General features: G+C 39.4%; 13 protein-coding genes across 19 annotated transcripts in view; 10 read left to right on the top strand and 3 right to left on the bottom strand.

Moving 5' to 3' along the window:
* slc12a8 (solute carrier family 12 member 8) overlaps positions 1–3,072 on the top strand; it is a 23,863-nt gene extending 20,791 nt beyond the window's left edge. For all 4 annotated transcript variants that reach the window (XM_066686800.1, XM_066686803.1, XM_066686802.1 and 1 more), the window contains exons 10-14: positions 1–17; positions 98–189; positions 283–400; positions 1,772–1,832; positions 2,133–3,072. The exon at positions 1–17 is cut by the window's left edge and continues 623 nt beyond it. In XM_066686800.1, the coding sequence (XP_066542897.1) occupies positions 1–17; positions 98–189; positions 283–400; positions 1,772–1,832; positions 2,133–2,304 (460 nt within the window). In that variant the 3' untranslated portion in view covers positions 2,305–3,072. The remainder of the gene's footprint in view (positions 18–97; positions 190–282; positions 401–1,771; positions 1,833–2,132) is intronic.
* A 204-nt stretch (positions 3,073–3,276) lies between these two features.
* heg1 (heart development protein with EGF-like domains 1) lies at positions 3,277–19,078 on the top strand. The gene is made up of 13 exons (XM_066686884.1): positions 3,277–3,799; positions 7,986–9,530; positions 11,597–11,710; positions 11,973–12,101; positions 13,728–13,819; positions 14,082–14,131; positions 14,392–14,552; positions 15,114–15,257; positions 15,361–15,403; positions 15,490–15,527; positions 15,613–15,700; positions 15,822–15,999; positions 17,060–19,078. Exons 1-13 carry the CDS (start codon positions 3,523–3,525, stop codon positions 17,201–17,203), a joined length of 3,003 nt encoding a protein of 1,000 aa, XP_066542981.1. The 5' UTR covers positions 3,277–3,522; the 3' UTR covers positions 17,204–19,078.
* Positions 19,079–30,899: 11,821 nt separating this feature from the next.
* tas2r201.1 (taste receptor, type 2, member 201, tandem duplicate 1) lies at positions 30,900–31,772 on the top strand. The gene has a single exon (XM_066685948.1). It carries the CDS (start codon positions 30,900–30,902, stop codon positions 31,770–31,772), a length of 873 nt encoding a protein of 290 aa, XP_066542045.1.
* A 2,841-nt stretch (positions 31,773–34,613) lies between these two features.
* LOC136710450 (uncharacterized) lies at positions 34,614–35,603 on the top strand. Its single transcript, XM_066685949.1, has one exon. The coding sequence runs from the start codon at positions 34,614–34,616 to the stop codon at positions 35,601–35,603; it is 990 nt and encodes a 329-aa protein (XP_066542046.1).
* An 18,124-nt stretch (positions 35,604–53,727) lies between these two features.
* Positions 53,728–69,521, bottom strand: abcb11a (ATP-binding cassette, sub-family B (MDR/TAP), member 11a). The gene is made up of 26 exons (XM_066685950.1): positions 69,461–69,521; positions 69,340–69,352; positions 68,900–69,196; positions 68,694–68,778; positions 68,460–68,593; positions 67,627–67,798; positions 67,338–67,462; positions 66,426–66,600; positions 65,178–65,291; positions 64,977–65,087; positions 64,620–64,745; positions 63,226–63,429; positions 62,335–62,505; positions 61,989–62,190; positions 61,813–61,894; positions 61,607–61,724; positions 61,270–61,419; positions 61,085–61,189; positions 59,956–60,117; positions 59,600–59,803; positions 59,162–59,403; positions 58,800–58,956; positions 58,017–58,214; positions 57,086–57,292; positions 55,929–56,075; positions 53,728–53,928 (listed from the first exon to the last, which is right to left on the bottom strand). The coding sequence occupies exons 1-26, from the start codon at positions 69,519–69,521 to the stop codon at positions 53,728–53,730; spliced, it is 3,963 nt and encodes a 1,320-aa protein (XP_066542047.1).
* Positions 69,522–74,333: 4,812 nt separating this feature from the next.
* On the top strand, positions 74,334–81,848 carry dhrs9 (dehydrogenase/reductase (SDR family) member 9). Its single transcript, XM_066686609.1, has 5 exons — positions 74,334–74,425; positions 76,428–76,751; positions 78,737–78,995; positions 79,875–80,038; positions 81,072–81,848. Exons 2-5 carry the CDS (start codon positions 76,439–76,441, stop codon positions 81,293–81,295), a joined length of 960 nt encoding a protein of 319 aa, XP_066542706.1. The 5' UTR covers positions 74,334–74,425; positions 76,428–76,438; the 3' UTR covers positions 81,296–81,848.
* Positions 81,849–85,186: 3,338 nt separating this feature from the next.
* rdh1 (retinol dehydrogenase 1) lies at positions 85,187–90,183 on the top strand. Its single transcript, XM_066685951.1, has 6 exons — positions 85,187–85,192; positions 85,318–85,353; positions 85,441–85,771; positions 87,125–87,383; positions 88,948–89,111; positions 89,554–90,183. Exons 1-6 carry the CDS (start codon positions 85,187–85,189, stop codon positions 89,769–89,771), a joined length of 1,014 nt encoding a protein of 337 aa, XP_066542048.1. The 3' UTR covers positions 89,772–90,183.
* Positions 90,184–91,112: 929 nt separating this feature from the next.
* Positions 91,113–181,432, bottom strand: lrp2a (low density lipoprotein receptor-related protein 2a). The gene is made up of 80 exons (XM_066686354.1): positions 181,143–181,432; positions 171,934–172,047; positions 167,716–167,838; positions 167,368–167,484; positions 166,734–166,844; positions 166,195–166,308; positions 165,924–166,040; positions 165,116–165,259; positions 164,756–164,875; positions 163,227–163,355; positions 159,882–160,051; positions 156,974–157,197; positions 155,604–155,810; positions 154,904–155,106; positions 154,605–154,745; positions 153,006–153,209; positions 152,310–152,502; positions 150,976–151,101; positions 150,566–150,696; positions 149,395–149,532; positions 148,356–148,637; positions 147,607–147,846; positions 147,398–147,517; positions 146,989–147,105; positions 146,157–146,537; positions 144,851–144,865; positions 144,245–144,493; positions 143,054–143,265; positions 142,175–142,359; positions 141,570–141,798; positions 141,297–141,474; positions 141,078–141,206; positions 140,757–140,923; positions 140,409–140,552; positions 140,119–140,228; positions 139,022–139,199; positions 137,453–137,666; positions 136,690–136,929; positions 135,868–136,056; positions 134,754–135,674; positions 133,421–133,586; positions 133,036–133,194; positions 132,102–132,391; positions 130,917–131,117; positions 130,665–130,688; positions 128,652–128,894; positions 128,180–128,305; positions 127,422–127,541; positions 120,039–120,170; positions 117,718–117,919; positions 116,851–117,146; positions 115,671–116,337; positions 115,272–115,442; positions 114,838–115,061; positions 113,886–114,063; positions 113,269–113,465; positions 112,777–113,022; positions 112,334–112,462; positions 107,349–107,468; positions 105,999–106,115; positions 104,488–104,604; positions 103,960–104,097; positions 103,618–103,740; positions 102,776–102,904; positions 102,528–102,659; positions 101,759–101,890; positions 101,383–101,526; positions 100,843–101,008; positions 100,546–100,674; positions 100,122–100,342; positions 99,846–100,025; positions 97,679–97,798; positions 96,697–96,787; positions 96,493–96,560; positions 96,059–96,176; positions 95,310–95,436; positions 93,358–93,465; positions 93,133–93,249; positions 92,986–93,057; positions 91,113–92,529 (listed from the first exon to the last, which is right to left on the bottom strand). The coding sequence occupies exons 1-80, from the start codon at positions 181,207–181,209 to the stop codon at positions 92,359–92,361; spliced, it is 14,004 nt and encodes a 4,667-aa protein (XP_066542451.1). The 5' UTR covers positions 181,210–181,432; the 3' UTR covers positions 91,113–92,358.
* Positions 181,433–183,114: 1,682 nt separating this feature from the next.
* Positions 183,115–189,433, top strand: zgc:172182 (coiled-coil domain-containing protein 89). Its single transcript, XM_066686957.1, has 7 exons — positions 183,115–183,604; positions 184,309–184,781; positions 184,869–184,999; positions 185,085–185,218; positions 185,421–185,497; positions 185,760–185,859; positions 186,003–189,433. The coding sequence occupies exons 1-7, from the start codon at positions 183,545–183,547 to the stop codon at positions 186,087–186,089; spliced, it is 1,062 nt and encodes a 353-aa protein (XP_066543054.1). The 5' UTR covers positions 183,115–183,544; the 3' UTR covers positions 186,090–189,433.
* A 3,705-nt stretch (positions 189,434–193,138) lies between these two features.
* col28a2a (collagen, type XXVIII, alpha 2a) lies at positions 193,139–218,860 on the top strand. Its single transcript, XM_066686968.1, has 36 exons — positions 193,139–193,265; positions 193,700–193,852; positions 195,423–195,997; positions 198,056–198,076; positions 198,198–198,257; positions 200,705–200,758; positions 201,037–201,081; positions 201,404–201,430; positions 201,522–201,566; positions 201,689–201,733; positions 202,262–202,315; positions 204,201–204,269; positions 204,462–204,530; positions 205,215–205,283; positions 207,584–207,652; positions 208,856–208,924; positions 209,186–209,254; positions 209,417–209,485; positions 209,642–209,713; positions 209,821–209,889; positions 210,169–210,240; positions 210,500–210,568; positions 210,757–210,825; positions 212,192–212,260; positions 212,400–212,468; positions 212,586–212,654; positions 213,732–213,800; positions 214,198–214,266; positions 214,405–214,485; positions 214,628–214,663; positions 214,956–214,992; positions 215,092–215,649; positions 215,898–216,142; positions 216,325–216,601; positions 217,041–217,226; positions 218,267–218,860. The coding sequence occupies exons 2-36, from the start codon at positions 193,711–193,713 to the stop codon at positions 218,272–218,274; spliced, it is 3,675 nt and encodes a 1,224-aa protein (XP_066543065.1). The 5' UTR covers positions 193,139–193,265; positions 193,700–193,710; the 3' UTR covers positions 218,275–218,860.
* A 1,679-nt stretch (positions 218,861–220,539) lies between these two features.
* Positions 220,540–224,926, top strand: bbs5 (Bardet-Biedl syndrome 5). Of its 2 annotated transcripts, none has more exons than XM_066641050.1 (12): positions 220,540–220,750; positions 221,724–221,806; positions 221,973–222,038; positions 222,229–222,278; positions 222,727–222,854; positions 223,047–223,182; positions 223,330–223,425; positions 223,516–223,578; positions 223,781–223,915; positions 224,059–224,142; positions 224,377–224,400; positions 224,538–224,926. In XM_066641050.1, the coding sequence occupies exons 1-12, from the start codon at positions 220,689–220,691 to the stop codon at positions 224,637–224,639; spliced, it is 1,029 nt and encodes a 342-aa protein (XP_066497147.1). In that variant the 5' UTR covers positions 220,540–220,688; the 3' UTR covers positions 224,640–224,926. The 2 variants fall into 2 exon arrangements, with proteins under 2 accessions (XP_066497147.1, XP_066497148.1); XM_066641051.1 differs by lacking the exon at positions 220,540–220,750 and adding an exon at positions 221,528–221,592.
* A 792-nt stretch (positions 224,927–225,718) lies between these two features.
* On the top strand, positions 225,719–228,274 carry klhl41a (kelch-like family member 41a). The gene is made up of 6 exons (XM_066686537.1): positions 225,719–226,789; positions 227,020–227,177; positions 227,268–227,375; positions 227,463–227,648; positions 227,781–227,927; positions 228,138–228,274. Exons 1-6 carry the CDS (start codon positions 225,719–225,721, stop codon positions 228,247–228,249), a joined length of 1,782 nt encoding a protein of 593 aa, XP_066542634.1. The 3' UTR covers positions 228,250–228,274.
* Positions 227,429–240,213, bottom strand: fastkd1 (FAST kinase domains 1). 3 transcript variants are annotated; one of them, XM_066686535.1, is made up of 15 exons: positions 239,869–240,213; positions 238,978–239,314; positions 238,035–238,103; positions 237,809–237,934; positions 237,302–237,700; positions 235,871–235,981; positions 235,525–235,656; positions 233,446–233,932; positions 233,160–233,274; positions 232,938–233,066; positions 231,112–231,243; positions 230,865–230,978; positions 229,664–229,808; positions 229,172–229,286; positions 227,429–229,071 (listed from the first exon to the last, which is right to left on the bottom strand). In XM_066686535.1, exons 2-15 carry the CDS (start codon positions 239,310–239,312, stop codon positions 228,979–228,981), a joined length of 2,502 nt encoding a protein of 833 aa, XP_066542632.1. In that variant the 5' UTR covers positions 239,313–239,314; positions 239,869–240,213; the 3' UTR covers positions 227,429–228,978. The 3 variants fall into 3 exon arrangements, with proteins under 3 accessions (XP_066542632.1, XP_066542631.1, XP_066542633.1); XM_066686534.1 differs by having other exon boundaries at positions 238,978–239,428; XM_066686536.1 differs by having other exon boundaries at positions 227,430–229,071; positions 238,978–239,274; positions 239,869–240,212.
* Between the last annotated feature and the right edge of the window lie 48,145 nt (positions 240,214–288,358).

Consider the following 288,358-nt stretch of genomic DNA (forward strand, 5'->3'; position numbering starts at 1 on the left):
TCCAAAAGAAAACAATGGTGAGTGTCATTGTTCTATTAATCAAACAGTGTCAAATATTTACATATACATTTTTGTTTAATGTTTGTTTTCTTTACAGAGACAAAAACAAAGCTAGAAGAATCAGAAATAAGACCAATTCCAAATGTATTTTATGCTAAATTTTGCAACCACTGGGTTGCACTAATTGGTGTAAGTGCATACATGATAACCTTTTTTAAACATATAAATACATGATTTTGTTTAATTTCAAATACGATTTGTGAATGTCTTTCTCTTGTGCAGGCTGCATGCTCCATTATGATAATGTTTGTTATCCAGTGGGTGTATGCTTTGGTGAACATTAGTGTTGCCCTCCTCCTTTTTCTCTACATTGGAAAAGCGAGCCCAGGTTTGCCAACAGGTAACTGTCCAAATAGTTCAGATTAACATAAGAATCTCACAAGCAGTTCAACTGGTCAAAACCTTCCTCACTGAAGAAGTGTCTAGGAGCTGTGGACTTTAATTAACTGCATAAATGTGTTTATATTTTATCCCTTAAGAGGCTGTTGTTTAGACTTGTTGCATTTGGTCTTGGTCATGGCTTGGCCTTTTGTGCAGCTGCTGTGTGGGATTTTTGGAATAGTTGATGGTGGATTCTACAATTGTGTGATTATGTATATACACATATCTCCTCACAGTGCTGCACCCCTGACTCTGCTGTGCTCAGAGTTGTTGAAGAAATGTAATGCAGGGAAACATACGTAATGTATTGTGTATATATCTCAAAAATGTGATTTTTAAATTTTAAAACAAAATCTTGGAAACACAATGTCCACATGTTACATTATTGCAGTAAAAAAAAACCATACATTTTTTAAAATTAATTAATTCTAAAATGACTTTTATTGTTTATATATATCTTGGGTCTGATAAGGAATTTTTTTTTTCACTTGATATTGTGTTGGCATTTGCGCTCATATTTTGCATCTGGCTTTGTAATGATTATTTATAAGCATTCAGTAGCCACTAGTGGGGGAAAAAAGCAAGTCTGACTCTTGGTCTTGGTCAGAATCAACAATTCAGAATATTTTGAAACAGGAAATGAGCCACTTTCCACCTATGAGTTAATAATGGCCCTATTAGCTAAAAAAATAAAACTGCTACTGTCCAAGTGCAGTCGACTCAGATCTCTGACTTATGCAAGTCTGTGACAGATGATCTATTTTTTGCAAATACACTGTCAACATCATAAGCCAAATTAACAATTTGAAAAATGACAAAAATAGACAGAAATTTCCTCCGGGTAACTGTCTGTGAGGAGTGTGGTGTGTTCTCTCTGTGTCTGCGTGGGTTTCCTCCTGGTGACTGTCTGTGTGGAGTGTGGTGTGTTCTCTCTGTGTCTGTGTGGGTTTCCTCCAGGTGACTGTCTGTGAGGAGTGTGGTGTGTTCTCCCTGTGTCTGTGTGGGTTTCCTCCGGGTGACTGTCTGTGAGGAGTGTGGTGTGTTCTCCCTGTGTCTGCGTGGGTTTCCTCCGGGTGACTGTCTGTGAGGAGTGTGGTGTGTTCTTTCTGTGACTGCGTGGGTTTCCTCCGGTTGACTGTCTGTGAGGAGTGTGGTGTGTTCTCCCTGTGTCCATGTGGGTTTCCTCCAGGTGCTCCGGTTTCAAAGATCTTGATTGTTTGGGAGAATTTTCACTAAAACATCTAAATTCATATGAATAGTGTTACATATATTTGGGGATTATTTTGTCTTTCAAATATATATCATACATTTTGATCTTTTTTTCTGAAAGGTGCAGCAGCCCACTTCAGCTTTTTCAGATGGATAAAGAGTTCTCTGAGTAGCCTGGGCAGGTGAAGTATGATGATAAGTTTGTGTAGAATGTTTGATTACCTTTTGTTTCTCAGAAAGCTCTTAGTGTCTAATGTTGATTGAGGTCTTTGTACTTTGGCTTGGCTCAATGAGAGATGTCCTCTGCCAAATTCTGCAAATTAGAGTGCATGAAAAGGTTTTGATAAAGTGAAAGAACACTTAATTGATTTGCCTCTCATGACAGAGAGTGAGAGAGTGAGTGAGTGTGTGTATTACATACATACACATGATCACAGATGATATTCTTGTTAAGACTGTGAACTGATCATCATTTCCTTCAGGGGTAAAAGTGAGCTTCAGGACCAGATTGTGGTGACACCTTCTTTGTCTGCAGTTGACATGGAAACCAAGCAGTTAACTGAAGAAAATGCAGACTTTGCCTTCCGAGACCGTTACCACCACTCCTCTATAGTCACCACCACGGATCAAATGGTCCATCCTCAACTCCACTAACAACCTTACCTCAGCCTGGCCATTAAGTGCAATTCACAAACCCTCTCACAGCTGAAAAGCCTATGCTGAATTATTTGCCTCTTTGACCATGGATCTGTATTCTGGCTCTAACATTTCATAAAGAATACCAGCCACTTTTGATGAAAAATGTTGGACTATAGATGCGGCTGGACCAACTTGTGACTGACCAGATGTGTTTTGGTTTGCAATTTGACTGCACAATCAAGTTTTCTTTTTCTTTCTTTCTTTTTTTTCTTGTATAATACTGTTTCACCAAAATATTCTAAAGTGTGTGAGAATAGTTAATGTAAATTCATCTCAGTTTACAGTAAGTGCAATAAATCTTGGTGTTGACAGGGTTCCTATATTATTTGTAGAGAAAACTGATGTAAATATATCACATGTATCCCTCATGTTCATTTTTGCCAAAACTTTGTTTCAAAATGTATTGTCCAGGAGGAACCAAACTGAACAGCAAATATGTCATGGCCCGTGTGAAGAATAAATATATACACAATTGTTAATTATTTCAGAAGTTGTTTCCACAAAACAACTTTGTCACTTGTGCAAGAAATCTTCTATATTGTATAGGGCTAAGACAATGCACAGCTGTAACAGACATATCTTAAGCCATTGCGTCATATGCTAATGCTAATGCTAACGTTCCTTATACTCCTAGTCAGCGCTCGGCATATATGTTCATGTGTTTGGGCTCGAGTTCCCATTGTTTTTCTATGATATTTATACACTGCACAGCTGCAAACAAGTTTTCACGAAGCTGAAGTGTCTATAAAGAAAAAGTATGTTTTTGAATAGAATAGAATAATATAGAATTTTCTATAAGGAATGTATTGTGAAAACTGGACCCTCGGCATAGATCTATGTTAATACTTAATCCTTCAATGGTTGTCCAGTTGAGCACAATCCAACAAGGAACGGGCGGGGCCTGTGGTGGTAGTGGGCGGAGTCAACAAGCCGTTCTGTGCAAATGGAGGAGGTGTGGCCTGTAGGTGGGGCAGGGTCACAACGGGCTTCTCTTTGCCTCTTGGAGGGAACCGTGTAATAATAAAAAAACACTCTCAGTCTGAGAAAAATGAAGCAGTGGTGGCTCTCGGGGGAGATTTCCGAGTGGGCAGCTTGTTGAAGGACTGACTTTTCCGATGTTGGCCCAGAGCACTAGGCCGTTTTATATACATCTCAAAGTTCTCGGCGGGTTTTATGATGGAAGTGGTGCGGCGCTGTATCCGTGTGTTTACTCTGCTCGTCCTGTGTAAAACTACAATTGCTGGACGTTTCGCGCCGAGAACCGACAGACCGGCCACGGATGGAGATTATTTAACTTTTTCGGGCTCGACTAGCTCTGAAGAAACTACTGCTATACTCCAGCGACTCTCAACTGCTACAGTGGAGTTCCTCTCTACAGGCGCTGGGCAGTTCACGACAGAAAGGTTCTCCGATATCAACCCCGTCTCCACTGAGAGAGAGGCCAACAGCGGTAAGAATCAGTGTCGAGGGGTTTTAATCTCAGCCGGAGAGAAATGTTTGTAGAGTGGACCTAGGCCTAGTCTTCATTTGTACACAGCTGCAGAAATAACGGTTATAAGCCCTCATGATTAGTTGATAGGACACTACGCCAGCTACGTAAATAAAATCGTACAGTGACCTTCCCATTCAGAGTCGGTCCGCTGTCTTGTGACGTTTGGAAGTTTATAAGAAATTTGATTCTTTAATCCGTTCCAACTTTGAAGCATTCAAGTCTGAAATTCTGCATAATTCTGTAATGGAGTCATTAACGTCATTCAGAGTATTCAGGTTTAAATAGTTTCCTGGAGTAAATGTACTGTTAGAAAAAGCACAGGTCCTGGTGTCTACAAAAATAAATACACTTTTAGTTTCGAAAGAAGTTTTAAACTCCCGTAGATTTAAGTTTGTATTTGATTTACAGAAAGCATATATATATATTTAATAATATGATTTTTTTTAAAAACTAAATAAACATATTAATTTAGTTTTCACACGGAGCAGGACTGGTTTCTCAGGTTAATAGATTTAATTGTAAAATTTCATTGTAGTTCCACAGAGAATGTAGTACTTGGGACCTGATCATTTTTTATACTTGCTCAAGATAAGCGTATGATATTTCATAAAGATTTAATGAATGCGTGTACCTTAAGTAGTATATGAAGAGTTTTGTCTGTATTCTGTATAAAAATGTGAAAGTGTATTAAAATCACTATTATTAATAATAATTATCGCCCGGCTCAAATCCAGGCTCAATAACATGTAAACTAATGACGCACTACAATTGTGTCAAAGTTTGGGATCTTGATCGGCATTTATCAAAAGCAATGTTTCCATCCGTGTCTGTTAGATCTCTGCGTAACTCCATTCTGGGACTTTACTAATATTCAGCTTCATTGTTGGGTTCCTTTGTAAGATGAGGGATAAATACAACACTTAGAAAAAATCCCAAAAAGCTCAAAACACCAGTGTTTGTTTGGACTTTGGTTGGTAGATTTGGGATGACTTTGACAAATTATACATTAATGTTTGGCTGAGATCTTGTGTTGAACACAGGAGACGTTAACCACTCTTAAATCTTCTATGCACAAACAAAACATATGACGGGATAACCTGGCCATTCAGTATAATCTGGGACTCATTCATTCATTCATTATCTGTAAGCACTTATCCAGTTCAGGGTCGCGGTGGGTCCAGAGCCTACCTGGAATCATTGGGTGCAAGGTGGGAATACACCCTGGAGGGGGCGTCAGTCCTTCACAGGTCAGCACAGGTACACACACACATTCACTCATACCTACGGACACTTTTGAGTCGCCAGTCCACCTACCAACATGTGTTTTTGGAGTGTGGGAGGAAACCCACGCAGACACAGAGAGAACACACCACACTCCTCACAGACAGTCACCCGGAGGAAACCCACGCAGACACAGGGAGAACACACCACACTCCTCACAGACAGTCACCCGGAGGAAACCCACGTGGACACAGGGAGAACACACCACACTCCTCACAGACAGTCACCCGGAGGAAACCCACACAGACACAGGGAGAACACACCACACTCCTCACAGACAGTCACCCAGAGGAAACCCACGCAGACACAGAGAGAACACACCACACTCCTCACAGACAGTCACCCGGAGGAAACCCACGTGGACACAGAGAGAACACACCACACTCCTCACAGACAGTCACCCGGAGGAAACCCACGTGGACACAGAGAGAACACACCACACTCCTCACAGACAGTCACCCGGAGGAAACCCACGCGGACACAGAGAGAACACACCACACTCCTCACAGACAGTCACCCGGAGCAGGAATCGAACCCACAACCTCCAGGCCCCTGGAGCTGTGTGACTGCAGCACTACCTGCTGCGCCACCGTGCTGCCATCTGGGACTCACCTGACTCAATTTCACCTGTTCATTCAATCATTCTCTTTATCTGGTTCATCCTGTTACCAGAATGACCATTGGCCATTTATCAAGGGGCATCTTTCACTCACACTGTCACACTTAAGGGCACGTTTAAATAACCAATCCACCTAACAGTGTTTTAATAGATTTTATTTCATTGTTCTTAATTTTTTTATTGTTATCTTTGACTTTGTGAAACTGGAGCAACCGGAGGAAATCCCCACAGACATTAGGAGAACACCCAAAACTCTCCATGGACTGTGACGCAAGGTGGGGTATGAACCCGTAATCCCAGGACCCCTGGAGTTGTGTGAGAGCGACACTTTCTGTTGTGCTCCAGTGTGTCAGTGATTCCATTTATTGCCACATAAATAAGCTGAGCCTAGACCTTGCTAGGATCACCAAGATGGCAGTGTGTGCAGATGCATTAGCTCAGTGCTCTGTTATATACTACATTGCTGCCTATGTTGCCATCCATGTAAATTTGAAATATATTTTCTGCTGCTTGGGCAGGCCATCTACAAAATCTCATTATAGTTATGTTTAATGACAATAAAGCATCTCATCTCATCTTACAAACTGAAGCAACCCCAGATCATAACACTGCTAAAGCTTGTACAGAACGCCCTAGGCATTATATAAATGCTTAATTCACTCCCCCGTCTTACCCTTAAGCATCCATTGCTCTGGAACAGTGTAAATGTGGACTCATCAGATTGATAACATTATTTCATTGCTTCAGAGTACAATTTGAATACGTTCTTCAGATTAGCCACACTAAAAATACTTTTCTTATAGCCATGCAGTCTGATCCAGTCCTGTGGGTTCTCGCCATTTTGTGCACGTGGAAGTGGATGCAAGTTCTGTAGGGTTTTTTTTGGTAACAGTTGGATGGGACGTTTTTCTGTCCACATTTCTTCTGCAAAATGCAGGATTGATTCACAACTGTCCTTCCAGATTTTCATAATGTGTAGCACAGCTCTTAAATCTTGCTTATGTTTGTGTGAAACACAGTAACATCTTTTCCACGACCATGGGATTTGTCTTTTGAAATAGATTTTTAAGAAATGAAAAGCTACTGCATCAGTTATGGTTGAAAGAACAGCTGCCAACAGAGACATATTTATCGCCACAGTGATTATCCAATAACAAGCACTTAATTACTTGCTTATTTTATTTCAGACAGTAACGTCTTTAGGCCAGGCAGTGTATAATAATCCAAACTGGCTTGTGAATGACTTTAGAAATGGTAGAATATTGCTTGTGGTAGAATTAACTGACTAAAGGGCAAACATCTGGATTCACAACAGATTATACAAAGCTGCCAAAAAGCCAATTTCTCCAAAATGTTTGTGCTTCTTGCAGTAATCATTAAAAATGGAGTAGGCTTGCTGGCCACCGACATATTAAAGTTGGAACAGCTGTGCATCCATGTAAAATTGAGCTCTTACCATGTTCTGGTTTGGCTCAGGTTAGAATGATGTAGGGTATACTCAGTTGTGTATTTAAAAAAAAAAAAAGAGGATTAGATCAAAAAAATAGAATTTACTTTTTTATGTCTTCATTGATATTGTCTTCTTTCATGGATGAAAAAAATGTAGATTTTGTAAAAGATCTATAACATGAAAAATTGAAACTAGAAAATTACTATAACTAGAAAATTGTGAAAGCAGTCAAGCTTTGTGCTTGTTGATAACATTGTTACCAGTCTGTGAACTCCATGTCGAGAGTGACATTATTGTATCATGGACTTTGCTAGGTCAGCGCAAGGAAGGAAACAGCTATTCCCTAAGGGTCAGGTCACCACCATTTTTAGGGCTCAAGCTTTTGTTAGCTTAGACTCGTTTGGCTGCCAATTGTTCTCCACCCAAAATCATTACATCCGCAGTCACTTCAGAAAACATCTTCTGTAATAGTTCCTGAGATTCTCAAAGCCCTTCACTGAGAGAGGCACACCCTAGTAGCATGCCAAAACATAATGCAAGGAAATCAACTAATGAGTCATATGTAAGTAGTAAAGGACCCCTTGGAATTTTGTAACTTGACATTAGGCATTAAGGTTTTGACACCGTGTTTTTTTTACGATCGACCAGGAAACACTCACATGAAATGGATGATGGAAATCAGAGAGCGATATCACTGGCCAATGCTGGATAGATTAGAATGAAGAGACATTTCAGTCTTTGTTACGTTTGTTCACTATAGAATTTGATACATTTACCCTTTGTTTTTGTCACAGCTACTGATCAGAACACCTTCTCTACGGACGGAGAGAGTTGGACATCGCATAGCATTCCTGAAGTGTCCACTGAGCTCCTGAGCACCAGCACTGAACTCAGCACTACCACAGCGACGGAATGGGAAAATTCATCTACAATCAGCAACATAACTGTGGTTTTAGCAATGGAAAGGCAGCCAGCTACAGAGGCAAGGACTGTGAGAGACCTCACCATGACAGAGCTCACAGAAAAAGACATCACAGATACAGACACTACAGGGTCCCTATCGCATACTGACAGGACCTACATATCTACCACCATCAGTCGTGCTGGTGAGCGCACTCTGCTCTCTGTCTTGTCCAACAGCACTTCTTCATTCAGCTCCTCTGATGTGGCTCCATTGACTTTGACATCGGAGGTGAGTACAGGGGTCACTCAAGGTAGTGATTACAATAAGGATGCCCTGTCTACTGAGGCTGAACATACCAAGGCAACATCTATAAATCAGTTGACCACAGATATTACCCTGGAGACTGCCTCTGTTTCTGACTCAGCACCTGAGCAGCCCAGTGTCTCCCAGGCCACCCATTCCCAAACAGGTCATCTCAATGTCACAGGGACAAGTTTTGAGATGACATCCAGTAGCAGCCATAACTACACTCTGCCTGTCACGGTTGTCAACAGCTCTGGGAGCGAGACAGAAAGTACGGCGGATGCTTCCACCAGTGGGACATCTTATACAGACAGCAGTGCTTCTCTAACATCTGATGCTCCGTTTGTGTCCTCGGAGGACGGACGCACAAACCTGTCTCAACAGACTAGTGAAACTATGACGACCAGGACTCCTACAGACCCTGTGAACACTGTAGACAAGGAGCAGGAAGGGCCTCAGACGAATAAGGATGAAACCACTGTTCAAGGACTGACCACTACTCTCCCCTCACTGACCACTTTGGATGAGTCCCTCTCCAAGTCCCCCTCAGGCCAACAGACTTCTGTCCCCGACATCCATAGTACACCAGAGGCCACAGAAATATTAACTACATCTTCTAGACCAGAAACCCAGAGACCACAGAATACAGAGGAGGACACTGTCATGGCCAGCACGGTTGCAAGCACAATCATTACCACTATTGCTACCTCCACTCTTGCACATACTACCACTATCACCAGCAGTTTAGCTCCATTCGAGACCCAGCCCAGTACCACTTCAAAAATATATACATCCCATGTGACACCCTCGACAATGGAGACAACTCAGGTGCTGACCACACCCACCACAGAGAAGAAACCTCCCACTTTCAGAACAGCCACACTGCCTCACATTCCCAGCTCATTCCAACCTGCAGATATTTCTACTGATGTGAGCACGCTGCACCTTGAAACAAGCACTGCTACCCCGGGCAACACCACGGCACGGGAAAGGCACACCACTGCCTCCTACAGTAAGAGTGTTCCTATGAAGAGCACTGCTGGAGTGACTACAGGAAAGCACACTGAGAGGAGCTCCACACAGACGGAAGCCACAACCACACAGATTCCTCTGAGATCTACGCTGAATCCTGGTGTGTTTATTGCATCATCCACACATTCATGTGTTTTATCTTTTAAGCTTTTTCTGTTATTAGTTACAGACCTACAGTACGAACCAAACATATTGGGAATGGTTTCACAGACAGGGATTAAGCCTAGTCCTGGACTATACAGCAATTTTCAATTGTGATTTTTCCTTCGAAAGGAGGACAGGACCAAGTAACATGTTAATTTATGTAGAAAATTAATTTAATATGCGAATGCTTTTCAACTTCCAAATATCAGTTGAGAATACAAATGGAGAACATGGAATATTAAGAAGTACTGTATCTAAGATTTACCAAGTTTATACCATGCTGAGGATATTGGTTTATTCCTGCCTCATTTGTTGGTAATATTTTCATATTTTTTCAGATTATTTATGTAGGGACCCACTCTAAATTCAGGAGACTGTTAACTGCATGCTACAAAATATAACAACACGAGATAAAGCTCACTTTTGCACTTGTGCACAACAAGTATATAATGAGTTTGCACCATGAGAGCTAAAAAGAATGTGCCATAACCAACTTCCTTATACAGAAAAGTGCACATGATTTCAGTAAAACATCGACCTCTTCTAGCAAAAACTGAACATGCCATTGCCATTTTTCCTAAACATCTTCATATTTGACTTACCACTTTCATCTTAAATATTTCACTACCTAAGTCTGGTGACATTTCCCTTCCACCTTCAATATTGTATTAAGAGGCAGATGATTGCTTCTTATTCACAGCTAAAATTCATTTATCATTACAATTTGCTCTGTCTGCAGTCTGTTTGCATGCTGGTAATAGTCTAATGCATTTTTACAGTCTTAGTAAACAAGTTAAAAAAAAACAAAGGGGCTCAGCATGAGGAAAGACGTGAGGATATTACTTTATTCCTGCTCTATAGGTGGTTAAAATAGACTTATTTTTTCTGTTTCAGATTATTTTGGAACTAGCTCTAAATTCAGGAAAGCATTAATTGCATTAAAATAAATTCAGATTTAATGTCCGTGTTTAAATATGGCTCTTTCTTAAAAAAGTAAACAACTTGAGTAAGAAATTTAGGTGTCGTAAATCAAACTGTGAATTTACATTTCAGCCGCGTACAGAAACAACAGTTGTTTTTTTCTCCTCAAACAAACTGTTCCATCTTAAAAGGCACAGAGATTCTGAACGTAAACAAACGAGAGAATTGCTTTTCTCCACAATTGTAGACATTGCCTTTAAGTTCCACATTAAATGGGCCGGATTTCAAGGCTAATATTGGAATTATTCATCGGCTAATTATTTAATATTAAATGTGTGAACATGGCAGGCTGAAATTTTGAAACACCTACCCCTCGACTTCTTTGTTAAACACAAAAAAACACGTAGTTTACATTGTCTATCTATATGCACTTATATATTTTTTCTGAAAAGGCTTCCCAACTCTGCATTTGTACCCTTGATGAGTTCTAAAGACCTATTCACCAGCTTTACAGTCAGTCACTTTTGGACTGTATGAAAGACTCCATTAATATGTGTGTTCATTTTCAAAACTTCATGTGCATTATTTTCCCATTTTTGAAAATAGGACTCTGTATGTATAGGCTTTTCAGTTGTCTTTCAAATGCATCACCAACATTTGCTCTCATTTTACTCCATCTCTGATTGTGGAGATTTTTATAAGGATACTGTTGTTTGCTTGCTCAATTCCATGGTGACATCATGATGGATTTTTTTTCTGATATTGTTGGTCATACCTGGAAACCCGGGGTGTGGAAACAGTACTGGGGTTGCAGACACATGCCAAAACAGATTTATTCTCCAAACAAATGTTCTTCGAAGAACAACATATTGGCTGTAGCATTGTTGTTAGAGATGCCAGTGTTTCAACTTCTATAGGTCTATAATATCTATAGAAAGACAATGGCCAATAGAATGTGACGCTCTAGGGCTAAGTTCACTATGCTCAGTTTCAAGTAGCTATAGAGCTTTTTTCTCGTTTCTTGATAATTGTATTTACAACAGAGTGCTTTCAGAAAACTCACACCTTGATATTACCCTGTGTCCTGTATTATCTTTTTAGGTGGTGAATGTGGGCCTCATACTTGTGCAAATGGAGGCAGGTGTGTGTCAAAGTCCAAGCATGAATCCAGCTGCGAGTGTCTGCCTGCCTGGACAGGACCCTTCTGCACAGAAGGTGACACACCAATCACTGAACACTTGTGGTCATGACTTACTGCTGCATAAAAATAGTCCTTCAATCTTGAATATTTTTAGAGTTTTATAATCAATCAATGATTATTAAGAATCACTGACTACGGTAATAAAACTGTTTTTTTCCAATTTAATCCAGGGCACATTCTGGTCATGTTCATGTGAAGGATTTCAGTGAGAAGTCTACCATAGCATTGTTTATTTACAGTAGCAGGAGAGATAATGGGACCTCTGTTGCTCTATAGATGTGAACGAGTGTGAACGTGGGAGCAGCCCGTGCCCGCAGGACGCCAAGTGTGTGAACACCAGAGGCTCATTCAGCTGTGAATGTGACCTTGGCTATGACTTAGAGGATGGTCGCACCTGCACGCAAGGTAGGTGCACAGTCTCCTTCTGAATGAGGCTAATGTTGAGTAGATCATACACTCAAAACATTCCTGTGTTCTTAGTGAATGTGCACTGCATGAATTTCAGAATAAATTACTTAAATGTGACATTTTCATTTGTCCTGTGTGTCAGTGGCTTTGTTTAAATTACAAGCTTCGTTGCTCAGTTGTCTTGACTATTTAAAGGCACAAATGTTAAGTGACATTACACAAACCTCATTTCCAGAACAGTTGGGACATTTTTTTCTGCTCTTCCACTGCATGGAACCTACTTGGCTTGGCTTTTTTTGTCCTTTTTTTTAGTTCCTACTGATTGGCAAACAAGACTTATCAAATACCTCCAGCACAAACTAGCCACTTGTAAATGTTCCAAGCAATGGCACCAATCACACGGTGTTATTGGACTCATAACGGCAGCTTTTAAGTGTGCCATGGTGTTTTGAAGAGGTGCAAGTGTTCCTTGGATTGGTGGCTGACGAAAGAATCTAGCAAGAGCCAGATGAAGCCAAAGCAAAATCTTCTTACAACAACACATGAATACACATAGAGTAAGCAACACTTAACGTTACAAAGCTTGCGTTTCCTGTTAGAGATTGTGTTTTAAAAATGTCATAGGCTACATTTCAGGGCGGAGGTGGCCTTTGTAGTGGAAAACCAACCAGGGCCCAAGCAATGAGAGCCAAGTAGAGCAGGTACCATGCAGTGGAAGTGAAGCATTTGTTTAAGGCAGTAAAACATGGATCTGTGCCTGTGTCTGAAATGGCTTCCTATTTATATTTTGCATTGGGTTGCAGGCATTAAGTTCTAACTGTGTTTAAATGAACAAAATAATTTTTAATTGTTCAAGCAAAACACTAGAAATATTCTTTGTGATTTTCATTTAAAACCTTCAGGGGAATTGACACTTCACAGATTCTATTAATATTATTTTTCATTATTGTTATTATTCATTTTTTATTTTGCATTTTATGAAGTGTCCCAAGTTTTGTGGAAATGGGGTTGGTACATCTCTAGTGTAAATGAAACTATTAGCCGGAATGACCTGCATTCACACATCATGATGTTTGTTATGATCACAATGATCTGTATATGAACACAGTTTTACACGGCTATGTATCAGATATGAAAGTGACATCTGATTTGTAAATATCAGATATTTGTCCTCATTGTCCTACGAGTTATTAGCTCTATATAGGGGTGGACGATATGGCCCTAAAATAACATCATGATGATTCAGGGTGTTTTGGCAATAACGATATTCTTGGCGATATAAACAAACACTGAAAAATACTTTTTTTTTATATCAAGAACAAACTAATGCAACAAAATAAATGTTATATAAATATTTAATCATATTAAATTAAATATATTTAATGTTGGGCGGCACGGGGGAGCAGCAGGTTAGTGTCTCAGTCACACAGCTCCAGGGACCTGGAGGTTGTGGGTTCGAGTCACGCTCCAGGTGACTGTGTTCCTGCCTTGCTTCCAATTATTCCGGGTAGTCTCTGGACCCGGAATGGATTAAATAATGATTAAGATATTGTATATAAAATAAACTAATTATAGGCTCTGAGTTTTGCGGGAGACTTGAGGGTTTGTGTTTCTTCACCACAGCAAAGACGTTCCTCGGTACGTTCAGTGTGAACAGTTCCCAGCAAGTGCGGGGCGCAGATCTGCATGAGCTCCACAAGGAGATCCAACAGCTGGTATGTAACGAGAACCACTGTGTGATACATTAAACAATCCTCTTGAACTCAGTAATGTGCAGATGTAATAGGTTTCTCTGTACTGTGCTAAATATTTAAGGCAGTAATTTGCTTTGCCTTTGCTCTGTATTGTGCTTAAATACTAGTTTCACTGAAGGTGTAATATTACATTTGGTGAAATGACACTGCATCTTTTTTACACTGAGAAGTTTGAAGTGTATAAACTTGTGCTGATTTAAAATTCCTGTCTTGACTTTTCCAGCTGAATGCCTCCCTCTCCGTTGTGAATGGTTATAGACGTTCTACTCTGCAGTGAGTGTGACTTTTGTCTTCAGACATTTAGTGTCAGCTCAGTGGGTTTAAATTCAGCAAAGGAAGTTGAAGTTAGTGCAAATTAAGGGTCAGTTTGCTTGATTTGCAAAATGAATAATTTGAGAAACATGAAATCTGTCCTTTTTATAAAATTAAAACTTGTTTACCAAAAAAAGATAAAACATTTCATTTAATTATTTTTGTTTGCTTAGTTGTTTATCGTCAGTCCGTTTTTTTGTTTGTTTTTTCCTCATGAGTAGAGATGCGAAGGGACTGAACATCACTGCTGTGAACATGTTCTCCATGTCCGCTAATGTGACCAGGTCTGAAATCTTAACGAGGATCCAGATGTTTCTGAGAAACTGCAGCAAGCCGCAATCACGCTGCACCCTCAAGCCTCATTATCAGCTCAGTTATCAAGGTACTGCTCAGCTCTCCTGCTTCATATACTTTATCTCCATTTTCATGCTTCTTTAATTTCACCTCTTTCTATGCTCCCTCTGGTAGGAGCTGGTGTGCGAGGGTAGTGTTAGGAACACGAAACGCTGCTGTTGCTGCTGCTTGTCGTGATTTGTGTAACGCAACCCAACACGACTCAGTGCGGAACCCCTGGGAATCACTGTATTACAGCAGCTCAGTTATTGCCATTATGTTTAATAATATATGAGTAAGGGTAGCCCAATGTTGTATCCTATAAATAATATTCTATTTGTTCAAATAATATATGACACCTAGGAATTTATTCAAATACGGGGGCCTGCGGAGTTATATTACAACAACATTAACAAAACAAACTAAAGCTAATTATTTACTGGCACCGGGGCTTTGTAAACACTTTAGACCAATTTCTAGGACACAAACAGACTGAAGAGCTCATAAACGGTGAGGAGGCATCCTCGGAAATGTATAACGTCACCTTTAACTGAAACGCGGCTTTTTCTTGATTTATATAATTAAATTATAATTTTATTTCTTGTTTTAGTTGAGAGTCTTTGTCTGGCCCAAAACATCAAGGACAACAAATGTGACACCCAGTCTTCACTATGCAACGATACATATGGAACGCCATACTGCCACTGCAAGGAAGGCTTTTTTAAAAAGAACCCAGAGGACACCACCTGCAGAGGTAGGAACTTTAGACTGGCTCCAGAAGCAGGATTTTTATTAAAGAAATTCAGTTGACTGTTAAATGCTTTATTCACTTGCTTTTTGCAATACTTATTTCTCAGACTGTGGTGATGGATTCCAGCTGGTTAATGGAAGATGTGTGGGGTACGTATGTGTGTATGTTGCAAATTAGTCAGTTTTGCAATTTATGTGTATTTATTTGTATTTGATTATTTTTTTCCCACTTTCAGCTGTACATTCGGTTTTGGTGGTTTTAACTGCAATAACTGTGAGTTGCATTTATTTTTTAAATACTTTAAGGCTCTAACTAATTATTCCTATTTTTAAAAGTATCTGGCTTTGTTTTTATACAGTTTATGGACTTATAGCGAAGGTGGTGGCTCCAGCTGCTGGGGGGCTGTTGCTCATAGTCATCATTGCTCTTATAGTCACCTGCTGCAGGTAAATATTAATGAGTTAAACCATTAATGCACACCAGTGGTGGCAAAAAGCAGCTTTTTTCTCCATAAAAAAAGTTTGTTCAGTCATTGGAGTAATTTTCTTGACTCTCTTAATTTTACAGAAGGGACAAGAATGACATCAACAAAATCATCTTTAAAAGTGGGGATCTTCAAATGTCTCCATATGCTGAGTTTCCCAAGAGCAGCCGCGTGTCTATGGAGTGGGGAAGGGAAACCATTGAGATGCAAGAAAATGGCAGCACTAAGAATCTCTTGCAGATGACGGATATCTATTACTCAGTGCGTGCTCAATCTTATTATTTAGTAATTTAGTAGTCAAGTTGTAACAGTCAGGTCAACGCATGTTAGAGATACAAGGTTTTGTTCTGTCAAGGGCAGAGATATTACGACTGTTCTTCAGAAACCATTATTTTTATCCCTGTCCTTAACAAAGATAAACAGACTATAATCTCCTGTACAATAGAAGGTAATGGCCAAGTGCTAAATTTAGTGAATTGGAATGCATGTCAGAACACACAGTCCGGCACAGTGGCACAGCAGGTAGTGTCGCAGTCACACAGTTCCAGGGTCCTGGAGGTTGTGGGTTTGAGCCCTGCTCCGGGTGACTGTCTGTGAGGAGTGTGGTGTGTTCTCTCTGTGTCCGCGTGGGTTTCCACCGGGTGAATGTCTGTGAGGAGTGTGGTGTGTTCTCCCTGTGTCTGCGTGGGTTTCCTCCGGGTGACTGTCTGTGAGGACTGTGGTGTGTTCTCTCTGTGTCTGCGTGGGTTTCCTCCGGGTGACTGTCTGTGAGGAGTGTGGTGTGTTCTCTATGTGTCTGCGTGGGTTTCCTCCGGGTGACTGTCTGTGAGGAGTGTGGTGTGTTCTCTCTGTGTCCGCGTGGGTTTCCACTGGGTGAATGTCTGTGAGGAGTGTGGTGTGTTCTCTCTGTGTCCGCGTGGGTTTCCACCGGGTGAATGTCTGTGAGGAGTGTGGTGTGTTCTCTCTGTGTCTGCGTGGGTTTCCTCCAGGTGAATGTCTGTGAGGAGTGTGGTGTGTTCTCTCTGTGTCTGCGTGGGTTTCCTCCGGGTGACTGTCTGTGAGGAGTGTGGTGTGTTCTCTCTGTGTCCGCGTGGGTTTCCTCCGGGTGAATGCCTGTGAGGAGTTTGGTGTGTTCTCTCTTACTTGTACTTTCTCAAGTGTTTTCTGGTTACACTGAACACTCTTCCTAATCCGATAGATATTTGCACAGATTTCCTCTGGAACGTTTAGTAACTGACAGCTTGTTTATGATTACATTATGATTTATTTATTTCATGTATTTCTATTTTATGTGGCTAATAAAGCACTTTTCTGGTTCCAGCCGGCTCTCCGAAATGCTGATCTTGAGAGGAATGGATTTTATCCGTTCTCAGGGCTCCCTGGTTCACGCCATTCCTGCATCTACCCAGCACAGTGGAACCCATCATTCATCAGTGATGACTCACGCCGGAGGGACTACTTCTGATGCCTCAACCCAGCAGATTTGCCTCAAACTGGTGCAGGAGGCCTTATGCAGGGAGTGTGGTGTTAAATACATGGAAAGATATGATGCTGACCACAAAGCTTGACAACACTGACCACTAAAAGGCCTATGAATGTGAAGACGAGCTGGCAGGAAAGGACCATTATCTGAGTCGAACTGGAGGAAATCCAAAGCGTTCCGATCAGCTCCATTTGGCATTTGCCTTCAGTTTGCCTCAGCGAGACTTCCGATTGTTTTTGTGTTCATTTGTTTGAACTGCGAATATTTCAGAAGGTTTTGTTACTTCTAAAAGCGTTTTATATTCACTTCTCTGAACTGTGAAACATGGGGAAATTACACAGAATATTAATGCATATATTTGCAAATACATTGTTGCACTGCAGACGTTTTACACAGATGTTTTATTTCAAATGTAGTAAGCCATAAATGTAACATATTTATAATTGTGGAGTGATGCACATACAGGATATACATGTGTGTAAAGGAGTGCATGTGCAGCAAAAGCTGATATGCAGGGTCTTTGTCAGTTTTATGGATGAGAGTTGAGCAGTATTTTGTTTTTTGCAGATCTGTGTAAGCTGGTAAGCTTTTCAGATGGCATATTGCTGTAGACAGTGTTGTCAGTAAATGTAGCAGGACAGAAACGTTCATTCTGTTAGCATTCACTTAAAGGTGTGGTCATTGATTTAAATGATTAATTTTAGCAAAAGTGAGCTGAAGGTTGCTGTTGAAACAAAGAAACAGACTTTTCCAAGTGTTTTCTCTTGAAAGACCTCAAACACTGAACCTGTGCTAAATACTGCCACACACAACAGAGTTAAGGCTTTAATATTAAATGAAGTTACAGTTTGACATAAAGGATTACACCAAATATTATTTTTTTTTTAATATAATTGAACAAAAATAGGAGTTGGTGTGTTCTCCTGGTGTCCACGTGGGTTTCCTCCGGGTGACTGTCTGAGGAGTGTGGTGTGTTCTCCCTGTATCTGCGTGGGTTTCCTCCGGGTGACTGTCTGTGAGGAGTGTGGTGTGTTCTCCCTGTGTCTGCGTGGGTTTCCTCCAGGTGACTGTCTGTGAGGAGTGTGGTGTGTTCTCTCTGTGTCTGCGTGGGTTTCCTCCGGGTGACTGTCTGTGAGGAGTGTGGTGTGTTCTCCCTGTGTCCGCGTGGGTTTCCTCCCACAGTCCAAAAACACACGTTGTTAGGTGGATTGGAGACTCAAAAGTGTCCGTGAGTGTGTGTTGCCCTGTGAAGGACTGGCGCCTCTTCCAGGGTGTATTTCTGCCTTGCGTCCAGTGATTCTAGGTAGGCTCTGGACCCACTGCAACCCCGAACTGGATAAGGGTTACAGATAATGAATGAATGAACAAAAATAAATGTGTTTTATGGAAACAGAGAAGATAAATAATGTGTACAGACCTTCCTGTATTCATCTTTAGCAAATATAATATAAACTTGTATCTGAAATTTGGTGTAAAAGTAAATTCTTTCACCAATGTTCTGTGGTTTTTTGGTTTACCCGCATGCGCCGAGAATGGCCAACTTCACTGACAAGAGAACTCCTCTTGTCCAGATTTGTTTGAATGTTGACTCGTCCACCTATTTCATTTATTGCTCCCATACACAGAGTCAGGATTAGCTAAAGAGAGGTGTTGTGTGTTTTGGTTTTTGTTTGTTTATTTTGATTATATCTTATTGCCAATTATCAAACATCGTGGAGAAATTCTCAAAAGATTTTGAAAGATTTTGGGTTCAAATTGATGACCCCACCTTTAAGGACCTTCAGAGAAAAGAACTGCACTTGGTGCTACTTGCCACGTTGTGTAATTTATTTAATTAACTTAATATAACTTCAGAAGCATATGCAGCTCATTTCTGTGTAGTTACCTGTGCGTGCGTGCGTGCGTGTGTGTGTGTGTGTGTGAGAGAGAGAGAGAGAGAGAGAGTGTTGTATGTGTCTAATACCATTTCTCCTTCATGTATGGGGAATGAATCTTGTCTTTATCTCCTCTGCATGTGTGGTTAGATGTATTATGTTTCTTTCAGCAGCTTACTGCCTTTAAATATCGGAGTTGTAAACCATTACCAGTATTTTCTTCCCTGTGGATGGTCAATAAAATCTGGCGTTTTAGTCAGACATATTTAAATAAAGAAGCAGTAATGGTGTATATCTTGTTTTTATGACCCGACTAATGACTGACACTGACTGATGTCATGAATGTGCAGAGCTGCACGTATTAAAAATCAATCACTACAAAAAATACTTTAACTTCCAACAACAACAAACTCTGCTGCAGTTTTGTCTTGTTTCTTCTTTCTGGGTAATTTAGCAGCATGAAAATGAGGGTTATTAAGTGCAGCTGCTTCAGCAGGGCTCTTTGATTAATATAATGTAATCTATTCATGTATTAATGAAAGATTCTCTAAGAACTGTAAAACCCCTCCCCACACACTTAGAAAACAGATACAGTATCAAGAGTGCAACGTTTATTTAAAAAAAAAAACTGGACAGAAGCAACCAATAAACCAAGCTTGTGTTGTCTTATAAATTCACTGTATTTGCTTATGTAAGGAACATTTAGAGCACTGTGGTTGGTATATTTTCTCTAATATGATACAACTCACACTAAAAAAACATGTATTCAGTTACTTTTTGCTGCTAGCAGTGTACGACCCAGCAATACAGTATGATATACCTACCTCCAATGCTCAAGCATCCAGTATTTTTCCTTTGGTTTGCGTGCGGAAGACATTTGTAACATATATACACCATAAAACAATGCAATGTATTTTTGGGATTTATTGCATTTGCTGCAGTTGGCAACAACAATCGGTACCACGTAAAAACAGGACTACACTTATAAAGGTTTATAAGTGGTTTTAAAAATCTGTTCATAACATGGTTATTAATTAGGATCTAACCACCTCAAAAGCCATTAATAATCGTTTTTAACACAGTGATATAAAGGGCAACAGTGGCCTCTTTTTTTGTTTTGTCTAATACTGATAGTGTCAGAGAAAATACTGAAAATGTCAAGGTAAAGAATTAACTAAGACCTGAGAATGTGAATAAAATTTCATGTCTTAAAGTACGCAACATTATAGTTAGTGTCTAAAAAAGTTATTCTATCAGCGGTTAACTGTTTACAGGTTTAATGTCAACTGATGGAGAACAGAGTAAGGTGTGTATTCTGAAAGATCTGAGGTGTAGATGGATGTGGATTTACTTTTTGGCAAATAAGGTCCTCGTTACACTGTCTGTCTATGTGTTATAAATGATACAATAACAATTAATAAAAAATTGTAAACCATTTATAAACATTTATAAGTGTAGCCTTGTTCTAAAATGTTTCATTACAATTTAATTTGTTTGATCTCTATATGTTCATCAAGTCTTATTCAACGATAAGCTTTTCTTTTAAACCAGACACATTTTTATTTTTGGCTTATTGATTTTTTGATGAGTGACACCAGTGATATTGATTATTTAACTTTAGATGAAAATAACCAAAAAAGGTCGTTCAAAGTAATGCTGATAGAGAGTGGATGTAAAAGTAAGTTCCACTGCAGTTCAAGAAAATGCTCAAACACATAAAAATACTCATAAACACTAAAATTAAGAGAAGGTACTTTTACTGTAGGAATTAGTTTGCCCAAGTAACTGCTACAGAGACCCCACATTCCCATACTGCACCATGCTACTTAATTTTTTAAAACGTTGACCCTTTGGCCTCATATGGAGACACTGCTCGTACCATCTAGTGGTCACATGCCAACATTACACTCAATTGATAGAAAACAAGATGGTGGGAATCCCACTCAAATGTTTCTACAGCCAGTCTAGACAGAAACATGGGCCAGGCAAAAATTCTCATCGAATTTTTAGTTTGAAACAAGTTTATTTACGTACAATAACATCTCTAGCTTCATTTGGCATGCACACATTATCCGTATAAATTAAGTACTCGTTTGAGGACATTGGGACTCTACCTTATGCCATTTGTTGCGCTTCGTTTTATAATTTCAGGGAGAGTTTCAGTGTCAAAAGCAAACAATTGCTCAATGCATATGAGAACATTGTTTTTGGGAGAACCTTACTGCAGGAAGCTAAAATTGTGTGACTAAATGTGGACTAAATCCTCATGTGTGGATTAATTGGGTTCTTCTGATCCTAAATGTCAAGGATAATGTTTTAATGTTAAAATAAACTACTGTCCCCATATGAGGATATGGTTTTATTGCAAAAACTACTTCCAGTACAAAGACAAAGTTTCGTTTTTATACTTGTTGGTTCCTACTAATCCCAAATTGCTAGGAGAAATTAAAAATGCACACCATGCAAAAGTCTCAGGAGGATACAGTGACTATAGAGACAACAAAGAAACTTTAGAGACCACAAATTAGATTTATATTTAAAGCTGATGAATGAAATTATGCAGCAAATGTAAAAGTTTATAATGCAAATATCACACAAACAAACAGCCTACACTGAGTGCATGTGACAGATATCTGGATATCATCAGTTTACAAACAAATGAAATAAAAAATATCTCCTAATGATTCTTGGCTTGACCCTGGTTAAATTAATATAATAAATTTTTCTGTATTGTATCCCTATGGGACAAAACATTCATTCAATCATTGATTATCTGTAACCCTTATCCAGTTCAGGGTCACGGTGTGTCCGGAGCCTACCTGGAATCATTGGGTGCACGGAAGGAATACACCCTGGAGGGGGCGCCATTCCTTCACAGGGCGACACACACTCACACATTCACTCACACCCTCACACCTACGGACACTTTTGAGTCGCCAGTCCACCTACCAACGTGTGTTTTTTGTCCCTGGAGCTGTGTGACTGCGACACTACCTGCTGCGCCACCGTGGGACGAAACAGAACAGCTGATTCAACCACTTAGCACTGGGATTACTTGTTGGGAACAACATTGCTCTTTCCATCTGCACTACACATCCTCATCAAATTCACTGATTTAAAATACGGAAACAGCATCCTACTCAGCATCTTTTCTTCTTCTGGCTTAAGACAAACCTCTGAGTTTTCATTCTCTCAGTTCGGATCATGGAAAGGATGATGTGTGATGTCTGAATCAAGCTGTGCAGCTGTTCTTTACTTGCAGAAACACATAAAGTGCATGAAGAGGAGCAGCTCCTTCTCCTCTCCTCGAATCCAGCAAAGGATGAGGGTGATGATCACAGGCATTATCCACGCTCTCCCTTTACTTTCTCTGCTCCACTTCCCTGGTGGCTAATGAAATCCTTCAATTGTAATCCCACCACAATACAGTTTGCCTGAGCACATTCTTTGCACTGGCATTTTCGTGTACGGTCTTGGGGACAGCTATCAACATGGATCTCGGTCCGAGATTATTTCGTCAGCATGGAGTTAATGTTTGGAAAATCTTAAAAACCACAAATAATACATTTTTATGATTAAGCAACAGAGCAGTACATGGCAAGAGTTAGTGAACATCTACTCATCCACCATTCATTTCTGAAAATAATGTCGATTTTATTTCTACTCTTTTGGATAGTTTTATATTTAATAGAGGATCATTTCTTTGAAGAACTGATGACATTCATCACTGCTGCACAGCCCATTGCTGGGAGATTTCTATCCTTTAGGTTATGATTAGCACTGGGCAAGATGGCCTTAAGCTCATGTGCAGCTGAATATGATTAACACTTATAGATTATTGTTATAATAATTGTTATATTTTATATTATATACTATTTTATTATAATGATTGCATAATTCCATTGTTTACATCCATATTTTTAAAGCTTTTTAAAGCTGTTAATAAGGTCAAAGAAAGTATTTTGGAAGATTGGTTTGTTACAAAATACATGTATATTTTTCTTAAAGCTTCAGCTGGTAAAGCAGGTCATTCGTCTCAAACTGCAGCACAGACAAGCAGAGCAATTTTCATTGCATTTAAAATGAGTTCTCTGCTGACCTCTCTGGGCAGTGTTTTTATTACTGTTTAAGGGGACACTCATTACACATAAACTTTATAAACCTCTTAATGGCATCACACAGTCAAGTTTTCCTCAAGCTCTCAGCTCTAAAGGAACTGGCCAAAAAAACGTAATTAGCCTTAGGACTGTGCTCTGATACGTGGAGAAATCTCATTAACCCACATTTGTGGTGTGTTTTTGTTGGAATTTCAGTAAATGTCACTTTTTCAGTTTAAGCTCATTTAAACATCACGTACTTTCTGAATCTCTGGTCTTTCTGGACAATTGAAGCCTGTCTTCTAAAATTTTTATAGCATCTTTTAATAAACACGGCTGTAAGGGGGTCAAGGCCTGGTATTAAATTTAATTTTAAAGCTTCCATAAAGTGGATAATGATGCATTTTGCCAGTTTCTACTTTTAAAATGTATTCTGTTACAGAAACAAATCACATGCCCTAAAATATATTTATTTATATGTAAGGTAACAATAGTAACATATTCAGAATACTTTGGAATACTTCAACATTTTTTACATTGTGACTGCAGCTATTACACCATGTTTATGTAAGAATAATATACTGCTGTGTTCTTCTACTGTAACAAATAGCTGAGTGTATTAGAGATTTCCTGGATGTAAATAACATTAGCTGTAATGGATTAAAGGCTATTAATCATAAACACAAACGCAAAAGATATTCAATGATCTGCAGATAAAAGGAAGAAAAAAACCCAACAAAATTCTCTTGACTATTTTGCATAATGTTTAGGAGAGGAGTGTGGTGTGGTCTCTCTGTGTCTGTGTGGGTTTCCTCTGGGTGACTGTCTGTGAGGAGTGTGGTGTGTTCTCTCTGTGTCTGCGTGGGTTTCCTCCGGGTGACTGTCTGTGAGGAGTGTGGTGTGTTCTCTCTGTGTCTGTGTGGGTTTCCTCTGGGTGACTGTCTGTGAGGAGTGTGGTGTGTTCTCCCTGTGTCTGTGTGGGTTTCCTCCGGGTGACTGTCTGTGAGGAGTGTGGTGTGTTCTCTCTGTGTCTGCGTGGGTTTCCTCCGGGTGACTGTCTGTGAGGAGTGTGGTGTGTTCTCCCTGTGTCTGTGTGGGTTTCCTCCGGGTGACTGTCTGTGAGGAGTGTGGTGTGTTCTCCCTGTGTCTGTGTGGGTTTCCTCCGGGTGACTGTCTGTGAGGAGTGTGGTGTGTTCTCCACTTGTCTGCGTGGGTTTCCTCCGGGTGACTGTCTGTGAGGAGTGTGGTGTGTTCTCTCTGTGTCTGTGTGGGTTTCCTCCGGGTGACTGTCTGTGAGGAGTGTGGTGTGGTCTCTCTGTGTCTGTGTGTGTTTCCTCCAGGTGACTGTCTGTGAGGAGTGTGGTGTGTTCTCCCTGTGTCTGTGTGGGTTTCCTCAGGGTGACTGTCTGTGAGGAGTGTGGTGTGGTCTCTCTGTGTCTGTGTGTGTTTCCTCCAGGTGACTGTCTGTGAGGAGTGTGGTGTGTTCTCTCTGTGTCTGTGTGGGTTTCCTCCGGGTGACTGTCTGTGAGGAGTGTGGTGTGTTCTCTCTGTGTCTGCGTGGGTTTCCTCCGGGTGACTGTCTGTGAGGAGTGTGGTGTGTTCTCTCTGTGTCTGCGTGGGTTTCCTCCGGGTGCTCTGGTTTCCTCCCACATTCCAAAAATACGTTGGTAGGTGGACTCGTGACTCAAAAGTGTCTTTAGGTGTGAGTAGGTGTTGCCCTGTGAAAGACTGGTGCCCCCTGCAGGGTGTGTTCTTGCCTTGCGCCCAATGATTCCAGGTAGGCTCTGGACCCACCGCGACCCTAAACTGGATAAGGGTTACAGACAATGAAATGATAATGATGTTAAAATATAGTCTCAAGTTTAAAAACATTCATGCTTAATTGCCTGCATGAGCTAATACTCTTACAGTCTGGCGTTTTACTTAATATTTTATGTGCTTTATATTTTTTCTAAAAAAGCAAATTTTCTTGCCTTTATTTCTCTGTGTTGGGCCATGTCATGTTCAAGTTTTGATTTTCACTCATTATTTCCCTCATGTCTTTGTTGGTGATGCACTGTGCATGAAATTGATGGTTTGAATCTTAGAGTGTGTCTGTGCAAATGGACTTTGTTAAAGCTCCTTTGTTTATTTGATTTAAACCGTGGTTTCTCAAGTAGTCCTGTCATCTGTTCCACCTATTCTTACAAGTGCGTAGTGGATTATTCAGTCCATGTTTAGCATATGGCTAATATGTGTGATGGCTAATATTAATACATTCCCTTTTCCCCTCCCCTTTCCTGCATCAATGATGCAGCACTGCACCAGTGATTCACCTCATTTCCCAGAATGCAGGGCCTGGCTCAGATTGATGGGGCACATACACTTTATTTTGTGTTACACAGGCAATGATAAATTGTCTGCTCTACAATCTTTAAACCCTGCCTATTACCACCTAATTTGATTCATGGTGCTCTTGTCTTTGTTTGATGTGGTGAACACATTAACAAAATCAGGTGGTGTTGCGCATGGCCGACAGTGAATGGGTAGGATTAGCCCTTATGTGCAGTATAATCCTTCAAGCATTTTGTCTGGTCTGATCCATTTCCAATGTAAATCTACATGGAAACTGATATAGGGCATTATACAGATCATTTTCATACTTGTTACAGGAGTGACAGCCTGTCACCAATCATTGCAGATTCCTGGCAGAAGGAGTGGCTTAATTGAGATGATAAATGAACACAAATTCAAGCAATTGCCTGTCATAAATGTGCCTCAGTATCTATGCATCTTTTGTAGCAAAGATTAGGGTATAGAATATTAGTCTTCTTTCATGAAACTTGTTCATTTCATTCTAATAACGGAGAATATACAGTTTGTTAGAAAAAAAATACAAATGCAACTATAATAGCTTATAAAAATACATGAAGTATAGATTGTTAAAAACTGATTTTAGTGGAGTACCTCATCACTAGAATGTATTTAGTGTATATTTACAGGCATTTACTCTGATTTGCAAATTACAATTTGGTTCTAATTGAAGTCAAAATGATCATTAAAGAGATAAGCCATGTGTTGCTCCACTAAAACGTGAATAGATATGAAGTCCTGAATTGCTCGTGCTTCTTAGCAATGAGAGCAGTTTGCATTGTAAATACACTGTGACAACAGCCTTGTCGTAAAGTTTTCATAGTTTTCACAGTAGGAGAGGTGTGGATTTCTGCTTACACACAATAACAGAACGAGACCCCATAATGAAATTCTATTCAATCTTCCATGTGCAAATGAAACTGATGATATATTTGACTCAAACACTTAAAGCTAATAAAATGACGCTGTGAGACATTGTTTGGCCTGTCACATGAGCTACGAATAACAGCCAGACGCAGTTAGCCATTACTAATCCATACCATATAGTTTCTGTCAGATGCAAATGCATACTTGTCTTGTAATAAGCAACAGTTTGACCCATGATCTTTCTACCGTTTCTATTTATTGCTTTATAGTAGCTGTTATTATCATATTTGTTTCTCTTTTCCTTAAAAACTAAAGGAAATGCCCAGTGGGAGACTGTATTTATTTTTTCTGCAGCATACAGTTCAAAAAATGTATTAAGTCAGAGGGACACCCACTGGCATTAGTTCTACAATGCACATAGATACAGAGATATAATTTATTGTCTAATGACGATTTTAAGCAATGGTAGTACACATATAAAAAGCGTGTTGGGTTTATCGGTGATGCTGCAGATGAACCAGAGAACCAAAAATTCATAAATGTCTTCAAGGACTGTGGAGGGTGCTGCTATACAACGTAAGATGACAGTTTGAATTCTTTATTTGGCATGCATTTGTATTTACTTATACAATAAAAGTCTTCACTTTTCTTGGCTAACAGTTTCAGATATTGATCTGCCTAATACACACACAAAATAATTCCACATGTGGAAAATTGCCTAAGTGCTCCTTCACCAGTATTTTGCTTGTAGAAAGATTCCTCACAGGTTTCTCTTCATGTTTAGTGCAGTATCCTGTTTTGGTAACATATTAACACCAACAACAGCCATGAATAATAGTCTTTGGAAAGTTAAACACACTGTGGGAGTGTTGTTTTAAAGAAGGACACACCTCCTTACCAGTGGACAGCATATATGTTGGACTTGTGAAGATAGCAAGCAATGATTGAGGTAGCTGTATATTACTCTAAGGATTGCTTTTCCTTCTGAAAGGTCACTACATTTTTTACTTCAAGAAGGAGGTATCTGTAGAAAGTTGCAATCCATAAATGTAAGCAAAATGGCTTCTAATGCTGCTTCAGTTTTGGTCATTGAAATGAGTTCCATGTTTTTTGCTGCAGTGAATGTGCCTCTCTCCGTAGTCAGCATCATTATGAACTTATATTTCATTTTCTGTATGGCCTTTCCTGACCAGGGCTCAGAACCTCTGAAGCAACCCCTTAAGGTTTTACTGGGATCAATGTTTGGATTCAGCACTGTTCTTCATGTCTGCAGCCTTCTTTGGGCTTTAAGGGATTTTGTATTTTTTTCCTTTTCAGAATTTAATATTCTGTTTACCTACATTGTTCTAGATCTTGTTCTGTTTTCTGTAAGGGCCAGTGTGACTTCCTCTCTTTGGCTGAATGTGTTTTACTACAGCCAGATTGTTCCTGCTACGTGTTCGGTCTTGATCTGGTTGAAGAAGAATATCAGACTCTTCATATACTTTGCCCTGATCTTAGAAAAAACATATAATCTGCTTGACTTTGTCCTAAACATTTCAGATTTTGCTCTTTATTTTACTGAATATTTGAGATATACAGCCAGTAACAACACCACAGGCACAAACCAGAACAGATCATGCACACGTATTTTACTGTCTGATATAGTGTTGGTCAATTTTTGGATTCGGTTAGGATTAAATGTCTTCAATCTTTGGGCAATGTCAGCAGCAAGCTTTGCAACTATTCTCTACCTGTGGAGACATATGAAGAGCATGAAGAACAACAGCACATTCTCCACTCCTAGACTACAGAAGCAGATGAGAGTGACCACCACAGGCGTTATACAGGCTCTCCTTTACTTTTTCTGCTCAACCTGGATGATGCTTGATGCACTCCTTAGAATTAAATTGCCAATATCTTTTGATATGAATCGGCATATGCTCTGTACTGTCATTTCTGTGTACTCTTTTGCGACATCCATTAATGTGTGTGTTGGTCAGTCAATGTTTCGGCAGCAGATTGCGCATCTTTGGAAAAAAATCAAATCTTATTCCATAATTTGTAATCTGAATGAATAATAGTAGACTAGCAGACATTCACTCTTTCATTGTCTGTAACCCTTATCCAGTTCAGGGTCACAGTGGGTCCGGAGCCTACCCGGAATCACTGTGCGCAAAGCAGGAACACATCCTCGAGGGGGCGCCAGTTCTTCACAGGATGACAAACACTCACATTCACTAGCATCACTAGACAATTAAGCTTCTTTCTCACTCTTTTTTCAGACCTGTACAAATAAATGAGTGTTTCTGTCCGTTCTTCTGCTCTGAACATACAAACCTATGTGACAATTGGAACAGATAAAAATAAGAGAAAATTTAAATCAAACTAAGTAGCTGGTGGTGTTTGATAAACTGACCAGCCCAGTACCCAGACCTCAACATCACGGAATGTGTTGAGGGTTTCTTAAATCATGCGGAGCAGAAAAGCTTTTAAAACTGAATGTAGATCCATAACGATTACTTTAAATAATGAAAAGAAATGTAGTTGTAAAGGCAAAGTGTGGGCACGTTAATACTGAAAATGTAACATTGTACTTAGTACTTAGGTGTGGAGGGTTCTGGATTTTTTTAGCTTCCTGTTGCTAAAACATTTGTGTTTAACTTGTACTTTAGTGGCTGTTTTGACTGTATATATATTTTTGGGGGGGTTTGGGTGTAGAGTCAGGTGTCATGTAGGTGGTTTCTGACATAAATTTATATTAGAATTGTTACTTTGACCTACTCAGTTGCTGTATGTGAACAACAAGTTGTGTTTCTGTTTCATCCCTCATCATATTCACTATTGAACATCTTTATTTATATTATATTGTAACATATTGTATTTATATTACATTCAGAGTAGAAAATTGTGTTGATTTAATAAGTTACATTTCATCTCCAGGGCTTATATTATGTTATTCAGTTTTACACAGTTCCATAAAGAAAACTTATATTCACCCTATCTTCTAGAGGAGAGAATGTAAAGAACCTTTTGGGAATAAAACTGGTCTGTGCTGTACCTCTACTGTACCTTTTTTGAGTGTATAAGCAAAAAGATTCACACAATAAATTTAATAAGTTTAGGAATGTAATTCGTGGATGTACAAGACTGCAACAATCAAAGGGAACTCTGATAAGTTTCATATAATTTTGTAAAATGTTACTATTTATAATGCTGTTGCTCCTATGTTGTTCCCGAACAATAAAGAAATACATGAAATTCCAGAATATGATTTGAGAATTTAGCCTGCATTATTCCAATATTTTATTCCCGTGTTTTAATTGTACAGTGCATTAAATAACAAAATAAACAAAAAGGTTTTAATTTAATCGTATTTTTAAATTATATTTGTTGTATATTGTAGTACCACCTCACTGTAGAAAAGATCTTGTGACTACCACTCTCTCTCTCTCTCTCTCTCTCTCTCACACACACACACACACACACACACACACACAGCAAGTAGTTTGGCATGTTATTTTTTCTCATGCCTGCTTTAATACACACATTTGCCTCTGGAACATGGAGGTGTTTCTTTGTCTGAGCTGTGAGCTGCACACTGCAAATTTCTGATTTAAAACTTGTGTTCGAGCTTCGTTGTGTTTGATGTAAACTCTCTCGCTGAAACATTTACTCAACAAATTAAGAGATTCTAATTCAAATATCATATAAATTAAAACTCCTCTGAAATATTATAATAAAATAAAACAAAAACATGGTCTCTTCAAACCAGTCTGTTCTGCATACACATGCATCTGTTTGATCTCTTCCAATAATAAAAATAAATTTTTACTTGTAATTAATCATGAGTTATTACAGATTGTGCTTGTGATTAACTTGGTTACATTTTTTTAATCGACTGAGACCACAAGAAAATAATCATCCTGACCTCACTTATTCTCTCTAGAAGATGGTCATCAAACTGTCATAGTTCAAAATGTTCAGACATGTAGTGAAAACTCTTGTCAGAAGAATGGAGGGACACACTTACTATTAATAAATTTCACACTTCACATAACTGTCAACAAAGATTTGGTCAAATAATGTACATTTAGTGCACCACAGTCTCCTCCCAGATTTTTTTTTATCGGTTCTAAATTCTCAGTGGGCCAGCAGTATAAATGTATATCTAGTCAGGAGTATAAAAAATTCAAGCTACTTACTATTCAAATTTAGGTAAGAATTCATGCGGACAGCCACTGTCGAGAGACATGCAGATTTACCAGCCTGACTCGGTCTGATTCCTTTTAATAGAAGGGGGCGTTATTAAGAAGCAAACATTGTCTTACAGAGCAGAGAACACATATGATCGCCAAGTGAACGTTTGTCGTTCTGAAAAGAGTCGGAGAAATGGCTGTAAATTCCTCTGGAGTTGAAATTATTGGAATGTCTTTCACAGCATTTGCTTCCATGAATTTGGTTACATCTATTTTCAGTATGATCGTTAATCTATTTTGTGTTTTCTGCATGATCATTCCACCTCAAGAATCAGAGCGGCTGAAACAACCTCTCAACGTTTTGCTTGGATCCCTGGTTGGGGGCAACATTGCTGTTCATACCTGCGTTATTGTTTTTGTTTACAACAACCTCGTCTCCTTCGCATCTAAATCATCATGGTTTCTGTTTTACTATGTTTTGCTAGAGGTCTTGCTGTTTACAATGAGGACCAGCGTGACCTCCCACCTTTGGCTGAATGTATTCTACTACTGCCAGATTGTTCCACCTCGGTGTTTCTTTTTCATCTGGCTGAAGAAAAATATAAAAGTTTTTGTGTACTCTGCTCTGGTCATGGATAGAGTCTTCTTTTCATCCAGCTTTATTAGCAATTTATTCTATTATTCCGAACTCGATCGTTTGTGTTACAGTGTCGCAGAAGCTAATTCCAGTCTCACATGCACCAAACAGAATGCAAAAGACTCACGTTTACTGGTGCTGTCTGAGATATTTATGATAAATTACTGGTTAAGACTGGCTTATTACTTGATAAGACTTTGTATGATGTCTGCATCAAGCTGTGCAACTATTCTCTACTTGAGGAGACACATGAAGAGCATGGAGGAGGGCAGCAGCTCGTTCTCTTCTCCTCGTCTCCAGAAACAGATGAGAGTGACCATCACTGGCGTCATCCAGGCTATCTTTTATTTCATCTGCTCAACCTGGGTAATATGTGATGGACCTCTTCGAATGAAGTTACCCAATTTTGATCCAGAACGCTACATATATTGCAGTGTTATCTCTTTGTACACCCTTTGCTCAACCTTAATCCTGGCTATTGGTCAAACAATATTCAGACAAAGAATAGTTCATTTTTGGCAAAACCTTGTAGAAATGACTGACTGAAAGGAGGAGGATGTGAGTGAAACATTGGTACTTTTACATTAATGAAAATTCTCTACAAATGTCAGGGCAAACTTGGCCAAAAAAAACTAAGCAGTATGTGCCAGACTTTTTGTTCATCCACAGCAATTAATTAAAACATTTCTAATAGCTGCATGAATTGTGGTTTGTTGTGTTTTGTCATCTTAAACACTGACACTGCAGGTTTTTTAATGTATAAAGAAGTTATAATTCAATGATGGCAAGACATTTTTTGTTGTTATATCCTTTGGTATTCAACATGAACAGTCATAATTTGACTGGGATTACAGCTGATATAGAGCTGCTATTGCTCATATATTGTGTATACAACTCTGTTTATTAATCCTTTTTAAACGTTCTGACTTTTTGTAACACCATGATTTCACAGTCCTGAACCTGGTTTTTGTACTTTAACACTCTTTATCTATCACACGAGTAATTTGCTTATCACGTAATGGTTCAGTTAGGTGTACTAGATTAAGGGAAGTGTACACCATGTGTATAGTGTATGGGAGTGATAAAATATTTTCAGAGAATCTATTTATTGTTTAACTTTTCCTAATGTTAGTTTTGACAAATGTTAAACAATGCCAAATATTTTCACGAAGATACAATGATAAGTTACTCACTGAAAGCTCACAAAAATCTAATTTCTGCTGCAGTAATATTTAGGTAAAACAAAACCAATAAGGTGTGATTGGGGTTAGAGTTAATATAGCTTGAAATATATGAATATGAATCCCGTTGAAAAATGCAATAAAAATGGAATGAAAAAAAAGTTTGCATCTTAAAATGCAATAGAAACAAGAATCTGTGATTTGTACTTTGCTTTGAGCGGCACGGTGGTGCAGCAGATAGTGTCACACAGCTCCAGGGACCTGGAGGTCGTGTTTTCAAGTCCCGCTCTGGATGACTGTGAGGAGTTTGGTGTGTTTTCCCCATGTCTGCATGGGCTTCCTCCCATGGTCCAAAAACACACATTGGTAGGTGTATTGGTGACTCAAAAGTGTGTGTCGTACTGTGAAGGACTTGTAACCCCTCTAGGGTGTGTTTCTGCTTTGCGCCCAGAGATTCCAGGTAGGCTCCGGACCCACTGCCACCCTGAACTGGATAAGGGTTACAGATAATGAATGAACTTTTTTGTTTTCTAAAAACTTTTTAAAATTTGAACACAAGGACTAATCAAAACCACAGCACATTTGAGGTCAGCTAAGGCTTCCTGAGAAGAGTTTCAGGTTGCGTTTCTTGATGCAGCTGCAAACTGTATTAATGTAAGTAAGTAATGTCATTGAGTATGATTTCACAGTCCTCTTTTCAGGGCTGTTTATTGTGCTATCAATTTTTTAAACTGATTAGACTTTTTCATAATATCTTGGTATTTTTCCCCATAGAAATAAATGGCAGATTTTTGGAAAGGACACACTGATGTCAAATTGGGCACCTCTCTCACACACGCACTAAGAGAAGGAACACTGCTCCCTTCCTCTCCACTGCTCCTGCACTACTTTCTGTGCTACGAGGGACGTCTGAACCTAACGTATTTGGACGAGAATTTTGGCAGCCAATGTTTTAGCTTTGACTCCAACACACTAGCATCAGCTGAAAAACCTTTCAGTGGGTGGCAGCTCATGTGTAAATTAGGGATGGGGCTGAACGAGGAACACATTTGCAGCCAAAATAGTTTGATGCCTTGAAAAATTTGAAACACACCTTTACTGCGCCACCTGCTGTTCGAAATACTACACTACAGTACAACTGCCCGTTGAACTGGGTTGATCTTAAGCTGTTTTTGTTTTGTTTTTAATCTTTCTTGCTTTTTACGTATTATGCAGATTCAAATGGCCACTCGAAATACTCTCACGCTGATGCCGTCTCCAGTCAAAAACCCTCAAATACGGAGGTGTGTGGAGGACCTTTATACTCTTTCTGTAGTTTGGGAATAACTCCTGATACTCAACCCAAATACTAGGTCCTTTTTATTGTTTTTTTAAAAGAAAGTCAACCAAAAATACACGCATTTTTTTTTTGTAAATACAGGCATATTACATTTTGTATTCAGCTCGTTGTCTCTAGCAGATTTGGACTGCGCATGCACAGAACATCATGCTTGTGTCCATTTTGCTGACAGCTCTAATATTTTACTAATTTCTTCATCGTATATTTGTAAAGAGACATATCTCTCTTTGCTTGTGCTCCAGTTGTTTAAAACTGTAAAGGACAGTGAGGAAAGGCTAACTCATGTTAATGTGTGTTTAAAGTTACTCACTCTTGAATATAAAGCTTGTCTTTGCTTTTGAAAACGGTCTCTTTGCTGTCGTTAAGTCGATGATGTATTGACCGCGTGAAACGTCACATCCGGGTCCAAACTCAGTTTGGTTAACTTAGTGATAAACTCATTAAAAAGCCTGTTCATTTAGGAGGACTGTGTTGTTGTTTTGAAAATAAAAAAAAGAGGAGAATGTTTTGTTAAAAGTGGGTTTAAGAACATATTTTAAACTCATAAGAAATAGTGAAGTGTTATGGGCTTAGACTTGCAAAAAATGACCTGTGAGCATCGCGGCTACTAGACTTTCTGATAATAAATAACAAAATGTGGAGTATGAATAGGAACAGAAACCCACTGGATAAATAGCATAATTAATAATAAACAGGGAAAACAAAAACACCAGACTGTGGAAAGTGTACTTTGCATTGCAAATACAAAATGAAAATGACTGGTCCATCCATTACATCCCTGAAAACGCTGAATTAAGAACTGTCTAAAGATAGAATTTATGACATGCTCTTAATCAATTGTAATTCTGGACCAATAAGATATTTATCATGAATCCCAACAGCTCGAGCTATTTCTCTGTGGCAATGAGTGCGAAAGCGTTTGCTTTAGTGAATGTGCCTTCTTCTGCTGTCAGCATTCTTCTGAACATCTTTTTTGTCTACTGCATGGTCGTTCCACAAAGAGGAGCAGAGCAGCTGAAAAACATCCTCAAGGTTTTACAGGGATCACTTGTTGCTTGCAACATTACCATTCATTCCTGCAGCATTTTAATTGTTTTATGTGACTTTGTCATACGTGACCTGACTGATGTTTTCATGTTATATGTTTTGCTTCATTTGATTTTTTATGTTATGTTGTATGCCATGATGACCATTGTTACTTCCTGCCACTTGAAGAATACGTTTTATTTCTGTCAAATTGTTCCTCTTCAGCAGTCCTTCTTCATCTGGATTAAGAAGAACATTAGAGCATTCGTATACACTGCTTTGATCTTAAATGCAACCTTCTGTTTGTTTTGTTTGGCAGTGGACATTAGCAGTGCAATTGTGGTTTTAAATTTCTTATCAGGACAAATTAATTCCACAGATGAGTTTTCAGCAGTACTGAATTCCCTCCAAATAAGCTCTAACATAGAATTGGTGGACATATTTTGTAGGCTAGGCTACATGTTTCTCAGCATTTTTGTAACCTTGGTTTCGGGTTCTGCAACAGTTCACTACCTTTGGAGACACATGAAGAATGTGGAAGAGAGTGGCTTATTCTCTGCACGTCTGCAGAGACAGATGAAGATGACTATCATAAACATCACAGCACAGTTGCTCATGAATTTCCTCTTCTCAGATGGGACTGTAATCACTGAAATTGTAGCAAACTTTTCAGCAGTGTTTTTTGACTGGAATGGATATATCATCTGCACCCTAATCTCTTTGCACTCTTTTGTGACGACCATTAGCATGGCTGTTAATCAGTCAGCGTTCCGGAACGGTATAGTTCTTGTTTGGCAAAAATTCTCCAGACTCTTGTCACTAAATAATTAAGGGCTTTTTCGTAGAGATGCATGACTGTGTGCAAAATGTATGATGTGTCTGTCAGACAGAAAAACACCTTAACCCAGTAAAGGTATGTGTCAACATACTTTTTGTCATAATGTACAATGGCATATAGCAGGATATGTTCACTTTTAATTGTCACATCAATAAACTTTGAACTTTGAAAAGTTGAACTATTGGGTTCCTGTATAAAAGTTACTTAGTAGCAGAGGTTTGCTCTTCCAGGATTTACCTCTTCCAGCATAAAACGTTTTACACAGGAAGGTCCCTGATCCACTTTAGTACTTTTTGAAAATAACAAATGTAACCAGACAGGACAACTTTTAATAATAAGTATCAGATTCTCTTAAAAGTGACATTCATGATTGCAAACAAAAACACTTTTTTATAAAACTCAAATGTTTCCTCGCAATTTACTAGAGTCTGCAGACAGGAAATCAGTCTAATGTGTTTTTATGAAGCTCCAGTGTCAGTAAACTAGTACATTCTAAGCTTCCTTCCTTCCAGCAAAGAGACCTCCAAAAGTTGAAAATCAATGGAAGAAATGAGGATATTGCTTTGTTCCTGCTCCATACGTGGGTAGAATTATTATTGTTTCAGATTATTAAAGTAGGGGTCCACTATTTATTGGACTGCTAACTGCATGAAAGTAAACGCAAACTGAAAGTGCATATAAAAAAATGAGTTTTGAGGTACAAATGAGTTTCTGTGTTAATTCAGAAAGTGAATATAAACAAGTCATTGTCTACATGGCATAACTGAGCCAAGTAGAGTGTTTTCTCCTCTCAAACTTACAGTTCCACATTAACAGATATGGAACTTTTGAAAATAATCAAACTAAAGAGCACCATAGCTCCCCACAATCCTAGACATTCACAGACATTGGTTTTGGAAGTATTTCTGAACCCGTGCAGTCATTTAAACTACAGAAATGTGGCTGCATTTATTGTAGCAACTCATTATGGCCTGAAGATCACAATGAGCCAAAACCGATTTTGGGTCTTGTCCATTTATATAGAGATCTCTACCAATTGTCTGAATCTTTTGATAATATTGTGCACCACAAGTTATTTATAGTTGAGAAATATTTTTCTTGAATTGTTCCATTATTTTCATGTACAGTCTTTATCAGAGTAGTTAACACCTCCTTATCTTTACTTTTGGAAGACCCAGGCTATCTGACATGCTCATTTGAAACATAGTCCTGTTACTAGCCTGATTTCCATCCAATAGGTTTGCAAATGTTTTGTGCAATAAAGAAATATCAGCAGAAAAAAAAGTGAAATGAGTTGTTTTTTCATCAACCACAACCTTATGAATATATTTCAGATGATGTAGGCTCCCATGACCAGGGGGTGACATCGAAATTGTTTTCTTTTTGGCTTTGTTCTGAAGCTGTTTATATCAAAATCACACTTTATATCAAAAAGCTTGGTGTAATATTTATATGTTGGGGTGTCTGTGTGGCCTCTGTGGTATAGAGTGTTAAAAAAAGCTGTGTGGTTCCCGCTGTTTGCGGAGTTCTGTATGTGTACAGTAATATACTCATGCACTATAATAAGGAGATTGGGTGGTGCTGATATGAAAACAGTGATCCTAGAAAATGTGGAGAGAAGAGGACAGAGACTTGGGGGAATCACTGTTTATTTGAAAAATCAACAAATCAAACAAATCGTTGTTTGTTAGAAAAACATTTTCATCTCTGTTTTGTGCATTTGCACTTAGCAATTATCAAATTTTTCACATCATTGGAGACTAAAACTATTTTTTTGCGATACGTGGGTGTTTATGTGAATTTTGGGCCCTTTCCATTCAGTTTTTTTTTTAATGAGCATGTTCATAATTCTCTGAATGTAAAACCTACTACTGACCTTTTGCCAATTTACCTCATTTGGCTTTTGATATAGCCTTACAAAGTTTTACCAATATCTTGTTGCTTCTCCACTTGTTTTGTGGTTGGCATTAAATTAAAACAGGCTCAACTGTATTTTTATATTGTGTTACTGAGGGAAGGGGTTAAAATGTATTTGTATTTATATGAGAGTATTTATTAGGGATAGCACGATACCACTTTTTAGGTCCAATACCGATACCGATATTTTACATTTGGGTATCTGCCGATACCGATACTAATCCGATTTTTTGAAAAAAATAATTGCTTTGAAAAAAATGTTTTCCAGCAGCGTTTGTTGATGCAAAACAGTTTTTTTCTTACAAATATCTTGGAGTTCTTCTGGACGACAAGCTGGGACTGGTCAGACAACAGTCTACCTCTGAAAGAGCTCTTCTGCCTGATGATGGCACTGTGCAGAGTGTGGTAACACCTCTGCCAATGTTAGGGACTCCAGCTCTGTTCCCAGCACAGAACCAGCTTTCCTCAGCAGTGTGTTGAGTCTCCTCACATCCCTCTTAATTCTTAATGCTGCTTCCCCAACATACTACTGCACACAAGAACATACTGGCTACATCTAAAGGAGTTTCTGGCAGATCCTGCATGAGCCAAGTCTCCTGATGAAGTAGAGCCTGCTCTGTCCAGTATTGGTGTCAGTATTCACTGACCAGTCCCAGCTTGTCGTCCAGAAGAACTCCAAGATATTTGTAGGTCCTGACCACCTCCACATCAACCCCTTCGATAGAGATCGGCTGCAGAGAAGGCCTGGATTTTTTGAAGTCCACTAGCATCTCCTTTTTTTCGCAATGTTTAGCTGCAGTTGGTTGGATTTGCATCACATGACCTCTATCAGGTTCCTGTACTCTGTCTCCTGTCCATCACGCACACACCCCACAATTGTCATCTGAGAACTTCTGCATGTGGCATTGGAGGTGTACAAGGTGAATAAACTGGAGAGAACAAGGTCCATTGTGGTGCTCCCCTGCTGCTGAGCACTGTGTGCAAAGTGCAGTCCCTGATAAGATGAAAACAACAAATAAATTAGGCTAAATTTCATTATATAATCTAGATGTTATTGACTACAAACTGAAGAGTTCATGTCCTCCAACATTTTGTGCTTTTGAAACTTGTGTCTCCAGGGGTTAAAAAATATTGGATCTGATTCTTTAAATTGATTTGAAGTTATTCAAGCATCCAAGAGTCCTTTAGGAGAAGATCATTTATTTTTCTGCAGAAAAAAACTATATATTGGCAACACCTTACAATGTTTAATTTCTTTGTCAAAATAATTTCATTTAGAGCCAGGCTTGTTGAAAGGCAGGAGATTTATCCTGAATGGCTGTAGAGTGAATCATCCTCCCCCACTGCCCTGTGTTTAAAGGAAAACTGTGCAGTATTTTTACCTTAAAAATACAACTATGAAATGAGTATGATGTAGACATCAATTCTGGTAATAAGTTTCTCTGGTTGCTGTGTGGTTATAACAGCCACAGGACCACCAACTTTATATTGTCCAGTGTGTATTATGAGTTCACTACAGTCCAGTGTATATTATGACTCCACTACAGTCCAGTGTATGTCATGAGTTCACTACGGTCCAGTGTATGAGTCCACTACAGTCCAGTATATATTATGAGTCCACTACAGTCCAGTGTATGAGTCCGCTACAGTCCAGTGCATATTATGAGTCCACTACAGTCCAGTGCATATTATGAGTCCACTACAGCCCAGTGTATATTATGAGTCCACTACAGTCCAGAGTATATTATGAGTTCACTACAGTCCAGTGTATGAGTCCACTACAGTCCAGTGTATATTATGAGTCCACTACAGTCCAGTGTATGAGTCCGCTACAGTCCAGTGCATATTATGAGTCCACTACAGTCCAGTGTATATTATGAGTCCACTACAGCCCAGTGTATATTATGAGTCCACTACAGCCCAGTGTATATTATGAGTTCACTACAGTCCAGTGTATATCATGAGTTCACTACAGTCCAGAGTATATTATGAGTTCACTACAGTCCAGTGTATGAGTCCACTACAATCCAGTGCATATTATGAGTCCACTACAGTCCAGTGTATATTATGAGTCCATTACATTCCAGTGTATGAGTCCACTACAGTTCAGGGTATATTATAAGTTCACTACAGTCCAGTGTATGAGTTCACTACAGTCGAGTGCATATTATGAGTCCACTACAGTCCAGTGTATATTATGAGTTCACTACAGTCGAGTGTATATTATGAGTTCACTACAGTCGAGTGTATATTATGAGTTCACTACAGTCCAGTGTATATTATGAGTTCACTACAGTCCAGTGTATATTATGAGTTCACTACAGTCCAGTGTATGAGTCCACTACAGTCCAGTGTATATTATGAGTTCACTACAGTCGAGTGTATATTATGAGTCCACTACAGTCCAAGGTATATTATGAGTTCACTACAGTCCAGTGTATGAGTTCACTACAGTCCAGTGTATATTATGAATCCACTGCAATCCAGTGTACATTATGAGAGAGGTATGGGTTTTATGATTTAAATAACATCATGTTATTTGATTACACACATTCCCCTTGCTCAACATCAGATGAATCCTAGAGAGCCGTATATGACCAATGTAAATATCACTCTGTGTTTGTGTGTTTGTCTGTGAGAGAGAGACAGGGAAAACGTGTGTTAGTAGAATCCCTAAGAACTGGTCATGTTCATGTGAGTAAGCGAGAGAAAGAGGGATGGGTGTGATGCTTGATTTCACGACAGTAGTGTAAATGTGAATTTCTGCATCTACCTCCATTATTGCTCTAAGTGAATGCAAAAAGGAGATGATGCATGACATCCAGTCTAACCATTTACTTTCACAATTCATGAATCGAATATGTATTTGATAAAGGACCACACAAGTGACTCACATGTGATTTGAAGTGTTGGATCATGCTTAGTTGACCATTCAAAATACAGGTTGCTGAAAGTGGCTGAGAACCTCTAGTGGTTCTCATCGATGTAAGTAATTTGCATTGTAAATACATATTAAAATTAATTTTTACACAAGGGTACATGTTGTTTCTATAAACTTTTTCAAAAAGCATTAAAATCCATAACACTTTTTAGGGCATCCTGAATTAAGAAAGAGAACTTTCTGCCTGAAGTTAATATTTATAACGTGTTCTTAATTATTTTCTCTGTGAAAACGGGATTTAAATGGAATGTTTAAATTATAAAGAAACATTTAATTCCTGAAACGACATAGAAGATGTTCCCTTTAAATTCCATGCCAAAAAAAAGACACTACAAATAAAATTTGTGGACTTCTGTATCAGATCAAAATTGCTCTTGCTCAGACTTGGAAGGTCTTATCAATTTCCTAAACTTTTTTTTATATAATAATACCTGGAGACACAATTTGAGACACATTTGGAGTAGTATGGTCATATTGTGCTCTTAGGCAGCACAATGAACACAGATAACGTGTCTGGCTTGCTGAGGACTCCTGAATGCTCCATTTCTTCATGGGTTCAATTTAAGTACTTCAGCTCTAAAGTATACTAAACACTTTTGATCTCTAACAGTGGTTTTCCTACATCACCAGACGTGGTGTAGGCCTTTGTGGTGGGTGGGGCATGATGGACAGGTAGCTGGGCAGCCACATGGGGGAGACAGTGCTACAGAAGTGAAGAACAGGTAAAAACCTCGGCTGGAATTCTTTATGAAATGTTTTGACTTCTTTCACCTCCACTCTGTTTTGATTATTATACCTGGGGTCTTTGAGGTGAATGCTGACTGGAACGGATACATCCTCTGCTCCATCATTACTCTGTACTCCATCAATATGCTGTTAGTCAGTCACAGGTCTCACTTGGAGTAGTTTATGTTTGGCAAAAAATGCAGACTTTCATATATATATATATATATATAGCTTAAAGCATAAATCTTATAATTCCAATTTTTAACAGAATTGCATTGTAGTTTGAACTAATTACAAAGGTACTATAGTAGTGTTATATTAAATGGAATGTAACCTTTCAGTGGATATGTACAGTGAATGATACCATGTGATTTGCATTTTCCTGTATTACAAATACATTATTTTGGGGGGAATCTCGCACACAGGATTTCATTGTCCAATGAACACTCCTCTCTTTGCAAATAGAAATAAAGGACTAGATTAAAGCAGTTTTAGAAATATATGGCCCAACCAAATAAAGATGTCAAAAAGAAACAAATTATCTAAATGTGTATCTATGGTTGGGTTCTGTCTTAAAAATAATACCTTCAACTGTTGAATATTCTTTACTGCATATTGTCACTGTCAAGCCAAAAGTAATATATATATAATTATATATTACTTTTGGCTTGCCAGTGACAATATGATGATCTATAATTGTCTCTATTATCTATTTATATATATATATATATATTCCCTATATATTTTTAAATGTTTAAATATATGCTTAAAAATGCAGATGCCATTAAAAAATAATGTAATTTCTCCTTCTATATCTATGTTAGATGCTTGTTTTCTTAATGAAGCACACACACTGCAACTGCTCCACTGGACGTCAGGACTTATACTGTAGTGACACTGCAGCATCTTTCCATATATACAATTATAACTTACATAATAACACCCACAATCTGGGTGTGAGATAAAGCCATTTAGACAAAATGTAGGAAAACATAATACTCATTTTGTACATGTTTTATTTTATATTTGTTATTTTTGTATAATTATTTATAGTTTTCCAACTGATTATAATTTGTCAATTCATGATGGTTGTAGTACTTTTTCAAGAGACAAATATATAGATGTTAATGTAAAATTTTATTTATAGTTTATAAAACATTTTTAACAGTAATGATATTCTATTGCTTCTACTTATATAACATTTTTTATGTTTCTGTGTTATTGATTTATTTATGTATTTCAGTGTCTAATTCAGAGTTTAAGCACAAGCCAAAAAACAAAACATACACTACAAAGTACTAAAATGCAAACTTCAGTTTAGAGAGGAGAATAAACCATAAAGCAAGGGATACAGAGAAAGAAAGTATAGAATTTTTTTTTCCAACATTTCCATTTTAAAAACGATGATGATATTATTTCAAATGATACATTATGGCACAGCCCTACTTTGAAGTAAAGCTTTATATCTGTACTGCACATAGTGTAATTTTACACATAAACCCACGGTCCAAACTGTTGCAATAATGCAGGTGAGTAGCAGTGAGGGAAGAAGGTAAGTGCAGGAGACTTTAATAACACTAACGAAAAGGAAACTAAACAAAGGGAAGCAAAACACAGAGGCTAAATGCTAAACACACGGACTAAACGCTAAACAAGGAATCTAAACATAAAACACAAGAGCTAAACAGAGTAGAACACAAAGAAACTAAACAAAGCTGGCTAAACACTTAAAAGGATAAACACAAAACACTGGGGTTAAGCACTGATCTAAAGGGGCAAGACACTACAAACCATAAGATGCCCATTAAGCCAGGCTAAACACAGAGCATTAAACATAGAACCAGACAGAACAAAGAGGTGAAACACAGAGCAAGGTTGAACACAGAACAATGCTAAGGAACATCGACAGTAAACAAACATACAATGACCCACCAACAAGGACTATATAAAGACCACACCATCAAGAAACACCTGGGCACTAATTAAGACACATGACACTAAAAACAGAAGGGAAGGGTATCACATGACCAGGAAACAAGCAGGAAGCAGACACAAGACAGGGGGAAACAGTCACATGACTAGGGGAGCACAAACAAGAAAAAATACAGAACAGAACACAAAACAAAGCACGTTACAACTCAGTTTCGAGGGAAAACTCACTTTGAAGGTAAACTTAAACTGTGAATAATAATAATAATATGTGTTATGTATAAAGCACCTTTCTGAATCTCTTTCCATAGAATAAACAGGAAAACGAAATAAATCTAAAAAAAATCTAATGAAAATTTGTTTTCATCAAAAGCTGAAAATATGACACCTACCTAATGCAAAAATGGTTTGTTACAGATTTCTCGGAAACACACCTAAAATTTAGAAAATGTTAATTAGCTTAAGGCTCACTAAGAGAAACCAAACAAGTGTCAGCATGCTGTCCTGAAACCGAGGGAGTAAAAACTGTTACCTTAAAATTGCAGCTCTGCATTTAGATATTATTGATATGTTGAATTGAACAGGCTAACTCAGAGTGGTTATATTTAGCACTAAGTACAACATTTAAAACAGCCCAATAACATCTAAACGCAGAGGCGCACAAAATCAGGACAGCTCGTTTTATCCTACCTTTAGTACATTAGGCATCCAGCTGGTCGTCACATTTCAGTGTGTGTGTAATAATTCTTTTGTAATGTTTTTAATTTAAGGTGGAATGGAGAACTCAAATAAGCAACTGCTTCACTATGAATAAACCCATAAAGGAGCATATTTCAGTGTTTCTAGGTTATTTTCAGATTGTTTATTTTACAGTGGAGATTCAGTCTTTTTTGGCATTGAATGTGCTTGTTATCATCTGCTTAGTCCATTCCCACAAGTTATTTATGCCCTCTTCAGTGGCTTCTTGAGAATAATAATAATGTGCAATAACATTTTAAAACAAATTTCCCTTCAGTTTTAAGGCATGCAATAGTTTTGGGTTTTGCCACAAAAAAATGTGTATGTACATGTATGTATCAATTGTTACAAAAAATTATTTAGTCTGATAATATGTTGGTTTACTAACACATTAAATGCCTAGTAATAGCCGCAGTATCCCACTTCAACAGGATTTTCATGTGATGGCAAGCATTTTCATATTGTGCTCTATTACATTATTAATTTGAATTGTAAACACAGGTTGATGTGTTCTTAACACCAAAGTTATGTTTTCATAAATTGTCTTTCACCCCCATTGCACCTGGACCGGTTGTGTTGATGTAATGAAAATATGAATATAAAATGACACACCAATAACACATGAAGAGTATAAATAATATAAATCAATCTTTAAATATTTTGTACATCTTGGGAACAGATTTAATAATAAGCCTGTTTTCACATGCAGCAAAATACAGTAAAATAAATAGTAAATACAGTATGTTGCCAAAAGTATTCCCTCACCCATACAAACCACTGAATTTAGGTGTTACTCTCACTTCCTTGGCCACATGTGTATAAATCAAGTACCTAGACATGCAGACTGCTTCTACAAACATTTGTGAAAGAATTGGCCATTGTCAGGAGATCAATGATTTCCAGCGTGGAATCGTGAAAGGATGCCACCACCTGTGCAACAACAAAACTCGTGAAATTTCCTCACTACTAAATATTCCACAGTCAATTTTCAGTGGTCATATATCAAATAGGAAGTGATTGGGAATGACAGCAACTCAGCCATGGAGTGGTAGGCCGCATAAAATGATAGAGTGGGGTCAGAGGATGTTTAGGCACTTAGCGCACAGGGGTCACCAACATTATGCAGAGCTTCATGGAATGGGTTTCCATGGCTTAGCAGTTGAATCCAAGCCTTCCATCACCAAGCACAATGCAAAGCGGAAGTGGTGGGGTAAAGCACACTGCTACTGAACTAAAGAACATTGGAGATGTGTTCTCCGGAGTGACAATTCACACTTCTCCATCTGGCAGTATGATAGACAAGTCTGGGTTTGCCAGTTGCCAGGAGAACGGTACTTGTCTGACTGCATTGTGCCAAGTGTAAATTTGGTGGTGGTGGGGGGGGGGGGGGTTGTGGTGTGGGGTTGTGGTGTGGGGTTGTTTTTCAGGAGTTGGGCTTGGTCCCTTTGTTCTAGTGAAAGGAACTCTTAATACTTCAGCATATCAAGAGATTTTGGACAATTTCATGCTTCAAACTTTGTGGGAACACACAAAGGGCATGGCACTTCCTGTTTCAACATGACTGCGCACCTGTGCACAAAGCAAGGTCCATAAAGACATAGATGAGTGAGTTTGATGTGGAACAACTTCACTTGCCTGCACAGAGCTTTACAACACAAGATTTAGTTGAGAAATTTGCAGCACGCCGCTCATAGCTCAGACAATAAAACACCTCCATATTCCAGCTTCAGTGATTTTAAAAGAGATAAATGTGTGGATTAAGCCAGGCCATTTGCAGAGCATCCCAACATTACTGGAAATGGGGTTTATAGTAGAATGCTAAATGAAAAGTCTGAGGGTCAACCTGGGGTTATCTCTCTAACGACACACATTCAATTGAGTCAACCATTTTTTAATCGTAGCACTGCATGGGCTATTTGCATTAGAAATGCAGGTGAGATGGAAAATCAACAATCAATCATTTAGCCTAATATGAATGATGAATTTTCATAACAGAGTTATTAAATCTCATTCCCAACTGCCTGGTAAGGTGGAAGTGTGGATTTATTGGTATACATACAACAGTTGGAAGTGAAAGAAGGTAGCAATAAAATACATATATTTAAGCATTTCTAACTCAATTTCTTTTTTGTCTGAACTCTACAAAATGTAAAGTAAGTAATGATTTGTAGCTTATGGCAGTCCAGACTAGATTGCTTTTGCACAGGAATGTAATATTAGAAATACTAGAATGTAATGTAAGGGTTGAAATGGGTGCCAACCCCACTCCAGCCACCAGAGGGCAGCGGTAGCCGGGCAATCACCCAAAACACACCTGGTGACCTGGGTCTATAAAGACTCACTAGAAGCAGCTTGAGTTGCTGGTTCTTTGGCACTAGATGTGTGGGAGGGTTTGGCCGGTAATTTGGGGTAAAGGGCTGAGAGTTTTTGCGCTCCCCCTTCTTTCTGAATAAAAAATAATTATCCTGAGAGTAGTGAGTTTACAACTCCCTCTCACCATCTCTTTGCAAATTCATGTCTATGTTCTCTGTCTGCCTGATGCAAAACTCTTGGATATGTAATGGGACTGATATAGCACAGACTAAGTTACTAAAGGCCTCCAAAACTCATACAGGCTCCAAGGCTGCATCTAAATTATATCTGTTTATATTTTTATTTTTAATGTCTGAAACATCCTGAAAGCCATTTGTGACCGATGTGAATATTCCTCATATTCAGTCCTGCTCCGGGTGACTGTCACACTGAAAACACATGTTGGAAGGTGGATTGGCAGCTCAGAAGTGTGTGTGTCCTTGTGAAGGACTGGTGCACCCTCCCGGGTGTGTTCCTGTCTTGCTCCATATGTTGGTAGACTCCGGACCCACTGCAAACCCTAAACTGGATAAGGTTTACAGACAATGATTAAATGAAGGAATGTATGATCTTTCAGCAACAAAAACAGCAGAGGGAAAAAAACTTTTTAATGTTTTAGTGGGATCTCTGCTTGGCTGCAATACCACTCTTCATTTTTGAACTCCTCTGCTTGTTGTGGGTGACTTTATCTACACTTTTTAATTTTCAAATATAAACCTTATTTTCTACAAGGCCCAAGTTTTACTGTTCACCATGAGGACCAGTGTTCTCTGATGGGCTTTTTATCCAGACTTATTTTAGATTTCCCTGTTTTTCTTCTTACTGTTAGCCAATTTGTTTTAGTTTATTAGTTGGTTCATAGCTTGTTTACATATTCTCTTTCAGATTAAGGAAAATTATTGGTTCATTATCAAATACTGAGTTAAAACTACACTAATTTATGTTAAGTTTTTGTGTTGAATATCTTTTTTTTAGTGCACTACACTCTGTCTTCATTTATTACAGGAAAAATATAAAACATATATATAATTGTACAAACAAATATAATTAATCCATGACTCCTAACAGATTAAGTATCAGTGCATACTCAGAGTAACCTAAATTCAATTGTGATGAAACATAGCCATAGGTAAATGGATAGAGTCAACGTGCCATGGTATATATACTGTTTACTGTGGGGTTAACAAAAATCTACATTAAATATAGTCTACATAACATTAATTTAAGTAATGTATACAAATAAAGGCTTTTTGGTGTGAAATTGCCATAATACTTGAAAAGCAAGAGTGCCATTGTTGTGCAGTACTGGGACCCCTCTCATTCAATCATACCACAGGGTCTAGACTAACTGTAATATAATTAAAACTAAATCTCTCATTGCTCATTTGAGCTCTGGTCAATAGGAAGTGTTGTTGCATGCACTGTTCAGAGCTCACAGTGACAACCATGGCTCAGATATGGCTGGGCAATTTATCGAAATTAACTTTCAGAACTTCTAATCGACATTATCTTGTCTATATCAATTATTTTTATTCTGTTGTGTCCCCACAGTGTGTTCATGTACTGTCCCTTTAAAACCACGCTACCAAGCTGTTGCCACATGAAAGCAACCTAAACACTGAGGCTGACCAAGCAACTCAAGCAGCTAATATCAAAGAAAAACACAGCATCTGTGGTTTGGACGTGTTGTATTTGACTATTATTAAGACGACACCGAACAAAAAGAATTTAAACGAGGGAAACAAGCTCCCAGCAACATTAGGAAAAATATCCTACATTTAATACTGGAGCATATTTACAGCAAGCCTCGTCATTGAAGTATGAGGGTCAAAATTACAAAACCAAAATCATTCATTAATCGTGATTGTGGTACTTTTTAATTAATCGTGATATTGATTTGAGCTCATATCGCCCAGCACTAGGCTTAGAAGATTTCAAAACATTTGTTCTTCTGAGAGGCTTCTCCACATCTTTCCTGTGGAGGTTATGCTAACTGTGAGAGTAAATGTGGGCTTGTTTCTGCAATGAGCATTATGTATCAATCTACCTCATAGATTGTGTATTCTAGGGGCACTATTTACATTTTTTCTCTACACATATTAAAGTAAATAAACCCTAATTTTAAACATTTAAAAAAGCAACAGTATAACAGCGTGACACTTATCAGGGTTGATTTAATTCCAATGTAACACAGAACGACAGTGGTTTCTCATGCGTGTCTTAACAGTATGACCAATTTGCATTGCAAATCCCTTAATCCCTTGCAATGGAAGTTTGTATGATGCAGTTCAACACTTCAAACAATAATATTAGATTATGCACAGGATGTAATCGGTTTTTGCAAATCCACTCTGAAGTGTGGGAGTACTAAACTGGAAATCGACACTGACATTCAATAGTGCACACCCAGCTTGTATCTCCAAAAATATATAAAGTAAAAGGAGCAGCTGCCTAAGTTAAGATCATCATGCTCAATGGCAAGAGCTGACTTGAGCTTATGGACACCCACAATGCACGGAGTGGTAGAGCAGTGGAGATGTTCTCTGGAGTGATCTGGAGCATCATTCAGTTCCTTTGAGATTAGCTGGAGAGGGGTTGTTGGTCCGGAGCTAATCCAAACTGGCAAACTCACAGAAATGCTTCATCGTCTAAATACAGCATCAGCAGAAAAGGGAAGCAAATCTCAATATTTCTAAACTTTACAGAGTTGAATGAGGGCTGCTTTGAAATGAACAGGAACCACTTGTTCTTTTTAACCACGCCGTGCTGAGGAGGTTGCACTATTTGCTTTGCCTTAAGGGAGGAATTTTCTTTATTTAAAAGACATTTTGGCTCAGGAGTTCAAGAAGAAAATGAATGATAATTTCACAGAAAGGGGTGATATTCACTTTTCAGTTGAAATGAGTTCTGAAGCCTTTGCTTCAGTGAATGTGCCTGTCGCTGTTTTCAGCATTATTACAAACATTATTTTTGTTTTTTTCATGGTCTTTCCACCAAAAGGAACGGAAAGATTGAAACAACCTCTTAATGTTTTATTGGGAGTGCTTGTTGGATGTAATGTTGCAGCTCATGTCTGTGTACTTGTGATGGCTTTTTGCAATTTGTTCTCTTTTGATTTATTTGTGTGTTGGTTTGTCCCACCTATTGCATTGTATACCATGATGACCAGTGTTAATTCTTCTCAATGGCTAAACATCTTTTACTGTGTCCAGATAATTCCTGTGCAACATCCATCCTTCAGGTGGTTGAAGAGGAATATCAGGATATTAATTAACTCTGCTTTTATTGTCAATGCAGCTGTCTGTCTGCTGGGAATGAGTATAAATGTTGCATATTTTATAATAGATAATAAAGGCAACCTTAATGACCAAAAAACTGATAGGAAAAATCTTGACAAAACAGACAAAGCAGGGTTCTATATGATATTAACCCTTTTTTCCCTCAGTCTTTGCTTGATGTTAGTGTCAAGCTGTGCAACTGCTGTTTTTTTATGGAGACACATGAAAACCACAGAGAAAAGCAGTGGCTCTCCTTATCATCTGAGACAGATGCGGGTGACCGTTATAAGTATCTCCGTACAGGCTCTCCTACATGTCTTCTGCTCATCGTTTGTTGTTATAGATCTACTGTTAAATTTTCAATTAAAATTTGATACAGAAGCAAATATACTTTGCACCATCATCTCTCTGTACAGTTTTGGGACGACCATTAACCTGGGTGTTAGTCAGTCAGTGATTCGGCAGCGAGCTGTGCATGTTTGGCACAAATTCAGACCTTCCAGATCTTTGTCTGTAGCGACAATTGTCCGTTCAATCTCATCAGATATGTTGTCTAGCTAAGCATAGAGTTTACTGTAAAAGCTGTGTGCATCATGTGAAGGGGACTGCATCAAGTCGCCATATAATCAACAAAAAAAGAGCCTTGATACTATGTCAGATTGATGTATTCAGATGTTTTAAGGTACACCCACCGATGGCACAGCTTTTCAGTTGCAGAGTTCAGATAACCTCCACAGACAAGTACAGACTACAGAATTGGATTCCCTGGAAATGAACATGAGCCCAAGGTCATTTATTTACTTAGTCTGGAATATTATGGAGACACCACCACCGATATATGCAGCAACCACCTGCATGGACTGATGTACCCACTCCATGATAGTTTGCTCACCGCACATCAGTTATTTGGTAGAGCCGTGTCAGCACAAGGCAGAAAAAAATGATCCTGGACAGTGTCCACACTCACTGAGTCACTCACACACTAACATGTATGAATAGTTTCAGATAGCCATGAGGAGAAAACACCAAACTCCTCACAAGCACTGACCCGGGACCCTGGAGTTGTGGCAGTGAAACTACCTGTTCCGCCACCGTGTTCCTTGCCTTCATGCCTAATGCCAAGCATCAATTAGAATTTGATGCCTAATTACACTGGCTGTAGAGCTGTGGAACTGAATTCTGAGGTGATGGCCATCCATCTAATACACTGAAGTATCCTGCATTAGTACCTGACCTGACTAATGCTGTATAATGCAGCCTTGGCCTAATGGTTAACCTAACATCCCCACCACCAGGAGGAACATCCACAGCTGAGCATGGAGGAGACCAGCGAATCATCTACAGTCACTCATCAGAGTAACCATCAAAGGCATTGTACAGACTCTTATTTTCTGCTATTTCTTCAGATGTTATGCACTGTCATTTCATCATGTTCTTTTGGAACCAACAACAATTTGGGCTTGGCCTTTCAATATTCAGAGAACAAACAGTCCTTGTTTGGCAAATCATTGTCAATGAACTACTGCACTGAAGGAACAAAAAATATGAATCTGAATTTAGGCCTGTCACAGACAAGTCCACAATTACGTGCATAGTTCTGGGAAAAAAATATTAATTTATTCAGTCTCACCCTGAAAACGAGAGAACTTTCTCAATAAAGACAATAACTCTACAGTAAAGATAAACTAATAATAAAGTTAAAATGCTAGTATGTCCTTGTATTGTTTGGAGTTAAATAAATGTGTACTCTGATATGAATGACCTGTATGAGTTCTAAGCTTTTTTTTCTTTGTTATTGGAGCTATGGATTTACCTGCTTTGTTACTGTCTGTGTTTTGAACTCTGAATGCCTTGCCTGATTAGTGTAGTGTGATATGATGAATGTGTATTAATTTCTAATAAGGAATTTGACTTTCTGAGATTTGATTTTAATACCTTTAAAAAGTAAACTTTAGCTGGTTTTTAGCCATTTCCTGAATTTTGGGGCATATCCAAAACAGCAAAAATAAGTCAATATTACCCACACTTTGTTTTATTTTTTACTACAACCGTGAATGTAACCTATAAAAAAAAAAAGCCCTCATATAATGTTAAGAAATTGTCACAAATTAAAAATAATCGAATAACTAAGTTGTCTGATAGAAACTTATCATTTCAAGGGGACAACCTTTATTCTTTTTCCTTATGTTGTGATAATGAGTTTTTTTGTGTACACCACATTTACAGTTTGCCTTATTCTAGTTTCTCAGGGATTGCATGAAACAAACTTCACAGCTGACCACCTACATCTGAATGTCCAGTTACAATATGAAAGAACAAACAAAGAACAAACCTCCTCTTAGTAAGCCTTGGAAGCCTGTTGATAACCAGTTGCTTTCTGTATTTACATCAAGTCTCAAATATTACACAAATTAGTGGAGATATCTTCTTCTAATGTGAGCAGTTTGCATTGCAAATATATGCATAATGGAAATCTTATCCATCACCACAGCACCCAAGGAACAGAAGTGGACACTGTGTGAATGTTTTCACACACTGAGCTTCGTTGTTGTTATCAGGCCAAAATAAATACCCGTGATATATTGCAAAATGAAATGTGCTTATGATTATTAAATGAGCTGTTTAAATAGAGAGTAAAGGCAGTATTCATTACATTCATTGGGTTATGACTAAAATTAGAAAAACTAATTCTTAAGTTCTAAAATAGAGAATACTTTCCTTCCCTGTATAGGGTGGGCCTTCTCAGCTACAGAGAAACTGTATAGGTACTGGTCATAGAATGAGAATATCATGAAAAAGTTGATTTATTTCAGTAAATCCATTCAAAAAGTGAAGTTTGTACATTACACTCATTCATTACACACAGACTGATATATTTCAAGTGTTTATTTCTTTAAATTGGACGATTATAGCTGACAACTAATGAAAACTCCAAATTCTCAGAAAATACAGAAAGTATTGCAAGGAAGTATAGTTTACTCCATCGTTTGATCACAAAAGCTGTCTTTCACTTTGTGTTTTTTCTCAGCGTTTACATTTGGCTTCTTTTTGTCCAGTTTTGTCTTACACAGACGCTGTGTTTATCTTTGGTACGAGCTGCTCGAGTCACTCGGTCGGCCTCCGCGTTTCAGTCACTGATTTAATTATGTAGCATGAAAATGCGAATAAAAATTTTCCTGAGGTATTTAATTACTGCAATAAAACATAAATCTTGTGCAAATGATCATTTTAACAAAAATAAGAGGTATGAATTCTACAGAGATAAAGTCAATATCATTCCATACAGCACTATGCAGTATAAATAAAAGCTCCTTTTTGGTTATGAATTCACAGAGATAATAAATAATATTAAACCAGGATACAAAAGAGCATAGAAACCACATAAATAAACAAATCAAGGCAGGTTCCTCACAACAAAAAGTTATTCAGTTTGTATCCCTTCGCAAAATCCCCACTGCTAAGTGCAATTATGAACTGCACCACATGTGGCTGCTATTCAGTGCTTCACATTAAGTCATTCATTCATTCATTCATTCATTCATTCATTATCTGTAACCGCTTATACAGTTCAGGGTCGCAGTTTCACATTAAGTACACTCACTATATCCTTGTTTTCAATCATTTTAAAGCTGGAATTGGTCATTTTTCTTAAAAACACTAGATATTTTTTGAATTACTCTTCATGGGAGCAGTAAGTAAAATAAATGCTCTGATGACAAATAAAAAGATTCCTTTTCTATATTGGCCATAGGACTCTGAAAACATTCATTTGGACCAAAAAAAAATTAAAGAGCTGTATGAAACTAAATCACTGACAAAAGAATTTGAATCTGATTTTGGATTTTTAATTATATTTATCACAGTTTGGTATATTTGTCTGAATTTTGAATATCTGAATGATATTTATATGGCATTTGATAAATTTGAAATAGTGAGGTGGTGAAATATTCAGATTTTACAAATTCTGGTTTAAAAAAAAAGGTCAACCATCTGGGTTTCTCAGGAGAACGCCGGGACCCTCCGCGACCCTGAACTGGATATTCTACTTTTAACAGTTTTCTTACACAAAATTTATAACTAGTTTATAACTGTACATTTCAGATTTAAAAAATTAATCCTAATATTAAACATAACAATAAAATCTGAAACATAACTATTCTATAATTTAAGCTCTTGAAATACATGTTATGACAAATATACAAAACTAATATAACTTACCACTGCACAGCCGTGTTTTTAACTAATGGGTGCACCTGTAGTGACTAGCTTGTAGTAGGCTGCTTTCTTTGCCATGAGCTGTTCGTGTGTCCCTTGCTCTAAGACCACTCCCTGTGACATCACAGCAATAATGTCCGCTGTCTGAATTGTGGAGAGTCTGTGGGCAATCACAATGCAGGTGCGGCCTCGACGAGCTTCATCCAAAGCTGCCTGTACTGTCTGAACATGCAAAAAGAAACAATGAGCCAAAAATCAAAGTTAACAAATGAGGATGTGTGGCCTGAAGAAGTGCAAATGTCCTAACATGAAACTTTAAATAGTTATGCACTGTTACTTTAAATGTGCATTTATTTGTTATTTGTGCGATGTACAGAATGTGCTCTTTATTGAACCCATACAATGTGGCAATAAGCGCGCACACACACACACACACACACACACTTATTTATGTCAGAAATAGGAGGATAGTAACTAGTGACTTTCATTTGTGTACAGTTATTTAAGTAAAATCTTAATGGATGTATACTTTCTCAATTTTCTGTATTGTCAAATAGTAAGTTTCTGTTTTATAAATGTCTACTGAGTAAACGAATCTTATTTTTACTCAGTTAAATTTAGTAACTCTTTTATTATTTTAATTTTATTGATGTTTCATTTTGTTTATTTGATAAATGCAACCTGTTTCGCAAATGGACTTTTATCTATATTTTAGGATTATTCCAAAAAACAGAAACATAACACCAGACAAACAAATGTAATATATTTGTACTTGAGTTGTTGTATACAAACCCCATTTCCAAAATTTTGGGAACACTGTGCAAAATGGAAACAAGAACAAAATGCCATGTGGAAATAAATTAAACCCATTTTATATTTGATTCCAGCAACACGTTCCCAAAAAGTTGAACTTGGGCATGTTTACCACTGTCTGGAATCATCACTTGTTTTTACACTCTGTAAGCGTTTGGGAGCTGATGAGGCCCAATGTTGTAGTTATTAAATGAAATGTTTCCCCAGTTTTCTTGTTATACGTTTTCAGTTTCTCAAAACCTTGGGGTCACTTTATTATTTTCACTCTATGGTGCATTTGTATTTTTTCAATGCAGGAGCAGTCTGGTCTAGTTTAGCACCCAGGCTTTATAGAAAAAGCCTTGTTGTAATCGATACAGAATTTGGATTGGCCTTGTCTTACTGAAATAATCAAGGCCATCCCAGAAGTTCTGGATGGCAGCATATTGCTCCAAAACCTATATATATCGTTCAGCAAGTCATCCATACATTGTGCACTAATGCATCCTCATACCATCACGGATGCTGGTTTTTGGATTTTGGGCTTTTTCCAGATTCTCTGAATATTTGCATGATATTATGTATGAAACAAGATGTAATCTCTAAGTTATTATCAGTTTTTTAATAGTTACTCTTTAATTGTTTGTTTACTTGTTCACACAGTTTTAACTGAGGGTATAATTCCTCCCCATCTTTACTTCTGAAAGACTGCATCTCCAAGATGCTCCTTTTAAACACGTCACTGACCTGTGGCCAATTTATTTGATCCAATTTTATAGCATTACCCATCTTTATCAAGCCTTTGTTGCTTGCCACCAAGCAATTTTGGGACTTATTGCAGGGATCAGTCAAAAACAGTAATATTTCTCAGTTTCAACATTTGAAATATTGGCTTTGTATTTTGTTCAATTAAATATAAGGATTAAATCATTTGCACATCATTGCTTTCTATTTTTTATTAACATTTTGTGTATTGTCCCAACATTTCTGGAAATTACGTTGGTATGTTCTTGTGCCATTATCCACTGTTATATTAAACATTACGTATGGATTTAAGGTCTCTACACACCTCTGAATATGAAGTCATTTTCACAATACATGACATGCCACATGTTAATAGCTTTTATTAAAATATTCACATACTGCATGGCAAAGAATTAAAAGAAAGTGTATAAATTTGCTTTCTTTGTTATGAAAAATGCTCCTTTTACTGTTTGTAATTACAAATAACAGCATGCTCAGAAACGCCTACTTTGAAAAAATGTATTATGATCTTATTTCTTATTGCAAATCCTTCCTTCATATTAAATCTACATATTAAATATATAATGCACAAACATGCATATTTAAAAAGTATAGGTGTTTTATTCATTCATTTTACCGTATCTCTTTATATAAAACAAAATATAAACATAAACAGCAGTTCATACCTTCTCACTTTCTGTGTCCAGGGCAGAGGTGGCTTCATCCAGCAGCAGGATTCTGGGGTTTTTGACAATGGCACGAGCAATGGCTATACGCTGCTTCTGCCCTCTGGAGAGCTGAGAGCCCTGAGCTCCAACTTGAGTTTCATATTTCTGTGAATCAACAAGAGAGGGGACAAGAGGCTTTGTGTTCATTCAGTACAACAGCATTAATTATATTATTATTATACACACCATATCTATACACTGTATTTATATACCAACCAAACATAAAATTATGACCACCATTCTGTCAGCTCCATTGACCATACAGGAGCCCTTTGTAGTTCTACAATTACAGACTGTAATACATTTTTTCTCTGCATACTTTTTGTTTTGTACTTCAATGATTGAAATACCACCACATACCAGGTATGTTCTGTGTGGTGGATCATTCTCAGCAGTGACAAGGACATATTGGTGGTGTGGTAGTGTGTGTTGCGCTGATCTGATGGAATCAGACACAGCAGTTGCTGCTGGAGTTTTTAGAACCCTCAGTGTCACTGCTGGCCTTAAAATAGTGGACCAAACAAACATATTCAGCCAACAGTGTCCTGTGGGCAGTGCACCGTGACCACTGATAAAGGACTAGAGGATGACCAATAAAGCAGCTACAGATGAGCTACGGTCTCTGACTACTTACAGACCTACCTTGTTGGTCCACCTTGTACATGTAATGTTTAATAAAGTAGAAATTTAGTGGACACAGTGATCAAAAACTCCTGCAGCACTGCTCTGTCTGATCCATGCATACCAACAAACACACACTAACACACCAACAACACATTCGTTTTATTGCAGCACAGAGAATGATCTACCACTGAAATCATACCTGCTCTGTAGGGGTCCTGACTGCAGAAGAACAAGTGCAAAGTGGGTAAATAAAGTATGCAAAACATATGGAATATAGTCTGTACTAAAAAGTGCTCCTCTGTGGTCCGTGGAGCTAAGGGAATGAACAGTGAGTGTAGAACCAAGGAGGTAGTCATAATGTTATGATTGACAGGTGTATATTTTCCAGGATTATTTGTTTGGGCTTTCTATCACACAGCATTGGTAGTGATGTTGTTCAATAACAAGTATTATTTATATATAGAGGATGTTTGTGGAGCAATTTTACTCACGTCAGGCAGAGACATCACAAAATCATGCAGATATGCCTTCTTAGATGCCTTTATAACTTCCTCCATGCCGAGGGAGCGTGAGTTATCTCCATACTGGATATTTTCTGCTATGGTGCAGTCAAAAAGCACAGGCTCTTGAGATACAATTCCAATGTGAGACCTCAGGAACGGTACATTAACACTTTGGGATGGGTGTCCATCTATCAGCTGGAGGCAAGAATGGGTATTAGAATTTAAACACTTCTAAATTCATTAAATGCTGCCAATTGCACTAAAGGTATTTTACTGACAGACGTTCTTGAAATAAAAGAACAGGTTGAATAAAAGACAATGAATTGAATCTAAACTGGAATTACAAATGGTTAATGGTTTTATGTGTGCAAATTAACCAGTTTGTATGTTTACGAATTTAATTAAATAGAATTCAGTAACCCAAATACAATCCCAAAATATTCAGTCACATTTAGTATTCAGTAGATTTTATTTCAGTCCACTAGCTTTCACTTTAGATGTTCAAGCAATTATTTAAATACATATTTTTATATTCTGGGACCCATACAGTGAAAGCGAGTGGAATACATACATATATATATATATCTTAGATTTTCATTCATTGGATGAATTTCTTTAAACACATTATTTAAAACCATTATTTATTGACAGGTAAAACTAGGTATTGAATGACAACCTCAAATAATACATGAGGAGAGATTTGGAAAATGTTAAACCAACACATTCACACACCGAATACCACGCTCACTGGAATAATATTATTTGGTTTTATTCATTTGGCGTTATTTGAAAAGGGAGTTTGTAAATAGCACTTCCCAATTTTCCTAAAATGCTGAAAAAATATATAATTCTCCACAGAGAGAAATTATATATTTATATATAGTAGCTGAAATAAAGCAATAATGCTACAGCATCTCACCACTTGGCCTTGGTCTGGGTCATAGAATCTTTCCAAGAGCTGAACACTCGTGCTTTTGCCACATCCGCTGCTGCCCACGAAAGCCAGTGTCTGTCCAGGGCTCACTGCCACCTCCAGTCCCCTCAGAACCTGGATGTCAGGCCGGCTTGGGTATGTGAACTTACAGTTCTTAAATTCAACCCTACCTTTAAAGTCATCCTTCAAGAGACATTTAGTAAAACAAAATTTCAGAATGCCACTGATCTCATGGGATATAAAATACAGATAAAATACTGATATGTCCAAAGAAATAAAAGACTATATATTTTTTTCAATTGGTCAGAAAATGCTTAAATTAAACCAATATTTTCAGTTAGTATATATTTTTAATATTTGTTTATTTCTGTAACTCCTGTTCAGGGTTGCAGTGGTACTGGAGCCTACCTGGAATCATTTTTGAATATTAAAATAAAAATTAGTAAATTAAACATATACAATATCAAAATACATTTAAATGCTTCTTATACATGTGCTTTGTAATATATAGGAATAACTTCAAAAGGATTGACCTGAAGTGCACTAACAGACCAAGTGCTAGGCTGGGGTCTAATTGCTTTCAATAAAGACTATCATATTGATTAAAAATCATATTGGACAAATGTAGAAAACCAGGCAGATTAAATGAAATTAAAAAAAGAATTAAAAAAATGAAATGTATATATATTTATGGTTTTTAACCTTAGGCTGGATTAATTTAACCAGTTTTACTTTTGGTTTTACCAAACAGAACTTGAGTTTCCTCACCCATCTTTGTCCCTCTGCCTGATTAATACTGATTTTGGGGACTCTGTCTAGAAGTCTGAAGAATTGGATAGCAGCGATTTTGGCTTTGGCATAGTCTGGTGTAAAAGATGATGCTTTTCCAAGAGCTGTCCCACTAATTACAATGGCTGAGATCACTCTAAGGGAAAAATAAAAATAACACTAAAAACAAAACACCAGCAGCAACACTTGACACCACCAAATAATTCATCTGATCATACAGTGTATATTTGTTTATAAAAAAATTAGTTTATTGACTTACATATATATAATATCTCTACTGGAACTTTGCTGATTCACATGAAAAGATAAAGATAAGATAATTACCATGTTTAAGAGCTTACCTAAAAACAACCACATAGTGAAGTCCTTCATATCTAACCAGATAGCCACCATATCTAAAAGAGGCTGCATATGCCATGAAGATAACACACTGGGCAAAGGCAAAGCAGATGGCATAGATGTTAGCTTTCTTCTTGGCTGCTTTATAAGGGGCTTCCAACTGTTGCTCATACAGATTCACAAACTGCTTCTCTTTAGCCAAACCCGCAATGGTCCTGATATTGGCCATAGCTTCACTGGAGACCTGTCAGAACAAATCTAGATTTAGATTCAGATTCAGAATGCTCCAGTCACTCTGCATTGTTCACGGGCAGCTCAAAATTGACTCACAAAGCAGTGTCATTGTTGATCTTATATTAGAGTTATCATATTAGAGGATTAGAGGATATTACACCAGTGACAAGGGCTTCAAAACAAAGAAACAAATATAGCTATATCACCTGTCCTGCTGACTCCATTGCTTTTTTGTCCTCTTTAGCAAACCCAGTGAGCATTTTAGATTGGAACACCCCAGAGAGGCCGATCAGGGGAAGAAAACACGTCACTACCAGACTCAGCTTCCAGCTGAAGTAATAGGCAATGATGAAGGAGACTCCAATGTTGGTCAGTGAGTTAACAATCATGCCGATCTGAGAGCCAGTAGCCTGGAGTAAACAGGGCATTTTCAAATATTCAAAATTGAAAATGCATAATAATAATAATAATAATAATAATAATAATGAACTAATTTTTAAGTAAAGCCTCAGTTTATGCAGATAAACAGGCTGCTGTATATTTGTCTGCCAGGTCTACTCACCCCTTGCACCATGGATGCATCAGTAGCCAGTCTAGTGGTAAGAGATCCAGGACTGTTTACTGGGTCATCAAACCATCCAATCTCCTGCTTAAGTATGGCCTGGAAACCAATCTTCCTCAGCCTGCGAGTCAGTAGCTCACCAGACTTAGCAAAAGCATACCCCTGAAATAAATACAGTATTTTGCTTAATTTTAGCATTTTAGCATTTCAGCTGTCACGCAATTTAATGTAACTTTCCCTAATTGTTTATAGTATTTTAGGAATGTTATATAATGAATAGATGACAGAACAAAGCACCTGGTTCTGTTTTATATCTCACTATGGGAAACCTCCCCAATGGTGACAGATCATGGAAGTTCTTATGGCACATTTCGTGGCTGTGTGATGGGCTTGTCGGTGGTGGGCAAGAGAGCTATAAAGTCGTCCTCAGCGAGTGTTTGCTAGAACAGCCATGTCATTTATGGCCATTATATATTAGTCTATGTATTTTTGTCTGTCTATCTACTTAACTGTATATCTGTGAGAACAAACAAAGGGATACAGCCTTCTCTCTATTCCTCCCTCTGGATTTCCCCCTGGTCAGCCATGTGAACTTGAACTATTTTAACTGTACACAGGCTTTTCTTGTACAGTGTCATTTCGCATGAGGTCGGAAAGCATGCAAAAAAAATTAGTTAGCGATATACAGTATTTCACATACTGAGATACCAAATAAATGATGGAAGAAAATGCAAGGTTACTAACATTTGCATGAGCCAATAATAAAGCATAAAATAAATCCAAAGTTCAACAGTTGAGGAGGACAAATAACCATGGAAGCTGAAAAAAAAACATGCAGTCGCAACACTTCTCTACTTGCACTTCACTGGGAAAGTGTGTTCTTTGAACGGTGAATTTGGAAGTTGCACCTGCACCTGCACAGGGGACAGACGCCTCCAGCATGGATCAGTGTTCTGATTGATCTGTCAATTAACTGCCAGACATGGTGCCATAGGTACTTCCATAATAATTCCTGGCAGAGTGTTTCCCATAATGAGATACCTCACTCCTGATTCTCCTAAGAACCATGATTACACAGTATAGCACTAAATGAATGAAGCAGTCATGAATATTACACACAGTATCTTACTTGTAAAAACTGTGAGAAGAAGCTCATACATCCCACGATGACAAACAGAACACACACTCCATTAATCTGCTCTCTCTGCTCATCCAGGTCTCTGATTGCAAATGTCTACACAACAGAGATTTAGTATTGTCATCATATCCTGTGCAGGAAAAAACATCTTTTGTGGTTTTAAAAATACCACTCACCCCTAAAATCTGGCTGAACAAAAGGGCATAGATGGGATTAACAGATCCATTTACAGCTGCTCCTAAAGATCCTAGGAACATGTATGGCCATTCAGGTTGGTTGTACTTCAGAATTCGAGCTACGGGTGATGATTCAGTCAAATCATATTTCTGGGGAAAAGGTAATAAATATTTAAAACAAAAACAAACAAATAAATAATTAATATAAAATATATATTAAAAATGTGCGAAAAATAGAGAACCCACATTATACCATTCTGAATGAATTATAGAAAACTGGCCAAATACAGTCTGAAACCTGAGAAATCTGCTCCCTCAAAAAAAATATACATATTACCTTTTTTTCTTCATCCATCTCCTGTTTGAAAGTGTCCAAATCAAATCTCAGTTCTCCAGAGATGGCGTCAATGAAGTTGTTGGACATCTGAGACTGTGACCTCATTCGCAGGGATCTCCTGTTACATTTTGAGCTCATTTTCGTAAAGCTACTCAAGACAAAATATCTGATTTAAAAAAAACATGTTCTTTCTTTGTGTACATTACCTTAAACTAGATTCATAGCTTCCCCTCCTGAAATTTCTTCTTTTTTCAAGGCCGTCATCTTCAGGGAACACATTCTCAGAAGCTGATGGTATTGGAGATGGAGTTAATAAGATGAACCATCTGAAAGACTTGTCACTAGCAATGTGTCTCAGAGCTCAAATTTACAACCTACTCACTGCTGTTTGTTTTCTGATTGGACGCATCGTTTCCTTGGTTCTGAAGTGTAACAAGAGTTAAGTAGACTCCTTTCTGCTCCAGTAGTTCACTCTGTGAGCCCCTCTCCACAGCGCCGCCATGTTCAAAGCCCACAATTACATCTGCATTACGGATTGTAGATAGACGATGGGCAATTGTGATGGTGGTTCTGCCTATTCGAGCCTAAACGTACAAAACATTACTAACTCCAAGTGTAAACGAAGTAATTGTGTAATAATGCTCAGGCTTGTAAGTGAAAGATAAAGACAACAGTGCCAGTTAATAGATTCATTGCTCATTTTAAAATTTGAAGCTAGTTGGTGTCACCTTGTCAAGAGCTTCCTGCACCACAGCTTCACTCTCATTGTCCAGGGCTGACGTGGCCATATCCAGCAGTAAGATTTTAGGGTTTCTGACCAGCGCTCGAGCGATTGCAATCCTCTGCTTCTGCCCACCACTCATCTGGCCCCCACCATCTCCAACAAGAGTATCGAATTTCTGTACCAAGGAATCAGCAGTTATCAGAAAATATGTGCAATCTAGGTGTATTCTTCATCATCCAGTAAAAGTCGTTACCATCGATTTGACCAAAGCTCCAATAGTCATATATCTTTCTCTTTATGACATTTGTACTGTGACATTGGTTTAAAATGTATGTGTTGTGTGTATGTGGGAATGAAGCACACTCAGGTGTTCTCTCAACACAGAGAAACGCCAATCCCTGCTCTATGTCCTTGTTCTTTATGGAGTTTTAAGTGCAACTGTGTCTCCTGACTCTTTCTTTGATGCTTGCTACATTATGTTTTTATGTGCTGAAAATTATGATACATGGTATGTGGCATGATGTTTACATTTTCTGACCTTTATTTAAATATCCACTGTTCTAATGGTCAGTGTTTTCCAGATGGTGGCTGACTATGGAAGGTATATGTAAATGTTTTTTTTAGCTTAGTGTCTGTATATTGAATTCATGAAAGGGCAATGGAAAAAACATTTTTTACTTTAATAATGTTAACATCCTACTTTCTGTTTGTGGTTTTCCATGACAGTAGGTGGTTAAGACAAAACTCAAAACCATACGATAAAAGAACATGTAAGGTACATTAACAGCCTTGACTTTCCAAACGTTAACTAAGAAATCACACCACCTTTTAGTAGATAAGATGAAACACTACTAATTTAGATACCATTGCATATGATAAGAGGTTTGTTCTTTACCTGTGGCAGGTCCATGATAAAGTTGTAAGCATTGGCCTCTTTGGAAGCCTTTATGATCTCCTCCATGGTGACTCCTGGTCGACCATAGCGAATGTTCTCCGAGATGCTGGTGGCAAAGAGAACTGGTTCTTGTTCTACGATTCCTATCAGTGAACGTAACCACTGGATATTCAAGCTTCTGATGTCATGGCCATCAAGGGTGACCTAAAGATGCAGAAATCTTAGTTTATGAACTATGTATCACACTTTAATACAGTAGCTTTGAATACACTGATGGGTCTAAATGACTAAAACATTGACTTATTAAATATGGAATTACATAAATTACAAAAATAATGACGTTTATAGTAAAATACTATAATTAATAAGGATGGAATTGTAAAGCTGGTTCTATCTGAGATAGTTGACCTGTGTAATTCTGGTAAACATTACACATACATTTTTATGTGAACAAAGGCTCTTGCAAAAATGAGTCTTGTTATTAAAGCACCTGTCGGATCTAAAGGCAGGGGCCTGAGACAGTGATAGTTTTTAAACTTTTATTATCAGTTTGCTTTATTAGCACATGGGGAAACTGCGAGAAAGGACCAGCTCAAGGCCTGAGACCTGACGCCTGAGATGGTTATTTTATAAAATGTGGCTGAAAAGTAATGAAAGCACTGTTAATGCCATAACAAATAATGTACAGTCAGGAACCTAAAAAATCATGTAGTCTGGAAATAATTATCAAGGGGTGTGATGTAATTGGGAGGACAGGGAGAAGCCAGGTGTTAGTCAAGTGAGGATGTGAAGAAAAGAAACATAATTAATGGGAAGTAAAAGGAGTACGGGAAAGAGTAAAATGGCCGGAGTATTGATAAGAACCTTTTCTAAAAAACATACAAACTTTCTTTTGGACCGAATAGCGTCTAGTAAACAATGTCTGAAGAGTTAACCGGAAGAAGAAGTCCTTATATGTACATAGGGAATAAGGTACCTTTTGATTGTAACGGGATCCAACACTGTGGAGTGTGTGGAAAAAGTTGGGGTAATATCTTTATCACCCCTGAATACTGTATAAAAATGAGAGCTTCACAAATGCCTTTCTGGTACGTCTTCCTAGACCTACCCAGGTTAATGTATCTATAGTTTAACCTGCTTCATGAACGCTTTTTTGGTATCTCTTTTTAGGCTTACCCAGGTTGATGTGATTATACTTTAAAGAATGTTTAAATAAAGTATGGAACCTGTTCTCTTTAAACCTGAAACCTGTGTCAGTGAAATTTTTTAGTAACTGACTTTTTTTATGGTAGATGTGATTTTTTTAATAAGGCACATACAAAGCTAAGTCAGACTTTAAAGGAGAAAGCTCTTTCGACCCGACAACACATAGTAAACACTGTGGTGTGGATTACCATTCCTTCTTCAGGGTCATAAAATCTCTGAATGAGTTGAATTGCAGTACTTTTTCCAGATCCACTAGGTCCAACAAATGCTGTCATCTCTCCAGCTTTAACCAACAAGTTTAAATGATCTAAAATCTAAAATCAAAGAAGAATAACTATTATTTCAGTGTTATTGTTAGTACAAATACTTATATCTCCCTGTTTGTTATTTTTTTTATGTATTTACAGAATGTAGCCATAAAAATGCCTTCAAAATCAAGAATACATATTCTTTCTCCAGAGTTTTATAATAACTGTGACAATATGCAATTTGAAATGTTGCAATAAATAAGTACAAAAAATTATAATAAAACAGAAGCATCTAACCTTCACTTCAGGCCTGGAAGGGTAGTTGAATTTAACATTGTGGAATTCAATGTCACATTTAACTCTGTCTAACTTGTGTCCTTCCTCTGAGAAACAGTTGATTTTTGGGATCTGTGTGAACACAAGGTTGGCAGTAAATCATTGTATCATCAGAAGAAGTGAAAAGTGTCAGTGTGCTGTTATTTTCTCTATGAGATTTACCCTGTCAATGGTGTCAAAGATGCTTTTGGCTGCAGCTCGACCAGAAGCAAAGGCCTCTAGACATGGTGAAGCCTGGCCCAAATTCATGGCTCCCATAAGGACTCCAAAGAACACCTGCACAAAAAATAACAGCAGTGCTCTTACTGAAGTCTTCCTATATTTTCCTACATTTAAAGGTACATATACACAGTTTGGGCGGCACGGTGGTGCAGCGGGTAGTGTCACACAGCTCCAGGAACCTGGAGGTTGTGGGTTCAAATCCCGCTCTGGGTGACTGTCTGTGAGGAGTGTGATGTGTTCTCCCTGTGTCTGCGTGGGTTTCCTCCGGATGACTGTCTGTGAGTAGTGTGGTGTGTTCTTCCTGTGTCCACGTGGGTTTCCTTTGGGTGACTGTCTGTGAGGAGTGTGGTGTGTTCTCCCTGTGTCTGTGTGGGTTTCCTCCGGGTGACTGTCTGTGAGGAGTGTGGTGTGTTCTCTCTGTGTCTGCGTGGGTTTCCTCCGGGTGACTGTCTGTGAGTAGTGTGGTGTGTTCTTCCTGTGTCCACGTGGGTTTCCTTTGGGTGACTGTCTGTGAGGAGTGTGGTGTGTTCTCCCTGTGTCTGTGTGGGTTTCCTCCGGGTGACTGTCTGTGAGGAGTGTGGTGTGTTCTCTCTGTGTCTGCGTGGGTTTCCTCCGGGTGACTGTCTGTGAGGAGTGTGGTGTGTTCTCCCTGTGTCCGCGTGGGTTTCCTCCGGGTGACTGTCTGTGAGGAGTGTGGTGTGTTCTCCCTGTGTCTGTGTGGGTTTCCTCCGGGTGACTGTCTGTGAGGAGTGTGGTGTGTTCTCCTTGTGTCTGCGTGGGTTTCCTCCGGGTCCCACGGTCCAAAAACACATGTTGGTAGGTGGATTGGCGACTCAAAAGTGTCCTTAGGTGTGAGTGTGTGAGTGAATGTGTGTATTTGTGTGTTGCCCTGTGAAGGACTGGCACCCCCTCCAGGGTGTATTCCCGCCTTGCGCCCAATGATTCCAGGTAGGCTCTGGACCCACCGTGACCCTGAACTGGATAAGCGCTTACAGATAATAAATGAATGAATACACAGTTTGTGATTTTATGTGACAGTGAGTTTAGGAATGTATTCAATACTCAGGATTTTCTAACATGATCATGTTTGTTTGTAATATATGAAGCTCTTCCAATCCAGAAATGTACAATTATTCTTTAGTAATAAATGGATGTAAATTACTCTACATTTTAGAGAGTGGCTTGTACCTGGATTAGGGCTCCAGGAGTGAGCTCCTTGGTGTCAATGACAAGCTTAGAGCCATACCAGAAGGCCAGCGCATAACAGAGGAAAATGATGCACCACAGGTAACCCTGAAATATTCCAATGATAGTTCCTTTCTTCACACCCCAGGTCTGAGCCTCTTCAAGGTTCTTGTCATATCTGTGATAACAAAAATAGTTTGTTTCATAACTGGATTGAACAAAAGTAGCCACTGCTTCCCTTTTAATTTCTGTGTTTTTTAAATGATTATTAATTTATAAACCTTTAAAGAACCTTTAATAAATGTACTGTAAACCTTTTTTAGGGTTTATAAAATTTTATATATTTATAGAAATATCAGAGATTAAAGATCAAGGCTGAAAATCACAAATGAATGCCTGTGAGCTTTGATCTCTCAGACATCACTGCATTATAATTGACATGCTACAGTTATGGTTATAATGTTTTGGCTTGGGCATGCTATCGCAAGCCTTTGTCAATAACCACGCATTATTGCTGTGGCACTTACTATGCACAAAAGAATCTATATGTAATCAGTGCTGAAATGCAGCAAACGTATCCAGGCACAAGCTCACAACAAACAGAATGACACACAATTCAAATGTGAATTCTGATTTACTGGGTCAACTTTAAGACGGATTATGCAAATAAGAGATGGTGTATTCAGCATGGAACACTCAGATATGTAAGTGTTACATATAAAAAGCCTGTGTCTGTCATTGTGTGTACAGATGTCCATAGCAATTCTTTTAAAAGTCACATAAAAGTGCATTTTCTGCTGTGCTGAGCCCTGAGTAACAACAACAGAGTATTGTCCCCATTACAGAGATTTTAAAGCTGTAATTTTTAAAGTAAAAGTATTACATATTGGTCTTTTACCAGACATTAGTGAGTACCTCTCTGTCTCCTTATCCTCTCCTCCAAATGCTGCTACAGTTCTGATAGAAGAGAGAACTTCATCAGCTATGGCTCCAGCTTTAGCGTAGGCCTGCAGCTCACGCCCTGTCAGCCTCGCAACGGCCTGCAAATATGGAATAAACAAAATAAACCCCATCACAGAAACTCAACATTACAACTGTAAAATATAAGGCCTAATGTCTGGTTACAGTGATAGAAATGAACTATTAAAACAATGTTGAGAAAGGTTGTTGAATATTATACTCTGTTGGAATAAGAAGCACTGACCATGGCCATTAGTCCTGCAGCCAATCCAATCAGAGGACTCACTGCAATCACCACCAGAGTCAGCTTCCATCCTCCAATAAAGCCCACCAAAAAACCAAAGATGAAGGTGGACATCCTCTCAATGAATATAGCTAACTGGTCTGCTATTGCATTGTTGATTTTATTAATGTCACTGTTACACAAAGATAAAATTCATACATGTATTACAACAAAATACAATTATAATACTGTGTAAATGTCTTAGGAACTTAAGCTGTTTAAATTCATTTATAAGAGAAGTAGATGTGGGCATTTCTAGGCACCTTGGAATTTGATTTGATTTGATTTGGTGTGCTGGGATGATATTGTATGATAAATCATACTGTCATTATAATGATGAGTGATGCAATATGCATAACCAAATCGCTCCAGTTTTAGTCATTGCCATGTACATGGAACTTTATTTGACAGCTCAGCACTCCCAGAGGAGAACACTAACTACATAACTGTGGTGGTAACTGAGAGTGGTTTTAGCTAACGCGCTAAGTGATGGGAGAATTGGGATTCTTCTGTCCACCCAGAGAGAGTAAGGCCATTTATAATCTACTGACTCCTGACCACAGGTGGCTATACCTTCATACCTTCACTGGATATAGAACTTACCAAAGTTTAGACCATTGCACCATTAAAGAACCCCTTAAATAGTGTATTTAATAAAGTTAGTTTGGCAAATAGCTAAGATTTTGGCACATAACTGTATGCATAAAATAAAAATGCAATGTAAATGTGCTTGCGAATTAAGATATCAATTATTTGTTTCATTCAGTGTCCAACAAACAAGAATTCAGTGTTACTCTGATATCCTCGTGTTCAGCTCCCCGACAGAAGTGCAGTCAAACCAGCCGATTTCCATGCACATGATCTTCCTGAAGTATGTTTTTCGTATTCTTTGTGTCTGTCTTGCAGCTGTAGAAACCCACAGGTAAATCTGAAATAAGAAGGGATCCATATTGTTTCTTTGCCATTTTTTTTTTTTATGACACTGACGTATTTGAGATGTGTATATTTCAGAGTTTTTTCTTTTGTACCTGGAAGTAACTAACGAGCAGCACTCCCAGCCCAATGCCAACATAGTAATAAGCAAACATAGTCATCTGTGCCTCTATGTCCTCACTGTGTATGAGAAAAGAATCAATATATGGTTGATATATTTAAGGTTATGTAACCATCATGAAATGTATGGTTCTACAATTGAACCACAAAGATTCAAATACTGTTCATTTCCAGAACTCACCCACAGTGCACAGTGATGTCACCTTCCAACTCCACAACAGACCCATTAATCCAGGTCACTGTGTGGTTGATGCAGGTTTTGTTGGGACCAGCCAGTTCCTGAATCTCCAGCTCATAGGCAACAAATGTGTTAGTCATCATGCTGTAAACAAGCAGCATGAGAGGGGATGCTGCCCCATGGGTGAGTGCACACAAGCCCCCCACCACCATCATCACAATGTCTGCACATGTAGCAAAGCGGAACAGCTGGAAAAAGCCAACTCCCAGAACCTTTTCTCTGTTTTTGTTGTTCTTTTGTCTGAGGAATGAAGGTAACGTAACATTGTTAACCTTAACGCTTATCACCACTGTATTTCTGTAATTATAGTATTTATTTAAACTTTTAAATCTATTGACCACAGTGAGAATATATATTATTATGTGTAGGAGTGCAGAACCCACCTCTTTTCAATGGCTGTGGTATAAAAATATCAAAATGGTTAGATACAAGAGCACATTCTCATACCATTTAAAATAAAAATGTATAATGAACACGTTCAACATAAAAACCTACAGGCCCTACCTTCTTCATCTGCACTTATTTTCATATTTTTGTAAACCGTGCTCCGTTGAGCTTCCTCCATTTTTAGTAAACTTGTCTGTTCAGTAGATAATAAAACACAACATGAAATCAGGTTTTAAAAAACAGCTTTGAAATATTTCCTATACACTTTCCAAAGTGTAAACATGTATTTTCTTTTCTTGTTCAAAAACCAGGATCTGTGATGACATGGAGTTGCATCGCTGCCCACAGCAGGGGTGATCTGTGTACATGTGAAGGTACCATTGATGCAGAGACATATTGGTATTTTGGATAGACATATGCTTGTTAAAACTGGAGCGATATCTTTGTTCAGGACCTCCATGTCCATCTCTGGAGGACAATGCCAGACTACAAAGACTACATTCTACAGCGTTGTGGCTTCATAGACAGAGTGTGCAGTTGACTGGCCTGCCTTCAGGACCTAACTGATCAAAAATGTATCCCCACATCATGAAGATGAAAATCAGGCAACACTGGCCACAGACCTGCTGAGTAGCTTGTGGCTTTTAAATGGGGAAAAAAATTCCACATGCGTTAATTCCCAAATGATTAAAAATTACATTTATCCAATGGTAGACCCAGTGGTCAACATAGTTATTTGTATTGAAAATACTGAATATCTTTTCTTTGTCCTTTTGTCTTTTAAATACGTTTTCAGCTGAACTAAAAAATTACAGTTTTTATTACATTTTTCAAGGGAATATTCATACATTTCTAGAAAAGGTATGTAATACTAAATAATAATTTGTATCCATACTTTCTGTGTTATAGTTCACCTGTGATTTGCTATATTTATAGCACCATATCATTTTGTAATCATAAACATATCAAGTTTATTGATTATTTTCATCACTTTTTAGCATCAATTATAAAAACTGGCTGGTGAAATAAGGCCAGGTAAATACTCACTTGTTTTTTCTGTAAATCCTTTTTAGTTTCCAGTTGGGTCTGTACAGAATATGGTCACTATCAGTAAGTATAACCCTTCAACTGGATTTAAGTTATCAATGTCCAGTCCACGCCTCCATGACTGTCTGCCCCACTATTAGACTGATAAGACATTACCTCTATCAAGTGTTAGACAAGGCCAAGGACTTCAGAAGTTCAGAGGCAGACTGTGCATGCTTAGGCGTTATATATATTGATGTACAAAAGATGTTTTAAAGTCCCCCTCTAATCATCTTTTAAACCCATAAAACTCATCTATGATCTTTTACATAACATTTTTAGCAGTGTTCTTCCCAGAAAAAAATCCAACAATTTAAAATGGGTTTAAATGTAACTCTATACTTTTGCCTTCTTTTAATATTTACATTCATTCATTTTCTGTAACCCTTATCCAGTTCAGGGTCGTGGTGGGTCCAGAGCCTACCTGGAATCATTGGGCGCAAGGCGGGAACACACCCTGGAGGGGGCGCCAGTCCTTCACAGGGCAACACACACACTCACACATTCACTCACACACTCACACCTACGGACATTTTTAAGTTGCCAATCCACCTACGTGTGTTTTTGGAGTGTGGGAGGAAACTGGAGCACCCGGAGGAAACCCACGCAGACACAGGGAGAACACACCACACTCCTCACAGACAGTCACCCGGAGGAAACCCACGCAGACACAAGGAGAACACACCACACTCCTCACAGACAGTCACCCGGAGGAAACCCACGCAGACACAGGGAGAACACACCACACTCCTCACAGACAGTCACCCGGAGGAAACCCACGCAGACACAGGGAGAACACACCACACTCCTAACAGACAGTCACCCGGAGGAAACCCACGCAGACACAGGGAGAACACACCACACTCCTCACAGACAGTCACCTGGAGGAAACCCACACAGACACAGGGAGAGCACACCACACTCCTCACAGACAGTCACCCGGAGGAAACCCACGCAGACACAGAGAGAACACACCACACTCCTCACAGACAGTCACCCGGAGGAAACCCACGCAGACACAGAGAGAACACACCACACTCCTCACAGACAGTCACTCAAAGTGGGATTTGAACCCACAACGTCCAGTGTGACTGAGACACTACCTGCTGCGCCACAGTGCTGCCATTCAATATTTACAGATCTATGAATATCCGATTTGCCCACATCTTCATTTGCTGTCAGACTTAATATTTTTACAGTATTTTATAGGGTAGATAATAAATTTGTAGTATTGATAATTAAAAAAAAATATTTAGCTGTTTGACAATTCTCTTATGTTTGGCATAAATATATGTACCTTTTTACAAATGTATTAAGCTTATAATATGTTTATTTCTGCCCCAATTGTGAGTGTCTTGAAGAAGTCAAATTTTTTTATTGAATAAACTAGCTATTGTTTTAATCCCATGATATAATTTATCATCTAAAATGTGATTTCTTTTTTTTTTTCTTTGTTTAGGTGACCAAAGAGAGGAGAGCAATATTATCATTCAACCAATTCTGAGATTTCAATATATGCTATTCCCTCTGAGAAATTTATACAAACGTTTAAATTATGTCTATTTATCAGCTATCAGATGTGGCTTAGATTAAAACAGTTGAATGCCCTAACTGCCATTAATCCTGAAGGTACCCGAAGCTAGTATCACAGTACAGGGTGTGGTGTGGTGTGATGTGATGTCAGGGCAGTCATATGTACTATGGACATAGGCTATATTATTTATTATAATCTTCATATTTACAAAGTACAACTTATCACAATCAGTTACAGACAAAGAATGTATGAACTTATCATAATTCTGGATAGGTTCCAGCCCCACTTCGTTTTGAATTGGATAAACAGATATAGACAATGAATGAAGAAATGATCTAGCCATAATTCATTAATGGCCTTCAGGTCATTGAACCTCTTTCTGCAACCACACTATACCTCCTTAATTCAATTCACTGTATCTTTTTTATGTTTATTTTATTCTCATTTTTTAGCCTTCAAAATGTAACATTTTTGTTATGTTATTTAAACATATTAATCAGTGCTTTGTTTTTTTTTTTATATAAACTGTGATTTAAAAAAAAACTTATAAAAAAAATAAAAAATTAGAAAATTAGAGAATATTTTTATTTAATTACTGGAAGAAGTAGAGCTGTTTTTAATCTTAATATTTGTTGATTTTGAAGTCACTACGTTTCCTCAGAAAAGCTTTTATTAATAGTAAATCATGTACCTTCAGGTGAAAAGTAGAAGAACAAGTTATGGACACAGAAGAGGAGTCTGGGTCTTTGCTGGGTTCTGTGTAGGGAATATTTCGCCATGAACTCCACACTCCAGGATTTTTCTGGAATGTAAGTAATTTATTGAAATGATTGATTAAAGATTAAGATCTACTTCAGAAAATATTTTCTTAATTCTTAATCAGGCAGTAGTTCATCTGAAGACAAATATCTCAGGTCAATAGTCGCTCATTGAAAAACATAAACGTTCTACGTTATCAGTTATTAATCAGCTCTTAGACAGATACACGTAGTATAATTTGTCACTGTTTAAGATGTCCAGTCATAAAAATTGCATCATGTGCTTTGTGAGTTTCTGTTAGTGTCCCACCATAGCAGAAACCACACAGAAATGTCCTAAAAGTACGGTATGACAATTCCCATGAAAAATAAAATTACTAGCCTAATAAATTTACATATATTTAGTTTTACTGTTTGTTTAGATTTTTTATATCTTTTTATGTCAATATCTTATTATGGGAACATTATGGGTCTCAGTAACACAGCTCCAGGGACCTGGAGGTTGTGGGTTCAAGCGGGTGACTGTCTGTGAGGAGTGTGGTGTGTTCTCCCTGTGTCTGCGTGGGTTTCCTCCGGGTGACTGTCTGTGAGGATTGTGGTGTGTTCTCCCTGTGTCTGCGTGGGTTTCCTCCGGGTGACTGTCTGTGAGGAGTGTGGTGTGTTCTCTCTGTGTCTGCGTGGGTTTCCTCCAGGTGACTGTCTGTGAGGAGTGTGGTGTGTTCTCTCTGTGTCTGCGTGGGTTTCCTCCGTGTGACTGTCTGTGAGGAGTGTGGTGTGTTCTCCCTGTGTCTGCGTGGGTTTCCTCCGGGTGACTGTCTGTGAGGAGTATGGTGTGCACTCCCTGTGTCTGTGTGTCAGTGAAAGTGTGTGTGTGTTGCCGTGTGAAGGACTGGCGGCCCCTACTGGGTGTGTTCCTGCCTTGCGCACAGTGATTCCGGGTAGGCTCCGGACCCACCGCTACCCTGAACTGGATAAACGGTTACAGACAATGAATGAAAAAATAGTAGTGATTTCTAAATTTAGTACGATCATAATTAATTGGAATAGTTCAGATAATAATGCTAATTTGTATAATTGTGAATAAACGTCTGTGTTGAACATTGATCATATTCATCTCTAACCTCTTTCTCTCAACTATGGTTAGCAAAATCAATATGACTTTTAAAACTGCTCAGGTTTTTTGGCATTATACCACAAATCACCTGATGTAAAGTGTATTATTTTCTGTATTCTATATTCAAAGTTCTATTGCAATATTGTAGATATTTATCCCGAGAAATTATGCAAAGTTCACTCTTAAGTGTGGAATAAAATGTGGACAAAATGAAACTGTTGCCAAAATATTTAGCTGATAACTCACAGCTTACCTAGGCATTAGCACAGTCTAAACATGAAAGGGCTTCCTGGAAGCCGAATTTTGAAAATCTGACATTTCCACTTTTTTTAGAGGGGTATAAGGTAAGTATTGGGACAGTGCATTGGATTCTCTTTGTCACACTAAATCACACTAAAATGATTGCAGCGATCGTTTTTTCAAAACATAACACATGCGTGGAGAACTGCGTACACGTTTACGACTTTATTTATCGCCAACAGCGAACTCTAGGGGAAACCGGAAAAGCTGCGTTTAAGATCTCTGAGAAACATCCGAGAGGAAGATACAAGAAAACATTTATCCATTCAGCGCTCTGAACACTCACCCAGGTAAAACACTACATTTGACTCTGTGAACACACTCTCTGCAACAAAACAAGCGCTCGAAGGAACCACTTGTTAGTAAACAACATCGTGTTTACGCTGTTTGTGTTAAACAAGCGTTTTTAGGTCACGTACAGGTTTATAGACTGAAGCGTGTATTTAAATACGTAGTCCTCGTTGTCGTCGTCGGTACACCGACCCTGTACTGGAGTCCGGTCTTTCTTTAAGTCGCGTGCAAAATGTTGACATATTCATCCATAACCATGCAACAATGTTATTGAACTTTAACACGTAAAGATATATTCTTTTTAATAAAGACAAGTAACAAATCAAATCTGTGGCCGCATTCCATTCAACATCTGGCTCTAAACTATAAGAACAAACAAATGATAAAAGCTGACTGTAAATAATGACAAGCATGTTTTTTTTTTGTTCATATAATAACAACAACAACGACAACAATAACAACAACAAAAGACAGAAGCATTGAATTAAAATGGCATTCAAGCATCTGGTTTACACCGGAAAACTCCTGTTGTATGGAACTGACAAGATTACTTTAAAACTGTGATATTTTATAACTTTAGTAAAAGCAAGCATCACATTTTTTAATTGTAAATGTAGAAGTACTTACATTTCTGGCTGGTAACTGGTTCTGTATGTAATTCACAGCCTCTTTCTTCACTCTCTGGTATTTTGGTTTTAAGGGATTTCACTTGTTGTCACTTGTCTAAAGTTAAATCTAAATGAAAAGCTGCACAGATGAACCCCTCAGAAAGTCAGTAGCACAGAAAGGTCCATGTATTTCCTAAATTGATATGTTGATATGCTTTTATTTTTAAGCTTTTACACGCTTTGCTCTGTGGCAAATTGCCTTATCAAATCTCAAAATAACTTCATCAAACCTATTTCCTATCAACGGAATGAGTAAAGTGTCCAAAACCTCATGCTGTAACCACTGTATCCACTGCAGTGGTTACATCCACTGTAACCTTGTTTCTATTTGGCATTTCTGTTAAAGTTAATCTCATTTCATTTGGACATTTTCCTGCAGTTCTCTCAGATACTGACTCCACATTTTTTTTCTTTTGTTTTTTTGTGCATTTTATTTTTATAAGGCATAATGCTTTCTATCCTGTAGTTCTATAGTTTTCTGTCCTGATGTCCTTGTCCTACCTGTTTGTATTTGATCATCTCCCCATTTTGATTTAATAAGCTCCAACTTTTAGACTCAAGTGACTGGAAAATTCCAACATCTTGTGTTACATGCTGAAATGTAATAATGCTATGCTTTGTCTGAAATTGACAGATTTTTGGGTTATTTTTTCAACAGCTTGTTATGATCTGTTAGCGTTTTAATTTAACCGCAGCCTTGGTGACTTAATTTTAGATTTTATTTTATTTGTTTTTATTGGTATTTATATGATTTTATTTGTTTAGCAAATGCAAATTACAAGTTGATTCAATACTATTTTCTTCTACTAGATTTGGGGAAATATATTCATTAATTAAATCAAGTAAATTTACTTGGTTTGTGTCATGTTTCTCAAAGCAAGTATATCCAGCTATTAAACAACAGCTTTTTATTTTGTCATAGATTTGATCTCATTATTTCCTACAAAGTAAAAACACTTAGCCTCATGACATACACCAGGAGAGAGAGAGTAAAAGCAATAATCAGTGTGTGCATGTAGCAGTGCAGATTACACAGCAAAGTCCTATAAGAACATTGTATAAAGGTGAACAGGTTAATTATTAATTCACTTATTTGTATACAGTTCAGCTGTCCTGTGGTACCTCAGTTAACAACTAAACCATGACCTAGCAAATGCTACACTGCTGTCTTCTCTTGTATAACACCTTTATTCATAAATTCCTGAATTTGACCACATTTAATAAGTGCGCTCATCTACCTACTGTGGTTGAACTAAGATTTTCATATTATATATGTTTCATTGTGTGTCTGTAAAAGCTAATCATTTAAATGTTTTTTTTTCTTCATCCGTAGATCCTGTAGAAATGTTTCTCTATGTCTTAGGACTGGCAGTCCTGCTGTATGTGTACCGGTGGGTTAGAGAGTTAAGACGAGTGCCAGACAAATCAGCGAAATATGTCTACATCACAGGCTGTGACAGTGGCTTTGGGAACCTACTGGCCAAACATCTGGATGCTCTGGGCTTCTGTGTTGTAGCTGGCTGCTACACAGAGAAAGGAGAGGATGAGCTAAAGAAGAGCTGCTCCAGTAGACTGTGTACTGTCCAGTTAGATGTGACTGATGATGAAAGCATCAGAAAAGCTACAGACATAATTAAGACACTGGTGGGAGAAAGAGGTAAGATCTGGTACATGATTAATGACTTTCATAATAATAATTATAGATAAGTAGATACCTTTTTTCAGTATTGTATTCTGAAATTTAGGGCATTAATTATGAGTTTGCACATTTTGATTCCATAACAGCCTCTGAAGTAAGTACATATTGGAACATATTCAGCCACAAGAACATTAGTGAAGTCAGATGTTGAAGAATTAATACCACCACTCCAGCGCAATCACAACATACTAGATGGAGCACCATCACTCCTGAGAACCCAGCTCTACTGCTACACAGTCCTATACCTCTAATTAATACTTGGCATCAGGCAAGGTGAATTTATGCCCATATGCAGCTCCACTGCAGTATTTTGTGAAAGGTATTAGTAGAAAGCCAGAATTGTTTATTGCTGTTGTTTCAGATTGAAGCTGCATTATTGATTTGAACAAAGTTGCAATATCCTGGTTAGACAAAGGGGATTTTTCCTCTGTTGTAGTTATGTAAAGTTACCATATCCTGTGATGCAGTAAAAGTGACCTGTTGCAAGTGTGTAGGCCATTTCCTATCTGCCATAACACAGAGCTGCTGCAGCACAGTTCTGAATCATCCCTGCCAATCTTCTCTTCTGGTTTAAGACTGTTTCATTTCATGATTTTAACGGGTACGCCACACTAATTCTCAAAGCTCTGTGTATTCAAAGAAGTAGAATACAGTATTTTTTTTATTGAAATATTTCTGACCAATTTCCTCCTTTTTTACAAAGAGGACAGGCATATCTGCTTTTTTGTCTTAAGGTTGAAAATCATAATCCAAGAAATGGCTAATAAGTTGAGTTTGGTTTTTGGTTAGTTGTGTTTGGTTGTTTTTCATTGGTGTAAATAAACTACAGAAATGTTCTTCATTATTCATATTCTCACTCAAACTTTAGAAAACATTGATGATTACATGCTCGACAGTTATGACTACATGCTTGCATATTAAATATTATCTCATTATTATATACAGTGATGCCCCGGATGTCGATGGTAATCCGTTCCAGAACTCGGAACTGATGTGGTCGAGATCCAAATCAAATTTACCCATAAGAAATAACTGAAAACCGATTAATTGGTTCTCGACCATCAATTTTTTTTTTACCATAAATTTCCTTATTTCCCTACAAAAATAATCAACAATTGCACTCTTAGGTAAGTAATACTGTATAAACTAATGTTTTAACAAAATAACGTGTAAAATACGCAAAAACTTGGAGCACAACTTCAAAAAGCTTCCAAATTTGCGGAACGATGCCATAAACTGACGCCAAGTAGCGTCAGTTAAGCTCAACGCATTTGTTTACAAAAGTCGCGTGGGTCAAAATTTTCTCGACGTTTAGCATCGACTTCTGATTGTGTTGACTTCAGAAACGGTCGACTTCCGGGGTTCTAGTGTAGTAAAAATCGTGAAGTTTGGATGTACAAAGATGTTCAAATGTACACATACTCTCCAAAAGCAGAAAATTAATGAGGATTGCTTGGAGCAGCTGCATATGAAACAAAGGTCACCATAGTCAATGCTAAGTGTCAGGTAAAATGGTATTTGGAGTTCCGACCAACACACAAACTGTGAAACAATACAACTCCTCCCCCCTTAGAAATGCCCCTCCCTCTTTCTTGAGTTTTTCCAATTAGGAATTTGTGAGAACACACAGATGAGTTTAAATGGAGCAAAACAGACACAATGGGCTCAGAAAAATAACTGCTGAGTAAAAACGGTGAAAACAAAACCAGAGAAGAAAGAGAACCAGAGCATCTGCTCCTCACTCCTGACCACTGGACACCTCATCTTAAAGTGAGCTGTTTGTAGCTCATTATTAAAAAAGAACAGGAGTTGAGACTGGTTGTTCTGATCAATTGTGCTGTTTTTGTTGATTCTGTGTTAACTTTAGGAAATATTATTTTGTGTCTCCTTTAATATAAGCTTGATTAATCTTACAGTAATGTGTTTGTGTGTGTAATATTCAGGTCTTTGGGCAGTGGTTAACAACGCTGGAGTCTCTGTTCCTTCTGCTCCAAATGACTGGCTTGTTATTGAGGATTTTAAGCACATGATCAATGTAAATTTGAATGGAGTGATTGCTGTGACTCTGAGCGTGCTGCCCATGATTAAAAAGGCAAAGGGCCGTGTAGTCAATGTTGCCAGTGTGTTTGGAAGAATCAGTCCATTTGGAGGACCATACTGCATCTCTAAATATGGAGTGGAGGCATTTAATGACAGTCTGAGGTAAGCTTGTGTCAAAGCCCTTGTAAAATCAATGCATCACACTCCTGTTCAAGAGTTCCCAGATTACTGATCACCAAAGAGTTTCAGAAGAATTTAATCTAGGACCAGTCTATCACTTCCACAATTTAGATGCAGTTTGTAAGATTATATGTAAAAATTGAAGTACAAACTCTTGCTCATTTGTTGCTGCAGTATATCTCAGTCACTCGGTACCCAGTCTTTGGTACCTCAGTGGAACCTCAGTGGAAGTTCTCAGTGGAAGTACTTATTGCAGTTCAGTTGGATTTTTGGATTTATAAATGACCAGTGAACATGGTTATAATTTTTATCCAGTGCATAGAATACCACAACTAGACCTTAATAAGATTATACTGTAATATTCAAGACTCTACACAACTTACTGTGTTCCAAATGTATTTTGCATGATTGAACATAGCACTGCAATATTCTGTATATGTGCAGATTCATTCATCTCTTTTGCCTCCTTTCACCTAGATCTCTTATCTGCTTTGTTGTCTTTGTTAGTCTGATTATTATTATTATTATTATTATTTTTATGTTGTTTAGTTTGTCATATTTCTTAAATATTTTTGACTATTAATAATATCAAAAACGCAATATCTTGTTGTGTTCTTAATTAAGAGTCTTTAAAATTGAATGGTTCCTTTTCTTATGAAAATGTTAATGCTCTGAACTCAGGGACATTGCAAAATCCCGGCTTCTTTTTTTTATATATATAACTAATAACTTTTTATAGAATAATACGATTGTACTCTTAAAAATGGTTTTGTATTTGTATCTTTATTTTCACAAATGCACAAGTTATTTTCACAAGTTAAAACTTCTCATTTTGAACACATTATTAAATTGTATTCACAGGGTGAACATGGCACCGTTTGGTGTTAAGGTGCTGTGTATCGAGCCTGGGTTCTTCAAAACAAATGTGACTAATACCGATATTATTCAGAGCAGTATTGAGAAATTATGGAACAGACTGCCACAGGATGTGAAGAGTGACTATGGAAGTGACTACCTGGATAGAGGTGAGTTAAAAAGCATCACACTTCAATAGGATTAACGTTCCATTTAAATGCACAATCTTTAAATAAAAGCAACTCCGTGTGATGTTATCACAGTTAAATTGTTAAAAAAAAAAAAAAAAACAGTGTCCCCAGTATTCTGTGGCCTCTATGTTACTCATGAATCAACTGTGCACCCTGATGTCAGATCACCACTTATCCTTCCTTGGGTTATTTTTACGTATTAACCACTGCAAATAGGGAACACCTCACAAGACCTGCTTTTGTGGAAAATCATTATGAGCATCACAGTTTGACTATTGTCAATGTCACATAGATCTGTACCCTTGGCAAATTGCATCCAACAGAACTTAAAGTTCACTTGACGTCCAATATATCCCACTTCTTTACAGGTGCCATTCTAATGAAACATTATGATATAATCAATACACATCTTATATGTTGTTTCATCATTAAGGACCTAACAAACTAATTGTCAAAATTGAAAACTTCTTCATTTTGGAAAAAAAATAAATTGCTGTGACAAATAAACACCAACAAATGATCAAATTCGCTGGAAGACAGAAACCTACAAACAAGATCACACACAAAAAAAATATTACATTTTCTCTTGTCCATTATAATAGCACGAATGCACTGGGGACGAATTTCTTTTACACAATCTTATTAAAGCCCGATGAAGAACATGACAGTTTTTATTTACAGAATGATCATCTAAAAACATAATCAGTTCAGCCTTATTTAAGGTGGTTCTCTGAAATCGTTCTAGAACAGAGACTTGCTGGTTTGTTGTAACATGGTTTTAACAGTACAAATACTGTCTTAATGCAACAGTAATTAGATTAACTGATTAAAACATGATGAGCACACATTTTGATTGAGTCCGTTTTGATTGACCTTTATGTTTATCAGTTAGTTTGATTATATGGATTTCAGACTGACCACAATAATAATCAAATGAACTATTTAAAAAAATGATACCAGTGAGTCATAGCTACACATCCAAGGCTCAGACATCATGCTTAACATCCTTTAGTGAAAGCGATGATGAAGGAGAAGTTTGTGAAGATGCTGGACGGGGATCTGATGAAGGTGGTGAACTGTATGGAGCATGCGGTCTCTGCTGTCCATCCTCGAACCCGCTACTCTCCTGGCTGGGATGCAAAATTCTTCTGGCTGCCACTCTCCTATATGCCCACCTGCATTGCTGATGCCCTGCTATTGAAGGATGCTGTTAAACCTAAGGTTTCCATTTTGTAGATTGCATCATGGTCAAATGTAATGTTGGTCAGTATGATAACCTAACATCTAATAAAGACTAACACCTAATAAAGACTAACACGTAATAAAAACATATTTTAATTATAGATTTTGATTGACTGCGTATTTTTCTTAATTTTTGCATAATTATATGTAGTGAGTACCCTTCACATGGCAGAGGGGGATTTGTTTCCCACCTTAGGTTAGGATGCTAGTTCTTGGGTATGACTCCTAACGCTGCATTTACCTCTCACTAAAACACTCCCTTGTCATTATCCATAAATGTAAATATTTAGTGTTTCATTACAGTACATTTTGCCTGTGTCTTTCTTCATGTGCATTTAATTTACTGACATGATACACATGTCTCAAAGATCACTGGGACATACTCTTTGTAACCACATGGCCTGAAAATTCCCCAGTATCCCACTTCATATAACAATGTTTTAATTTTAAGTGCATAATCAGAATGTTTTTTTGTTTGGGGAAAACATTCATATTCTCATTAACCACAATAAAAATGACCAATTACATTTCCAAAAGTTGTGGCACTGTGCAAAATATAAATAAATACAAAATACAATGATGTGCAAGTGGTTTAAACCCCATATTTCACTGAAATAGTCACTGTAAATGTTAAATATTTTTTTAAAAGTGTTTCGCCAAGTGTTGCAATCACACAGCTCCGGGGACCTGGAGGTTGTGGGTTCTAGTGCCACTCCGGGTGACTGCCTGTAAGGAATTTGTTGTGTTCTCCCTGTGTCTGCGTGGATTTTCTCCCACCATCCAAAAACACACATTTGTAGATGGATTGGCCACTCAAAAATGTCTGTATGTGTGAGTGTGTGTCGTCCTGTGAAGAACTGGTGCCCCCTCCAGGGTGATTCTGGGACCCACTGTGACCCTGAACTGGATAAGAGCTTACAGACAATATTTGATGCAAGCAACACTTTCCAAAAAAAGTTAGGACAGGAAAATGTTTACCAGTAGCCTGTTTATTTATTGCATATTCACACTAGCCATAAAAGTCTTTCATATTACTGAATCAAAAATAATGACAATATTTAATTAGTTTTATTGGATTATAAACTATTAGGATTCATATAAACTACTTGACGTCCGTTGTTACTGTATGTTGGCATACAATGGGTGCTTTGTTACATTCTCAGAATATGACACACTAGGGTATGTAAGAGCTGGCAGGTCTCCACATATAAAATCAGTTTAGCCTCCTTCAATCACGGGTGGTCACTGTGCATCAGGTCAAATATATATAAATAATAGGAATCCTTAGTGTATTGCACAACCACTGGAGACATGTTTACTTGTGTGTGTGAGAGAGACACAGACCTTTGACACTTCAGCATACTCCAGTAATGCAGCTCCTATATCTCTTCTGGCCTCATTTTGCTGAGGAAGGCAGTGGGATTTCACCAGGGAATGAAAACAGACAACACTTCTACTGCTTTCACTGCTGAATGACTATAACATGGTAAGTTTCTCTTTATTTATAACACTAAATGTATAACATTTAAAACTCTTTGTTTAAAACACTGCAGCCACAATGAAAGCATGCCAGTGCACATTGTGTTGAATGTTTGATAATATGGAAACTGAACAGAAATATTTGTTACATTAGACCAAGACCTCATATGCTGTGGTCCTATTTGGAAATCTCAATCAAAATGTATCCATAATCACTCTGTGATTTGATATTTTGTACCTTGATGTCATCTAGTAGCTTTCTGAGGAAAGTTCTGTATTCTATTACCAGAAAAGGCAGTTTTCTGTAGGTAAAGATTTGCCTACAGATTTTATGAGTGGATGTTGCTTCACAGCTCAATTAAATAAATCTATTCAGAGCTGGGAAGGGCGGCACGGTGGTGTAGCAGGTAGGTTGTGGGTTTGAATCCTGCTCTGGGTGACTGTGAGAAGTGTGGTGTGTTCTCCCTGTGTCTGCGTGGGTTTCCTCCGGGTGACTGTCTGTGAGAAGTGTGGTGTGTTCTCCCTGTGCCTGCATGGGTTTCCTTCGGGTGACTGTCTGTGAGGAGTGTGGTGTGTTCTCTCTGTGTCTGCGTGGGTTTTCTCCGGGTGACTGTCTGTGAGGAGTGTGATATGTTCTCCCTGTGTCTGCGTGGGTTTCCTCCGGGTGACTGTCTGTGAGGAGTGTGGTGTGTTCTCCCTGTGTCTGCGTGGGTTTCCTCCTCGTGACTGTGAGGAGTGGTGTGTTCTCTCTGTGTCTGCGTGGGTTTCCTCCGGGTAACTGTCTGTGAGGAGTGTGATCTGTTCTCCCTGTGTCTGCGTGGGTTTCCTCCGGGTGACTGTCTGTGAGGAGTGTGGTGTGTTCTCCCTGTGTCTGCGTGGGTTTCCTCCTCGTGACTGTGAGGAGTGTGGTGTGTTCTCCCTGTGTCTGCGTGGGTTTCCTCCGGGTGACTGTCTGTGAGGAGTGTGGTGTGTTCTCCCTGTGTCTGCGTGGGTTTCCTCCGGGTGACTGTCTATGAGGAGTGTGGTGTGTCCTCTCTGTGTCTGCGTGGGTTTCCTCCGGGTGACTGCCTGTGAGGAGTGTGGTGTGTTCTCCCTGTGTCTGCGTGGGTTTCCTCCGGGTGACTGTCTATGAGGAGTGTGGTGTGTCCTCTCTGTGTCTGCGTGGGTTTCCTCCGGGTGACTGTCTGTGAGGAGTGTGGTGTGTTCTCCCTGTGTCTGCGTGGGTTTCCTCCGGGTGACTGTGAGGAGTGTGGTGTGTTTTCTCTGTGTCTGCGTGGGTTTCCTCCGGGTGACTGTCTGTGAGAAGTGTGATGTGTTCTCCCTGTGTCTGCGTGGGTTTCCTCCGGGTGACTGTCTATTAGGAGTGTGGTGTGTTCTTCCTGTATCTGCGTGGGTTTCCTCCGGGTGACTGTCTGTGAGGAGTGTGGTGTGTTCTCTCTGTGTCTGCGTGGGTTTCCTGCGGGTGACTGTCTGTGAGGAGTGTGGTGTGTTCTCTCTGTGTCTGCAAGGGTTTCCTCCGGGTGACTGTCTGTGAGGAGTGTGGTGTGTTCTCCCTGTGTCTGTGTGGGTTTCCTCCGGGTGCTCCGGTTTCCTCCCACGGTCCAAAAACACACGTTGGTGGGTGGATTGGCAGCTCAAAAGTGTCTGTAAGTGTGAATGAATGGGTGAGTAATTGTGTGTGTTGCCCTGTGAAGGACTGGTGGCCCCTCCAGGGTTTATTTCCACCTTGCGCCCAATCATTTCAGTTAGGCTCTGGACCCACCGTGACCCTGAACTGGGTAAGCGGTTACAGATAATGAATGAAAAAAACTAATGAATGAATCCAAAGCACATATGCAGTTATTTTTGTGTTTCACTGTATGTTTTTCTGTGGTAGTAAAATTAATCTTAAAAAGCTTAAAGACTTCACACAGTATAAAAGGTATCTACAAGTTTTTGGACATATAGAGAACGTTTCATGTACAGATCTTTTTCGTCCATACACTAATTGACCACCAGGTGATGCTAAATGATCAGATTGACCACATGCTCTTTTAGGTCTTCTTGACCAGTCCAGATTATCTTGTTAGGGTCCCTGAAAAAAGAAAAAGCGTGAATGACTATAAAATGTCAGAACAAATATGTTAATGTTTTAAAAGACATACTGTATACATATGTACGCAAACAAGCCATTAAAATTATAGCCACATCCTTGTTTCTACATACACTATCCTTCCTCTCAGCTTCACTGGTCACACAGGAGCATTTGTAGTTTTACAATATAAATAATAGGACCTACTGCAGTCCACCTGTTGTTCTGCATACTTTGTTTACCCACTTCCGCCCTGTTTTTCTTTTTAATGGTCAGGACCATCACAAAGCTGTATAATTTGGGTGTATTATTCTCAGTGCTGCAGTGACACTGTAATGGTGGTGATATGTTAGCGCTCCCGTGTGGTCAGTGGAGCTAAGAGAATGAACAGTGAGTGTTGAACCAAAGTGGCACTTGTAATGTTATGGCTAGTCTTGAACATCATGTCTTCTGTTGTTCTTTGTAGGATTCTGAAGAGTGTGTCTTCTCGACGCTTGTTCAGGTGAGAAATCAATTAGCTTTTTGACTTCACATGGAAATATTTTTGCCAATTCATCAGTTTAGCAGGTGTGTAATGTCTGTTTTTCAGGTGATCTTCTCAGACATAACCTGGATATGCTCGCTGGCCTTTGTGGTTCTCACAGGCATTGCTTGGTATGTAAGGCACTCACTTAAAATTGATGGGATTCACCAGAAATATGTGCTGGTCACGGGGTGTGACAGTGGGTTTGGCAACCTGCTATCCCGCCAGCTCGACCAGCAAGGCTTTCGAGTTATAGCAGCATGTCTGACTGAAAGTGGAGCCTCAAACCTGCAGTCTGCATCCTCCACTCGCCTGAAGAGCATCATCCTCGATGTGACCAAGAAAGAGAGCATCAGCAGAGCAGTGGAACTGGTGCAACGAGAGGTTGGAGAGAAAGGTGATGAGGGGCTGATGATAGAGATATGATGGAAGGCCTAGTGAAGAGACGTGAAGGGAGTTGAGTGGGGCCTGAAAGGGGTCTGAGAGGTTAGAAATGATGAGAGGCTAACGAGAGGTGATGGGTTTAATGTAATAGAAGTGTAAAAGAGCTGAGGTTAGAGAGGTGATGTGGTCTTAGGGAAGATGAATGAAGGGGGCATGATGTAGGGTTGAGAACTAAGAGGTTACGGGTGAAAACATGAAAAGCGATTGGATGCTTATGAAAGTGAATGAAGCTGAGGGGAGGAAGGTGTAGGGGCTTAGGAAAGAGACATGAAGAGAGCTGAGTGTGGGCGGTGTGATGGTGGACTGAGGGAGTAGAGGGGGTTAAGGTGCCAGCTTGAGTCAAGCACAGCTAAGGATGAAGTGGAAATACAGGCACTTTAATGAACATACAGCCCTTACACTAAACTCATAAATCTACATTTTTATCTAAAGCAGAGGAGCAGCTTTAAGATTTCAAATAACTTTGCAAATGAAGCTGTGTTGGACATACACCAATCAACCATAACATTATGACCACTTCCTTGTTTCTACACTTATGGTCCATTCTCAGAGGTCCTGTCATCATACAGGCGCACTCTGTAGTTCTACACTTGCAGACTCTAGTTCATCTGTTGCTCTGCATTATTTGATCGCACCCTTTCACGTGGTTCTCAGTGCTGTGTTGACACTGACACAGTTGATTAGACACAGCAATGCAGCTTGCGATTTTAAACATTCTATCCACCCACACCCAATTCATACCTGCTGTGTGCTGGTCCTATGGGGGTCCTGACCACTGGAGAACAAGGGGAAAAGAAGCTAACCAAGTATGCAGGCTCACAGATGGACTACAGTCTGTAATTGTAGAACTACAAAGTGCATGAAGTACAGACAGAGTAGTTCAGAGAATGGACAGTGTGTGTAGAACAAAGGAGGTGGTCATAATGTTATGGCTGATTGTGTGCATAGACCTGTCAGTCAGAATGTTTCCATGCCAATGCCAGTTACAATATTATGATTTTAATACATATATTTTAATTTTGTAAATTTCAAAATGGTAAAAGTCATGTTGCTTGGAAAATATTCTGTATCTAAATTATCAGTGTAATATATAAACATTTCTAAGTTCTCTGTATAGGTATGAAAACATATATAAAATGTATTGAATTTAGAGTTTTCTATGTAAACACTCTTACCTTCTATACATTTTTAGAGCTAGAAATTAGCTTTTCAGTTCCTTGAAGAAAAAATGCATTAAACCTCAGTCTGCTTTGCGATAGTTAACCCTTTATACTAATAAAAATCTTGTTCTTATCATGTTTTATAGGTCTTTGGGGTTTAGTGAATAATGCTGGACGCTCTGTCCCCATTGGCCCCACAGAGTGGATGCAGCTGGAGGACTATAAGCAGGTTTTGGATGTTAATCTGATTGGGTTAATAGACGTGACTCTTCAGTTCCTGCCCTTGCTAAAGAAGGCTAAGGGCCGAGTGGTGAATGTAGCGAGTATTCTGGGCAGAATTTCTCTGACTGGAGGAGGATACTGTCTTTCCAAATGGGGTGTGGAGGCATTTTCAGATGGACTGAGGTATTGTGTGGCATTTATGTTACATTTTCAGTGTCAGTTAATGATTTAAGTACTAAACGGTTACTAGGAAAGATTGATTGTGTCTTGATTCCAGGCTTTTATTTTTATGTTATTAAAAATAAATAAATATTCAACCTTCTGGCTGAAGAAAGAAAGAAAGAAAGATGGAATAAAAGAAATAAAGAGTTACTTTATTAATGCTCTTGGGGAAATTGAGTTAATACATTTAACATTTAACTATGAGACTGAACATATAAACACACTAGTGGCAGTGATTACACATACAGCTAGAGCAGCCACAGCACCCAGGGAGCAATCGGGGTTTAACTTCCTTGCTAAGGGCACTTCAGCCGTTGATATTGAGGGAGGAGGAAAGCTTCTACACACACTTCCTCCACTATATTTCCTGTCAGTACTGGGGATTGAACTGTTGACCTTCTGGTTCGAAGCTCCCTCTCAATCCTTAAAGGCAACTTCTATGATTATGGGGAACTGTGGTTCACTCTGGTGTATTAACGTTCGGAAGCTCCATGTCTTTTAATGTGGAATGGTGTCTTTGAGGAGAAAAAATAACCATTGTTTGTTTGTGGCTGAAATTGAACTTAAACATATTTATTCACTGTTTGAATCACCAACTGATTTGTAACTTAAGTGTCTTTGTAGCACTTTCAGTCTGTGTTTATTTTCATGCAGTAAGCAGTTTCCAGAATTTATAGTGGGTTCATGTTGTTTCAAATATCTGAAACAACATAAATCAATAAGTCAATATGCCCCACCTATGGAGCAGGAATAAAACAGTGTCCTTCTCTCTTTTAATGATTTTCAATGTTTGGAGGTCTCTCTCAGCCGTTTCTCTGCCCTGAGGAGAGAGAGAGGAAGCCTAGCATGTCTGACTCAGCCGCTTTGTTTTTTTTTACTCGCTTACTGACACTAGGGTTTGTAAAAAATACTAGACCAATTTCCAGTGCACACACAGACTGGAGAGCTAGCAAACATCTTCAGAATTCTATAAAAAAGTGAGTTTTGATTACAATCGTTAATGCTGCCTTTAAGGCCATGGCTTAAGTGTATTTATGGTGCACAGTTACACTTTAAGGGCACTTTATGGTGGCACAGCAGGTAGTGTCGCAGTCACATAGCTCCAGGGACCTGGAGGTTTTGGTTTCAAGTCCGGCTCCGGGTGACTGTTTGTGAGGAGTTTGGTGTGTTCTCCCTGTGTCTGCATGGGTTTCCTCTGAGTGCTCAGGTTTCCTACCATGGTCTAAAAATTGGATTGGTGACTCAAGTTTCCATAGGTGTGAATGAATGTATGTGTGTTTGTGTGTCTCGCCCTGTGAAGGACTAGCACCCCCTCCAGGGTGTGGTCCCACCTTGCACCCAGTGATTCCAGGTAGGCTCCGGACCCACCACTAAGTTGATCCAAAGTTACCAAAACAAAATTAGAGAAAACGATCAGTAATAGTGATAAAAATTTCTCTAATTTTTCATATTTTCTTTGTAGCTCCTTCCATGCACTCTCTGTATGTTGTGTTTTATATATGTTTTATATATGTTTTATTATTAGAAGAGACATGCAGCATTTTGGAGTGAAAGTGTGCATCATTGAACCTGGATTCTTTAAAACGAGAGTAACAAATCTGGATTTAATTGAAGCTGATCTGAAAGTGCGGTGGAATAATCTCCCAGAAGACGTGAGGAGATCATATGGAAACTCATACTTGCATGAATGTGAGTATATGTCCATTCCAGATTTGGGCATCAATGTTTTGTTTTGTTGAAATTGTCTGGGAAATGATCTGCTCATGAAGTTTATAAAGGCCATTTTAATTGAGTTTGGCGGCGGTTTCATTTGACAAAGATTTAACACGTCAAGACCCAATATACCACTCTAATGGTTCTTTGCCTATGATGGGGAAACTCCTGTAAGTGGTTATTTAGAGAATATTTTAGTGTTTCTGTTCAACACCAAATAGTGTTGGGTTGTAGAAGTTCAAAACTGCCTTTGGCACTGAATTTATGAAGTAATATTTGAAAAGTCAACCAGAGACATGTAATTCTAGGAGACTTGGACAGCTATAAATGAGCTTGTGGGAAAAATGTGAATGTTCACTTTCTTTATTAATGGTTATATCTTGGATTTTATTCATTTGTAACCTTCTTTATTTTCTAGATTTAAAGGCCCAGGCGTTCTCTATGGGGGTTCTGTGCAGTAAAGACATTTCTAAAGTGACCACATGTATGCAGCACGCTCTTTCAGCTCAGTACCCTCGCTCACGCTATGCAGCTGGTTGGGATGCCAAACTATTCTGGATTCCTCTGTCCTACCTTCCTGCATTCATAGCAGACTTTGTCATCACTGCCCTCCAGCCATTACCTAAACAGAGCTGAGTGCAATATCAACACACTGTTTCTGACTGTTTTGTAGAAATCACTCAAAACGAGTGAATACTACTTAAAGCTTGTACTGTGCATACATCTTGTATAATCTCTACAGAAAAACCTGAACAGGAGCAGCCACTGTCTGTAGAGGCATAATCTCTGAAGCCGAGCATGTGCTGACTCTTTCCCTCTGCAAACTCTGTTCCTTCGAGTGACATCCATCTAATACCCTTGTGAGGAGTATGAATTTTAAAAAATAGTGAATTAATCATCCAATGTCCATAATTAACTTCACTCAGCTGTCATGACTGAATGCCATCAAATCCTTATAGAAAAGAATGACTAATCTAAAGCCTTCCTCATACTGCAGCAAATCTGTACAAATTCCCAGAACTACCCTTCAATGAGCAGGTGTTCACCTACTTTTGGCTCTGTGGGGATTATTACTCTTTTACGTTTCTGCTGAATCCTGTAAATCTGTGATCAAAATGACCACTTTCATACATACAGGGGGTGGACAATGAAAGTGAAACACCTGGTTTTAGACCACAGTAATGTATTAGTGTGGTGTAGGGCCTCCTTTTGCGGTTGATACAGCGTCAGTTGGTCTTGGGAATGACATACACAAGTCCTGCACAGTGGTCAGAGGGATTTGAAGCCATTCTTCTTGCAGGATAGTGGCCAGGTCTCTACGTGATGCTGGTGGAGGAAAACGTTTCCTGACACGCTCCTCCAAAACACCCCAAAGTGGCTCAATAATATTTAGATCTGGTGACTGTGCAGGCCATGGGAGATGTTCACCTTCACTTTCATGTTCATCAAACCAGTCTTTCACCAGTCTCGCTGTGTGTATTGGTGCATTGTCGTCCTGATACACGAAACCTCCCACACTACAATGACAGGTGATTCAGCTTCATTGTCTAACCCCTGTACAAGTCTCCACTGACATAGTTTAGAAAATCTATTCTTTATACATTAATAAATACGTCAAAGCTTTTTTCCAGAAGATGATAGTTAGTGGCTTATGTTAGTTTAGTATTTAATATTCAGTAAACTATTATCTATACAATACCCAGTATAAAGTATAAAAATGACCTCTTCATAAGTGAATTTATGCGACTCCTTTGACAAGTATCTGAGGCTTAGACTGAAAAAAAGAAAAGGTTTGTTTCTGTATTGACTTTGCTATCTTGGTTTAAACACTGTTCCTTTCCTAGTTGTGTGTATATATATATATATATATATATATATATATATATATATATATATATATATATGATTAAACATCAGTTTAGACAAAACACATTATACAAAGCACATTTATTTGATTTTTTTTCCAACAGATTTGTCAAATTTATTTAAAAGAATTCTATCAATGTGTTCACATTTGTTAATTTACAAAAGTCATTAAATAATAGAATTGACTCCTTCATTATTAGGTTAGCCTGCATTGGAAATTATAATTGGCATGAATCAGATGTTCTTCTGAATAAACAAACTCTTTCAGCTCAACAAAAAGTAGGGAAAAATATCTCACAGTTGAAAGGATTTCACAAAGAAAAAAAAATCTTTTCAAGTATATTTGAGGAACAAAAAATAAAAAAAAAGGAGAGACCATTGTTATGGGTATCACTGCCTGAACACTGGGCAAAGACAAAATTAACTTCATTATATTCCACTTTCCTTGTCATAATCAGAATGGTTTTATATAAGTCCCTTTCTTCTTAACAATAGGACTTCCCAGACCAAACGCTATGTGAATGCTATCCTCACACCTACTGTCAGAAAACGATAAAAAACTGTCAGAACTGCAAGACACGCTGCTTCAATTAAATAGATTCTGTAAGTGTGAGTTTTCTTGGCCTATGGAGCATAACCACTCCTTTTTACTTAATCCAAAATCACACCGATGAATAAGGTAAGTATGTCTGGAAGTAAAAGTGGTATTTAGCCATTCATATATTGTATTTAATGTGAAAATATACTGCAGAGGAACTGATTGTGAAAAGTGGACCCAACAGTAATATGCTCTCCATCATCTTGTTGGTTAGTCCACAGATGAGGTATATAAACATGCAAAATGAGATGCAAATTAATTCTTTATTCCAGTGACAATTTTTTATTAAAAATTTTATGCAAAGATAAAATCAAGCTCCTGACAGCCAATTAGAATTGTTGCTGGTTTGTGTTTATTTAATCACACATCACCATTTTTGTCTGTCACCAAAAGAAAAAATAATCTATTGCAAAATAATCTATTACCAGAGAATATTACCAACAAAATCTTTTCAAATTTACAAATGTACAACACATTTACCATCAGCAGCTTCAGTGCAAACATATACATATAGTACATTACAAAAAAAAAAACAATCATAAAACATTACATTGGCATAAGAAACAGCAAAAGGCATAGTCTTGATAGACTTCTATTTTCTCTGGGTTATACAAACAAACACCTAATCTTTTCAAAATAACCTTAAGTTTCTTTTGTTTTGTATACAGGCTGCATATAAAAATAGATTCTGTGCAAAGAGGGATAGTTTGTCATTGTTTTTCCCCTTGTTTGTGAAAGAGTGTTAGAGAAAGAGGACAGTTAGATGTCACTGTCTTCTTTGACCAAGTTGGCTGTGTCTCTGAAAGTGTCCTCTGTGGGCGAGTACATGCTGGGTTTCTCTCTCACTGTTGTTTTAGGAGGTGGCACGAAGGGAGATGGCTGACTGGAGAAAGTTCCCCCTACACTGGCAGCCGTCTGCTCGTCCTGCATCTGAAAACACACAAACATCACCAAAACACCACATATTAATGTGATTAAATGGTTTCAAAGATTCCATGGGATTTCCACAGGATTCCATTACAGAGCCCACAGAACAGAAAACTCAACAACAAATAAAAATTAAAAAGTGGTAGAGATTCTAAGATAGAGTTTCCTCAAGACTTGCCATCCAGGCTGGAACTACTGTAGTAATCATCTGTTAACAGACTGTAATGACAGTGTAACAGTACAGTACCCAGGAAAAATCAGTCTGTAGTGGTTAATCATTTACTTTAATTTTAAAGCTAAATCATTTAAAAACCATTTACTACTGGGAGGTCTTTGCTGCGTTTACACTTATCCAGATATAATTCTGATATTCAACGCAGATGAAGTGAGCAGGTGTAAATTGTCTATATTATAGTTCTGATCTATACATGTTTTTTTTTCTGGTGGAAAATATCTTACCTCTGAGTATGTTGGGTTGTCAAATGTTGTGCTAGGTTTCAGTTTTCTTTTAAAGAAGTTCCACTTGGACTCCTAAAACATAAAATGTAAATAAGAAAGCACCAGCTCTGGCTGTGGAATATAAAGCTAGTTTGGCTCTCGCCTTACCTGCGTGGTTTGAGAACTAACTGGAATACTCTTCACCTCCACTGCCTGCTGTTGTACATGGTACATGGGATTTTCAAAGTTATTTTCCGTCTGATCTCCACTGACGTTCACTGTCACCTGTTTGAAAACTGGTCTTTAGACTTTGGCTTTATAATAACAGGCAATGTTTTGTGTTAAATGTACACTGGCAAAACATGAGGTGGTGTGAGTGGTATCCTGCTTCACCTGTGTGGCGTGTATAACTGCAGGGTCACCAGACGCTCCTGCTGCGGTTGAATAAAGAGGATTTTCAAACGTGACAGGCTGCCTTCCAGGTTCTGTAAAGTTCTCATCCTTATCATATGAAAGAGGTGGAGTTAGAATAAACACAGATATTCAATCAACAACCAAAAATATGCAGAATACCTATTATTCTTTAACATACGATGCCTTGACACATTTCAACTGGCATAACTCTGGGTGAATACAGAAGACACATTCTGTTTAAACTTGTATTAAATGTGGCTAATCTCTGACCACCTCTAACTGTCACCTGAGTGATCTGATTAGAACGCGTCTTACGGATTTTCATGCGCTCATGTGAAATCCAGTTGTGATCACTGAAAACTGAAGACAATTCATTCATTCATTAATTATCTGTAACCCTTATCCAGTTCAGGGTCGCGGTGGGTCCAGAGCCTACCTGGAATTATTGGGCGCACGGCAGAAACACACCCTGGAGGGGACACCAGTCCTTCACAGGGCAACACACACACACACACCTTCACTCACATACTCACACCTACGGACACTTTTGAGTCACCAATCCACCTACCAATGTGTGTTTTTGGACTGTGGGAGGAAACTGGAGCACCCGGAGGAAACCCACGCAGACACAGGGAGAACACACCACACTCCTCACAGACAGTCACCCGGAGGAAACCCACGCAGACACAGGGAGCGCACACCACACTCCTCACAGACAGTCACCCAGAGGAAACCCACACAGACACTGGGAGAACACACCAAACTCCTCACAGACAGTCACCCGGAGGTAACCCACGCAGACACAGGGAGAACACACCACACTCCTCACAGACAGTCACTCGGAGGAAACCCACACAGACACAGGGAGAACACACCACACTCCTCACAGACAGTCACCCGGAGGAAACCCACGCAGACAAAAGGAGAACACACCACACATCTCACAGACAGTCAACCAGAGGAAACCCGCGCAGACACAGGGAGAACACACCACACTCCTCACAGACAGTCACCCAGAGGAAACCCACACAGACACAGGGAGAACACACCACACTCCTCAAAGACAGTCACTCGGAGAAAACCTGCGCAGACACAGGGAGAACAAAACACACTCCTCACAGACAGTCACCCGGAGGAAACCCGCGCAGACACAGGGAGAACACACCACACTCCTCACAGACAGTCAGCAGGAGGAAACCCACGCAGACACAGGGAGAACACACCACACTCCTCACAGACAGTCACCCGGAGGAAACCCACGCAGACACAGGGAGAACACACCACACTCCTCACAGACAGTCACCCGGAGGAAACCCACACAGACACAGGGAGAACACACCACACTCCTCACAGACAGTCAACCAGAGGAAACCCACGCAGACACAGGGAGAACACACCACACTCCTCACAGACAGTCACCCAGAGGAAACCCATGCAGACACAGGGAGAACACACCACACTCCTCACAGACAGTCACCCAGAGGAAACCCACGCAGACACAGAGAGAACACACCACACTCCTCACAGACAGTCAACCGGAGGAAACCCACGCACACACAGGGAGAACACACCACACTCCTCACAGACAGTCAACCGGAGGAAACCCACGCACACACAGGGAGAACACACCACACTCCTCACAGACAGTCAACCGGAGGAAACCCACGCACACACAGGGAGAACACACCACACTCCTCACTGAAGATAATGTAAGATGTAAGCAAAGGTTTACATTCAGCAGGTATTCAACAAATCTGCCTAAAACAGAACACACATGAACCTCATAATCCTGGACTGTAAATGATGCACTTGTGATGTTAAAACTGGGGTAAAGAGGTTAACCAGGGATTTCAGAGATGTGCTGGTAATGCATTGAATAACTGAAGCAGCAGCCCGTAGTGCTGAATTAGGAGAGAGTCACTGATGTTTACCAGTTGCATGGCTCGGTCGATGAAAGACACTCCAAGTGTCTGAGGCTCTAGGTCCATAGTGACGTTGTCGCCCGATCGGAAAGACACTCCATTTCCTGTGTCTCCTGACTTGACCAAACTGCTCAGGCTAAATAAAAAAGGGGGTAACATCACAGAAGAGAAGAAACAATAGTTTGACGCTGAATTTTACACATAGGAAGTTGTTTGTTTGATTAGATAACTGGATCTGTCTGCTCTCCCTGTGTTAAAATAAAAGTTTACTGTTTAAAATATGCACAAACTCAAATTTACTATGCATAATAATGCATAAAGTAATTCAATCAGTGTACTGCTTGTTTGATTTGCAAATATTTCCAAAGCTCATTTGCATACATTTCTTCGTCAGAAATAGCTTCAATAAAGGAGATTTTTTTTCTTTTAGTTGAGTTCTCACAGTAGAGGGATAAACATTTTTCATTTTTCAGGAGAAAGTACTGTTACCAAATGATGACAAAAATAATGTTCTACCAGAATATTCATGGCTCATAGTAGTCCCATGTTCATATGTTTTTATAAAACTCATGTTTGTTAACTTTTATCTTACCATTGGATTATCTTATATGATTCCTATCTTAAGTGTGAAGGACTTGTTGGCTGTTTTGATCTGAAATAAGTAATTTATCTGATTTCTCTGCCTGTGTGCAGTACTCTATCTTCTTTGAGCAGAATCAAGTAGCAGGTGTTCAAGTTTTATTTGAAGGATCAAATACCTGGGCAATTTGGGCATTGAGGGGATGACTGAGCCAGTTCGTCTGTAGTTGAGGAAAAGCCCAACAGCCAGAGCTCCACATAACAGAATAATTATCATTGCCAGCAACACAGCCACTGCTAAACACAGAGAGACACAGAGAGAGGGTTCAGTGAATGCACACTGGATTTCTCTGTTTTATTATTACATTCAAGTTATACAAGCACTAACTGTATTTAATAAAATCTCTTTAATGTGCTCACAGGTGGCATTGACATGAAACAAGTCAGCAGCTGATGAATGGGTTAATCTTTGTTCTGTAGTCATTAGGAAAACAAGGTAAACTTTAACTATCTTCATACTTCATTAACTGGCTTCATTAATGTGTCATAAATTGAATAAAAAAAAAAACATACTGGTTAATACTGGTCTGTGATTTGAAAACCCTGTTATCACCTGTTCCAGGTGGGGCTCCTCTGGACTTTCCCATTTCGCAGTAGCTACCTGAATACCCATATGGACATCTAAAAGGCAGAAATGAAAATAAACAGTAAGTGCTTTTTTTCCTTTGGCATTTGTCAATACTTAATCTTTAATCGAATAATGTAGCATGTGTTGGAGCTAACAGATTGGATTTTGTTGCCCTCTTTTTAAACTTACTTGCACTTGGGGAGACCCCCTTCGTCAGTGTAGCAAGTTCCACCATTCATGCATCTGCATGCAAGTGGCATGGCCACCTCTGTCTCAATGGCTGCAAGAGCAAGAGCCATGCAGAATATTACAAAAGCACTGCAGGCGCACAATTTTAAAATCAAAGCAATCAGAACTCAAACAGTGACACACACAAAAAAAATATAACTTAAATAAATGCAGTAGCACACTCACATTACCACATTCTGGTACAGAGCTAGCAGCAGCAGCCTCACATGCACAGGTATCATGATACAAATGGGTGATGAACCAACTGAATTATTCATATACAGTCAATTTTATTATTGTCGTTAATTAGCCCGATTCCACACAGAAAATATGCTAAAAACGTTTTTTGTTTTTTTTTGTATAAATGTGCATCATGAGAAATCAGTGAGACAGGAACGATCTTGGAAAAAACTTTATAGAATTTCTAGCAGTTACAAAAGTTTAAAAAGTATGTGTTACTAGTTTCTTAAGCTTTTTCACTTAACATTTTCTCATATTTTCAGTGAGAATGATCTAATTATTCATTCATTCATTCATTATCTGTAACCCTTATCCAGTTCAGGGTCGCGGTGGGTCCAGAGCCTACCTGGAATCATTGGGCGCAAGGCAGGAATACACCCTGGAGGGGGCGCCAATCCTTCACAGGGCAACACAGACACACACACACACATTCACTCACACACTCACACCTACGGACACTTTTGAGTCGCCAATCCACCTGCAACGTGTGTTTTTGGACTGTGGGGGGAAACCGGAGCACCCAGAGGAAACCCATGCCGACACGGGGAGAACACACCAACTCCTCACAGATGATCTAATTAACCACAATTAAATGTTATTATGTAACTAAAAACAATTATGTGAGCTTTGTCTAACCATGGTTATCAATCATGCAAATTATTTTAGGACTGACTGTAAGTAGCATGAGCAAAGTGAATCTCACCTGCGTCACACTCATTCTGGTTAAAGCTGAGTAATGTGGAACCTTGTGGACAGGCGCAGGTGTATCCACCAGGACGCAGCAGACACAGGTGACTGCATGCATCCTTACAGGGGTTCACCACTGAGAAACAATTCAGCACAGAGTTACTGAGGATCCTCAGTTAAGAAAGACAGCAGTTTTCATTAATAAAATCAGCTCATACTTGAACCACTAACAAATATACTACAACTGGCCCTCTATATCCTGGGTTCTGCAGCCATGGATCTAACCAAACAAACTGGGGGATCATTTGACAAAAAACTGCATTTTTGAATGTATTCAGTCAGGTTTTAAACCCTTCCATAATACAGAGTCGGCCCTTCGAATGGTGACCAATGACCTGTTGCTCGCAGTGGACACAGTTAAGCGTGCCATTTTGGTTTTGTTGGATCTTACTGCTTCTTTTAATACCGTTGACCATACCTTACTTATTCAGCGTCTTGAGCATGTAGTCGGCCTCAAGGGGTTAGTATTGAAATGGTTTAAATCCTACCTCTGTGATAAATCTTTTGCAGCGCATGTTGGTAAATTCCGTTTGTCAAATTCAACCATCAATTGTGGAGTTCCCCAGGGATCTATTCTTGGTCCAGCTTTGTTTTCTCTGTACATGCTTCCATTAGGAAAGATCATTAGGAAGTATGATATCCATTTTCACTGTTATGCCAATGATACCCAGTTGTATCTCCCCTTGTGGCCTGAAGACTCATGCTCACTCAGACGTCTGAATGAATGTCTACAGGAAAATAAGTGTTGTCATGAAGGCAGTTTTCTCCATTTAAATAAATATAAAACTGAAGTGATTCTCCTTGGCCCCCCCCAGGCTTTCCAGTCTCTTAATGGATAATCTTGGTGGGCTGTTGTGAAACCTTGGTGTTATATTTGATCGTGACCTCAGGTTTTACAAACAAATTAACTCTGTTGTTAGGAACTCCTTTTACCATCTGAGATCAGCCACCATAATTAAGGCATTTCTGTCACCTCAGGACCTGGAAAAGGTTATCCATGCTTTTATTACATCTCGCTTAGACTACAGCAACAGCTTGTATTTGGGTGTCAGTAAGTCCTCAATAGCTCATTTGGCACCAAAAAAAGGACCACATTACCCCTGTTCTGGCATCATTACACAGGCTTCCTGTACAATATAGGATCCAGTTTAACATTTTGCTGTTTAATAATAATAATATGTTCAGCTTATATAGCGCCTTTCCCAAACCCAAGGAAGCTTTACATAAAGGGGGACAGAAAAAAAACCTGAGGATTAAGTTACTGGGAGTAAAAAGTGAAAACAGACATGTTTTTAGCAGTGATTTGAGAGAAGATAAAGTTGCAAAGAAAAGGAGGAAGAGAGTTTCAAAGTTTAGAGGCAGCAGCACTGAAAGATCTGCCTCGGTTGAAACTCAGAGGTGGCCGGGCCTTTGCTGTTACTGCACTCAGACTGTGGAACAGCGATGCTTTTAAGTCTAGGCTTAAAACCTATTTTTGTCAATGAGCTTTTGGCTCCGTAAACTGATCATTGTTGTATTTTTTGATTTTCTTGTACACTGGATGTTGTTTTATATTGTCCTTTTAAATGCATTTTGTTTGTACAGCACTTTGGGTTAAAATGTGCTTTATAAATATATACCTACTTACTTACAAAAGTGTTTGGAAAAAAATTCCAGAAAGTTCGAAAAAGCTAAACTTGTATTTGCTTTATGCAGAGCACTGTGCTAAATCCACACTAATAAAGTGATGCATATGCAAAGCCTGCGATACCTTCCTGTCATTACACAGATCCAGAGTCACTCTGCAGCACTCATCTTCTGCTCATTATTGTGTGTCCATTTTACTTCTGTAGAGTGTGACAGCAGTTTACATAGCATTAACACTGTATTGGGTATTATATTCTAGAGATGATTTAAAGCTTAAAGGAAGATGTGCGTAAGTTATACCCCCCACAGATACAGTGGGTTCATATCATATTCTTCATCTTTCATTATATATCATGGCGGTACATTGGCAATTACTGTAACAAAATAATTTTTTCTGTAGGCATAATTCCTGCGTAAATATGCCTATAGATAAATTTATATTCCAGTACTCCAACATTCCAGTAATTTTTTCTATATGTCAAGTAAGTGTCCATCACCTGAGAGGTTGTATCTGTGTTCCTGATAGATGCGGACTTGTGTCAACCAGGGATTAATGGTCAGCACCTTCACTTTATCCCCCCTTCCGAATTTATCCATCTTCCACACTTCTCCCCTGGTCTTTGTTGTCCAGTACACATGGCCCTCAAACAAATCCAGACTGTAGGGGTTTCCAATATCTGTATACAACGCAAATATGACTCACTATACATCAAAGCTAAAAAATAAACTTTGAGTATTCCAGAACCCTATTTTAAACAGGTTTGGTTCCAAACCTCCTGACATGACGATCTTCCTCTCTGTTCCATCTGTCTTCACTGATTCAATGATGTTCTCTTTGGAGTCACACCAGTAAAGCCTGTTGCCGTTAAGATAGTCCAAGGCCAATCCTGTCGGCCAGCCTAAGTCTTCATTCAGTAACACCTGTCTGTGCTGACCATCCATCCACGCTGCTTCAATCTTAGGGTTCCTGCCCCAGTCAGTCCAGTACATCATTCTGAAATGTTATGACGGTTACAGAACAATACTAAAGAGTAGGAACATGATATCAAAGCACAACAGTGCACAGTGTTGAAAATAATGCAGAATATTGACATCATTAAGATATTTGGCTTAGATTTAAGTGTTATGTCAGCTGTAATGTTCTACAGACACAAGCCATTATTTTGTATTAACCACTTTAACTCATAAGTTGGTTACCCTAGAGCTGGATTCACTACAATCGCAGCTGGTTGATCAAGATCTGAATGGATCAGCCACTTTCTGTACCGCCCATCCAGCTTGGCCACTTCAATGCGATTGGTTCCAGCATCTGTCCAGTAAATATGTCTAAAACAGAAAAAAAACATCCAAGGAAAAGGAAATTGAGTCGCAAATATAAGGCACATATTCCTTATATTAATAATAATTATATAATTAATAATAAATTATTCCAAATACAGAAATGCGTGATAAGTAGTGAAGGTAAGAAAGAAGTAACCAAAAAATGTTGTGTACCGTCCAACCCAGTCCACAGCAATGCCATCAGGACTAGAGAGGTATCTGAGGTTGAGATCTACCTCTTTCACAGGGTTACTGCCATGGTCATCAAAAGTGGTCATGTATGCTCTTTTAATGGAGCCAAACTGAGCACCACGACCCAAAACAGTCCAGTACACAACACCTAAAAACAGACAGTTATTTAGCAATACAAGAAACTGTACTGCAACCCAAGCCAGTAGGTTTTTTTATTTTGTACCTACAAATATTAAATATTAAAAATTATTGTGTGTACTCCATGGTGTGTACATCACATGGTTTCACACCACTATGAAATCATTTATTAGCCATTAAAAATAACAAAATCACATTTAGTTTCTTAATTTCTAATAGTTTAATAAAGATTTTGGAGAATTTATACTAGTCTATTGGTCATGACTTTTTCACAGTATAAAGACTGGCTGAGGTGGTCAAATGGCGTAGAAAACATCAGAATACTATTTCGCATTTAGAGAAATGTGTTCATAGGAATATCTATAATGAGCATAATCATCTTACTCAGTCCTTGGCCTTCAGGATCCCACAGGTAATCCACAGCCTGGATGTGCTCACCATCGTCCACATAGTCAGAGTACTGCTCAGAGGACAAGTTATAGCGACGGATACGCACATTATCAGGCAACAGCAACACTGGAGGATTACCTGAGACAAGGAAGGCCAAGAAAATTTTGTGTTAGACAGTGAGAGACAAACACTGAGGTATAACACACACAAACACACACACACACACACACACACACACACACACACACACACACACATATATATATATGAGAAGGAGATAAAGAGAGAGAGCTACACAGGAGACAAAGAGTGGGAAGATAATGGCTGAGTGCTGATAAGAGAAGGAGTATTAGCTAACTCCATCACTCACCTTCAGCAGCACACTCCAGTCCCTGCTGTATGCCCACAGAACGAAATCCCTCAGCACAGAAACACTCATAGCTGCCCTTAGTATTCCTGCACAGCTGAGGACAAGTGGCATACACTTCACACTCATCCACATCTAAATAGAGAGAGAGAGAGAGAGAGAGAGAGAGAGAGAGAGAGAGAGAGAGAGAGAGAGAGAGTCTCATATGTAATCCATTCCTGCAAGCCCCCAAACGGGCAGTAATTTTTCAGTATATAATCATTTTATCAGACTCTGTGCTGAGCTACGAAGAAGCAATAATTGGTGAACACCTGCAGTGAATTTACACCTCTCAGTAAAGACTTGTGCTGAAATAATACCAATATTTTTCTTAATATAATGGATGATTAATGATTTCAAAATTAATCATAGTAATTACACAAAATAAATCACTTTCACAAATGTTTACAAAATCTTTTAAAATCTTGCCACCTCAACTACATATTCAAATTTCCAACTAAAATATATACCACATAGTTCATTTTAGCTACTGTAAATAGTGGTTAACCTAGAGGAATCGTGGGACTGAAGTATAACAAACACAAAAATTATTTCTAGAATCAAATTTCTAATCGGTTCTTTATATTTCTTGTTGTACATATTTTCAGTTTAGAACACTGGCTGGGAGACATTCTAGGAGTAGATTTATACCCTGTTATTGTAACTCATTTTCTAAATATCTCCACCTTATTCACTTGCAAAAGCAACAATAAAAGTCAACTGGTTCACTCACCCTCACAAGAGTTCCTGTTCTCCTCGCTGGGTTTGTAGCCTGGTCTGCAGGAGCAGATAAAGCCTCCTCCAGTCAGCCCAGTGCAGTTATGTTCACACAGATTCTCACTGCAGGAACGTCCACTGCCATTGTCTAACACAAAGGAAAAGAGGCACATGCCTATATCAATGCTTGCTTGTGGATATTTATCAGAAAGACTGAAGAATTTAATAAACTGCAGGTTTGGACGTAGGTTAAATGTTACTCACTGCAGCCCAACTCATCTGTCTGGTCTCCACAGTCATCATAATCATCACAGGCATACTGCAGAGGAACGCACTGACCATTCCCACACTTAAACTCATCAGGAGAGCAAGGCCCGTGCGTAGGGGTCACACCTGAAAGCAGAACAGAAAATCATGGTGACATCTTCTCTGTAGCAGCTGCTGTAAGGAAGCATGGAGGAGATGTAGGAGCAAACTTAAGGGATGTCAACAGGCCATAAATAACAATGATGCCTAGAACCCTCAAAGGATATTAAACATAATTTAAACTGTCAATTTAAAGAAAAATGAAACATCAGCTCAACTTTAATAAGGAATTGAGGGTTTAGGAGTTCCCACTCAAGCTTTATTTAGTCAAAAATTATTCTCATCCACATATTCAGTTCTGCATTGCAACAGTTAACATTTACTGAATTTCTGTAATTGATGAATGAATGAATTTTTCTTACAGGTATATTTTTGTTTAACAAATTTACACACTATAAAGGTTCCCACAAATTTCCAATAGTTTTAAGGTATACTTTACTGTTGGAAATGTACATATTTGTATCTTTTAAAATTAGAAAAGTAGAATACAAAGCCTGAAGGTCATGGGATGTACTGAATGAATGCAACTGTAATGCGACAACCATTTCCCAACTAAAGACACTGTAAACATATCCTCACAGGAACTAGTTTGAAAGCTGAGTCACATATTATCTGAGTTTGAGTTTAGTAAAAATGTATTGCTGCCATCTAAGCACTCACTCCAGTAAAACATTTGTAATCATGAATTACTACATCATATACGTTGTTATGAATGGATGACGGCCCTGGGCTTAACTCACAGTGCTCCGCTTTTTCATCTGTTCCGTCTCCACAGTCGTTCACAGAGTTGCAGAGCTCATGGCTGTAAATGCAGCGGTTGTTGTCACAGCGAAATCGGAAAGGAGGTTCACATGGGATATCCACTGAGGGGATCAAGACATGTTACATAGTTTTTTTATTATTTAACCCCTTAAACTGCAAGCGTATTGTTCAGTAATGCCTATGGAGAAAGGTTTTGTAGTTACATAACCGAGAAACGGTTTATCAGCTTTTTTCTTTTTCCACATTTTTGTACAGAAATGCTTTAGATTCCATGCTATTTGCTAAAACATTTGATACTGTTTTCTTTTGTGGCCTCTTACAGCAGAGGTGTAGCTCCTCGTCTGATCCATCTCCACAGTCATTGTCTCCATCACATCGCCAGTGCTGCTGAACACATACATGGTTTTTACACTCGAAGAGGAAAGGAGGGCAGTATGTGCCATTTGGGAACCGCGTCGCTGCAAAGGTAAGAGATAAAGAGTGTTATGTACTATGTAAACATAGTTAAAGTTCAGTTCACTCTTCAGCGCATTTGAATTTGAAAAACAGATGTATGTAAGAGGTTTCAGTCTTATAGTTTATTCCCAGTAAGATAGAATGGTTGGAAAGTAGTCATGTGTATGGTGTCTGTTATATTATTATGAGTGCACCTACAAAAAAATGGATATGCAGGTTTCATTTGACAAAAATTGCATTCAAGCTTTATCCATTAAATTATTATTTAGCAATTCTCAGCATTTCTTCAAAGAGCCCTATTTTGACCTACATTACAACTCAATGAAGCTGTTTTAAATGGGCCATGAAGCCAGGAGTAGTCTGTGTTAAACATAGAGAGGGAGGAAACTCACGGCATGACATCTCATCAGTGAAGTCCAAGCAGTCTGCATTGCCATCACATTTGAAGCGCTCAGCGATGCAGTGGCCACTGTCACACTGGAAATACCCAGGGTGGCAGGTCCTCAACTCTGCAACATGAGAAAATAACATATCACTGCATAAAGCTCTTAGTTGTCAATATATGAATCATAACAGTGCAGAGTAAAGAGCAGTGTGTGACACACTCTAAATCTAAGCGTCATCATTTGCCTTGTGGCCAAGAGGATGATGAAACCAACCAAATCATCAACAGGAAGAAATGCTGGTGGCAGCTTTATCTGCTAGTGTCTGCAAGAAATGACCAAGCTGAGCAATTAGCAGTTTACTTAGAGGGAACTGAAACATGGGGAAAATAACTTAGATTCATTTTTTTGGAGTAATCACATTAATGTTTACATGCATCTCATTAACCTGGCTTTGCTCAGTCACTCACTATCCCACACACTCTTTCTTACTCACATACTCCCTTGCTCACTCATGCACTCACTCACTCACTAACCTTCTGATTCATTCACATGTAGCAGGCTGACATTTCTCCTCAAAGGGGTGCTTTGACTCCTCAAATACATTTTGGGTTTTTGCGTTAATGACACATTTCATTTTCATTATGTCAGCAATAATGACTAATTTGTATTGATTTGGGAATATATTTATATAATGCATTGCACATATCTACTAGAGATCTATTAACAATGAATGATTTAAGCTATCCAGTATGCTGAATATGGCTCAGTTTCATATAATGCTGTCCCTGATAAGTAAATGGGGAAACAGTGCCTTAGGGTCTTAAAGATCTGTGACATGCTTTGGTCAAAATACCACAAGGATCTGACAACACAACACCATTCTCACCCTGTCTAAACAGCCATGTTCGGAATGACCAGTTCTCACAGAGCTTAGGAGTCAGAAGTGAGGAGCAGAAGCATTGGATATTAAACATAATTTCTTGCATCTTGTTCTTATGCTTTTGTTTTTGCCATATTTAATCTGTGCAGGTATTTCTCTGAGCACACTGGGTTTATTTTGCTGGGAGTGGAGAGTCTTAGACAATGAGGTGCACAAAAAAAAAAAAAAAAAAAGTTAAAGCCTCTGCACTCTATGTAAGACGCTGCACAAATCTGTAGGACTTTATCTATCTTTATCCAGTGTTTTCAGACTTCAGACTACAAAAATAAGATTTGATTCATTTCAGTTTGCGCTTTGGTTTAGACTCTAGATTTTTTTAAATATAACATGTCCCCTTTAATTCACTAGTAACACTTGTGGCAGTGCATATTGTATTTCATTGTAAAACTGCCATTCAAATTCTATGAATGAGATACAAATATAAAAATAATATAGTAATTAATTATATAACATGATTGGAACATTGAAAAACAGACAAAAATAATTCTAATCACTGGAATAGCCAAATGGTGGGAGTGGGAGTCCACAGTACCCCCCACTGAAAAGCTCTAGACTCAGACAAAGAAGCTCTGCTCACCACAGTCCCTTTCATCAGAGTTATCCTCACAGTCGTTGTCATGGTCACACACCCAGCGGTCAGGAATGCAACGCAGGTTGTCACAGCGATACTCACTCTCAGTGCATACTCGAGGGCCTGGACAGACACAAGAGAGTGTCAATCACACACACACACACACACACACACACAAACACACGCAAATACTGTGAGAGACATTCTTTTCATTTTCTCTGCATGCTGGAAGTAAATTTAAAGCTACTCTTTAATCACAGAGTAACAGCTGTTTCAGTTTTAGTGTATACTCAGTTGTATGCATTCAGCCCACATTTGTTAATGATTCTGAATGTCTTATTTTTTATCTTCAACATATCATTTTGTAATAAATCACTGGAATCTTGTTTTTTTTTTCATAGCAATAAATGGTTTTAACAGAAAATGTGGACACAAGTGCGATCAAATACTCATATGAAAACGTTTCGATCTTTAGTATGCCTGCATACACTTTTATAAATGTGCACAGAAACCGTTCTAATGATTACTGATTTTGTGCTAAATTTAAATTAAAATATACAATGAAATGAATGAAATCCACATGCCGTGGAGACACAAATATGTTGTGCTTTCTTTAAAGGATTAGTGGGTTATCTGATGAGCCAAAGGTTGTTTTTCACAGCTCACTATGGTTTAGAGAGTCCCTCTGTTCTGAGGGCCATTTTTCTGAGGTGAGTTCATAGCTGAATTCATTAGGGGAGTGGGTGAATTTGTGCAACATGGGAGCTACTGTGTTGGGGGTAGGGCAAGAGCTATAAAAAAACAAACAAAAAAAAAAACACAAAAAAACAACTCTGTACTATTCAATAATTCCTTTCCTTTGCTATATGTTTTTACTATTTTATTTTTTTTCATATCCCTCATTCAAGTTCACTTCAGTCTTGACCTCTCTCCTTTTCTCAGATGAGATGCCTGGCTCTTCATGGCCAAAGGTTTGTGGACACCTGCTCAACCAACATTTCTTCTAAAGTGGACATGAATTAAGGATTTTGAATTAGGAGTTTGTCTCACCTTTGATACAGCAAAAACTTTTACTGTTCTGGCAAGGCATTAGCCTAGATGATGGGACATTACTGTGATGATTTGATTGCATTCAGACAGTTTCAGTTACTGAATAATTAGATCTGAATCACAAACTTTGGATTACACAGCAAAAATCTCTTTATGTATCACAAACACTACTCTGAAGAAGAACTTAAATAACGTCTCCAATTTTTACAACCCTACAGTTGGTCAAGTCCAATGAGTATTTAATGCTGTATTCACACTAAGAAAATGACTAAGTTCAGGGTGCTGCAGGCGGTTTGTGGTACTCACTACAGCTTCGTTCGTCGGATCCATCCCCACAGTCATTGTCTCCGTCACATTTCCAGCGCAGAGGGATACACTGATGGTTATCACAGCGGAAATCTCCAGCAGGGTCACAGGTCAGTTCCTCTGAAAACATAGCCCAGAGGTCATGTTTTAACACTCCCACGCTCACTCGTGCACAGCTCATTCATTAAATTTACTTCAGTGAGTATATTCTCATTTAACAGAAAATATGTACTAATAATCTGGTCCTTCATTGCTCCGAGGCACACAAACAGACATACAGAATTGTGCAGAGTTATTTCTCAAAAGCTATGCATATAGGAAGTAAATGTTTATATGATCAGAAATACAATTTAAATACATGTATATAGGGGTGGTCCAGTGGTGCAACAGGTAGTGTCTCTGTCAGCTCCTGTGTCCTGGGATTGTGGGTTCGTTCTTTGCCTTGGGTCACTATATTACAGCTTGGTGTTTAGTGTGTTCTTCCTGTGTCTGATTGGGTTTCTGGGTGCTATATATATATATTATATAAAGTGTCTATGTGTGTGAGTGTCGGGCGGCATGGTGGCGCAGGTAGGTGTCGCAGTCACACAGCTCCAGGGACCTGGAGGTTGTGGGTTCGATTCCCGCTCCGGGTGACTGTCTGTGAGGAGTGTGGTGTGTTCTCCCTGTGTCTGCGTGGGTTTCCTCCGGGTGACTGTCTGTGAGGAGTGTGGTGTGGTCTCCCTGTGTCCGCGTGGGTTTCCTCCCACAGTCCAAAAACACACGTTGGTAGGTTGATTGGCGACTCAAAAGTGACCGTGAGTGTGTGTGTTGCCCTGTGAAGGACTGGCGCCCCCTCCAGGGTGTATTCCCGCCTTGCACCCAATGATTCCAGGTAGGTTCTGGACCCACCGTGACCCTGAATTGGATAAGCGGTTACAGATAATGGATGGATGTGTGAGTGTCTAAATAAATATGTGAGTGTGTGGCACCCCGTGATGGACTGGCAATCTGTCCAGGGTTAATAGGATGAAGTAGAGACACTAAATGAATGAATAAATTAATACATTTCTAGACAAAAATTTAATTATTAACTTTTTTAAAGTAGTGAGTAAAGTAGGACAAGATTGGGTTTGTAGGTATCATCCAATATCTGGTTTGGGGAATCGATACATTCATTTAAACCCTGTTGTTTTAAATTATAAGACCAAAAATTTCAGAAACAATTACATCGTTTTAGTCAGCAGACAGTGCTGATAAATGAAACATTCTTTAGTGGAATGATGTTTAATAAAGGCATGGTGATAAGTGTAGCACTGGGTTTTGAAGGGAGAGACAAGCATGAATTTAATTGCAGTTAGGATTAAAGTGGCAAAAGGAGTAGACAAATCCCCCTCACACACACTGACCATTGAGTTATAGCAGACATGTTACAGAGATGAGAGAATATAAAAGAAACAATTAGTGAAAAGAAGATCAGAAAAAATATACAAGAGAAGAGAAAGATGACAGTACATCTCTCTCTCTCTCTCTCTCTCTCTCTCTCTCTCTCTCTCTCTCTCTCTCTCACACACACACACACACACACAGACACACCCTACTAGAGTCATAGAAGTGCCCCACCTGGCCCAAGGGGTGCATTCTTAGACTCAGATTAGGGAGATCTCTCCTCTCTGTGCAGGATGGCACTAATGGAGCGGGGGGAGCTGATAAGACATGGGAGGACTGGGTCTGTGTGTGTGTGTGCACGTGTGTGTGTGTGTGTGTGTGTGTGATGGTCAGTCCACAAAATGCAGAGCGCAGCTTGTACTGACAGCTTGCCAAAATGCATACAATCAATGCACACATGTATTAAGTAATACATCCATGAATCTGTACATATAAACCTATAATATCATACAGGATAAACAATATACATAAGCTAATCACTGCTCTAAAAAGTCATCCAATGCCAAAGCAAATACTATAAAATTAAATTAAATGCTCTCAAGGGTACATCACCAAAATTCTCCTTAGGTTAGCACTAATTTCAACCACCAGCATCTACTATCACTATAGTAATGTTTAAATAACTGCATGCCACTGTCTATCACATACCATCACAGCTGTACTCAGTGCTGCAGTAAAGTAATAGATCCTCTTATACACACCTTCTCACATAGCCAGTGCATAACCAGTGAATGCAGTGTTTCTATGTGGTAAAAAATATGCTTAATACTGATTAAATGGCAACAGACATTCAGTCTTCAAACAATCTTCCCAGGCAGTAAAATATCTTTTAGAAATTAGCTGCAACCTGCTGTGGTATTGTGTTTGCTGTCATAGTAACTTGGTGGTTAAAGGTGAGGTCTGTTTTATTTTATCCTTGTTGTTTATAGTAGCTACATGTTGTCAGTTTGCTGTTGGTTATTATCCTAATTCTAGCAATTTCTCTGGGGCATAAAGCTTCCTAGCTGCACACTTCCCAACTTACAAGCACACCCGCTATGAAATTCAGTGAAATTGTACCTATGGCCCTAAATCATGTTACAATAAAGACTCACATACATTGAACTGCAGTGGTGCCTGACACAGCCATAACCATGTTCTCTCCCAAAGAAACACACAAATACACAGCCCATAAATCTGTGCTGTAGTCTGAGGCTAGCAGAGGGGTTAAGGAGAGAGGTCAGAGAGGGACCGTTCATCAGAGCCAGCTTCAGCTTCCCTCCTACTAATGTACTCCTAAAGTGCGAAGGGATGAATAGTTCCTCATCATTTCATCACCACTAACACAAACAAAAAAGCCCTTTTATATAACCTGGGTCAACTGTTACCTACCACAAAATTACTTTTCCTCCCATCTGTGCCCATATAGACTTTATATTAGTGTAATCTTTACAAAACAATGCCAGTTAAAGTAGGGATACAATATCTTCACTGTTTTAAGGAGCTCAACTATGTCCAGAGACTTATCTTTTGGATAATCACACTTTCAAGAAAGTACAATTAAATTTTCCAAGGCTGACTCCACTGACTACTGGTTGATGTAAATAAACCAGTGCTTTCTTTCAGGAGTGGTTCCAATAATTAACCTTTATAATACAAGGAGAACAAACAATAAAAGTTAACCTTTGTGCATTGACTGCAGAATTGATCAATAGGTCTATAGGATTTTTAAGCAATTCTATTTTATTTTAAATTCAAACCATACACAGGTGCGAGATGGGTATACATGGGATGGGTTGCAGGGATGTAATGTTTTTGGCATGGGTGCCATATTGGGAGCCGAATGTCTGATTTCAGAGCACAGCACCCATGTAAACGAATGGGGAAAGATGGATAGATTTATCTCATACACAGCTGCTCGACCTGTGCTGGAGAGAGTTTTACAACTCGCAGAGTGTCAGAGAGAGGTTTGGATTTTTAAAATCAAAAACAATTTTGAGTGTGTATATGCGATGGTGTTATGTATGTTTCTATTGTAAAATACTTTCTATTGATTAATATAAAAATTTATAAATTTGTAAATGATCACAGTGGGGTGGCACGGTGGCGCAGCATGTAGTGTCACAGTCACACAGCTCCAGGGACCTGGAGGTTGTGGGTTCGATTCCCGCTCCGGGTGACTGTCTGTGAGGAGTGTGGTGTGTTCTCCCTGTGTCTGTGTGGGTTTCCTCTGGGTGACTGTCTGTGAGGAGTGTGGTGTGTTCTCCCTGTGTCTGTGTGGGTTTCCTCTGGGTGACTGTCTGTGAGGAGTGTGGTGTGTTCTCTCTGTGTCTGTGTGGGTTTCCTCTGGGTGACTGTCTGTGAGGAGTGTGGTGTGTTCTCCCTGTGTCTTCGTGGGTTTCCTCTGGGTGCTCCAGTTTCCTCCCACAGTACAAAAACACACATTGGTAGGTGGATTGGTGACTCAAAAGTGACCGTAGGTGTGAGCGAATGTGTGAGTGTGTGTTGCCCTGTGAAGGACTGGTGCCCCCTTCAGGGTGTGTTCCCACCTTGCGCCCAATGACTCCAGGTAGGCTCTGGACCCACAGTGACACTGAACTGGATAAGGGTTACAGATAATGGATGGATGATCACAGTGTGTGGTATCAATGAGGAGAAATGAGTTAGCCTCATTAGCCTTTTTCGTCATAGGATCTAAATGAAAACTGTCAGCATGTTTGTCTCTTCTGTCTGAGTCTGAATTAGTTATTCAAACAGAGCTCATATACACATTTTAGTTACCTTTCTATTTCACTCATGTTTTGTTTCAGTGTGTGAGAGACTACAGACACAAGCCACATATTCCTTTGTCTCAGTCTTTCTCCTCTGTTTAAATGGTAAATCTGGTCTCGCTTTTCCTGCGCTCTGAAAGTGGAGTAGATTCTTATTGCAACTATCTGCCTAAATTACTCCTCTGGTTTGACTAAACGTATAACAAATTAGTTCTCCTGACCTGAAAGTGTGAGTGATCAGTGAGAGTGGTTTCCATGCCACAGCGAAGCCCAAGCAGAATCTACCTACCAAATGTCTACCTACACCCTCCATAAGGCACAGTCGGTTTGTGCACTCATGTAGTGTGTTGTATGTTGAAAACAGTAAGCAATAAGATTCAAGTTTCCCTGTGGAATGAGCGTCTATTTGCTATCTGTATTATTAGTTTTGTTATCTGTGGTGTATGCTACGTAGGGAGTACGGTGCTACTTTGGGATGTGGCCCGATCTCTGAATAGAGTTCTGTTTACAAACATGACAAGGATAAATGGGTCAGGGATCCATAATTATATCTCTCGTTTTAACATATAAATGAGGTCTAATAGTGTTGATAAAAACAATAAAACAATTTAAATATCACAATAATAAATAGGCCCAGAATATGGTGGCTATTCTGTACTGTGACATCTCCAGCATGAATACAATAAACGCAATAAAAATGTAGTGAAAGCTCTTGCATTCATTAAAAATGTCTATACTAAATGTGTACATCTTCTGCAGTTTTACCAGGAGTCTGTGTGGTTTCTGGGTGCTGTGTGGTATACTCACCACAGCTCTGCTCATCACTGTTATCCCTGCAGTCATTGTGTCCATTGCACACAGCCCACAAAGGAACACAACGGTAGTTGGTAACGCAGTCAAACTCAGTGTGGTTGTCACATCGATATGCAGGACCCACTACAAAAATAACAGAGTCAATCAGCAAAGACTGTCAATTCTCTTGTGATGTTTCGCAAAAAGTAACTCTTTTAACACCTCATATATTCCCCTCCTATGAAGTGGTCAATTTTTTTGGCCTGTCATGACTTTCGGAACTGTATTGCAGCCATCACATTTATTATTATTTTTTAATAAATATTAAATTTGTTTATACTTACAACATTAAAATTAAGCCAATGAAAACATTGGGATACTATATTTCATATAATTCAACCTCATAACAAACCTTGTCTGAAATGTGATATTTCTTAATAAATGCTGTTTTCACTCACTGCACTCATCAACGGGCTCGTCCGAATTGTCTCCACAGTCATCATCCACATCACATTTCCAGGTCTGTGGGATGCAGCGTCCGTTCCTGCACTTGAACTGCCCAGGACGGCAGGTTCGGCTGGAGCAGTGTGAGAGGTCTTCATCAGAGTCATCTCCACAGTCATTCTCTCCATCACACTGCCAGGCCTCCGGGATACAGCGCTTATTATTGCACTGCCATTGGTGAGCCTCACATTGATGAGTGGCTAAGAAAGGAACAATCATGCTTTAATCATTAGAAAATGATTAGAAGATAAACAAAACAAACTTTTTTGCTTAATTTGAAAACCCCTGTTCCACTTTTGTGAACATTTCATGATGAAATGGCAAATATAAATTAAAAACACAAAGCATGCTAAAATTCCTCCTGTGCGGAGCTGTGTGGCAGCGACACTACCCACTCAAAGATAACTTTCCCTACACTTTAAGACAGGATCTTATCAAGGACTTACCACAAAGCACGATGTCTTCATCTGACCCATCTGGACAGTCCCGGTTAGAGTTACAGAGGAAGTGTGGGCTGGTGCAGTTGCCATCATTACACCGGAACTGGCCTAGTCTGCAGTGGCGCAGGGGGCATGTGGAGGGCTCATCAGATCCATCCCTGCAGTCATTCTGACCATCACACTTCCACCAGATAGGGATACAGCTACACAAAGTGCAAAAGTGTAAAACAAAGTGACCGCCAGGTCAAATGTTTGGACACCACACCTAGTCATAGAAAGTTGATATATATATATAACAAAAGTATAGATTATATAGAGTATACTAATATATTATATTAGCATAGACATATTGTCAGCTATATAGAACCCACCCTCCCTCATTGACTAAAATTTTGCTTAATTTATTTAATTATTTTTTCCTTAGAAACTATTTTGAGATTAGGTTTTTAAATGAAAATTCTTTCTAAAGTATGAAAACCATACAATAAGCAGTGCAACAATGCCAGATGGTAAGTTACAATATATTGTTTTAATTTTGCAATATATTCATAGTGAATACAGTACAATATATTTTCATATGGCAAACCCCAGCTTAGACAAATGCAGTGATGTGAGGTGCCCACCGTTCGTTGTCAGCACATCTGTATTGTGTGCTGGAGCACATCGGGAGACAGCGGGCCACGCTCCCTATTTGAACGGTCAGGAAGTGGTCAGGGCATTCGCAGGTGTAACCCTGGCCTCCAGGTTTCAGAAGACACAAGTGAGAGCAGCCTCCATTGTTCAGGCTACAGGGATTGGTCACTGCAGACAGAGAGTTCACTGTTTTAGCACAAGTTACTGCTTAAATAGAGGTGGCAATACGGTTCTTCAGAGTGATGTAATTGAAGAACGACTGTTAGTTCTGTAAATCAAAGCTTCCCAAACTAGTGCCAAGTACTTTGCTGTGCATCTGGTATTTATGGTTACACTGATTAACACAATTAGCTCTGTATTAGAGACATATTTGGTTGCTGTATATTTCTTTCTTTTTTTTATATATTATTATAATAATGTTAATTATATGAATAATAAAGTTGTGAACTTGAAACTCTGCCTTAAAAGACCTCTTTTAAATCTCTCATTTCTTTATATGAGATGTATGAGTGTTTAAAGAATGTCTATGTGATTTAAAAATCATTTAATTTTTTTTCTCATGCACATCTCATTAATTAAAAGGTTTTTTTTGTATGGGACAAAACGGCAGCTCTCCCAAGAACCATTTTGGCACATTTACTTTTAAGAGTGCAGATTAACAGAGGTTAGTCTGTCTCCTACAAGCCAGACACATCCCCCTTTTAAAAGAAGAGCATATCTAAAGACTTCAGTTTATCTGTCTTGGTACTGATAAAAGGTATTGTCTTTCCTCTGTTGCTAAAGAGGGGAAGAAGAGGAAACACTTGCTGCATTGTCGTTGTCTGTGTAAATATTGGCACACACACACTAAAATGGTTTAGACAGAAGTATAAAGAGGGAGATAATGATCAGAAGTGATAAGTATAACAGCTCCTGGTTTCAGTTACTGTGTCCTGGGTTTACCTATAGGCTGGCGGTAGGGGTGACACACGTGGATGTCAAAGGGTCTATGGGTGGTGTTGACAAGAGCTTGGCGCCCGGAGCCATTATATTTATTGCCTTTCTCCACTGTACGCGTGTTCCAGTCAGTCCAGTACACAGAGTCTTCAAACACTGTTATAGCAAATGGGTGAGGGAGTACTCCATCATACACAGTGTGGCGGTGACGGCCATCTAAATCTGAATACCTGTAGACATAGAAAAATCATTATTTTCTCTTGTTGTTGTTAATTAAAATAATGCATATTATATGTCTGATGTATGTGTAAAGTACATGGAAGAAACCACGACATATGTTTCCTGTTTTATTCCTGATGCTGAAAAAATTAATAGTATTTTACCTTGGGAAAGAAATTATGGGTTTAATGCTTTCAGTGTAAATGAACTGTTTCTCTTACTCAATGTAGTTGAGGTGAGCATCAGACCAGTAGAGCATGTCATTGGTGTAGTCAATGGTCAGGCCATTGGGCCACTCAATCTTAGTGGTGATGATGGCAGATTTGTTGTTACCGTCCATCCCAACACGACCAATGAAGGCTTTTTCTCCCCAGTCTGACCAGTACACATATCTAAAAATAAGACACAAAAATAATACATTCAACATTTTTAAATAAAAGATCTTCAAAAAATAAATAAAAATATCATAACATTTCTGTAAGGCTTTTGAATATTCACAACAAATTGTCAAGAAAAACAGCCCATAATGATTTAAAACAATATGTTATCAAGGTATGTTCCCAGATTTGCAAATTTGGTGGTTTTGGATCGGTCCGTGACAATAAATTTCAGCTGCCTACCCGAATTTCGGATGTACCACAATGCCTCTCGGATTCTCGAAGCAGTAGGTGTTGTTGCTGTCCACACAGTGCTCGGCTAGTTTCCTTACAAAGCGCCCATCGAGCTCAGACACTTTCATGCAGTCCAGAAAGCTGTCCACCCAGTAGAGTTTCCGGCCCACCCAGTCCACAGCCAGGCCTTCACCATGAAGGATCCCGTTCACCACCACTTCTCTGCCTGTCCCATTAAAGAACATTCTCTCCACCACCTGGCGACTCACATCGATCCAGTACAGCTGCTTGTGCACACGGTCGAAGTCCAGCGCCACTACGCTGCTCAGCCCCTGCAGGATGAGGGAGTACGCCTCACCGTCTGTAGACAGGTTGCGCAGGTAGTAGCGGTTGCTAAAGATCAGGTATGGGCTGATGTTGCTGTTCTGTCGGCAGCTTCTGCCATCTGGCTCTCTCAGGAAACCGGGCGCACACTTACACACGTATGAACCCACTGTGTTCTCACAGATCTGGCTGCACACACTGGGAGTGTCCCAGCACTCATCCACATCATCACATGTCCTGTTGTCGGACATGAGGCGGTAACCAGGACGACAGGCGCAGATGAAGCTGGTGGGAGTGTCTGTGCACTCATGATCACAGTGGTGCATTGTGGGATCCATGCATTCATTAATGCCTAAACATAGAGGCAAAGCTTAATATCAGCACTGGACAAAGACCACTGAAGTACCTCAATGACACAATACTTAAATGTACCAAAGCATAATATGCATATGAGCAAAATATATTGATTTTTGATTCAGTTATCTGCCACAATACTCATTTGACATACCATACTGTAAAAGCTTATTTTGGGGCTATATTCTAGTGACCTTGCTGGAAATTTAGATGGGCATATTTCATTTATTTTTAAATGAATTATGATGAAATGGTATACAGCCATAGTCCACAATAAAATGTTGATGCCATTACAGGGAAATAATCAATGATCTAAAGTATTTGGGGCAAGTACTTTACTTTAAAGCCAGGGGCTTATAAATTCATGACATGCACAATGTCATATTCTAATGTTTTCCTGCTTTGAGATATCCAATTCAGCTCAGGAGACTATACAACTCAGATACTACAACAGGCCACCACTGGACTACTTTCAACTCAACTGAATCTACTGTTATTAATATGCACTCACCACAGCCTTTCTCATCACTGTTGTCGTTGCAGTCGTCACTGTGGTCACAGACCTGACTGGCCAGCACACAGTTTCCATTCTCGCACCTGTAGTTCCCAGGAGGGCAGGTGGGGGCCTGGGTCCGGCACAGGTGGTCTAACTCATCAGATTCATCACCACAGTCATTATCACCATCACACAGGAAATCCCGCGAGATACAGCGGCCATTCTGACAGGTGTACTGGAGCTGCTGACATGGCTGGTAGGTACAGCCTTGCTCATCGCTGCTGTCCCCACAGTCATTACGCCTGTCACACCTACAAAAATATACAACACTCTTTCTCTCTGCTTCCAAATCAATAATGCACTACTTAGTCTATGGTTTCTGAACACTTGCTCATCCAGAATTTCATAAAAACCTGTTAGATTGTTCCCCTTTGTTGGTGCTTGTTTGTATTTTCAGCCACAAAAACATCAGTTTTCATGTTGGATGATTACTTCCGGATTAAAAAAAAAAATACGACTGCTCTTCTCAAAGGTATTCACTGGTGCTTCATCATTCCACATAACGTAGATCCACTGCTGCACAGCCCGATGCTGACGAACTTCATACCTTTCTTATCCATTTATGCATTTCCATGGTTGGCACTGAGTATGATGACCTTAAGTCTTGTACAGCTACTCCACAAAGACCCACATCGTTTCATTCTTCTCAACAAATATAATACCAGCTGTTTCATTCTTATAGTCAAATTCTGTCTCCATTTCTGCAATATAATGTTTAACTGATCCATCTGATTCTCATGCTTCAGTCTAGCTCTGTGAAGGTGACAGTATTACTCTATGAAAGAGTGATTAAATAGGTGAGTTGACTGAAGGATGTCTGACCTGTAGGCGCTGCGGATACAGAGGCCGTTCCTGCAGGTGAACTCATTAGCAGAGCAGGATCTGCGTGTGCAGTTCTGGTGCTCATCGAAGGCATCTGAACAGTCTGCATCTCCATCACACACCCAGTCCCGGGGGATACACTTCCTCTGAGGCGGCTGGTTATTCACACAGGTGAACTCCAGGGCAGTGCAGGTTCTGTTTGCTGGACATTAGAAACAAACCTCCAAGTCAGTGTGCTAATTTACATACTGTCAGTTTAAAAAAAGACAAAGAACTCGTATCTCTAAAAAACTTATTTTAAAGGTGATAAACCAACATTCTTAATTTTCAATGCAATATGATTACTTATAATATAATATAAGAAGGGAGGCACATAATATAAGTGCCGCAGTCACACAGCTCCAGGGACCTGGAGGTTGTGGGTTCGATTCCTGCTCCGGGTGACTGTCTGTGAGGAGTGTGAGGTGTTCTCCGTGTCTGCGTGGGTTTCCTCCGGGTGACTGTCTGTGAGGAGTGTGGTGTGTTCTCCCTGTGTCTGCGTGGGTTTCCTCTGGGTGACTGTCTGTGAGGAGTGTGGTGTGTTCTCCCTGTGTCTGTGTGGGTTGCCTCCAGGTGACTGTCTGTGAGGAGTGTGGTGTTTTCTCCCTGTGTCTGCGTGGGTTTCCTCCGGGTGACTGTCTGTGAGGAGTCTGGTGTGTTTTCCCTGTGTCTGTGTGGGTTTCCTCCGGGTGACTGTCTGTGAGGAGTGTGGTGTGTTCTCCCTCCGGGTGACTGTCTGTGAGGAGTGTGGTGTGTTCTCCCTGTGTCTGTGTGGGTTTCCTCCGGGTCACTGTCTGTGAGGAGTGTGGTGTGTTCTCCCTGTGTCTACGTGGGTTTCCTCCGGGTGACTGTCTGTGAGGAGTGTGGTGTGTTCTCCCTGTGTTTGCATGGGTTTCCTCCGGGTGACTGTCTGTGAGGAGTGTGGTGTGTTTTCCCTGTGTCTGTGTGGGTTTCCTCCGGGTGACTGTCTGTGAGGAGTGTGGTGTGTTCTCCCTCCGGGTGACTGTCTGTGAGGAGTGTGGTGTGTTCTCGCTGTGTCTGTGTGGGTTTTCTTCCGGGTCACTGTCTGTCTGTCTGTGAGGAGTGTGGTGTGTTCTCCCTGTGTCTGTGTGGGTTTCCTCCGGGTGACTGTCTGTGAGGAGTGTGGTGTGTTTTCCCTGTGTCTGTGTGGGTTTCCTCCGGGTCACTGTCTGTGAGGAGTGTGGTGTGTTCTCCCTCCGGGTGACTGTCTGTGAGGAGTGTGGTATGTTCTCCCTGTGTCTGTGTGGGTTTCCTCCGGGCTACTGTCTGTGAGGAGTGTGATGTGTTCTCCCTGTGTCTGTGTGGGTTTCCTCCGGGTGACTGTCTGTGAGGAGTGTGGTGTGTTCTCCCTGTGTCTGCGTGGGTTTCCTCCAGGTGACTGTCTGTGAGGAGTGTGGTGTGTTCTCCCTGTGTCTGCGTGGGTTTCCTCCAGGTGCTCCGGTTTTCTCCCACAATCCAAAAACACATGTTGGTAGGTGGATTGGCGACTCAAAAGCTACTGTAGGTGTGAATGTGTGTGTGTGTGTTGCCCTGTGAAGGACGGGCACCCCCTCCAGGGTGTATTCCTGTCTTGCGCCAAATGATTCCAGGTAGGCTCTGGACCCACCTTGACCCTGAATTGGATAAGCACTTACAGATAATGGATGGATAATATAAGTAAATTTGGAGCATTTCTATTAGTCTATTTCGTTTTGTGCAGACAATGATATAACATTGTGTTAGGGAGAGGACAAGGCAGGGCAGTACATTTTAACTATAAAATGCATGAAATGGCTGCTAAATCTTAATCATGAAATTCATCCACTTGTTTACATATTTTAGGGCTTTTACAATGTAGCATCCTTTGGTGATATATGAATTATATTGGTTAATTCTCTAAACTTAAATTTAACATTTGTGGTTGCTCTACACTGTGCTCTGTATTGTGCAGACACATTGCAGAGTGAAAGCCAGCGAAGACCACCACAAAGCAACGAGTGAGGCAGGAGAAATCAGGAATGCAGCTTTCTTAAAAAAAAAAAAAAAAAAAAAAAAAAAAAAAAAAAAGATGTCCACATCATTGCCCTGACCCAGAACTCATATACAAGAAAAGAGAAGAGAAAAGAAGAGTAATGTCAGAGCAGTAGATGGGTAGAATAAAATCACAATGAACCCTAATTAAGTGATATATTTACCACTTTATGTTCTGTAAGTTCAGCAGTTACAAGAATGAGATAAATAGCAGACTGAAAGTGAGAAGTAAAGAGAAGTCAAATACTGACCACAGTTGTGTCTCTGGTCCTCATCACTCATGTCCCCACAGTCATTGTCTCCATCACATATCCAGGAGGATGCAATACACCTGCCGTCATCACAGCGAAACTGGTCTGTGTTACAGGTTCTCACCAGGGTGGCTGAAGTGCAAATAAACAACACAACAAGACATGTCTCAGCCAAGAGTACTGGAGCCTGAAACTAAAAAAAAACGGACTCGGCTAAAGATAACACAGATTTTAATAAATGTAATCCTGACTATATTTCCAACAAAAATCTTGGCTGCTGCATTTGTAAAGTTTAAAGCATTTCAGCACTGCATTCCTATCCCTAATGTTCCAACAAAAACCAGCGAGTAGCAACAATAATTACTGGGGAACAAAGAAGGAGGGGTGTGTTTGATGGGAGGTTGGCAGGTGCCACTGCAGAGGAATGCTGCAAACAATAGGATGCTGGACTGCCCACAAGCTTTACACATATGTACACACACAGTCTCAACGTTACTAACACTACTGCAGCATCAGTAGTACAAACAAATCAATTTCAGTCACAATATAATAAGAGATTCATGTAAACCTGCATATTTACTGTAAGTTTTAATAATTAATGGTAAAATCGTACTAAACTTTTGTACACAACTATACATGTATTTAAAAAAACATTGCAAAGAGACAAATCTGGATAAAATATAGAAAACCCTAGTGTGTTTCTTGTTGAATTATCAAAACACCTCTTGTAAAAACAACTTTTTATGCCCTTAATCTAAACATAAATACATGTGCATTCTAGAGAAATAATGGTGTTCTTATTGTTCAAAACATTGTTCCTGTTTTACCAGTTGCACAATCAGAAAAGAGCAGCAGGTTTGATTGAACTGTTATAGTGATTACTAACACTGCTCAGTTCTGGTAAGTCAACTGAGTCCAGCTTCCCATAAAACCTCTGATCTCTGTACCACAGACCACTGCCATCACCAGGTCTTTTCACTAAACTTCAACTAATGAATGTTAGGAACATATGTCCTGTGTGCAGTAAATTATCAATGTTTTCTACAGTATTTAAGTAAAGATCTCCGTGACTGTTACGTCTGGTGACTTATGTGTTGTGTTTCTCTAATCTGAGTACATGCCACAGGTGCTGCTGCTGATTTGCTGCTGGAACCGTGCTCTGGTTGGCTGACAGATTTAAGGCGGAACAGATATAAAGCCCTGCTGGATGACGGAATGAAGCTCCTCCTCTTCCTCCTTGTCATTGCTTCTTCCTCCCAGACTAAGGCTTGTGTGTATGTGCATCTGTGAACATGCTATTGTTTGTAATTCAGCTCATGCTATTGTGTGTGAGTCAGCTGTCTAATGTGGTGTTAACCTAATAGTTATCCTACTCATTTGGAAGCTGTAGGGGGTGTAGCCTTATTTATTTTCATTAAAGGGTTGAATTGCATTCTGTTTATGTTAGGGAGATAGGTAATGTTTTTGTATTTTCTTTCTTTATGGTTTTGGGTAGGTAAGTTATATATGTTGGGTGGAATGGGATTTGTTTATTTTAGGCTTAGACCACTCCTGAAGTTTTGCTTCCATTGTCATCTTGGAGTAAATAAAACATTTGGAGACTGAATTCTGGTGAACCTGTGTAGTTTCCTTGGTCTGGTGGGACTGAAGTGTGAGGAGTTGGGGGAGACATATATATACTTTTTTTTTCTTTTTACTTTATGTTGCGGCCTACCTAGACAGGCTGTAACATAAATTGGGGGCTCGTCCTCTTTGAGGTTTTTTTTTTTTTTTGGCAGGGGGAGCTTCTGCTTTTCTTGTTGTCTGTCTGGCTGGTTTTTTTTGGTGTGGGTGAACTTCTATGGTTTGAGGCTTCAGTATGGATGTGGCTGATTTTGTTAGGTCTCCTTCTCGTGGGAAATTGGATACTTACCGTAGAAAGGATCTAGTCTCGATTGCTGAGGCTTATCAGGTGTCTGTTCCTCGTCATGGTAAGAGGGAGGAGATTAAAACTGCTTTACTTGAGCAATTGGGTGCTTTAAAGGTGTTGCCAGAGGGAGAGGTGGCAGTCAGTGCGCAGGTTGCAGGTGAGGGTGCAGGTGCTTTCTCACTGGTTGTGGAGGAGTCCACTGTCAGTGCGGTATCGCCTAGTGCGGGATCAAAACCTTCTGATCCTCTCATAGCAGTGCGCCTTAAGGAGTTGGAATTGGAGACACGACGGCAGGAGCGTGAGATACAAGTACTGAAGGTGAGGGCTCTGGAGATTGAAGCTGAGAAGGCTCTGAGGTTATACCAGTTGCAGACTGGGCCTTCAGGTGCAGGTACTGCAACTGGTGACCCTTTGCTACTATCGCTGGGTGCTTCTTCAGAGACTACCGACAGGAGAGCTTCTGGCCCTGTTTCCATTCTTCCTGGTCCTACTTCTACTCCTTCTGGCCCTGCTTCCACACCTTCTACCCTGTTTATTCCTTTGCCAGCTGCTGCTCATTCTTCTGTGAGATCCCCGGAACCAGTGGCTGCATTTGACGTAGGTAAGCATATAAAGTTAGTACCTCATTTTAGAGAATCAGATGTGGATTCTTATTTTCCTGCTTTTGAACGAATTGCCTCTGTTTTGCATTGGCCTAAGGAAGTCTGGCCTCTGTTGTTGCAATGCAAGCTGGAGGGAAAAGCTCAAGAGGTATGTGCAGCATTATCTTTAAGTCAGAGTTTGGATTATGAGGTAGTGAAAAGCAGTATTTTACATGCATATGAGCTTGTGCCTGAAGCTTACCGCCAAAACTTTAGAATGAAGGTGAAAACCGCCAGCCAGACATATGTGGAGTTTGCACGTGAGAAACGGACTTTATTTGAAAAGTGGTGTAGTGCCTCTAATGTTACCAGTTTTGAACAGTTGCAGAAACTCATTTTATTGGAGGATTTTAAAAATGCTGTTCTAAAAATATTGTGGTTCATCTAAATGAGAAGAAAGTTCTTTCTCTGGCAGATGCAGCGGTGTATGCAGATGAGTTTGTGTTGACTCATAAAACTGTTTTTACATCGCCAGTACGGTCTGACCGTGTGGTAAGAAAGGATTGCACATTACCACATGCTGCATTTGTTGCTCCAGTTAAATGTGAGGTACCACCTAAAGTGTTTCAAAAGGGTCATAATGATGGTGAGACACGTGTTTGTTTCTTTTGTTGTAAACCTGGACATTTGATCGCTGAGTGTAAAGCCTGGCAAAAGAAAAGAAACAAACAGCATCTCAAAAGTGTGGGTCTGGCACAATCGGATGCCTTGTCGTCTTTGCAAAGTTCCAAACCTTGCCTGGATGACGGGTATAAGCCTTTTTTATTGAATGGGTGGGTTTCAATTGTAGAGCAGGATCATGATTTACATCCCGTTAAAATATTACGAGATACAGGGGCTGCTCAGTCGTTTATTTTAGAAAGTGTGTTGCCCTTCTCCGAAAAGACGTTTTGTGGGTCTTCTGTTTTGGTACGGGGTATTGAGATGGGTCATCTGCAAGTTCCCTTGCACACGATTTATTTGAAATCTGGATTAATTAAAGGTCTTGTAAAGGTTGCTGTGCGAGATAGGTTGCCAGTTGCAGGTGTCTCCCTCATTCTTGGGAACGATTTGGCTGGAGGAAAAGTGTTTCCTTTGCCAGAAGTGAGTGTGATGCCTGAAACTGGTGACATCAATCCAAAAATTTTCTTTGTTCCCTGGTTGTGTGGTAACAAGGGCTCAAGCTCGTAAAATTCCAGAGGTACCCCTTTTAGGGACATTTATGGCACCTCAAGGTCTACCAGTAGTGAAGGAGACAAAAGCAATTGGTGACAAAAAAATTTTTGGGGAAGTGATTATGACAGGGTTAAAAATTGGGAGAAAGCAGCTGATTGAAGCTCAGCAAGGTGATGCATCTTTAGCCTTGTGTTTTGCTAAAACTGTTCCGGAGGGGGATATAAATAAATCAGCGGTTGCTTATTATGTGAGTGAGGGAATTTTGAAACGAAAGTGGACACCTACAGGAACCTCTGATTTGGGTTGGAACACTATCCATCAGATTGTCATTCCAGAGGCTTATAGAGGTCCTGTTTTGAGCCTAGCACATGAGAATGCATTTTCTGGTCATTTAGGAGTTACTAAGACTTATGACCGTATTTTGAGACATTTCTTTTCGCCGGGACTCAAGAGTGATGTGTCAAATTTCTGTCGTTCTTGTCATGTATGCCAACTAGTAGGTAAACCTAATCAGTCAATTCCGTCAGCTCCCCTTCATCCAATACCGGTGATGGGGGAGCCTTTCGAGAAAATCATTTTGGATTGTGTGGGTCCATTGCCAAGGACAAAGGCAGGACATGAATATTTGTTAACAATAATGTGTTCTGCTACTCGTTATCCCGAGGCCATTCCCTTATGCACCATCAGCTCTAAGGCAGTGGTCAAGGCTTTGGTGAAATTCTGCTCTACATTTGGGTTGCCCAAGGTTATTCAAACAGATCAGGGTTCCAATTTCATCTCTAAGATTTTTTCTCAAGTGATTAATGAGATGTCAATTAAACATCAAGTAGCTAGTGCCTATCACCCAGAATCACAAGGGGCATTGGAGCGATTTCACCAAACATTAAAATCTATGCTGCGCAAATACTGCTTTGAATCAGGACGTGATTGGGATGAGGGAGTCCCTTTTCTTTTGTTTGCTTTATGAGAGGTAGTTCAGGAATCTCTTGGATTTAGTCCTGCACAGTTGGTGTTCGCACATACAGTTCGGGGACCACTTAGAATGCTCCATGAGCAATTGAGTGCTGAGCAGTTGTCAGAAAAACAAAATGTGTTGGAGTATGTGAGTGCGTTTCGTGAACGTCTGCATAACGCTTGTAAAATAGCTATGGCTTCATTAACTGCTGCTCAAGTTAAAATGAAACGTCGTTTTGACAAAAGAGCAAGGTGTCGTGAATTTCTTCCTGGAGATAAAGTTTTAGTATTTCTGCCTATCTCTGGTTCAGCCTTACAGGCTAAATTTTCTGGTCCCTACGTAATTGAATCCAAACTTAGTGAAACAGATTATGTGGTTAAAACCCCTGACCGGAAAAGGAAAAGTCGCGTCTGCCATATCAATATGTTAAAGGCCTATGTGTGTCGTGGTCCTGTGGGAAGTTGTGAAGTGTTGCCCACTGCTAAACCCACTACTGTTGCTGCTATTCCGTTTGTATATAACCCTGAAGAAGATGGGTTAACATTGCGTAGTGTACCTTTTGTGCCTGCACGTTTATCCAATTCAGAGATTTTAGCTGATTTACCATCACACTTAATGCATTTATCTGAGAGTGATCGTGAGGATGTGATAAGTCTTATTCAGGGTCACTTATCTTTGTTTTCAGATATTCCATCTCAGACGTCCCTTGTGCATCATGACATAGATGTTGATAATCACAGACCCATTAAACAAAATGCGTATTGGGTTAATCCAGCTAAAAGGAGTTTGATGCAAAAGGAAGTAGAATATTTGATGGACACAGGGTTTGCTGTTCCCAGCACAAGTTCTTGGAGTTCTCCATGTATAGTGGTGCCGAAACCTGACGGGTCAGTGCGTTTTTGTACAGATTACCGGAGAGTTAATTCTATTACTACACCTGATTCGTTTCCACTTCCTAGAATGGAGGACTGTATTGATAGAGTTGAATCTGCAAAATTTGTTACAAAACTAGATTTACTGAAAGGTTACTGGCAAGTGCCATTAACCCAGCGTGCTTCTGACATTTCTGCTTTTGTAACTCCTGAGTTTTCTACAATATACAGTTCTTCCTTTTGGACTTAGAAATGCTCCTGCTACTTTTCAACGTTTGATGAATCATGTATTAGTTGGTATAACTAATTGTGATGCATATTTGGATGATATTGTCATTTATTCATCTAAATGGGTTGACCATTTGCACACTCTTTCAGAAGTGTTCAGTCGGTTGCAGAATGCTTCCCTTACATTAAATTTAGCAAAATGTGAATTTGCTAAAGCTGTAGTGACATACTTGGGTCGTGAGGTTGGCCAAGGTCAAGTCCGGCCTGTACATGCCAAAATTTCTGCCATTTTGGACTTTCCTGCCGTGAGTTAAGGAGATTTTTAGGAATGGCTGGGTTTTATCGTGCGTTTTGTAGAAACTTTTCTACTTCAAAAGGGACAGCTATTCATGTGGTCTCCCGAGTGTAAGTTAGCTTTTGACGCCGTCAAAGCTGTTTTATGTAACTCTCCAGTCCTTACTGCACCAAATTTTGAGATACCTTTTAAGCTTGAAGTAGATGCAAGTGGGACAGGTGCAGGGGCTGTATTGCTACAGGAAGATCACCAAGGCATTGACCATCCTGTTTGTTATTTTTCAAAGAAATTCAACAAACATCAGTTACACTATAGTACTATTGAAAAGGAAACGTTAGCTCTTTTGTTGGCTTTGCAACATTTAGAAGTTTATGTTGGATCAAGTTCAGTGCCGATAGTGGTTTACACTGACCACAACCCACTGGTCTTTCTTAACCGAATGAGCAATCATAATCAACCTCTTTTGAGATGGTCATTGTTGGTACAATCTTTCCCTCTAGAGATACATCATAAAAAGGGAAGTGAAAATATAGTTGCTGATGCTTTGTCACATGTTTAAATTTTATACAGTTTCAAACATGTTGTTTGATTCTGTAGGGTGGGGGTGTTACGTCTGGTGACTTATGTGTTGTGTTTCTCTAATCTGAGTACATGCCACAGGTGCTGCTGCTGATTTGCTGCTGGAACCGTGCTCTGGTTGGCTGACAGATTTAAGGCGGAACAGATATAAAGCCCTGCTGGATGACGGAATGAAGCTCCTCCTCTTCCTCCTTGTCATTGCTTCTTCCTCCCAGACTAAGGCTTGTGTGTATGTGCATCTGTGAACATGCTATTGTTTGTAATTCAGCTCATGCTATTGTGTGAGTCAGCTGTCTAATGTGGTGTTAACCTAATAGTTATCCTACTCATTTGGAAGCTGTAGGGGGTGTAGCCTTATTTATTTTCATTAAAGGGTTGAATTGCATTCTGTTTATGTTAGGGAGATAGGTAATGTTTTTGTATTTTCTTTCTTTATGGTTTTGGGTAGGTAAGTTATATATGTTGGGTGGAATGGGATTTGTTTATTTTAGGCTTAGACCACTCCTGAAGTTTTGCTTCCATTGTCATCTTGGAGTAAATAAAACATTTGGAGACTGAATTCTGGTGAACCTGTGTAGTTTCCTTGGTCTGGTGGGACTGAAGTGTGAGGAGTTGGGGGAGACATATATACTTTTTTTTTTCCTTTTTACTTTGTTGCGGCCTACCTAGACAGGCTGTAACAGTGACTGTAAAATAGTGACAAAATAGTGTTTTATAAATGGTGAGAAAAGCTGATGTGTTGAACTCACTGCAGGTGGAGGGTTCATCTGAACCATCAGCGCAGTCAGTGCCCTCATCACAGTACCAGTGCGCAGGAATACAACGGCCACTCAAACAGCGGAACTCATTTTGGGAACAAGTAAACGTGGCTGAGGAGACACAACAGAGGCTTTCGGTCATAACTCCACAGTAAAAGCTCACTTACACTCATTTGTTTTGATTTTGAATGATATTTTGAATGTACACAATTCAAAGGCATCAAACTGCACATGAATACAACTGTAATTTTGAAGTTGACTCCTTTTAACATTTGCGTGGTAAATTGGTTTAATATGCAAAACCAAGCCATAGTTTTAAGTGTATAAAAGATCAGTCACTGGGTTTATTTAAAGTGAATTTTTCTGTATGGATTAACTGAGATCCTCAGCATAGGTAAGTCAAAAACTAATTAAATAAAAAAGTGAACCTAAAAGTGATCTCCTCTCCCAATTTCCATGAATTCACTCAAGCCAGATTTGTTCCAGCTGACCTTAAGCTTTCTTGGACACTGATTAAATCTAATCCTGTACTAAAAAGGAAATTTAATAAAGGATTACACCAAAAGTGTAATTCGGTCCACGATAAAGTCTTAATCTGTGTCCAGGAAAATAGCCGGTTTATCACAAAACTTCTAGCAGAGGGAATTTAGCATAAAAAACACATTCCGTTTTTCACATCAAAGAACAGGTTTAGAGTGTCTCTCCGAGTTATCAGCCTTTCAACACATTAAACCTGCACAGTGACTCACCACAGTGTGTGGGGCTTTCGTCACTCATGTCTCCACAGTCGTTATCTCCATCACACAGGTACGAGCGGGGGATACAGATATTGGTGGTCTGGCACTTAGTGTGCTCGGGCTGGCAGGTCCTCTCAGCTGGAGAACAAGAGAGAAGAGAAGAAAAACAAATCAATCTAATGACTAAGAAACTCACTGTTTTGTTCTAAACACTAATGATTAACATGGAATATTGTAAAATAGAAAAACAATTCTATTCATACCCCTTTGCTGCAGTACAGCCTTTCCAGGAGATTACAAGCTGTTACTTCATCAAAGAGGAATTAACTCTATTAACCCCAGTTATTTTAGAAGAAATATTGAATCAGCAGTTGTCCACAAATGTTTGGTCATATAGGGTAATTCTGATACTGAGATATGATTCTGGCCAAATTGCCCTCCAACCCAAATATAAAACATTTTTTCAGCAGAGGACCAGACATACCGCAGTTTTGTTCATCTGATGTCTCATTGTCGTAGCAGTTATTGATGCCATTGCAGACGTACTCTCGGGAGATACAGCGGCCATTGTTGCAGGTGAACTCAGTGTTCGGGTCACATGGCCGAAACACACAGCCCTCCTCATCACTGTTATCTCCACAGTCGTTGTAATGATCACAGCGATAGTGGTATGGCACACATTTGCCATTTCCACAGGTGAATACGGTGGGTTCACACGTGTGGAATGCTGCCAAACACAACCAGGGGGCGATAGAATATTTTATGAGACAAACAGCAAAACAACAGAAAAATAACGTCCATTATCTGCACACTTCTACTCCAGCATTAGTAATAACTTCTTGTGTATGCTGAGTTTTAGAGCGTATATAGAGAGTAACTACAGTCTAGACTTTTCAAAAAAGCATGAACAAAGTTAGGACTACTGAGAAGGAGTGGATGAGTTCATAGACCGGAATTTACCTGATAAGGAAATAAATGCCGCCACTTGTGGGACTGCATGCAAAAAAGCAGTGGGATTTCTCAATGATTAGTATTCAGCAGTGGAAGGTTATTCAAGGCTAACTAGTCTACATACAAACCCTATTTCAAGAAAAGTTGGGGCTAAAATGATGATGCAATGATGGGCAAATTATTTAAACCTTATATGTTAGTTAAAATAGTACAAAGACAATATTTCAGATCTTAATATTATTATTTTAATTTGAAAAGAGATACATTCTAAAAAAGCCGGGATGTGGCAACAAAAGACTAGTGAAGATGTGAAATGCTACAAAAAACCTAACAAAGTAAATTGCCAACATATCAGTAATATGATTGGGTTTAAAAAGAACATCTAAGAGAGGCAGATTATTTTAGAAGAAAGGTGGAGAAGGGCTCAAGATTCTATGAAAGACTGCACACACAAATAAAGCAACAAATAAAGAATGTATTTTCTCAACTTAAAATAGTTAATAGAACCTGGGATTCCATCATGTACTGTACATAATATCACAAAACGCTTCAGAGAAATCTCTATATGGAAGTCACAAGGCCACAAATCAATATTGGCTGGCTATGGCCTTCAGCCATGATTCTACAGTGGAAATCACTGCATGGGCTTCCCAAAACCACTGTTTATGAACACAAATTCCCAAATGTTAAAAGTCATGAATGCAAATAAGAAGAAGCCATATCTAAACAGTATTCAGAATGCAGCTACCTTTTCTTCTCTGGTCAGAAAATTCAAAAATGGGAGTTCTGCATCCTCTGGGCTAAAGAGAAGAGGGACCATCTGGCTTGTCATAAACACACAAATCAAAAGCCTGTATCCATAAGCCAGTTTATTTTTAAAACTGAGATTTTCCTCTCTCTCCATTTTTGAAAATTCCCTTGTGCAGACGAATATGAAAATGGCTGCGTTATCATGCCAGTGCTGTAGGGGACCATATAACCTCTTTAAGAGAGACATCAAAACACTATGAAGTATGAGAGAAACACAGAGGTTTAATCCCAAATCACTTCATACACCTTATGTAGTGCAACATGCAAGCCTTGGGGTTACTGAATCTAGATCTTAATAGTCTATTATATATTTCTAACACAACATTTATATATCTTTATATTTATTCATATGTGGGAAGATGAAATCTAGTGCTATCTGCATATGTACATTGTTGTTTTATGACTTACTAAATTCACTATGTAGGGTGTGAGGAGCTGTTTGAATTTCAGCCAGAGACAGGCTTCTTCATCCACACGAGACGTTACATCAGCGTCTTCAAAAATCTCCACCTTAGAGAGCATTTTTTTTAAAACCTGTGTTTTCAGTGACCTAAAACGCTATTTCCATGTGGACCGGAGGTCGAAACGCTGACAAACACCTTAGAATGATGTCTAACTCAGTGTTTCTCAACCCTGGTAGTGGAGGCACCCTGCCCTGCATTTTATCCACAACTTCTTTGAAAATGGGGTTTGTATAATATACAATGGATAATTAGAAAAGAATAATCATACACACCAAAAGCGAAATCACTCTTGGATCCTGGAGAGAAATATTCAATAGCAGAAATCAGAAAACAGTAAGCGGCAGCAAGTAAGCAAGCAGATGAGAATGAAAAATAGGGCAGAGAAAACGAGTAAATGTAGATTTGAACCAAAACACAAAAGCTAACGTATGAGAAGCCTGTGGGTCAAGGGGTTAAAATGGCTTGAGACAGATCAAGGATTAGCCTCTTTGAAAAAGTAGGGTGCCATCACTGCCATAACTTACCACATACCCTCTCCAGCTCATCACTGCCATCTCCACAGTCATCATCATTGTCGCATTTCCACTGCGCACGGATGCAGCGTCCATTCATGCAGGTGAACTGACCAGGCTGACAGCGCGTGCCATTATCAGGGATGCAGTATTTGTTGTCTGCCAGGTACCAGCGACCTACAGATGGACACTGACACTCTGCTCCTTGAGGACCTAGGAACAGATATAATGCCACATATAATATCATGTCACAAACACAGAGTTTATAATTTTCTAAACTATCATATAAACCGATCATATATTTATTAAAGAGTGTTTTCCAAACACTGACAACAAAAGTTTCTTTATTTAATCAAGGTTTCACACCTAGGGTTGTTATCAAATCATTGCTTAGAGATAAAACACTCCAAAACTATTTGTTACTTTTTAATGTAGGAATTTGAACCTTTCTGAAAAAGAAAATTCTTTGGAGAAAAGGCTTTTAAAAATGAATTGTGTCATAGCAGAACAGACAGGATTAATATTCATTAATTCATTCATTCATTGTTTGTAACCATTCATCCAGTTCAGGGTCGTGGTGAGTCTGGAGCCTACTTGGAAACACTGGGCTCAAGGTGGGAACATACCTGTCCTTGGCAGCGTAGTGTTAATATGATTTCTTTAATTTTACAAAATTTACTAATGCCATGTTTTCTTTAAAATGTGCAAAAAAATTTCATGATTAAGTGCAATAGGAATCCTTCCTAAATATAAGCGATACAGTCTTGTCCTTTTAACTTCCTTTAGTTCAATTAGAAATTTTATAAAAATATTATATTTATTATAAAAATGAATTCCTTCTACACTTTGGCGACAAAAGGATTTGTTGCAGTAAAAACACAAAATGCCCCGTGAAAATTTGGTTGAAATAATTAAGCAAGATAATGCCACACAAACTGTGTAACCTGAAACCATCCAGGAGGTACAGGACTGTCTTGCCCTTAAGTGAGGAGATGCCACACAGCCTGTGGAATCTCATGAAACAATGATCAGTCTAAAATCAAACCAGCGTATGTTGAGTATACCGATACCAAGCAAACCCAGTTCGTACACATGTGTACTGGGGACCTGGATGTGCGGTAGCACAAAAAGACCAGTGGATCCCCATGACATACAGGGTGTATCAGTGGAAAATGAAAAAAAAAAAATGTTAGGCACCTGGAGTGCAGATATGGCTACAGCCTCCATTAAATTGCAGACAGGGGCTGCTGCATTGCTGCTGTTTGCTGTTGGACAGAACATGGATGTCCATGGGCCTAGACGGAAGATTCTGAAGCATGACTCTCTGGTCTGAGCCATCATGCTTGTTTGCTCTATAGATGCTGCGTGTGTTCCAGTCTGTCCAGAAGATATGCTGTCCATACACAGTCATGGCAAATGGGTAGATGGCTGTGCTTACGATGACCTCACGATTAGACCCCGTAAGAGAACAACGCTCAATCTTTTGTCTGATCACACAGAAATAAAAAAATATATATAAATTAGCATGACATAACTAATAACACAACTGGATTCAATAAAAACAGTTCAAATGATATTACATTTCATATTGCTTTGTTAGAGATGCTATTAACACTAGAGCTTGAGCCTAATCGTTAGAGGATTGGGCTTGGTCCTGGAAGGTTGCTAGTTCGGTCCCCAAGACCAGCAGGAACATCCACAGCTGAAGTGCACTTGAGCAAAGCACTGAACCCGCAAAATGCTCCCCAGGCGCCAAGGATGGCTGCCCGCCGCTCTGGGTGTGTATTCAAAGCCCCTAGTGCACTAGCGTGTGTGTGTTCACTGCCACAGATGGGTTAAATGCGGAAGACACATTTCGTTGTACATTGACAAAAACGGCACATTTTACATTTCATATTCCAACAATGTATGACTATGTTACTGTGGCTGAACAAAATTCTCACAGCAATACTCTAGTGGAAATCCTTCTCAGGAGAGAACATAATGCATCTAATCCCCTTATTAATTCCACGGGTATTAGAACAAATGCTGGATGTTTAGTTGTTAACAGTTGTCCAAATATTTGGACATACAGTGTATGACACATTGTGTGTGTTATTATCAAGATGTGCCAAATGCTTTAAAATCTTACAGGCTAGCATCAGCCCAGTAGAGTCTCTGTTCATCATAGTCCAGGGTAAGGCCATTTGGCCACACCAGACTGGTATTAACTATCTCAGTCCGGAAATTTCCACCCAGAGTTGCACGTTCGATCTTCGCACTGGTACCCCAGTCAGTCCAGTACATGTACCTGAGTGGTATACAGAGAACACGAGAAGGGTTATCTTTAAACTAACGAAAAAACATTGTTTAAAATAAACACCATATAAGATGAGCCCTGGAAGTGAAAGCGAATCAAGAGAAATTTTGCAGACCAAAACACAAATTCAACAGCTGCTAATCAGTTAGAAACATATGTCATGGACCACATACAGTACATTCTGTTTAGAGGCTGAAAGTAGAAGAAAAAAACTTACCCACTGCATGGGTCCAACATAATTGCTCGGGGGCGGGGCACATGAGCTATTAGAGTTCTTTGAGACCCATCTACAGCCATAGAGCTTATGGTCTGATTCACATAGTCACTGTAATAGATCCTTTTATTGATCCAGTCATAGGCAATACCATCAGGTGCACCTAGATCTACATATGAAGTACAAGGACACACAGTGCCATTGATGTGAAGCACTGTTCTTACAAATCAAAAGATATTTTACTGCTGGCAATGCCCTGAGTTGGAGTTAAGTTACAAGCCAGTTCCATGAAGTGCCTTACATCTAAACAAACACTTTCATATTTAGAGAATGTACAGGGTGGGCTGTTTATATGGATACACCTTAATAAAATGGGAATGGTTGGTGATATTAACTTCCTGTTTGTGGTACATTAGTATATGGGGGGGGGGGGACTTTTCAAGATGGGTGGTGACCATGGTGGCCATTTTGAAGTCATCCAACTTTTGTTTTTTCCAATGGGAAGAGGGTCATGTGACACATCAAACTTATTGGGAATTTCACAAGAAAAACAATGGTGTGCTTGGTTTTAATGTAACTTTATTCTTTCATGAGTTATTTACAAGTTTCTGACCACTTATAAAAAGTGTTCAAAGTGCTGCCCATTGTGTTGGATTGTCAATGCAACCCTCTTCTCCCACTCTTCACACACTGATAGCAACACCGCAGGCGAAATGCTAGCACAGGCTTCCAGTATCCGTAGTTTCAGGTGCTTCAGAAACTTGTAAATAACTCATGAAAGAATAAAGTTACGGTTAAAGTTAAAACCAAGCAACCAAAACCACCATTGTTTTTCATTGAATTTCTTGTGAAATTCCCAATAAGTTTGATGTGTCACATGACCCTTTTCCCATTGAAATAATAAAAGTTGGATCCAAAATGGCTGACTTCTAAATGGCCACCCCCCCTCGCATGTAGTAATGTGCCACAAACAGGAAGTTAATATCACCAACCATTCCCATTTTATTAAGGTGTATCCATATAAATGGCCCACTCTGTATTTAGGAATCAAAATGCTTAGCGTGCATTTGTTTAGAATTGTAACTATGAAACATTAAATTATGATTATCAAATGCATTTGATGTGGCTAAGCATTAAGGAATATATGTGAAATCAAAATCAAGGATGACATTTTTACTCCAGATAAATTATCACATTAACTAATCATTTTTCTTCAGCCATATTTTTAAAAATAATCTTTAAGACACTGATAACACCTTTATTGAGCTTGCACCATAATGACATATTAAAAAATTGCACAAGGAAATAAATAATGTAGTGTAATGCATTTCAGTACCTGTAGCTATCACCGTAGGTGGTGACGTGGGAGATGAGAGACTAATGTAGCTAATTTTGCTCTGTCCTGCTCCTAAACTCTGAGTAAAGTAGACCCTGTTGTCCAACCTGTCGTAATCCAGAGCAATAGAGGTCCTGGCCACATAGACCACTGGGAAGGGCAGAGAGTGGTCCTCAGGGTCTAGCCTTAGAGAGCGTACAGTGCTCTCTGTGGTGTAAATGAGATAATCATCCCGGGACACTACGCAGGTCATGCCATCCACAGCCAGGTTCCCAAAGGCGCAGGCACACTGCCGGGATCGAAAGCCTGGCAGCGCAAAGCATAGATGAGCACAGCCTCCATTGTTATCCATGCAGGGGTTGTTATTGAGCTCCTGTACTAAATGGGGCTGCATTCTCTGATCAAAGATAGTGACGTCTCGCAGCATGTTGATGTTGTCTCTGATCACAATTGGCTGTCCATTGTTTCCTGGTTCTTTACTGGCCTGAAAGACCTTTTTCAAATTCCTGTCCACCCAGATGATATTATTCTCAAACACAGTGATGCCATATGGGGTTGGGTAACGGCTCCCATACCGCACAATCTCTGTCTCACCTCCTTCTGGTCGTATTCGGGCAATCATATCCAGTGAGTCATCCACCCAGTAAACGTACCCATCCCTGTGGTCCAAAGCCAGTCCCCTTGGTGTGATGATTCCAGAGGACACCAGTACAGTCCGGTTGCTACCGTCCAGGAAAGCTCGCTCAATCTTGGGATTTTGCCCATAGTCAGCCCAGAAGAGGTATCTGTTTTTGGGGTCTACTACAATATGGCGAGGCATGTCCACTTGGGTCTTTAGAAGAACACGCCGGAAAGTGGTGTTAAGTCGAATGACTTCAATGTATGTCTCTGTTAAGAAGGCATTCGTGAAGTACAGGTTCCCTGAAACACAGAGAAAAAGATGGTCTTTCATAAAAGTGCAGCTACTACACAGTAAATGAAATCATGAAAACAGATAAAAAAAGAGATATATTCTACCAGCACAACTTATATTAGCAAATAATAGTAGCATTTGTGTATGTTCAGATTGCATTATACTATTAAAGTACAGAGTGGAATTAAAACATCCTCATACCTGCTGCCCAGTCCACAGCGATTCCTCGGATTCCATTGCGGCCGATCCCTGAAGTAACGATGCTGCGAAATCCGGATCCGTCTGACTTGATACGGCGAATTCCATTCTGTGAGGCTACGCTGCTGCTGAAGTCACACCAGTACAAAAACCCAGAGGCCATGTGCACGTCCACATGCAGAACATTACGACCTACAGCACACACAAACACAGACAGACTACTGCACTGCACAAATAAAAAAACTGGGAGCAGCGGATAAACCAACAGCAGACAACAATACCTCAATTTATTAGTAAAAATGTCATAAAAACATAAAAAAATATAAAGGCAGGCATAATTAGGGTCATCAATCATTCTCAGCGCTGCAGGGACACTGATGTGGTATCAGACACAGAAGTGCGGCTGAAGTTTTTAAAGGCCTTTGTGCCATTGCTGGACGGAGAATGGTCCACCAACCAAAAATATGTCCTGTGGCAGCATCCAGTGACCACTGGTATAGGACTAAAGGACGACTAACACAAACTGTGCAGCAACAGATGATCTCTTGTTTCTGACTATACGTCTACAAGGTGGACCTACAATGTAAGGGTGTCTGGGCTGAAAATGAGAGCTCCAGGCTGGACTGAATTCCTTTTGGATAAGGCACAGTAAAGAACAGAGAAACAATATATTTAATCCTAAGATAAGTTTTTAAACTGTCATGTTTTAGCAAAAAAAACAAAACAATGAAGACATATGTGGACCACAAAGTACCAATGATTTGGCATATGTAGTATTTCCAGTTCAGTTACACATACTAATAATAACATTCAACTAAACGTCACCTCTTCCTGCCACAGGGACCATGGCCTCAGAATGATCAGCACCCTCCAGACTGAATCCCTTGATTGCGGTCAGCATAGAGATGACCACGTAGGATGTGTACGGAGCACAGGTTCTGTTATCAGCATTGAGTTTAAAGCCTGTAGCGCAAGCACAGGTGAAAAGTCCTCCAGGACGAGGAAGGCACAGCTGCTCACATACGCCCATGTTATTACTGCATCCATTAGAAGAGCCTACAGATGCTAAGGAATGAAAAAAAGAGAGATGCATAACATTTTAAAAATGTTATGCAGTGTGCTATGTTGATATTTTAAACAGAACATTATCAAAGCATACTTTAAAGAAAATTCATTTACAGCCCTGTAGTAATACTGCTACAATTGTGACAGGCAGTAGTGATTATTTGCTTCATCTGTAACTTTAGCCTCTGCTGTTTTAACTGGACAAAGCTGCAGAAAAAAGCACCGTTCAGTGCCAGAGGAATGCACCTGTCCATTGATCATGGAACAAAGAAACACTGATTCTGCCCTAAATAAAGTCAAGCATCCTTCTGAGGCAGAGGGGAACAAATTGGTAAAGTGATCCCTCATTAAAAGCCATTCATTCCTGGTAATTGCCACATGGCTATCCAGGATTAGATGGCCTTCCAGAAAAGGCCATAAGGCTGTCGCGATAAGAATCAGGGGGTAGAAAGGGAGCTCAGAGGGCCTAAAATGACCAAAGACAAGGTAGATTATAAGGTAATAAGTGATAACTATTACTTACTCTCTCTGTAATGCACTTTGAGGACTCTGAGGCCAGCTACATTGTCCCGCAGAACAACTTTGTTGGCTCCAGTTACTTTGTCCACTCGTTCAATCACCTCGAAATCCCTGTCAGTGAAATACAGATAGTCTCCATGCACAGCAACACCCCATGGATGGGAGAGGCCAGATACCAAAGTGATGCGGTTTGAACCATTTGGATCTCCCCTCTCAATCTGTTTTTGGTTCAGAATGACAACAAGAGCATTTTAAATTAGGTCATTTGAAGAGGAGCGATAATTTTAACATTACAGTTCCATTATTGATGTTCCGGTACTTATGAATTTAGCAGTGAATAGCAATTTGTCACTGTTTAGACTTACTGCTTTTTTGCAGACAGTCTTACTCACAGCAACTTACAATTACATTCCTGTTACAGCGGTAAATGTAGTGTTAGGAATCTTGACCAATGTATCTTATTGGTGTAGCATAGTGTGCTTACCCAAAAGGAACTGAACCCTAATGTGCTGTCACCCACTACACTACACCAACCATTACATCTCACTGTAACATAGCAGTTGTAATAAAATGTGTTTGGTAGATTATTCATTTGTTGAAACAATGCCTCTTTGCAATAAATCTTATAACGATGGTAAGCCTGTTAATTTCCCTTTTAAATGGTGCCACATTTGTAAGGAACATGCATTTGTGGGATGAGAAGTAGAGATGAGTATGTGGGTTGTGTTGGTCACTCTGGCACCAACAGCAAGCCCAAGCTGATCCTACAAGTGTTCGGTGTGGTTGAGGTCCATCCTCTCCACTCCCACATTCTGGAGGTAGTCTCTGATAAACCCCGTTCTGTGGGGGGTGAGTGTTGTCATGCTGGAGGATAGAGTTTGGTCCCAGACTGTGGAGATACGGGATTGCCACTGGTTGCAGAATTTCATCTCTATCTCTCTGCATTGAGATTGCCTCCAATGATGACAAGCCTAGTTCTTCCAGTGAGGGAGATGTCGCCCCACATCATCACACAGAATAAGCTGTTTGGCATTGGCAGAGAGGATTTGGCTAATTTTTCATGGGCGCAACCCACACACTCAGCTCTACTGCTCATTCCACAAATACATGTTCCTTACAAATGTGGCACCATTTAAAAGGGAAATTAACAGGCTTTCAAATGGTAGTTTTTTTTTGCCAAGAGGCATAGTTACAATGAAGAAATAATCTACCAAACACAAATTTCCTTACTTTTGATTAAGTCCTTATGCTTAATCAATATTTTGCTTTATGTTAGAGATGAGTAATTCATAAACTAAAATAGTTATTAATTATTAGTTTACATGTGTTCATTAATTAAGGAAACATTAATTCCATAATTTAAAACTGATTAATTAATAACTACACTTTGATTAGTACAACAACTAAGAATAACTAATAAATTACTGAAGCACTATTAAAAATTACCTCAAACTTAGAGTTGTAGTACTTTTTCTAGTTTGGTTACTGAAACACTATAATTTGGTCAGTTTAGTACTTCATTTTATTGAAATGGTGTTAGCAAAACTTGCTAGCAGATGTAAATGCAACTAACCACTCCTGTCCCGGTGACAGCCCAGTAGAGTTTATTATCTTTAATGTCAATAGTAATAAACTCCACATGCTCAAGGTTGGATGTGTAGAGGACAACTGAGTTTGACCCATCCATGTCCGCACTTGCCACCTTGGCTTGAACGCCACTCTCTGTTCCTTGATCTGTCCAGTACATCTTTCTGTAACACAGCACATGGGGCAGGTGCAGATTATCTATGAAACAGATCAGTACTGCTACAATCAATAAATACATTTGAGATATGTATGATACCAAATACTATGTGGTCAACAGTCAGAAGTCAGTTTCGTAGTCAGAAAATGACCAATGTTGAGTAGCGTAGAGAGTAGCTAAACAAATTTGAATGAAAACAGATTATGTATCATATGGTATAGTGGGACTGTAAATTTGGCAAGTCAATTTAAGTACATGGTGGTTCTGTTAAAAACTAATAAACATGGGACCATATTTTCATTTCTCAGTCTCATAACTAAGCAAATACAAAAGAGTAAGTCTTGACTAATTAAAATAAATCAAGTCTGAGGTTTAGAATATTTACCATGTGTGCATTTTCACTGTAGGGATTGTAACTGTATCAGCTACTGTGTTTCATAATTATATAAAAGGAGCAATGTTTTGGTGGATGTGCTGCATTATATTTAAAGAGTGTATGCAAGCTAACTTAAAACAGATTTCACATAGAATTTCGGCAGTAACAATAAAATATCGTATTTCTATTCAGTACTTTTCTATCAATTTGTTCTCATTCTCTCTCATTTAAACACAAGTGATTAGATGAAATTCTAAGATAGACATTATTATGCAACCACTCTAAAGTGTTAGGGGGTTAAAGATGATGAGATGATTTTCAGATTTCTAGGACTCTCATTTGATACTTTTAAGTAAATGGCACTATTAGTACAAAATATGTTTGATGAAGCTAAGTGCAGTTCCATAGGCTGGATTTCCAGTATTTTTTTTTTTGTTGTTTTTCTTTTTTTTTAATCCTTGCTCTTAGTAGTATTTCCAGCACGTTGTATGGCTTTCAGTGAAAAGGAGAGTCAGGCTTTGTGCCAGGTCACTGCTCAACTGGGGCTTACCCACGTGCCGGGTCCACTGCTATGCCAATTGGGGTGCCTGCCCCGGTCGGGGTACCATTGTTAATGAGGAGAGTCCTCCTGTACTGCACTTCACCTTTCAGCCTCAGCACCTGAATAAATGTCAAACAAAATTAAGAGGGTGAATTTTAAGAGGAATTTTTTTTTCAAATATACTTGATTCATTGGAAATTTTGTTATAGTTTGGGAAAGAAGCACAAAAGTGCCCAAAGATTTAATGGCGATTGACACCAGCATTGATTACTGACTCTAAGAATTACTGGCTACCTCACCTCTATCGACTGTGTAGATGGGTTTGTATAGTACAGATTCTGAGACATCCAGTCTAGAGCCAGCCCCACTGGAGATCCCAAGATAGCCGCTGGAGCGAACTCAGTCCTGTTAGTGCCATCAGACCGAACCCTGTGAATCTCCCCCTGCACATGAGGGAGAATCACCAACTCAACTTATTTTCAAAATCAACAGGTAATTCCAAGAGTACAATTATATTCCAAGAAACACATAGGATATAGATCAAAATAATGGTTTTCACAAATCACTAACAACAAAATGACAATTTACAGTCAGTATTCACAACTCTAATTTGTGAATGGCATGTAAAAGAACTTGCTCACACTTACAGGGTGTTCCACCCAATATATTATCTGCTCAGCATCGTCAAAGTCCACGTCGTATCCGTTTTGCAGCCCAGCAACAGGTACCATGGCATCATTGCTCTTAGATTCTGGGTTGAGGGAAATACCATAAATGATGCTATCCCTAACAACCACCAGGAAGGGATCATCCACTGTAAAGACAACATTATAGACCTGTGTGAGACAGCTGTCCAGTCACATTCAATTAAATAAGTAAAGAATTTACACAATGTTATTGATGCTTATATTGATGAAGTTTTCTTAACTAGTTCATTTTGCATTTGCATTTTGGTAGGGGTGTCATACCTCTAGCACACGTGAACTGGTCAGCTGCCAGGGTCCAGCCAGAGGGACAAGCACAGGAGTAAAACCTGGGTCCAGATGCAGAGAGCAGGCAGATATGGGTGCAGGGTTTTGATGAACATGGGTTGTCGCCTGCAAAGGGAGAAAACACAGTCAGGAAAAATCTATAGGTAAATAGATAATTAATCTAATAATTAATGGCAGGATCCAATAATGTCTTACCTGTGGGCTGTCTGACTGGATGCATTGCTACCAGACCCATAGGTTGGGCCAGGTTATACAGCATCACCGTCTGGTTCTCTCCGTGCCACTTGTTGGCTCGGATCACACGATTGATGTATCTGTCGGTCCAATACACAAAATCCTCAAAAATGGTAATTGCATGGGGATGTTGCAGTACCTTTTATAGAGAGACAAGAGATGAATTTTAATTCATACAAAAATTTAAAATCCTAAATATCCGCGCAAGTCAGTATTGCAGTAATGACATCTCACCAGATCACTGGCCAAAACTTGTTTCCTGTTGTTTCCATTGTAATCACAGTAGTCAATGAAATCGAGATACGCATCAGCAAAGTACAGCAGGCTATTTGGGTAGTCTATGGTCAGACCATTGGGCCAGTAGATTTTGTTGCTGATGATGGTAGTCCTCAGCTTGCCATCCATGCTGGCTTTCTCTATACGAGGATTTCTTCCCCAGTCTGTCCAAAACATGAGGTGAACACTAAAACAAAGACAAAACAGGATAAACAGTTTTCACTCACCCTTATTAAATGACACGGTACCATAACAAATAGTGTTAAGATATTTGGTTCTTTTAAAATTTCTAATTGATTCCATTAAATACATGAATTAAGATTCCATGGTCAGCCTATAGGTGAACTGAGTTACAAAGTATAATTAACTGAATGTGATTTTGCCAAATGTTATATTACAGTGTTCCAACTTCACAACAGTAGTATTAAAAGGATGCATTTGTAGGCAAAGTTACTTGGAGATATTGTGCCTATTTCCCCCTATTTTTAGCCTGCTTTCACTGCAGTAATCAAAGTTCATCAGATCATAGATCATGATCAGTGTCTGTGTATTATAGAGCTTACCCATTCCTGGGGTCCAGAACAAGGCCTCTTGGATTTGAGACATTCTGACTAACAAGCACTGTTCTGTGAGAACCATCCAGTTGGGCCACCTCTATGGTCTCTAGAACATAGTCTGTCCAGTACAGGTTTCTACCCACCCAGTCCACTGCAAGGCTTTCAGTGACCGTCACACCGCTGTCAAAAATCTAAAATGGTAAAGATAGGAGACTGTCAGTTGTATAATCTGATTTGTTTTATAATGCAACTGCTTCAGTAAGTTCTGAATAAAAAAAAATCAATGGTAATTTGTCATGATCAAGTCTTAAAGGGAACATATTATATCCTTTTTGACTGGAGTCTTAATGAAACGTTCAGACAGACTGGTTTCAGCTTTTGTCCCTTTAACTCAGTTAGCCACAATTCAGTTTAATGTGAGAGCCCAGGAAGCAATGAGCAGTAAGTTCTACATTTTTAAGTCATTTTGTATTTGGTTGTCTTTATTTCCCATTCTCGTTTTCACCATTTATGCTCACTACACTTATCTCTCCCTGCTCGTAGTGTTTGTTTTGCTTGATTTAACCTCCTCTTTGCTCTCTCACATAAAGGACAAGCACTCTGATTGGACATGCTCAGAAAAAAAGGACTTTGTAGTCATCCCCAGTTTGTGGATTGATATATGCTCCAAACACCCAAATGAATATTCTAATACACTGCAAAAAGTGAATTATTTTTCCTCTTTATTGTTTTTAGCTACAGTGAACTTCACTGAATGTGCTTGTCATTTACTTACTCGCTCTCTCACATTAAACAAAATGATCCGTGAGGATTCAATGCTTTGCATCAATGACACCATGTCTCTTTTTTATGAAGTATAACATATAATATTTGCTGTATCATTACCACAGTCCTGTCACTGCCATTCTTATGTGCACTCCATATCCTGTCCTGTGTAGTATCAGACCAGTACACGCGATCAGTCACTGAGTCAAAATCCAAAGCCACTATATTCCGGCCATCTCGGACAAGGGACTGAACCACATTTGGCTGGGAAATGATGTCATCAGATATGATTTGATTACGACTGGCCACCAGCAGTATCACTTCTCGAGATCCTGTCAGATTGTGAAAAAACACATCCCTGTGATATTCAGAATTACAAATAAGATTTTTCAGCATGGTTCTGCTATCCAACCAATAGTTATAAACTACAAAATACAATGAATGAAGCCTCAGGACAGCCTCATGGAGGCACATAAAGCAGCACTGTGGTTGAAAAATGCTCAGAAAAAAGGAAAGAATATCGAATGACTGCATTTTTCAGCAGGTTATCTCTGTGGTGGACAGGTCCCTGTCAGTAGTGCAGTTCATAAACAAGTCTTTGTCTGATTATTGAAACCTAATTACACCATGCGAAAGTTTGTGACTGACATATATGTTATTTGTCTTATCTGCAGTAATCCGATCAGACGGCAGAGAACAGGAGAGAGCAGCTCCTCTAACATCAAACATGGCTCCACTCTGCCAGTTTGAGTTCATCAATCATTGCAAAATTACAAGCGCGTCTGTCTTACTTCTGATGTAGACATTTCAAACTAAGAGTAGATCCTGGAAACTACATGTCTGGGTTTAATAGAATTATCATGCTTGCTGTATTTAAACTATTCAAAGTACTGTAGTAACATTTTTTATTGCTTATCTTCGTCTGAAATCAAATTAAAAATCAAATCTTTCAGAAAATTGTGCAATCCCCCTGGGGTTTCAAGTAAGCCAATAGTTAGAAAAGAGGACTTGGGACTGGAATGTCACTGGTTGTAATCCCAAGACCAGCAGGAAAGGGGGGGGGGGGAGAAAGAACAGCACTGCCCTCCTCCCTCAATCCACTCCTGAGTTGTCCCTAAGTAAGGCACCCAATCCCCAACTGCTCCCCAGGCACCGGGGATGACTGTCTCCGCTCCAGAATATCAACTGAAGGCCTGACTCTTTAGATTATCAATCAACTGTTAGTTAATTTTCACCTGTTTTACTACAAAGTCAATACTGTTTTGCCCAGAAAATGTACAAAAACACAAACACATGTACACTTAGACACACCTGAGGCCTTGCAGGTCCTTCCATCTGCCTCAAGTGAATATCCATCCTCACAGTGGCAACGGAAGGAGCCTCTCTCATTAAAACAGTGCTGGCTGCAAAGACCGGGAGGATCACACTCGTCTATATCCTCACACGTCTTTACGTCACTTTGGAGCCGATAGCCTATTTGACATGTGCACTGAGCCCCAAATGGACCCTGGATACAGCCTTGAGTGCAGCCCGCATTTCCATCTGAACAACTCTCTTGGTCTAAAGATGAAGGAAAATAAATTAGTGAAAAGTCTATAGAGCATGCACTGCTTCTTCATCTGCATACAACACCTATGTTGTACCTATGACAGATCCGGAATGCTTTGACTTAGGTTTGTAATATTCTTTTCATTTTAATACAGAAAAATAAAGCATAAGGTATGATGATCTTACAGTGCAATATTTGAGACTATACAATAGATACTGCACTACACATGTTCCATGCTATTCTACCAACAATTTAGATTTAACAGCATTTTGTCTATAATTGGTCAGTTAGCAAACACAGTGAGGCAGAGTTTGGGGTAAATCAATGCTACATGCAGAGGACTGTGGATGATTAAGGATTTGGCCTACCTGGTAAAGGCTCATCTGAGAACAGTGAGGGGAACATGGAAAAGGGAAATCACAGATCACTTTAAATTTAATTACAAGATCATAGGCACACATGCTTGATTTGTAACATAAGATTTCTCATGTCAAAAAGTTTACTTTATAAACACATGATATGTAAACCTGGTAAGGATAAAAGATCTTTTTCACAAATGGAAAAATAGACATTAATGTCAGCAAGTTATTACTTAATTAAATGACCAAATAAGAGAAAATATTAGTCAAACAAACACCAATTCCAATGTTCACAAAGGATTTAATAAAATCCCATTGAATAATATTTTTTAGCAAAATGTATTTAAATGCCCAGTACTGAGAAGTAGGCAGAGCCCAGCTTTTATCTATTCAGTTTCTAGTCACTATAGCAACCATTAAGTATAAGTTTTACATTTTTCAGCATTAGGCCAAAATTATAAGAGCTAAGTATATTATTTTGTCATAATGTAGAGTATCCTTTGCTTGTATTACAGCTTCTAATCTTTTCAAGTGGCTTGCTTTTGTGTATAAAGTGCGGGAATTTTTTGGAGGGAACACCTCCAAAGTTCAGTCTTAAAAGTTGGTAGCATTTTCTGCAATCCAAGTAACCCCAATCACATTCTGTGATGCTGAGGTTTGGGCTTTGGGGTGTCCAGTCTATTGCTCTAAGAAACACCAGTAGTTTGTCACTGATTTTGACATATCATGTGATTTAGTAACAACTTCTTTTCACATTCTTTCAGACTTAATTTTTGATTTGGAAACTCACAGTGGAAGAGTGAACAGATCTGAAGCAAGAGCAAAGCTTGATTTTTTTCCCCTGTACCTCAAAGCACTGTTTATGTAAGGATTAAGGTTTTGGCTGCTATCTGCTATTTGACCCATATCATGCATGGTTGTTAGGAGTAAACAGAATTTTTGAAAAATTGAGTGTTTTATTCCGCTAATTTCTACTGACTTTCTGCTTCCTTATTTCCTTGATTTTCATGCTTCATTGTATCTTATCTCTTCAGGAGTATTTCCTGAATACACCTAGGTGCTAGGTACTTAGCTGTTTGGACTGGAAAGTAAAAAGCAGTATAAAAAAATGTCCCCTGATTTTTCCACTGTTCTATAGGTTTTAAAAACTTTAGGTTAGAAACTGAATCTGGTGCTGTATATAAGGTCTTCTGATTTTCGTAGAAGTAGCACCTAATCTGTAACCAATCTCTATATACAGGGTCACGTTAACTGGTCTTGCATGTCTAGGGATATCTCTCATTAGAGTTCAAAGAGCAGAGAAGTAAAGACTTACTGCAGAGTGGCGACTCATCTGCTCCATTCGGGCAATCAGGATTGTTATCACACACTTTGCTTAGGTTGACACACACACTGTGCCCTGGGCACTGCCACTGCCAGCTGGGGCAGAGGAACGGTGGCGTGGGGCAGTCACGCTCATCACTGCCGTCCCGACAGTCATTGTCGCCATCGCAGAGCCAGCTGCGGAACACGCAGTTTCCATTATTGCAGCGAAACAGAGAACTGGCGCAGGTCCGTGGGGGGCACCCATGGTGCTCATCGGAACCATCCTCGCAGTCAGGATGACCATCACACTCCCACGCAGAAGGTATACAGCTGCCATCCGACTGGCACTGGAACTCACTTTCATGGTGACACATGCCGGGTGGCCTTGTCGCTGCAAGGTCAACGGTTGTTACAGTAAGTTAAAGGTTTTTTTTATTACATACTGTTTTTATAATAAATTTGTACTTGTGATAAACAGTGTCTCTCTTAATACCATACTGTGTATATCATCCATACTAAAAGCACACCGATCTACTAAAAGTTTCACTATAAACGAATGCACAATTGTATTTAGTGCAGTAAATCATGTAAACACAGACTAAAAATAAATACGCTAGTTTGTGGCATTTTTAGTACAATCTCTGTGTCAAAATATTGAGGTACATATCATCAACTTCTATATTTTGACACAGAGATTATACTAAAAACACTCAGGTCATATGTATTGTGATATGTCTTCAAAGATCATGACATTTTTGTTATATGGCCAATTAGGTATTTTACAGACTGTAAACATCTATGAACATTGGTGGATGAAATATGACACAAAATGTAACACTTACGACAGCCGGACTCATCAGAGCGATCACTGCAGTCAAAGACCCCATCACAGCGGTAGTAGGAATTCACACACTGGTGTCCATTAGCACACTTGAACTCATAGCCAGTGCAGTTGTAAACTAAATCACAGCAAAGTAAAGTGCATTTTTTTAACGCACAGATATGTGTATAGCATTTTTTCTTCTTTAAGAGATGACTCCACCAACTGCCTTGTGACTTCAGTTTGATGGTGCACAACACCTTATGATACAGTATCAGTTATAGCATTGAAACTGGTAATTAATTTTAAATGCTGATACCTCAAAGGAAATTTTTGACATGAAATCAGTGTACACTAATGTGTGACAGTAGATAAAACTTATTGCAAGGGTTGAAGAGAAGCCTTGTTAAGGAGCACAGCATAACTCTTACTACAGTCCTGCTCATCTGCTCCATCCACACAGTCTCTATCTCCGTCACACACATAGGCTGGATCAATACAGCGGTGGTCAGGACACTGGAACTGACCTGGGTGGCATGTCCCTATAGCATCTGCCAAACAAAACGCAAAATCTTCAGCAAGGCAAATGCCATGATAAAGGCATGTTATGAGGATGGCAGGACTTCCAGGATCATCTTACCACAGTTGGTTTCATCTGAGCCATCTCCGCAGTCATTATCAGTGTCACAGAGCCAGGTGTGTGGGATGCAGCGGTGATTGGCACAGCTGAACTGATCCGCCTGGCATGTGTTAAAAGTCTGTGTAGGACAGTCTCTCTCATCACTGCCATCTAAACAGTCATTGTGTCCGTCGCAGTGCCAGTTCCTGGGCACACAGTGCTGATTGGCACAGGTGAAGGCTGTGGAGGAGCATGTGCCATCTGAATGAGAGTGGAAAGAGGTATTATTGAACCAGGAAAGAACAAGCAATAGAAACACTTTCCTGAAAAATCATCGTATGTATCGTATGTAGTTTCATTTATTCTACAAGGCTATTTATTTCTGTATTTCAAAAATGTAATTTATATTTGTTGCATTTAATTTTACACCTCAGGATCATGATATGGATGATATGGGAAAGCCAAAAATGAACAGATTTGAGCAAGTTAACAAATGCTAGGTTTTCTCTTACACGGGTCACCTGTGTTCAGATGCAGCCAGTGAAAAATATTTATTTATAAACTGTTCTAAAAGAGTGCTCATACTCATTCTGAAACTAACACATTGCATAGTTATGTAAAGACAGAAAATCCACATTTTACTATGCTATGCTGACTGTGCATGAATTTGTACAATTCTGCGAGCAGATTTCAACATGCTAAAGGGGAACTCTCTATTACAAGGAGCTTATTATACACAAAACGGAAACAATGGATAGTAACTATATTACTGTTTGCTGCACAGTTGGCTTCATCACTGTTGTCATGGCAGTCGTCCACACCATCACAACGGTAGCTCTGGGGGACACACTTTCCATTAGAACAGGAGAAAGAATTGGAGCCACACTGCAGTGTAGGGGGCTCATTTGATGGGTCTTCAAGACATGTCTGCTGATTGGGTGCCAACTTCATTCCGTAAGGGCAGCCACACACACGCTGGGAGTAAGGGGCTGGAAAACAGAAGTGACTGCAGTCTCCATTAGGGTTTGATGGCCTGTTACAGAAGTTAGAACCTGAAAGAGAAACACAGTGAGAATGTTTTTGACTGATACAGTTTTGTAAATATATTTAATTCAAAGTCATTCTGGACTCTTTCTGATCCATTCATTTTAAAAGAACTAAAAGTGTTTTCAGATTCTATAAAAAATGTGTGTACTGAACTTTAAAACAAAGTCAGGATATCCATAATTTTAACAGCCTAGACCCAGACGCTGTCCTACCTGGACCTGGACCTGTAACTGATAAACTATTAAGAGCTGTTTACAGGGTGCGACTCTTCTAGTCGTTATGGTTCAGGTTTATCGTTCCAACTCTTTTCTGCATATCACACGTGAGGCTACTCAGCCAATCAGATCTGTGTGTTATGATGAGCACTGAGACTCCAATGAGTGACACACACAGGGCAGGGCTCCACTGTCCTGGGGCCAAAAAAAGTAGCCCAAGAATGAACAATTCTGTTGTTAATTACATAATGTATATCCTGCATTATGATCAGTGCCTAATCCTACATATTGAAGTAGCCTTGTAGTTATAGCAACATTTTATGTTCCGGACCTTGGCTTGAGGAAATTCTCTAACTGTACCTTAATGAATTTTAATTAATCATCCCTGGCCTAGATCTATAATAAAGCATAAAATGGATCTAACAGAAAACGTTCTTGGATCTACTAAGTTTTGCTCTTCCTATGGAAGAACAGAGGAAAAGGGAGAGAAAGATTAAAAGAAAAAAGCAAGAGGGTAAATTAATGTAGAGATGAAAGCGTTCCTCACCAATCTGTATATCAGTGTTGAAAGTTTTGACATGCATAATGTGGCTGATCCCTCGTCGGATAATCACCATCTCTCCACCGTCTGTTTTCCGAACACGAACGATACCCCCTAGACGCCAGTCAGTGAAGTATGCATAACCTGAAACAGACGCATACATTTATCACAGAAAGCAGTGTATGATTTCTAATCGCAGTATTTATTTTTTTTTACCCACCTCCATATTTACAACAGCACAGTGAATACTTTGTTGTCTTTAATTAGCAGAATTAAACAGGATAAATACAATAGTCAAAATTGTAACATAATTTTAATAATCATAAAGTACTTAAATTAAAAAAAAAGAAAGAGTAATTTATAGGAGCAGTCATGAGCAAATCCTCCAAAATCTCTTTTTATTTGTAATTAGCAAAATAAACACACAAAGGTGACTGTCTGTGAGGAGTTGGTGTGTTGTCCGCGTGGGTTTCCTCCGGGTGCTCCAGTTCCCTCCCACAGTCCAAAAACACACGTTGCAGCTGGATTGGCGACTCGAAAGTGTCCATAGTTGTGAATGTGTGTGTGTGTCTGTGTTGCCCTGTGAAGGACTGGCGTCCCCTCCAGGGTGTGTTCCCGCCTTGCGCCCAATGATTCCAGGTAGGCTCTGGACCCCCCGCGACCCTAAAAATTGGATAAGCGATTACAGATAATGGATGGATGAAACACACAAAGCAGGTAGTATTTATTATTATGTAGGTATAACAATAACTAAAAACATCATTCGTTCATTCATTGTTTGTAACCCTTATCCAATTCAGGGTCGTGGTGGGTCCAGAGCCTACCTGGAATCATTGGGCGCAAGGCGGGAATACACCCTGGAGGGGGCGCCAGTCCTTCACAGGGCAACACAGACACACACACACATTCACTCACACACTCACACCTACGGACACTTTGGAGTCACCAATCCACCTACCAACGTGCGTTTTTGGACTGTGGGAGAAAACCGGAGCACCCGGAGGAAACCCACGCGGACATGGGGAGAACACAGCAACTCCTCACAGACAGTCACCCGGAGCGGGAATCGAACCCACAACCTCCAGGTCCCTGGAGCTGTGTGACTGCGACACCTACCTGCTGCATCACAAAACTATTATCACATAAAAACATGTAAATGATTCTGTAAGCCACTTACCCCCAAAAATAGTAAGTCCAAATGGATGGGATATCTGAGTGATCCGATCCAATGACAACCTGTTCTGGCCATCAAAAGTACTGTGCTCAATCTTATCAAAGAATGCGTCAACCCAGTACAAACGCATGGAACTGAGGAAAAAAAGAGAGTGATATACTGAGGTGGCATTATAAAGTTCACATGAATAGTATTATTATAATATGATTATGATGTCCTAAAATCTTAGAGCTTGTTTCATATGATAAATAATTTTATGTCCCATAGACAATATTCAGACAGTATGTGTTTTTTATTAATGAAGAAACAATATGTTTTTTTTTTTTGCTATCTGTGTTATTAGAATGAATGAAGAACATTTTGTTATGGTGCTTTTCTGTGAGTCATGAGACATGTTGGGATATTTGGCTCACTTCCAGTCGATGGCAAGGCCATTGGGCCAGCCAAGGGTGGTGTTTACAATGGACTGAGCATGTGATCCATCGCACCAGGACCTCATAATCTTTGCGGGACGATACCAGTCCGTCCAAAAGATGAAACTGTCAAACACAAATATACACAGGAAAACAGTCATATAGAAGAAAAAAACAACAATCTGCACTCTGCTTTTCTATTTCTTTACCCCTCCACCTGCCCCTAACAACAATCAGTCTAGGGATGCTTTTCAGAACTGTCAATCAGGTTTTTATTTATAAATCAGAGATATCGACAGCTGATTCAAGAACTCTGCTGGGTTTTTCTTTCTTAAGCCACGTTCTTAGCAGGCATTACAATACTGGCCTTCATGCAGCACTAATCTAGCCTCTTGGGCCCAGAGGCCTTCTGACTTTGAAGCTATTGGAAATGTCCCACTAGCAGTGCATAAAGAGTCCTTTTATCTGCTCTGGGTTCAAAGTAGGAGCAATCTATGAATGGGTGGGCACCTTCTGCATTATGGTAGGTGTGACTGGATACAAGTGACCAGATTGCTAACGCTTTTTCCTGGCCTCAGGGAAAAAGAGAGCCAAGGTGAAAGTAAGGCCCCTTGAGCCTTGTTTCCTGGCTCAGACCTGCTCACTGATTTGTGTTTTCAGGTGACATTTGAACATGGCTGTGATTTCTCACCCAAGATCACAACCTTTCTGTTCTCATACAATTTCCTGAGGAAGCATGATGGACAAAACATGAAATACAACATACAGTATATTACTACACATATAAAATATTATACTATTCTATATATACATTGCTAGCCTCCTTTCACCCTGCCCTTCAATACTCAGGAGCCATACGAGACCCCACAGAGTAAGTATTATTTGAATGGTGGATCATTCTCAGTGCTGCAGTGACAATGATGTAGTGGCTGTATATTAGTGTGTGTTGTGCTGCTATGTGATAAGCAACAGTGTAACAACAGATAAGCTAGTCTCTGATTTTATATCTACAAGATGGAACCACAAGGAAGGTGTGTCTAACAGAGTGAACAGTGAATGGACAATGCTTTAAAACTCCAGCAGCCATTACGTCAGTGTCACAGCGCTGAGAGTGATCCATATCATAAAAAATACCTGCTCTAGTTGTCCTGTGGGGGTCCTGACCACTAAAGAATAGGGTGAAAGGGAGCAATAGGTTGAAAGGGCTTCTGTTTGGACAGTGTAGCTAAGATAATGCACGGTGCTTACTCCTTGGAGTTATTATTTAATAATCTAGTAATCTAGTTATTCCTACATTGCTAAACTATATATTAAATATGTTGGCATTAACTCACCCAACCACTGGATGTACTACTATAGATCTGGGATTGTTCAGGTTGCGTACAATGGCTCTTCTGGACTTGTCTGCTACTTTCATGACTGATATACTCCTGTAGCGTGGATCTGTCCAATACAAGTTCTTTGAGATCCAGTCATAAGCCAGATCCTCCACACCTTCTACTCGATTGGTTGCCAGGATCTCACTCTCTGGGAGGATCAAAAAGGACACTTAATAAACAAGAGTGCCACAAATTGTAAGTCAAGTGAATGGTAATTTATTGTCCATACATGTACATTTATAATAAAGCTGCTAAATTTAGTCAGTCCTCAAAATGACATTATGCAACATGGTATAATCCAAGCAAGATTTCCTTGAATTGAAAATTGCCTGTTTTGTCTGTGCTCTTGCTCCCCTCCCCAATAACGCACTGTTCTCTGAGGACCCTGTGTAAGCCATGCATCACCTCTGAAAGATCAAACGCTACAGCTCTGCTCACACAGACAAAGTGATACTGAAGAACAAAATAAAACTAAGTGGCCATGATTAAAATAATCCACATGGACAGTAGACACAGTAGATAGAGTGAAGAGGTGAATTGTTTCAAACTTTAAAAAAAAAGGCAGCAGTGACAGATTAAAAAGAGCAATAAAAAAGCTGAAATGCCAACATGCATAAATTAAAAAAATAGGGTGAATATAAGCCTTCGTACCTGTCCCATCCACTTTCTGTTTGTAGATAATGTCCTTGGCAGTGTCTGAGAAAAAGATTGAATTTTCCTCTGCACTAAAATCCACTCCAACAAAGTATGACGGAGTGCCAGTGACAGGCAGGATGACGTCCTCCTGAGAGGAGAGGTTAAAGGGGATTCCTCTCACTGCCAGCTGACTGGAGAAGAGAAGGAACTGCCTTACAGCTGCAAGACAAGGCACAAGCCAATTTTGCTAATGAGTTAGTAATAGTAATACCACAGCATGTTTTTCTTGAAATATTAAGTTTTTAATTGTATTAGGCTTATACTTGTAGCAGACTAATCACATGATCTACAATAATAACCACATCAGAATTATAATGCTCTTTTATTTCAACATTTTGAAACCATTTATTCCCAGTAACTTCAAGATTTTCTAGCCACAGGGCCCCCTGAGTGGAGCAAAATAGGTAGATAGGATGGGCAAGGTCCCCTGATTCTCTGATTCCCTGATAAAAACCAACGAGGTGGTCGTGGATTTCAGAAGATCCACCCGCACAGAGACCATGGCCCTCCTCATCAATGGAGTGGAGGTTGAGAGAGTGGAGCACTTCAAGTTCCTTGGAGTACACATCTCTGCTGACCTCACATGGGCCTTCAACACCCGATACCAAGTGGGGAAGGCACAACAGAGACTACTTCCTCAGGAAGCTGAAGCACTCCCACCTCCCTCAACACTTGCTGGTTCACCAGTTGCACAGCACAGGATAGGAGAGACCTGCAGTGAGTGGTAAGAGGGGTGGAAAAAATCAACTTCACTACCCCCCCCCAGTGACATTTACACCAGCCGACTCCAGAAAAAGGCTACCAGCATTTCAATGGACATCACTCACCCTGGACACACTCTGTTTTCCCCCCTCCCTCTAAAAAGAGATTCAGACAATTAAAAGTAAGGACAAACAGGTTGAAACACAGCTTCTTTCCCCATGCTGTGAAAGCCATCAACCCCTCAGCCATCAGCTATCAATGCCCCCCCCCCTGTATATATTTTCTAGTGTTAATACCTCTGAATAATCTGTTGTTTTGTACATGTATAGATTTTATATTTTAACTGCTGCCTGAGAGAGGATGCTAAAACTGCATTTCACTGTTTTAACACCGTTCTTGAACATTGTTCTCTGAGCAACAATAAATGCTATTCTATTCTATTCTATTCTCCCAGGTCATGGTGCTAGCTAGCCCTGGTGTCTGTCAGCTGTTGTAGCAGATCTGGGTGATTGCATTCCCCTCCAGGGTGTTGAGCTGTTCAGTGATATGATTTAATGTCTGTCTGAGAGGAAGCACCACAATTCCTGAGGGTGGTGGCACTGTGTGTGAGTCTGGGGAGGACTTACTAAAGTGTGGAATTGGTTAATAATTGAGGAGAACAAATGGGCAAAAAAGGCCATAGTATGCAAATAATTTCCTAGCCATTGTACATACCATATCATGAAACCATATTCATTAAATTAATATTTTTATTCCCATTTTATGAAATTTGAGAAGTACCATATTTATATTACGGCTAAAAAGGTTTGAGCAGAACTGAGAATAAAATCCAGCACTGATTTACTCTCTTACCTACACATCTCTTGCCATCAGGATGCAGGTCATAACCCATGCGGCACTTGCAGCGGTATCCAAGACCACTGTTATCCGTTCGGTGACTCAGAACACAGATTTGCTCACAGCCTCCCAGATCCATCCCACATGGGTTACTGACTGCCATAAAGAAAAGAAAGGAAAAAAAAACAAAAAAGCATATTCATTCATTAAAATGTCTGGCACAGAAATAAGAAGATTTATACGAACATTCACTCATCAAATGTCCATTACTTGATACAAAACTTGAAAAGAAAACATATTAACATTTGGCTTACCATAGGGCTGCTTCAAGGCATGAAAAACAGCCACACCATATGGTGTCTGAGCAGTTGGAAAGAGTACTTGTGGGCTGCTGTCACTGAACTTGTTGGCTTTCATGACAGCCATCTTGGTCCAGTCAGTGTAGTACACAGAATGTTCAAACAGACTGATGCCAAAGGGGTGAGGGATCACTGAGCCACCATGCACCACTGTTTTCCTTTAAACCAATCAGACAATGGATTGAATTATTCAACACAAGCAAGATCAGTAATAAGTCACTGTGCCTGTCAGTTTTTTCTTTTATTATAGTCTTTTAAGATCTGGAAATTAAGGCATGTCTAATAAAGTGCATTGCCCATACATGCTAAAAATGGCTGACAGTCTAACCAAAACCCAGCAATCAGATTTGTTGCAGGGATGCAAAAATTGTCAATATCATTAGTCCCATATTTGTTTTATATGTAAATGTGTGCCATGGCCAATACGTCAAATATTTATAAAATGCAGACATTGAGGCTAAATCAATATGAAAAGCATTATGTTACCTATCATCAGTAAAGGGGTTCAAATTCAGTACAATTATAAAAATAAATAATTGTCCAAAATTAATATTTGTTTATCCGCTCATACAGATATTGCTATTATTGTTCATCCTAATTAGCCCTAAAGAAGATACATGTGGGTAAATGTACACTAGGCAGCCAGCCTTCATACCTGTATAGACCATCATAAGTAGTTGTCTCAATGTAGTCATAGCGACTGTCCACCCAGTACACCCTCTTGGCATCAATGTCCAGTGTGATCCCAGCAGGCCAGCCCAACTTGGTTCTAATAATACCATAGCGGTTTGTGCCATCCATGTATGCCCTTTCAAGGCCAGGCTCTCCGTTCAGAGTGTCCCAGTCAGAAAAGAAAAGATACCTAAACCAAAATATTATTAACATTATCTTTTCTCCATTCATTATATAAAATATACTTGTCATGAAGATTCAGTCTATTTCTAAAACTATGCAATGACATTACTGTGCAAAAAGAACCTTGAATTAATAAAGAACCATAAATCTTTCCTGACAAATCTCATTTTGGAATAAGATTTAAGTCACTGGACCCTAGATATACTACAGGTTTCATTTTTATACACTTCACATTCACTTGACTGATAAACCGTACAGAAAATAAAATAATATATTTCAAATGAGCACCTAAGTATTTTCATCAAAGGCCATGCAGCTGTACATTAATTGTCACTTCCTAATTTTGCAGGATTAATCTGGGCCTGACTCCGTATTGGTTTTCAATGCTCCTCCTTTTCACTTATTACCTCCAGCTAATCCTTTACAGTAGTAATGTATATAGCCCTGCAACTTTAATTACTTGCTTAAAGAAGACAGAGGATGATAGACAAAGTGGCAGTGGGAGATGACCTTATAAGCTGAACTCAGGCCTGTGGTGTGGTTTCATTTACAAGATTAGAGTTGTGAAGGTTGGTTCTGATGTTAACGTGAATAGTTCTTGATCACAGACTTTATACCAACTCATCCCAAATGTATCTGATTTCAAGCAGCTTTGCTCCTATAAATCATACCACCTCTAGAAACCCCAGTGGTTTGGAGCTTTATATCCTTGTACGTGCCTCATTTTACTAACATATTTAATTAACCGTCTTGTTATATTTTCTATATGACTAGTGTGGGAGCTGAAGCCAGAGCACCAATTGGTAACTATAAGATGTTAAAATCTTTCATCTTTCAGAGGGAGAATAAACTTAAACTTAATTTCTGATTTAGATGTAAAAGAAACTCACAGGTGTTCATGTCCAAAAATCTGTAGCTTGTCAAGATGATGTTACTGACAAAAGCATATAGACCACAATAATTGTGCTCTCAGAAATGAATGGATTAATCACCCTCCACCTCAATATAATTGAAACTGTTCTTTGGATTGAGCGATGCAGGAAGTGTAACCAGCTTCTAAGATAATACTTCTTTAATTACTGCACACTTCCACACATCTCCCATGTGGAGTAGAAGTCTACACTACCAAATCTACTTCAGCTACTTGGTCCTTTTTTTCTAATTACTCACCCAACAGTTGGGTCTAAGGCCAGTCCTCTTGGGTTTCCCAGGTTCTCTGCAATGAGTGTAACACGGTTGTTCCCGTTAAAGTCTACCATGTCAATTCGGTTGACACTGGCCTCCACCACATAAACTTTATTGTTCACCCAGTCTACGGCCAGGTTCTCAGGATAGTCAACTGATACGTTGAGGATCACCTGCAAATTCGACCCATCCATGTCCACCGAAAACACCTGGACAACAAATAAATCCTTGTTAAAACTAGACTAGCTATATGGTTTCTATGTCTACAGTGTACAGCCTATCTTGATATGTGTTAAGTGAGAAAGAAAATATGTATCATTCTACCAATGTCTATGATAAGATGCACAGGATATCCACTTGTTTAATGATCATGAGTAATACCCCTGGGTCTCTGGTTCCCCATGTATCATCCAGCTAGCTTATCTATCCAGTAGCATTTAAGTGGTGCCACAGGGGCAGTAGTGTGAAACCACTGCCCTACTGATTTCAAGATGGCACCTGTTTCTCAGGGTCGAACACTTGGCATTGTAACAGAAGCTAAGGCACCACTGCTCTTTGCAGTCCTTGCTCTTTGGAAACTGAACCCAATAGTCTTTGAGAGTAGGATTCTCTGCTGACCTGTTTACTGGAAACATTAGCTGTGGAAGACGTCTGCTGCTTTGGCTTACTCATAGACCCCCCGCTTGGCATGCTTCAGGAGGGGGTACTAATCACAGACCCCCAGCTCTTGGTATGCCCTTCCTTTTCAGCTCCATGGCTGGGGTAAAAACCAGAGAGCAGCTAAGAACTAGAACAAAGCCCTTTGAGTAGGCCAAGGAATGCATAAAATAGGCTGGATGCAGAGAAAATAAATACTGCATGGTCACTTTGCAAGCTCTTGGGTTACATAAAATTGCACAGAAATATGCGACCATTCTCCAGCATATCAGAGACATTGAGATTAGGAAAACATGGACTGCTGCAGATCAGATCCAACCACCGGGATCGCAGCCATACAGGAGACCAGAGACTCTCCCATCATTACGGTATTAGCTGTATCTACAGGCATCAGTCAAAGAATTCCTTTTCCACTGTCAGGTGGCCAACTTCCTTCACAACTTGAGCACATTGACAAACATCAAGCCTGCTGATCTTCAAGGAGAGGATATTGCTGGGGGGCTTTTTCTAAAACTGCTTTGTTCCAGTTGGGGACCGCATGGAGAGGCAGAAATCACACTGGCTCCCATTCTGATGGACTGGCCTTGCATTGGCATTTAGTCAAATATTGGAGCCAGACTTTGTGAAGGTGACATCAGTCTGACTGGCACAGTGTTCATTAATAACATTTGGTTCAAAATTGTTTAAAATTAAATTTGTTGTACAACTCATTTCCAAAAATCATGATGCTGTACAATGTGTAAATAAAAACAGAATAAAAATGAATGCAGAAATTTTAAACAAATAATTTAAGTGCTATATTTACTATTTAATTTAACTCTTGAAAATAATTCAAAGACAACATATCAAATATTGAAAGTGAAACATTTGCCCATTGAGAATTAGATGCCAGAACCATACTTCAAAGTGATGTGACAGGAAAATGTTTACAACTGTGTTGCATCACCTCTCCTTTTAAAAAGACTCTGTAAGCCTTGGGGAACTGAGGAAGTCTATTCATATACTTTTGAAAGTGAAATGGTTCTCAGCCTTGCCTGATTTATGATTTCATCTTCCCATTGTTTTAATAATGCTCCAGATGTTCTCAATGGGTGACAGGTCTGCACTGCATGCCAGATCTAGGCTGCATCCTAATTGTGCACTTAAAATTTATTTTGACTAGTGTTTCAGTATGTAGTACCGTTACAATTATCATTGTTGGGTATACGAAAAGATCCATGGAGCAAACTTAGAACCAGTGTTACGGGAAGCACTTGGGGAGACGAAGGTAAAACGCAGGGAGGGTATTTATTAACAGACACAAGGACACAAAGGAAACAAACGAAGAATAATCCAAGTATAAACAAGTAGCCAATTGACAGTGAAATGTAATGACAAAACACTAGAAACAGACCTGAACAAAGCTGAACAGAGAGACCCAGCAAACTAATCACAGAAAGCTAAGGCTAAACCAAAACACAGAGCTAAAGCTAAACCAAAACACAGAGCTAAAGCTAAACCAAAACACAGAGCTAAAGCTAAACAAAGAGATACTTGAGCAGAGATACTTGGGAACAGAGAGAATTAGACACAGAGGGATCTGGAATGTCAAATGGTGGCCGAACACTAACATTCAGGACAGGGCTGATAAACTATAACACAGACAAGGAACACCTGGGTGGGGAAACAAGAAGGCAAGGCCACAAAGGGGACACAGGCGGAGACACTGACGAGAGGGTAGGACCTTAATCTTATATTGAATATAAATGGTTTTATTACTAGACATCAAATATTTGTGTTTCAGTCTTAAAAAAATACGGTGGATACCATTGGAGTTGCAACTTAAGGTTGGTACATAGTATATACCGTATGGTATTAATGTATAGTATACAATTGGGATGCAGCCCTCGACGTTTAGTACAGACCCATGCTGTTGTAATATGTACAGAATGTGGAACTGAGTTGTCATGCTTAAATGAACAAGGCCTTCTAGGAAAAAAAAAGACGTTATGTTGATTGTTGATGGTAACATTTTTGAATAACAGTGCATACACAGATGTGCAAGTGACCCATGCCCATGCCATGTGAACTAATGCACCTCATACCATCACAAATGCTGGCTTTTTGAAATCCCAGCTTTTCTGGAAATTGTTATTGTACACTGAAATTTAAAAGACAGTTAATTTCACTTGTAGTCCTTTCTTTAAATGTACAGGTTTCTGTTCCAACTTCGTTGATATATTATGCATTTGATTACCTTGTTTTGGATAGTGTCTGTCCAAAAGACCCTTTGAAGCTGATAATGGAAGTCCACTCCTATTGCCACCCCTCTGTTTTCAGAGTGAACCAGGATGCGATGACTGTTGCCATGGATATCCCCAATCAGCAAATCCCTCCCATTCGAGAAGAGCAAGGAAGGTATTCCAGCTGCATGAATACACATTCATAGCATCATTCTGATTGTACAGTATCTGTTGAAAATGCAGGTAACTCAATGTATTGGTGAATTCAGTGCATTCATTGCTCACTAAGATGTTCAAGGACACACAAACAGTTTACATATTCTCCACAGAAAAACAGTGCCAACAGAATGAGACACATACATAAAGCTCCCCTGCACTGGCCTTCCAGCAGTGGTATGATCCATGGGATTGGAAGCGCTCCATTAAATACTTTGATTAAATACTTTGAGCTGTTTTACTGTCTACCTTGAAGTTGGTATACTGGTGGTTGAAGTTGGAAGTTGAAGCTTAATTTACTGACAATAAACACATTTAAATTTCAGTTGCAATATTGATCATAAAATTCAAAAAGAGATATTTTCCAATTATTTACTCTAATATAATTTAATTCAGAAGAAATTCTGGTGAACAGTTGGATATATAGTGTATCCAAAAAGCTTTTTAAACATGTTTTCAAACATTTCAGATTTGAGGTCCTTCAAAAAAGGAAAGCAACAGCGCCCTTGAACAAGGAGAGCACCAATAAAAAAAGAAAAATTTGGCCAATTTCCCAACATGTTCAATTTTAAAACCATGTTCTAACCATATCACATAATACAGTGAGTCTCAAAGAGACATGTCTTTTTTTTAAAAAATTAATGGTAACACTAGTTCTATATTTCAAAATACATGTCAAAAACAATCAATGTGCAACAGACATTTAAGACACTTAAGGAAATATAAATGAATGTTTATGAAACATTAGGAAGTCAATTAAAAATAATAATAAGGTGTTTTAGTTTACTTTAAGTTAACTTTTTCTGAAGCACAGCAATGGTTTTTTGGTAGCAACTATTTCTAAAGCAATTAAAAACTATTCACTTGTAATTAAATTACAAATCACTTAAACATTAGTAAATCCATAATGCTGACACCACTTTGAAGTCAGACTGTGTGAACAGACATATTAGCTATGACTGGGCATTATGCCAACACAAGCAAGCTTCTATAAGGGCTGGGTACATTCAATTTGCGTATTTGGGAATTGTCTTTTGTATCCACTTCATATAAACTTACTAAATTGACTGTGCAGTTCAGGCTTGATACAGATCTTACACTGATTTTACCCAATAAAAATGAAACTATTTAGAATTTCCATCCATCCATCCATCCATTATCCACCGCTTATCCGGGTCCGGGTCGCGGGGGAAGCAGTCGGAGCAAAGAAACCCAGACCTCCCTCTCCCCAGCCACCGACTCTAGCTCCTCCGGGGGTATACCGAGGCGTTCCCAGGCCAGTCGAGACATATAGTCTCTCCAGCGTGTTCTTGGTCTGCCCCGGGGCCTCCTCCCCGTTGGACATGCCCGGAACACCTCTCCAGGAAGGCGTCCAGGAGGCATCCGAACCAGATGCCCGAACCATCTCAGCTGGCTCCTCTCGACGTGGAGGAGCAGCGGCTCCACTCCGAGTCTCTCCCGGATGTCCGAGCTCCTAACCCTGTCTCTAAGGGAGAGTCCAGACATCCTGCGGAGAAAACTCATTTCAGCCGCTTGTACCCGCGATCTCGTTCTTTCGATCACTACCCAAAGCTCGTGACCATAGGTGAGGGTTGGGACGTAGATTGAACGGTAAATCGAGAGCTTTGCTTTTCTGCTCAGCTCTCTCTTCACCACAACGGACCGGTACAGAGCCCGCATTACTGCTGACGCTGCACCGATCCGCCTGTCAATCTCACGCTCCATCTTTCCCTCACTCGTGAACAAGACCCCGAGGTATTTAAACTCCTCCACTTGAGGCAGGATCTCACTTCCAACCTGGAGAGAGCACTCCACCCTTTTCCGGCTGAGTACCATGGACTCGGACTTGGAGGTGCTGATCCTCATCCCTACCGCTTCACACTCGGCTGCAAACTGGTCCAGCAAGAGCTGGAGGTCCCGGCTCGATGAAGCCAACAAGACCACATCATCTGCAAAAAGCAGACATGGAATCCTGAGACCACCAAACCGGACACCCTCCGCCACTTGGCTACGCCGAGAAATTCTGTTCATAAAAATTATGAACAGAACCGGTGACAACGGGCATCCCTGACGGAGTCCAACTCTGACTGGAAACCAGTCAGATTTACTGCCAGCCATACGAACCAGACTCCTGCTCTGTTTGTACAGGGACTGGATAGCTCGTAACAAAGAGCCCAGTACCCCATACTCCCTGAGCACCCCCCACAGAATACCCCGAGGGACACGGTCGAATGCCTTCTCCAGATCCACAAAACACATGTAGACTGGTTGAGCAAACTCCCATGCACCCTCCAGGATCCTAGCGAGGGTAAAGAGCTGGAATTTATAAACCATAAATAACTGTAAAGTATATATAATATACACTGCTCTAACAAAATGCATATCAGCAAACTAGTGTCTGGTGAAAAAGACCAACATAGACAGGGAGATTTGCTGAGTGGATTTAGTATGTAGTAGTGAATTTTGTTACAAATAAAATGTAAACATATAAAGTCTACAACAAATTGTAAAAAATACAAATGCTTATATCTAAGATACCATATACATTAATTGAACATAGGAGTTAATGAAGAACAATGTTTATGAAGAACTGACCAGAAGAACTGTTTCAGAATTATTTAAAATACCTTCCTATTACATTACATTAGTAGCAAAAAATGTTTTTAGCTTCTCTTGTAAAGTCATCAGTTTAGAGATACTTGTTTTTTGTTTGCAGTAATGGTAAGCTAAAACAAAACATTTCTTGGTGAGATTGTAACTAAGAGAATGTGCTGTCATTTAACTGATAAGATTAACATGCATACATTTATTTCACTTTCTAAACAACAATTTCACTTTCAGAAATTTTCAGACATTAATAATATACTATAGTTTTCCTTTAGACTTCTCAACCCTCATTCTCTTAAAAGTCAAATTATACATAAAGGGCCCATAAGACCAAATCACTTGATATAAAAAATAAAAAAAAAAGGATTTTGATGTAGGATTTAAACACTGCTAAAATTTCACTCTGGCATCTGTACAGTTCATATAGAAATTCATCAGCACAAACAGGCCTTTTTTTTGGTTTGATGTTACTCCATACCCATTCAGTCTGTAGCAGTTTAGCTCTGCTTATTTATGCTTTTCAATGAGAAACTCACTGGATGTGTTGGCTCTGCAGTGTCGCTGATGTTCCAGAACATATCCTTCCCGACAGCTGCAGCGATGTGTACCTGTACGATCCTCACACAGCTGATCACAAACACCCCACAGCTGGCATTCATCATAGTCTGAGCCATAAAGAAGGTATGTAAAAGAAACACTGAGTGCTTATGTTAATGAAGTAAAGAAAACATACTCTGTCATAAGGTACTGTGAAAAAAAAGGTACATCAATGTTACAATAATAAAACAATTAATACAAATTTGACACACAAATTTTCTCATCTTTTCCTGTCTTTGATCTCATAGTAAACATTTAGGTGAGATTTGTCCTGGAGCCAATATGCTGCTGTGGGTGCCACTGGTTCTGGATGTATTGTACAATGGTTCTCCCTGCTGGTCTGTCGATAGGTTTATATTTGCTGCCAAGAAAATTTTTCTTTTATTTTTAAATTCCTTATATCTGTTTTTTCCACTATATCTGGCCTTGGTGCCAGTATTGGGAGTATGATTAAGACAAGGCATTGTTTAATCTGCGTAAATGACCAAACCACCTTGATCTGCACTGCTTGATTTCTTCTTTGACTGAAGGCTGGTTACACCTTAATCTGATGGTCTTGTTTTGCAGCTGGTCACATGCAGAGATGCCAAGGATTCACTGGAGGCACCTTATTTAAAATATGTCAAGTTTTTTCATGTCGTTTCCTAACAGTGTCCATGTTTCAGATCCATATAGTAGGATTGGTAGAATGAGTGGTTAAAGTGGATTTTGTTTTTTTACCATGAAATTCTCTTTCGGCCACAAACAAGTGCCCCAAAGGTAACAGAGACTTGACCAATCCAGTGATGCACTTCTGCATTAGATGCCAATTTCTTTGTCTGTTCTAATGACCTGAGATATTTGAATTCGATTGGTTCATTTTGGATGCTGGTGAGCCATCTATTGTCAGGATTCTGGATTGTAACATAAATGTCTTACCTGTTTCTGTGCTATTGTTTATATTATTAGTGTATGTGGTTGTTCTGCATTGTCGTTTTTGCCAAATTGGATACCTGGTCTGTCTCCGAAAATGTTCTTCATGTTCATTCAACAACATGGACGAGGTCACAGCCTTGACAGACTCAAGGGTTAACAGGAAACTCATCTCAGAGCTCATTTTGGATCACACACAGCCTTTTAAGTTATCGTAAATTGCTTGGAGTAGGCATATTATTTTGCAAGGAACTGAAAAGTGCATATGAATATATTTTGACAGTTGGGAGCACCAAAGTTCTTATATTCATGGCTGTCACTTTTTTTCCTGACTGGGACAGTAATTACATGTTACTGTGGTTGAACCTGTGTCTGAGTGTCAAATACAGCCTGCAGAATTCAATTCTTTGTGGCACTTCCCAGTGTGCACTGCTCTCACATGTGAGTTTAGAGTGAACCTCATGATAGAATTGTTTGGATAGTCTGTGGTCGACAAGTTTGGCAGGTTTTAGTTTGAAAAAAATTATGTTACTAGTAAAAGGCCATGTGATTTTACCAATACAAGAGCGGCTGTCATTGCTCTTGACAACATAGCCACGTGGACAAGTACAGGTACCACCAACAGGTGACTTCTGACAGCGATGCTCACAGCTCAAAGTTGCACAGCGCCAAATACCTGAGAATCAAACAAAACAAAACTTCAAAGGCTGGAAAATTGTCTAGCAATATTACCTTCTGTATTAAAACCATTATTCAGTTACTTGACAAGGTGTATAGCCCTGTATATTATTCCAGTTTTATACGTGCCCATGCTATAAACTTACCACTTAGTTTGAATTGAAAAACAAATAATGAAGGAAAAATAATCAAATATCTGTTTGTAGTCAGTGTAGTCACATAAGGCATGGATACTGACTGCAGTTGCGTCCAGCTGTGATGTTGGTCTCATCCTCCCCATCAGGGCAGTGTGGGGTCTCATCACAGAGATGCTCCATAGAGATACAAACACCAGATGAAGGACATGGCCATTCACCCGGGGCACATTCATGCTGGATATTATCTATGAACAATGGAGCAAAAAGCATATCATCCTTTGTTACCAACAAATGAAAATACCAAGAAACAATATGTTAACATACAAAACATAAGTGACACTACTTTGGGCAATTCTCCCCCAAGTCTGTGTTTACCATTTACTAGTAAACATAGACACAAATACCAAGAAAAGTAGAAGGGGACACAGAGAAAATACAAAGCTGGAGCTCAGCAGATGATAAAAACCTTGTTTGATAACAGCTGAAACAATGTATGAGGTCTGTGAGAAGGACAGCAGCCTTATCTGCCATGGAATGAGAAGCAGCTAGGCTCAGATTTTAGAGTCTGGCAAAACAGTGTCATTTGAAAACATGGGAAGTAACCACTCTTGGAGGGTCACATGGGCGCTGTGGGTGCTCCAGCCAGGCCCTCTCAAAACATAAGCCCTTCAGAGCAACCCAGAGACGTTCTAAAGAGCACTGGAGGGTCTGAATTCTCAGCAGCCACAGATAGGAGATGCATGGCTGATGAGAGCCCTCATTACGCACAAGAACCAGACCACTTCATGGCTGAGGGTCTTCAGGTTAACACAACAGGAGTTCTCATACACACAACTGCTGTAATTTTACAGTAAACTAATATACATTATTATTATAATAACGTATTTCATAATAAATGACATAACCCACCACAGCCCCTCTCATCGGCATTGTCTCCACAGTCATCCTCTCCATCGCACAACCAGACCTGGTGTATACAGCGACCACTGGGGCAAGTAAAGTAAGTCCCTCTACATGTGGGATATGCTGCAAGTTTAAGAAAGGAAATATATAAATAAATGTATAATTAATATTACATAAGGGAAAAATGAAAAAGAACAAAATGAAAAAAAAGAGGAAATGGAAAAAAAAATAGTTATACATATTTGAATAGTCCCATTGAAAAGAATAATGTACATACTGCAGTTCTGTTCATCGCTTCTGTCCCCACAGTCATCATCATGGTCACAAACATACCCACGTGGTATACACTCTCCATTACTGCACTGGAATTGGCTGCTACTGCAATGCTGAGCTGGACAGAATAAAGCAAAGACACTATTTATACAGGTCTAGACAAATACAGGTCTAGACAGATACATACATCTCTAAATCCGAATATAAATCCACGCTACCTACAGATCTAGTAGTTCTACTTACATCTAGTGCTATTTAGTACTTCTGATGTATCCAGTTATACCTAGGAAGTATTGAGCAGTTACATGAACTTTACTTTACTTTACTTGGAACTGACCGACATGATATTTACCTGGTTACAAATTTAGTAAAATAAAGTGTTACTTATTTCAGTATGCACTTTCCACTTTAAGTAAAATATGTTAAATAAACACAATTCCACTATTAGAATCATTACTAAGTTGGAATATGTTGGTACTTTGCTCCTGGTGTATTCTGGAGTATAGCGTCAGTGTGCATTCTCTGCCAGGGACAAACACTCACTGCAGTTGGCTTCATCAGAGCCGTCTCGGCAGTTAAGCACCTGGTCACAGTGCTGGCTCCTGTTATAGCACGCCCCGTTAGCACACCTCAGCTCCAAGCACTCGGGGTAGTCTGAGAGAGAGAGAGAGAGAGAGAGAGAGAGAGAGAGAGAGAGAGAGAGAGAGAGAGAGAGAGAGAGAGAGAGAGAGAGAGGGAGAGAGAGTTTCCAGCCATCACTCCATCATTCAATTAAATATAATTACTCTGTAATAAGATACTCCTACATATGGAGCATAGACAGGATATGTCTTTTTTTTGCTTTTTTTAAGGAGAGGGTATCAAGATGAGCCTTCAGCAGATAAATAGCACTGAAGTCTAATACCACCAAGTGTGCATTATGTATTGTGCAGTGGTGTGTGTCCAGAATTTTGGCTCAGTAATGGAATAGTAGATGAACGATGTTTCGCACTAATCCACTGAGGAATCTGCAATCAACTTCTGACTACAAGCAGCATATTGTGGCTATTTCTGTCAGTCAGCGAGCCTCTTAATCTTACAAATTGATTAAAATGCCATAGGAGCCTAGAGTGCGATGGCTGGGGGGGATGCGCGTGCACACACACACAACACAAATACACAAAGATGGATCACTTACGGCAATTCCTCTCATCAGCCCCATCTGAACAGTCAGGCAGATGGTCACACCTGTACTCCCCTGGGATGCAGGCCCCATTAGTGCAGCTAAACTGTGTGCTGGAGCATGTTCTCCCAGCTGAAGAGAGAGATCAAAGGAGACATAATAAATATATATATGTGTGTGCTGGGTGGTCTCTTCATCTCAATACCTCTTAGAAAATGTAGCCCACACATTGGGACTATTGTGTTTCAGGTATGTGCGGGAAATTACATAATTTATCATTATTTGATGGTCAAGAGAATACTTAGACATGGATATGGAGAAGGTGGAAGATCAAGCAAAAATGAAGCGAGGGAGTGGACGTACGACATTGGTGTCTTTCATCTGATCCATCTTCACAGTCCTCCTCATCATCACACAGCCACAGCTCTGGAATGCACTCTCCGTCGCTCAGACACTGGAACTGACCCGCCTCACAGGTCGATTGGGCTGAGTGAACAAAGTGAGTCGGCTTAATTAATAAAACTCACAGGCGCAGGGTCTACTTCGCTTCAGGGGCTAATGTAACTGTTCGGCAAAATTTCACAGTCACACATTTTTCACCAGAACAACCAGGACATATTTGGGGTGTGACATTTGCTCTGGTGCTATAAAGCTAATGTAACTGAAAGGTAACTCAGCAGCTTCGTACTCTACAAGACATACTTTTCCATACAACAATCAATCATGCATTCATTTTCCATAACTGCTTCATCCTGTTCAGGTTTGTGGTGGGCCTGGAGCCTACTAGGAATTATTGAGGGCAGAGCAGGAACACACTCTGGACGGGATACCAGTTAATCACAGTAATATATACTCTCTCAGAAATATGGTCACTGTGATGGTACCTTTTTGCTGTCATTGTGGTGGAACCCTCAAGGCTAAATAATTAGGGAACATAGTTGTACCATATTGTACATAAACTGTAGATTTCAAAGTTGTGTTGATTTCATACGCCACCTCTCCATGACATACGTTCCTTTATTTTACACAGATAAATAATGAAAGCTTATAAATATTCACCTCTTCTTCTGGATAAAAGAATGTAATGTACTTTTAGTGATAATGATACTTTTAAACCAGTATTTTACATGTAAAGGCACCACAGTGGTTTTAAATCCAGTTGTGTTACATAAAAATACATTACATTCCCTTCTGCATTTTTTAACTGAGAACGTAGTTTGGTGGACTTTTTTCCAGTTTCCCTGCTCTAGATATTTTCAGTGCTGTTTTAGTTACATGTTTTGTTGGAGGATTCCTGTTAGTTTTGATTCTACATCTTCATTTACATATTTGTGTTCATTTCTGTTTGTTCAATAAACTGCATCGGCACATGTATCCATCCTTAGTGTTCCATCCCCTCCACACCGTTTACCATTACTCGGTTTAAACAAAACAGGGAAAATCTCCTACCAGTCAAAACTATGACCTTGCAAGCTAGCAGCTGTGTAGCAAGTGGAGTATTGACACTATTCTAGAGAGTGTATCTTTGTTAATGGTTTTTATTTTTTAATTCTCTCTTTATTAGAAGAATGAATATATATATATATTTATATGTGTGTGTGTGTGTGTGTACATGACATGATGTTTCAAGATACATAACATCTATTCTTCAAGTTTCCATACAAAACATTCCATCTTATGAAGAGGAATGGAATTAAAGGAAAAAAACAACCAAACTATGCAAAGCAAAAAATAAAAAAATTAAACACACACACACAAAGGAGACTCTTTAAAGGCAGAACCTAAAAGGGAGCTTAATTTTTTTATCAATTTACCCCGTTATTTATTGGTGTTCTCTGGCAAAGCATTCCACCTTGTTCCCTTTCACATATTCAACTCAATTTGCCCAATAAATATAACATTGTTCGGTCTGTACATTTAAACTATCCATATAAAATATAGTCTTGATTATGCCACAGGAATCTTTTGTTGTTGGTGGTGATATTTGTAACCAATTTTTGGTTACAGATTTTTTACATGCTGCCATTGTAATTCTGAATATATATTTCTCCGGTCTTCATAGAAGTTGCAGGGGATATAGGCCTAGGTAAACTGTCTCAAACGGAAAAGGTATTTGTTGCTTTAATGCCTGTACTCTTTATGTATTTCCTTTCAGAATGGTTGTCTTTATTAATTGTTAAAACTATGGACACACAACCACCCACCCTACTACTTTCTGATGATAATTTGCTATTTTGAAAATTATGTTACTGTTAAAAAAGTAATTTTTCTTGCTCCTGTCAAAAGACGGCTCTAATGATGCGAGGCCATGTTTAATCAGTCTGCCAATTTTTATACAAAGGAAGTAAGGGTGAAATAAAGCTGTTATTTTGGGCTTGAGATATAGGCTGTCTTAGGAAGCTTAATAGTGGAAACTGTGTGGTTTGGTAAATCCACAGGAACAAGATTATACTGTGCCTTATTCAAAAATCATACTTAAGAATACATTTTTTGTCAAACACAGAGTTTTCGAGAAGATTCTGATATTCAACAATGATTTCTTATTTGAGATTTGTTCTTAGCTAAGGACAGAGTCCCTACACACTCAACAGAACATGTGCTGAACACATCCTGAAATGGACATAAGCCCTATTCATGTGGGATTATTTTTACATTTGAAGCTGGGGTAATTTAATTTTGCCACAGGGTATCAATAATGTTTATGATAAATTTGCACTGGATAAGAATTTTTGAGGTTAATCACTGACATCCATCCATCCATCCATTATCTGTAACCGATTATCCAATTTAGGGTCGCGGGGGGTCCAGAGCCTACCTGGAATCATCGGGCACAAGGCGGGAATACACCCTGGAGGGGACGCCAGTCCTTCACAGGGCAACACAGACACACACACATTCACTCACACACTCACACCTACGGACACTTTCGAGTCGCCAATCCACCTGCAACGTGTGTTTTTGGACTGTGGGAGGAAACCGGAGCACCCGGAGGAAACCCACGCAGACATGGGGAGAACACACCAACTCCTCACAGACAGTCACCCGGACCGGGAATCGAACCCACTAATCACTGACATGATAGTGGAATATATGCCTGCAATGTTTTTCACAGTGTGGATCATGCACAGCAGTGCTACTGGAGTGTTTAGACTGCCCTTAACAACCTTGTGTTCTACTCCTTCACAAAAGATGCACAATATGACGACAAAAACGTCATGTTTTACACAAGTATTATAAATTCTATTATAAACCTTTTAATGGTAGAACAAACATTGACAACAGGTATGTGGGCTGCTATAGTGCACAAAACCTCCCTATATCTGACAGTTTTTTTACTCCTCTGAGTGATCCTGTAGGTCATCTGATTCGAGTGTGAGCTGTCATTCAATTCTCCACTCAGTCACATGACTTATTTGATTAGTGCCATATTACATCACTAAATGTGTTGCAGCTTTCTGCAAATCTACATGTATTAACTTAACATGGTCTGCCACTTCATGGCTGAGTTGCTGTAGTTCCTAAACGCATGTTACATATAAAGTTTCAATAATACAACACACACAGTGAAATTTCTAGGAAGGAAAAACTTTCATGAGCTGACATTTTGCCACAGTGGCAACTTATTACAGTAGCACGCTCCAATTTATTGAGCTCTTTAGAGTGGCCCATCTGTTTCACAAATGCTTGTATAGGCAGACTGCATGCTTAGGTGCTTTACTTGACAATGGGACTGAATGAAACAGTTGGAGAATTAATGCAGCGGGAGAGTCACAATTAATCAATAAGTAATGACAGAAAAAAGAACAAACATTACTTTGGGATTTTATAATATCCTAAAAGAATGCAAGTTAATGCTAGTTTTTTTTATTATCATAATGAATAATTGATCATAATATATTTCTCAGTGGACTACAAAACTGGACTGACGCCGAGTGATGAGGAATACTATGTTGCATTTGGCTATTGCGTTTCCAAAGTTCATATTTTCTAAAGGATATTTAGAAAAGAATATAAATTAATACAATATTTTTGGTGTGTATTCTGAAGACACTCTGGTTTAAATGTCCCTTCCTCCTGAACTTCTGTGTAAAATACTAGAAGCTTCTTTTTTGTCTGTACTTTGATCTATTTGTCTCCATTTTATGTGTACCACCAACACAGAAAGTAAAAGAAGCAAATTTCAAACATGAAACATGCCTTGGATGACTGACTAAAAGGGTGATGTTTGATTTTAGCTGATGTGTCACGTTCAAGACAAAATTTAGGGTTTGTTTTTAGATGATATTAGATATTTGATGTTTTGATGTTTCATTGTTTGAGCTGAAATTGCCTTAAAAACTCAGATTTCAGATACAACAAACTGTGAGGCTCTTGAACTCACACCAAGCCACATATTTGGCACTGATTCTATCTCCTGAACAATTCTGGTCTAGATAATAAAACATTTCCCACTGTGTCTAATTTTGGTTTCTTATCAGCTTTAAACAAGATACAGACATATTCACTACATCAGTATTGGTTGGAGTGAGTCAGTGCAAGTGATAATGGGGCAAAGAGATTGTGAGAGGGAGTGTTACTCACGGCAGCCGCTCTCATCTGAGTCATCTGTGCAGTCTGTCGTGCCGTCACAGCGCCAACTTGCTGGAATACAGCTTCCTGTCCCACAGAGGAACCGTCCCGAATCACATCCTGAAACTGCACACCCACCAACAGCAGCACATCAGCTACCGCTCTACCGTCAACACTGTGACCATGCATTTTCTTCAGTAAAATAATGCAGGGATTCCCAGTACCAGTGACACATATTTCTTGCTGTCCTTTTTGAAATATGTAGCTGGATTATGTTGGATTATGCTGGTGCTGGTTTAACTGGTCACCCACAATGATGCTGTATGTTTTGTTGTTGAACAGTCTAACAACTTCTTGTCATTTTTCTTTATTTGACATAATTTGAAAACACACCATGTTTCATGAACAATCGATAAATAGAAATGAGTCAGATCTGATTTATTCTAAAACTGAAAATATGATGATTTTCCTGGTGATAATTTATGCTGGTTTATGCTTTTGTTCTAGCACGTCTGTGTCATGTAGCACGTCTGATTCAATGCATTAACTAATTAACTGCTCGTTGGCTGGAACTTGTGTGTCAGAATAGAGAACTGGGATGAGCAGGAAAGGGACAGGGACCCCTGCAATAACCAGTCAAAGCCTTAAAGCATTAAGTTCCTCTAAGTAGAATGTATCACTCCACCTCACAAAAGCTGGCTGATTCACTGTCAGTAGACAATAGGAGGCAAAAATGTAAATAACAATAAGGTGTTACATTTGAAAAGCACCCCTGTGGTATGCACATGCACATAAACAAGCCTACATCAGCCTTAAAGTATTACCCTGAGCTAATAGGCCACACTAAAGGGAAAACATTCACTACCAGCTTTCAAAACCTACAGTTTTACACAAATGTTTCTTCATGCTTAGCCTTTAAGTAATGTTACTTAAATTAATTTTAGTTACTCTAAATTGTATACTATGGGAAATAACAGAACCTTTTTTTTCATTTTGTCATCATTTAATCACAAAACACAAAAACTTTGTGTTTAATTTGAAAGTCAATGCTATAGCTCTCGAATGCACAGGCAGGTGTACATCAACCAAGGTATAACCTAAGGACAGTATCACTACACACATACAAAAGCAAAACTGAAGTAAATTACAGTCGTGAACTAAATAAATGATTTAAATAAAACAGGAGCCATCACCAAAACACAAAAGGATGCTAGAAGCAAGTCTCATGTCTGTCTTACATAGTGCACATAACTAGAGCTACATCAGCAGACCCTAAGCATCTTCCCCTCTCCATTATCATACATTCTGAAAAAGGATAACACTCTTCACTCCTCTTACGAAAACACGGAACTGCTCTTTAAGTGTTAGTGGAGGTGAAGGTTGCTATTGATGAAGCACACAGTTAAGAGCATTGACAGGCGGTGGAGCAGAGCGTGCCAGCCGAGAGGCAGACACTTACACAACCCTCGCTTCTCTCTCTTCAATCCCTGCTTTTGATCTCTGCCTGTGAGTGGCATCTTGTGAGATACCACTCTGTACCTTCCCCGCTGCTCTCAGACAGATATGGACTGGGGCAGCACAGTTCAGCCTTCTGACTGGACCACAAAAAAAAAAAAATAGCGTGATTCTGATTGTCTCTCACCGACACTGATTAATGGTGCATGCTGTTCCTTGTCAGAAATGTAATTGGGATAAATAGTGGTACCGGGTGGTACCATGGCCCTTACACCCAAATTCCAAAAGCCAGAGGGAGATGCAAGGTGGAGGGAGGTGACTAAAGGGCCAGGGCTGTTGGGTGAGCAAGAGTGCCTTATCACTGGCTACCTTTAAACACACTCTCTCTATCTCTGGTCAGACGCATGACAGATGACATGAAAATAAGAAACTGACCAAATTAACAGAAGCAGCTATCAAAGAAGGTTTAAATATCAATTTCAGAATTATGAAAATTAATGATTAATAACTTCAAAACTATGTGAATGCTGTGTTGTGAGTAGACAACTGGCAGTGGCCACAGTTAGCCCATTAGGGTCAAAATCTCCAATTAAAAATTCAATTGGAAACATACCCAAACCTTTTAAGTAGGTTTGGGTTTTTTGGCCTTTGGCCAATCTCAAATTTTTCATCAAGGACACTACTATATTTCTGATGAAACCAGAAAGATTGCAAACAACATTGTTTTGAATAGTATGACAGTGCTGAAACCTAACATCTACTGAAAAAAACCTAAGAAGTGAAGTCTAAGTGTGTTAAGAGCAGCTAAAAGGAAACATTCGGAATTAAACCACACTCTGGAGTCAGCCTTTGACATTTAGCCTCCCAGCAACTTTGCTGAAAACCCCCCGGAAAGATTCTGGTCACTGAAATGACACAGCATAGTGTCAACTTCTAAGACAAATAGCCCAATAATAAAAGGACATGCATTGTCCATATATTTTTAAGCCAAACTATAAAGTTGCTACATCTCTCTGGGAACTTTAATGAAGATCAACATGTTTAATCAATACATACCAAAAACATCACCTACCATTTTCCTCTTATCTTTCTTCTATGCTTTCTGTTTAATGCTTAATGCTTTAAAGATAATTTGTGTTGTGCAGCAGCAAGCTGTGGGGTCAGTGCATGGGATAGTGCATTAAAAGCATGGAGATGGCCTTCTCATATCTAGCGGTCACAACTCACATTAACAAGGCCACAGCAAACCCAGTACTTTTAAAGTGTGCCAGCCAAATGGACTTCCAATTTAACTCCTTCAGTGGCCAATTGGGAAGCCAGCCTTTTTCCTGCTCAGTTTACTAATGATAAAATTGCTCCTCCGCTCACTCAAAGGCACTCTTTGTTGGGAGGACATGATCCCGGAGGTTTCGGCAGCGTCTGTAACGCACAGGTAGACAATTGGCACAGGCAGTATCAGGGGAGCAGGACACACACTCTGACACAAGTCGCACAACTGGATTTAACCACTGTGCCAGGAAATTTGGAATACAAGCCACACATTTGGGAAGATAGAATGAGAATGGTGCAACAACATAAAATTAAAAATGACTTTTATTTTTGATCAGTCAATGTGTAATTGTTCCTGTCAAACTCTCTAAATGCTTTAAAATGCAAAGCTGAAAATCAGAGGTGACTTATATGATATCATCATCATTGTGATACATTTTGTTTTGGTGATTAACAATGTCTTTATGGATTTGAAAAAATATAATGATTCGTGTTTATTCAGATTTACTGCAGTCAAGTTTTTGACAAATATAATAAAATAGAATTTTATGGCAATTATACTCATAGATTCTGATGGTAGTATTTCAATGAGACACTTCTAGAAAATCAAAATAACATGATGTATATTGTGTATTATGAAACGGTCACAAAAAATCCTGATAGAATAAGAATAAAGCTATTAGCTGAACTCAAGCAGAAACTGTAAGCATATATTTAAGTGCAGGTTGCTATACATTAGGTCAACAGCTCCAACAAACATTTGCCAAGAGAGAAACCTATCTGCTGTGGCTTTCTAAGTAAAGTAAAGCCAGTGTTCCCTGACAGTATCGCTTCTGGGAAAGGTGACAGACGAAGAGAAGTAGAGCTTCTGAACAGCACTATACTGTATCGAGTTGGTCCTTCCTCAGGAAAATTAACCCTTCACTCACATTCACCATAGTCATTTCCTAAACTGGCTGCAGAGACATTTTATGTGGATGTCTTCATTTTGCAATTAAAAATGGGACAAAAGACTCCGTGAATGTCAACAGTGACAGAGAACCTCAGCAAGATTGCTTCACTGGCCATTGTCTAGAGATTGGCCTGTATTATGCTAATTGATTTTTGTCCTGTTAAAGGAGCATGTGGATTTTTCCCCCTTCATTTAAATCTTTGCTTGGGTTGTTTAGTTTGGTTTAGTGCTTTTCTTTTTTTCATTCTTTTTTTTCTTTTTTTTATTTTGCACTCCCCTCTCTTTTTTTTTGGGGCCATGTATTTTCTAATTAGCCATCTTAAACCCACAGCAGGCGAGAATCCCCAAAACTATCTAAACGGGAATGATAAGGGAGACGCCCCACTACCAGCCCACAAAGGGCAGCAGTGGAGGAATTTTCATTAGAATGAAGCCTCCCAAAGGCTTAGACCCCACTGTGAAATCACAATGGCACAATGGGCCGGCTGGCTGGACTGCAGCCCTATAACTAAAAGTGTCAGCACGCCAATAGAGCCTATGGAGATGGATAACAAAATGGAGGAATACAGTAGAGCTTCCTGCACAAAAAAGAAAGCCTAACCGAGGCCCTTTAGCCCGTCCTTCTCCATGCTTCTATCCCTTCTCCCATCCCCTCAAAAAAAAAATTTTTTTAATGGCACTTGCCAGCGACTGTCCCCCCACAACATCTCATTCTAGCCTTGTGGGGGCCATGGGAGAGGTGCTGCCTCTTTCATCAATGCCGCCTTGTTTTGGTACGTCTCGGTGGTCTGGGTGAATATGTTGGGGGACGACAGGGAGCACCAAGCGTCAGGGCCAGCTCTGCTGTCAGAGCAGAGGCTGCTGCCTGTTTCATATGGAAATGGAGGCAGCAGAATGCAGTCAATTCCTTAACAACTGACTTTGGTTCTCGCAGTTACACTGAAAGCAGAGAAAAGAGCCGGTAATACACTGAAGGGGATTGGCACATTAGTGTTTTACACACACACACACACACACACACACACACACATATATATATATATAATGACAAATTTCTCAGTAATATCATTTTCAGGAACCTCGGACTTACATTATACACTGTGGCTGAACCCTAAAACATGTAACTGTGCATAACATAGAGAAACAATAAAGAAATGTTTCCCTATTTTGTTGCTAATGGTGCCCTGACTGTTTACAGTCAGTAGGATTAGGAGCCTTTTATTAGTGCCAACTGTGTTAACTTCTGTTCGTATTTCTAAAGCAGCAGTGCTGTTGCTCAAGGATTTACACCAGAAAAAGTCTGCAACATGTGTGCGGTTTTAGGAGCACGTGTAAGACAGAAAAACGGATTGCAGGTTTTTCTTCTCAGCATTGAAAAACACGTCATTATTTATTGTTTACCTTTGTTTTTTATGAACAATAGGACAAAAAAAGGTCCTTTTACTAGGCAAATTATCTTACAACACATACTGCAATATCTAGTGCATCATACAACCAACTTTGTTTCTGCAAATGTAAATTCCTATCATAAATTCATATATCTTTGGATATCGAAAGATTTTCTATTCAATTACATGATCATTAACAATTAAGTCATATAGTGCTCTAGGGTTGTTTAATGTGTGAGATTCCTCTCTAAAAACATACAAAAAAGGAAAGGCTTGTAGTGGAAATGACAGGAATCTAAATCTTGGCCTAACTCTTGTCCAAGTCCTATCCCTGTCTCAAACTCTCTGGAGAATTTATTGTTTTTCATTACATTTTAATAATCGAAACATCTGTAGCTAATCTACTGAAAGACCCAAATAAACAGGACTGAGTTGTGCATCAATGGAGGAACAGAATGCATCACTAAATTAGAGCCAGTCAGACAGCCATGCATCAGACTGCAACAACCAATCAGCAAGTCATGGTCAGTCAAGGAAGCAGGTCAGTGACTATTCAGCAATGTTTATCCAGTTCCTAAAACTCAAAAATAAGAAACTTCTAGGTCAATGAGTTTGCAGTTTCACTAAAAAGCACAAAACCGATAACTGACGTGACTGATTATTATTATTATTAGCTGGACTGTTAACAGCTTACATATTCAGCACTTGTTTTCAACATACAAAAGACTAACTCAGTAGCAAAATGCCTCCATCATCAAATTATACTCCAAATGTTCAACTAACCTTGACAGTGACGGCAAGCAACAACTAGCTACGGTTTACATAAGGAATTCAATAGTCAGCGTTAAATAACATGTGATGCTGATATTTGTGCCAACACAGGCACAATAAAAACACCTCAAAAAAGCCTCCAAAGCACGTACGATCAGTTTCAGTATTTGACAGATAACTCATTAATAACAATGATTGAACCAGCACTTCTTCCAACCGCTGAGACCTTAAACCTCTGGTAAAACATTGTCTCGAGCCGAAACCCAGAGGGACCTGAAGGAAGCAGGGGTCAGTGGATTAGAGAAAGTAACCTGTCCTTCACTATCAAGGCTCTTTTTTCGTCATTTCCTCTCAAACACATGCTAAATAAAGCTGGATTAAGAGAACCCATTCCTGGCTTGCATTTCTGAGGAGATCAACGGTGGTCACAGCCACAAATTTAAAGTTAGCAAAAAACACAACAATATAGATTTGCATTCACCCAAAGCAACCCCCTGTAGATTTTGGCACGAAAGAGACAGCAGTAATCTAAAAGAGTGCGTGTGGGGGGCTACATTTTGACTTCAATTCAAGGAAAAAACTGCAAGGCTGTTCTATTATGGGTGAATGCAAAGGAGCCTAGGTTTCTCAAAAAAACAACAACTAAATAAAACCTTTTCCATTTCTGCTACTGACCATATAAAATGTATCTACAGAATGAATGCAGTAATCTTGGTAAATGATAGATCATTTGAGTTAAAATGCTCAAGGGTCAGGAGTCAAGTTTTTTTACACTCTCTGCATAAGAAAATGATTCATAAATAACGTCATTTCCTTTTATAGTGGTCTAGTGCCCCGTTCTATAAAATGATTCAGAACTGTGGTGCTACAGCAATATCACAGTTACTACACAATTATTTTACACAAATATTTAAGAACACAATTCTCCATTGCCTGAAATTTTATTTTAGAAAAGGTTTTAGATAAAAGATTTGTCTTAAGCCAGTTTCAGTAACTGAGGATCAGAACCGGTGCAGCGTCAGCAGTAATGCGGGCTCTGTACCGGTCCGTTGTGGTGAAGAAAGAGCTGAGCAGAAAAGCAAAGCTCTCGATTTACCGTTCAATCTACGTCCCAACCCTCACCTATGGTCACGAGCTTTGGGTAGTGACCGAAAGAACGAGATCGCGGGTACAAGCGGCTGAAATGAGTTTTCTCTGTCTCTGTCTGGACTCTCCCTTAGAGACAGGGTTAGGAGCTCGGACTTCCGGGAGAGACTCGGAGTAGAGCTGCTGCTCCTCCACGTCGAGAGGAGTCAGTTGAGGGGGTTCGAGCGTCTGGTTCGGATGCCTCCTGGATGCCTTCCTGGTGAGGTGTTCCGGGCATGTCCAATGGGGAGGAGGCCCCGGGGCAGACCAAGAACACGCTGGAGAGACTATATGCCTTGACTGGCCTGGGAACGCCTCGGTATACCCCCGGAGGAGCTGGAGGTGGTGGCTGGGGAGAGGGAGGTCTGGGTTTCTTTGCTCCGACTGCTTCCCCCGTGACCCAGACCCGGATAAACGGTGGATAATGGATGGATGGATTTGTCTTAAAACTAAAAATGTTTAACAAAGTCTACTCATGCTAGAGAAATAATTGCAGGGTGCTCTGTGGCAAGTTATTACTTGTTTCTTTTGATTTAATCCTATGTTCTGATTGTCAGCATTAGACACACAGACCCCCGGTTCATATCATAACGCTTATAAAAAAATCTAAATTCCCCAAACCCAAACTGAACTAAATTTACCTTGTTTACATATCAACCAATGGGTTATGCAGAAATTTTGAGTAATTGGTGAAACCTCCCTTTACGTCTATTGGTCACGGCTACAACAAAGTGTCTTAGGTCTGTACCAATTTACCAGTGTTTAGCAAATCAGCACAGACACATATTTATTCCTTAAACAGAAAACCTGTTGTTGAGCAGGTAAATCAGTGAATGGAGTGCACCCCCTCTCCTTGTCCCTCAACTCTAAGAGGCAGTAATGGTCGCCCTGAACGGCAGCTGCAGTGTAATTAGTGGCTTGATTCACACTAAGGAGCTTACGTACTAAGGGTTGAGCAAAAAAAGAAAGCAGATTACAATCCGTGAGCCTCGCCAGCTCCAGCAACATTTTGTGGCAGAACTCACGGCTACGTTAAATATTGTCAAAGTTCTGAGGATAAGAGCACTGACGCAAGGTGCAGCGGTTCCTAAAGCCAGTGTCTGCTGAACGGGTCTGGTTCGTTTTAAATTTAGCAGAGCGTTCAAGATCCTTTGAAATAGGTTTGTAGCCGTGGCTCAGGGTCTAGAGATTGTCTACTAGTCACATGGTCACATGCTCGCCCCGGTTGCCTAGCAACGGTAAAGCTCAGGCAAAAAAAGTTCTCAAGGGCCGAGCTCCAAAATCTCACTTGTTTTCTAATAAGGTCGCTTAGCGAGTGAATGCTGGTTAACTACTGCATACAGATCTGTGGTCACGTTTACACGTTTAACACTTTTAATTAATTTAAACCTTAAATGAGCTGCTCAAAATATGAAAAGGAAATGCTTGGTGAGACAATAAAAATGCTTAATTTTATTATAAAAGTTATAATGGAACAATGTTGTTTAGATCCTTATCCTAAGTTTCAGCACTCCTGTTTCTGAATTATGAATACATTTCTATTTAGAGGTCTAAATCGATCCGTTAAGCATTTAAGAAGCTCTAGTTCTAGTTAAAACGCCAGTACGCACTCGCTATGCGCCCTAGTTAGAACACTATCACTGAGGATTGGACAGCGGCCCGGGAGAACTTTAGCTCTGTCTGAGGCAGACGGGCTTTTGTGCGCCAGATTAACGAACGGTTTTGCTCTACAACATTACAAAACCGAAACAGCAAATTAATTTGAGGCACTATACATCTAAGAAGAGTTACATTTGTTTCTGAAACACATCCACACGGTAACAACTCTTTTGGGAGTCAACATTTAGTTCCCACGCTAATTTGAATTTGTTTAAATCGTTAAAAACAGAGGGACAGTCCTATTTAGCTGAGTATTTCCATTAAAATAACGGGGTGTTCACATTCATATGACTGTATTCCTGTGCTGCTGTACCGACACTGCTGGAAATACTTCGAATTTGTTTGGAGATAAGTGACACGAGCTTGTAGTTAATATGTTAATCAATCTACACAGATTAATGACGATTTTCTTTTACATTTCTTTGCTGGAATAGTTTCACACTTTGACATTTAAATCTGACACATATAACATCCTTATTAATGTCCATGTTCACTAAAAGCACACTGTTATAACTGACTCCAATATAACAGAACTAAAATACTGACTGTTTTCAAACAATAGGCAGATAGATATGTGTGTGTGGGGGTGGAGACACTCTTACCCTGACAGTGTGAGTGTATGAAGAAGGTGAAGATGATCAGAAGTGAGATGAGCAGAGGCGGCTGCATGGTGGAGCAGAGGGCAGCCGCTGCTGTGGCGGCCTGAGGGAACTGCTGCTGGGACTGAGATGCTCTCACCGCTCGCCTCTCTCTCTGTGCTCGGCCTCATGGAAATGGGCGTTTACTAAAAGCTTACACACTCAAACACACACACACACACACACACCCCACCTCCGGCTGCTGGGATCAAATCCTGAGCTGGCACCCACACATCACTCCCTAATGACTCTCTCTGTCTCTCTGTCCATGTTTGTTTGCTTTTTCAGTAATCTATATAATTAATTTAATCTGTATATCCTCTCAATGTACATTTTGTTTATTGTAATTAAATACCTTTAAAGCTATGTCTTCTTTTGTATATATTCTTCTGTTGTGGTTACAGGTAGGAAGAGAGTCCGTAACTGCTTATCCAGTTCAGGGTCACGGTGGGTCCGGAGCCTACCCCAGATCACTGGGCGCAAGGCAGGAAATCACCCTGGAGGGGGCGCCAGTCCTTCTTCACAGGGCACACACAGGTCCCTGGAGCTGTGGTGTATGATTATATATAATTGTGTCTCTGCATGCTATAGCTCAGATTCAAAAACTATTGAGCTGCCTAAGTAGGTACTGTAGGCAGCTGTTTAAAAAGGCAGCATTTGAACTGTCCTCATGAGGCAAATTAGATGAGATGCTTTAGTTAGAGAGCTATTGAATCGTGGCTTTTTTCTGCTGACAGCACACAACATTTGTTTACTTACCTCAGTGGCAGCATCACATCAGCATTACAGCACCTATGTTGGTAGGTGGATTGGTGACTCAAATGTGTCCATAGGTGTGAGTGAATGTGTGAGAGTGCGTCACCCTGTGAAGGACTGGCGCCCCCTCCAGTGTTTGTTCCCGCCTTGCGCTCAGTGATTCCGGGTAGGCTCCAGACCCACCACGACCCTGAATTGGAAAAGTGGTTTCAGACAATGAACGAATGAATGTTATAACACACAACACTGATGGACAAAATTACAGCCATTGATATGTCTTTTGACTGAAAGCAGAAATAATTATAGTTATGTGAAAAAACATTAATTAAAATCAGAAATAAAGGGGGAAAAATATTTTGCAGAGTGGCAATAGTTTGGAGCAATACAATGACATGAATGAAGATAATACATGGAACAAAATGTACACAGGACAAAATGTATTGCGTTCTGAATTTTATTTACCATAGAGCACAATAAAAGCAATTCTTTAAAAACTCAAGCTTAAACCCAGATTTCCAAATATGGGTGTACCATAAACAACATAGTGATGAATGACTTCAAGGATCTATGACAGTCTCAAAAAGATTGATTCAAACAGCCAGGGTTTTATATGTCATAAAACCTAGGAACCAATCCCGTCAACTTTCCTGCTTGAGCTGCAGGGAAATGGGTGGAGGCAGGAACTATATTTACAGAATCACAAAGGCAAAAGTTACATCATTAAATATAGTATATAGATAGTCATTTAAACACACACTTAAAACAAATGTATAGATTGTGTATAAAAGAAGTATATCCTTTAGCCTGACTGTATAGTATTATATATCCTCACTAGCTATATCCTATATAGAAATACAAAAATTCCCAGTTTGGTATATAATTAAAATAAAGGTATAATAGATTTCCAACTGTAATTATATAGTGTACACACTCCCGAAATAGGTGATGCATTTTTATTACCTATTTATTTATTTTTGATGAATTAAATTATTTTTATACCATTGTAAACAATGAACTGTGAATATCTATAAAGTAAAAAAGACAGTAAATACATAAAGTAAAATAAATACATTGTAATACGTTTGTTTATATCTTAATTTCAACCATATTTTTAGACAAACTAGGAAATACTCCTTTGATTGCAGCTTACCCCTTAGATCCGAGCGCAACACAGTCCTTCTCTTATTTGTAATTGTTTAACGTCGCGGAGTTTTCTTGTGGAAAAGCAACGGCGCCATCTTGTGCGGTAATCTGGAAAATCACGTCTCATTTATGACAAAGAAATGGGCAGAAACACGGTTTCGTTTGGTTTCGACTGGTCATTTAATTGTTAACCAAAACAATTGTTTTATATTTTAAAATGAAAACATTTAAAATAACTCATGAACATAGCCATAAACACAGTGATACTCAGGCTTAAACATGGCCGTGTTTATTATAAACCAGTGAGCGAGACTATGTAAAGCTCTGTAACCCATAGCAACCAGTGAAACTTTGGAGCTCACCACAGGCTAACGTTGAGAATGGGAGCAAGCGGACGGCGGATTTAAACAAAGACATCACATTTCTGTTGTTTTTTTGTCCTTTTATTGAAAGAATCACGAGAAAACATGACATCTCCTCAAAGAAATCCCAGAGATCTCAAGACAATGATTATAGACACCAAACAGGTAACGTTACCGCGACGTTATCGGGCTAACATCTATTCCTTCATCTCTCAATAGCTGTCTGTAATGAGCTTACATTATTTCGACTGTGTCATTGTTCCCTGCTACAGACTACTGCATGAAGTGTGAGCAGGTAGCAATGTAGTTTTTGGAAAAATTAAACTGCTCTTGCAGCTGCGCGGTGCAGGTTTATTCAGCACGGACCTGCGTAGCTTTTTCACTGCAATACATTCTGCAACAAAGACATTTTCACACTCCTTCACCTTTCTCTGTGACCTGCCCTGCTTTTTTTTTATTGTCTTTTAATATTGTCTTTTTACACCTGTCTTTATTTCTAACAGCTAAATTTAAAGTAGTTGAAATAATGCTATTGATATTTTATAACAAAGAGGTGTGTGTTACAGATGATACCAATAGCACGTTTACAGATGTGCTATTACTGGTTTAGTTTTCTCATGCTTTAAAATGATTAAGGTGTCAATAGCTCTAATTATTTACCATTAAAAATTCATACAATTTTATGCAACAGTTGATTTGCCAACAATCTTCATCATCCTGTACAAACTAAAACAACATATTGATTTTCTTCTGAAAAAAGTTATGAAAAGTCTCCTTACTGGAGCAGACAGATTATTCAATCAACTAATCCATTTCCAGCAGTTTATGAAAACTCATTTTAATGTTTCTGTTGAAATTGTGGCTGTAAGGATATGGAGGACGTTCACCAAGCGCTGGAGAAACTGAGGGGGCTTTCCCAGGAGGAGAGGAGTGAGGCAGAAATGCTGCGGTCTAGAATCGATGAGCAGTCCAGTCTCATCTGCATTCTGAAGCAAAGGGCAGATGAGATGCTGCTTCGCTGTCAGGCTCTGGAGCAGATCAACGCAGAGCTGGAGAAGCTCAGAGCTGAAGTACAGATGGAGCTGGAGAACGAGCACCAGAGATCTGAACAGCTTGAGCAGAGATTCATGGACCTTGCTGCCAACCACAGAGAGTTGATCAACTTCAAAGATGAGTACAAACGGCAGAATGCTGAGCTGCAGCAGGAGAACCAGAGACTCAGAGAAGAGAATGAAAAACTGTTTAGTAAAGAGCTAGAGGAAAAAGAAAAGACCATTCTGAAACTGACTCGAGAGCTGAGGGACCTCGCTGAACAACACAGACATTTAGAAAAAGAGTATCAGTAAGCACCACTCAGTTACTGTTAAAAGTGTCACTTTGATTATAAGTTTGCAGTTTAGGACCTTTTACATTCCTTTTTACTTAACAGGGACAAAACAACAGGTTTCCAGAGGAAGATTAAGGAGCTGATGAATCTCCATCAGATTAAAGAAGCCTCACTGCAAGATGAGTTGCACAACACTCAGAAACAGCTAAAGAATGCAGTTGAAATGTGTGCAGGTAAAGAGCTCCGTTGTGGGCCAGCTATGTGCAGCTTGCTTTCATCACCTTTACTTATTTTGCTCTGTTTTCTTGCTTCTTCCAGAGATGGATCTGAAGCTCAGACAAAGCCATGAAAGAGGCACAAAAGAAACAGAGAATCAGGAGACGCTTGAAGCACTTTTGAAGGAGAAAGACGAATTACTGGAACTGAATATTAAAAGAGGAAAAATAATACAGGTCAGCCCTGCATTAAACACAGAATATTGAAGTGGCACAAAATTGATGCCACTGGAGGAAATGCTGATAGAGAGGCTGTGTAAATGTAATAATACTCTGACTGGTGACTAATAAAATTGTAGAGCTATATTAATATTACATTATAGAATAACATGAATGGTGTGCAGAATCTTACAACAAGGAATGTTGTTTCTCTTTTCAGGACAAACAAGAGGAAATCCATGATTTGGAAAAGAAAAAGCAGGAAGCAGAAAGTGCTAGGGAGTATGCAGAGAAGAGGTATAAATCCCAAGCATAGCAGAAAAATAACCAAACTGATCTGCCATTTATACATTTCCCTTGGGAATTACAGCATTAATTCCAAGGGCAAAGAACAGTCATTAGGCCAAATCACTTTAATGCGGCATAAACAGCAAAACAGTAAACATGTTTCTGTATACAGAACAATACAACAGTGCTCTCAACAATGACCTTGCAATAAAATCAAAGCCAATATGGAAACGGCAGAGCATTCTGTAGTGCAGCTTCTTGTCTTTTTCAGATTTGACAGAGAAGCTGCTGCGGTGAACGGGGAGCTGAGAGTGAAGGAGATTCAAGATGCTCTTGACAAGGCCAAGGAGGCATACAGTGATCTTAAAAAGGTCTGTTAACAGGTCTGATTACAGCAGGAAAAAGCCAGTTTATCTGCTAACCTGCCAAAACACTGTCTCAGTGGTTCTTGCAGTGTGGCACATTCATAGCTATGTGTTCTCTGTTGTAAATTTGTGTGATGTTAAATTTGTAGGATTTTGAGGCATATAAAAGGCACAGCAGTGACTTGCTGGCAAAAGAAAAGGAGTTAAATGCCAAACTTCGCCACATGATCAACTGAGTTCTCTATCAACCAATACCATCCGACTCCTCCATTCAACTCCTCCATCCCAGTCATCCATCTGTCATCCATCTGGAAGAATTTTTTTTCCCCATGTCATTAAATTGATGAGTTAAGCCATAAATCCAGAGGAATTTCAGCATTGTTAATGCCTTTAAAATGAAGACAGACATGAAATAAGAAACTAAGCAACACTACAGTTTTTTTTTAGTAACTGCATGTTGATTGCTGACATATATTAAAGTGTTCATAATGTAAGTGTTCATAATGAACACAGATAAGACATGAATGACCTCTTAAAAACAAACAAACAAAAAAAACCTAAAAATCCTGTATCTGCTAATTGGGAGTGTGTGAGAGAGGGAAGAGCAGTATTGCAGTATTACTGTGGCTATTAATAATTTAAGAACACTATCTGTTTTCCTCCACCAGAGGGCAACCTAAAAATTTGTTAACTCAGGAATACTGAGCTTGACTTGAGTCAATTGATAATTGTCAAATAATACATGCAGGCCCTGACTTAACTTAAGGCAACTTGCAAACAAATAACAATCTTTTACAAACAAATTTTTGACTGTTGTGATGAAATACTTCATGCCTTAAAGCTACACTTGATTTGTATTCCTTTAACTTTTATTTAGGCATATATCTTACTCTACTTATGAAGAGGCCAGTATAGAAGCACCGTCTCTACATTAGTAAGTAGTACTAAATATTATGTATTCGCCTCTTTAGAGGATGTTCATTCAGCTTTTACTTTATACTTTTTTATGCTTCACCCCATCTACCAATATTAGTAGCCTGAGCACACTCTCGAATACATTAACCCTCACGCACAAACATAACCATTTTATTACTACAGCCACTCAGCAATGAACTAACTTCTTGGGGTTTACTGTCCAAAAACATGCTAAAATCCTTAGCACCTGATTGTCTTGACATATACGGACCCTATGACAATCTAACCTTTCAAGCTGATAGAATGCTTCAGCGTGTCAACCCATGTACGTAATCCACAACTAGGGTCTTCACCTATCCACAGTCCAAGATTTTGCGGTGTTGGAAGGATGTCATAAGTTGCTCCAGCAAAAATGTAATACTAAATAATAATAAATAATATACTAAATTTACTAAAAGCTCTCCATGAATCATGTGACCCAAGGCCTGCTTCTCCGCATTGTACTTGGCCAATCACATCTCCTGGCTACCTGCACAGCCACTTTCGGATTCCACTTCCCTCCTGCTTTTATGACTGGCGCTACTGCTTTTAAATATATAGTTTTTTCAATTAGTGAATTCAAGCCTGAGGAGTAACAACACAGTATTAACTGTGTTTTGTTTTGTGTCATATCTGTGATTTGTTTATTGGTTAGAAAGTAAAATCTGGGTGAACATCTAAGTGTGGTGATTAAATATTTTCCCCCATTTATAGTAGTTAATATTTAGTTTATATATTTAATGTTTCTCATAATTATTTTTTCATAAACTTCACTATGAAACCCATGTCAGGGTCAAGGGATGTGGAAATCCATGAATGTGTTTGAATAGTAGTCAGAGTACTTGTGTAAAGTTTGGAAAATGGTGTTGTTAAAAGGCTGTCGTCCAGCTAGGTAATTTCAGGGTCATTTTCACTCTAAATCACAGACAGTGGTCCAAATGACAGAGAAAACGGTCAATTATGTAGTCATTGTGTCTGTGTTGAAGGTTTATTATACTGAACATCTGGATGCTCTGTATCCTGCCGCAGAGCATTTTAAAGGCTACATATTTTCTTACAAACACTTGGTTAAACTCATTTATGGATATATTCTGTTTATACACTTTAAATTTATATAATTTCTATAAATTTTTTTAAAGATAACACCTTTATATCATTTGTTCTCTGTGTTTTATGTTGGAGTTTAGGTCTGACTTTTTTAGGAAAATAAAAATGGATTGAGCAGAAAAAAATAAGACAATAAATAGATGTCTTAAACACTGTTCAGTGTGTTTTAGGAAGTGTTGGAATTTATTTTTTATGTTTCCATTATCCATATGACAGGTACCCATTCGGTTTAGTCTGTAAACACTATATGTCCAAGAGTTTGCTCATCCATTTTTTCTTCTTAAATCAAGGATATCGATTGGGAGAATGTTCTCCCTTTGCTGCATTAGCAATCTCTACACTTGTAGGGTGTCTTTACACTATATGTTAGGACATTGCTGTGAGCATTTAGTTGTGTTCAGCCACAAAAAACATTTGTGAGGTCAGATACTAGTGTTGATCTCAAATCATTTGATCTGAATCATTAACCGTCACTGCAGCTCAGCTCTTCCACAGTCCACCTGCTTCACAATGTATATTATTCTATGAAGAGGCGTCAGGATACAATATGGTTTATGGTCATATGGAATTATGGAATTCTGTATGGAAACTATGAAATGAAGTGCGGCACGCTGGCGCAGCAGGTCATGTCGCAGTCACACAGCTCCTGGAGGTTGTGGGTTCGATTCCCGCTCCGGGTGACTGTCTGTGAGGACTGGGGTGTGTTCTCCCCGTGTCCGTGTGGGTTTCCTCCGGGTGCTCTGGTTTCCTCCCACACTCCAAAAACACATGTTGGTAGGTGGATTGGCGACTCCAAAGTGTCCGTAGGTGTGAGTGAATGTGTGAGTGTGTGTGTTGTCCTGTGAAGGCCTGGCGCCCCCTCCAGGGTGTATTCCCGCCTTGCGCCCAATGACTCCAGGTAGGGTCTGGACCCACCGCAACCCTGACTTGGATAAGCGCTTACAGATAATGAATGAATGAATGAATGAACTATAAACTGATGTGATTTAATTGGCACCTAGTACTGATCCACTGATCTCATTCTTGTCAAACTATTTAATATTCTGTAATTCATAACTCCTATACCTTTCCTTATCTGTGTATGTAAATTTCAGTTGTATACTGAAAGGTCAGTAGTAAGGTGTGGTATTCTGTGCTGTTTTAAGTTCATATTAGGATAGCAGTTGTTGTTCATTTCACATTGTATCAAGTTGGAGCAGGTTTGCCTCCTGTAGCGTTACTGACATTTCCACCTGCCCTTTACTCATTTGACCTCTTATTGGTCACTCTAAAGCACCTACATTTTTGTGCCATTGACACTACCTGACCTCTATGACCACCTGTGCATCAGAAATGTTGAGAATGGCCCTAATGGCCTTTTTGCCTTAAACTGCAATTGGTGGATTTGTTTAAGCATCCTTAAATAAACGTTATGTGAAAGATGTCTGTTGTTATATCCATCAAATGTCCATTTGCTCTTATACAGTTCACAAGGACTAGACTGTTACTAGTTTGAATATAACTTGATAAAGTATTAAAGCTCAAGAATCACAACATGCTTTTGTGTTCCTTGTCTGACTGTGTGTTTGAAAGCCACCTAGCATAACATGGAATATTTATGCGGTTTATTGGTATTTCTGAGTAGCTATATCAATTGCCCATATATCATAGTTACATGATTTATCATTCTGCTGTCAGACAGCTATGTCATTCTTTCTGTCTCTGCATGAACAGTATTATAGTCTAAAATATGACTTCTTGTAGCACAAAATACAGGGAATTTTACACTAAGTTCAACTTGTCATACTCTATAATTTACACAAACCAGAAGTAGTTAATTGCTCACTTGCAGTTAAAAATGGATTGGTGCTTTCCTGAGCAGTTTTAATATTTGTGAGTAAGTGTATCTACTTTCTTGTCAGTAACATTTATCATTAACATCAAAATCCATTTCTTTGCTTTTAATGCTTTTTAGCATAAGTGACAGTACCCATTATTGTGTAATATACTAAAATAAATTACAATTCATTTCCAGACTAGAGTTTAAACAATTCATGTTCTAATGCTCCACTGACCTGTAATAGGGAGAATAGACCATGTTGTTGCTTTTCCGGGCTCAGCGTTACAGAAACTGCACTATGTAACGTTTGGAGCAGAGTGGGATCTCCCTGCTGTAAAAAAAAAAAAGAATTATATTCTGCAACAGTAGCTCGTTATCAAAGTATGAAAATATACCTAGTGTTTCTTTAAACAAATCCATTTTAATAAATATTTATATTGTGAGAAGCAGAAACTGCAACCAAGTTCTGAGACTGAACTTTGAAGGTGGAACAATATCCACATTAATATTTCTCAGACAAAATGTGAAGGCAAATCTCCAAAATACATAAGACATTATATTTAGTTTATTATTCTAAATATAAATGGTTAAAATCATTTTGTTTCTACATACACTCATTTTATCAGCTCTACCTATCAGGTGCATTTTACAGTTTTAGAATCACAGGCTTTTACAGTTTTTTCAGCTTTTTCTACAATGGTGGACACCTGCAAAGGCCACCACACAGCAGGTATGATTTGGGTGGAGGATTATTCTTAGTGCTGTAGTTACACTGATAAAGTGGTGGTGGTAGTGTGTTGGCGTATGTACGAGTTGATCAGACACAGCAGTGCAGCAGAAGTAAGTATGTCCACTTACTGTCCACTCTGTTTGACACACCTGCATTGTTGTTCCACCTCAGAGACAGAAGCTCATCTGTTTCTGCACAGTTTCTGTTCATCCTCTAGTCCTTTATCAGCGGGCACTGGACGCTGCCCACAGGACACTGTTGTCTGGATGTTTTTGGCTGATTGGCTATTTTTAGTTCAGCAGGGACAATGAGGACTTTAAAAACTCAAGCAGTCATAACGTGTCTGATTCACTCATACCAGCTCAGCACACACTAACACATCACTAAAGCATCAGTTATTGCTTTATTGAGAATGATTGATCATCCAAATAATACCTGCTCTGTGGAGGTAAGAAGATGAAACTTGTGAAACTTGTACAGTTTCAGTGTATTCTTCATACTGAACCTCACTTTAAGACTTTTTTCCTGCTGTATTTGGTGTATTTTCTGCATGTGTTTCAAGAACCATCACATTAGGAAGTCTAGCTGAATCTCCAGTATATGGCACAGAGAAAGCAAGCCAGTGGCACTAGGGGGGGAATTTTCCTCTCTGTGATTCAGGGAGAAACATTCCTCAGTGTCAGCTCTGCTGCGGGAATTGTAGCCTGCGGGGGCCTGGAGAGTATGGTCCCTGAAGCACAGCTGGAGCAGCAGTGTCTCACTGCTCATCCTGGACAGGTACACACTTGCATCACAACGGAGCTCAGGTCACAGGGCACACATACACACACACATATTCACATTCTCTTCACACAATGCCCAGGGTCTTCATCAGGCAAAATCTGAAAAATGTATGACTCTCAGAATGCTCCAATGTAGGGATCCAGTATGGGAACTTATTTCATATGCCATAATAACTTATGTTACAATAAAGAATTAACTATTGCAAATTTGTGATGCATGTGATCATTAATGTTTAAAACATTCAAATCCTTATAACACATTTATACTACAAATAATTATATACTACTTTTGAAGAACTGGGTTTGATTATAAATATGTAAACAAATATTAATAAACAAAATAATAAAAAATAAAAAGCTACGTTAAAACTAGGAAGCTACACAGCAGGATATATAGCACAATTAAAAGTATACATACCTCCTCTTTTGTTGGGCAGCAGTCAGAAACTATGTGAGAGCCTTCAAATGATTTACATCATAAATGACACTACAACAAATATCTGAAGAAATTAAATAATAATGTGGTTGGATCCCTGAACACATGTTTGGAATAAATAGCTGCAGTTTCTTTGCTAATGCTAATAAAGTATTTTTAAAAACCTTTGGCCATATACAGGGTGGGCCATTTATATGGATACACCTTAATAAGCACACCAAGTTTGATGTGTCACATGACCCTCTTCCTTTTGAAAAAACAAAAGTTGGATCCAAAATGGCCAACTTCAAAATGGCCACCATGTTGTAAGGTAATGTAATGTAATGACTGCCAAGGTGTATCCATATAAATGGCCCACCCTGTAGTGTGTAATAATGAGCTCTTTAGAATGGTACCTTTAAAGAAGCACAAAACAATCCCTTAAAATATGCTGTGCTGGTTACTCTGAACAATGTAAATTGAACACATTCAATGTTATCAAAAACTGTTCTTCTAAACCAAGAAGGAGCCTTTAGGATCATTTGTTTATAAGAGCGCAGTTATCTTTTTTCCTATCTAAATGTATTTTCAAAATACAGCTTCCATGTGCTGTGAAACTAGACTGATGTAACGGAAAAAATAGAGCTGAAAATGTCGTATGAGAGAAAGTCTCACATTCCAGAAATGTCAGCCCTAAAAGTCAGTTCACATTGTTGTATTTCTCCACAATGTTACATCATTATTTAGCAGCTTACATGACAACGACTGTGTGATCCTGTGGAATGCCGAAGAAAGTTCATGTCTCTAGACACAGATGCCCCTCCTCCTTTGTGTTTGCTTTAAAAAGAACTAAGCATCTGCTGGACAAAAACAAATACAACTATAACCTGCTGTGGAAAAAAAAGAATATTAATATAATACATCAGTGCAATAGTACCAGTGACAAGGTTATGGCCAACCTGCTTAATGCCAAGCATTGGATAGGTTATAAATGGGAAACAGTGCAGCATGAAGTACAGATGCAATGAGGGGATGTGGTATCTGTGAACTAGAATTAATTCCCCTGAATCAGTACCTGACCTCACTGCTCCTGTGGCTAATTGACATCAAATCTGTGCGCTGTAGCCAAAGGACGATGTTACTGTAGGGAACCTAGACAAACTACATTAGCTACATTGAGTTCAGAAGAAGACTTGGATGTTTTACAAACTGTATAGTGCTCACAGAGTATATATTTCACTGAGGTTAAAATTATATTGACTTCTGATTCCAGTCAAATTAGAGCATCAGTATAATCACAGTGTAAAAAGACTCATATGAATAAAAACAGTGGAGAAGATTTGTTGAGGGTTAATGCTTCTTTGGCAGTTTTCCCGCTTCTCCTCCCCTCCTCCACAGCCACGCAGAAAAGTGGGAGTGTTGGAAGTCCCTCCTCTCTTTAAAAGAGACAGAGAAAGTAGTATTGGTAGCTTCAATATGTTCACTCCTGCTGAACACACAGGGAGCTAACTACAAGCAAGCTGCACCTGCCTCACCCCCACACACACACACACACACAGTGGAAACTCTGAGCACATCTGGACAAGTAACGTTCATCAGGAGTGAGTGAGTAGCTGTATTTTAGATTTTAGTGCATATTTTAAGCTCTGGTAATTTAAGCTTTTAATTGTGAATGGGACCTTATTTTGTTTCAGTTGTTTTAATGTTGAAATATGTATTAGAATTAGAATTATTATTTAATATTTCCAATGATTTATGTTGTTAATGTAGAATGCTTTTATTCTGTCCATATTTAAAAAAAAATACTCCAAGGAAACCATTGGTTGACAGATAGCTGCAGCATAAATCCAGTCACAGCTTTATTCTCAGCTGATATAGTTTTGCACACACACAAATAGCTTTTAAAAGGTTTTATTCTATACCAAAATTTTGGAACTATTTTGGTAACATTATTTATAATGTTACATTCATTATAATTAATAAATACCCATGCTTAATTAATGATTAAATATCTGTTCCCCTGTGTATGTGTTTTGCAGGAGTGAGAGCCATGTGGGCTGGGGAGAGGTGGCTGCTGTTACTGGCAGGTCTCCTGAGTGTGTGTGCTCAGGAGTATTTTGAAGAAAAGACAGGAGGGAAGAGAAGCAAGGTCAGAGTGTACCCTGCAAACCTGCAGAAATATGATGGACAAGGTGGGACACTGCATTCATTTTTAGCTAATTGTATGAAAATGGGTCATTCAAATATACTACATTATACTGCTTTTCATTGCTGTATTTGTTGGAATGCAAACTGAAAGAAAATACAAATTGTTAATAAATTCCATGTAGAAAGTGGTTTTACCCCTGTATTATTTGATTGGTTCATAGTAAAGTAAGCCAGGTGTGCAACCTCTGCATGTGTGGGTTAGCTTTTACACAGTTTTTCACTATCCTTACAAAAGAGAAGTTTATTTAGGTGTGCCATTAGTAAACGTATTGTAAACTAAAATAAAATAAGCAAGTATATATTCAGTTTATTTTTATGTACTTATCACTAATATACTAAACATGAACATATACTTGGTTTACACTGACAAGTATACAGAACGTTTATTTGTAGTTTACTTGTACTGAATATTTTAATTTGAGAAACACTTAAGAAAAGTATAATTAAATATTCTTGACATTATAAATAAAAAGTAACTACATTTGGCTTGTAGTTTGGGGTGGAATAGTTGGTATAGGTGTTGGACTATACACTGTTTACAAATTAACACAGAAACAGAAACATTTGGTTGATTTTATTGACAATATTCTTTTTGAGCAACTCGATTTCATGCCAAAAATGTAAATAAACTACTAAAATACCATACAATAAGTGAGCCCCCATCCACTGGTGGCGCTGTTTCACTGCATGCACTCAACGTCTCTGCCATTAAAGAAGTGCCAAGAAGGCAGCAGCGATTTCTATTAAGGCTAAACATATGAAATACTGCTTTTGAAACATTTTATAGTCAATATCCTGCCATATAATATAAATAAACTTCATTTTTTAATGGGGAGTTCATAAAATACATTATGTAGACGCTATTATGTAAATAATTTTTTTACAGGTGATATTTCCTATGCAAACCTTTGAGCAAAAATTAATATATTACGTTTCACAAACTCTTTCCATTAAATCCTATTTATTCTGATGCATATATTTTAAGGTAGTTAAGTGGAAATTCTATCTGGTTCAAATATTAGCAATTGATAAAACTAGACCCAAGACCCAGGATATAGATATGTACAAATACATGTATACGTACTGAAAAATTTCCTTTACATAATTCAAGTGTGATCACAGTCTAACAGCATCTTTATTGTAGTATTTGTCTGATTGACCTGATCATTGTCTGATTTACAAAGATTCCCTGAAATTTGTGGTGATATTATGCCCTTTAGATATATAAAATAGCTTCAACTAGTCATTGCACATACAATTTTGTATTGTTCCATGGTGAAAGATATTATTCTTATCATCTTAATAAGTTTTTGGAGCATTTAACAATGTTTCTTGTCTAAATTTGCCCTTGTCCTTCAAGCATCAATTTTAGAATGAGTGTAAATTTAAATAAAACTAAATGAGTGGCTCAAACAAAACATTACTATCTAGTATAAATCACTACTGTGTGTTTTTACTGACATTCTGGCTATTTTTCCAAACATTTTTGCAATTAGGTTTGTATTATCACTATTTTCAACGAGTATGATTCTGACTTACTTCCATTTCCAACAGCCATCTTGGATGAGGACTGTGGTCTAGAGCTGGCTTTCCTTGTGGACAGCTCTGAGAACGCTAAGGGTTACCATCAGCAGCAGAAGCAATTTGCGTTTGACATTGTGGAAGGTTTGCAGAGCATCCGTCTGGAGACAGGTCGTAAACTGAGCTGGAGAGTGGCCCTCCTCCAGTACAGCAGCCATGTTGCCATAGAGCAGACACTGAGGCAATGGAGAGGCACAGAGCAATTTAAAACCAGCATCGCACCCATGGCCTACATCGGTCACGGCACATATACCACCTATGCCATCACCAACATGACCAAGATCTTCCTGGAGGAGTCTAACTCAGATAGTATTAAGATTGCACTGCTGCTTACAGATGGAGTCGCTCATCCCAGGAACCCAGACATCTTCTCAGCCACAGCAGATGCCAGGAACCAGGGAGTGAAGTTCTTTGTTGTTGGCATCACCCATGTAGCCAACCAACCGACCAACACTGCCCAGTTGAGATTGCTGGCAAACACACCGGCCTCTAGATTTCTTCATAATCTGCAGGACATCAACATCAAAGAGAAGATACTCACAGAGATTGTAAGTATGATATCACTGACTCTCTAAGTGAGATTTATTATGATAAAATCTAAAGAATTAGGATTACTGAGTGAGAAAATTCACTAAATAAATGTCTGTGTGACTGCGACTCACTGTAAAGCCTTTACAGTCAGAGTTCAAAAGCTGAAGCTTTGGATTTGCATTTTGCTGACTACTTGAAATGCAGCACACAGCTAAAAAGAAAATCCAGGTGGAAGGGCTGGGTACTAGAAGATTTCTAATGAAATTTCTAAATGATACAGATGAAGACATGGTGACAATTGTAAAGCATTACCTTACATCCTCAGAAAACAAATCTAGTAGGGGTCTCTTAATTAGAACACACATCTAATGCACTTATAGTCATCCAAACCACTTCTGTATATTGCTTACAGTTACACATTTTCCCCACAGAATTCTCCACATCCCAAATTCCCAAAAGATACGGAGTGTAGCTTTAAGCAGCTGAAAAATATTTTAGTGAAGCATCAGTCTTTACATCCTGGAGAGACTGCTGAAAAAAGATTGCTTAAAGAGATTGATGTTTTGTATTAAACTTCATGTTGTCATCAGGTAGCTCTTTGAGATTTGACTCCAAGAATAGACAGATGCTACAGACTAAATCTCACACTCATTTTAAGCCATGTTGATTGATATTTACTGAAAAGACTAAATGTGCTTTTAACCTATGTTTTTCTTACATGTAGTTAATTATATCTATGCTTTTCACAGAAGCCATAAATCGCCATTTCTCCTTGCAATATTGAGTCAACATAGATTTATTTACCTTTAATTGTTTATTGTAAATAAAACCATCAATTTATTTTTATATGGAGAACTGACCACTAAGGGTCACGCCTTCGGTAACATTATGGAAGGAGTTGGAAAAATTGCTGTAGAACATGTTTGAGTGAAGGGTATTTAGGTTTATAAAGGTTCAAACCCACAAATATAATTTTTCCAACATGGCTCTTTAGAATTCAAGGGTGACTCTTCTGTGGTGTTGGTCAAAGAAGCCTTTTTGACACCTTGCTTTAGCAGAAATCTGATGAGCCTCATACAAACATGGACTGAAGTCTTTCTTGGGGTGTGAACAGATGTATGAATACCAGTGATCTTAATGTTTAGTGTAAACACATCTGTCATTCACTTTTCCTTCGTATTGCCAGAGCTCATGCTCGGTCTGTCCACACTTGGCCTCTAATGTGTATACACAGGTCCTGATGTATTTTCTCAGTCATTCCTCCAGGTTCAAATATTTTTGTTATTGTCTTTCATTTAATATGTGATCTGCATTTGTTACAGCTGGCACACCATTTTCATTTCAATGTTACATTCCTTTAAGTCAGACCAAAACATACCATACAGTATAGGTCTACAATAATTACAATAGAATGTAGAGCTTAACATGCGTGAGCAAAACCCTCACCTTAGGTAACACTGTAGGAGCAAAGGGAATTTGTAGAGGATTATGGTTTTACACGACATGTCCGTACTCTCCGAGGAAAACCATATACCTCCCATGTTTGTACTTCATTTTCTACTTTTTAATTTCTAAGCATTAGCCCCCTTTTATGCTCTGTAAATGTTTAGTTAAACATCGACTAATATAATTGGTTCTAAATGATGTACAATAAAATATCTACCATTAGAATCTTTTGCCATCATGGAATATCATTTGAAAAATGGTAATATAAAATTATCCAATGCATAAAAACATAAAAGGCAATGTCCCACACAAAACATTTTAATATAGAATTACTTTGAAGGCAGCATGGTTGTGCAATAGGTAGGTTTGCTGTCTCATAGCTCCAGGTGAATATATGTGTGTGTGTGTGTGTGGCACCCCCTCCCCTCCAACAAATAAATTAAATTATTTAATCACTTTATGGTCAAGCCCAGTAGATGTATATTTGACACTAAATGCAATGTCATGTTAAGACCTGATGGTTAATTTTCCATTTATTTATATATTTTGTATATACATGCATAACCTGTTCAAGAAAGAGATATAAAGACAATTACGAATTGTAATTTTCACTCTTTTTCTCTACACAGGCTCAACTTGCTGATGATGGAGTATGTAGTCCCTATTTATATATTTCTTGGCAAATTAAAAATCATTCCTTAGTAGTTCTAATTTATACAACAAAATGTGCACATATATGTATATAATAATTGTACGTATTCTCTGTTAAAGTGTCCTGTGGCTCAGAAATGCTCGTGTGAAAAAGGGGAGAGAGGACCCAGTGGCCCAGCGGTAAGGTTTACCATTATTTAAAACTGAAACTCACAACTATTTACTCTGTAAACCACATCAGCTATTTATCTACCTTCTGGCTATGAGAGGATGGTTTCAACAAAGTATGAAGGCAAGCATTTGACATGTTAAATAACTGCTTTGCTGGGTGAGGGTGGGGGTAATTGCAGTTTTTGTTATAATCTCTCAGCATGGCCTCAAGGCTCAATAAATACAGAAAGGTGTACACAGAGACTTCTGCAATTTTCATAAAAACATAAACAGAAATAGAGCAGTATATTTGTAATTGTTTAGGACAAGGGCTCAGGAAAAATAATGATTTAAAAAATAGAAATTTAACCAAACATTTGGAGAGCAAAGTTTCAATTTAAACTCTTTAAATACTTCTGGTGTAGTGTCCTTCTCATTTACTTGTATACTACAGGTCCAAAAGAATTCACTTAAAATTAATGAATACATCAACCCTAAAGCTCACCCATTGTGGGAAACATGTTCAATTGTGCACACACCGCTTGTATGATCTCCATAGAAAAGAACAGTATAACGGGACACTCTAGAGGAGCCACACAAGCTAAAGGTCACCATGCCCATTGCCAAGCCTTGGTTGGAGGGATATAAAGCCCCCAGCACTAAAAACTGAGCAGTGGAATAGTGTTCTCTAGAGAGACAGGGCACTATCCAATACATTTCATATGAAATAGAGTGGATTTTTGTGACCCAAATTTAACAAAAATATATTCCACATCATTCCAGTAAAATCAGATCCTCACCTACCTCCTGCTCCCATGGCTAAATGCTGTGAGTGATATTCCCATGGAAATGTTCCATAATCTATTCTAAATAATCTGGCATTTTGTACAGGGACGTTTTATGCACTATTTATGCATTATTATTTATTTAAAACATAGCCCCACTTCTGAACTCTCTATAAAACCAACGTTTGTGCTTTTGTTTCCATCATTAATAACACAACCCCTACTCCGTATTGTCAGAGCAACACCACAATTAGGTTTTGTGCTATGTTCTGAGATCCGGGTAATTATGATACATGTAGACTCTAAGTGACAGTGAAGCCCTTTTCCTGCTCAGATAACAAAGAGGACCAAGTTCAGCAAGGTCACCTCCACATCATTATCCAGGTGCCTTCACCTCACAGAGATTCCACACATTCTAACCTCTGTAATTGCTCTCATTAGTTAAACGGCTGCCGAGTGGTTTTCGACTGAAAGACACAGCACACGCTAACCAGGTGCTGCTAACCACTCATTTTCATACTCACTGTCTGCCACTTCAGCACACACACTCACAAACATGAATGATTTTATGATGGGGGTAGGCAACTAATGTTTTTGTGTGTGATCCATGTTTTATTACAATTTCCATTCCTTCTTTTTTTAGATACCTGTATTTTTTGCTATTAAAAAAGCTGCAGGGATACGGTTTGCTTTTCACTCACATAATCCTAACACATTAAAAGGATGTTAACGTCTGAGATGTTGGGGTCAGTCCTATGGTCCGAGAAAGAAAGGCAATTTCATTTGATTTGCAAATATTCTGTTTTATTTCCTTTTCTTCACAACGTCTCCTTGATAGCTTAGACGTATTTTCAGTCCCATAGTTGTTTGTATGGTCTGATGCAGAAGTAGAGCACATATTTCTACTTATTGGCTAAAAAATAGTCTCTGAAAAAACTGTCTAAACTTTTTCATACCTATATGATCATAGAAAGTGTAGGCCTTATCCTAAACCTGACCATGACCTAAATATCTGTAATAAAAAGGGGTTTCACTATCAATTTTAAAGACCAGCTCCAGTAAAGATCAAGTTTTTATCCTTGTTAACATGTCTTTGTGATGTTTTTATGCTGAAGTCAACACTGTGGATGGCCATGTCTGCTTTGAAACTGCGTAGATACATATATAGTCTCAAATGAGTGGATTCAGACAGCCAGGGTTTCTAATGTCGTGAACCAAGGTGCCAACTGCATATTCATAGATCTGCACATAGATCTGGGTGAAGTTACATTAAAAAGCCACTATTAAAGCATTGGGGATTTCTAAATATGTCGTTTTGACTAACAGACATTAGTTTTTAGGGTTTGACAGGAGAGGGATTAAAAAAATAAACACAGAAGGGAATGTAAGTCAGAAATATTTATTGCAAACATTCAATGCATTTTAATAAAGAAAATGTATGAAAAAAATTATTTGTGCATGCATACACACACACACACACACAGCTACATTTACTTTTCTTACTGTCTCAGGGGTGTTTCAGTTTCACTTTCCGAGTTGTCTATAGCTATAGATCTTTGGCTCCTCCCTCATTGCAAAGCTCTGCTTGTTTCAGTCAGCTGAATGAGGTCATTGACTATTTCACTCATCATGTAATGTCAGTGCTGTCTTCCACAAGCTCAAGTCTCGTTTTGTCTCATTTTAACTCCTTAGGGAAAGAAAGGCCGCCCAGGTGAAGATGGAGCCCCAGGTCTTAAAGGTCAAAAGGTTAACATCCCTCTTCCATCTGTTGTCTCTGTCATATTTATAGATACACGTGTGTATGCATGTGTCTGTGATAATATGATTAAACGAGAAGGTCGTTTATCAAATAAAAATGTGGAAAGTACATTCATCAGCTCGGTATATAGTTCTTCATATGATATGTCCTTGATTCATGTAATGGTACAGTGTAAGATTGTTTGTCTAAGTAACTCACCCTCTAACTTATATTTATTATTGATCTAATCTTGCAAGATTACAAAGTTTTATTCCATTTCTCCCAGGGTGAGAGTGGGCTGAGTGGACTTCCTGGTCGTGAGGGCTCAGAGGTGAGTGACTACAACCAGACAAGAATACCACAGGAAATAATATTACCAAGGAGCTGTATCATTACAATTATGTATGGAAAATTCTTTTATTATTGGATGTAATATAAAAGGAGCAATCAGTTCTTTTCTCCCATGCTTCTCCTTCATGTTATGAAAAATAAATTGTACTGACACTTAGTGGCAGCACTGTTTCACAGATTATGCCATACAGGAACCCACTCTATGAAGCATAAACTGGTTTGTTAATGGACTACAAAGCAATTTAAGATATCCCATCTGTCTATATATGGATGGTTTATAATATTTTCTTTTTTGCTCATAGGGAAAACCTGGCTACAAAGGAGAAAAGGTATATAATTAATTTTCATAATGATTATTTTCTAGTTAACCACTGTTGTATGTTTATACTTAAGACATTTATTTTTCTTGTGTGTCCGCAGGGAGACAGAGGGGAATGTGGCACACCAGGGATCAAAGGTGATAGAGTACGTATCAATATCAAGTTCATTTTATATCTAATAACTGCACAGGAAGTACTGAAGTAATCATATTTTGTAGTTCCTTACGAATGGGTAATCATAAACATTATAATATTTTTTCATCTCAGGGTCCAGAAGGTCCTGTTGGCACAAGAGGTACCAGAGGGTTACAGGTGAGTGAGATTAAGCTACATAAATCCAGATAAAGTTAAGTCTGAGACCACAGTAACAATATGGGATTTTTCATTTAATACTGCAAAGACAAACATTTTTTAAAAAAATATTATAAAATGTAAAAGTTTAGAAGTGAAATTTAAATGCTTTTTTTGGCCAGTTTTCAGTTTAAAGCAAATTTGTGACATTGGCCTTTTTTAGGCAATTGTGCAGAAATATAATTTTAAAAACCCTATCTATTCCACTGAGGTTGGGAAAGGTATTGAAATGTTCTACTGTTTATTGAAATGTACATTTGTATTTATGGCATTTGGCAGATGTGCTTATGCAGAGCAACTTACTGTATTTAATCCTTTAATCCTGTATTTGTAAAGTGCGGGTACACATCAGTCCAGGCTTTTCTATTGAGTGAAAAGTTAAAAGCAGAAGATTGTTTCCTGTAGAGGATGTGAAAACCAAGTAAACATGTAATTTGACCAAGGGTGTTAAAACTTTCACATTGGAATGTACTTGTAATTTCTCTATAGGGTTTAGCAGGACCACAAGGTGACATTGGACCAGAGGGCCCACAGGGCAAGAAGGTGTGTATCTTCTAACTATCATGTTCTCCTGTAGGGCACAGTTTTAACTATAACACACACCTGGGAACTATTCATAGAGGATAGAAGAAACCCCATAATCAGGATTTTAACACACTTTTTTTATTTTAAGAAAATAGTTAGCAACTCATCTCTGTGAATGATTTACTTGTGAGCATCCAGACATGCCCAGTAGGGATTCTCACTCACAAGAGCCGTCTACATATATAATTTCTTTTTTACACTGTAATGCTGTCTCTTTGACGGCCTGCTGAAATGACATTCCATGACATAAAGGAAAACTTAAATGTTTTCCCTCCATGTTCTGACATGCAGTAGCCAGGAACAAAAGCAATGTGTGAGATTTGTGAGGCATACAGTAGCAAAAGAGGGCCCGTCTGACGTGTGAAGCCCTACATATTCAAAATTGGTCGTGTTCAAAACATGGTTAACGATCCTTTAATATATTTCATGAATCCGCTTTTATTTCTTACACTAAACAAGCTGAAACTGGAACAATGCACTGAAACAAGACAAAGCATGTGCTGCTCTTCCCTCAGCCCAGGCCTCAAACGCCAGAGGGAGGTGCAGCTATGTGAGAGAGATGAGTAGAAAATGAGTGACACTTAGAGAAAATGTGCAGAGCTCTTTTGGAGCAATTCCCCTGTCAAGCTAATGACAAATGCATCTTAATGAGCAAACTTCAAGGGTATCCTACAAGGTAAAATGCAGGTAAAAGAGAAGGCAAAAGAGACAGACATAGTGTGCCGCTCCATTATCAAAATTCTGATAACCTCAGAAAATCTGATTTTAACAATAATCCCTTCAACAACTCTAACAAGTCATTTTTCTACAATTTTACCAAAGTAAAATTTTGCAACTGTGCAAAGTTGTGAACAGCATTATTTCTAAATACCCATTTGAATAATAAGATAACTGCCAAAGTATTATAATGATCCTATTGTAGTGAGCGTCAAAGAAGGACTTGGGAGCCACAGGCATTACTCTAACTCTGACACACCTTTTAGTATTGCCCTACTCCAGGCACAGAGCAGTCTAGGCATGGCAATTGGTAGCAGAGCATTATCAATCATCACAACTTCGCTGACAGTGGATACAACTCAGCCCATACTCCCCACCATATGTCAAACACACTCACTCACACAGTCACACACAAAAACACACCAGCACAACCTCAATAAACCTCAAACATGTTCCCTGACACAAAAATAACACCCCAGACATTGTCCCCACAGTTCAAGGGGTGGAGCAATGCAAATACAGCAGCTGGCTCAGGCCACCCCACAACCCATGGCTGATGCTTCAGTATCACTTGTGTACATGTAAAGACATACATAGACAGAAAAGCAACTGACAGAAGCAGTCAGAAGTAGAAAAATAGCAGAGAATTATTGATTGCATTAATGATGAAAAAAAAAATTCAACAATATTCTCATTTATATAAATGTCATCAGTTTAGTTTAAGGCCTTTTTATACATTTCATCCGCCCCTTTTTCCTTTACAGCTATCCTTTGTTTTCGTGTCTGTATTTGCTGGAAGGCATAGTGTCTGATGGGAGATGAGCTCTAACATGTTCATATCTACACGATCAAATATTTTGCCCCTTTACAGTGGAGAAAGACAGTAGAGAGTTGATTTAAAGCATGATATACCCTTGAAAACCCTGCAGTAAGATCTTTCTCTGGTTCCTCAGACACTCTACTACATAAAAATGACTCATGGATGATGTATTTTTCTTTATACAATTAAATGGTCAGAATATGAGAGAAATGGTTATAATTTGTTTATGAATACACCTTTTAAAATAACTGAAAATCAGTTTTGTTTGTTTGTTTGGTTTTTATTTTGTTTTCTCTGTCTTTTTAGGGTGAACGTGGTCCACCTGGCCCACCTGGCCTTCAGGGTGAACAAGGAATTGGACTTCCGGGACCAAAGGTTATTATTTTTCCTATCTACTATCCACTTCATTATCTTCCCAAAGAACCACTGTATTAGCCAGGATAAGCTATAATTTTTATGGTTACTTTAAAGAAATCGTTTTATCCAATACAGTCACAAATATATTAATATTATAAGTTACTGAGACATCATGATACAGAGGCACAGAGTACTTTTTTTTTTCTACAGGGTGATATAGGATTTCAGGGCAGAGCAGGTCCTCCTGGCCCACCTGGAATTGGAGAAGCCGGCCCACCTGTGAGTAACCAGATCCTTTTTATCCATTTACCACAAGTGAATCAGGCCAATTCATCTATAAATATATTACTATTAAACACTTGAACTGTAAACTATATTGTGTTAGTAGAATAATAAGATCATATCAAGCTGTAGGCTTATACAACTTTTGGGTTTTGATCTACTGCAACTACTACTTCTTGTTTAAACTGGATTTCATTTATTAATATTCTATTGTAATAAGCTGAACACAGTTGCTATGCTTATCAGGAAGTATCATAAGGGGTACACTTCCATTACCCATAAAGGGCCAACTCTTAAAAGCAGATTGTCCAGTGCGTCCAGCTTAGCACAAGACTAAGAACCAGGAACTGGCATCTCAGTTAGTGCCCAGACAGTATGCTAAAAAAGACATGATGTTGGTTTCTATAGACAAAGCCCAAGAACACAACCATTACTAACAATTAGACAAAAAACTTCAAGAAACAGGTTTGCCAAAGAACATGAAAAGAAGCCTGATGTATTTTGGCTACATATTCTCCGTTTAGAAACAAGAATAAAATGTATTATGTATCAGATGGGTTTCAACATGTTTTATCAATTCAACATTTATGTCATATCATATATATGATTTACTTAGAAAATATGATCATACTCTTTTCCAATAAATGACACAGAACTCATCATTATATATTCTACAAACAGGGACCTCAAGGTCCACAAGGTGTTCAAGGAGAGAAAGGACCACAGGGAGAAGGATTTCCTGGACCTAAGGTAAATGTGAACCTTTTTTAAATAACAGTACACAGACTGGTTATCTTCATTCCACTCCATGCTACTAAGGACTATGTTTTTAAAGAAAGGAGGGTTTGTAATACCTAGTGACAGAGAAATGTGGTAAAGGCAACCAAGCACTTTTAAAATTGGTAATCATTATAATTTATTCTTAGGAAGAAATGTAGTCACTGTATTTTGCCTGTTGGGTAACCCAAGGGCATCAATTAATGCTTATGTACCATGACATTAACTGAGGTGTACATGTTCTGTGTCTTGTTCAGCATCAAGCTTTATGTTAGCACTCTACATCAAAGACTGAAATGGAAAAAAAAATCAAGTGGAAAATATCACATTTAAAAATGATAGTAATTTTTTTAGGGTCATTTAAGAATGGAAAGAGCTTGTGCATAGCCTACACATTTCAAGATATTTTTTGGTTGTGCAGGTGTGCCATCTATAAGGTTATGTGGCTGCTGTGTTTCAGGACTATAGTGTGTATTCATTCACTGAAAAAATGATTGTACTTTTCCTCACATGGTGAAAGATTGTTCTCATACATAGACCCTCGGCATGTATATTGCGTTCGGTATAAATTGAATAATGCAGCTGGGTAGGAAACAAATGTGAACAAGAATCTATAGTTAATTATTTTATGATCATATTTAACTGCCATATAACATGTAAATACAACTGCCATTACCTCTATCCATGGGAGTGTCGAAGAGAGGACAAATGGCATCGCTCTCTTGCATAGGATGTGAATAGGATGACCTTCCTTACCATCATTCAACACAGTGCAAGCCTATGCAGTCTTGCTTAAATAATACAAACCCCAAGCCATCATCCCTGATGGTATGGAGGTGTATTAATGTACATGGCACACTCGTGAAAGCACTGTTAATGCTGAACTATATATAAAGGTTTTGAAGCAACATGCCTCCATTCAGACCTTGTAAATTTAGGGAAGGCCTTGCTTAATTTGGCAATCCACAACAGTTCCAATCCACATGCTGCATGAATTACAACTGCATTTTCCCATAGTAAAAGAAAGGGTGCTTAACAAGTTCTGGGCCACTGAAAACATTTGACGTATTATAAAAATGAAAAATACTGCAACAGAGACCCAAGCTGTTGAGCAGTTAATATCCTACACCAAGCAAGAATGGGAAAACCTTTTACTTTCAAAACTACAGCAAATGCTCTCCTCAGTTCCAAAACACTTGGAGTGTTGTTAAAAGAAGAGGCCGGTTTCCTCCCACAGTCCAAAAACACACATTTGTAGGTGGATTTCGAGTGTGTGAGTGAATGAGTGAATGTGTGTGTGTGTGCGTGTTGCCCTGTGAAGGACTGGCACCCCCTCCAGGGAGTATTCCCGCTTTGATTACAATGATTCCAATGCCCAATGATTCCAGGTAGGCTCTGGACCCTAAACTGGATAAGGGTTACAGACAATGAATGAATGAATGAATAAAAGGCGAGGTGATGAAACACAATTGTAAACAACCCTGTCCAAACCTTTCTGGAATGTCTTGCTGGCATCAGATTCAAAATGTGTAAATTTTCTCAGTATCAGAATTAGTCTTTGTGCTGTTTTCAGTTAAATATAGGATTTAAATTATTTGCATAAAATTGCATTCTATATATATTTACATTTTGCCTCCCAACTTACCAGTGTAACTTACCCAAGAAAACTTACCCAACTAGTTTTCTCCTCCCAAGCTTCTTGAGCTATACAATGATGTTGCATTAGCACCAATTTGTAAAGAAATGGTGTTTAGCTTCACATGCCTTGTTACCACGTGCTAAACTTCACCCTCCCAGCTTGTAAGCATTATTTAACTTAAAGAATTTGTATGGCATTCTAATTCTTTTGGAGGTCAGAAATTTACCATGGACTTGTAGGGGAAACTCCTATCCACTCCCAAAAACCTCAGGGGGGATCAAAAAGGTCAGGGGAGTTGTAAAGGAATAGTCAAGCACTAGCTACTAATATCCTCCTGTCTGTGTCTTTTATCCAAGGATAGCAAACAGTTTATCACTACATGAAATCTTGGAAAACATCAGCAAGGACCAGTAGTTTGACTGCTTCAGTTCTGAAACTCAGATTTTTCTGTAAACTTTTTCCCACACTTTATTACAAAAGGGGGAAATGTTGTATGCTTACCCTGTAAAAGCAGCAGCCTCAGAGTTTTAAAAAGCAAGAACAATACGACTGAAGCTGTGAATCAGGCGCAGACTGGGGGAGAAGGAGTGCAGGGTGCAGTTAAGGGCTAATGACACCTCCTTTTTTTGTGCAGGGTGACCGGGGTCCAGAGGGGCCGAGGGGTCAGAGAGGACAGACAGGCACTGGAATCAAAGGAGAAAAGGTAGGTTATAAATATATCAGCTAAAGAATGGCACTCACACAAACAAACCTAGACTGTCATACAAAAGGCCTTATCAAGTACATAAAAGACCACTGAATGAGTCTTTGAGGCAGCTGTAGCTTGCAGAAGCCAAGCTGGGAAGCAGGGGTATGAGAGAAACGACAGATGGCAGGAGTGCATCTCTCAGAATACTGTGGGAAAATTTAGGTTTAACAGATTCAGTTATGTTCAGCACACCTGTTACAAGTTACTTATAACCTGCCATCTGTGGATTTCATTCAAGGAGAGTGCATAGTTTATCACTGAACACAGTCTGATCCTCTTGTATACTTCTGCTAAAATCGATAGTTTATACCAAAAAAACTGATAAGGAAAACTAACACCATAACAGCACTGACTCTGAAGTGACTGGGGTCAATGTTAGAGAAGATGATTGTGGTTAAATTGGAGAACATTTGAAACAGTTTTGCTCATCTGCTCCACAGACAAGGTGGCGCTGTTGGGGATATTTTTTTGTTTCAATCAAGTGTCAGAGGGCTTCCTTCCAGCATCTTATTATCCCTTGACTCACAGAATAAATAAGAGAATGTGCATAAACAAACCAGAACCCAGCAAGACTTGAAAAGTCTGCACACATATTATCCAACTAAATTTCCATCTGACATTCTCCATGAATGATGCCCTCTGGCTACTGCTGAACCCAGAAATCCTCTTGAAAATCCATCCATCCACATCTGTCCATGTAATATCAAGAGTTTTTAGGGTTTTATTGCTCAGTAAAAGTAATAAGAGTTGTATGATATATATTATTTTTTAAACCTAGAATTGGCAAGCCATGGCCTTGAGGTTAGAGAAGCAAGCTAGAGGCTAGAGGGTCGCCGGTTCAATTCCCAAGTCTGGCAGGGAAAAATTCATTCAGGGCTGAAGTGCTGTTGAGCAAGGCACCTAACCCCCAAACTGCTCCCCGGGCACCGAGGTGGTTTGCAGCCCCCTGCTCCGGTTGTGCATGTGTTCACCACCTCTAGTGTGTGACGAATAACTCACTAGTGTGTGTTTATGTGTTCACTACAATGGATGTGTCAAACGCAGAGAAAAAGGTGTTTCTTCTTCTTCTTCTTCAAAGCAGTGCAATCTAGAACGTTTAAAGGCACATGTTTGTGAGCTGAGACTCTAAAAATTAACATGACTCTAATTTGTGTTTAGGGTGAGCTTGGACCTCCAGGTCTCCCAGGCCCACTTGGGCTAACTGGGATTGGCATCCAAGGAGAGAAGGTAACATTAAGAATGTTTTTTTAAAAAAATATTTTGTACTAATATCAAATTGTTGTCCTTAAAACCCCATATTTCTGAACTTCATTCAAATTCAGGAAATAGACAAAAACATTCTAAATTAGTATTTGGTAATGGAACAAGACTTTGGTTCATTTTGGGTCATCAAATGTTCACACAATATAAAAGACAGCTCTTGTAATGTAATAGAGAAATTGAGCTCAAATTCTTTTATACATATTTAAAATTTTATATCATAAACAGGGTTTGGAGGGTCCAAGGGGGCCTCCAGGAATCAGAGGACCCACAGGAGAGGGCCTCCCTGGACCAAAGGTTGGTGCCAATTTTTCCATATATTTCAATGACAAAATGTCATTATAGTAAACTAACTGTGAGATGCTGTAAATACATGTTATCTTTGGAAATGGAAAGCAGTATTTTGTTTTCTGTTCAATTGACTGTTGTTCCTTTTTATTGGGAATTACGATGATTTAGGGTGACCAAGGTTTGCCAGGAGAGATTGGCAGCCCAGGAGAGAGGGGGTTTGGAGAGCCTGGACCAAAGGTAGGGAATGTTTGTTTTGGTCCATGCTTTTTAATATAACATTTATTTTTTTAGAAAAATGTGTCTAACAGTAAGCATAACGAAGCATCTTTTTACAAAATGCTTATTAGACTAAATGTAAACAGCACAGCACACACTTTGTAATCCTATCTTAAGGGTGAGCCTGGTGCTGCTGGTTTGGCAGGTGTACCTGGCCTTCCTGGGGAGGATGGCGCTCCAGGACAAAAGGTAGTGCAGATAACCTGGAGCAATATTAAAGACATCATTATAATATTATGAATTGAAGCACATGTATCATTAAGTAATGCTCTTTGTTTACCTCCCTCCTCTATCAGGGAGAGCCTGGTGTACCAGGGCTGAGAGGGCCAGAAGGAGCAGCAGGAATTGGCACACAAGGAGAAAAGGTGATACATACTGGTGTCTTAGAACATTTACATTGTATGAATCAAATGTATGTTAAGGTGGTCTCTTTATTTTTACAATGCCTATAGGACAGGTTACACAAAATGTATTATGCATGTCTTTAGATTGTGCCAGTATCGTATAGCCTTTCGTAACCTCATTCACATACTTTGAATATGCAATAAAATGTAAGTTAAAGCCAAAAAATGAAATACATGCAAGTCCATAGCCCCTATTTTATGTTAAGATGGTTTCTGAAGAGCACTCATTCTTTCTAATAGGGAGACCAAGGTCAGCGGGGTATCAGAGGATTACCAGGCCCACCTGGCATCTCTGGCCCTTCAGGGGCCAAGGTAAGATTCTGAAAAAAAGGCAATCAAATATAACAATTTGCGTAACATGGAAGTTTAATCTTGCCACTAAGCTTAAGTGTATTTCCCCAATATATCTTTAATCTTTGTCCTCTGGAAAATAATTTAAAACAATAGTCTCTAAAGTTCTAATAGAACTTAATCCACCACAGTCTTGTATAATGCTTGGCAGAGAGTGTGCGTGTCTAAATGTTGGAGAAGGGTGTGTTGTGTTTAATGTTAAACTGTTGTTTTTTTTAAGGGAGAGCCTGGAACACCAGGGCGACTGGGCATGCCAGGACTTCCTGGGCGTGCTATTGCAGGACCCAAGGTAACAAATGTAAAATGCTACAACCATGTCTCATACCACAGGCTCCGGCAAGCCATCCCAGCAATGGCGGCCCACTGCCAATGTAGAGAAAGAGTTTTCCAGTGTTCAACACAATGCACTAATGTTGATTACAGCCAGCTCTGCAGCCGTAGGAATGATGGTATGACTTCATCTCTCTATGCCTTCAGGGGGATGTAGGTCCTGCTGGTCCTCCTGGGCCCATTGGTGAAACTGGCTATGGCCTGCCAGGTCCAAAGGTACACAGTTTATATGTACTTTGCATACAATAAAACAATAAAACAAATTCATTATAAAAAAATCATAAACCCATAGAGGATAGTATAGTGTAGTAGCTAACAGTATCATTCTCAACTCAGCAGATTTCATTCCCAGCCTAGCATTCAATGCTACTTCAGTATGAGTCTTTTGGTGAGGCTCTTAAAGCAACATTCATCTCTATAACATGAATAAAACTGAAAGTTGCTCTGGATTTGGAGTGTCTGCCAAATGCAATTGTGTAAAAAATGTAAATTTACATGTAAATGTAAATGTAAAAGCACTCTTGTGCTTTTCAAGCTCATCCATCACACATCTAACATTACCATGTACTGTACTTCTCCTGTACTAAGACAAGTACAGAATGCTCTTTGATATTATGCTATTGTGGATTATTCTTTATTATTATATCTTTATTGTTCTTCTTTGGATACTTTCGTATTCAGACCTGGGCATAAAGCTTACAAATTATTAAGAGCAGTTTAATTTTGAACAAAGTTTTTGTTCAAATTTTGTTTTAAAGGGTTTAGTGCTCCAGGAAACTCACAGACTAATCGCAAGCGTTTCTGCATATCACACGTGAGGCTGCTCAGCCAATCAAATCTGTGCGTTATGATGAGAACTGTGACTCCAATGAGTGACACACACAGGGCAGGGCTCCAAATGCCCCTGTCCTGGGGCCAGTAAAAATAGCCCAAGGGAAGTGATAAAAGCTCTTTTGGGACACTTTAGGGACGATGGTGTTGTGTGAGGTAAAACCAGAAACTTTAAAAATAAGGGAAGATTACGTGTTTAAATTTTCATAACACTGAGCATGGATTCCGTTTACGGATAAAGTCCTGCCCTTCAGCAGAAAGAACCAATCAGCTTGCTGTCAACCGGTAAATTCCCGCCCTTCAGCAATAAGAGCCAATCAGATTGCTGTTTATGTAAACGCAGTAAAGTCAACTGCAACTACAAGTCATTAAGGACTTTATTTACATATGCATTTTTTTATTTTCAAAATCATTGTCTTTTTTATTTGTAAATTTTACTTGAAATGAGAAAAGGACATTTTATTTAGCGTATGGTCTCTTTTTATAATTTATAATTATAATTATAAATTATAATTATCTATTATAATTATCTATTTATACTTTTATTTATTATAAATCTTGTTAGAATATGTTGTAATGTAATGTTGAAAATGGTCATTTGAATAGACATTCAATTGTTAAGTAAATAAAATGATGCTATAATTGATTGCATTGATCATAATTCAAGTTACACATTATGTTCCAAACCTTGGCTTGCGAATATTTCTCTAACGGGACCTTACTGAATTTGGATTAATTACTCATGTTTTAGGGTGACCGTGGCAATCCAGGCCCTCCTGGGCCATTTGGGCCAAAAGGTGAAGGATTTCCTGGACCGGCGGTGGGTATAAAGAGAAAGTAATAGACTGTGTACATACAATACATATCATAAAAAATGTTATTTCCCTCTGGGACTAATAAAATATTTCTAATTATGATGTTGCATTTATAACAGAAGATATATGGTGTATAATTTGCAGGGTCCTCCAGGTCTCCCCGGTCTTCCAGGAGAGCCTGGTCCTGAGGGCATTGGTTTCCCAGGACCAAAGGTACTGCTTCAGACAACATTTATCGTAAATGTCAAATGCTTATTAGGTTGTAAGAGACAGGCACTTTTTGTGTTATTTTCCTCTCTAATTTACAAAAACATATTATTATCGTTATAGGGTGATGTTGGTTTCCGAGGGTTGCCAGGTTTGCCAGGCCCACCCGGAGAAGGGGTACAAGGACCACCAGTAAGGCCAGAAACACTTCTTTCACTCTTTTCACACACTTTCTGCCAACTGTAAGTAACATAAAGCAGTGTTTTTAACATAATTCCTATTCACGTCACCTCTTTCATATGACCAGTTTTCATGGACAATAATGGTGCTGCCTTTAGAAAAGAACAAAACAGTATACTCAGTACAGACTTTAAAAAGATGCTGGTGTTTTGGTGTTTAATCATGTGTGTCAGCAGGTTTTCTATTTTATTCTAGGTATTATGTTCTGAGAAATCTGTTTAGCTCTTAGTCTGTTGTACTTAATCATATGCAACCAATACAGAGTTTATGTCAAAAGTCAATTATTAAGAAATGGCACAAACACAGAAAATAAATCTCGTTTGCATTAAATACAAACATACAATATATGTCCAAAAATATGTACACACACTGTCACTCAGAATCTCATCAGAAATGAAGGGCGTTTGTTTCCCCTTTGCAGCAGTAACAGTCTCTACACATCTGGGAAGGATTGACACTAGATATTGGAACATTGCTGTGAGGATTTGGTTGCATTCAGCCACAGTAACATTAGTGAGGTCAGGTACTGCTGTAAGATCCTGGACCTCAATTACCATTCTAACTCATCTCAAATGCACTGGATAGTACTCCATCATTCCGGGGAATATGCAGTATATCTACAAATTTTTGGACATGTGGTATACATACGTAAAGTTTTTCGATAAGCATACGTCTGCCCTCAAGTTTAATTTTAATAGGAACTGTTTACTTTCTGTCAGTATGTAAGTAATATTTCCACATTGTGGACAATACAGATCTAACTTCAAAGAGAACTACAGTGTTGCCCTGGCATGACTTCATTAAGATCAAAGTTGTGGCCTGATTTAATCGTCATTAAATAATGACATCTCTTATATTACTCTCATATGAGCAATAGTACTGAGACTTTTATGCCTTGTATACTCGTCACCACTAATGCATAGACTACGAGAATTTCTCTCTTTGAGCGGAATATGCATAAAATGCCTCTTAGCTGTTATGGCAGTTGTCTGCATTTCTCTTATTATTGCTGTTTTCCTGCTGTTTAAGGGGAATGTGGGAAGACCAGGTCCACCAGGACCATCCGGGCCCCCTGGAGAGGGCATTCAAGGTTCCAAAGTAAGTTGATCACTTACAACACTGTACACATCATGCCTTTGCATTTCTGTAGTGTAAACAGATTTATTAGCTCATTCATCAGGAATTAAAAGTGTAGCACTGTTTTACTTAAAAAAGATTCAGTTTTCATTTGTAGCATACTGTTGAATACCTTGGACATTAATTTATACTGAACTCTTCTAAAGAACAGAAAACCTTAGCACTAAATAGAGCTTGGGTAGAAATGAATGGGCAGATGCTGAAATACCTGCACACTGACTTATATTGTAAGCGTGGTTGAGTCAGTGTTATTGATCATGATAATTAATCGTATGTTACCCATTTTGCACACAGAGACTGGTTAACATCAGGGTACCATTCAAAACTGAATTTTTTATTTGTCATGTAAATGCTTTAGGGAGACCAAGGACCTCCAGGTGTGACTGGACCAAGAGGACCTCCAGGGGAAGGACTGTCAGGGCCTAAGGTGAAGTGTATATTCTTGCAGTTTACTGATATATAATAATTGATGAACTAATAGTTATGTTTATGTACTTATCAAAAATGTTAAAATGTGAGTTCTCAGGTTTGGCTGGTGAATGAATTTGCTCCCTGTCTCTTATAGGGTGATAGAGGTTTACAAGGTGAGAGAGGAATGAAGGGAGTTAAAGGTGACATGGGGGACACTGGAGAAGACGGACAACCTGTGAGTCATAATCAAAACTCAAATATGAAGAACTTATACTAGCGTGTCACATCATAGCACATAAGCAAAGAATAAAAATATCTGTTAAATTACATGTGGGTGAACATATGATAAAAGTGTTTTACTTCTTTATCTTTCATAGGGAAAACCTGGAATAAAAGGAGAAATGGGTCTCACAGTAAGTTAAATTTACCTACTAATATAATATGAAATGCATACATTTTTTCAGGAATCTCAACTTGTGTCTTTTCTTCAAGGTATATTCAGAGTATATACACAAATATCACAATAATTTTGCTTAAAAAGTTATTTAATGCTTTATCTTAAGTAATGATAATGATATACATGGAGCATACATAAAACCAATGTTTATTTTTCATTTTCACTGAAGTATAGGAGTTGTGTAGTTATCCACATAGTTTATCTATGATAAAACTAGTTGTTTAATATAGAATTGTTGTTTTTTCCAGAGAGAGGACATCATTAAACTTATTAAGGAGATTTGCGGTAAGTCCCTGGCATTAAAAATAACAGAGTGAATGAGTGTTCATAATGGTTTTATGGCGATTTGTGCTATTACGTACATTTATTGTGTGATTTTCTTAGGATGTGGCATTAAGTGTAAGGAGAGGCCAATGGAGCTGGTGTTTGTGATTGACAGCTCTGAGAGCGTTGGCCCTGAAAACTTTGAGATCATAAAGGACTTTGTGACAGCACTGGTGGACCGTGTCACTGTGGGCAGAAACACCACACGGATTGGCATTGTTCTCTACAGTCTGGATGTGCACCTGGAGTTCAACTTGGCTCGCTACATGACTAAGCAGGATGTCAAACAGGCCATCAGGAAGATGCCTTACATGGGAGAGGGGACCTACACTGGAACTGCCATTCGGAAGGCCACACAGGAGGCTTTCTATAGCGCTCGCACTGGTGTCCGCAAAGTAGCCATTGTTATCACTGATGGCCAGGCAGATAAGAGAGAGCCTGTGAAGTTGGACATGGCTGTACGTGAGGCTCATGCTGCTAATATTGAGATGTATGCTATTGGAATTGTCAACACGTCAGACCCCACTCAATCAGAGTTCCTCAGGGAACTTAATCTCATTGCATCTGACCCAGACAGTGAACATATGTACCTCATTGATGACTTCAATACCTTGCCTGGTGAGTAACAGGTTGTTGATAAACTTAATGGTCATTGATTTATCACTTCAACAGTGTTGGTTAAATGATTAAATATATTAAAGTGATGAAATAGGGAAAAAAATGCTTGCAGACCAGTTCTATGTTCTGGCTCTTATGTTAATTATCTAACAAGAACAAATAGAAAAATAATGTGTGGCTGTAACTGATGTTTTCAACCAGAGAAATTAAAGGCCATTTCTTATATTATGTCAATATTATATCTGCAGCTTTGGAGTCTAAGCTTGTTAGTCAGTTTTGTGAAGATGAAAATGGAGCGCTCATCTACAACCGCATCACCGGCAGAGCCAACGGATATAATGGATTCAGATATAATGGCTATGACAACCATGCAGATGTCTTATATGGAAGTAATGGCCATGTGGACCAGAAAAGACTTGACACTCAGAGCCATGTTAGGGGTAGAGGCGACACTTTTACTTTACCACTCAACCCTGCTCCTCTCAGTACTCAGGTCTGCTTCCGAGTCCTACTTTATCAAATAAAAATCCTAGTGATTTAAACTTAATTGACTCACTAAAACCATCTCTGAACAAAACTGAGATTTTAAATTAATTTTACTCTGAAACTAAACTGAAATTAAAATATTTTTTTTATCAAAGGACTCTCTAACTCAATGCTGTTTTTGGTGTCCAGGACAACGTGGATGATAAGGACTTTGAAGAAGGGGATTCGAAGATAAAGACGCACCTACGAGAGGACAGAAAAGTGACAGTTATAACTAAAACAGTTGCACCTGTTCAGCCTGTGGGAGAAGCTAGCAAAACATCTCACGCCAGAGTCTCAACATCATCAGTGCCAGCTTCAGGTTCATCATCCTCTTCTTCATCATCATCTGTGTCATTATCCTCTTCAACATCAGTCACATCTACTTCAGTGCAAGTAAATCCACAGCTCCATTCTGTGATCACAGGTAAGTACAGAAATACTGGATGACATCATACATGAAGTGCAATGAATGCAGAAGACAAAAATATGAAACAAATACTGAAAAAAGGTAAAAATGCCTGTTTTGGAAGACTTATCCTATGCATTTTTAGATATTTTCTGACCCAACAAGAAAAACAAAACAAAACAAACAAACTGAAAAAATAAAACAAAACAAATGATATCACATGAAAACAAATTGGCAAAGCCCAAGCTTATATTTCAGAATTGTTGCTGCTGTTTGTGTTAGACACATGGAATAACCCATGACTATTCTCAGAATAAGATCTCAATGAATTAAGAGTCTTTAAAAAATGGACTCTTCCTACCTCTTCTTAATTGCAATGAATTTATAAATAAAGCAATAATAAAGAACTAAATTCTTCAAGCCAAATGAATAACTTTGAAATGGGTTATGTTTTTAGCTCCCCTTGATCCACGCTGTTCGCTGAGCCTGAGTCAGGGACCCTGCAGAGGCTACATCATCCGCTGGTATTATGACAAACAGGCAAACGCCTGCGCTCAGTTCTGGTATGGAGGATGTGAAGGAAACGACAACCGCTTTGAGACTGAGGCTGAGTGCAAGAAAACATGCGTCATCACCACTATCGGTATATTACACAGCATTTCTGCACAATCAAAACTGGCCTTGTGTAACCTTCAGATTCATTCATACACTTTTAAAGCTGATAATACATTTTGACTGAAAGCATTAACTAATCATAACAAACCCTGCCCAGTGTCTTTAATAAAAAGATAATAAAAAGTGTTTTATTATCGTGTTAAACAGAAACCTCAATCTGATATTTCTCACCTAAAATCACCTGAATTTTATTTATCTGACAAAAGTGCAAAGAAAGGATTTTCAATATATTACCTCAGCAACTTAATTACATTTTTTAATACAAACACGTGATTTCTGCAACACACTCAAAAACATTTGAACGAAGACAAAATACTTGTAACATTTTACAAACAATTCAGAGGAATTTGCAAGCAACAACACATCATGAAGCAAATAGCAAACAGTCCTAACAGAGCATTTTTCAATGCAAGATTGCTAAGAATTTAGGTAATACACCATATTACATAATATTGTAAAAAGATTCGGGAAATAATGAAAATATCAGTCCATGTATGACAAGGCCAAAAATCACTGTTTGAACCTCTGTGTCCATGCCCTTAGGAAGGTTATGGGAGAAACTGTTATACTACTGTGATACAATGAACATGGGAGCACTGCATTGTCACATGACACAGTTCACCGCTGCATCAAGAAATGCAACCTGAAATTCTTATATATACGCTCTTAATTTTGAAACACTTACAAAACTGCAACAATTTTTACCCTCAGTTCCCCAAAAGTGTAAGTAAAAGGAGAGGTGATATTACCCAGAGATTAACTTGCTCTGCCCACATTTTTGTGTGTTATATTAAATTATTTATATTTACAAAATACAGTAAAGTTACTTCATACATTCATTTTACTGCTTTCAGTTAATTAAACCATCAAGAAAATTAATAAATAAAATTTTGCGTTTGGCAAAACAAAAACAAAAAAAAACTAACTTTTCTGAAAATAGGGTTGTTGCATTATTCTTTTTATTGTATTATTTTAATATATATATATTCTGTCTCCTCTTTTTCACAGTGGGATAAGCTGGAAAACAAAATTAAAATTCTGTCATCATTTGCATTCCAAGCCAGAGGAAATGGACTAATGTGATGCTGTTATATCATCACTCATTTATTTCTTTCTTTGAACCTTGGCTTTCTTCACGACCAATTTATTTTGACTGCTTTTTTACACAAATCAGAAAAAACTTCAAAGATGACTGCAGCATTTATTTTTGAAGCCAAGATCCCCCTCCTTTTAGGGAATTTAGAAAATATTTTTATTTAATAAGAAAAAGGAAATAAATTAAGAGCCTTGAAATGGTAGGCGAAACTAATGATCTGTTCTGTGCTTTTATGAAGTAGTTCTACCTGCTTTTTTTTTTTAGATATAATTGTATACCTCATCATACAGACATTTTTCTTGGTACCCTGTAGGGTTTCCTGCACTGTATTTTATTTTGTTTTTTTCTGTTAATCATATCCCTGCATTGCAATGTTCTGATGTTTACTTTTTACCAAATTCTGAGATATATTTTCACATATAACACAGTACAGATAAAACCTGACACATTTTCTATTTTTCATGTATTACAAAATATGAATGACTTTTATAGATATGGTAATTATTGTTATGATACAAAAGTTAACTATTGATGCATTCTAATTGAAATGACCTAGGTTATTTCATTCTTCGTTTTATATTTTACAATGCCATATACATTGATTTAAAAATTATTCTGAAACAAAATTCGACATTTCACAGCAAGTATTAATTATAAAATCAAACAATGTGATTACAGATGTGTTGAGTACAATGTGTTTGACTGATGCTTTTGTACTTTTTTAAATTAAAGACTTATTTGGTTAATAAAAGTGTTTCATGCTGCTTTTATGGCGTTTATAGGATTATGCTCACATTATTCTCACACAATGTGGCATATTGTGTGACATCTTTATGGCAAATTTAAATATGTATAGTTCTAAAACCTTAAAAGTCAGAAAGTAACATGCTAACATACGTTACATATTTACATAAATATACATGGAATAAGCAATTTTTAAAAACAATTCCTGTACTTACATCTCACTAATTAAAACCAAGTCGATATAAATTAATGTTGTTTTTCCCCTTAATTTGCTGTTTTTTCAATATTTAATACAATGTTCTGAGTTCAGTTCAGTTTACGACACACTTTAACCTACATCTGTTATATGTTTAAAATGCAAGTTACTTTCCATAAGTGCATCTGCGGTAAATGTATATTGTTGCTGTCCAAAAAAAAACAAAAAAAAAAAAAAACATGCATCTCCAAAATAGTAACTTTGTAGGAGAAGGGAAAGGAAAAAAAATCCTTAACTTTCAGTGGACATCGCAAAAAAAGTTAGTACATAGAACAAGGTTTAAACTTGGACCATAATTTGATAAGGTGTCAGCTGAAGCAAGAACAAGCACAATGATTTAACCAGAGCCTTTAGGAGTTATTGCCTCATAGCAATGTTGCTGTCACACAGTTCCAGAGTCCTTGGGTTCTGGGTTCGAGCCCCACTTCAGGTGATGGCCTTTTGTCTCCAGTGCAAACTTTGAATTTTCACCTAACATGGGCATATATGGTGTCAGCAGAATCTGAATTTATCCAACATATGCTGGACTTTTATCACCGTGTGGCTTTCAGGCCCCTCCCAATTGCCATTTTTGGGGTCCAGCAGGCATTCCAATATCACACAAATACTGTACTCAGAAACAGTTTCCCTAAAAATGACAAAACTTAACACTCTTGTTCATTGTGGGATGTTAAATAATAATATATATTTTTTAATTTGTTATATATTATATATTTATATATTAGATATTTATTAAATAATAATAATAATAATAATAATAATAATAATAATTATTATTATTATTATTAATTAGCTACAGACTCTGAAAAAGCATCAAGCGCCCCCTAGGGCATATACAGCTATAGTTCTGGATTTTTTTCTGATGAAAGCTGATTGGCCGATAACATTGGCCGGTATGGAATTATCCTTAATTTTCCATATAATATTACAGCAGTGTCAATTTTATATTCTATGTCTTTCTAATAAACGTTCAAATTGCAGCGGTGCTATAATATAACTGGATAATAGTATTTTGTCATTTATATGTTTTTATTTTCTTTTCCCACCACTGCAGATAAGTCCCCTCAAACCACCCTTAGTCTGAGTAACTGTGTTGTCTGTGTTCACGTCTTAAATTTGTCTCAAAATTTCAGCGGTAATATGGGGCAGTTTTGACACGCCTTGCTTGCCGTAGTCGAAGTTCTGTTACTGTGGTGACGCAAAGACGCCATCAACAATCCTCTTAGAGCGCTAAGGTTGGCTAAGGGGAGTGTTTACATGGAGTAGAAGTGCAGAAACAGCGCTAACATACGAGGCGTCCGCGAAACGACTCCAGAGTCTACTCAACAAAGGCTATGGCGGGTGTACTGGACGTTCTTTGGGAGGACAGAGATGTTCGATTCGATATTACACCGCAGTAAGTTCAGTGCATTTAGCGCTGTGGTGAACAGCGGAGGGTTTAGCGATAGAGCTGCCCTCCAGAGCCGATAGGAATCAGCACATTTACACAGTACGGCTTTATACAAGTCTGTTAATCTGAGACTGTTTATTTCTTACAGTTACTTATTTCCCCTGAGTATGTTCAGCTGTGGGGGTTCACAGCAGGGTTTTTCGGTTTAGACAGAAAACAAGCCTCATGTATGGGCTTAAAATATCTATCTAGTTAACTTTACAAAGCAGGATTCATTAGTTAACCAGTTAACCTAAGCCCAAATTTGAGCAATGTCCCTTGGCTCTTTTCCCATTGGACAGTCTTGACATTGGGCTTACGTTATCTGGATAAATGGAGGAATTCTGTATTGTGGAATATGGCATTTATAGCTACATCTCTCAGACTCTGTTTGCAACGACTGTAAATGCTCTGGACATAATATATATGTCCAGACCTGGACACTTGTAGGAATATATATATATATATATAATGTTTGTTGCATGTTCTGTTTACCCTTTTTGATTTTGTTAATGAAAATAAAGAATCCTAATCACTAGCTCCTCAATGGTTAGGCAACAAAAAAAAAGTGAAAAAATATCTGAAAATGTGTGAAATCTTATTTTTCATTATGATGTCTGTTGTAAAATTGTTTGCTAAGATTTTTCAGTAATTTCCATAATATTTTAATTGTTTATTTTTTTTTCCTTTTAGGTAAATTAACTAATTGTATAGAAACTTATTTTTGCTTGTTTAGAGACATGCTTGAAACATGCACACTTCTACGGTGAGATCATTATCAGGCATCAGGCTTTATTAGGCAGTAAGATGTAAGAACATTCACATCCTTGCATCAATCTTTAAAAGAGAAATCTAGATTTAGGACACTAACTTTCACTGTCAGGTTTTGATTTTTTTAAACAATTTTTAAATTTAATCTTCCTTTTCTTAATTTTTAAAGACAGATGAAAACAAGACCTGGTGAAGTGCTCATCGATTGTTTAGATTCTATTGAAGACACGAAAGGAAACAACGGCGACAGAGGTGCTTCTCTATCTACAGAAGTTATTAACAGTACACATTGTATATGCTTCTGTTTTTTTCTTCACTCATTTTTTCTTAAAACTTAGATGAGAAATGATGTAAACATTACATATTATATTATATATACATATTCTATAGCAAAACTAATGCCCATTTAATGTTACAGGTAGACTCTTGGTGACCAATTTAAGAATCATCTGGCATTCCATCGCCCTGCCGAGAGTTAACTTGTGTATGTATTTCTTTTTTAATTAAAGCCTGTGTAATTTTAAATATTACTTCTGTTCAGATGTCAGCAGCGATTGAGAAGCATTTTAGTAATTTAAAACATTTTGTTAAATATCAGGTGATACATAGGATTTTTCAGAAGCTGTATAGCATATATACTGTGACTGTGTTTTTTTTTTGTAATCAATTTACAGCTGTGGGATACAACTCTGTCATAAACATCACCACAAGGACAGCAAATTCTGTAAGATAATTATTTTAACATTTACAAAATATACACTATATACTATTTTAAGGGACACCCATTGTAGACAGATCTCTGTGCAAATGTCGGCTAGAAGGGGCACTGGGATTAAGAGCAGAGGAACTACATTCTTTAAATGGAACTATACCTTGGAAATGAACTGGAGTGGGGTTAAAGAACCAACTAAAATACATACCAATAATATTCTCATGGCTAAGTGCAATTTAATCCTCAGAAATATTCCAAAAGCTAATGTAAACCCTTCTCTGAAGAGTGAACGCTGTTGTGAAGATATGAAAGGGGAATACATTCTCAAATAATACCAGTGAGTTCAACAGCATGTTAAGATGACGGAGCTTTCACAAAGGTCTGGTCATATAATGTAGCAATTACTTATACATTTTACTGTTGTGAACTATGTATGATACAAAGTTTGTGATTCTTGCAGAAACTGAGAGGGCAGACAGAAGCACTCTACATTTTGACCAAATCTAATAACACAAGATTTGAGTTTATATTCACCAATGTAGTTCCAGGGAGTCCACGACTCTTCACATCGGTCATTGCTGTGCACAGGTATTGTAGTGACACATTCATACAAAATCAAGCTGATGCTTTGTCCCTTGGTGTAGTGCCTTCAAGTTCTAACAATACACTGCTTAAAAATCATTAATACCACTTTATTAATTTAATTCAGTTTGATACATTTTTAGCAGTTTTTTTTTTTCAGATTCCCTTTGAGTTAAAACTGGTTGCATTTTGTTGCAGAGCTTATGAGACCTCCAAAATGTACAGAGACCTCAAGTTAAGGGGGGCTCTGATTCAAAATAAGCAGCTGAGACTACTTCCACGTGAACAAGTTTATGACAAAATCAATGGAGTTTGGAATTTATCCAGTGATCAGGTAGTATCTTGTCATGTGTTTATAGTTGAAACTGTTGCCTACAACAAATGAAAACAATTGTTTTAGTTAATTTTGTCCAGATATCAACTTTTGTGGATTTTATAACCCAGTGCCTTCTAAATGGCCATCACTGTGTGTGTGTTTCAGGGTAACCTTGGCACTTTCTTCATTACTAATGTGAGAATAGTGTGGCATGCCAACATGAATGAAAGCTTCAATGTCAGCATTCCCTACTTGCAAATTGTGAGTACATGTTTATTTAGTAGTTATCAAAGCTAAAATAATAAAGGTAGGATAAATCTTATTCTTTATTCTGTATTTTTTCCTCCAAAGCGTTCAATAAGGATCAGAGATTCAAAATTTGGACTTGCGCTTGTGATTGAGAGTTCTCAACAGGTGAGTCTGAAAAAATATTCTGATATTCAAGCTGAACAGCTATAGCATAAAAATAATTAATGATGGGCTGCTTTTTAATTTTTTACGATGGGAAAATGCAGAACACACTTTTATATGACATACAAAAAGATTAAGGAAAAGAGCTAATGGGCTGGAGCATGTTTTGTGAGTTTGATTTCATTCTGCGCTATTGCTCTTTCAGACAGGGGGATATGTCCTGGGTTTCAAGATCGACCCAATGGACAAGTTACAGGATGCAGTGAAGGAAATAAATTCCCTTCACAAAGTGTACTCTGCAAATCCGATTTTTGGTGTTGAGTATGAGATGGAAGAAAAGGTAAATGGGCAGAATTGTGAACAAAAAACTCAGCTGTATGGTATTTTCATTTCTTATAATTGTTTTATTTTAATAACGTTAAACACTAGTAAAGTTTAACAAGCATCACAATAAGGAGTAAACTGGAAGCATGTTCCCTTCAGCCTCAGCCACTGGAGGAGCTAACAGTGGAGCAGGCTCTTGATGACGTGGAGATCGAGCCAGATGAACAGACTGACGCTTTTACGGTGAGCACACTGCACTCAGTAATGAATGACATACTCAGCAGGTTGCTTTCTGCATCTCACTCATGCTCTGAAAATAGCAACATGCTTAAGCCATGTATCATAAGGTCCCATGAACACTATTCTGTTGCCTGGTTTCCAACATGTTTATTGTAAAGTGAATTTCAATTATAATTTTACTGAAGAATAACAGTGATATTTCCATATTCTAATTTACAATTTTTCCTTGAATTACAGGCCTACTTTGCAGACAGCAATAAGGTATATTGAACCCTAACATTACATTACCTTAACCGGCAGTCTAACAATCAGTCTAGATGACATTGTTCAACTGATGTTGTAAATCTTATATTGTATGTAAAATGATCTGAATATTTTTCTATTATCTTGTTTCCTAGCTACAAGACAGAGAGCCAGTGTTCTCCGAAGAGCTTGGCTTAGCAGTGGAGAAGTTAAAAGATGGCTTCACACTGCAAGGACTTTGGGAAGTCATGGGCTGACAACATTAAACTACACAGAACTTTAGGTTTTATAATTATAACAGTGAGGACCAAATTAGCATTTCCATTAGAATATTTTAAATGGCATGACATAATGTTTACAGGATTATAGCCAAAATCAAGGCTTTTTCCAAAATTTTACTTCAATATACTTATTTATTTTAAGATTATTGACTATATAAAAAGTTATATAAACAAATGTAGAGTTAATGACTTTAAATGCATTGTTTGATAAAAACATTATGTATGGTGCATTTCATTATACAAAGGTGGTAATAGCCATTATGTGTTTTTGTTTGTTTGTTTGTTTTTTTGTATTAGTCAAAAATAAAGCATACTAAAATAAATCATAGAGAATGTCTTTAAATTCAAGGTTGTAGAAACATTGCATGTTATTTGCTGAGAGTTTAAGGTTATCTCTTATTTAAGCCATGGATATCATGAGGCTATTTTTAAATCTGTCAGTAGAGCTGAAGAATTTAACAAATGGCTTGGGAACACAGATTAACTGTTGTAACAACAGGTGATGTTTGCTCACCTGTAAAGTAGGGAAGGGCAGCTTATAGAAGAAGTACTCGATGTTTAAATATAAAACAGATTAATACTAAAATGAGTCAGCATTAGGAAAATGTGAAGGGGTTCCATTACCTTCCTTGAAGCCATGACACACAAAGCCACACAGAAGAGGTGATGTGTCACCATTCACTTTAAATTCACTGTTAATAGTTTCTTAGTTTACAAACCTGAATGACAGAAGTTACAGATAAATGATGAAAACATACAAACACAAAAGATACCTGAAATCATTGGAGGAATGTAGTGAGCTCAGTCCTGAGTGACCTCAAAGCCACCAGTTGTTTCTTTCAATCTTTGACAGCTGCCTAAAGTGACTCTCTTTTCTAATCTGGCCAAACTGAATTCTTTCTGTCTGTGAGGGGTCCTAAATATAGAAGGGCAGGATTTAAACTACACTGGACTTCTGTCTTTGCTCTGTGTCAACTCTTGACTGTGAGAACTAAGAGTGCTTTGCAAGGAGAAGCACTGCAGTAAGATCCTCCTCTATTCAAACATCTTCCAAGATGGAACCCACAACTATGAAGGAAGACCTGAAGCTCTTTCAGAGCACCCTACTTCAGGATGGTCTGAAGGAACTGCTGAAGGAGAACAAGTTCATAGACTGCATTCTTAAAGTAGGGGACAGAAGTCTGCCTTGTCACAGACTCATCCTGGCGGCATGTAGCCCTTTCTTTAGAGAACTTTACTTCTCAGAAGAGGGCAAGGAGAAGAGCAGCTCAAACAAGGAGGTCATGCTGGAAAACGTGGACCCAACCATAATGGAATTGATTGTGAACTATCTTTACTCTGCAGAAATAGACATCACAGATGAAAATGTGCAGGATATTTTTGCACTAGCAGGCCGCTTTCAGATCCCCTCTGTGTTCACAGCCTGTGTGAATTACCTGCAGAAAAAGCTCTCACGTGGAAACTGCTTGGCCATCTTCAGACTGGGGCTGGTGCTGAACTGCCCAAGGCTGGCCATAGCTGCAAGAGACTACATAGCCGAGCGTTTCGAGACACTAGCCAAAGAGGATGATTTTCTTGAGTTCAACCCTCCTGAGCTGTTTGCCATCATAGGAACTGATGCCCTCAATGTGGAGAAGGAAGAAGTGGTGTTTGAACTCCTGATGAAGTGGGTGAGAAAAGACAAAGAGAACCGGTCCAAGTTTATAGGTGACGGCTTTGAGCACGTTCGCTTCCGTCTACTTCCAGAAAAGTATTTCAAGGAGAAAGTAGAAAAGGACGACATTATCAAAGCGGATCCTGAGCTCGTGAAGAAGCTTATGGTCATCAAAGATGCTTTTGCTGGGAAACTTCCAGAGAAAAAGGAAGAAGAGGAAACAATGCCTGGTTTTTTGAATGACAACAGAAGATTTGGGATGTACACCAAAGAATTTATCCTGATGATAAACGATTCAGCTGCCGTAGCCTATGATCCCATTGAGAATGAATGCTCCTTGGCTGCCATGGCAGAGCAGATACCTCGAAACCATGTCAGTATCAGCACCAAGAATAATCAACTCTATGTCATAGGTGGACTGTTTGTGGATGAGGAGAACAAAGAGAACCCACTGCAGTGTTATGTTTATCAGGTAAATAACCACACAATGTCATGCCACCCCAGAAAGTGTGATGACAAAGACACTACAGGAGTAAATGTTTCAAATGTTTATATACGTCAGTTCTCCTGAAGGCCCTATTTAGAAGTCATGTAGTCTTATAACAAACAGCCATACAGTAAAGTGTTACCATTTTTGGTAGATTATAGCATTCTTTAACCGAGTTGTCAAAAGGATCCTGTATTAAATCCTGTTTATTGCAGTTGGACCCCCTTACTCCAGACTGGATTGCTCTGCCCCCATTGCCTTCTCCAAGATGTCTTTTTGGCCTGAGTGAATTTGAAAACCTTCTGTTTGCAGTTGGTGGCAAAGATTTACAAAGCAACGAGTCTCTTGACTCAGTAATGTGTTACGACATTGAGTAAGTGAATGACCATCCATTATTTTGTATTCATAACTGCCTATCAGGTGCAAACAGTAATTTCATGACTCCTGTCTTTTTGTTCGCCAGTAAGATGAAATGGACTGAAACGAAAAAGCTTCCCTTGAGGATACATGGTCACAGTGTGGTCTCCCAAAATGGACTTGTGTACTGTATAGGTGGAAAAACTGATGAAAAGTAAGACCAATATCAAAGCCAACACGACCATTATATGTTCCTTGTGCATTTACTTTATAACCTATATATTTTTTTATCATTCAACAGTAAAACCATCAACAAGATGTTTGCATATAACCACAAGAAAGCAGAATGGAAGGAGTTGGCAGCAATGAAAACACCAAGGTCAATGTTCGGGGCAGTTGTTCACAAGGGAAAGATTGTTGTGGTTGGAGGAGTCAATGACGATGGTCTGTTAGGATCTTGTGAAGCCTATGACTTTGGAACCAACAAGTGAGTGATTTTCATTTTCTGAAAAGATTATATACTTCAGGTTGATATGTTCCCTCATGTTTAACATTTTTACTCTGCACCACAAACACATTAAAGCATACAAATTCAACAGTATCTTTTTTCTCCATGTAGGTGGGAAAGATTCACTGATTTTGCCCAGGAGAGGAGCTCAGTGAATCTGGTCAGTGCTGGTGGTGAACTGTATGTTGTTGGGGGCTTCAACATGGTAGAGATGGAGAATAAAGAATGTTCCCCTTCAGAAGTTACAGACATTTGGCAGTAAGTAATAAACAAACTGAAGCTGGCCAAGTTTGAGTATCATTGATATGTTTACATGGAAATCTAATGATAACCATTTCTTATACTCAGTTTTGGGGCAGAGTGTTCTTGCCATCATTCTTAATATTTTGTATCTACAAGAAAGTCGTTTTAACATTTTTAATCTAAATCTAAAAAGTATAACTTTGGAATACTCTTTTTTTGTGACAGGTATGAAGAGGATAAGAAACAGTGGGCTGGAATGATAAGGGAGATGCGATATGCAGCTGCTGCCTCGTGTGTTTCCATTCGATTAAATGCTGTAAAAATGCCCAAATTGTAATATAGCCTCTGCTCTAAATTGCGACAGGTATCGCTAATTTTTTGTTATGGTCAATGGTCATTTCTGTAAGGTGAAGCTTATGTATGAAGACCACGTACAAAGGGACTTCATCAAACATGTACAAGCATTGAGTAAGATATCTATAAAGCAATAGCTGAGTTTATAATGAATATATTGTATCATCAATCACGTGCTTGCATGTTTTAAAGAATAAATGATGCTGGAGTGTCATAAGGGGCTGGAAACATCCAAGTAGCATAATGGTTACTGCCATTATTAATTTATAATTATATACATAAAATAATGTAGCACATTTAAAATACATTATTTACTGCTTAAAAATGTGTTACAAATGCATGTGTAAACAGCTTTCATATAAAATGTGGTTGTTCTGGGAAAAAAAATTATCATACACACTATGTACGTCATATGTTAAAATTCTATTACAATTTTTACAAAAATAAAATGTTTTAGGACAAAAACTTGTACTTACTTCATTCCGATATAACAGCATCTACAACATTTGGTTACATAATTTATTATAAACATATTTAATGACAAATATTGCAAAACTTATAAAACTCAAGAGGACCAAACCGGCATGTGTCTGGTTGATATTCCCTTCCATTCGGCAAAGAAAGGGTGCTAATTAATAAACAAATTATTTACTGTAATGTCCCCAGATAAGCCTGCTGACTTGAATATGAAGCAAAAGTAGTGCAGAGTGTCTCAGGCTACTTCTGCAAATAATTTCCTTTTCAAATATTCCTTCCAAGCATCTTGAGTGGAGAGCTCCATAGAATTCCATTCAAAGTGAGGAATCTGAGTTGGAAAGCAATTTGTCAGTCTATGAATTTTCAAATATGAACAAATCTACGACAGCTGTGTTAACAAAGGAAAGTGAGCAATTGTATCTACTCACATGTAAAACATGATATCCTAAAATCTCCAGGTGCCTTTTTCTCATCAGGATGTCTCCCTTAATGTGCTGTAAATTTCTGCAAAAGGATTTTGAATCCAAAAAGTCCAGGGCAATACTGAGAGAATTAAAAAGACAGAAAAGGTCATTATTTCAATCACACTCTTGTTTACAAGGTGAATGAGCAGTAAGTCTAAAAGGCAAAGCACTGTTTTACAATTTTACATGATTTCATGTTGTCAGTAGAAACTGCCTTTTAAGCAGAAGAGTGCTGTTGTAATCCCTGCTTGGGTAACCACACCATACAAAAGTTTTCAGAACCCTTTGGCAAGACTCCTAAGATTACATTTGTGAAGAATTAAAACCTTACTTCGCTTTGGGAAAAAAAGCATTCACCAAATAATATAAAGGCCAATCCACAGCCGAGTCTGTTCATAGATGTTCTACTCTGTTTTCAGTTTTGATAAATGATTGATTACATTCTGATCCACATACCGCTGAGCGCCTGGTGGTAGCTCTGTGCTCTCTGTCCTGACTGATCCAGACTCCCATTTCACTTTTCCGTCCTCGGTGATAAGCAGCTGGCTCAGCTCACTGTACGGCACCGCATGCTGATGGCGATCCAGGACACATTCAAAGTCTGCAGGGATGTTGTTGAAACTGATTAGCATACAGAACATTTTGCAACCCATACATCAGCTTTCCTTGGTTGGTTTCAACCAACCAAAAAGAGCACATGTCACGCCCCTATTAATTGAGATGCATTGGCTACCCTTAGCTGCGCGCATCAAATTCAAATCACTAATGATGGCCTTCAGAGTATTCACTGGTTCTGCTCCCATTTACCTCAATAGACTCTTAGACCATACGTTAGCGCCCGCCCTCTCCGTTCCTCAAAGGAGCGCCAACTAACACGACCAACCCCCCGTAAAGGTCAGTTGAGGCTATTCTCATCTCGTACCACGCTGGTGGAACGAGCTTCCAAGCACTATCAGAGCAACAGAAACCCTCTCTGCATTCAAGAAATCATTGAAAACCCAGCTCTTCCGAGAGTATCTTTTGCACTGAATGTCTTTCTTTAATGCACTTATTACTTCCTGGCATATTGCACTTAATGTAAGGTATTTTGCATAATTTGTGCTGTAGTTCGAATGTTAGATCCTCTTTTGTAAGTCGCTTTGGATAAAAGCGTCTGCCAAATGCATAAATGTAAATGTAAATGTCCTATGCTGCTGAGGCAGATTTGATCCTGCAGATTTTTCTGCAAAGAAACAATAAATGTTGTTCCAAAATCAAGTGGCTTGGATTCATGAATGTTTGCCAAGTTTTATAAAAAGTACTCGTCCTTTTCACATCTATTAGACAAACATGGTCAAAATGTGTAATGCATCAATATTTTAGCTACAAAATGAAGATAACATAATTAATAAATAAAAGAAATAAGAAATTAAGATTTTGGAATGAAACGTTTAGGCAAATGTCTGGTTTTTTTTTTTACATGACTTTAAGTAATGTTACAGTATACAAATGACAGCAAAGTACTATTTTAAAAATTATAATTATATAAAATATAATTTACAATTTATAGAACTGATAAAACTTAAGATTTATTATTAAGTGATCAAGCAGTTTTTTTTAATGCAACAACAAGATGATAATTCACTCACAACCATTAAAACTTTTATGTCAAACTTACCAACTGTGTAGAAATAAGGGGTCACCACTGCTACTCTGGCACAATTAATGCCCCCAAGGACTTCACCCAGCATTTTGTGGATCTGCTGCTGTACTGGACTGACTGAGCCATTGTCTGTGTGTTTCACAAAGAGAAATTTGCTCAATCATGACAGTCAAAACATTATTAGCTAGGGTGGAATCACTGATACATGTAATCAACAAATAACAAACATCTAAAAGAAAATGACACAATTATCTTCACTCACTTTTCCGCTGGAGCTGTTTGCAGTACCGTTCATGGAACCAGGGAACCTGGAACTCAGGACACTCCAGACACACAGCACGGTTCAACTCCATCAGACGCAAACGAACCCTCATGTTCAGTGCATCTGGAAGTGCTTTCAGGACACATTACACAAACTTGATTTATCAGATTTCTATATTTGTACTTGAGTAAAGCACAAAAATTAAGTTTCTGTCTCAGAGAACTGTGTGATTGATCTGTTGCAGTACTACAGATCTGTCAAAAAAATTTAAAATTGCCAGAGGTGATACATTAACAAATGTTGCTCAGTCGGCAGAGTATTAGTTGTGGTGTCAACCAGGATCACATATGGTCATGGCTGAAAGTGTTGGCACCTAGGGCTGTTGCTACAACCGCAGTACGGTAATACCGCGCTATTAACCAGCCGATCGCAAAAATGGCAAAAACTGTCACCACTGCAGTGTATACATGTTTTCCCTTTCATTGCATGGTCTTTCTTGTTTTACATTTTGGTGTGTGTGTGTGTGTAATGAATGTTTTCCCAACGTTTGGAATCCTAATGGCTGAGTGTCAGTCTTTGTTTTATAAAATGGACACAATGGCAGCAAACCTAGTCATAAAAAATTCAATACAACTTCGACAGTTTGGGAGCATTTCAGCTTTCGACCAAATGAAAAGGGAGAGCCAGACAATTCAGAAGAGGCAATATGCAAAATATGTACCAGAAAAGTCCAGGTCTCTCATATTGGAAGAGTGCCTTCTCCCAACAGCAATTTTAGGATCTCTCCACAGGTGTTTATCTGGCTATCATCTCATTGCTAGCCATTTCAGAACACTCCAGCTTTTTTTTTTCATCCATTTCTGGGTGAAACGTTTTCCTAGAAGGATTCTGGCTTACTCATGTAAATGTTGGCAAACTGCAGTCTAGCCTTTTTGTGTCTCTGTGTCAGCAATGGGGTCCTCCTGGGTCTGCCATAGCATTTCATTTAATTCAAATGTCAATGGATAGTTCGCATTGACACTGACGCACCCTGAGCCCACAGGACAGCTTGAATTTCTTTGGAACTTGATTGGGGCTGCTTATCCACCATCCGGACTCTCCTGCGTTGGAATCCTTCATCAATTTTAATACATTTTTCTCTTCTGTCCATGTCCAGGTTGATTAACTACAGTGCCATGGGTTGTAAACCTCTTGATTATGTTGCGCACCGTGGACAAAGGAACATCAAGGGCTTGTAACTTTTAGATTGTTGATGTTTGTCCACAATTTTGGTTCTCAGGTTGTCTGAAACTTCTTGCCAGTTGTTCTCCATGCTTAGTGTAGTACACACAGACACAATGCAATGACTGAGTCAACTTCTCTCATTTTTATCCGTTTTCAGGCGTGATTTTTCATATTGCCCACACCTGTTACTTGCCACAGTTGAGTTTAAACTAGCAACACATGCTTGAAACAAAGTTATTTACCCACAACTTTGAAAAGGTGCCAATAATCTAGTCCCACTGATTTTTGAGGTTTTGCGTGAAATTATATCAATTTAGGCTTTTTTTTCTCTGTTTTCTGTGTTGCCCCAATACACACAAAGGACACAAACATCTGTATAACAAAACGTGTAATCATTTTCTGGGAAAAATACTTCAAAATTTCAGGAGTGCCAACACTTTCGGCCATGACTGTACCTCCTCTGGCAAGTTGATGAATGTCTCTTGAGATGCAAGATTTCACCCTCACTTTTACAGTTTGAAATATTTTGTAACAAAAATTAATTTAAGCTATTCCCATATAATGGATCCAAATAAATACTCATTCAGTAATACTGAACATACTCTCAAGCTGTGCATCCAACTTGGCCAGGAAATCCACACTGAATATTTCTCTGATGACTTCCTCGGGAAAGCAGTTAGCCACAGCCAAGGCATAGGCCATCAGGACCAGCAGGTGAGGATCAAAAGAACCTGGGAAAATTCAAGATCATAACAGATCACTAACTCAGTCTGTAATAACTAAAATTTAAAAGGAATTGTGGCAGTTACAAGGGAAAGACTCACGGATATGAGGAGTGAAATGCTGAATGCACGCATCAAATAACTCATCTACCATTGGAGAGTCATAATTAAGAATAGCAAAAGGGAGCAATGTGGCATAGGTTCCAGAGTAATGAATCTAAAAGGGAAGAAAACAGAAACAAATACAGTAAAATATATCAACCATTAGGCTTGAGTTTTGACCAGATTCCCTGGACGTTGGGAGATAAATAAAATGCATAAACCAACACACTTCCCATGTCTTTGGAATATAAGCACATACTCAAAAGCAAATTTTTAATCACTCTACCTTACGTATATTCTCGGTGACCACACTGGCAATACAGTCCAGCAGTGGCGTACAGAGGTAATTGGTTCTGGTCAGGAAGAGAGCCAGTTCTGGCACGTTGATCCATGATACCTGATCTATTAATCTCTGAAGCATTGCAATAGTCTCCTCAAGCAATATCTCTTCAAACCATTCCCCTGAGATGAACTTCAGCTCCTCCAGCACCACGTCCAATCGATCAGCTTTCTGCAGCCGCTCGTGTCCAAAATGGTTCAGAGTCTGAAGTAGACGGACATATTTGCTGGGAGTGTTGTGGCGGTAGGTGGGGTCATTGCGAATCCATTTGGCAATGGCCACTGTGAACGTGTTTAGATCGTTCAAGCCGCACTGATGCAGAACAGCATCAACACGAGAGATCACAAAATCTTCCATACGTGGAGAAGGCAGCATGGAGAGGACGCGGGTCAGCATGGTGACTTCATATGGGTAAACACTATCTTGCAAGAAACTAACGAGAAGAGAAATTACAAAATTTAAAATAGAAATACAAATTAAAAATAGAAAAATGGCTTCTACTTCCACTGACAGAAATTAATCCTTGTCCTAGCGCAGTGGTCACCAACTAGTTGATCGCGACTAATCATATGGCTGCTTCAATTATCACGTTTAAGTTACTGTAGCTGCGTCTTTCTGTACCAGCAGTGGTTAGTTTAAACAAGGACATAGAAGTCGTAGTCACACTGGGTTGGGTCTGCGAATTTGGACACGGGAACCGTGAGACCTCTGATGCACTCCATACTTTGGCTCTATCTGCGCTAGCACAGAGGCAATGCTAAATGCTGTCTCTTCAAAACTGGAGATATTTTACAACTCTTTTATGCATTTGACAAAATACAACACAAGGGAGAGCCACAGTAAAAATAGTGCTAAGAAAACTCTTCTCTGAGGACTCCTCATTTTCGCCTCTGCTGCTACAGTGCTAGTGCTTTTCTTTATCTTTGTGAAGCAGCATATTCACAGAGAAAAATCATCATGTCCAAGTACACTCATCTAACAAACTTATTTGACTTATAGCATTAGACTGGCTGTTTCATACTATACCCCAGACTACAACACACTTGCAGACAGTGTGCAGCCTCGGGCCACTGAGCACCATAGCTAACAATCCGCTATACATTGAACAGTGGCGATTGCTCTAAGACTGCAAGGGAAGCTCAGCTTCCCCTAAAATGTAAAAAAAAAAAAAAAATAAGTGATCAAATATATACTGTTGTGTGTACATGTCATTGTATAAATATGCACTACAACGCGCTCAACTTTTGTTCAGAATCAGCTTCTTATCACTGGTAAAGACACGGCTTTCCTCTCAATCATTCCCACAGCTTTACAGTGATTTAAACAGTGAGGACACTGAGCGTCCACAGAGTTCAATAGCGAAGCAGCGAAGTGCAGCGAAACGAGACGAGTCATTGGATAAATGCTGGGCTTTGTCTATGGGGCAGTGGGCTGGCCTCGGCTGGCACGGACGCTCAGCTTCTGCATGATGATTGGATGATCTGTCTGAGGCTGAATCCCTTTTTGATTGACAGCGAAATGAGCGAATCAACGATCCTTTGGTATAAAGCTCCGTGGGAGCACAGGCGGACACACTTCACATGGGCCAAGGTTGTTTAAGCAGCCTAGCACTGCTGGCCATTGAGAGGACACTAGTCAAGTCCCTGGAAAAGACGCCTTGTTGGTACGACAGGGTCACAGATCAGTTTCTTAAAAAGGGACGGAGGGTAGAATTTACGTATAAAAAAACTGACACATTTTATGATGTAGGCCTAAATTGAGCTTCCCCTCCTTGAAAGACCAGCATCCGCCACTGACGTTGAAGTAAGTAAAAGTTTAATTTTAAGCTATTCAAGACATATACTTTGTTATTTGTATAAGTAGCATATGCCTGGCCTTTAAGCTGATAAATCTTCAATTTGTTCAGATTTCAAATGGTGATCTTATACCTAAAAGTATCCTGGTGACAACTGTCCTAATGAATATAGCATTCTGAGATTCTCCACTGAAAGGAAAATAGGTTTATGAAACATACAGAAGACTCACCGAAGTAGTATAGTCCTCAGTCTGGAGAAGAGCTCTGGGTTCTGATAGTGCAAGAAAATAAGTAACTGGGTGATCTTGGCTATTTCCACAGGTCGATATACATCCAGATTGTTTTGCAATATTGACGCAAACCTGTTGCAGGATGAAAATTTGCAGAGACAACAAAAATGATAATTTTTTACTCAAACACCACACCAAGTTAAAAATTGAATTCAAACATTTCTGTCTGAAAAGGAAAATTATGAAACTACATCCCTGCTGCAGTGATTTACATGTATGCTACCAAACAGGGACCACAAAATTAATAATAATAAAAATAGAACAGACAATAAGGCATATAGCTTACTTATTGATAACCTGAACGTTTCGACACTGAATATCCTCCAGCGTCTCAACAATAGCCAGAGCCTGCTGGGCATTCAGCTCATCAGCCAACAACATTGCTGCACTTTCCAACCTGTAACACCAAAGATCAGTTAGACACACATCAATACATTGATCATATTGTTTTTATATAGCAGAAATGCTATCAGTTTTCCTGAGTATATTTGGATTTTGGCAGTTCATTTCTTTCATTCATTTCACTCTGAACCCTTTCACACAGGGTGGCCAACCTTTGACACATGCAGCATTTTTCATCAACAAGTGCAGCTCTCCCATTCATAACAAAAAATATAGCTGTTGGGACAGTGTACCTTTGGGCCATTTGATTTTCTGTTTGAAATGGGAAAATGGAAAACATTCCATTTCTGAAAATGAAACGGGAAAACTCTCCGTCTGTTTTTGGGACTATGGTCAGGGTGACTCAATCAGTGTTCATTTTCGCCTTTCCCACAGCTCTATCTGATATCTCTAACAGCCCTGGAACCACACTCTGATATCATTGTACACTCAGAGTAATGAATATTTTGCAGTATCTGCTGCTGGTTTCTTAGGAAGAACAATGTTTTCTTTTAGGAGTGGGAGGAGATTTTGGCACTGTCTCTGTCTTGTGATATGGGGCAGATACTGTTCTGAAATATCCATTGTTATAGTCGCAGTCACACAGCTCCAGGGACCTGGAGGTTGTGGGTTCGAGTCCCGCTCCAGGTGACTGTCTGTGAGGAGTGTGGTGCGTTCTCCCTGTGTCTGCGTGAGTTTCCTCCGGGTGACTGTCTGTGAGGAGTGTGGTGTGTTCTCCCTGTGTCTGCGTGGGTTTCTTCCGGGTTACTGTCAGTGAGGAGTGTGGTGTGTTCTCCCTGTGTCTGTGTGGGTTTCCTCCAGGTGACTGTCTGTGAGGAGTGTGGTGTGTTCTCCCTGTGTCTGCATGGGTTTCCTCCGGGTGACTGTCTGTGAGGAGTGTGGTGTGTTCTCCTTGTGTCTGCATGGGTTTCCTCCGGGTAACTGTCTGTGAGGAGTGTGGTGTGTTCTCCCTTTGTCTGCGTGGGTTTCCTCCAGGCGACTGTCAGTGAGGAGTTTGGTGTGTTCTCCCTGTGTCTGCGTGGGTTTCCTGGGGGTGACTGTCAGTGAGGAGTGTGGTGTGTTCTCCCTGTGTCTGCGTGGGTTTCCTCCGGGTGCTCCAGTTTCCTCCCACAGTCCAAAAACACATGTTGGGTAAGTGGATGAATATTCAGAGTCTGGTTCCAAAACTCTCCAAAAATTTTGTTGCATGTAAGATTATCCTAAAATATTAATTATATTCTACAGGTGGCAAATAATGATTTGGAATCTGTAATAAAAAAACACAGAAAAAATATCCATATTAACCAGCTTAAACCTCTTATATTTTCTATCTTACCTCTCCCTGGTTGCTTGCCCTGCTAGGGGCCCCAAAGAAACAAAGAGCTTTGTAAAAGACACAGGGTCAGTGCTTGTGTCAATAAGCTCCATCAGCCTCTGTTTAGCAAGCAGTCTAAAGTCACAGTTGTTGTATTGCATGGACTGATACAGTCCCAATATAATACTAATGTTCTCAGCATCCAGTCGGGGTATATTTTGGAGAAGAATATGGTTGCATTTTTCCAGTAAGGGCCTATAAGTGTACTTGATGTTTCGTAGGAACTGCACTATTCTCCTGGTGTTGTTGTACTGTAAAGGGTCCATAGTGTCCAGGAGAGAATCAGCTTTTTCAATGAGTGCATCCCGTAACTGAGGGGACACCAGGGAAGATATACTGGTCATAAGGGTGGTCAGCACTCTGATAAAGATAAAGGAAAGAAGATTATTTTAATTGTCATCAGTATGAACGTTATAGTATTTACAATGTCAACAGTAACACTTTTGTGTGGACATTTAAAATTGATACCTGGCATCTTCTATTAAATCCAGTTTCTGATTAACTATCTCAGTAATCTGACCCATCAGTGGACTGTAGTACAAAAACTGTTCACTTAAACAAATAGAGAACTTTGACAGTGTTGCCACTGGAAATCTGCAAAACATGACAAGCCTTGATCAACATCCCAATTAAACAAGATAAGCAAAAGCAGCATGCAATAGAATGACTATATGGAATATGTTGTCTCAAATACCTTTGTAATCTATTCCAGCCTTCCATCATCAGCTGCTGGACAAGAGAGTCATGTGGTTCTACATTAAGCCTTTAAATGAAGAATAAAATGAGAAAAATACAACCAAAAGCTTCAAAGCATCCCTGTGTTATAATTGTTAAAGTCACATGATATCTTTAAAAGGTTCTAGGTCACTACTATCTTTTAGCTGTGCACAGACAGATCCAGTTACTGGTAAGTGTAAGCGAATTTAGCTCAGGTACTCTTTACATTACTGCGGTCTTGGCAGTGGAAAAAGAAAAAACTTGTGTTCGTGGATTTGAAATTGAACTGCACTATTGGATACAATACCAGACTTCCTGTACCATGTCTAATTTGAAGCTGGAATGTCCACCTGGACAAAATCTTTGTACAGTAGGGCTGTACCATATCATATTGTTCACAATAATATCGTCATAATTTTTAAAACAATAAAATAAATCAATATCAAGATATAGTGACTCAGACTTGTTTACGCAATGACATCATGCAGTTTCCCGTATTACGGCATACGTTCCTTACATGAGTCGTTTAGGCACAGTAAGGTACGGTGGAAAGTGGTCCTGAGGTCAAGAAATCTGCTCCAAAAGGTGAGTGACTTCAGTCGTGTGGAGGTGGTTTGGTTACTAAATATCCGATGTACAAAAAACCATAGTGTTATGTAAGAATTTATTCCATTTAATCAAATTAATATTCATATAACATTTATTTTGTTGCAATAGTGTGTTCCTGAAATTAATAAAAGCATATTTCAGTGTTGTGTTGTTCTCGCCAAGAATATCGTTATCACCAAAAATCGTGATATTATTTTATGGCCATATCGCCCACCCCTATTTTGCACACAAAAACGTTTTATTTTACTAAAGAAAAATTTTATCAATCAGTATTTTTCTTCAGCAATTCTCATATTAGTCTTAACATGTACCTGAGCACATTATAAAGCATGTCCACCACAGTGATATCATCCATCAGACTGATCTTGTTCTCAGCCAAGACTCGAAGTGTCAGGAACTCAGGGTGATTCTGGATAAGTTCAACTGTCCGGAGCAGCTGTGGTTTCTCCTTCTGAAACTGCCAGAGCAGGCCCATGGCACAGCCCACATGGCTAACGGAGAGCTTGGCTTTGTTTTTGCCCACCACATCCAGGACCTGGTCCTCTGCTGTGCAGGCCTGGAACTGTGCCAAGACTAGGTCTCTGTTCACAACCCCGTAATAACGAACCCTGCGAGGATATGAGCGCAGGGGACTGAGCCTGAACATGACTGGAGCAGAGGACAGTTCAGGATAGGTGTCTGAACCACATATTAGAGGTCATTCAGTAATGTGAAAGAGGTTGCTGAAGTCACAGGAGCTAGGACATTGATGAGCTGATGCATCTAAATATTAAGCAAAAGAATGAACGGCAATTATATTTGCACTGGCATTAACAATAAAATCAAATATGGTCTATCTCTGAAAACTGAATTTAGCATGGTCATGATGATTTTTTTTAAATGTCACCTATAAGACTCTAATAAGGTGATATTCAAATGTCCAAAATACCATTTTTTTCCTGATGTTAACATATTTGCTTGTTCAAAACTTTAAATGTCTTGATGTTTTTGTTAACATTTAAAAATGTATAAAACATAAAGCACTAAAACTAGAAGCTTAATTTCAATTAGAAAAAAATGCCATGCATATGTAATATCTTTAGTTTAAACACTTAAATAAAGAGTTTATTTTCAGGATCAGGGCTAGGGCTTAAAATCCTATTTCTAAACTTTCACTGCATCCATATAGCTAAGCTTGAAAAGAGAATAATAATAATCAATACCTTTAAAATTCTGACATTCCGTCCTAAGAGAAAACAGCTGTGTGAGCGCTGCAAAAGAGAGAATTCCCTCAAAAAGCTCAGACTCAGTGTCTGTTAGAAAAGCATGCCTGTCCTGTGATGGGTTTATCACGTGGAAGTAGTGGTAGCTAACCAGCTAAAGAATACATATCTGAAACACTACTCCAGGATTTTATTATTTGCAAGCGCTTGCGTTTATTCCACTGAAAGACCACCTGAAGGCTGTCAGTGCTCCTGCTGTGTTTGTAACTATTAGATGTTTACCCCCTTCACTGCTCTGTTTAATAACTGTTTATTTGACCCCCCGCTCCCGGCTTCACGTTGTTCAGAAGGAACAGAATATAAAGCGCAATCTAAGAATTTCAAAGTAAAAGCCCGTTTTCAGCGCAGGTTTCAACTCTATCCAAGAGAGTGGTGCAGCACCCAGCTGTACTCCTGTACGAAAATTTTAAAATATACATTTTATTCAGTGTTATTTTGTTTGTTTTATTGAAGTGGCGTATATACAATTTCTTTAAAACAAGACATTATTTTATTGATAATATAAAACATTTGAATGACACAGCTCCGGGGACTGGAGTCAAGCCAGACTCCACTTGGAAAAGCGTGGTCAAACTAGCACCCCGCTTAGTTTTGTTGGAACTGCGTATTCTGAACATTACGGTAAGAGCGTGTAGCGGAACGACTGTCAAGATAAAAGCCAAAAGTCACTGACAGGAGATGTGTTATAAATAAATAAATTTCTAAACAAATAATACATGAATAAAAAGCAAATATTTGCTATTTTTTATTAAAATGAAGATATCAGGACACGTCACTTCAAAATAAAGGATCTTTAAATGTTTATATTTCTGTCATTTTTTTTCTAATTGTTAAGAGAAACCCTTCATCTTGCACACACCGCGGTTGTCCTCCGGGTGATTGTGAGGAGTGTGGTGTGTTCTCTCTTTGTCTGCGTAGGTTTCCTCCGGGTGCTCTGATTTCCTCCCACGCTCCAAAAACACACGTTGGTACGTGGATTGGAGACTCAAAAGTGTCAGTAGGTGTGAATGTGGGAGTGTGTGTGTTGCCCTGTGAAGGACTGGCACCCCCTCCAGGGTGTATTCCTGTCTTGCGCCCAGTGATTCCAGGTAGGCTCTGGACCCACCGTGACCCTGAACTGGATAAGGGTTACAGACAATGAATGGATGAATGGATGGATGGATATCCTTGTGCAGTAGTGATGGGTCAGACTCTATTTTTTTAATATTATTTCTTTATTCAGTCAATTATAAAATATTGTCACAAAAAACATATATACTTGGAAGCCGAAAAAGCTCTCTCTTTTTAGTGAGCTGAGCCAAAAGAAACAAAATTCCCATCACAATTGGTACAGAACTGCACTTCCTTTCAGGACCAGACATATCTCATCAACCTCATTATATACTTAGCATGTGGAACAGCTACTCCTAACATCCAGAAAATGACAAATGCAGCAATTTTTGTGATGCAGGCTGCAGCTACCAAAAGAAACCAGACAATGATATGGTGACCTACAACAAAAGTGTGTTAGAAACATTACATTTTTAAAGTTTTTGTTACACTCAGTATTTCAAAAGTCACTTAACATCTACAAAACCTTTTTCCAGAAAAGTCTGGTCCAATGGTAAACTACAGTAAAAAACTGAAATCTGTGATTTTTTGCCTCCTGCTTCTCTACTGTGCAGACACTTATCCTGTTGCTCCGGCTTAGCTCTGTTTTTATCTCTATTTTATGTGTCTATTTTATTCAGGTGAGGACAGTGAAAGTACAGTGTAGTTTTAGCTTATATTTACCACATTTTATTTTGATTTTACCCTGAGAAACATTCTTTGAATTTTTAATGACTGAATCAGTAAAGTCTGCTGACTACCAAAGAAGTACCTGTGCTGCCAGAATTATTACAGTCTTCTACAAAGAATGACTGTTTTGGAAACAAGCTTTCACACCCTGTTATCAGAGTTTAAGGACTGTTATTCCTGCACTTTTTGAGGAGTATCTGAGAGTGGGAGTGCTGGCAGCGGACAGTGGACAGAGGGCTTATTGAATCACCAGGCAGTGAACCAGCAGAACATGTAAGTACAGCTGACAGAAATGAGCAAAACCAGCAATGGGTCCAGATTGGAACTAAACCCAAAATCTGCACTACACTGTACTGCTTTGTAGTGTCATCCTCCACCACTGCTAGCACACCACATCCAGACAATGCTAAAGCCAGTGAAATCAGTTTCAGTCTCTCCACTTGCAGAATAGATTCAAACCACTGCAAGACCTCTGTGAGTTTCCTACTGGCAGGGAACATACTTCAGGAAGAGGAGCCAACCATTCAAACCCCACCCCAACAGAGCCACAAGACCCAAGTCCATGGCCACAGCTGACACCCTTGTTTTTGGAGATGACTCTGTTTATGATGTGATAAATCAAAAACTCATAGTTTGATGTGAGCCTAATATCACAGGTTCTGAACTGAATAAAAATCTTCCTACATTGCTGGCTGAACACACAACAGTGTTGGTAAGAATGACACAAAGAAGGAGGAGTCAGAGGTACTAAAAAAAGACTTTACTGTTCTCTTTAACAATCTGCTCAAGTTAAACATCCAGTGATTTATCAGTGGTCTGCTGCCTGCAAGGAGAACCAGTAAGTTTTCCCGGCTACTTGCATTAAACGTATGACTACAAAAAGCTGCAGGGCAAATGGATGGAATTTTATTGACAATTTTAATCTGTGTTTATGGAATAGAGAGTTTTTTTATGCGAGATTGACTGCATCCCATCATAAGAGGTGTCAGATTGATAGAGAACTGATAGAGAACTTTATCTTCACTAGCGAAGACACATCAGAGTTAACTGCCAAGGACTTCGATGTCACTTCAGAGACACCACATCCTCCCTCTACTGAGAAGGCAGAGTGGTCTGCACTAACATCCAAGGTTTTTGAAAAACAATATCCTGCCCTTCCTGACAGTGCTGAATCACTGGAGGAGAGCCATGCTCTACAGTATCAGCTGCCAGAGTCAATGAAACTGCATGAGAATGCTACTCCATCCTCCATCTCTACCTCACCCTCACCCCACCTGAACCTTCCAGCAAAAATGGAGAAGCCGGAACGTGCAGGGATGAAGCTGTTACTTTCCCTGTGAGCTAATCCCCAGGTACAGAGAAAAATCAGCCCAGATTCACCTCCACTACTACCTACTGGCCCAACAACTCAGCAACCCTCCTCCTCCCCACTACACTCACCGATCAAGCAGTGAGTTAAAGCTGCCTCAATGAACCTCAGCCAGATGAATTAACTGTTAAACAAAACTCCCCTACAGCTTACAACACCTCAAAGAAAAAGGGAAGCTCCAAAAACATCAGCCCAACTTCATCCATCCATCCATCCATTATCTGTAACCGCTTATCCAATTTTAGGGTCGCGGGGGGTCCAGAGCCTACCTGGAATCATCGGGCGCAAGGCAGGAATACACCCTGGAGGGGACGCCAGTCCTTCACAGGGCAACACAGACACACACACACTCATACCTACGGACACTTTCGAGTCGCCAATCCACCTGCAACGTGTGTTTTTGGACTGTGGGAGGAAACCGGAGCACCCGGAGGAAACCCACGCGGACACGGGGAGAACACCCGGAGCTGGAATCGAACCCACAACCTCCAGGCCCCTGGAGCTGTGTGACTGCGACACTACCTGCTGCGCCACCGTGCCGCCCAGCCCAACTTCAACAAACGTCAATTTCACTCTCTATCTCATCATCAACAGGAACTCCACCCAACTCCTTCCAATGAAAAGGAAGTGGCCACCTCCAGTAATCAGACAGGTTGATAGTTATTGGGTCTACAGTAACAATGTGGTACAGTGCTACAGTGATAATATGAGATGGTGGCGCGCGCGTAGACATGCGTGCAGCGGCTGCTCAGGAACCAAGTTGGCTTTTGTTTGGTTAAACACGTTTAAAATGTTTTTTTTTCATTTTTATTTATAATATATGGACACAGAAACACCTGCAGTACGTATATATCACCGCCAGACACTGCTTCAGACACTGCTCCAGGAGACGCTGCGGAACCTCCGCTTGCTACGGAGGCCAAGCCTGGGGAAGGAGATGTGAGGAGGTGGCCGGGGAAGTGGTGTGAGAGGAGACAGAAGCGTGGCAAGTGAGGGGGATCCATGCTAGGATAAGAGCTAACCCGAGCCGGCAGGCTATCCCTTCTCCCTTTCTCTCCAATGTCTGCTCGCTGGAAAATAAACTGGACTATATCAGTGAACTGCACGGCGAGAATACAGAGACTGCTGTGTTTTTGGTTTTTACGGAGACATGGCTCAGCGACAGTATTCCTGCCGTCGCCATTCAGCTAGATGGGCTAGCCGCATTTCGAGCCGACAGAGACCCAGCGCTATGCGGTAAGACTCGCGGCGGTGGTTTGTGTGTCTATAGCAACACTGAATGGTGTAAGAACTCTGTGCTGATCTCTGCTTATTGTTCAACGTTAGTGGATTGTGGCTGTGAGATGTAGACCTTTATATTTACCACGAGAATTCATTGTTGCTTACATAATCGCAATCTATATTCCTCCTGAAGCAAACACAAATAAAGCACTGTGGGAATTATACGAAGCCATAAGCGATTTCCAAAATACACACCCGGATGGACTGTTTATTGTTGCTGGAGATTTTAATCATGCGAATCTCAAGAAAGTGTTCCCCTTAATTCCACCAGTATGTGAACTTTGCTATGAGAGAAGTGAACACGCTGGATCTTGTTTACACAAACGTTCCAGACGCATACAGGGCAGAGCCCGCCACCTCAGATACTCAGATCACATGTTTGTTTTGCTAATTCCTGCATACAGACCCATCGTCGGGCGATCGAAACCTGTTCTGAAAGAGGTGAAGATCTGGCCATCAGAAGCAATCTCTACTCTTCAGGACTGTTTCGAGTGCACTGACTGGGACATGTTCAGAGAGGCTGCAACTTACAACAACACAATCAACCTGGAGGAGTATGCATCATCAGTGACCAGCTACATAGAGAAGTGCATCGATGATGTGACCATCTCCAAGACCATCACCATCCGCTCCAACCAGAAGCCGTGGATGAATGCAGAGGTGCGTGCACTACTGAAGGCTAGAGATCTCGCTTTCAAATCAGGCGATAAGGCGGCCCTGAGAACAGCGGGGGCCAAACTCTCCCAAGCGATCAGAGAGGCAAAGCGTGCACACGGTCAGATCATCCACAGCCAATTCCAGAGCAGTAGAGACACTCGGCGCATGTGGCAGGGCATCCAGAGCATCACCAGCTACAAGACTACACCACCTGCTTGTGACGGAGATGCTTCCCTACCAGATGTGCTGAACCATTTCTACGCATGGTTTGAGGCACAAAACAATGTAATGGCGAGAAAGTCCACCCCTTCTTCCAGCGACCAGGTGCTGTCTTTTACTGCAGCCGACGTGAGGAAAACTCTATGCAGAGTTGACCCGCGGAAAGCTGCTGGACCAGACAACATTCCTGGCAGAGTGCCCAGAGAATGTGCAGTCCAGCTTGCTGATGTCTTCACTGATATCTTCAACATCTCTCTGAGCAGCGCCGTTGTTCCAACATGCTTCAGGAACACCACCATCATCCCTGTGTCTAAGAATTCTTCTGTGTCCTGCCTCAATGAGTATCGTCCCGTTGCACTCACTCCTGTCATCACAAAGTGCTTCGAGAGGCTTGTCATGAGGCACATCAAAACCCTACTTCCCCCCACACTGGACCCTCTACAGTTCGCGTATCATCCTAACCGTTCAACGGACGATGCCATATCCACCACGCTCCACCTGACACTCACCCACCTGGACAAGAAGGACACATACGCCCGAATGCTGTTCATAGACTTCAGCTCAGCATTCAACACCATCATTCCTCAGCACCTGATCAGGAAGCTGAATATACTTGGCCTTAACACTTCTCTCTGCAACTGGATCCTGGACTTCCTAACTGGGAGACCTCAGTCAGTCCGGATTGGTAGAAACACCTCTAGCACCATCACACTGAACACTCGAGCCCCCCAGGGCTGCGTGCTCAGTCCACTGCTGTTCACACTGCAGACCCATGACTGTGCAGCGATGCACAGCTCAAATCATATCATCAAGTTCGCTGATGACACGACTGTGGTGGGTCTCATCAGTAAGAATGACGAGTCAGCATACAGAGAGGAGGTGCAGCGGCTGACTGACTGGTGTGAAGTCAACAACCTGTTTCTGAACGTGGACAAAACCAAAGAGATGGTTGTAGACTTCAGAAAAATAAGGGGTGAGCACTCGCCGCTGAACATCGACAACTCTGCTGTGGAGATTGTGAAGAATACCAAATTCCTTAGTGTTCACCTGATCTCACCTGGTCCACTAACACCAGTAACATCAGAAAGAAAGCCCAGCAACGCCTCTACTTCCTGCAAAGGCTGAAGAAGGTTCATCTCCCACCTCCTATCCTCACCAATTTTTACAGAGGAGTCATCGAGAGCATCATGACCAGCTGCATCACCGTCTTGTTTGGGAACTGCACTATGGCAAATCGCAAGTCCCTCCAGCGGATCGTGAGGACAGCTGAGAAGATTATCTGTGTGTCTCTTCCCTCCATCACAGACATCTACACCACTCGCTGCACCCGCAAAGCACTCAGCATTGTGGGAGATCACACACACCCTTCACACACACTGTTCAACCTACTGCCGTCTGGAAAAAGGTATCGAAGCATTCGAGCCCTCACATACAGACTCCGTAACAGCTTCTTCCCACATGCTATCAGACTCCTGAACACCTAGAGACTGAGACTGGACTGAAGAAGAGCCCCCACACACCTTCACAAAACACTGGTTTGTTGGACTGAAAATGATATATGGAAAACGAGTGTACTGTTTACACATCCTGTTTACATCACGGTTACATCCAGTTACCGTTTACAGCACAAATACACTTTAAATTACAGTGTCTCTCCAACTCAGCTCTTATTAATAATAGGTCACTTACAAATAAATCATTTATAGTCAGTGAATGTATCAGACTTTTTGCTATATTTCAATGCAGCGTTTGGTGGCTTCCTCACTTTTGAGTGTCTAAGTACTGTGCTAAAAGGTGCACTTTATATTTTAATATATAATATAATATAATATAATATAATATTTACCAGGTCTGTCCGGCAGCTTTCCCTGCCATCGGATACAACTCACAATCAAATGGTGATCGGTTGACAGCTCAGCCCCTCTCTTTACCTGAGTATGGCCTCAGATTAGAAGACACAACCACAAAGTCGATCATTGGCCTGTGGTCCAAAGTGCTCTGGTACCAGGTACACTTATGAGCAATCTTATGTTCGAACATGGTATTCGTTATGGACAAACCATGACTAGCACAGAAGTCCAACAACATCACACCACTCGAGTTCAGATCAGGAGGCTGTTCCTTCCAATCACGTCTCTCCAGGTTTCCCAGTCATTGCCAACGTGAGCATTGAAGTCCCCCAGCAAAACAGAGTCAGTGCAAGAAATCCTCTCTAGAACTCCACTCACTCACTACCTCCAAGAAGGCCGAAGACTCTGAGCTACTGTTTGGTACATACACACACATACACACATACACACAACAATCAAAGTTCTTCTCTCTGCAATCCGGATCTGCATTGAGGTGACATTGGTGACTTGTCACCCAACGCCTCTCACCCAGTGCAACTCCTGAGTAGGAGAGAGACAAACTCTATCGAGGAGTTTGGTTCCAGAGCCCACACTGTGTGTAGAGGTGAGCCCAACTATATCTAGCTGGTATCTCTCAACCTCAAGCACCAGCTCTGCCCCCCCCCAAGTTCCATGATGCCAGGTGCCCCTTTGCCCCTGCTCTGTGCCCAATGGGCATTGCACTGCACCCTTACTCTGGATCTTGTAGGTGGTGAGCCCACATGATCCTCCCATGCTGTCATTTTGGGCCGGAATAAGTAGGCTGCCTGGCCACCAGGCACTCACCATCTGACACTACCTCCAGGCCTGGCTCCAGGGGTAGGTCCTGGTAACCCTCTCCCAGGCAGGGTATACTTTAATGCTTTTAAGATTTTCATAGAGGTGGTTCTTGAATCATGTTTGTCTGGATTTTCACTTCAGACCTGTTCACAATGGGAGACCCTACTGGGAGCTAACAGCCCTTCCACCATGACAAGGCCCCAATTCAGGAAGGGCTAATCTTCTATTTATAAGCAAAATTATTGAGATAGTAGATTTTATTCAGCTCAGCACATTTGTAAATGAACACTGTTACAATGATGACTTCCAGTCAGGCTTCCATCCACATCACAGCACAGAAACTGCCCTCATAAAGATGTTAAATGACATCCATCTGAATTCGGACAGCTGTAAAATATCTATGCTAGTGCTTCTTAGTCCAAGTTCTGCATTTGATACCGTTGATCACAGCATCCTTTTAGAAAGACTAGAGAAGTGGATAAGATCTTATATAGCGGATAGAAATTACTTCATTTCTAGTGGTAACTATGAATAAAAACAAACATCGTTGACCTGCAGTGTTCCCCAAGGATCCATTCACGGTCCTCTTCTGTTTAACCTTTACATGTTACCACTTGTACAAATCCTTAAAAATAATAAAAAATAGAATGAATGACACACAGATCTATTTAGCTCTGTCACCATGCGACTTCAGTCCTATTGATACTCTCTGCAATTGCCTAGAATCAGTGAATAACTGGACGAGGGTTAGCTTCCTTGATTTTAAAGTGCTATTAATTTTTTCTAAAGCAATAAACTGCCTTGGACCAAAATATATTTCAGATCTGCTAGAAGTGTATGAACACAGTAGGGCCCTCAGATCACTCAGGACTGATCAGCTAGTGGTGCCTCAGGTCAGAACCACACAGGGTGAGGCAGATTTCAGTCACTATGTTCCCTGTGTGACGCAGCCTACCTCCTACCCATTAAATCACCAAACCCCAATGGTCATAAGAGGGATAATACCCACTAACAGAATGGGATTATATATAAAAAAAATTACCCTGTGATTATAGTCCGACTATGCCACCTGAGGAATTTCACCTCAGGAAATACGACTAGTAAAACTAGCCAGGCAACCCAGGTTTGTTTGTTGGAGACAGAGACCCGTTGTCCACACTCAATTTTATTTTCACAATAAGATGATTTTATTTCAATACACATTCAAACATTGACCTAAAACACTAAAGGACTTTAGCTGCAGCTTTTAAATTAATACATCAACATTCATTAAAATCAGTCAAAATTACTATATTTTAAATGACAACAAGGTGCTATAAACTTGCTGCCACAACTAGAGAGAGAAAGAGAGAGAGAGACAGAGAGGGACTCTTTAACAAAAAAAAACAAACAAAAAAAAAAAACAAATTGACAAACTCAAGAAATATAACCAATTACAACTGAAGCAAAATAAACAAATGAAAATCAATAAGGACAGTATACACTTAAAGACCACACAAAAAAATAATAAGAAAAGAAAATGAGCAAGCCAAAAATTGGAATATAATCAGCTAACTAAACCCAAAAATTAACACAAATATAATCTAACAAAATACAAACGAAAACTTAACACAAAAGAAAATCAACAATTACCAAAAAAAAAAAAAAAAATACAACTGCCGCAGAATAAACTGCGCCTTGAAAAGGAAAAAAAAAATATATAAACAAAAATAAACAAACAAAACGATTTAACAGACCCGCAAGTGATACGAATCTATAGCGCAGCAGCACGACATAGCCAAGGCGTGGAGAAAACAGCAGCACCACGAGAGGAGGAGCAGCTAGGAGAATGTTTAAGCTCTGTTTAAAAGGAGTTTATCTATCTTGGTTGGCACGGAGGTGCGACAACCGATAGCAGAGGAGGAGCAGCTGGCAGTGTGACGGTTCTGGAATGAAGCTGTGAAGCAGCAAAAAAGTGAAGATGCAAAGCGCAGAGCAGCAACAATGCGAAGCAGAGAATGAATGAAGGCCTCAGACCACGGCACAACACCCACAGCAATCACTACTGAATCCACCACGACAAACCACACGCCAAGCCAACGACAGGAAGGTCAAGTTCACCAGAAAGGGGGGGAGCCAAGCAGGGCAAATAAAATCACTAAGTCCTCCTACTCCCCCTTCTTATAGGGCTACAGTGACATCCCACAATTAACCCTTGACATTACCCTTACATGAGTATTAACTGGAAATAAATAAAAAACACAATCTGCCACACCTGCACCTGGAACAGACTCCTGGGAAATATCAGATATGCCCCAAATATTACTATCTTCAAATCTAGACTGAAGGCCTTCCTGTTCTCCTGTGCCTTTGAGTATTTTGCTCTGTATTTGAAAACCCTGGCATTGTATTTTTGAAATAACCATGGACTTCACAGGAAAGACATCACCTTTTCTAAAGTCACATGTCTGTCAGTATTTGCCTCTACATCAATCGTACATCACACATATTCAAGTTACACATGCTGTGGGCACTGATGTTCCACAAACCAAGACAGATGTTGGCTTTTTCCCCTTTCACTGATAATATATTGGATGATCCTTTTCTAGGTTTTGTTTTCTCCTTCAGTTACAGGGTTTCTGAGGTTGAATTTCTTAATGCAGCAGCAGACTGTTCAGTAACAGAGGTTTTCAAAAGACCTCCTGAGCCCATGTAGCTGTATTTATCACAGAAGCATGATGAATTCTAAAAAAAGTGCTGAGGACTGGTCACACTCATTCAGCAGTGGTTTCCAGCCTCATCTTACAAAGACTGAAATTTCTCTGATTCTGAATCACAGTTTTATGGATTGTAGACACTGAAAATCCTAAACTCTTTGTGATCTTGGACTGAAAAAAAGTCTTTGTTTTTGCCCACATTATGCAGCACAGACTGAGATTTTGGTGAACAATACTTTCATACATTTAATATTCACCTGTTTATAGTGGAATGATTAAAAAATATGGCCCTTGATTATAAATACTGATTCTCCTAAAACTCCGTAGGATACTCTGAATAAGACAAAAAGGAAGAGACATGAGCTAAAAACAAAATATGCGATGAAGAGCAGGGTTTAGAGTTAATCTACCAAATCTGAGCAGTGTGTGACTTTACTGAGATTTCCACTAAGACTCAAGAGAAGACACATGAGATCACTGAGGACTTTATCTGAGGGGACACGTTTGATCTGCAGGAGACCAATGCTAATGTTTCCTTGTTATCTATTGGAAACTACAGAAATATTAAAGAGATCCCCTTTTTTATTTTTATTTTGTCTGGGCAGGGACAACATTGAAAATATATTAATTTTTGCTAGTTTGTTTTTTGTTTGTTAAATTAAGCTTTGGGAATAATAACACAGCACAGATTCCTGTTTTTACTGCTTTTATAAAATGTCTATATTTCTGGAAGCATGATTTACACAGATTCTAATCATATGTAACATTAGAATATGAAATTGGTTATGACTATATTAAAACCAGCCTTGTTAAGACATAGTAATAAAATAACTTACCCTTTGTCCAACTTATGTTTAAATGGTTTGTTTTGGAAACAGTGGGTTTGTAGAGTAAGCAGTAAGCACAGTACCATGAGTATTGCTGACATCACATTGTTAACATCTGCAAAGTCATGAGATATTATTAATACAGACCTCACACTGTATATTGTTTTTTCACTGATTTTCTTCAGGTGAATCTCAGACAAACTCAGATAAAGAGAAAGTTGGTGATTTTATCCTGTAATATCAGTCCTTTTTGGAAAGCAGGGATATTTCAGAGATAGTAACAGAGATCCAGAAAGTCCAGATGCTGTTTATTGATTACAGTTCAGCATTTAATTCAGTCTTGCCCTCAGTGGAGGTTTTTGAATGCAAACAACCTTGAGTTGGAGATATGGTCTTTATTTGGATCTTGAACTTTTAAATGACAGACCTCAGAGGGTGTAAATTTGTAAATTTGTATTTACAAGGGTTTTAAGCTTAGGCTGTGCTCTGTGATGTGTTTTTAATCCATTCTGGTATTGTCTTGGCTCACACATGATTGCCAAGCATATGACTGTAATCTGGGTGTTAAAAATGCTGATGACATGTCCTGTTTTTTTTTTTGCCACTGAGGATGAGAAAAAGTACAAGCAACAAATAGAGGGATTGGTGAAAAGGTGTGAAAGTTTTTATTTGTTACAGAAAATTCATAGAACTATTACAGCCAATAATAATTAATGCAAAACATGTGCAAATAATCAATTGTATTATGTTTTTAGGAGTCGAGATCTCATCCCACCTGCCAAGGTCTGTGGATATTAATTATTTTATCACAAGGGCACAGTGGTTCTATTTTTTAAGGACATTAAAGTTGGTATGAAGAATGAGGAATATTTATAGGTACACTATAGGCACTTACTCTCTAACTGTTTGGTTTGGGAGATTGTACGGAAGGTTGTATCTGTAAAACAAAGGATTACTGGGATCGCAACCCCTCTCCAATAAATATTGTAGGGGACCATCACATAACAAATTAAATTTTTTTTTTTTTGTAATTTTAGGAAGATTCTATATTTCACGTAAATCAAAAACCCATTAGATTTTGCATTAGTGTTTATTGCAGTGCAGTGTGGGATTTAGACTAGGGGAACATGGGCAGCAACCAAGTATGGCTTGTCAGTAGGACAGAGGTCCATAAACATTTTGGCCATTTGATTTCTTGTCTCAAAATGAGTCACTGGTGACAAAATGTTTCTATGTGACATTTCAAATGCTTGTTGATAGCAGTAGCACAATCAAAATGGCTGCTGACAGAATATATGTAGGTAGCAACATAAATATTACCAATCATCGTCCTAAAATGGGATGCTTCAAGAGTAATTCATCTATCACCCCTAGCGGCATCAGTCAGCAATGGAGTAAAGACACCTGATGGTTATTGGTGATTACTAAAGACACTGGATTCTGGCAGCTTCCAAATTCAAGCCCCTTGTTTTTTTTTGTTTTTTTTTACCTGTTCACTGACTCTTGGGCTTCATAAATATATTAGGCCGTTTTAGAGGAAAGGATGAGGAAACATCCTCATAATTGTAATCAAAAGTGTTTTTGATTAAAACATGAACAACCTGAACATTGCCTTTATGGCAATATTTTAAAGTGCTGTACTGAAAATGGGTGGAATAACTGCAATAATAAGTTGCAGACAAACAAAGTAGATGGCAAAATGGCATACTTTTAATGTAATTTTACTAGGATTTCTTTACTTTCTCTTCTTATATTGAAACCTTTTCAGTTTAACGTACCTGGTGTGCTTAGTTCATCATAAAGAAAAATAGTAACCAGGACACTGTTGTAAATCACCAAGACCAAAAATGAAGTTCCCCTCAAGGTGAACTTGGCTAAAAACACAACATATGTTTAATGTACGAAATATTATGGTAAATGAAGGATTATTTAATAAGGCTATATTTTCAAATAAAGTGTCAACTATGAACTGTTTTAGATTATTGTTCAAATTTTACTGGGTTTCCAGGTTTTTGGGAAATAAATAATTCAGTAATAATGTGCAGGGGCTGGTCATGATATTACAATATCATGAAAAAGTTGATTTATTTCAGTAATTCCATTCAAAAAGTGAAGCTTGTATATTATACTCAATCATAACACACAGACTGATATATTTCAAGTGTTTATTTCTTTTAATTTGATGATTATAACTGACAACTTGTCGTTTCCAAGACATGTTGATCTCATAGCTAGTCTAAAGAAATACTTGAAGACGACCCACTGGAAGATACAGCAGGTGCAGTTTTTATTTTTTTTTAAAGCATTGGAGAGCATCTCAGAAGGCATTCAGAGCACTCACACAGACACAAGGAGAAACAGTTTATATAGGTAACTTTTGAGATCATCTCGCCCCTCGTATTTTTAACAAGATTGTTTACTATAAGCTACCTTTGTCTCCAAAATAAGTGTTTTCTACCTCAACAAAATGTTACCAGGCTGGTCTCATACCATTCCACACACCATTGTCTTCGCTACAGAGTTCATGCCTGAGTCATGAATTCAAGTGTCTTTCTATACATAAGACTCTTTTGTTTAAAACAAGCACATGTTTCTATATTATTTGTTTGTGACAGTCATATGTCAGTCATATGTCTCTATATTCTGTTTCTCACAGCCACATGTCTCTATATTATTTGTGTGTGAGGAAAATCCCATGCCTGACTTAATTTCCCATGCCTGACCTATAAATAAGTGGATTCATATGTTTTTCACATGCTCAATCTCCATCTCCATCCAACTAATGAAAACCCCAAATTCAGTATCTCAGAAAATTAGAATATTGTGAAAGGTTCAATATTGAAGACACCTGGTGCCACACACTAATCAGCAAATTAACTCAAAACACCTGCAAAGGCCAGTTGTCCAAAAGACCACCATTGACACCTTACACAGGCAGGGCAAGACACAAAAGGACTTTGTAAAGAGGCTGGCTGTTCACAGAGCTTTGTGTCCAAGCTCATTAATAGAGAGGGGAAGGAAAAGATGTGGTAGAAAAAAGTGTACAAACCCAAAACCCATTCAAAAATGTGGGGGAAATTCACAAAGACTCAACTGCGGCTGGAATCTTAAATGATGCAAGACATGGGTTTCAGTGTCGCATTCTTTGTGTCGAGCCACTCTTGAACAAGAGACAGCGTCAGGGGCGTCTCGCTTCCCAAAAGGACTGGACTGCTGGTGAGTGGTCCAAAGTTATGTAAACTGAGACTGATCGACTCCATGCCACGCCGCATTGCTGTGGAGTCTGTGTGCAATGAATGAGTATAAATTATAAAGTTTCACTTTTTGAATGGAATTACTGAAATAAATCAACTTTTTCATGATATTCTGATTTTACGAACAGCACCTGTATGTTTACAAAAATGTTATTAAAAATGACGTAGCAGATGTCTCTGAAAGGACAGAGCCAATAAAACATATCACCACTGCTGAACATAACAGGGCTAATCCAAACTGGCCAGGCTATATTTCCTGTGGATAATGTTATTATTTTTGTGATACATTGAATGCTGATCCATCTGGTTGTATATACTCAAATTCCCCTACTAAATGCACTTTAAATTTGATTGTTCTTTTGAAAACATCAGCAACTGATTCTGTCATCTTCAGAAGAGTCAAACAAATGAACCATAAAGAAGAATTTTGTTTCATTAATTCTCCAGCATGTTACAGTGAGGTTCAAAACAATTTAGTAAGTGTTCAAAATTTAGATCTGGATTTTTTGGCAGGTTGGGGTGGTTGAAACAGAATAAAACATTTGTTTTTTAAGGAAAATGCAAAGAACAACTCAAGGTATAAGGTTTATAAATAAACTTTTTAAGTGTTTTGTGTAATGTATTATTGTAATTGAATATTTAAACATTCTCTGTTCTTTTATCATGTTGTGGTAACTGTTGTCATATTAAAAATTGTTTGTCATTTTATTCAACAAAAAATAACCTAAAAATGAAGCAGTTTGAAAATGGCAAGTGAAGAGATTATTGGGCGCTGCATTCGCTGCAGAAGACAGTGAAGGGTTTGTTCTGTTCTTGTGGATAATATTTTATCCAGAAGTATGTGTAAGTTTGGGTTTAGATGACTTACAGATGGGGATTTCAGTGTTAGAGTTTGAGAACAGCGTATTAATACTTCACTTTTAGTTTTGGGTGTTCTTTTTTTTGACAATTGTCTAAAAGAGAATGTTTTAATAGTCTTGAATTATGATTTTACATTACAGTTTAAAAATAAAAACAAACAAAAAAAATCATCCTTCAAAACAAGAGGGAGAACCACCGAAAGGAACCAAAATACAAAAAAAAAAAAAAAAAACCTACATCTTTTATAATGTAGTAGTATTTTCTTCACAGATCACAAGAGCAAAAGAAAACTGAAGTTCACCCTTTGGTGAATTCTCTTTTTATACTATATTTCAGATGTGTATCTCTTATTTATTAATAGATTTAAAACATTTAGCAACCTCAGTAATATTAATAATAACAATACATCAGTTTTATATAGTGTTTTTATAAAACTCAAAAAAAGTTAACAACCTAGTTGCTTCTTCAAAGCCAAGAGCACCCTGAGCGAGTTGGACTCACCCTAGGACCCCCTGACCTTGTGAAATTCAATTTAATAAAAAAAAAAAAAAAAACTCTCAGCAGTATCACATGCCTTCTATAGATTTAAAACAGTTTGAGTTTCCTCAAATCTGTGGAAGTACACATTTGACACTTATTCATGGCACACATCAGTTCCATCAACAGTTTGCAAGCCTCTGCTGTGTTGTCACACGTTGTCAATACCTTACTGCCCTCAACAATGATGGAAATATCAGCCATATCCTCATCTCTGGCAGCATGGACAACAGGGATCTTCAGGATGTGTAGTGTAGTGAAAGAATGCTCAAGTGTAGTCACCTCAGTTGTACTCCTTGTTGAATTCCAGCTCTATAATTAAACATATATAGATCATGTACATGTTCTGTTCTCCTCAATATATTTTCTTTAAAAGTATTTAATGAAAAACTGTAAACTATAGAACTTCAAATGTAAAAGATAATCAGGTTATAGTACAAACAATTTTACAAACGATTATGCTACAACCAATGCTAAAGATCTCATCTAAAGAACTTTAATTAACCTCCTATCTGCTTTTCTCTCAGCCCACCTGCACTATTCACTGCCCCACTAGTTTTCTTACTGCAGTCCATCTATACATAATTACATAAAGTAAATTAATTAGTTCATGTTCATAGTTAATTTTGTAAAATTTAACTAACTTCACAGCTCCAAAAATAAACTACTTCACATGCTTTTATTTATTTTTTTCTCAGTAAATATGCTTCTATCATTTTCAATATAACCTTCTTCAACCCATTAATCACCAGCCCAAACTCACTGCTACTCCCTAACAAAGGATTAGTGAATGTGGGATTATATATTTAAAACATTTCATTACACCAAAAAACCAGCACTGAGGTTGAGAATGTATTTTAACCTACTTAGCTAGTACTTTATGTCTTCTTAATGTGTTTAAGCAGTTTTATTTCTTATTTTATTTCTTATACTGAGGGAAGCGGTTCTGTGACATAAAAACCACAAAAATGCATTTTTGTCTTGTAAAATACGTCATCAAACCACATAATTGCTCAAATTAAAATACTCATGTATGAGCGATTGTAATGTAATTTAAATGTTTTCTATGTCAGAGGGAAAAAAGAGCTAGCTAGCAGTTAAACAAGTTATCGCTAGCTATTTGAAAAAAAAAAACGGTTCAATATTACTTATGTAACATATAGCAGTTGATAGAATAACGTACATAACATTAACAATGTTAACTACATTTGGGCGATACCAAAATACATATGTATCCAAAAATATAATGTTAAATTTAAATATTTATTGGATGAAGCTGTTCCCTGAGGCCGGTGAGAGCTGCTCGCATCTTCTTCTTCTGTGTTTTTACATCAGTTCGCTTCTGCCACCTTCCATTTTCTCATTCAGAGTTTATATATTTTAGAGCTGTCATTCCAATCCAGTCGTCTTCACTTAAATTTAAATAACAGTTTCCTCCCTTCAGCACGACACTGTCTCCTTATTAACCCTGTTTATCATAACCATTTCTGTCGTTCGTGTCCCAGTCATTACATCAATATTCTAAAATATTACAATACAGAGCTTACCTATAACTGTATGGAATTTAACAAGTTAAGATAGTGATTCCATTTATTTAACATTTATAACATCATTTTCCAGACAGTTACCAGTATTTTCTTTTATTTTTAGATGTGGGCCACATACGATTAATACGCAGTATTTAATAAAATGATCTGATCAGTGTAGTGTGCAAACTGCAATGGCAATCGCCTCGCCAGCCGACAGTGCCAACGTGCAGCCGGAAGTTGGTCAGATACAGGGTGCCACATTCATACCGAGTCTCAGCTAGCTGACAGTGCCGAGCCTGAGCCAGAATCGGCCCAGATCTACCTTGCTAGCTGGGAATGCAACAGCTCCTAAGCTGCAAGTTTCAGACAATTCTTCTCAATTTTTTCCAAAAGATTGTTTAACACTCCAGTTGCAAAGTTTGAAAGTACAGCTTGGTGGGGACATTATCATCCTCTTATGAGGGTGCCAAATGGGCCTGCTCCTGCAGAACACTACTTTCATGTAGCGCTGTGTGATATGGAGAAAATACTGACACTGAGATTAAATTGCAATGTATTATAATTGTGATACTGTTTGCAGTATTACAAATGCATTGTTAATACGAGTGCGACTGGCATTGGTAATAAGGTACAAATGATTACATTCTTATGTCAGGCTGGATTGCATGTATACATTAATTCATTAAACCCACACATAAGACATAAGTGTTTGGCCTGGATGGTGATTGGTTTGGGGCTTGTTTTTTTTTTAACATGTTGCATCCTGAAGCACAGCAGCAGATAAAGTGAAAAGTGACTGTAGTTTCAACTTCAGCCTCTTGAACTCTGTAGCTCATATTTAGAGATTCTGATTCAGTTAACATGCTGTTTTGTGTCACCTCCTGTTTCATTATAAAATGCTCCTGGTGTTTAATTGCTAAGTTTGTAAAGATGCTCCTGTGGAGAGCATCATGCAAAATGTTTGTAATTAATTTTTTTCCTTGTAATGTATTTATGGGTCAGCACGCTGGCGCAGCACAAAAGTGTCCGTAGGTGTGACTGTGTGAGTGAATGTGTGTGTGTCTGTGTCTGTGTTGCTCTGTGAAGGACTGGCTCCCCCTCCAGGGTGTATTCCCGCCTTGTGCCCAATGATTCCAGGTTGGCTCTGGACCCACCGCGACCTTGAATTAGATAAGGGTTACAGATAATGAATGAATGAATGTATTTATGTAGGCTCACGTCTGAATAGTTCTGGTGCCCTAGTGTGCATTTTCACTGGGTTATGAAAGGGATGTTTGTCTCTTTTATTATCATTTTGTTTGCTTTTTTCTTTGTTTGTTTGTATGTTTGTTTGCAGTGTGTTTGATAGTATTTGTTGTTTTTCTTGTTCATTCCTGAAAACTGTCTGAATTCCTGAGTTACCTTCAGTTTTAAGGCTAGAACCAAAAACATTGATTAAATATTCTGTTCATATATTTTCCTACTAAATGAATGAAATTGTGCATTAAAGACTTTGGAAATGAACATGTGCCAACCATGTCTTTATTTCTGTGTTTTGCACTCCCATAATTATAATAATATAATCCCATAAGAAATGTGTATTATTGTATTATTTCAGTTTTTGTCACTTATTGTGCTAAATTGTATGTGATCTGGTTTAAAGGGTCATATCCCATCATCCCATAATTTGAGTTTTAATCATAATATTTGTGGTGATCATTTTATATATAATGTACAGGGGTTGGACAATGAAACTGAAACACCTGTCATTTTAGTGTGGGAGGATTTATGGCTAAATTGGAGCATTGTGGCCAATCTTAATTAACTGCACATTGCACCAGTAAGAGCAGTGTGTGAAGGGTTAATTAGCAGAGGGTAAGAGCACAGTTTTGCTCAAAATATTGCAATGCACACAACATTATGGGTGACATACCAGAGTTCAAAAGAGGACAGATTGTTGGTGCACGTCTTGCTGGCGCATCTGTGACCAAGACAGCAAGTCTCTGTGATGTATCAAGAGCCACGGTATCCAGGGTAACGTCAACGTACCACCAAGAAGAATGAAACACATCCAACAGGATTAACTGTGGACGCAAGAGGACACTGTCTGAAAGGGATGATCGGGTGCTGACCTGGATTGTCTCCAAAAAACATAAAACCATGGCTGCCCAAATCACGTCAGAATTAAATGTGCACCTCAACTCTCCTGTTTCCACCAGAACTGTCCGTCGGGAACTCCACAGGGTCAATACACACGGCCGGGCTGCTATAGCCAAACCTTTGGTCACTCATGCCAATGCCAAATGTCGGTTTTAATGGTGCAAGGAGCACAAATCTTGGGCTGTGGACAATGTGAAACATGTATTGTTCTCTGATGAGTCCACCTTTACTGTTTTCCCCACATCCGGGAGAGTTACGGTGTGGAGAAGCCCCAGAGAAGCTTACCACCCAGACTGCTGCATGCCCTGAGTGAAGCATGGGGGTGGATCAGTGATGGTTTGGGCTGCCGTATCATGGCATTCCCTCGGCCCAATACATGTGCTAGATGTGCGCATCACTGCCAACGACTACCGAACCATTCTGGAGAACCATGTGCATCCAATGGTTCAAACATTGTGTCTTGAAGGCGGTGCCGTGTATCAGGACGACAATGCACCAATACACACAGCGAGACTGGTGAAAGACTGGTTTGATGAACATGAAAGTGAAGTTGAACATCTCCCATGGCCTGCACAGTCACCAGATCTAAATATTATTGAGCCACTTTGGGGTGTTTTGGAGGAGCGAGTCAGGAAACGTTTTCCTCCACCAGCATCACGTAGAGACCTGGCCACTATCCTGCAAGAAGAATGGCTTCAAATCCCTCTGACCACTGTGCAGGACTTGTGTATGTCATTCCCAAGACGAACTGATGCTGTATTGGCCGCAAAAGGAGGCCATACACCATACTAATAAATTACTGTGGTCTAAAACCAGGTGTTTCACTTTCATTGTCCAACCCCTGTATGTGCCTTTAAGACTGATCTGTGTACATGAGCTCTGTTCTGATTGACTCAGATTTTTTTTCAAAAGGCAGACGGACTGAAACACTATCATCAGTGTGAATGGGTGGATGTATGTAAATGTATTTGGATTACAAGCTGAAAGAGAACAGCATTTTAAAGTGTGTATATATTTGTGTTGATGTATACAGTGAGTGTGTAGTGTTTGTAAATTCTGTTGCTGTGCAGAGGAAGGGTAAAGAGTGTCATCAGATCCTAAGAGTGTGGAGGGTCTGCACCTGTTACAAACATAGCATTCAAAAACCCTTTTTATAAGTTCAGTGTGAAGAACTTGGCATGGTCACTTATCATCATCAAGATTGCGTCCTCACCCTATCGTTGCTGATCCTCAACACATTGGTGAGGAAGAGGAGCAGCAGGTTGGTCCAGGCCTCACGGTGACTCTCTGATGTCAGAGCTAGGAAATATGCCACTGCATCGCTACACACACTGCAGCAGAACACAAAACACACACAGCATGAGTGCACATACTTCAGACATTCACAGTAACCCAGCACTTTTCGTATGTCTGAACGCAACACATAACATATGTACTGGACATTACCTGGACTACCTGTTAGCCCAAGAATCCCATAGAAAGTCTCAGTATCCAGAACAGCATCTAAACACATTCAGTGAACATCAAACAGCTGAATGTGCCACATTTGCCCTTTTTACATTTGTGTAATCCCATCTGCTCTTGTGCCTCCTACGCAGTCCAATCTCTACGACCTAATCAGCTGCTAAATCTCCTTTAAAAGGCTCCAGTGCCCCTCTGTGATCACACACACACACACACACACACACACACACACACACTTTTCCAAATAAACGTAAAATGTAGTCACAGTCTGTTTTGCTGTGTCTCAGCTTGAAAAGGTTCAGTCTCACATCCCAGTCCTTATTTGTGTGTACTATTAATATTTTAAAAAGGCAGGTCTAGGATCTGAACTGTAGGGGCGCAGAGCACATTAAATACTGCTGTGGGGTACTATGACCAGCAGAGCTGGGGTGAGTATCATGTTAGAAAATTTGAAATAATTTAGATTTAAATCAGACAAACTGTAACATCTTATGAACAAATTGTTATGTATAAGTGGAAGGTGTGTTCCGTTAATTTAAAAATCTAAATGCAGCAAATCACTGATAACAGTAATAATAATAATTAGGGCGGGGCAATTTATTGAAAATGAATCAAAATTGACATTCAGAACTTCTAATCGACATAATCTTGTCTATATCGATTATATCAATAATTTTTAACTGTTGTTTTTGTTTTATTTATTATTTTTCAGTGTATGTTCATGTACTGTCCCTTTAAAACCAAGCGACCAAGACGTAGTGAATCTGCCCCTATGTGCCACATGGAAGCAACCTAAATGCCGAAGCTGACAAAGTGATTGAGCAGCGTCTGTGTTTTGGGCGTGCTGTGTTTTGACTAAAACAAAGTCAAAAAGTAAAATGTAATGAATATTATTGGAACACTTTTACAGCCCCTACCTCATCACTAAACGATAAGGGTCAAAAATACAAATACAATATAATTGTTCATTAATCTTAATCATGGTAAAATGTACCAGTAATTGTGATCTTGATATGCACTAATATCACCCGGCACTAATAATACATATATATATATATATATATATATATATATATATATATATATATATATATATATATATATATATATATATATATACATATTACATTACATGTACATATTACATGCAACATTTAAAACAAAACCAAAAAATGATGTATTTTTACTCTTAATTTTAGGGGGCGCTGGGATGCATTTAGGAGTCCATGATCACCACTAAAAGAGACTTAGACATGTCTATGATTTTAAACTAATGTGCCTTTCACTGATTGCCTTGAACTTGGCTTAACCACATTCAAATTTGGGGTTATCCAACCTGTTTTTGTTAAATTGACAGTTCCTGATGTCTACAGTACCGTCTCCTCTGGCAAAGCTCAAGAGAAGAATGCAGCTGAATATAGCACCGGTCAGAGCCAGTTAGTCTGCCCTAAAAACATTACGCTTATGTACATTTAAAAAATCCGGAAACTGCGAAATGCAATGTGCGTAAATCGGATAAAAAATATTTACTGTCCATGGCATTTTATAGACTTTTGGGAGATGATGTTAAGACATTTTAAGGCCTTATTTTTAGCCTTTTGAAGGATCCGCAGACACCATGATTCTTCTGCACCAGTGGTAAACGCTGAACTTGCCTGAAACCACACTGTACTGACTGTGCCTCCGGTTCTCCGCCAGCGCTCTCTCCATGCTGCTGACTGACTGCTGATCCTCTGCTCGTGAATTGAGGTCCAAAGACTTTTGAGACAAGGAGTCCTGAAATCCCCAGGCACATTGATTAAGAGGTTATTCAACTAATACATTGACACTGACGCTGTCTTGGATGCCATCTTTTCTTACAAATAGAGTCCAGCTGGTTAAAGTGAACAAGACTCTTTCTTCTGCTCTTTCAGCCAGTGTTGGTGCACCTCAGGGCTGCGTGAGTTCTGCTTTGCTCTTTACTTTACACACAGACGATTGTCATTCAACTTCAAATAATCAATATGTTCTAAAATATTCTGATGGCATTATTAAATGACTCGGACAGCCCCGATCTGCACCAACAGGAGATTAACAAAGTGGTCACATGGAGCAAAACAATGCTCTAGAAATAAACGCAAAGAAAACAGAAGAAATTCTGTTTGGCCTAAAATCAATTGTTCCAAATCCTACCATTATCATTAATGAAATAATTAAACAGGCGCAGTCTTATAAATATCTTGGTGTAATGTCTCATGCCACTCTATCAAAGCAACATCATACTGACTACATCTGTAAAAAAATTAAAAAGAGAATTTATTTTCTTTGTCGTCTCCGATCTTTTGGAGCTAAACGGCAGAAACTCATTGAGTGTTCTGCAGTATTGTGATGCTGTGTGGTACAGCTGTTTGTCTACATCTGTAACAACACAATGCAGCTGTCTAAAAACATAATTTCTGATTCTAATCATGTCTTTAACAGTGAATATGTACCTCTTCCATCTCTATGACGATAGTGTTCCACTGTTGAATGAGTTTAGACTGAAACATTCTTTTGTACATCAGTCAATTCTTAAACTGAACAAAGAGCTTGACTCATATCAATGAAAGCTGTTACAATGCAAGTGAATTTAGTTTTTTATGTCTGTGTTTTAATGTTAATTGTTGTAATGTTAATGTTGTAATTGTATTTTAACAGAGCTACTGCTTTTATGCAACATCAATTTCAGATCTTGAATCTAACAATAAATTATTATCTAATCTTGAGTTTTAAAAAAGAAATGGACATATCAGTCTTGATTTCTGTAACGGTTTTAAATACACTCTTAAAATGACATAAAGCTATATATTTACAACATAGAATTATAGAAACATCAGAATTAATTAATTAATGCCATTTATATTCAGAAGTAACAATGCAACAAGAAGGAGAACTGTGTGGAAGGATCCAGACTCTGAACTTTCAAACTATATATTAAACACATTTAAACTACACTTGTGTGTGTGAGTAGAACAGGTGTGGGATGGTGCTTTTGAAGATGTCCAGCATGCAGTTGCAGGTTTTATCCCAAGTTTCTGGTGTGAACTTCTCTCCTTTCAGAATCACCACAGTCCCCAGACAGTTAGTACCTGACCGGGCCAGCTGCTCGTTTTATGTTAAAGAATAAGACTTGTGTAGAGCATGAAGCATGGATCAATCTGAATAATCCAGTGTGTCATTCCTTTATTTAAAATTATACAATTCATTTTTTTTTCATTTAATTAATTATTTTTAGTAAAAGAATTATGAACATCATTTATTCTTTTCCCTTTTTTAATTCATTAATTCATCCATCTATTATTAATTTCCTTCTTTAGTCAATTAATTCACACTTTGCTGCATTCATTCATAAATTAATTCCCTCATTCACACATACATTCATTCTCTCATTGCTTCATACATTTATTTCCTCAGCCACAATATTTTCATTGCTTCATTCACACATGCCTGTATTCCCTCATTTTCTCACTCATTCCATTTATTTCTTCATGCAGTCTTACCTTAATACCTTATTTTTGTTCTCATTAATTCCCACTTTTGTTCACTCATGAATGCATTAATTGCCTGAAAAAGCATTTTGCTCTAAATCCATAAAACACTTTTAAAATGTTAGAGACAGAGTGTATTTAAAATAAGATGCACGGGAAATAATTATTGTAGAAATCAACTAACTAACCAAATTGTAATGTTCTTCAGTTCCTCTCCATGCTGTGTGTGTGTGTGTGTTGATGAGATTCACACCTTGTTGGACACACCAGTAAAGCTGAGAGAGTATGTTGTCCAGTAGAACGTTGCTTAGAGTCTCAAAGTATTGCGTGAAGATGTCGCAAATGGCGTGAAGCGCATGTTACAGGTAGTAGTTATCCACTCTGCTTTCAAAGAAATTAGCTTATTCACGGCTCTGAATGCAAGCCAAATAAACTGCAAGAATACTGTATACCTTCATTTGTATATATCTCATTTCATTGCTCCTCAAAGCAAAGACTACTTTTTTCAGGGCAAACCCTTGTATTTCCACTTGAATAATGTTCTGTCATTTATAAACACCAGCTGCCTTCTTACCACAGTTTTCTGCTCTGGAAGCTTCATGTTGTCAAAAATCCTGAAGACAGTACGGAATAAGTCTTGCCACCAGTTTTTTTCATATGTGTGACCGTATGTTTTCATTACTTTAAACATTACATTCAAACCCCTGACGAAGACACACACACACACACACACACACACACACACACACATACTTGTCTTTGAGAATTGTGGGGGTCACCTGGATGAATACTCACATTGTGGGGTCCACCCTTTTCCCAAGGTGCTACAGACTTGAAAAAAATCATGCTTTGTCAAAATGCAGTTGTGAATCTTAATATCACTTCAATATTCACTTCACCTGACCTTGTCGTGACTTGTGGGGACATTTCAGGTTTGGAGTATATTTGGGGACAGAATATTACACAAATCACCTGTTCTCATTCTTTGTGAGGACCAATTTCATTTTGGTCAATCATATCAGGACGAAAATGCACCAATGTGTTTTCCTCCACCAGCATCACGTAGAGACCTGGCCACTATCCTGCAAGAAGAATGGCTTAAAATCCCTCTGACCACTGTGCAGGACTTGTATATGTCATTCCCAAGACGAAATGGCGCTGTATTGGCCGCAAAAGGAGGCCCTACATCATACTAATACATTATTGTGATCTAAAACCAGGTGTTTCATTTTCATTGTCCAACCCCTGTATATTCATAATTGTATTAATTATTCTTTATAATTTTCCCACATCTTTACAAACAGTGCATATTACAAAAATATAATTTAGTTTCATTTATTTTAACACGGTAATATTTTAAAATAAAACCATGCCCTTATAAAATATATCCTTACTCTCAATCTTTAATTACATCATCCAATTTATATATTTCCATAGTAAAAGAACATTGAAAAAGGTGCACGTTACTGCCACCTGATGGTGAACACTGAGTATAATAATGCTAACAAAGCTAGGCTAAGCTGGAGCACATTTTACGGCACATTTTTACTTATAGTATAAACAAGACAAAACACCAAAGAAATAAGGGAAAAACCCACCTGCAACGAGTCCAGCATTCACATATAATCAGTTCAATGATTTACTAGCTTAAAACTGTAGTTAACAACAATGTAAAATGGCTATACATTAAACTAGCACATTCATCAGTCACTTAGCACTGTTAATTATCAGAATGTAATAGTTATACTCTGTTATAAGAGTGCTTTTCTTCTAGATCTGCTGAGAGACAACTTACCCCCAGCAGGGATATCAAACTGCTGCAGATCTCCCAGCATTCACTCTGTTTTGAACAGCAGGTGGTGCTGAACTCATTTGCAGGCATTTCACAGAACTATTTATTATATATAAGCATTTTTACACTGTTACACCAGCTGGACCCAGTTTGGAGTTCAGATGCCCTCTGGTGTAAAATAAGGGCCAATTCTATCCCATTCCCCATCCCATTTCCATACACACACAATAATAATAATGTGTAAACTATGGAACGTTTGTTTACATGACAATTAGAAAAATCTCCCTGAAGAGTGTGTGAAGGAGTGTTACCTAGCCCCTTTGTTCAACACAGACACAATAGATGCTCATTAACACCTCGTGAACTAACACATTGTTCCAACCACTCAAAGAGCACAACTGTTACATGAAGCTAAACAATTGGAAACATACTAAATTATGGTACTTATACTGAAGGCATATCTCTCAAAAAAGATAATAGAGAACCTACAGTAGGTCCTGAGCTACTCAAAACTTGGCCATTCATCTCACAAATAAGATGCGCGGGGGGCCTAATGACTCTACCAACCCTAGTATGAGCAACAATGGGCTGTGTGCAGATTACAAAGTCTTGAGTAGCAGAGTCTGGTTTGTCTACATGTGACTAAATATGATCAAGTGAAATAAGTGATGGTTGAGGTGAGCTATCAGTGGTGCTGACTGTGAAACTGTCACTGCTGTGAACTAGGGCTGACTGCCTGAACCACTATCTGAGCATTCAAGGGGAGAGATCATGTTGGACCCCTCATTAAGATGGCCAGATGAGCCTAGGGGCACTGTGTTCACATCTACATGTGATTCACCAACAAAATCACACTGTAAGAGCCAGGACGTTGTACGTTCATCACATCCTACTACCTCATCAGGCACAACAGCATCACATCCACAAGTGGAGTCCTCTTCATTAAACTGAACTAAAGCCACATCCACCTCATCATCCAGAGGTAAGAAATTCACAGGTAACACAAGATTTCTGTGAACGACCTTCTCCTTGCCTGTCAGAGAATCCCTGACTGTAGACATTTATGTTTGGTCTGACAGACACAACTTCATACAGGGTTGACTCCCACCTGTCTGCAATCTTCAATTTCCCCCTTTCACTTCTGTTGGCAAGAAGCACTCTATCCCCAACTGCCAAGGGAGATCCTTTTGCCTTCCGGTCATACAGCTTAACCTGACGTGTCTGCTCTCTAAGAGTGTTCTTCCGCACAATTTGGCCAGCCTCAAATAGGTCCCTCTTTAAATGAGTCACAAACTAAAATGACTGACCATTCATTCATTCATTTATTCATTATCTGTAACCCTTATCCAGTTCAGGGTTGCGGTGGGTCCAGAGCCTACCTGGAGTCATTGGGCGCAAGGTGGGAATACACCCTGGAGGGGGCGCCAGTCCTTCACAGGGCAACACACACACATACAGACACATTTGAGTGGCCAATCCACCTACCAACGTGTGTTTTTGGACTGTGGAAGGAAACCGGAGCACCCGGAGGAAACCCGCGTGGACACGGGGAGAACACACCACACTCCTCACAGACAGTCACCCAGAGTGGGAAACAAACCCACAACCTCCAGGTCCCTGGAGCTGTGTGACTGTGACCCTACCTGCTGCGCCACCATGCCACCCCATGACTGACCACATCGGCCTCATGGTTGACAGCATGCTGGAACAGGACATTATAGGGAGCCTATTGGAATTCTCCCAAACATGAGATAAAAAGGAGCAAATCCAGTGCTCTCATGTTCTGTACAATTATAACAAAAGGTCAAAAGCTGTAGCATGTTAGGCCACTTTGCTTGGACTGTGGAGGCAATGATCTAATCATGTTGCCAAGAGTTCTGTTAAATCTGTGACACCATTCCCCATTGGATGATAGGGGGTGGTATGTGACTTTTGCACTCCAACCATCTGAAGAAGTTCTTTGATGAGTCTTCTTTCGAAAATAGCACCCTGGTCCAAATGGATATGCTTTGGAAATCCATAAATAAGAAAGAAGTCATTCCAAAGACGCCGTGCTACCTGCTTAGCAGATTGGTCTTTACAAGGAAAAGCGTGTGCCATCTTTGTAAAAAGATCTGTGATGACAAGGACATCTACAGACTTATCACCTTTTTCTGCGGAACAAAAGTCGATGCAGACAAGTTCCATAGGCTCGGTGGTCACTATGTTTGTGAGTGGAGCACAAGCATGTGGTTCAGGTGCCTTGCCCATAAAGCATCGGTCACATGTCCTAACATGGCTCACAATATCACGCTCCATGCCACTCCAAAAAAATCTCTGCCTGGCTAGGGACAAAGTCCGAGACTGGCAGCGTTGTGAAGGCCATGCAGGACTTCCTTCTTCAAAGAGTCAGGAACTACAAATAGGAAACGCTTTGTGTTTGTGTGATTGTTTTGTACAGCATACCATTCCTTAGAGTGAACTTATACCAGTACTTAAGATTTTTAATGGCACTACGAGGCTCAGCGGCTCACTCACGTTTGTTGGGCCGTTTATGTCTCTGCACATAAAACATGATTCTGCCTATAGTGCCATCCTGTTCTTGCAGAGCAAGCAGTCGGCTCTGCAGAAGGGTAGTGCTGGGATTTTCCTCTTAAAGCCTCGGGAATGTTGACGCCTTTTCCCAACATCTGACTCACCCCACCTGTATGCTGTGCAGTAAACAAAGCAGCAACCTTCTCTGATGTCACAGAACGCCCTGTGGCATGCAGTGTAGGTTCATTGACCATCCTTCTAATGCAGGGGTGTCAAACCAGATCCACGGAGGGCCGTGTGGGTGCAGGTTTTCTTCCTGTGGTGTGAGGTGGACCTCACACCTCACAGGATGGTTCTTCCTTCCTGTGAGGTGTGGCCTGAATGTGGCCTGAATGAGGCCACACCTCATTCCACCTTTTTTTTAATCATTGGATCTAATCAATAGAGCTTGACTTTCAGTAGTGTGGGGCTTTTGCGTGGTTGAAAAGAACACCTGCACCCACATGGCCCTCCATGGATTTGGTTTGACACCCCTGTTCTAACTTATTCATCACTCTGGTTCTGAATCTCATGACAGTTGCTAAAATTCAGCAGACCAGTCAGATGGAGACAGTTTGGTATGTGCTGCCCTCTTGGGGGTTCTGCACCCTCTCTTCCCAAATTGTCATATGCCAGGCTCAGCAGTGAGCTTAAATAGGGGTTGCCCTTTGCAGAGCACCTCTCAATGAAAAAGCTGATAATACATGACCATACCTAAAAATGACCTTTTTGTCATCCTCCATGAGGTCTGTTGCCTGGATGTCACTGATGACTTTGACCTTCTCTGGATCAATTTGAAAACCTTCCTCACATATGATGTGGCCAAGAAACTTCACAGACCTCTGAAGGAAGGAGAATTTTTTAGGTGAGAGGTTAAGATTGTGCAAGTCGTGAGAACACCATCTCTATCCTCAGAAGGGCGACCTCTTCAGTAGGAGCGAGTACCAGAAGATCATCCAAGTAGAAAAGCAGGCTTGAAAAGTTCTGGTTACCAAAAATAGACATTATCATATGCATGAACGTTGCAGGACTGTTACATAACCCCTGAGGAAGAGTATATTTATGGAGCCCAAATAGTGAGCCCAAAAAGTGAGTGTATTTCCTGTCTTCCTCATGGAGAGGGATGTTATAAAAATCTGATGTGAGGTCCATGGTGGAGAAGAATGCGTTGCCACCAAGTGCTGCCAGAGTATCAGCGTGGTGAGGTAATGGATAAGCATCCTTCACGGTTCTAGCATTGAGAGAAACATCTGCAATCTTTGCATTCTTTTTCAAAACAACAGCATGACTGGAGGGATTGATTACTTTGACTGGCACCCACCCATTACCCCACAAAGGAGCGATGACTCTTCCAACAAGGATGTGCTTTGGCCTGGCTCTTGATTGTGTAGGCTCCAAAAGTATTGTGCTGCCTGCTGACATTGATGACGAATCAGGTAACTTGCCCCATACAAGAATCTTGGTTCAAGAATCACACATTTTTCTTGGGGTAGTAAGTGTACTTCTACAGTAGGTGCATTTCAGTTAAATATGGATTAGACATGTATTAGAGGTTTTAAAGTGTTTTCTTCGTGTGGTTGTGTGTGTGTGTGTGTGTGTATATATAATCTTAATTCAAAGTTTAAACATTCTCCTGGTCCTTAGTAATATTTTTCAACAAAAATTGAGTAGTTTGAAAATGGCAACCGAGAAGAATTCATCACTGAATTCAGGAGTGTTTGAATTTTGAATTACACGTTAAACAAAGGTGTAAAAAGGAGTTTGAAAGCATTTAATACTTTCCTTAGCTCTTGAAAATGATTTCATGTCTTGTTTTTCAAAGAAAAACTGAAATACGTTATGAAAAATTAAAGAAATTGAGTGAGAGCTATTTCCTGCTTCACTCAGATGTTCACAACTAAGCCATTTTCTATTCTTTGTCTCACAGCTAAATGGTAAACACTGATCCTGGGTCTGTGTGTGCTCAGTCTGGAGAGTATGGCTGTTGTGATTTCTTCAAACCACCGGATGTCACTGTTTTAAGCCTTTAAATCTTCTGGCCAATCAGGATGAAGCTTCAAAACAGCCTCCACCGGTCTGGGACTTGAATGATTACTAATTGGAGTCAGCTGTGTTGTTTCAGTTTGGTTCATTTCAGCAGCTTTCCCGGCAGTCTTGTTGCTTTCTGAAAATAGGACTTTATTTTGTTGTTATTTTGGCTTTTGTCTTTAGATGAGGCTGAATTTGGGTTCTCTTGGGTAAATGCGTTTTTAGAGATTTCTGTTATTCTTTGCTTGATTGATTTACAATTTTGACACAATGAATGCTGTAAACAAGGGTTGTTTGTAGATTGTTTGTAGCTGCGCGCTCTCTGTGTTTTGTGCGAGCTGCAGACTCTCTCAGTGTTTTGTGCGAGCTGTGCGCTCTCTCTGAGTGTTTTGTGCGAGCTGCAGGCTCTCTCAGTGTTTTGTGCGAGCTGCGCGCTCTCTCTGAGTGTTTTGTGCGAGCTGCGCGCTGCAGGCTCTCTGTGTTTTGCGGGAGCTGCAGGCTCTCTGTGTTTTGCGGGAGCTGCGCTCTGAGTGGTTTGTGCGAGCTGCGCTCTGAGTGGTTTGTGCGAGCTGTGCTCTCTCTGAGTGTTTTATGGAAGCTGCGCGCTCTGAGTGTTTTGGGCGGGAGCTGCGCGCTCTGAGTGTTTTGGGCGGGAGCTGCGCGCTCTGAGTGTTTTGGGCGGGAGCTGCGCGCTCTGAGTGTTTTGGGCGGGAGCTGCGCGCTCTGAGTGTTTTGGGCGGGAGCTGCGCGCTCTGAGTGTTTTGGGCGGGAGCTGCGCGCTCTGAGTGTTTTGTGCGAGCTGCGCGCTCTCTCTGAGTGTTTTGTGCGAGCTGCGCGCTGCAGGCTCTCTGTGTTTTGCGGGAGCTGCAGGCTCTCTGTGTTTTGCGGGAGCTGCAGGCTCTCTGTGTTTTGCGGGAGCTGCAGGCTCTCTGTGTTTTGCGGGAGCTGCGCTCTGAGTGGTTTGTGCGAGCTGTGCTCTCTCTGAGTGTTTTATGGAAGCTGCGCGCTCTGAGTGTTTTGGGCGGGAGCTGCGCGCTCTGAGTGTTTTGGGCGGGAGCTGCGCGCTCTGAGTGTTTTGGGCGGGAGCTGCGCGCTCTGAGTGTTTTGGGCGGGAGCTGCGCGCTCTGAGTGTTTTGGGCGGGAGCTGCGCCCTCTCTCTGAGTGTTTTGGGCGGGAGCTGCGCCCTCTCTCTGAGTGTTTTGTGGGAGCTGCGCCCTCTCTCTGAGTGTTTTGTGGGAGCTGCGCCCTCTCTCTGAGTGTTTTGTGGGAGCTGCGCCCTCTCTCTGTGTGTTTTGTGGGAGCTGCGCCCTCTCTCTGTGTGTTTTGTGGGAGCTGCGCCCTCTCTCTGTGTGTTTTGTGGGAGCTGCGCCCTCTCTCTGTGTGTTTTGTGGGAGCTGCGCCCTCTCTCTGTGTGTTTTGTGGGAGCTGCGCCCTCTCTCTGTGTGTTTTGTGGGAGCTGCGCCCTCTCTCTGTGTGTTTTGTGGGAGCTGCGCCCTCTCTCTGAGTGTTTTGTGGGAGCTGCGCCCTCTCTCTGAGTGTTTTGTGGCAGCTGCGCTCTCTCTCTGAGTGTTTTGTTGCAGCTGCACGCTCTGAGTGTCTTGCGCGAACTGCTCTCTCTCTTAGTGTTTTGTGCGAGCTGCTCTCTCTGAGTGTTTTGTGCGAGCTGCGCCCTCTCTCTGAGTGTTTTGTGGGAGCTGCACCCTCTCTCTGAGTGTTTTGTGGGAGCTGCGCCCTCTCTCTGAGTGTTTTGTGGGAACTGCGCCCTCTCTCTGAGTGTTTTGTGGGAACTGCGCGCTCTCTGAGTGTTTTGTGGGAACTGCACGCTCTCTGAGTGTTTTGTGGGAACTGCACCCTCTCTGAGTGTTTTGCGCATGCTGCTTCCTCTCTCTGAGTGTTTTGTGCGGGATGCTTCCTCTCTCTGAGTGTTTTGTGCACGCTATGCATTCTCTCTGAGTGTTTTGTGGAAGCTGCGCTCTCTCTGAGTGTTTTGTGGAAGCTGCGCGCGCTCTGGGTGTTTTGGGCACGAGCTGCGCGCTCTGAGTGTTTTGGGCGGGAGCTGCGCGCTCTGAGTGTTTTGGGCGAGAGCTGCGCGCTCTGAGTGTTTTGGGCGGGAGCTGCGCGCTCTGAGTGTTTTGGAGGGGGGCTGGGCGCTCTCTCTGAGTGTTTAGGGCTGGAGCTGCGCGCTCTGAGTGTTTAGGGCGGGAGCTGTGCTCTCTCTGGGTGGTTTGTGCGAGCTGTGCTCTCTCTGGGTGGTTTGTGCGAGCTGTGCTCTCTCTGGGTGGTTTGTGCGAGCTGTGCTCTCTCTGGGTGGTTTGTGCGAGCTGTGCTCTCTCTGGGTGGTTTGTGCGAGCTGTGCTCTCTCTGAGTGTTTTGTGGGAGCTGCGCCCTCTCTCTGAGTGTTTTGTGGGAACTGCACCCTCTCTGAGTGTTTTGTGGGAACTGCACCCTCTCTGAGTGTTTTGTGGGAACTGCACCCTCTCTGAGTGTTTTGTGCGGGCTGCTTCCTCTCTCTGAGTGTTTTGTGCACGCTATGCATTCTCTCTGAGTGTTTTGTGGAAGCTGCGCTCTCTCTGAGTGTTTTGTGGAAGCTGCGCGCGCACTGGGTGTTTTGGGCACGAGCTGCGCGCTCTGAGTGTCTTGGGCGGGAGCTGCGCGCTCTGAGTGTTTTGGGCGGGAGCTGGGCGCTCTCTCTGAGTGTTTAGGGCTGGAGCTGCGCGCTCTGAGTGTTTAGGGCTGGAGCTGCGCGCTCTGAGTGTTTAGGGCTGGAGCTGCGCGCTCTGAGTGTTTAGGGCTGGAGCTGCGCGCTCTGAGTGTTTAGGGCTGGAGCTGCGCGCTCTGAGTGTTTAGGGCTGGAGCTGCGCGCTCTGAGTGTTTAGGGCTGGAGCTGCGCGCTCTGAGTGTTTAGGGCTGGAGCTGCGCGCTCTGAGTGTTTAGGGCGGGAGCTGCGCGCTCTGAGTGTTTAGGGCGGGAGCTGCGCGCTCTGAGTGTTTAGGGCGGGAGCTGCGCGCTCTGAGTGTTTAGGGCGGGAGCTGCGCGCTCTGAGTGTTTAGGGCGGGAGCTGCGCGCTCTGAGTGTTTAGGGCGGGAGCTGCGCGCTCTGAGTGTTTAGGGCGGGAGCTGCGCGCACTGAGTGTTTTGGGCGGGAGCTGGGCGCTCTCTCTGAGTGTTTAGGACTGGAGCTGCGCGCTCTGAGTGTTTAGGGCGGGAGCTGCGCGCTCTGAGTGTTTAGGGCGGGAGCTGCGCGCTCTGAGTGTTTAGGGCGGGAGCTGCGCGCTCTGAGTGTTTAGGGCGGGAGCTGCGCGCTCTGAGTGGTTTGTGCGAGCTGTGCTCTCTCTGAGTGGTTTGTGCGAGCTGTGCTCTCTCTGAGTGGTTTGTGCGAGCTGTGCTCTCTCTGGGTGGTTTGTGCGAGCTGTGCTCTCTCTGGGTGGTTTGTGCGAGCTGTGCTCTCTCTGGGTGGTTTGTGCGAGCTGTGCTCTCTCTGGGTGGTTTGTGCGAGCTGTGCTCTCTCTGGGTGGTTTGTGCGAGCTGTGCTCTCTCTGAGTGGTTTGTGCGAGCTGTGCTCTCTCTGAGTGTTTAGTGGGAGCTGCGCCCTCGCTCTGAGTGTTTTGTGGGAGCTGCGCCCTCTCTCTGAGTGTTTTGTGGGAGCTGCGCCCTCTCTCTGAGTGTTTTGTGGCAGCTGTGCTCTCTCTCTGAGTGTTTTGTTGCAGCTGCACGCTCTGAGTGTCTTGCGCGAACTGCTCTCTCTCTTAGTGTTTTGCGCGAGCTGCGCTCTCTTAGTGTTTTGCGCGAGCTGCGCCCTCTCTCTGAGTGTTTTGTGGGAGCTGCGCCCTCTCTCTGAGTGTTTTGTGGGAGCTGCGCCCTCTCTGAGTGTTTTGTGGGAACTGCACCCTCTCTGAGTGTTTTGCGCATGCTGCTTCCTCTCTCTGAGTGTTTTGTGCGGGCTGCGCCCTCTCTCTGAGTGTTTTGTGGGAACTGCACGCTCTCTGAGTGTTTTGTGGGAACTGCACGCTCTCTGAGTGTTTTGTGGGAACTGCACCCTCTCTGAGTGTTTTGCGCATGCTGCTTCCTCTCTCTGAGTGTTTTGTGCGGGATGATTCCTCTCTCTGAGTGTTTTGTGCACGCTATGCATTCTCTCTGAGTGTTTTGTGGAAGCTGCGCTCTCTCTGAGTGTTTTGTGGAAGCTGCGCGCGCTCTGGGTGTTTTGGGCACGAGCTGCGCGCTCTGAGTGTTTTGGGCGGGAGCTGGGCGCTCTCTCTGAGTGTTTAGGGCTGGAGCTGCGCGCTCTGAGTGTTTAGGGCGGGAGCTGTGCTCTCTCTGGGTGGTTTGTGCGAGCTGTGCTCTCTCTGGGTGGTTTGTGCGAGCTGTGCTCTCTCTGAGTGGTTTGTGCGAGCTGTGCTCTCTCTGAGTGTTTTGGGCGGGAGCTGCGCGCTCTGAGTGTTTTGTGGCAGCTGCGCGCTCTGAGTGTTTTGCGGGAGCTGCGTTCTGAGTGTTTTGCGCGAGCTGGGCGCCCTCTCTGAGTGTTTTGCGTGAGCTGGGCGCTCTCTCTGAGTGATTTGCGCATGCTGCTTCTTCTCTCTGAGTGTTTTGGGCGGGAGATGCGCGCTCTGAGTGTTTTGGGCGGGAGCTGACATATTCCAAATAAAACCGAGTGGCCCGGTGACCGAGCTCCGCGATTATCGATTATAAATACTAAATAAAGGTCATAATAAAGATAACAAAACTCAGACTAGCTGATTGGATTACGTTCTACAACAATGCATTTTCTACGACGCTGAAGTTAGCTCCTGATTCGCAGATCCAGATTCAGTGAGCCATGGTGAACGAAAGGGACTGTTCGATGTGTACATAATGCTGCGCACATTGCTTTTAATGCTTCATGGACCAATGAATAGCGCTAAATACAGGAAGTAACAAACAGTTTACCCTCACAACACACAAAACAAGCCATAAACATGTACGACATCTTTTCTGTTCCTTTACTGAGTGTTTTGGGCGGGAGCTGCGAGCTCTGAGTGTTTTGGGCGGGAGTTGCGCGCTCTGAGTGTCTTGCGCGAGCCAAAAAACAAAATGAATGTGAAACTGAGATTCTGGAGGGAATTTTAAAGTTTTAAAGTATGAAATTATTTTGGTCGGGCCAGGCTAAATCCATGTTTTCCCTCCAGAAACTCAGCCTCACATTTTTTATTCTTCTTTTTTTTTTTTGTACATAATTGCTCAATATGCCATATTTAAATATATGTTTAACATACCTACTATTTTCTGTTTTATTTTAACTGGTACATTTAAAATAAATGAATGAAAAATTATATGCCATACAATGTATTATTTTATAATGTATAAAAATTCTTTAAAGTATTTTAAACTGCAGAGAACTTTAGTATTAAATAAACAAAATAATTGTCGATTGTGTAAAAGAACAAAAAAGATTTCGTACATTTTTTTGGCTTGTTTTGTGTGTTGTGAGGGTAAACAGTTTGTTACTTCCTGTATTTAGCGCTATTCATTAGTCCATGAAGCGTTAAAAGCAATGTGCGCAGCATTATGTACACATCGAACAGTCCCTTTCGTTCACCGCAGCTCACTGAATCTGGAGCTAACTTCAGCGTCGTAGAAAACACGTTGTAGAACGTAATCCAATCGGCTAGTCTGAGCTTTATCTTTATTATGACCTTTATTTTGTATTTATAATCGCGGAGCTTGGTCACCGGGCCACTCGGTTTTATTTGGAATATGTCAAAACTGAGGTTCATTAAAACCGCGCAGCACAGGCTGCTCGCTGAACAGCACTGAGCGGCAAATTTCTACCATGCAGCGCAGAATCCAATTTATATGCCCACAAACCGATATAAACAAACCAATATATGCACCCACAAACCGATATACGTGCCCACAAACCGATATATGCGCCCACAAACCAATGTATATACCAACAAAACGATATACACAAACCAATATATATGCTCAAAAACCAATGTATAAACTGATAATCCAATATATACTCACAAACCGATATATACAAACCAACAGTTTAAAACCAATGTATGTGCCATTAAACCAAGTAGTTTCTCCATAACCCAATATATATGTACAAAGTACATAATTATTTCCTGAACGGCTTCCCATAGTGCGAGCTGCGCGCTCTCTGTGTGTTTTGTGGGAGCTGCACGCTCTCTGTTTTTGTGCAAGAATGTGGTTGTGTGTGTGTCTGACTGTTTATCTGTATTTGTGTATGTGTGTCTGTTTCTGTCTGACTGTGTGTGTTTGTCTGACTATCTGTGTTTGTGTGTCTGACTGTGTATCTGTATCTGTGTGTTTGCCTGTATCTGACTGTGTGTGTATGTCTGTATCTGTGTGTGTATCTGTGCGTTTGTATCTGTGTGTATGTGTCTGACTGTATCTGTGTGTATGTCTGACTGTGTGTGTTTCTGTCTGTGTGCATGTGTGTGTATCTGTGTCTGTGTCTAACTGTGTGTGTGCGTTTGTATATGAGTGTCTGACTGTGTGTCTGTGCATTTTTATGAGTGTCTGACTGTGTGTGTGTCTGTGTCTGACTGTGTGTGTGTGTCTGTGTATCTGTGTCTGTCTGACTGTGTGTGTCTGCGTTTGTATGAGTGTCTGACTGTGTGTCTCTCTGACTGTGTATGTGTGTGTACCTTTGTGTGTCTGACTGTGTGTGTCTGTCTGACTGACTGTGTATGTGTGTGTACCTTTGTGTGTCTGACTGTGTGTATCTGTGTCTGACTGAATCTGTGTCTGACTGTGTCTGTATCTAGCTATGTTTGACTGTGTGTGACTCTGTTTGTATGTGTCTGTGCATTTGTGTGTTTGAGTTTGTCTGACTGTATCTGTGTCTGTGTGTATGTCTGAGTGTGTACCTGTGTCTGACTGTGTGTGTATGAGTGTCTGACTGTGTGTGTGTTTGTGTCTGACTGTATCTGTGTGTGTCTGACTGTGTATATGTATCTGTGTCTCTGTGTCTGACGGTATGTGTGTCTCTGTGCGTTTGAATCTGTGTGTGTGTATATGAGTGTTTAACTTTGTGTGTGTATATAGGTGTGTCTGTGCGTTTGTGTGTGTCTGCATGTGTGTGTATAGGTGTCTGTGTGTGTATGGTTGTGTGTTTGTCTGACTGTATCTGTGTGTGTTTGTCTGACTGTGTATATGTATCTATGTGTATATATGTCTTCGTGTGTGTACCTGTGTCTGACTGTGTGTTTGTATCTGTGTCTCTGTCTGACGGTATGTGTGTGTGTGTGTGTGTATGTGTCTCTCTGTGTGTGTGTGTGTTTGTATCTTTGTCTCTGTCTGATGGTATCTGTGTTTGTCTGTGCGTTTGAATCTGTGAGTGTGTATGAGTGTTTAACTTTGTGTGTGTGTGTGTGTGTGTGTGTATATAGTATATGTGTATCTGTGCGTTTGTGTGTCTGCGTGTGTATAGGTGTCTGTGTGTGTATGGTTGTGTGTTTGTCTGACTGTGTATATGTATCTATGTGTATATATGTGTCTGCGTGTGTGTACGTGTCTGACTGTGTGTTTGTATCTGTCTCTGTGTCTGACGGTATGTGTGTGTGTGTATATATGTGTCTGTGTGTGTGTGTGTGTTTGTATCTTTGTCTCTGTGTCTGACGGTATCTGTGTGTGTCTGTGCATTTGAATCTGTGTGTATGAGTGTTTAACTGTGTGTGTGTATATAGGTGTGTTTGTGTGTGTGTGTATTTGTGTCTGTCTGATTGTAGCTGTGCATCTGTCTGACTGTGTGTGTCTTTGCTTTTGTATCTGTGTGTGTATGAGTATCTGACTGTGTGTGTTTGTATCTGTGTCTGTCTGACTGTGTCTGTGCATTTTTATCTGTGTGTATGAGTGTCTGACTGTGTGTTTGACTGTGTGTATAGGTGTCTGTGCATTTGTGTGAGTGTTTGTCTGTGTCTGATTGTAGCTGTGTCTATCTGTGTATGAGTGTTTGACTGTGTGTGTGCGTTTGTGTGTGTATGAGTGTCTGAATGTTTGTGTATTTGTGAGTATGACTGTGTGTTTGTGTATTTGTCTCTGTGTCTGATTGTAGCTGTGTGTCTGTGTCTGACTGTATCTGTGTCTGTGAATTTGTATCTGTGTGAGTGTTTGACTGTGTATAGGTGTGTCTGTGCATTTGTGTGTATGAGTGTCTGAATGTTTGTGTATTTGTCTGTGTCTGATTGTATCTGTGTCTCTGTGTGTTTGTGTGTGAGTATGAGTGTTTGACTGTGTGTTTGATTGTGTGTGTCTGTCTGACTGTGTATCTGTGTCTGTGTGTCTTTGTCTGTCTGTATCTGTGTGTTTGTGTCCCTGTGTCTGACTGTCTGTGCGTGTGTCTGTCTCTGGGTGTTTTGTGGGAGCTGCGCCCTCTCTCTGAGTTTTGTGGCGGCTGCGCGCTGTCTCTGAGTGTTTCGTGGGAGCTGTGCGCTCTGAGTGTTCTGTGCGAGTTGCCTCCTCTCTGAGTGTTTTGTGCGTTCTGTGCGCTCTGAGTGTTTTGCGGGAGCTGCGCCCTCTCTTTGAGTGTTGTGGGAGATGGGCGCTCTCTGAGTTTTTTTTGCATTTGTATCTGTGTGTGTGTGTGTGTGTGTATCTGTATCTGACAGTATCTGTGTCTGTGCGTTTGTATCTGTGTGTGTCTGAGTGTGTTTATAGGTGTGTGTATGTCTGTCTGACTGTATCTGTGTGTTTGTGTCTGTACCTTTGTGTATGTATATGTCTGTGCCTGACTGTATCTGTGTGTGCATCTGTCTGACTGTGTGTCTGTATCTAGCTATGTTTGACTGTGCATGTTTGTGTCTGACTGTGTGTTTGTTTGTGTCTGACTGTATCTGTGTGGGGTGTGTGTGTTTGTGTATGTGTCTGCGTGTGTACGGCTGTATCTGTGTATGAGTGTTTGATTGTATGTGTGTATATAGGTGTCTATGCGTTTGTGTGTATTTGTCCGTCTGATTGTAGCTGTGTATCTGTGTCTGACTGTGTGTGTTTTTATCTGTGTCTGTGTCTGACTGTATCTGTGTGTTTGTCTGTACCTTTGTGTGTGTATCTGTGTCTGACTGTTTGTGCATGTATGTGTCTGTCTGACAGTATCTGTGTGTGTGTATCTGTCTGACTGTCTGTATCTAGCTATGTTTGACTGTGCGTGTTTGTGTCTGACTCTGTGTCTGAGTGTCTGACTGTATCTGTGTGGGGGTGTGTGTATCTGTGTGTGTGTTTGTGTATGTGTCTGCGTGTGTGTATATTGGTGTCTGTGCGTTTGTGTGTGTGTATTTGTCTGTCTGATTGTAGCTGTGTATCTGTCTGTGTCTGAGTGTCTGACTGTTTGTATCTGTGTCTGACTGCATCTGTGTGTCTGTGCGTTTGTATCTGTATGTGTCTGTGTGTTTGTATCTGTCTTTGTGTGTGCCTGTGCATTTGTATCTGTGTGTGTGTATAGGTGTCTGTGCGTGTGTGTATCTGTGTCTGACTGTGTCTGTGTGTGTGAGTGTCTGACTGTGTGTGTATTTGTGTCTCTGTCTGATTGTAGCTGTGAGTATCTGTGTCTGTGTGTGTGAGTGTCTGACTGTGTGTGTATTTGTCTCCGTCTGATTGTAGCTGTGAGTATCTGTGTCTGTGTGTGCCTGTGCATTTGTATCTGTGTATGAGTGTCTGACTGTGTGTGTGTTTTGCTGTCAATCAATCAATCAATCAAATTTTATTTATATAGCGCTTTTCACAACAAAAAGTCGTCACAAAGCAGCTTTACAGAGATCCGGGTCCAAGCCTCCTATGAGCAAGCCAGGGGCAACAGTGGCAAGGAAAAACTCCCTCAGCACACGAGGAAGAAACCTTGGAAGGAACCAAGACTCATACGGGGAACCCATCCTCCTCGGGTCGACACCGGAGACACAACAGAGAACAGAAGTAAAAGTGAAATGACCGATAAAGGGGTTATAGTAATATAAATGTAGTATATTAGTGATGATGGAGAAGCAGAAATGAAAATGGTGAGGATGATGATATTAGTGATGTATGAGTCTGATGAAGGAGGAGGTGATCAGGGATTCAGTGTGAGTTAAAATTAGGTGCAGAGTTAATCTGAGATAAAACAGCATGGCCAAGCATGATAGTGTAGATGAGACAAGGCCAGGATCTTGTACAGGACACGGGCTGGATCAGGGCAACACCTGGAGAGCAGCAGGACATCTCAAAGCATGAGAGAGAGACAGGAGAAAGAAAGCCAGACAAAGGGAACAAATAAAAACACAGAGGTTAGTAGGGTCATGGTAAAGAACGGGGAAATTTGTCCTGCGAAAAAAGCTTCCACTGGTCAGGCAAGAGAACCCAGCAACAGACAGCGTGTTGGCGGTTACTACAAAGCTAACTAAGAATGCTGTAGCTATGGTGATATGACAGGGTTAACACAGAACAGTGATAATATGAAAACCAGCCCGAACACCAATATAGAAGGAGTAACCTGAAAGTGAGTGATTAACCAAAAGCTTGTTTGAAAAGGTAGGTTTTTAATCTAGATTTAAAGATTGAGAGTGTGTCTGAGCCCCGAACAGTAACTGGAAGGCTATTCCAGAATTGAGGAGTTTTGTGAGAAAAGGCTCTTCCTCCTGCTGTGTTTTTCTTAATGCGAGGAACAAAGAGTAGATGGGCATCCTGTGAACGAAGTGTACGTGACGGGCGATAAGGTATGAGAAGTTCAGTAAGATACTGCGGGCCTAAACCATTTAGAGGTTTATAAGCTAAGAGGAGTATTTTATAGTCAATGCGAAATTTTACAGGTAGCCAGTGTAGGGACGAGAGAACTGGGGTGATATGTTCGAATTTTCTAGCTCTAGTGAGCACCCTGGCTGCTGCATTTTGAACTAACTGAAGCTTGTGTAACGCTTTGCACGAGCTCCCTGCCAGGAGCGCATTGCAGTAGTCTAGACGTGAAGTTATAAAAGCATGCACTAGTTTCTCTGCATCTTTTAATGATAAAATATGCCGAATTTTGGCAATATTGCGTAGGTGGAAGAAGGCGGTTTTGACTGTATTGGATATGTGGGTATCAAATGTGAGAGTCGAATCAAAGGCTACCTCTAAGTTTTTAATGATGGCATTGTGTTTTACTGTTGAATTATCAATAGCAGCATTTCTGAGTGAATGTATCTGAGTATCTTTACCTAGTAACAAGACCTCAGTTTTATCAGAATTTAACATGAGAAAGTTTTGCATCATCCAGTCTTTAATTTCAGTTAGACATTCTGTTATTTTATGTAGACAAGCAACATCATTGGGTTTGGCTGATATATACAGTTGTGTGTCATCAGCATAACAGTGGAATTGAATCCCATGCTTACGGATTAGTCGACCCAGTGGCAGCATGTAGAGTGTGAACAATACAGGGCCAAGCACTGATCCTTGTGGAACACCATATTTAACTAAAGTATGATTAGAGGATTTATTATTCAGATAAACAAATTGGTAACGATCGGATAAATAAGATCTGAACCAAGAGAGGGCAGATCCTTTTATTCCTACCAGATTTTCCAGCCTATCAAGAAGCATCACATGATCTATGGTATCAAATGCTGCACTAAGGTCAAGCAGCACCAGAATAGAGATATAGCCCTTATCATGTGAAAGGAGTAAGTCATTAGTTACTCTTGTTAGAGCCGTTTCTGTGCTGTGATTTGGTCTAAATCCAGACTGAAATATGTCTTGAATGTCATTGTTTTGTAGATAAGAGCACAACTGCTGTGACACGACTTTTTCTAGAATCTTAGCAATAAAAGGGAGGTTTGATATTGGCCTGTAGTTTGCGAGTACGAGAGGGTCAAGATTGGGTTTTTTAATAATTGGTTTGATTACCGCTAGTTTCAGAGGTTTTGGTACATATCCAATGTTGAGGGATGAGTTTATTATTGTGAGCAATGGTCTAATGACTTTAGGTAAAATTTGTTTAAATAATTGTGTTGGTACAGGATCCAGCAAGCATGTAGTTGATTTAGATGAGCTAATTAAACTAAGCAAGTCATTTTCATCGACAGAATTCAAGTAGTCTAAGTGCACCTCAGAGCTGGCGGGGGGTTCATCTACGGGAGCCGATGTGACTTTGGACTGATTTTGGATTTTGAGGCGAATGCAATCAATTTTATCATTAAAAAACATCATAAAGTCATTGCTACAGAAATCAGAGGGACCTAGAGGGAAATCAGAGGGATTCTAGTTTTGTGTGTCTCCATTTACGTTCATGGTTACGAGCAGCCAGTTTTAATGCACGCGTGCTGTCACTGTACCATGGAGCAAGCCTTTTCTCTCTAAATTGTTTGGTCTTGACTGGTGCAACACTATCTAGGTTTGTACACAATAAGTGTTGTAGGTTGTTTGTAATGAGCTCAAGGTCATTTGGGTGAGTTGGAGAAGAAATGGTGGTAAGGTCTGGAAGGTTGTTGATAAAATCACTAATTGTTGAGGATGTTATAGTGCGCTTTCTAATATAGCGTGGTTGTGGACAAATATCAAAGTTTAACGCAATTTCATATGTGATTAGATGGTGATCAGAGATGGTCTCATGTAGCGAGAGATTGGATAGATTCTTTATCTCAATGCCCCGTGTTAACACTAGGTCCAATATGTGTTTGCATTGATGAGTGGGCCCAGTAACATTCTGAGTGAACCCTAGCGCATCCAAAATTGATTCAAATGCAATTTTAAGTGGATCATGGTCCTTCTCAAAGTGAATATTGAAATCACCAACAATTAAGGCCTTTTCTGATACGATAACTACACTTGAGAGAAAATCAGCAAATTCACAAAGAAATTCTGTATAAGGGCCAGGAGGACGATAGATTGTGATGAGCATAAATGAGTGCTGCCTTTTTGATGCAGTGACTTTAAGAGTAAGTACTTCAAAGGATTTAGTATCATAACTAGATTTTGTGTTGTGTCAATGGTAGGGTCATAGATTGTGGCAACTGTAATAGCTGAAGCCAGGGGGAGTGGACTCATTTAGGGCAATGTATTCATTGGCTTTAGCCCATGTTTCGCAGAGACATAATGCATTTAGTTTGTTATCAGTAATAATATCACAGACAGTGAGTGCTTTGGATGTTAGAGATCGTATATTTAAAAGCCCTAATTTAATGCTGGAAGTGATGAAATATTGCGTTCGCTGCAGTGCCTTGGTGTTAATTCTAATTAGGTTGTTAAAACTGATTTTTGGGCGTTTGTGATAACAAGCTTTGCGGGGAACAGACACAGTCTCAATGCTGAAAAATTTATTAGCGTTAATCAGAGTGGGTGATATGGACATGCTACTCATCATACTAGCAGTAGAGAGATGGTCAGGAGGAACATTAGGAATTTTAATATTACTTACCTGCTCGCTATCCATTTCACCTACCTGACTGATGTGACTGGGAATGACTGGGAAATGCTGTGTGTGCATAGGTATTTCTGTGTGTTTGTGTGTGTGTGTATGAGTGTCTGTGTCTGATTGTAGCTGTGTGTTTGTGTCTCTGTGATTGTAGCTGTGTGTGTGTCTGTGTGTGTTTGTATCTGTGTCTGTCTGACTGTATCTGTGTGTCTGTGCATTTGTATGTGTGTATGAGTGTTTGACTGTGTGTGTATGGGTGTCTGACTGTGTATTTGTCTGTCTGATTATAGCTGTGTATCTGTGTGTGTATTTGTCTGTCTGATTGTAGCTGTGTATCTGTGTGTGTCTGTGTGTTTGTATCTGTGTCTCTGTGTCTGTCTGACTGTATCTGTGTGTCTGTGTATCTGTCTGACTGTGTATTTGCGTGTATGTATGTGACTGACTGTGCCTGTGTGTCTGACTCTGTGTCTGTGCGTTTGTGTGTGTGTGTGTATGAGTGTCTTACTGTGTGTGTGTGTCTGTCTGTGCATTTGTATCTGTGTGTGTATGAGTGTCTTATTGTGTGATGTGTCTGTGCGTTTGTATCTGTGTGGGTATATGAGGATCTGACTGTGTGTGTTTGTGTATGTGTCTGACAGTCTATCTGACTGAATGTCTGACTGTGTATCTGTCTCTGTCTGACTGTGTTTGTGTGTATGTCTGACTGTGTGTATGTATTTGTCTGTGTCTATCTGTGTGTGTTTGTGTTTGTATCTGTGTGTATGAGTGTCTGGCTCTGTGTGTCTGACTGACTGTGCATCTGTATCTGTGTGTGTACCTGTGTGTGTATCTGTGTCTGACTGTGTGTTTGTGTGTCTGACTGTAATCCGTGTGTGTGGTTGTGTATGTGTGTCTTGTTATGGGCATGGATGTTTCTCTTGTATCTCTGTCCTGTCCATATGTTCTAGGATCCAGTCCTGGGTTCCCGACTGACTGCATGCCGGATGCCGGAATTTGTGTCCATGGTTTGGCTTCAACCATCTGCTATAACAGAGAGGGTTACGTCACACACGGGAGGAATGCTTCCTTACTCGATTGTTTACCTTTTGCGCTGTTGTACTCGCTTCGTGTTGAATTGTTAATTGTTGAATGTTTTTTGTGAGTGTTGCCTGTCTGTAAATTGTACATATTTGTAAACTAGTACCAGTTGTAGGGAGTGGCTGCCGTTTTTATTTTGGGAACTGGGGTTTGTCTCTGTTTATACACAGCAAGGAAGTAAGTTTAGCACATTGTTTTTGTCGTTCTGCACAGGTTAGTTAGTGTACCTAAATATATTAAATTAGTGTTTTGGATATGGATATAAGGACCTCGATTTCCACTAACCAAATTTAAAAATGTAGATATCTATAATTAGAATTTCTACTAGTATGAATGCAACCGATGATGCATACAAATGTATTTATTACTAGTACAAATGTTTTTATATATAAGAATATATTTAATTCCATGTAAATCAATGGTCATATAGGACTAGTCTAAATGACATTGTAGAGCTTGACAAATAACCAATTAAATGACTAAGTACATTGGTATATAAAACTACATGAATGCCAAGTGAGGTGTAAAAAACTAAAAGAATTTAATTTAAAATGCAATGAATTGGAATAACCTGCTGGCTCTCATTCAGAATTAACTGCAGTGTAACTGCCCAGTAGCAGTGAGATACTTGGTTACGTGTAAGTTCTCATTCAGTTAATGATATATCCTGCTTGAAATGTGTAAGTTGTCATTCTGAATTGTCTGTAATATAATGTTCCCCTAGCATTTACTTATTTGAATGCACACAGAGTGTGTAAGTTCTCATTCTGACTCGATCTACCAGGAGTGTGTAGGTTCTCATTTGGAATCATCGGTAGTGTAACTGCCCAGTAGCTTTTAGTTACTTTATTTTACTTGGAGTGTGTAAGTTCTCATTCTGAATCAATCTATCGGGAGTGTGTAGGTTCTCATTCTGTATCATCTGTAGTGTAACTGCCCAGTAGCTTAGTTATTTGGTTCTACTTGGAGTGTGCTGGTTCTCATTCAGAACTAACTGCAGTGTAACAACCCAACAGTAGTGAATTACTTGGTCATACTTGGAGTGTGCTGCATAAACAAAGATGGGGTAAGCACGGTTGCTTACGTGCTAAGTTAAGGCTAAACCCACATGGCAACCTTTACCACTCAAAGAGCCATTTGGACCCATTTCACACAGTAAAGAAAACACTGGGAGCCACAAAATTCTTTTGAAATTTTACATGACATAACACTGCGCATAACAGGGTTTTTTTTTTGCCTTTGTGCTGTGTATAAACAAACTACACTTATTGTTGTATTGTATACTGTTACATTTATAAAGTCAATGAATGACTGCAGAAAAATGAGATAAAATTTCTGCATTCAACAAAATATTTTTAACTAAGACATGGTGTTGATGGTTAAGTAAAATACTCAATGTCTATTTGAGTCTTTGTAGTAATGGGGAAAAAAATGCAGAACTTAAATTATCCACTGGCAGCAAACCACAATGCTGTCCTCTCTCTGCGTGCCGTCATTATTTTACTGGCGCCGTGCAGTCAGCGGTCAAAAAGTTCAAGAAACTGCACACTGGCGGGTGTCGCACGTTGGAAGTTGTGACGTGTATTAAGAGCAACAAAATATTTTAAATATTAAAATATTTTAGATGTTACAAGATCACCATAATCTTCATAGAATTACTAAATTACTTCATAGAATTTTGAAAATGAACGACCTAAAATAAAATACATTTTAATTAAATACTCAGTAATTATTCTCAAAAGCTGAGCCGCATCAGAGGGATGAAAGAGCCGCATGCGGCTCTGGAGCCACGGGTTGCCGACCCCTGACCTAGCATTTTTCTCGCGAATGTTCACTCGCTGCCGGGGAAGCTGGATGAGTTAAAAATCTGGACCCTCACACAGAGCTGGCTCAGGGACTGTAATTTAATGTTCTTCATGGAAACGTAGCTAAGGGATGATGTGGCGGACAGCGTGGTGGAAATGGAGGGACGAGCGCTGTTCAGAGCTGACCGGTCAAGCGTGACTATGGGCAAGACCCGCGGTGGAGGAAACTGTATCTACGTAAACAAAGCGTGTTGCACGGACTCTGTTGTTGTGGAAACCTACTGCTCTGCAGACCTGGAGTTCCCCAGCAAACAAGGAAGGTCCCTGGACGTTCAAAATAGGTCTAAAAGTAGTCTGTCTGTCAATGGACGTCCAAAATACGTCTAATAGTCTTTTCAATGTCTGTGTTTGGACGTCTTTTCAACTTTCATTTTCAACCTTAAGAGAACGTTGGTTAGACGGCAGTCATAACGTTATCTCAACGTTGAATCAACGGCTAAATGTTTACTGGGTCCTGATCATTAAATGTAGACCCTTCTACCTGCCCCGTGAGTTCAGCTGTATTGTTTTAGCCGTAGTCTACGTGCCTCCTGATGCTAACGCTAACTCAGCTATGGAGTGTCTCTGTGCTTCTATCACCAAACTGCAAAATACACATCCGGACGGAGCTTTTATTGTATCAGGAGATTTCAACCACTCTGACTTAAAATCTGGACTGTCAAAATTTTTTCAGAATGTCTCCTGCACCACAAGGGGACAAAAAACGTTGAGCTTTGAGTTACTTAGGTCTACTTGGAGCATGCAGGTTCTCATTCTGAATTAATCTACCAGGAGTGTGCAGGTTCTCATTTGCAATCATCTGTAGTGTAACTGCACAGTATCCTTGAGTTACTTGGTTGTACTTGGATTTTTCCAGGTTCTCATTAGGTATTCTATGTAGTCTAATTGCTGATAAGCTTTGAGTTACTTGAATCTTCTGCAGTGTAACTGCCCGGTAGCTTTCAGTTCATTGGAAAAATTGGGGTGCAA

Source organism: Hoplias malabaricus, chromosome 12 (genome assembly GCF_029633855.1).
Source record: "Hoplias malabaricus isolate fHopMal1 chromosome 12, fHopMal1.hap1, whole genome shotgun sequence".
NCBI classification, from domain to species: Eukaryota; Metazoa; Chordata; class Actinopteri; order Characiformes; family Erythrinidae; genus Hoplias; species Hoplias malabaricus.

Excerpts from the sequence above, each read along its gene's own strand:
- LOC136710450 (XM_066685949.1), top strand. The coding sequence starts at position 34,614 with ATGAATCCCAACAGCTCGAGCTATTTCTCTGTGGCAATGAGTGCGAAA.
- heg1 (XM_066686884.1), top strand. The coding sequence starts at position 3,523 with ATGATGGAAGTGGTGCGGCGCTGTATCCGTGTGTTTACTCTGCTCGTC. Across the intron at positions 9,531-11,596 it reads GAGATCTACGCTGAATCCTG|GTGGTGAATGTGGGCCTCAT; the intron begins GTGTGTTTATTG and ends TTATCTTTTTAG. Across the intron at positions 14,553-15,113 it reads TTATCAGCTCAGTTATCAAG|TTGAGAGTCTTTGTCTGGCC; the intron begins GTACTGCTCAGC and ends TTCTTGTTTTAG.
- bbs5 (XM_066641050.1), top strand. The coding sequence starts at position 220,689 with ATGGCGGGTGTACTGGACGTTCTTTGGGAGGACAGAGATGTTCGATTC. Across the intron at positions 222,855-223,046 it reads TCGGTCATTGCTGTGCACAG|AGCTTATGAGACCTCCAAAA; the intron begins GTATTGTAGTGA and ends ATTTTGTTGCAG. Across the intron at positions 223,183-223,329 it reads GGAATTTATCCAGTGATCAG|GGTAACCTTGGCACTTTCTT; the intron begins GTAGTATCTTGT and ends TGTGTGTTTCAG.
- klhl41a (XM_066686537.1), top strand. The coding sequence starts at position 225,719 with ATGGAACCCACAACTATGAAGGAAGACCTGAAGCTCTTTCAGAGCACC. Across the intron at positions 227,178-227,267 it reads GTAATGTGTTACGACATTGA|TAAGATGAAATGGACTGAAA; the intron begins GTAAGTGAATGA and ends TTTGTTCGCCAG. Across the intron at positions 227,649-227,780 it reads TATGACTTTGGAACCAACAA|GTGGGAAAGATTCACTGATT; the intron begins GTGAGTGATTTT and ends TTCTCCATGTAG.
- fastkd1 (XM_066686535.1), bottom strand. The coding sequence starts at position 239,312 with ATGTTCAGGCTCAGTCCCCTGCGCTCATATCCTCGCAGGGTTCGTTAT. Across the intron at positions 235,982-237,301 it reads GGGCAAGCAACCAGGGAGAG|GTTGGAAAGTGCAGCAATGT; the intron begins GTAAGATAGAAA and ends TTGGTGTTACAG. Across the intron at positions 229,809-230,864 it reads CCCTTATTTCTACACAGTTG|ACTTTGAATGTGTCCTGGAT; the intron begins GTAAGTTTGACA and ends ACATCCCTGCAG.
- lrp2a (XM_066686354.1), bottom strand. The coding sequence starts at position 181,209 with ATGCAGCCGCCTCTGCTCATCTCACTTCTGATCATCTTCACCTTCTTC. Across the intron at positions 164,876-165,115 it reads CACAGCTGGACGCAACTGCA|GTATTTGGCGCTGTGCAACT; the intron begins GTCAGTATCCAT and ends TTTGATTCTCAG. Across the intron at positions 157,198-159,881 it reads CAGACACTATCCAAAACAAG|GTGTTTTCGGTGGACATGGA; the intron begins GTAATCAAATGC and ends TTTGTTGTCCAG.
- abcb11a (XM_066685950.1), bottom strand. The coding sequence starts at position 69,521 with ATGGAGGAAGCTCAACGGAGCACGGTTTACAAAAATATGAAAATAAGT. Across the intron at positions 61,190-61,269 it reads TGTTCAGCCAGATTTTAGGG|ACATTTGCAATCAGAGACCT; the intron begins GTGAGTGGTATT and ends TCTGTTGTGTAG. Across the intron at positions 53,929-55,928 it reads TGGACACAGAAAGTGAGAAG|ACAGTACAGGCAGCTTTGGA; the intron begins GTATGAACTGCT and ends TTGCATGTTCAG.
- tas2r201.1 (XM_066685948.1), top strand. The coding sequence starts at position 30,900 with ATGATCATTCCACCTCAAGAATCAGAGCGGCTGAAACAACCTCTCAAC.
- col28a2a (XM_066686968.1), top strand. The coding sequence starts at position 193,711 with ATGTGGGCTGGGGAGAGGTGGCTGCTGTTACTGGCAGGTCTCCTGAGT. Across the intron at positions 201,567-201,688 it reads CAGGGATCAAAGGTGATAGA|GGTCCAGAAGGTCCTGTTGG; the intron begins GTACGTATCAAT and ends TTTTCATCTCAG. Across the intron at positions 209,890-210,168 it reads TTGGCACACAAGGAGAAAAG|GGAGACCAAGGTCAGCGGGG; the intron begins GTGATACATACT and ends TCTTTCTAATAG.
- zgc:172182 (XM_066686957.1), top strand. The coding sequence starts at position 183,545 with ATGACATCTCCTCAAAGAAATCCCAGAGATCTCAAGACAATGATTATA. Across the intron at positions 185,498-185,759 it reads AGGGAGTATGCAGAGAAGAG|ATTTGACAGAGAAGCTGCTG; the intron begins GTATAAATCCCA and ends TGTCTTTTTCAG. Across the intron at positions 185,860-186,002 it reads CATACAGTGATCTTAAAAAG|GATTTTGAGGCATATAAAAG; the intron begins GTCTGTTAACAG and ends TTAAATTTGTAG.
- dhrs9 (XM_066686609.1), top strand. The coding sequence starts at position 76,439 with ATGTTTCTCTATGTCTTAGGACTGGCAGTCCTGCTGTATGTGTACCGG. Across the intron at positions 76,752-78,736 it reads GACACTGGTGGGAGAAAGAG|GTCTTTGGGCAGTGGTTAAC; the intron begins GTAAGATCTGGT and ends TGTAATATTCAG. Across the intron at positions 80,039-81,071 it reads AAGTGACTACCTGGATAGAG|TGAAAGCGATGATGAAGGAG; the intron begins GTGAGTTAAAAA and ends AACATCCTTTAG.
- rdh1 (XM_066685951.1), top strand. Across the intron at positions 85,354-85,440 it reads TCTTCTCGACGCTTGTTCAG|GTGATCTTCTCAGACATAAC; the intron begins GTGAGAAATCAA and ends TCTGTTTTTCAG. Across the intron at positions 85,772-87,124 it reads ACGAGAGGTTGGAGAGAAAG|GTCTTTGGGGTTTAGTGAAT; the intron begins GTGATGAGGGGC and ends CATGTTTTATAG.